Below are 242,820 nucleotides of genomic sequence, written 5' to 3' on the forward strand. Positions count from 1 at the left end.
AGGGATCGAACCCGGGTCCCCTGCATTGGGAGCATGGCATCTTACCCACTGGACCACCAGGGAACTCCCTAATTTGGTTTTTATGGATCATGCTTTTGGTAGTGCACTTGAGAAATCTTTGACTAATCCAAGGTTAAAGATGTATTTTTTCTAGAAATGTTATAGTCCTAGGGTTTACATTTAGGTTTATGAAACATTTTAATTTTGTATAAGGTTTAAGGTATGGATTAAAGTTCATTTTTAAAATATATAGACATCAAATTGTTCTGTCGCCATTTGTTGAAGTGCTGTCCTTTCTCCACTGAACTGCCTTTGTTTCTTTGTTGAAAATTAGCACCATATATGTGTTGGTCTAATTCTGGACTCTCTATTTTGTTCCACTGATATATTTGTCTCTCTTTACACCAATACCATACTTTCTTGATTACTGTAGCTTATAATAACTCTTGAAATCAAGTAGTTTCAGTCCTCCAACTTTGTTCTTTTTAAAAGTTGTTTTGGATATTCTAGGCTTTGTGCATTTCCAAATGAATTTTAGAATCAGTTGGTCAATTTTTATTTAAAAAAAGCTTTTGGGGATTTTTTTATTGGATTGCATTTAATCTATTGATCAATTTTGTAAGACCTGACATCTTAACAACATAGTCTTCCAATCCATGGACACAGTAAATCACTTTATTTACTTAGGTCTTCTTTAGTTTCTCTCAGCAATGTTTTGTAGTTTTCAGTATACCTGTATTTCATATATTTTGGTAGATTTATCCCTAAGGATTTCATGGTTTTTGATGCTATTGTAAATGGTAATTTAAAATTGTTCATTGATAGTATATAATAATACAATTGATTTTTGTATATTGATCTTGTATCCTTCAACCTTGTTAAACTCACTTATTAGTTCTGGTAGCTGTTTTTATATATTCCAATGGATTGTCTCCACAGATAATAATGTCATCTGTGAGTAAAAATAGTTTTACTTCTTTACAATCTGTATGACTTTTATTTCCTTTCTTGCCTTATTTTATTGGTTAGAATCTCCAGTAGGATGTTGAATAGAAGTGGTAAGAGTGGACATTGTTGTCTTGTTCCCTAATCTTAGGGGAAAAGTATTCAGCCTTTCACCATTAAGTAATGTTAGCTGTAGGGTTTTTGTAGATACTTTTTATCAGGTCAAGGAAGTTCATTTTTATTATGTTGAGAATTTTTATCAGGAATGGGTGTTGAATTTTGTCAAATGTGCTTTCTGTTGAGATGATTATATGGTTTTTCTTTTAGTTTGTTAATATGATAAATTACATTAATTGATTTTTTAGTGTTAATCCAACCTTGCATTCCTGGGATAAATTCCACTTGGACATAATGTATTGTTTTTTTTTGTTTGTTTGTTTTGGTTTTTTAAAAAAATTTATTTATTTTATTTATTTTGGGCTGCATTTTGTCTTCATTGCTGCACGCAGGCTTTCTCTAGTTGCTGCGAGCGGGGGCTACTCTTCCTTGCGGTGCGTGGGCTTCTCTTGTTGCAGAGCATGGGCTCTAGGTGCACGGGATTCAGTAGTTGTGGCACGTGGGCTCAGTAGTTGTGGCTCGTGGGCTCTAGAGCACAGGCTCAGTAGTTGTGGCACACGGGCTTAGTTGCTCCGCGGCATGTGGGATCTTCCCGGACCAGGGCTCAAACCCATGTCCCCTGCATTGGCAGGCAGATTCTTAACCACTGCGCCCCCAGGGAAGTCCAACGTATTGTTTTTTAAAAAATATTTTTTAGTACAATTTTACATTTACAGAATAACTGAGCGAACAGTATAGAAATTTCAGATACACACTCTACTTCACAACCCACACTCTCGGTTTCCCCTATTATTAACATCTTGCATTAAAGTGACTCATTTGTTATAATTAACAAAACAATTTTTTGTTACAATTAATGAACCAGTATTGATATATTATCATTAACTAGTCCATAGTTTATATTAAGTTCACTCTGTGTTGTATAGTTCTGTGGGTTTTGAGAAATAAATAATGGTATGTGTCCATCATCATAGTTTCATACAGAATAGTTTAATTACCCTAAGAATGCCCTGTGCTTCACCTGTTCAGTCCTACCTTCCCTCCCCTCACATCCTGACAACTAATGATCTTTTACTATCTCTGTAATTTTGCCTTCTCCAAAATGTCATATAGTTTAAATCACATAACATGTAGCATTTTTAGACTGGCTTTCTTTCACTTAGAAACATACATTTAAGGTTCCTCTGTGTCTTTCCCTGGTTTGGTAATTCATTTCTTATTACTGCCAAATAATATTCCATTGTATAAATATATTAGAGTTTGTTTATTCATTTACCTATTGAAAGAAACCTTGGTTACTTCCAGTTTGGGGAATTATGAATAAAGCTGCTATAAACATTCATGGGTAAATATCTAGGAGCATGCTTGCTGTATGATAAAACTATGTTTAGCTTTGTAAGAAAATGCCAAGCTGTTTTTCAAAGGGGTTGTACTATTTTGCATTCTCATCAGCAATGAATGAGGGTTACTGTTAATCTGCATCCTTCCCGGAATTTAGTGTTATCAGTATTTTGGATTTTAGTCATTCTAATAGCTATGTGGTATAATCACATTGTTGTTTTAATTTGCAATTCCCTAATGATACATGATGATGAGCAATTTTCATATTTTTATTGGACATCTGTACATCTTCTATGATGTCAGATTCAACTCGTTAAGACATTTTTAAGATATTTACCTCTGTTTTCATGAAGGATATTAGTCTATAATTTTCTTTTATTGTAATGTCTGTCTGCTTTTGGTATCCTATTAATGTTGGTCTCATAGAGGTAGTTGTCCCTTTTCAGTGTTCTGGAAGAGTTTGTGTAGAATTGGCGTTATTTCTTCCTTAAATGTTTGGTAGGATTCACCAATGAATCCATGTGGGTGTCCAGTTTTCTTTATGGGAATGTTTTTAACTGTAAGTTCAATTTCTTCTGTAAATATAAGGCTGTTCAAATTATTTATTTCTTTTGGAGTGATTTTTGATAGTTTGTATCTTTCATGGAATTTTGTCATAGATTTTACCCTTGGGGTTTTAAAAATTTTGCTATCTAGGTAGTGTGTGTTTACATAGGCCATTTAAAAACTATGCTGCCAGGACTTCCCTGGTGGCACAGTGGTTGAGAGTCCGCCTGCCAATGCAGGGGTCACGGGTTCGATCCCTGGTCTGGGAAGATCCCACATGCCGCAGAGGAACTAAGCCCATGCGCCACAACTACTCAGCCTGTGCTTTAGAGCCCGCGAGCCGCAACTACTGAGCCCACATGCCACAACTACTGAAGCCTGTGCACCTAGAGCCCGTGCTCCGCAACGAGAAGCCACCGCAATGAGAACTCCGTGCACCGCAACGAAGAGTAGCCCCTGCTCACCGCAACTAGAGAAAGCCCGTGCAGAGCAATGAAGACCCAGTGCAGCCAAAAATAAATAAATTTATGAGAAAAAAAAACTATACTGCCAGGTTCTTAGAATTTTCTAAGGTTTGATTTGGAAAACTAGAATGACAGTATAGCAATGTATAAACCAGTATGGTTAAGATGTCCCTAAGAAAATGTAGAAGTAGCTTTACTTGATTGCCACAGGGTCACATATTTTAATATAAGTGAAAAAATTGAAATATTGATGTTAGAATATCCTTAAGTATAAAAATTTTTTCACAACTCTATTTTGCAGATTACAATGTGAAATTTTAATAAGATTACTGAAATTTTAAGTAATTTGCTTTTGTATGAATAACTAATAGTATTAATATTTAAGATAAGAATATTACTGATAGATTAAGCACTTTTGTTTATATGAATAAACCTCTTTTCTTTCTTACATTTGAGGGAATCATTCGACTCCTCTGGGCTTCAATTCATTCACTGGTAAAAATGAGGCAATTAGACTAGACATTTTGCTAAGATTTCTTCTAGAATGCTATTATTCCAATACTTAGGACTTACTGTGAAAAAAAAAGTTTGCGATGTTAACTGTGAAACAAAGTATTTACTTTTAAGGTGCTTTAATCTAATTATATTAATTTAAACATAAGTATACCCAGATGCCTAGTAAATAATTTGTAGATATTGTAAAATGAGTTTTTTCCAAATTTATTTACTTGTAAGCTGCCAATTGAAAGTAATACTGTTTGGGGAAGAGAAGAAATGGAGTCACAGATAAAATCTTTACACTCCATGTTCCAAAGGAAGATAAATGTTTTATTTAAAGCTACCTATCCGAAATCAAAGTCAGAGTGGCACTTGCTTTAGTATCATTCCTATTGTTTATTAATCTTACTAACAAGAAAGGTAAAATTGAATGTTTTTGAAAAGACACCTTGGCATCATTGCAGCAGCTGTTTAAAGCACAGGATTAAATTGTGGAATTTAAGTTCTTCACGAATTCTGGAAATCAAGCTTGTTTTGGGGAAGAATTTGATCAGAAACAAAGCAGTTTTACTGAATGTTATGTTGTCTGGGCACTCTTCATCAGCACATGGACACAATTTATTCTTTAACGGGAGCCACGCTCTAGTTCAGATATAAAAGTTTCACAGAGGAACTCTGTGGTGTATGTTTAAAAGGAAACCTTTAAAAATCATATTATAATTACAACATACTATAAAGATATAGATTTAGCAATTGTTTATCCTTTGCTCATTCTTGGAAGATTTTTAAAACTAAAAATTTTGATGAAAAAGTTCTGGAAATCTTGAGTGTGGCTTACCATCCACTTTATCTTTATATCCAAGAAGAAAACTGTACATTTTAAATAAAGGTAAGTTCAGGTAAGTTTGGTGTTTTGGAACCTGTAGCTGATGCTTCTAGTGGTGCCCTGCAACTCTTCCCCTAGGCCCATCTTGGATTTCAGCCACAGCTGTAGTCGACAGTTCACCTCAATCTCAGACTCACCTTTTAGTGACAACAACTCATCTCATATGAGTGCCCCATCTCTCCACTTACTGACAAAGTGTCCTTTTCTAGGCCATGGGAGCCCCCAAGGCCTAAATGCAAATGTATCCCCTAAGTGTAGACGAGAAATGTCCTCAACCAATGGGTCCAGGGATAGTGGACATATGATCTAGCCTCTAGTCCTTCTGGTGGACAGTTCTGAAAAGCACCTGCTCACTTCTAAAGAGGTGCTGGTCCTGGAATCAACTCCCAAGCATTCACAATGGCAATCTTGATAATATCCTTGTGTTACATTTTCTTCCCTCTCTCATTCTTCCTGCTCTCTTACTCCTGCTTCCTGGGATTAGTTCACAAATCATCTACTTGCACCCAAATGTTTGTCTCAAGGTCTGTTTTAGGAGGAATGTAACATATGACTTTGGTATGACAGTGATCCTTGAAAGCAGATCATTAGGATGGGATTCTGGAATGGGATCACTTACCTTATTGCTAGGATAAGCAGGATGGTGGTAATCCCTGGTCTGCATCACAATGCCTAGGAATCTCACCTGCGATGGAATGGGATAAGAAGAAATGGGTTATCCAGTAGCTCTGTCACTAGAATGGTTTGGGGGGCAAAGGATCGTGGAATTGATTAGCATTTGTTATCTGCCTTGGAAGCCTTGAAAAAAGGAAGCAAGTAACAAACTCAGATCAGCCAACTATCATCTTAGGGCACACTGAAAGCCAAAAGGTCACCTTGGCAGTATTTAAAGAGACCATTATCTCCTTAGCCATAGAACTTCTGTAGTGAAAATCAGGCTCAGAGTGTAACTGTAAGGGTGGCAGAGCTGCAAAGGAGATAAAATGTGCAGCCTCCACAAGTCTCCTTTGCTAGTGTCACAGCCCTGGTATCAGAGGAGAGACACTGAGACTTGCAATGAGAAAATTGGGGTGGATATGCTTGAGGAGCTTGAATTCCTGGTTTTCTCTGAACCTTCCACACCAGCCAAAGCAGCTCTTTCTCCCTCTCTAGAGGAGAGCAGCCTCCCCTTACCTGGAGACCACACAGTGTTCACCTGAAGTAGATGTCTTGTAAGATGACTCTTACTACCTCAAGATTGAACTTGTTTCCTCCCATTGCCATGAGAATAATAACTAATGCCAAGTTTTAGCTGAGAGAGAAAATATAGTTCTTGATCTGGGAAGAGATAGCTTTACTGAAAGAATTTTAGGAACTGGTTAATCATTACTGGCAGGAATTTAAAGAATATGTGTGGGAATAGATCTTGAATGTGCTGGACCAGAGTGGCAGAATATTGGACTGGATAGAGGAGAGTTTATTGACATGGGAGCACTCTCTTATGACTCAAGATTTAACATCCTGGCAAGGACACTTGGTGTTAATAGGCTGTTGGGATGGCTTCTTGAATCTCGGTGGCCTACACTAAGTGAGATGGAGACGCTGGAATTGCCTTGTCAAAGTAATGAAGAAGAGGTCAGTGGCTCAGAGAGGTGGGAATGTTAGAATGGATTTATGTCACGTGTCAAGAGAACCAACCTATAATTTTCCCAGGAAGAGCCCAGAGAACACTCTCTTTATTAAGGCAATAAAGATTGTACGAATGAGAATGGCAATGATATATTTGAGAAAATTAGTGGTATCTAGACCAGGATTCATAGTAGGAAATGATGTCACAGAATTGGGCTCTCTTGTACTAACTGAGATGATAGAATTCTATAATGGCAGGAGGCAAGTAGTGGTATTCCAACCATCACTGGCAAAGTGGCAGCAAGGCTGAAGTGGCAAACGAGGTTCCTTGGTATTCAGGGAGCACAGTGTAGCTCATGTTCAAGGTAGAAGGCAGTAGACTAGGGTGCAAGTTTTACCCAAAAAAGCAAGAGCCGGAGAGCAGAAAGTTGATGTCAACTGCTACAATGCAAAAGTGTTATCCTGTAACTATCAATTCATGTCCATCAATTGAAAAGGAGGCCAATGCCCTTTGAAAAATGCTACTTATGCCACTCCAAGCATACAGAATAAATATCTGCCCACTCTTTCTCTAAAGTACCATAAGCCACTTATTAAAGTAACTGTACAATGCAATCCTTTCAAAGGTAGTTGGATAAGAGCGTGCTGAACAGACTTGATATCGAGTGATCTAAAACGTCGTCACTGTCCCTCAATTAAAGTGGGAGCTTATGGATGCCGGGTCATAAATGAAGTCCATCTTACAGTAGTTTCAACTGATCCAGATGGGTCCCTGTGGCTATTTCCCTGGTCTCTAAGTGCATACTTGGAATCTTAACAGTTTCACATTGGTTCCCTGCCCTGTGGAATAAAATCCATTATATGGGGAGGATCAAGCAGAAATCCTTAAAATTGCACCCCTCCACCCCAGCCAAGATAGTAAACCAAAAACAATATTGCACTCTGAGTAGAACTGCAGAGATTAGTACCACCTTCAAAGACTTAAAGAATGCAGAGGTGGTGCATTCTTTTCCCGGAACATATCAATGCGAACTCTGGCATGGTATGTGGCTGCTGATCTGACAAACTTTTTTTCAATCATTAAGAACATCAAAAGACTTTTTATTTACACGGGAAGGATAGCACAATGCACGTTAACCTATTGTCACAGCGCTATGTTAACTCTCCTACCCTCTCTCCCATGGTGTAGTCTGCAGGGATCTTGTTCATCTTGTTATTCCACAGAATCTCATGCTGGTCCTCTATATTGGTAAATCAGGCTAATCAGATCTGATGAAGAGGAAGTGGAAAGGACTCTTTGTGCACTATAAGACACACACAAGCCAGAGGATGGAAGATTTGGACCCCTGCGGATTTTAGGGGTCCAATGGTCTGGAGGATGCTGGGACATGCCTCCAAGTGAAGGACAAGTTATTGAACTTGCACCCTCTACCATTAAGAAAAAGGTACAGTGTTGGGGACTTTGACTTTTGAAGCTAAATGCTGCTCTCACCCATTTATGGGGAGAGTTAGAAGGCTGCTAGTTTCAAGTGGGGCCCAGGGCAAGAGAGAGGACTCTGCTGCAGGCTCAGGCTGTGATGTGAGCTGCCCTCCTGCTCAGACTATATGACTGATTATCCACTGATGTTACAAGTATCTGTGGTAGAACATGGTACAGCATCTCTGGCAAGCTCCAACAGAAGATTAACAGTACAGACATTAGGTTCTGGAACAAAGGGCTGCCTCATCATTATTTGAAAAGCAACCCTTGGCATGCCTCTGCACCTGGAAGAAATTGAGAATCTGCTTATATATGACATCAAGTTATTAATTGGAGCTGCCCGTCATGAGCTAGGTGTTATCAGGTTCATCATATCATAGGGTCAGACAGTAGCAGTTAACAATCCATTATTTTGATGGAAATGATACATTTGGGATCAAGCCTGAGCAAGTCCAGAGGGCACATGTAAGTTACAGGGGCAAGCAGTCTCGATTCCCATATCATTTACCTCTCATGGACTAATGCATCTCCTTCAGCCTACTCCTATGATCCCTGGGGAATCCCCTATGGTCAGTTGTATCAGTATTTATTGCTACAATAATGCTATGTAATAAATAACCAAAAAAACTTTGAGACTCAACAGTGAGCATTTATTATTCAGGCATCTAGGGCCAGCTGGGAATTGGTTAGGCAGATTTTCTGATCTTGGCTGGGCTTGCTCACATCTTGGGTTTGGCTGCTATGTGACTACAACAGCTTAGCTCTGCTCCACACACCTCTCATTCTCCATCAGACTATCCCAGTCATGTTTCTATATCAGAGGCACAAGAGAAGGCAAGACCAATTACCCAAGTATTTTTCAAGCTTCTGCTTGGATCAAATTTGCTAACATTCCATTGACCCAAAGAAAATCACATGGCTAAGTTCAGAGTCCAAAGGTGAGGCAGAATACTCCACGCAGAGTGGGAAGGCAGTGAAAATTTTATGGGAAATGGCATGGAGACAGGGAGAAGTGAAGAAGTAAGGCTATTTCTGCAATATTAACATACCAGATGACAGAGAAGGAAAATGTGGGTCTTGTTCATGGGTAGACCAGCTTGATATCTTGGTGTGAGCCAGAAATGGCTGGCTTCTACACTGTATCCTCTCAGAGGTGCCTGGAAGGATCAGTGGTGAGGGAAAAATGAAAAATCTTCCTGATAGAGCTTCGAACAGTACACTTGGTCATTCACGGTGATGGAGAAAGATGTGGCCTGAGTTAAGGATAAACACAGTCTTGATTATAGAAAAGTGTGTAGATTTTTGTATCACGGAATGTCAATAAAAGAGTACTAACCTGAGGAGGCAAAGATAGGTGGACAGGATGATTCTTAGTGATTTCAGCCAGCCTTGCCCTTGACCACTCCAGGCTTACACAACAAACCCATAAGTGAAGTAATCATGGTGGCAGAGATAGAGGCTAGGCATAGACCCGACAGCTTGAGCTTTGTCTAAGGCTGATGGAGTTATGTCACTGCTGAACACGTGATCTGTCAGCAGGAGAAACCAATGACTCTCGTAACACTCCTTCAAGAGATAAATTAGCCACATGGCAGCAAGTTGTTTACATTAATTTCCTTCCACCTTGGAGGAGGAAGCAATTCTTTTCTATTGTAATTAATTTGTATTCTTAATTCAGGCTTATTTTCCCTTCCATCAGTACCTCTGTCATCATTACTATCTGATAGTCTACAGAACGCCAAAAAAAAAAAAAAATGTTTATTACAAATAAGGTATCTTGAATTATATTACCTCAGATCGAGGAACTATTTTGTAGTAAATGAAGAGCAACATGAATTACTGGATCCAAGATCCTATCATATGCAGCATTATCCAGAAGCAGTCAATCTAACAGAACAATGAAATGGACTATTACAGCATCTGCTTAGACACCAGCTCAGAGATACAGCCTGCAGGGCTGGGGTGCTGTTTTCCAGGAAGTGATACATGCACTATACCAAAGGCCAGTATGTGATTCCATGTCCCCAGCTGCTAGAATTTATGGGTCTAGGAGCCAAGAGGATAGAAATAGGACTGGCCCTTCCTACCACCATTCTCAGTAACCTACTTGCAGAATTGTGCTACCCATCCCTACCACCTTAGGCTCTGCTGAATTGGAGGTCCTGTTTCCTAGACAGGGGAAGAGGAAAAAGCTAGCACATTTCTATCAAGAAGCACAGTAAGATTTCTACAGAACTGAAGCTACTGCTGCCAAACTGATCCTGTTGGGCTGCTCATGTCTGTGGGACAACAGGCAAGAAAAGAGAGTTAATATGTTGGTTAACATGGAGAGCTAGGATTACAATTACAAAATGAAACAAGGAGGATGTGTCTGGAACTCAGGCGATTCATTGGGGTGATTCTGGATGCTTCTATACCTGGTGTGAACAGCAAACAGACAAATGTGATAATCATAGCCTAAAAGGGGCAAAGTAACCAAGGCCCATCTCTGAAGGGATGAAGGTCTGGGTCACTCAACCAAACTAGACCTGCTGAATTTCTGGAAGAGAGCAAGGAAAGTCTCAAGTGGGTGGTGCAGGAAAGAGATGATGGATATGAGTTTTGGTCTTGAGTTCAGTTGTAGCACGAGGAACTACAGCTTGTCTCACTAATCCTCCTGTGTAGTCGTCTACAGACTGTGGCTGGTCATCATTCTGAAGATCTGGTAATGGAGTAGACTTAACACTGGACTCAATTCTGAATAGGCAAGGGGTAGACAGCAGCAAACATCTCTTTTGCCCCACATCACATCCCTTTGTCAACTTCTGCTATCAGCTCACTCTGAACAACACTGAAACTACTTTCAATTCAATTTCTATTTGATGCTAAATATAATATCTGACTTTGATAGTACATGAACTAATGGCCAAGTTGTGAAAAGCTTTACATGCTAATAAATACTACCAATAAGTTCCAGATCCACAATAAATATGATATATAAACCTCCAGCTGTCACAGAAAATTTCAATCCAGTATTACTTTCTGCCAGAAATTTCTTTAACAACTCTTATGATACAAATGTACATAATACTTTTCATGCTAAAATATTCACAAAAATTGAATAATTCATTTAGCCAAATTCACTTTTTTGTTTTGCATTGAGTCTATTTTTGATCACTAAACTCACATTGACTTCATTTTAGATGCTCATTGCATCCCTCAAACACTCTGAGTACTTTATTCAGGCTATTCTATTTTTCAGTTCAGGGTCCTTTATTTTGCTAACAAGACATACTGCCAGCTTATTATAAATGCTTTATTTATTTATTTTTTAACATAGAGGAAGCTTGGTGGTGGATATGTAGCCATTTGATGTTTTTATGACTAAGAGTTAAAGTTCAGGCTCTCTTTCTTATAGAATGTAAATGTGCACCAACACATGTATATGTAATTGTTATCAACATTAAGCTTAGTCACTAAAAGAAGATTCGCTGTCTGAACTTTCTTCTATATTTTTTTCACCTTCACCGTCAGGCACTGGAGCATCTGGTCTCCTAAAAGATAAGAAAAAAATTTTAATGTTTTTTCCATTTGAAAAAAAGCACTAACTGTAAATTAGGTTCATCCTAGAATACTGCTGCTAATAAATCTGCCAAATCTGCGTCCTTAACTGAGAGTCTCCCGCTCTCCGCCACAGCGTGCTTCTCGCTGGCTTCTCCAGCACCATGGGGATTCAGTGCTATTCCTGTACAGGCCACGGCACTGTTTTCTCCTGCCAGTCCTTACACAGTGTGCTACTTCAGCACTTTCTGCTTCTCATTACCATGGAGACCCAACTACAGACAGAGATGCGATCTGGAGAGGCTGGCATGACCAGTGCTAAATCCTTGCAGCCTCCAAGTATCCATGAGGTACAGAGAAAGGAAAGCTAGAAGTGGAAAGAAAAAGAAAATCTTCATGTTCAGGAAAGCTGCAGGGAGCAGTTCTAAAATGGAAGAGAGTTCAAGAATGGCCATTAAGAAACACAGGCAATATGGAAATTTTGCGGGGGAAGAGAGTGCCTGTCAAAGAAAGTTCTTAACGTCTGCTGAATGTTTTCACTTATATGTTTTATCATCAGAGAAAGAATATAAGAAGAATGAGTTGGTAAAAATAATGTCTTGAAGATTCCCTAAGCACAACAAGAAAATGTGAGAATGGTTAAACTCCAGCTTTGCATAGATGTGCTATAATAAACCACATGAAATTTAATGGTGTCATTAAAACAGTCAACTAGATAGGCTCCATAGTGTTTGTCAGTAAATCATTTAATCAGTATGGCAGCACTAACACTCAGGCCCTATTCAATCTAACCAAGGAAGTAAGTTAAGCAAATAAAGTATACTTGGGGAAACTAAGAGGGAAAGGAAGAATAATATACCTGCTCTGTTTTAATAAAAAAGCTACAAGACTTATTTCTCCCTCAGGCTCCTTGATCCTTATTAAAGATTTAGGACACCAACAAATAAAATTCTTCTTTGCCACAAATATAATTACTATTACTAAAATAAGAAAGTATAGTCTCCTATTTACCTTTAGTTATTATAAATTATGGCTGAGTTTTTTTTTTTTTTTTTTTTTTTTTTTAAAACATCTTTATTGAAGCATAATTGCCTTACAATGGTGTGTTAGCTTCTGCTTTATAACAAAGTGAATCAGTTATACATATACAATATGTTCCCATTTCTCTTCCCTCTTGCATCTCCCTCCCTCCCACCCTCCCCATCCCACCCCTCTAGGTGGTCAAAAAGCACCGAGCTGATCTCCCTGTGCTATGCGGCTGCTTCCCACTAGTTATCTATTTTACATTTGGTAGTGTTTGACGTATACTTTTTAATATCATATCTGTCATGCTACGAAACAGAAGAAATGCTGGCATTGCTCCCTAGCAATGGGTCAAACATAACCCCATTTGCTCTGCTGCGATATTTTAGATTATGCCTATGAGGAAGTCACATGTACTCAGTACAATAAAACTTTAAAGCTGGGTACAGCATTTATAGGTTTTATTTGTATGTATGTACGTACATACTTACTTACTTACTTATTTATTTATTTTGGCTGCAACAGGTCTTAGTTGTGGCACGCGGGATCTTAGTTGCAGCATGTGGATGTCTCAGTTGTGGCATGCAGACTCCTTTTTTTTTTTTATAAATTTATTTATTTTTTATTTTATTTTTGGCTGTGTTGGGTCTTCATTGCTGTATGCGGGCTTTCTCTAGTTGCAGCGAGCGGGGGTTACTCTTCATTGCGGTGTGCAGGCTTCTTATCTCAGTGCTTCTCTTGTTGTGGAGCACCAGCTCTAGGCGTGCAGGCTTCAGTAGTTGTGGTTTGCGGGCTCTAGAGCACAGGCTCAGTAGTTGTGGCGCACGGGCTTAGCTGCTCCGCGGCATGTGGGATCTTCCCGGACCAGGGCTCGAACCCATGTTCCCTGCATTGGCAGGCGGATTCTTAACCACTGCACCACCAGGGAAGCCCCGGCATGCAGACTCTTAGTTGCAGCATGCATGCGGGATCTAGTTCCCCCACCAGGGATTGAACCTGGGCCCCCTGCATTGGGAGCACAGTCGTACCCACTGGACCACCAGGGAAGTCCCAGCATTTATAGGTTTTGACTGATGTTCCATCTGCCTAAAATACTAACACAGGACCACAGTCTTCATCATTCTCCGTAGAAGCAAGAACTCTAAAAGTAGTGGGCATAAATACTGGGCACACTGTCCCCAGTAAACTTCTCTTTGCTATATACATGATTCCTTACTGTGTTCATTTTATTAAAAAGGAAAACATTACCAGAGGAAATTATTTGAATACTACTTCAAAATTATATTAGTATCTATGGCAACTCAAACAAATAAAACAATGTACATAACTCCCCTAACATAAATGCTAATTAAGAAAATGATACCTGGAGCTGCCGAAGAGGCAAGAGACGTTTTCTTCCCTCTTTGTTTCCTGGTGTGCGAGGAGAGGGGATTAAGAGCGCTGCTTAAAGGAGCTCCAGAGATGGGCGCGAGCCGCAGCTATCAGCGCGGACCCCAGAGATGGGCCTGGGATGCTAAGGCTGGTGCTGCTGCCACCAAAAAGCCTGTATGCAAGCACAGGTCACTATCCACACCTCCCCTCCCGGGAGCCTGTGCAGCCCGCCACTGCCAGGGTCCCGTGATCCAGGGACAACTTTCCCGGGAGAATGCACGGCGCGCCTCAGGCTGATGCAATGTCCCACTGGCCTCTGCCGCCGCAGGCTCGCCCCACATCCTTACCCCTCCCTCCCCCCGCCCTGAGTGAGCCAGAGCCCCTGAAGCAGCTGCTACTTGAACCCCGTCCTGTCGGAGCGAAGAACAGACGCCCTCAGGCGACCTACACGCAGAGGCAGGTCCAAATCCAAAGCTGAGCCCCGGGAGCTGTGCGAACAAAGAAGAGAAAGGGAAATCTCTCCCAGCAGACTCAGAAGCAGCGGATTAAAGCTCCACAATCAACTTGATGTACCCTGCATCTGTGGAATACCTGAACAGACAACGAATCATCCCAAATTGAGGAGGTGGACTTTGGGAGCAAGATATATTATTTTTTCCCCTTTTCCTCTTTTTGTGAGTGTGTATGTGTATGCTTCTGTGTGAGATTCTTTCTGTATAGCTTTGCTTTCACCATTTGTCCTAGGGTTCTGTCCGTCCGTTTTTTTTTTTACTTTAAAAAATTTTATTTCTTAATAATTATTTTTTATTTTAATAACATTATTTTATTTTATCTTACTTTATTTTATTTTATTTTATCCTCTTTCTTTCTTTCTTTCTATTTTTTCTCCCTTTTATTCTGAGCCGTGTGGATGAAAGACTCTTGGTGCTCCAGCCAGGCATCAGGGCTGTGCCTCTGAGGTGGGAGAGCCAACTTCAGGACACTGGTCCACAAGAGACCTCCCAGCTCCACGTAATACCAAAGGGTGAAAATCTCCCAGAGATCTCCATCTCAACACCAAGACCCAGCTTCACTCAACAACCAGCAAGCTACAGTGCTGGACACCCTATGCCAAACAACTAGCAAGACAGGAACACAGCCCCATCCATTAGCAGAGAGGCTGCCTAAAATCATAATAAGGCCACAGACACCCCAAAACACACCACCAGACGTGGACGTGCCCACCAGAAAGACAAGATCCAGCCTCATCCACCAGAACACAGGCACTAGTCCCCTCCACCAGGAAGCCTACACAACCCACTGAACCAGCCTTAGCCACTGGGGACAGACACCAAAAACAACGGGAACTACGAACCTGCAGCCTGCGAAAAGGAGATCCCAAATACAGTAAGATAAGCAAAATGAGAAGACAGAAAAACACACAGCAGATGAAGGAGCAAGGTAAAAACACACCAGACCTAACAAATGAAGAGGAAATAGGCAGTCTACCTGAAAAAGAATTCAGAATAATGATAGTAAAGATGATCCAAAATCTTGGAAATAGAATAGACAAAATGCAAGAAACATTTAACAAGGACCTAGAAGAACTAAAGAGTAAACAAGCAACGATGAACAACACAATAAATGAAATTAAAAATACTCTAGAAGGGATCAATAGCAGAATAACTGAGGCAGAAGAACAGATAAGTGACCTGGAAGATAAAATAGTGGAAATAACTACTGCAGAGCAGAATAAAGAAAAAAGAATGAAAAGAACTGAGGACAGTCTCAAAGACCTCTGGGACAAGATTAAACACACCAACATTCGAATTATAGGGGTCCCAGAAGAAGAAGAGAAAAAGAAGGGGACTGAGAAAATATTTGAAGAGATTATAGTTGAAAACTTCCCTAATATGGGAAAGGAAATAGTTAATCAAGTCCTGGAAGCACAGAGAGTCCCATACAGGATAAATCCAAGGAGAAACATGCCAAGACACATATTAATCAAACTATCAAAAATTAAATATAAAGAAAACATATTAAAAGCAGCAAGGGAAAAACAACAAATAACACACAAGGGAATCCCCATAAGGTTAACAGCTGATCTTTCAGCAGAAATTCTGCAAGCCAGAAAGGAATGGCAGGACATATTTAAAGTGATGAAGGAGAAAAACGTACAACCAAGATTACTCTACCCTGCAAAGATCTCATTCAGATTTGATGGAGAAATTAAAACCTTTACAGACAAGCAAAAGCTGAGAGAGTTCAGCACCACCAAACCAGCTTTACCACAAATGCTAAAGGAACTTCTCTAGGCAAGAAACACAAGAGAAGGAAAACACCTACAATAACAAACCCAAGACATTTAAGAAAATGGGAATAGGAACATACATATCGAGAATTACCTTAAATGTAAATGGATTAAATGCTCCAACCAAAAGACACAGACTGGCTGAATGGATACAAAAACAAGACCCATATATATGCTGTCTACAAGAGACCCACTTCAGACCCAGAGACACATACAGACTGAAAGTGAGGGGATGGAAAAAGATATTCCATGCAAATGGAAATCAAAAGAAAGCTGGAGTAGCAGTTCTCATATCAAACAAAATAGACTTTAAAATAAAGACTATTACATGAGACAAAGAAGGACACTACATAATGATCAAGGGATCGATCCAAGAAGAAGATATAACAATTGTAAATATCTGTGCACCCAACATAGGAACACCTCAATACATAAGGCAAATACTAACAGCCATAAAAGGGGAAATCGACAGTAACACAATCATAGTAGAGGACTTTAACACCCCACTTTCACCAATGGACAGATCATCCAAAATGAAAATAAATAAGGAAACACAAGCCTTAAATGATACATTAAACAAGATGGACTTAATCGATATTTATAGGACATTCCAACCAAAAGCAACAGAATACACATTTTTCTCAAGTGCTCATGGAACATTCTCCAGGATAGATCATACCTTGGGTCACAAATCAAGCCTTGGTAAATTTAAGAAAACTGAAATCGTATCAAGTATCTTTTCCGACCACAACGCTATGAGACTAGATATCAATTACAGGAAAAGATCTGTAAAAAATACAAACAGATGGAGGCTACACAATACACTACTTAATAACGAAGTGATCACTGAAGAAATCAAAGGGGAAATCAAAAAATACCTAGAAACAAATAACAATGGAGACACGACGACCCAAAACCTATGGGATGCAGCAAAAGCAGTTCTAAGAGGGAAGTTTATAGCAATACAATCCTACGTTAAGAAACAGGAAACACCTCAAAAAAACAACCGAACCTTGCACCTAAAGCAATTAGAGAAAGAACAAAAAACCCCTAAGTTAGCAGAATGAAAGAAATCATAAAGATCAGATCGGAAATAAATGAAAAAGAAATGAAGGAAATGATAGCAAAGATCAATAAAACTAAAAGCTGGTTCTTCGAGAAGATAAACAAAATTGATAAAACATTAGCCAGACTCATCAAGAAAAAAGGGAGAAGACTCAAATCAATAGAATTAGAAATGAAAAAGGAGAAGTAAGAAGTGACACTGCAGAAATACAAAGGATCATGAGAGATTACTACAAGCAACTCTATGCCAATAAAATGGACAACCTGGAAGAAATGGACAGATTGTTAGAAATGCACAAACTGCTGAGACTGAACCAGGAAGAAATAGAAAATATGAACAGACCAATCACAAGCACTGAAATTGAAACTGTGATTAAAAATCTTCCAACAAACAAAAGCCCAGGACCAGATGGCTTTACAGGTGAATTCTATCAAACATTTAGAGAAGAGCTAACACCTGTCCTTCTCAAACTCTTCCAAAATATTGCAGAGGGAGGAACACTCCCAAACTCATTCTATGAGACCACCATCACCCTGATACCAAAACCAGACAAAGATGTCACAAAAAAGGAAAACTACAGGCCAATATCACTGATGAACATAGATGCAAAAATCCTCAACAAAATACTAGCAAACGGAATCCAACAGCACATTAAAAGGATCACACACCATGATCAAGTGGGGTTTATCCCAGGAATGCAAGGATTCTTCAATATATGCAAATCAATCAACGTGATACACCATATTAACAAACTGAAGGAGAAAAACCATATGATCATCTCAATAGATGCAGAGAAAGCTTTCAACAAAATTCAACACCCATTTATGATAAAAGCCCTGCAGAAAGTAGGCACAGAGGGAACTTTCCTCAACATAATAAAGGCCATATATGACAAACCCACAGCCAACGTCGCCCGCAATGGTGAAAAACTGAAACCATTTCCACTAAGATCAGGAACAAGACAAGGTTGCCCACTCTCACCACTATTATTCAACATTGTTCTGGAAGTTTTAGCCACAGCAATCAGAGAAGAGAAAGAAATAAAAGAAATCCGAATCGGAAAAGAAGAAGTAAAACTGTCACTGTTTGCAGATGACATGATACTATACATAGAGAATCCTAAAGATGCTACCAGAAAACTACTAGAGCTACTCAATGAATTTGGTAAAGTAGCAGGATACAAAATTAATGCACAGAAATCTCTTGCATTCCTATACACTAATGATGAAAAATCTGAAAGTGAAATGAAGAAAACACTCCCATTTACCACTGCAACAAAAAGAATAAAATATCTAGGAATAAACCTACCTAAGGAGACAAAAGACCTGTATGCAGAAAATTATAAGACACTGATGAAAGAAATTAAAGATGATACAAATAGATGGAGAGATATACCATGTTCTTGGATTGCAAGAATCAACATTGTGAAAATGATTCTACTACCCAAAGCAATCTGCAGATTCAATGCAATCCCTATCAAACTACCACTGGCATTTTTCACAGAACTAGAACAAAAAATTTCACAATTTGTATGGAAACACAAAAGACCCCGAATAGCCAAAGCAATCTTGAGAACGAAAAATGGAGCTGGAGGAATCAGGCTCCCTGACTTCAGATTATACTACAAAGCTTCAGTAATCAAGACAGTATGGTACTGGCACAAAAACAGAAATATAGATCAATGGAACAGGATAGAAAGCCCAGAGATAAACCCATGCACATATGGTCACCTTATCTTTGATAAAGGAGGTAAGCATATACAGTGGAGAAAAGACAGCCTCTTCAATAAGTGGTGCTGGGAAAAGTGGACAGCTACATGTAAAAGTATGAAATTAGAACACTCCCTAACACCATACACAAAAATAAACTCAAAATGGATTAAAGACCTAAATGTAAGACCAGACACTATCAAACTCTTAGAGGAAAACATAGGCAGAACACTCTATGATATAAATCATAGCAAGATCCTTTTTGACCCAGCTCCTAGAGAAATGGCAGTAAAAACACAAATAAACAAATGGGACCTAATGAAACTTAAAAGCTTTTGCACAGCAAAGGAAACCATAAACAAGACCAAAAGACAACCCTCAGAATGGGAGAAAATATTTGCAAATGAAGCAACTGACAAAGGATTAATCCCCAAAATATACAAGCAGCTCATGCACCTGAATATCAAAAAAACAAACAACCCAATCCAAAAATGGGCAGGAGATCTAAATAGACATTTCTCCAAAGAAGATATACAGATTGCCAACAAACACATGAAAGAATGCTTAACATCATTAATCATTAGAGAAATGCAAATCAAAACTACAATGAGATATCATCTCACACCACTCAGAATGGCCATCATCAAAAAATCTAGAAACAATAAATGCTGGAGAGGGTGTGGAGAAAAGGGAACTCTCTTGCACTGTTGGTGGGAATGTAAATTGATACAGCTACTATGGAGAACAGTACGGAGGTGCCTTAAAAAACTAAAAATAGAACTACCATACGACCCAGCAATCCCACTACTGGGCATATACCCTGAGAAAACTATAATTCAAAAAGAGTCATGTACCAAAATGTTCATTGCAGCTCTATTTACAATAGCCAGGACATGGAAGCAATCTAAGTGTCCATCATCGGATGAATGGATAAAGAAGATGTGGCACATATATACAATGGAATATTACTCAGCCATAAAAAGAAACGAAATGGTGGTATTTGTAGTGAGGTGGATGGAGTTAGAGTCTGTCATACAGAGTGAAGTAAGTCAGAAACAGAAAAACAAATACAGTATGCTAACACATATATATGGAATCTAAGGGGGAAAAAAAAAACAGTCATGAAGAACCTAGCGGTAAGACAGGAATAAAGACACAGACCTACTAGAAAATGGACTTGAGGATATGGTGAGAGGGAAGGGTAAGCTGTGACAAAGTGAGAGAGTGGCATAGACATATATACACTACCAAACGTAAAATAGATAGCTACTGGGAAGCAGCCGCATAGCACAGGGAGATCAGCTCAGGTGCTTTGTGATCACCTAGAGGGGTGGGACAGGGAGGGTGGGAGGGAAGGAGATGCAAGAGGGAAGAGATATGGGAACATATGTATATGTATAACTGATTCACTTTGTTATACAGCAGAAACTAACACACCATTGTAAAGCAATTATACTCCAATTAAGATGTTAAAAAAAAAGAATGATAAAAGCAGCTTAGGCCTAGAATGGAGTGAAATTATAAAATTAGTTTTTGTGTGTAACCATTTTTTAATATATGCGATGCTATATAGCATAGTGGTTAAGAACCCAGATTCTGGAGCTAGATTGCTTGGGTTTAAATCCTTGCCTTACTATGTACTTGTTGAGCAACTTTGGGGAAGCTATTTAACCACACTGTGTACCCAACTGACTGATGGGATTATTGCGACAATTAAGATGAATTACTAAATGTAAAGTATACTGAGTAATATGTGGCACATAGTAAGTATATTAAATAAAGGTTATCTATTATTATTCTCATCTATCATGCACCTACTACTTGCAAAGAACTGTGTTAGGTGCTGGAGGTACAGAGATGAATAACAAGCAGTTCCTGCTCTGAAGAAGCTGATAATTTAGTGGGGGAGACAGAAATGCAAACAAATTATTGTAATACAGTGTGACACACAAAAATATAGTTGTACTAACTACACTTGTTTGAAAAGAAAAGGTAATTCACTCTACTAGGGTTGGTCACAGAAGACTTCAGAGAGGCGGAGACACTTGTGAAGGGGTGTGGGATGGGTATGAATTTGGCAGAAACAGAAAATGTGGGAGTAAGTGGGGATGAGAGTATTCTGAGTAAAGAAAAGAATGGGAATGGTGCAGCACAGTACATTTGGGACCTATAAGTCTTTCGGTAGCTAGGGTGTAAAGTAACTTGGGTACAACAGTAAGATGAGATTAGGTCATTTGGCAGGGGCAACAGGTGGAGGGTGGGGAGAAGTTATATGAAATGTAAGTTTTCACTGAAATTACACAACTAAGTTTAGGAATCTTAAGTAATCATTTCATTTTTTTTTAATCGAAGTATAGTTAATGTACAGTATTATATAAATTACAGGTGTACAATGGAGTGATTCACAATTTTTAAAGGTTATACTCCATTTATAGCTATTATAAAATATTGGCTATATACCCTGTGCTGTACAATATATCCTTGTAGCTTATTTATGTTATATGTAATAGTTTGTACCTTTTAATCCCCTACCTCTATATTGTCCCTCCCCCTTCTCTCTCCCCACTGGTAACCACTAGTTTGTTCTCTATAACTGTGAGTTTGCTTCTTTATTGTTATACTCACTAGTTTGTTGTGTTTTTTAGATTCCAGGTACAAGTGATATCATACAGTATTTGTCTTTCTCTGCCTGACTTATTTCACTTAGCATAATACCCTTCAAGTCCATCCAAATGGCAAAATTTCATTCTTTTGTACAGCTTAGTAGTATTCCATTGGACATATATACTACATCTTCTTTAACCATTCATCAGTTGATGGACACTTAAGTAGTCATTTATTTTTTAATTGAGGTATAATTCACATACCATAAAATTCACCATTTAAAATTGTACAAATTAGTGTTTCTTAGTATATTCACAAGGTTGTGAAAACATTACCACTATCTAATTCCAGAACATTTTCATTACTCCAAAAAGAAACCCAAAACCAATTAGCAGACACTCTCCATTTCCTTTTACCCTCATCCTCTGACAACCATGAATCGACTTTTCTGTGTCTATGGATTTGCCTATTCAGGACATTTCATATAAATAGGATCAAGGATATTCAGCCTTTGTGTCTGGCTTCTTTCACTTAGCATAATGTTTTCAAGGTTCATCCATGTTGTAGCATTTATCAGTACTTCATTCCTTTTTTTTAAAAATTTATTTATTTTATTTATGGCTGTGTTGGGTCTTCGTTTCTGTGTGAGGGCTTTCTCTAGTTGCGGCAAGTGGGGGCTACTCTTCATCGCAGTGCGCGGGCCTCTCACTATCGTGGCCTCTGTTGTTGCGGAGCACAGGCTCCAGACGCGCAGGCTCAGTAGCTGTGGCTCACGGGCCTAGTTGCTCCGCGGCATGTGGGATCCTCCCAGACCAGGGCTCGAACCTGTGTGCCCTGCATCGGCAGGCAGATTCTCAACCACTGCGCCACCAGGGAAGCCCCTTCATTCCTTTTTATGGCTGAATATTATTCCATTGCATGGATATACCACATTTTGCTTATCCATTCATCAGTTGATGAACATTAGGTTATTTCTACTTTTTGGATGTTATGAATAATACTGCTAGGAACATCTGCGTACAAGTTTTTGTGTGAATGTATGTTTTCAATACTCAAGTATAAACCTAGGAGTGGAACTGCTGGGTCATATGGTAGCTCCATGTTTAACTTTTTGAGGAACTGTCAAACTTTTTTCCACAGTGGATGCACCATTTTACATTTCCACCAGCAGAATATGAGGGTTAAAATTTCTCCATATCCTTGTCAACACTTGTTATTCTCTGTCCTCATTCATTTTTTTCTTTTTTTCATTTCTTTTATTGTGGTATGATAGACATAACATAAAATTTACCCTCTTAACCATTTTAAAGTGTACAGTTCAGTAGTGTTGAGTATACTCACAGTGTTGTGCAATCATCACCACTATCCACCTCCAGAATTCTTTTCATCTTGCAAAACTGAAACGCTGTACCAATTAAATGATAACTCCTCATTTCTCCCTCCTTCCAGCCCCTGACAAACACTCCATTACTTTCTGTCTCTACGAATTTGTCTACTCTAAGTACCTCATATAAGTGGAATCATGTAATATTTGTCTTTTTGTGACTGGCTTATTTTATTTATCATGTCTTCAAGATTCATCCATGTTGCAGCATGTATCAGAGTTTCCTTCCAGTTTAAGGATGACTAATACTCCATTGTATGCACATACTACGTTCTGTTTACCCATTCACTTGTGGATGGACATTTGGGTTGTTTCCACCTTTGGGCTATTGTGAAAAATGCTGCTATGAACACGAGTATACAAGTATCTGTTTGAGTCCCTGCTTTCACTTCTTTTGGGTATATAACCAGAAGTGGAATTGCTGGATCAAATGGTAATTCTATGCCTAATTTTTGGAGAAACTGCCATACTGTTTTCCATAGTAGTTACATCATTTTACACTCCCACCCACAGTGCACAACGTTCATATTCTCACCAATACTTTTTTTGTTTGCCCTCATTCATTTTAAAATAAATTTAGGGCTTCCCTGGTGGCGCAGTGGTTAAGAATCCGTCTGCCAGTGCAGGGGACACGGGTTCGAGCCCTAGTCCGGGAAGATCCCACATGCCACGGAGCAACTAAGCCTGTGTGCCACAACTACTGAAGCCCACACACCTAGAGTCCGTGCTCTGCAACAAGAGAAGCCACCGCAATGAGAAGCCCACGCACCGCAACGAAGAGCAGCCCCCACTCACCGCAACTAGAGAAAGCCCGTGCACAGCAACGAAGACCCAACGCAGCCAAAAATAAATAAAGAAAAGAAAAGAAAAGAAATTTAAAGCTATTTTGAATTGGAATTGCTATGAAAACAAAAGAAAAGCTACACACTAGAGTTCCTTTTGTACATAAAAGAGAAAAACTTCAAAAATCGTGAGACTCAAATGAGGTAATATATGAAAGCATTTTATAACTTATAAAAGCTTTACAAATGTTAATGTAATAATAAAACTCACAACATCATTTCCAGACTGGATATTCATATTCTTAGGGGGAACAGAAATTTGGCTTTGTATGTTATGATCAGAATTGCTCTTGCTTGACCCTATATATATATATGAAACGTTTGTTGTAAGTTTCTTCATAGAAAGAAGTTTTAAAGATATGTTTAAAAGGGTTGCTACTTTAAACTACTGGCTACACTTCATTACTAAAATCTGAAAATGATCCTCTCAATATTTTAAACATATAAGTGAATCACTAAAAAAGAGTACATCAGCAAAATGCAGAAAAATATATAAAGTCATAAGTATATTCATGATTTATCATGCATATTTTTCTAAAATCTCAACCTTTAGTAGTTACAATAAAAAACACTAGCTTGGTAGCTACATTTTAATAAGCATATTTATATAATTTGTGGCATCAAGATTATCAATAAAAGTCTTAGTAAAAGCAAAATTTTTTAAAGTATAACTTTAAACTCTTTACTAAGTTTAATTTGTTTACAAAGAAGTATTTTCAAAGAAGTTACTAGGTTGACCTCAGCTAAAAGTGAGCCAAAATTTAGAAAGGAAAGGAGAAGGAAGTACTAACCATATACAAATCAGTACTTTTTAGCATACCAGATGCTGTGTGCATTTTATTTGTCACCTTCCTCCCATTTATGGGAATAAATAAGACTATCAACCACAATCCCTATTGCCCTCACCCTTTCCTTATACTCTTTCTTTGTTACAGTCACATAATCCAGGCCTGGCAGGTCAGAAGAATCTCTTTACCTGGAAAGAGATCAATTCAAGGGAGTGCTCAAAACCCAAGCACGGACAATCAGAATGCTTCCCCAGAAATGAGCCTTGGATTATGGAAAAGGGGCTCTCTTTCCTTTCAGTTGGCAAAAACTAGCAATATTATAGCCATTTACCATATAAAGCAAATATTATTTGCGAATTCCTTGTTTTCCAGAAGGAAGCTCATCAGCAGTAGGAGAGAAGTGGATGATTATGCCAAGGAGTGAAGGTGGACAGAGGTGCCAGGCGAGAGGGAGCACCAGCCAGCCAGTACTGCTGGCGCTGCGCCCCTCATTCTGTCCTACTTAGACTTCTTAGGTATGTGACTCAGTAACTTCCCTTTTTGCTTAAGCTAGTTTGAGTTAGTTTTTCTGATCCTGTACATAAAATGAGTCTTAAAATACAAATATCATTGGTCTGATTTGTTTTCATTAAAGAGATATTTATATTTGTGTTTAAAACCACAGCCACTTTAAGGACACCAAACATCATAAACATTCTTTGGAAAAACATTTATTTATGTAGGTAAATAGCTTAAAGATATTTTTCATTTTCTTTAAATTTAAAACAGTTGAATTTTAAGCAGATTAAGTGTCAAAAACATTGTTAGTAAAACTATTGCTGAGTAGGAGGATTGTGGGGAGAGGGTGCAATAGTTACCATTCAAATCACTTTTCAGTATCAACTAGAGCACATACAAAGTTTTAACATCACATGATACTTGTCAATTAGTGCTGTTCTCAGAGCTCTGTGCAATGGCAGTAAGTGGTCTTAAGGAAATAGCAAAACACTGAATTCCTGAACTGAGATTGCAGTGACTATATAAAGACATTTGGGGTAGTTAAAAAAAAAAAAAGACAATTCTGACTTTGCTATTACAGAGTAACCAGTAAGACTTACTTCGGCATTACATTTACTCAAACTACACATACCTTGGTCTTTCCATTTCTTTCTTTTTTTAAAAAAAATTAATTAATTAATTAATTTAAAAAATTTTTTTATTTAAAAAAAAACTTTCATGCAGAGATTTATTCATGGAAGGAAAGAAAGAAAGGGTGAAGAAGGGAAGAACTAAATCAGGAACCCATCTTGGAATACTTATATTCATCCTAATCTTATCCACCCAGATTTATATGTGTCTACATGCTATTCAGAACGGTGATCCTTAGACAATCGAAGATCATGAATCTTGAAAAACAGCCTATTAATTTCACCCTACTTCACAATTTTTTAAAGTTTCTTAACAACAAGAGCTAAAAACAGAAAAGTTTCTGATTGCCCCTTGGTTAAAGAGAACATTAAACTAACCAGGAGTTTTCATTCCCCACGTGTGCCAGTCCACCAGGGATGTGCTCTAAGTAGCTTAGCTCATTTGAGAGTCTAGCTGTTGGGTGTTACACTAGGTACCCTGGGTACAGCAGGCAACAACCTGTTTATTTCCAAGTACCTTCCCGTGGACAGTTGGGACTACTGGTATAGGAGGAATTTTTCCAGGGGCTCCGGCAGATACAGTTTGTGGATGGTCTGATGACAGATGCGACCCAAGCACTTCCGGACACACAGGCGGCACAGCTGGGAAAGAGCAGGCGGGCCTTCCCGGAGCAGGAGAACCTGCTCCACGCCGCTTTTCGGAGCTGCCAGATCAAGCGCACTTTTGCCCTGAGCGTTTCTGCACTGGAGGTTAGCCCCGTAGTCTATCAGCAGGTGGATGATTTCCACACTGTTCTGCTTCACGGCGGCATGGAGGGGGGTGTCCAGCCACTGGCCGTGGTCAACACTGGCTCCTAATTCTAGAAGCTTCTTCACACAGTCTAGCCTCTGATAGGTGCAAGCCACATACAGGGGAATTCCAAGGTGAGGCACTTCCTGGTCAATGTTAACGTTATTTGCCAGCAGAATCTCCATGCATTCTCTATTACCTCTCTTTACTGCCTCGTGGATGGGTGAAGCCAGGTGCACCTCGAGCATGGCCTTGGCTCCAAACTCCAGCAGCACGTTGACGCACGCAGTGCTGCCACTGCAGCAAGCACTGAAGAGGGGCGTGGCTCCGTGAACTGTCACCCCATTGACCTTATCTAAACGTTGGCACAGGGACATGGAGGCTGAAGAGAGGGGTAACCAGCAGTGTCTTCCCGACCATCCAAGAATATGGGCGCCGATGGGGCCAGGCCTGTGCACCCCACGGCGGGTCGGTCTTTCCCTTTCTGAATGTCCATCAAGACAGGTATGTCCCGCCCTTTGTGGGACTCTGTGGCAGATTCCCACAGCCAGAGAAACAATGTAATGTCTAATAGCATAAAGAAAAAGAAAGCCAGCCATCCTGGCTGGTAAGATGGGTTTCTGCTGTTTATCTTCGGGTTCTTTACTTCCCAACAACTCTCTATCTCTTGCTTGGTAGACACTGGAAGACCACAACTGATTCTTTTTTTTTAAAAATAAATTTATTTATTTTAGTTTTGTCTGCGTTGGGTCTTTTGTTGCTGTGCACGGGCTTTTTCTCTAGTTACAGCAAGCAGGGGCTACTCTTCGTTGTGGTGCGTGGGCTTCTCATTGCAATGGCTTCTCGTTGCGGAGCACAGGCTCTAGGCGTGTGGGCTTCAGTAGTTGTGGCACACGGGCTCAGTAGTTGTGGCTCGTGGGCTCTAGAGCACAGGCTCAGTAGTTGTGGGGCATGGGCTTAGTTGCTCCGCGGCATGTGGGATCTTCCCAGACCAGGGCTCGAACCCGTGGCACCTGCATTGGCAGGCAGATTCTTAACCACTGAGCCACCAGGGAAGACCCACAACTGCTTTTTAACACCATCTCTTTGATATTTTTATTATTTCTTACTCTTGTGATCAAGGTCTCCAACAGTGGACTAATCACAATTTTCTGACATTGTTTTTTTCTGTCCTATACTTTCTAGTCAGTCTGCCGCCAGTGGTCAAGGACTGGTAATTACCCTGAATGGAATCCCAGCTCAGCAAAAACTAAAAAAATGGAACGAGTGAAAAAACCTATTTCGGGGGACTTCCCTGGTGGTCCAGTGGTTAAGACTCCATGCTCCCAATGCAGGGGGCCCAGGTTCAATCCCTGGTCAGGGAACTAGATCCCGCATGTCGCAACTAAAAGATCCTGCGTGCTGCAAATAAAGATCCTCCATGCCGCAACTAAAGATCCCGCATGCTGCAAAGAAGATCCCCCATGCCACAACTAAGACCCGGTGCAGCCAAATAAATAAATAAAATAAATATTAAAGACAAAAAAACAAAAAAAACTATTTTTGGAATTGTTCAGTCGGGGAATTGAGATCAATTCTATCCTTAACCAGCCAAAACCCAACCTTTAATCCATTATATTGTTCTGTAGGAGGAGACAAACGAAGATCATTGGCAGATAAGGTATTCCATTAGAGGGCATGAAAATCTGCTGGATATGCCTTAATTATAATTAAGGTTTCTTGTTTTCCAGTGTCTGTTTGGTTAACACTAATACATCTCCTCTTGTCTCAGTGATAAGGCTGAGGTGGTTACTTCTATTTCTGGCAACCATAATCATGGTCATTCCACAGGCTGGGAGGAGGGTATAAATGTATTTTGAATAGATAAGTCCAGGACAAATGCCAACTGAGCTGGTTCTGTTTAAAGCCTGCAAAGTAACTTGCTTTCTTTAGCCAAATCAGTATGTTACAAACTGCACCCTCCTACTAATATTAAGAGTGTGACCAGTTAAATTTCAATTTCAGAAGTCTGTTCTTTATTTTTTTATTTTTTGTATTTATTTTACTTATTTATTCTTGGCTGTGTTGGGTCTTCATTGCTGCATGCAGGCTTTCTCTAGTTGCAGTGAGCGGGGACTACTCTTTGTTGCAGTGCGCAGGATTCTCATTGTGCTGGCTTCTCTTTCTGCTGAGCACAGGCTCTAGGTGCGCAGGCTTCAGTAGTTGTGGCACATGGGGTCAGTAGTTGTGGCTCACGGGCTCTAGAGTGCAGGCTCAGTAGTTGTGGCACACGGGCCTAGTTGCTCCGCGGCATGTGGGATCTTCCCGGACCAGGGCTCGAACCCATGTCCCCTGCATTGGCAGGAGGATTCTTAACCACTGCGTCACCAGGGAAGCCCCAGAAGTCTGTTCTTTACTACAAAGTTTAAAATATAGATTTTTCAGTTTGGGAAAACAGAGAGTATAACTCAAAAGGATAATTACTCTGTGTACGTTAAATATGTCTTTGTTGAGAACACCGTGGTATACAGGCAACGACAGGACTCTAAACAAGTTGGGATCCAAAAGCCTGGTAAATCCAATTGTTTAGAACTTGCTACAGATTCCTGCGTTAAAACATTCATAAATCACAACTAACATTTACCTAACATTTACTGCTTGTCCAGAGCTGTGCTAAGTGCTTACATCATTCTCTTAGTCTGAACAACTCTATAAAGGGTCAACTCTTCTATTCCCCATTTACTGACGAGGAAACTGATGAACAGATTAGGTAATTAGTCCAGGGTCATATAGCTAGAAAGTGGCAGGGCAGAATCCGGACCCCAGCAAGCAGACCATTTCTAAAGTCTGCCTTAGCCTGAGCCTTTAACCATCATGAATTTCGTCTCTTCATGGACAGGTCCAGAGGCTAGTCTATTTATGTTGGAGTAGTAAAAGTAGTAATTACTAGGTAATAATAGTAACCTTAGTTATGGGACATAAATGTAAGCATAGAACAGGATAGGGAGAAACATTTTTTTTTTTCTGGTAAGAAAAATCTAGGCATTGATTGAAAAAATTTATATGGCATGATTCACCTGTTCTATATTTCTAAAACAGATAAAACTTAAAATTTTCCATTTTCTTTCCCCTTAAACTCTTTTGAGTATAATGGTGAAAAAGATACTCTTTCACATATCTTTTGATTTCACGGCATTTTTTTTCTTTTTTTTTTTTTTACTAATTTTTACAAGCTAAACAGAACTAATTCTTGGTTATATAAGCACTATTGTTATTTTCAAAAACTTGGATTTTTAAGAATATTAAATAATCACTCAGAAGTAGCTAACTAATACTATTTATTTGGTAATTATCAGGCATTTTCTTCAGTTTTATAGACTTCCTAAAATTCAGTGATAGTCATTTTTGAAGGAAAATAGCCAGGCTCTCTTCTCCTTTATCATGTAAACTGATACTCTCCCTAGGTTCAAAATTACGTACCCTCCCTAGGTTCATCAGAACCATTTTTTTTAGATGCCATATATATGTGTTAGCATACAGTATTTGTTTTTCTCTTTCTGACTTACTTCACTCTGTATGACAGACTCTAGGTCCATCCACCTCAGGAATCAAGACGCAGACGTAGAGAATAGACTTGAAGACATGGGGACGGGGAAGGGTAAGCTGGGACGAAGTGAGAGAGTGGCATGGACATATATACACTACCAAATGTAAAACAGATAGCTAGTGGGAAGCAGCCACATAGCACAGGGAGATCAGCTCGGTGCTTTGTGACCACCTAGAGGGGCGGGATAGGGAGGGTGGGAGGGAGAAGCAAGAGGGAAGGTATATGGGGAAATATGTATATATATAGCTGATTCACTTTGTTATACAGCAGAAACTAACCCAACATTGTAAAGCAATTATACTCCAATAAAGATGTTAAAAAATAAACAAAAAAAAACATAGCAAAATTACGTACTGTCAGCTTCCAAACTGTTATATACACAAGCCAACTGAATAACAATGTATTTTCTGATCAGTATTTATTTCTATATTAACCTCAGTTTTGCTCTTTGCTCAGTGCAAACAGATCTAGACTATTTCTTCTTACAGTAATATGAATCTGTCTTACTACCTAAAGCTAATAGAAAAAGTGTATGTTTATACCTTAAAAGACAAAAGAACAGTCTTTACTGAAAGCTCTTGGCTGAGGCTAAATATATACATAAGATTCTAAATAAAAGTTCATTCTTTCCTTGGATGGCACATTTTCTTCTCCTTTATCATCTCAGACTTTCCCCTCAAGGCGAGGTTCCTTGACTTTTATGTAAACATGATTCCCAAAGTGCCAGAATTCCTCCTTAACAAGGTGATTGATTCCACTTATATCTAGCTAAATGTAGTGGGAGCTGGTTTTCTAGTGGTAGTGGTGATAGGTTATAGTGAGTCACCCTATTCCAACCAGCGCCCCTTGTGACCAATGGCATGTACTTATGAGGTAATGGGTCAGAATTCAGGCTCCAGGCTGTGGTTGAGGAACAGCTTTTCTGTTAAGACAATGTTAACTGTTACTGGAATTCTACCCTAAAACTTGGCACCACTTTGCAACTGAATGTTTCTCAACGTTTACAGACAATGACATGCCCTCAAACTTGCTAAGTGAGATACATCAAGGAAGTATTGGGGGTCCTGGAGGTTCTCCCCTTGGTTGTCATCCATGGACTTCTTTTTTTCTTTTTTAATATTTATTTATTTATTTTTGGCTGCATTGGGTCTTAGTTGTGGCACGCAGGATCTTTCGTCGCAGCGCGCAGGCTTCTCTCTAGTTGTGGCGTGCAGGCTCCAGAGCGTGCAGGCTCAGCAGTTGAGGTGCATGGGCTCAGTAGTTGTGGCAGGCTCCAGAGCACGTGGGCTCTGTAGTTGTGGCACACAGGCTCTCTAGTTGTGGCACTTGGGCTCAGTAGTTGTGGTACATGGGCTTAGTTGCCCCACGGCATGTGGGATCTTAGTTCCCTGACCAGGGATCGAACCCCCGTCCCCTGCATTGGAAGTCGGATTCTTAACCACTGGACACCTAAATGGACTCTTTAAGAATATGAAGTCAGCCTGGCCATTTAAGATGGGGGAAGGAAGTTCCATGGGGAGGAATACAAACATTCAAAGACACCAGGATAATGATACATTCAGAGAACTGCCAGTAGTTTGCTACAGCTGCAGGAGATAGGGAAGTAGGGATGAATGGCAAGAAATGAAGCTAGAGTCTTGATGATAAAAGCATTTATTTGCAATTCTAAGATGTTAGGCTATATGTTAAAGGCAGTGGAGAATCACAGAAAGATTTGTATGTATGAACAGATGAACTATATGAAGAGATCCACTAAGTTTTTAGTGACAGATTGAAAGAGAATAGGAAAACCAATCAGGAGTTATTATAATAATTCAGGTGAAAAACGATGAGGGCTTGAACTAAACAGCAATGGCATGGAGGCATGTGGTCAGATGTGAGATATAAAAAAGAGAAAATCACAGTGACTGACATGTTAAGGGGTAGAGAGGAGGGCAGAATCAAGGGTGACTTTCAAGTTGCTAGTGTGGGTAGATGGTTGAAGTAAAGGATAATGAAGTAGGTTTAGGCTGGGCAGGGGATGAAGTGAAGCCAGTAGGGGGTAAAGGGATTGGATTATAGGGCTTATAGGGCTGTTTATAGGGCTGTTAAGTTTTCCATTTATTACATTTTCTCTAGAGAGAAAAATCATGATTTTAAAGGTCATTTTAGCTCTCTGTTAGTATAGAAGGTCTACTGTGTATTTCCAGAAGCAAAAAAGAGGTCATAGTCAATGTTAAATATATTTATAACATATAGTCCAATGAGTACCAAAATGGATTGGACCCATATGTTCAATTCACATTAAAGTATATGTCACAATCCATCTGCTTTTAAAGTGTGTCAGAAACAATTTCCAGAGCAAATGCCAAATATCCTGGAGATGCTTTAGTTCAAATTACCAATTATACCATTGTGCTTGAACTGTTTGCTACTGAAATACATACTAAATGGAGATACATGTGGGAAATCTGTTCTTGCAGACTTCTAAAAAATTCTTAAATTTCATATTTTGAAAGATAAAACATGAGGAAAAGATTGCATATATGAGGGAAAAAATGCATACATCTTCTTGAAGGGCTGAGAGCCAAGAAAAATTCCAAAGTATACTGCTAGTACAGTATGAATGCCTGCATAGCTACCATAGCTAAATACATTGGGGTGAACTAAAATCCCAAACTGGAAAAACTCTTTACAAGTGTCTAGATACTTGCAAAGGAGACTAGTTCTGAATAATCCATTACGATATATTTTACCCAGGATGAGCTTTGCCTGGATGGAGTAAATTACTGTCAAATTTCTGAGCCACAAATTTTCAGCATTTCTCAAAAATTTTTTTATAAAACTCACACAAAACAATATCTAGTTTCTAATAACCATTACTGTGGACTTAGAGTTACTCTGTTTATTTCCCCATCTGGCTCAACCTAGATCATGTAGAGTAAATTTCCTATACACTAAGGTCTTAAATAAAAAACTATAGATAATTCAAGAGAGAGAGAGAGAGAGAGAGAGATGGAGGGAAGGAGGGAGGGAGGGAGGAAAAAAGTAGCATGGGAAGAAAAAGAGCACTGCTTCTTGTGGACACTACTGCTGTGCAACAAAACTGTCATCAAATTCCATCCCTTTTGCATATACAGATTCATCATCAATCTATTAAAACTACTCCTAAAATGTCTTAAGGCTAGTTTTAGTAGCATAGTATAGATTTTTCACTTTTTAAACATAGCAGAGGCACTGTTTAAGAAGGTGGTCTCCTCAACCATAAAACACTGTATAGGAAAAACATATAGAGCTTGAAATATTTTTATTATCACTGATAAACTCAGCATCTTGGCAGTAATATCATTATATTAGAAGAATTACTTACTCAAGAAGATCTGGGTCTAGTCCTTCTGATATCATTTTGTTTCTTATTGCCATGACTGGAACACCCTAAGCAAAGAACACAAGATAATAATTCAATAATTAAATATACCTCCTTCATAAAAACAGACAAATAAACCAATGGAACAGAATCGAAAGCCCAGAAATAAACCCAAGCAACAAATATTTGACAAGGGAGCCAAGAATACTCAATGGAGAAAACAGTCTCTTCAATAAATGGTGCTGGGAAAATTGGATATTCACACATAAAAGAATAAAACTTCACCCCTATATCTTGTACCACTCATAAAAATTAACTTGAAATGGATTAAAGACTTAAATGAAAGACCTGAAACTATGAAACTCCTAGAAGAAAACATAGAAAGAAAGCTCCTTGACATGGGTCTAGTAATGATATTATGGAAATCATACCTAAAGCATAAGAGACAAAGTAAAAAAGAAACAAGTGAGACTACATCAAGCTACATGCAGCTACAAAGCTACACAGCAAAAGAAACCATCAACAAAGTGGGAAAACTGGGCTTCCCTGGTGGTGCAGTGGTTAAGAATCCGTCTGCCAGTGCAGGGGACACGGGTTCAAGCCCTGGTATGGAAGATCCCACATGCTGCGGGGCAACTAAGCCCATGTGCCACAACTCCTGAGCCTGTGCACCTAGAGCCTGTGCTCTGCAACAAGAGAAGCCACCGCGATCAGAGTCCACGCACAGCAACGAAGAGTAGCCCCCACTCGCCGCAACTAGAGAAAGCCCGTGCGCAGCAACAAAGACCCAATGCAGCCAAAAATAAAATAAATAAAATAAATAAAGTAAATAAATTTATTTAAAAAAAAAGTGGGAAGACAACCTATGAAATGGGAAAAAATATTTGCAAACCATATATCTGGTAAGCGGTTAATATCCAAAATATATAAAGAACTCATACAACTCGAGCAAAAAACCAAATAATTCAATTAAAAAATGGGCAAAGAACCTGAATAGACATTTTTCCAAAGAAGATATATGAATGGCCAACAGATACATGAAAAGATGCTCAACATCACTAGTCACTAGGGAGACGTGAATTAAAATCACAATGAGATATCACCTCATGCCTGTTAGAATGGCCATGATCAAAAGACAAGAGATAACAAATGCTGGCATGGATGTGGAGAAGAGAAAACCCTGCGCACTGTTTGTGAGATTGTAAGTTGGTACAGCCACTGTGGAAAACAGTATGAAGTTTTCTCAAAAAATTAAAAATAGAACTACCATATGATTCAGCAATTCCAGTTCTGGGAGTATATCCAAAAAACCCAGAAACACCAACTTGAAAAGATGTCTGCATCCCCATATTCATAGCAGCACTATTTACAATAGCCAAGACATGGAAACAACCTAGGTGTCCACTGAAGGATGAATGGATAAAGAGTGTATATATACACAATGGAATATTATTCAGCCATAAAAAACAGGAAAATCCTACCGTTTGTGACAACATGGGTGGATCCTGAAGGCATAATGCTAGGTGAAATAAGTCAGACAGAGAAAGACAAATACTGTTCGATCTCACTTATATATGGAATCTAAAAACAAAACAAAACAAAAAAACCAAACTCACAGAAAAAGAGATCAGACTTGTGGTTACCAGAGGCAGAGGGTGGGGGTAGGAGGAATTGGAGGAAGATGGTCAAAAGGTACAAACTTAGTTATAAAATAAGTAAGTACTAGGGATGTAATGTACAACATGATGACGATAGATAGCTTTTCCTGATATCATACAGCAGTGTTAACAGAGTAGATCCTGCGAGTTCTCATCACAGGTGAATTTTTTTTCTTTTCTTTTTATTGTATCTATATGAGGTGATGGATATTAACTAAACCTACTGTGGTGATCATTTCACAATATATGTGAATCAAACCATCATGCTGTACACCTTAAACTTTTCAGTGATGTATGTCAATTATTTCTCAATAAAACTGGCAAAAATAAAAAATAGAAGCCAGGAAAAAAAGCCTCCTTTTAGATGGTTCATTATTTAAAATAACTCTTATTTTGCTTTTATATTAGTATGTGCATAGCACTTGAATAATCTAATAAGGTATACATTTTAACCGACTTAATGGAATCAGTGTTATCTAGTACCACATAAGCCCAGATTAAATCATTTGAGCTTATCTATTACTAATTCTGCTGGATAGAAGCCAGATATCATATTCTCACTCTTCTTATATCACCAAAAGAAAGAAAACATTGATAAGTCAAATGATTAAGGCCTTGGCTGGGATGGTGCCATGAATACTTAACAATATGAATAAATGTCTTTTCAAATAAAGATTTCAGAGCTTTCTACTCTTAAGTATAGCTATGTCAATGTTCTTTTCATAAGCAAATGGTCCAATTTCACTTGGACATATTATGCAAAAAGGTCAAATAGAATTCAAGAACTCTCTTGGGATTATATTACACATCTTCTCTATACCAATACAAACACCATGTAATGATAATCCTAGAAGTGTATAAGTCACAAAAACATTGAGAACATGTGAATTTCAAAGTTCAGGATAAGAACATCAAAACAGTAAGAAGAGGATATGTCAGAAATAAATACAAATTTACTTGAAAAGGGGACTAATTTGATGTATAAATAAACATTTATTGAAAGCTCACTTATAAAGCTTTAAGGAGAGAAGATGCAATCAAGTCTCTTTGTCAACTCCTCCTCTTCCCCAAAAGATGAGGAAACACTAATCAGATGTGTTAAATTTGAGCACCGTGATTATACCACCTTCAAAAGTAAGTGGGGATGGACCGAGGGGCAAGATGGCGGAAGAGTAAGACGCGGAGATCACCTTCCTTCCCACAGATACGGTAGAAATACATCTACACGTGGAACTGCTCCTACAGAACACCCACTGAAAGCTGGCAGAAGACGTCAGACCTCCCAAAAGGCAAGAAACTCCCCACGTACTTGGGTAGGGCAAAAGAAAAAAGAAATAACAGAGACAAAAGAATAGGGACGGGACCTGCACCAGTGGGAGGGAGCTGTGAAGGAGGAAAGGTTTCCACACACTAGGAAGCCCCTTTGTGGGCAGAGACTGCGGGTGGCAGAGGGGGGAGCTTCGGAGCCACGGAGGAGAGCGCAGCCACAGGGGTACGGAGGGCAAAGTGGAGAGATTCCCGCACGGAGGATCGGTGCTGAGTAGCACTCACCAGCCTGAGAGGCTTGTCTGCTCACCCGCCGGGGCGGGCGGGGGCTGGGAGCTGAGGCTCGGGCTTCGGCGCTAGCCGGGAGGGAGTCCGGGAAAAAGTCTGCAGCTGCCGAAGAGGCAAGAGACTTTTTCTTGCCTCTTTGTTTCGCGGCGTGCAAGGAGAGGGGATTCAGAGTGCCTAAACAAACTCCAGAGGCGGGCGCAAGCCGCGGCTATCAGCGCGGATCCCACAGCAACAGGGGCGCAGAGGGAAAAACGGAGAGATTCCCGCACAGAGGCTCGGCGCCGAGCAGCGCTCACCAGCCCGAGAGGCTTGTCTGCTCACCCGCCGCGGCGGGTGGTAGCTGGGAGCTGAGGCTCAGGCTTCGGTCGGATCGCAGAGAGAGGACTGGGGTTGGCAGCGTGAACACAGCCTGAAGGGGTCAGCGCACCACAGCTAGCCGGGAGAGAGTCCCGGAAAAAGTCTGCAGCTGCCGAAGAGGCAAGAGACTTTTCCTTGCCTCTTTGTTTCGCGGCGCGCAAGGAGAGGGGAGTCAGAGCGCCGCCTAAACGAACTCCAGAGACGGGCACGAGCCGCGATTATCAGCGCGGACCCCAGAGGCGGGCGCGAGCCGCGGTTATCAGCGCGGACCCCAGAGACGGGCAGGAGACGCTAAGGCTGCTGCTGCCGCCACCAAGAAGCCTGTGTGCGAGCACAGGTCACTCTACACACCGCCCCTCCCGGGAGCCGGTGCAGCCCACCACGGCCAGGGTCCCGTGATCCAGGGACAACTTCCCCGGGAGAACGCACGGCGCGCCTCAGGCTGCTGCAACGTCACGCCGGCCTCTGCCGCCGCAGGCTCGCCCCGCCTCCTCCGTACCCCTCCCTCCCCCTGTCCTGAGTGAGCCAGAGCACCCGAAGCAGCTGCTCCTTTAACCCCGTTCTGTCTGGGCGGGGAACAGACGCCCTCAGGCGACCTACATGCAGAGGCGGGTCCAAATCCAAAGCTGAACCCGGGGAGCTGTACGAACAAAGAAGAGAAAGGGAAATCTCTCCCAGCAGCCTCAGAAGCAGTGGATTAAAACTCCACAAACAACTTGATGTGCCTGCATCTGTTGAATACCTGAATAGACAACAAATCATCCCAAATTCAACAGGTGGACTTTGGGAGCAGGATATATTAATTTTTCCCCTTTTCCTTTTTTTGTGAGTGTATATGTGTATGCTTCTGGGTGAGATTTTGTCTGTATAGCTTTGCTTTCACCATTAGTCCTAGGGTTAGGTCCGTTCGTTTTGTTTTTTACTTAAAAAATCTTTTTTTCCGAATAAATATTTTCTTAATAATTTTTTCCTTATTTTCTATTTTTAGAAATTAAAAAAAAATTTTAATAAGTTTTTTCATATTTTTTATTTTAAAAAATTAAAAATTTTTTCTTAATATATTTTTTCTTAATAATTTTTTTCTTATTTTTTACTATAAAAAATTAATAAATCTATTTTTAAAAATTAAAAAAAATATTTTTCTGAATACATTTATTCTTAATAATTTTTTTTCTTATTTTTTATTATAATAGCTTTATTTTATTTTATTTTATCCTCTTTCTTTCTTTCTTTCTTTCTATTTTTTCTCCCTTTTATTCTGAGCCGTGTGGATGAAAGGCTCTTGGTGCTCCAGCCAGGCATCAGGGCTGTGCCTCCGAGGTGGGAGAGCCAACTTCAGGACACTGGTCCACAAGAGACCTCCCAGCTCCACGTAACACCGAACGGCAAAAATCTCTCAGAGATCTCCATCTCAACATCAAGACCCAGCTTCACTCAACGACCAGCAAGCTACAGTGCTGGACACCCTATGCCAAACAACTAGCAAGACAGGAACACAGCCCCATCCATTAGCAGAGAGGCTGCCTAAAATCATAATAAGGCCACAGACACCCCAAAACACACCACCAGATGTGGACGTGCCCACCAGAAAGACAAGATCCAACCTCATCGACCAGAACACAGGCACTAGGTCCCCTCCACCAGGAAGCCTACACAACCCACTGAACCAACCTTAGCCAATGGGGACAGATACCAAAAACAACGGAAACTACGACCCTGCAGCCTGTGAAAAGGAGACTCCAAACACAGTAAGATAAGCAAAATGAGAAGACAAAAAAACACACAGCAGGTGAAGGAGCAGGGTCAAAACACACCAGACCTAACAAATGAAGAGGAAATGGGCAGTCTACCTGAAAAAGAATTCAGGATAATGATAGTAAAGATGATCCAAAATCTTGGAAATAGAATAGACAAAATGCAAGAAACATTTAACAAGGACCTAGAAGAACTAAAGAGGAAGCAAGCAACGATGAACAACACAATAAATGAAATTAAAAATACTCTAGACGGGATCAATAGCAGAATAACTGAGGCAGAAGAACGGATAAGTGACCTGGAAGATAAAATAGTGGAAATAACTACTGCAGAGCAGAATAAAGAAAAAAGAATGAAAAGAACTGAGGACAGTCTCAGAGACCTCTGGGACAACATTAAACGCACCAACATTCGAATTATAGGGGTCCCAGAAGAAGAAGAGAAAAAGAAAGGGACTGAGAAAATATTTGAAGAGATTATAGTTGAAAACTTCCCTAATATGGGAAAGGAAATAGTTAATCAAGTCCTGGAAGCACAGAGAGTCCCATACAGGATAAATCCAAGGAGAAACATGCCAAGACACATATTAATCAAACTATCAAAAATTAAATATAAAGAAAACATATTAAAAGCAGCAAGGGAAAAACAACAAATAACACACAAGGGAATCCCCATAAGGTTAACAGCTGATCTTTCAGCAGAAACTCTGCAAGCCAGAAGGGAGTGGCAGGATATACTTAAAGTCATGAAGGAGACAAACCTACAACCAAGGTTACTCTACCCAGCAAGGATCTCATTCAGATTTGATGGAGAAATTAAAACCTTTACAGACAAGCAAAAGCTGAGAGAGTTCAGCACCACCAAACCAGCTTTACAACAAATGCTAAAGGAACTTCTCTAGGCAAGAAACACAAGAGAAGGAAAACACCTACAATAACAAACACAAAATATTTAAGAAAATGGGAATAGGAACATACATATCGATAATTACCTTAAATATAAGTGGATTAAATGCTCCCACCAAAAGACACAGCCTGGCTGAATGGATACAAAAACAAGACCCATATATATGCTGTCTACAAGAGACCCACTTCAGACCTAGAGACACATACAGACTGAAAGTGAGGGGATGGAAAAAGATATTCCATGCAGATGGAAATCAAAAGAAAGCTGGAGTAGCAATTCTCATATCAGACAAAATAGACTTTAAAATAAAGACTATTACAAGAGACAAAGAAGGACACTATATAATGATCAAGGGATCGATCCAAGAGGAAGGTATAACAAGTGTAAATATTTATGCACCCAACATAGGAGCACCTCAATACATAAGGCAAATACTAACAGCCATAAAAGGGGAAATCGACAGCAACACAATCATAGTAGGGGACTTTGACACCCCACTTTCACCAATGGACAGATCATCCAAAATGAAAATAAATAAGGAAACACAAGCTTTAAATGATACATTAAACAAGATGGACTTAATTGATATTTATAGGACATTCCAACCAAAAACAACACAATACACATTTTTCTCAAGTGCTCATGGAACATTCTCCAGGATAGATCATATCTTGGGTCACAAATCAAGCCTTGGTAAATTTAAGAAAATTGAAATCGTATCAAGTATCTTTTCCGACCACAACGCTATGAGACTAGATATCAATTACAGGAAAAGATCTGTAAAAAATACAAACACATGGTGGCTACACAATACACTACTTAATAACGAAGTGATCACTGAAGAAATCAAAGGGAAAATCAAAAAATACCCAGAAACAAATGACAATGGAGACACGACGACCCAAAACCTATGGGATGCAGCAAAAGCAGTTCTAAGAGGGAAGTTTATAGCAATACAAGCCTACATCAAGAAACAGGAAACATCTGGAATAAACAACCTAACCTTGCATCTAAAGCAATTAGAGAAAGAAGAGCAAAAAAACCCCAAAGCTGGTAGAAGGAAAGAAATCATAAAGATCAGATCAGAAATAAATGAAAAAGAAATGAAGGAAACAATAGCAAAAATCAATGAAACTAAAAGCTGGTTCTTCGAGAAGATAAACAAAATTGGTAAACCATTAGCCAGACTCATCAAGAGAAAAAGGGAGAAGACTCAAATCAATAGAATTAGAAATGAAAAAGGAGAAGTAACAAGTGACACTGCAGAAATACAAAGGATCATGAGAGACTACTACAAGCAACTCTATGCCAATAAAATGGACAACCTGGAAGAAATGGACAGATTCTTAGAAATGCACAAACTGCCGAGACTGAACCAGGAAGAAATAGAAAATATGAACAGACCAATCACAAGCACTGAAATTGAAACTGTGATTAAAAATCTTCCAACAAACAAAAGCCCAGGACCAGATGGCTTTACAGGCGAATTCTATCAAACATTTAGAGAAGAGCTAACACCTATCCTTCTCAAACTCTTCCAAAATATTGTAGAGGGGGGAACACTCCCCAACTCATTCTACGAGGCCACCATCACCCTGATACCAAAACCAGACAAAGATGTCACAAAGAAAGAAAACTACAGGCCAATATCACTGATGAACATAGATGCAAAACTCCTCAACAAAATACTAGCAAACAGAATCCAACAGCACATTAAAAGGATCATACACCATGATCAAGTGGGGTTTATCCCAGGAATGCAAGGATTCTTCAATATACGCAAATCAATCAACGTGATACATCATATTAACAAACTGAAGGAGAAAAACCATATGATCATCTCAATAGATGCAGAGAAAGCTTTCGACAAAATTCAACACCCATTTATAATAAAAGCCCTGCAGAAAGCAGGCATAGAGGGAACTTTCCTCAACATAATAAAGGCCATATATGACAAACCCACAGCCAACATTGTCCTCAATGGTGAAAAACTGAAACCATTTCCACTAAGATCAGGAACAAGACAAGGTTGCCCACTCTCACCACTATTATTCAACATAGTTTTGGAAGTGTTAGCCACAGCAATCAGAGAAGAAAAAGAAATAAAAGGAATCCAAATCGGAAAAGAAGAAGTAAAGCTGTCACTGTTTGCAGATGACATGATACTATATACAGAGAATCCTAAAACTGCCACCAGAAAACTACTAGAGCTAATCAATGAATTTGGTAAAGTAGCAGGATACAAAAGTAATGCACAGAAATCTCTTGCATTCCTATATACTAATGATGAAAAATCTGAAAGTGAAATGAAGAAAACACTCCCGTTTACCATTGCAACAAAAAGAATAAAATATCTAGGAATAAACCTACCTAAGGAGAGAAAAGACCTGTATGCAGAAAATTATAGGACACTGATGAAAGAAATTAAAGATGATACAAATAGATGGAGAGATATACCATGTTCTTGGATTGCAAGAATCAACATTGTGAAAATGACTCTACTACCCAAAGCAATCTACAGATTCAATGCAATCCCTATCAAACTACCACTGGCAGTTTTCACAGAACTAGAACAAAAAATTTCACAATTTGTATGGAGACACAAAAGACCCCGAATAGCCAAAGCAATCTTGAGAACGAAAAATGGAGCTGGAGGAATCAGGCTCCCTGACTTCAGACTATATTACAAAGCTACAGTAATCAAGACAGTTTGGTACTGGCACAAAAACAGAAATATAGATCAATGGAACAGGATAGAAAGCCCAGAGATAAACCCATGCACATATGGTCACCTTATCTTTGATAAAGGAGGCAAGCATATACAGTGGAGAAAAGACAGCCTCTTCAATAAGTGGTGCTGGGAAAATTGGACAGGTACATGTAAAAGTATGAAATTAGAACACTCCCTGACACCATGCACAAAAATAAACTCAAAATGGATTAAAGACCTAAGTGTAAAGCCAGACACTATCAAACTCTTAGAGGAAAACATAGGCAGAACACTCTATGACATAAATCACAGCAAGATCCTTTTTGACCCAGCTCCTAGAGAAATGGAAATAAAAACACAAATAAACAAATGGGACCTAATGAAACTTAAAAGCTTTTGCACAGCAAAGGAAACCATAAACAAGACCAAAAGACAACCCTCAGAATGGGAGAAAATATTTGCAAATGAAGCAACTGACAAAGGATTAATCTCCAAGATTTACAAGCAGCTCATGCACCTCAATAACAAAAAAACAAACAACCCAATCCAAAAATGGGCAGAAGACCTAAATAGACATTTCTCCAAAGAAGATATACAGATGGCCAACAGACACATGAAAGAATGCTCAACATCATTAATCATCAGAGAAATGAAAATCAAAACTACAATGAGGTATCATCTCACACTGGTCAGAATGGCCATCATCAAAAAATCTAGAAACAATAAATGCTGGAGAGGGTGTGGAGAAAAGGGAACACTCTTGCACTGTTGGTGGGAATGTAAATTGATACAGCCACTATGGAGAACAGTATGGAGGTTCCTTAAAAAACTAAAAATAGAACTACCATACGACCCAGCAATCCCACTACTGGGCATATACCCTGAGAAAACCATAATTCAAAAAGAGTCATGTACCAAAATGTTCATTGCAGCTCTATTTACAATAGCCAGGACATGGAAGCAACCTAAGTGTTCATCATCGGATGAATGGATAAAGATGATGTGGCACATATATAGAATGGAATATTACTCAGCCATAAAAAGAAATGAAATGGAGGTATTTGTAATGAGGTGGATGGAGTTAGAGTCTGTCATACAGAGTGAAGTAAGTCAGAAAGAGAAAAACAAATACAGTATGCTAACACATATATATGGAATCTAAGGAAAAAAAAAAAAAGGTCATGAAGAACCTAGTGGCAAGATGGGAATAAAGACACAGACCTACTAAAGAATGGACTTGAGGATATGGGGAGGGGGAGGGGTGAGATGTGACAGGGTGAGAGAGCGTCATGGACATATATACACTACCAAATGTAAGACAGATAGCTAGTGGGAAGCAGCCGCATAGCACAGGGAGATCAGCTCGGTGCTTTGTGACCGCCTGGGGGGGTGGGATGGGGAGGGTGGGAGGAAGGGAGATGCGGGAGGGAGGAGATATGGGAACGTGTGTATATGTGTAGCTGATTCACTTTGTTATAAAGCAGAAACTAACACACCATTGTGAAGCAATTATACTTCAATAAAGATGTTTTAAAAAAAAAAAAGGGACGTTAGCCTAAGGCCTCCTTAGTTCTGTGGTTATGACCTAATTGCATTCCTTTTCTCTTATCATTCAGTTGCAACTGGGAAAAAGCCATTTCTGAAAAGTTAGAATCCTGAAAGATTAAAAATCTAGCCCTACGGAAAAAAAAAAAAAAAAAAAAAGTAAGTGGGGTCACCATGCTTTAAAAGGCTGTACACATGGTTGGGACCCTCTCCCTCATACCTTTTCATCCCACATGCAGAAAGGGTAAGCTGAGCCAGAGTCCACATGGGAAAAAGCTCAATCACCTCTCTACGCTGTTGCATACTCTTCTCTTTGGCCCTCCCTTGTCACTAGCCAGTTGTGACATTCAGTTTTGAACCTAAGGTACAGAAGAGGCCCTTTAGGAGCTCTGATGCTCCCATCCAATTTCGCAGAGCCCTACCCTGAAGTTTCTGCACTAACCCAGCTGAGGTTCCCTTGTTTTCTTCTGCAGTTGTCCATTGTGTGTTTTCTGGTCTCAGGGATCTTACAGGGTTAGAAATAAATTTACTGGGGTTAGCGGTAGAATTCTGATATCACAATCCCACACCTCAATGTTTAACACCACAATGGCAGCACAGTGCTTTATGCTGAGAAAATAACATCATAATCAGCCCCTGCCCTCAGAGAGTACAGTCTAATAGATGCGTTAAAAAGATGATCACAACAATACAGTCATAAAATTGATAACAGAGACCTGCATAATGGGCAAGGTTAGACCCAAGGAAAGGCAGACTGAGTTGAGGACCAGCAAAGAATTTGCTGAAGTGAGTCTTGAAGAGGGGATAGGAGCTTATTTAAAATAAAAAACACAAAGACTCAGAAATATATATATAAATTTTCAAATAATCTATCCATACATAAGCTTGTTCCAAAAATATTTTAAAGAACAAATATATACTTGTCCAGCTATTTCCCTCCAAAATGCTGATTTTATCTTACATTTCATCCAATAAATCTGCGTTGAGATACAGGCAAGTATATGTAAAAAATATTAGAGTCAAATGGATTATAAATTCAATATGCAGAGCTTTCAAAATTAATGACCATGTATCTCTCATAGAAATGTTACACATCTTGCCAAATTAAGTTCAGACTATTAACTATAATCCTCATTTATAAAATCAGAAAATGTATTAAAAATTTAATCCTCACTTAAAAAAAAAAAGCCCAAAAAAGACTGTTGTAGAAAGAGTCATAAGATGCCTTCTACAACCATAAGCTCTTATTTTGGCTATGGAGGAGAAAAAGTCCAAGTTCTCTACAGCTTTCTAGGTTACAGGAGGTTGGGAAAGCAAAGGCTTTTTTTTTTTTTCAAATTCAGAGGTTACCAAGAAGACTCTCTCCTGAAAGAGGCAAGGCTGTCATTTACAGGCCCATCTATACATTCATTTTCACAACTGTTATGTTTTATATTATAAATTGGTAAAATATAATCTATTAAGACTCCGATAACAAGACACTATTCTTTTAACATCATAATTGCTTTACAATGGTGTGTTAGTTTCTGCTGTATAACAAAGTAAATCAGCTATATGTATACATATATCCCCATATCCCCTCCCTCTTGCGTCTGCCTCCCACCCTCCCTATGCTATGCGGCTACTTCCCACTAGCTATATATTTTACATTTGGTAGTGTATATATGTCAGTGCTACTCTCTCACTTCGTTCCAGCTTACCCTTCCCCCTCCCCGTGTCCTCAAGTTCATTCTCTACGTCTGCGAACAACAGTTTAAATGCAACCTAAATACTAGATGGATGAAAATAAATGCATCATCATAGAATTCTCTTGAAAACCATACTTCTGAAAGCAATATTGTTCCATGGGGCAATCTTTAAGGTATTCTGAAAAGTGAAATATGGTAGGTTTAGAAGACAAAGAAGCTAGAAGATGAAACTTCGGATCTTTCGTTAGCTTATGAGGTTTAAGGATAAATGAAAGATAGAAAAAAAGCAATTACTTGCTTTGGGGCAACCAGCATGAACAGACTCTTACATTTGGAATAAAGTAAGCACAAGATCACAATTTGCACCACTTTAAAAATATATTATCTGGAGCTAAGACTTGAGAGAAAGATTTTGAAATAAAATGTACTTAATGATAACTTTGTAATAAAAATTATTTAATTTTAATAGTAGAGGAGAAAGCTGACTACTTGAATGAACTACAAGGTTTGAAATTTTTACTTGATAATTAAATGTCACTCAACTCTTTAGTATAACAGGGAAACATTTCAGTTTGAAACATTTCATTAAAAAACATATAACAGTTTGAAACATTTCATTAAAAAAACTCTGAAGTGCTAGGGAGAAATGGGAAAAAGAGCAGAGTTAAGGTCATACTTTAAAAAGACCTCTCAGTTTTTATTAACTATGGTTTGATGGTATAAGGTCTTTCGACAAACTCAACTATGTGATTTATTTATTATACTTTAGCATAATCCACAGGATATCATTGGAAAGGTTATATAAATAAGTTATAAAGCCGAGAAAATAGAAGGAAGGAGAAGTGAGGATTGAAAAAAGTTTCCTGAAATATAGCAGAGAAAGTGGTATGGGGTTGGAGAGGGGGAGAAGTGGGTGGGAAGGGAGAACTGGGGAACAGGGAAGTTGGTGAAATTTGATAAGCTTCCTATTTTATCATTAGTTTCATGAAATTGGTTACAGTATAAGAATAAGAGAAGCCTGAATCTATAAGCTCCATATTTTATCCTTAGTTTCTTGAAGCTGGTTACATCACAAGAATACAGATATTACCAAAGTTTGGTGAGTCTTTAGTCATTTCTGTATATGAATATAGATAAAGGAAAATACATATAACTATAATATCTTACCCTATTAAAGACTTTACTATTATCATCACCTTAATACAAATCTGATTAAAAGCTCGATACAAAAATAATTTGGCCTATGTTCCAAAGGACGCATTCCAAAGAGATTTGCTGCTATGTTTCCAGAGATGTTGCTTAGAAAATTTGTTGTTTTGCTATATTCTTCCTTAGAGGTTAAGAAACGGAGTCTGGTTTGTTTAACATCAAAAAGAAGTGTCCAATTTCTGATTTCCAAGAGACAAAGCTACTGGTGGTCTAAGGAGGACATGAGAGACCTTAAAACTGAAGTCTACTGAACTGTGGGATTATTTTTGGCAAGTGATAATGGCAGTTTGTCCAACATAAGTAATGAAGAAGAGAGAAGGCAGCCATAAGTCTGATGTTCCAAAAAATCATGTCTGTATTTGCGTCACTGGAGAAAGTGTGTAAAGAAGCCACACTAATGAAATTACGATGGCAACACTAATAGTTAAACACTACTTTCTTATATCACAAAAACTGTTGGAGGCTTATAGGACTGCCAATATTTACATTTATTTGTTATTATGTTAATGAAAGCCAAGATACTAAATTCCTTTATAAATCATGTTGAAATTCTCCTAAAGTTTCAGATTAGAAGGGGAAAAAAACCCTCTTACTCAATCTAATAGAAATGACTTCCCTTTTTAAACATAATACTCCGGAGGTTCCTTAAAAAACTAAAAATAGGACTACCATACAAGCCAGCAATCCCACTACTGGGCATATACCCTGAGAAAACCATAATTCAAAAAGAGTCATGTACCACAATGTTCACTGCAGCACTATTTACAATAGCCAGGACATGGAAGCAACCTAAGTGTCCACTGACAGATGAATGGATGTGGCACATATATACAATGGAATATTACTCAGCCTTAAAAAGAAACAAAATTGAGTTACTTGCAGTGAGGTGGATGGACCTAGGGCCTCATACAGAGTGAAGTAAGTCAGAAAGAGAAAAACAAATACCGTATACTAACACATATGTATGGAATCTAAAAAAAAAAAAAAAAAAAAAAATGGCTCTGGAGAACCTAGGGGCCGGATGGGAATAAAGACGCAGACCTACTAGAGAATGGACTTGAGGACACGGGGAGGGGGAAGGGTAAGCTGGGACAAAGAGAGAGAGTGGCATGGACACATATACATTACCAAATGTAAAACCAATAGCTAGTGGGAAGCAGCCACATAACACAGGGAGATCAGCTCGGTGCTTTGTGACCACCTAGAGGGGTGGGATAGGGAGGGTGGGAGGGAGGGAGACGCAAGAGGGAGGAGATATGGAGATATATGTACATGTATAGCTGATTCACTTTGTTATACAGCAGAAACTAACACACCATGGTAAAGCAATTATACTCCAATAAAGATGTTAAAAAAAAAAAAAAAGATGTGGCACATATATACAATGGAATATTACTCAGCCATAAAAAGAAACGAGGGATTCCCTGGTGGCACAGTGGTTAAGAATCCGCCTGCCAATGCAGGGGACACGGGTTCGAGCCCTGGTCCGGGGGGAAGAGCCCACATGCCGCGGAGCAACTAAGCCCGTGCGCCACAACTACTGAGCCTGAGCTCTAGAGCCCGCGAGCCACAACTACTGAGCCTGCGTGCCACAACTACTGAAGCCCATACACCTAGAGCCCGTGCTCCGCAACAAGAGAAGCCACTGCGATGAGAAGCGCGTGCACCACAATGAAGAGCAGCCCCTGCTCACGGCAACTAGAGAAAGCCCGTGCACAGCAACGAAGACCCAACACAGCCAAAAATAAAAATAAAATAAAATAAATAAATTTATTAAAAAAAAAAAAGAAACAAAATTGAACTATCTGTAGTGAGGTGGATGGACCTAGAGTCTGTCATACAGAGTGAAGTAAGTCAGAAAGAGAAAAACAAATACAGTATGCCAACACATATATATGGAATCTAAAAAAAAAAAAAAAGGTTCTGAAGAACCTAGGGGCAGGACAGGAATAAAGACGCAGACGTAGAGAATGGACTTGAGGACACGGGGAGGGGGAAGGGTAAGCTGGGACGAAGTGAGAGAGTGGCATGGACATATATATGCTACCAAAGTAAAATAGATAGCTAGTGAGAAGCAGCCACATAGCACAGGGAGATCAGCTCTGTGCTTTGTGACCACCTAGATGGGTGAGGTAGGGAGGGTGGGAGGGAGGTGCAAGAGGGAGGGGATATGGGGATATATGTATGTATACATACAGCTGACGCACTTTGTTATAAAGCAGAAACTAACACACCATTGCAAAGCAATTATACTCCAATAAAGATGTTTAAAAAATAATAATAATACTCCTTATATTTTCAAGTTTTTTCCTCTAAGTTTATGAGCTTGAATCACAATACAGTTATGAAAGATGGAAAATATGAAGTTTTTTTCCCTACTTAGGTAAACAATAAAGAAAAGATCTATTGAGTTGGTAGGTGGACAGTACTTTTTTTATTTGAAGGAAGAAAGAATCAGTAGGAAATGAAAAGATGTTATGGGTTGGAAAAAAGCAGCCAGCCCTCCAATCAGGCTTCGTTTAGTTAAATTTTAACTTAGTGAAATAGACTCAACCATTTCTTTGCCTTCTGATTTTCAACAGTGCTATATTTAAAATACCTATATTGCATTTTATGAATCATATTAGTAAGGTGTTATATTTAGAATAAAATTTTCAGGTGAAATAATCTATATAATAGATAATAAATGTTTACTGAACAATCATAACAAAAACAATCACATCGTCAATTATCTCCTTCTGGAAGCTTTCCATGAAGGGATACAAAATTAATTTAAATAAACCTCTTAATCACTGTAAAGTGGATGATGGCTACCTAAAAAAAAGGGAAGCTTTATTTCTAATGACTTGTACAGATTTAGAAAATGCTATACTCTGATATTACAGTATCAGATACTGTTGCCACCAAGGGTCATTAATTTGAACCTAAATATGTGGTCAAAAGGAAGCTCACAAATCTTGACTAGCACTATATACAGTGGTTTCTATGGAGCTAAGGGTAAATTATTCCTTTTTCAATGATTATCTCAAGAGATTAGTATCCCAGTGAGAAAGTATTTCTCACTGACTGCCCATCAGATATCTTTAAAGATGTAAGAACAAATCACATGATAAAATGGACAAAAATGACACTGGCCATGAGGACCAGGGCCCAGGCAGTTACTATTACTTTATTCATAAAATAAATACATGTTAGCAGTTCCATCTGTGCCTTTTAGAAATGGGAACTAAAGTTAACCTAAATGCTTATCAAGAAAAACCCCTAAAGAAATTATTTCAAAAAGTGAGGGATCTATTGTCATGAGACAATTCAAAATACAGCTGTATCAATTTCCCCATGTGTTCATTTTTCCCCTGGATATTATTTTAACGTGATAAATTAGGTGTAATGACCAAAAAAGTGCATGGTGTTTTCTTTGTAGCTACTCAAATATTTGTTAATTTCAGAGTAATTTGGTGCTGTGGAAGACCCATTTTCCTCCCTTCATTATAAAGCAAAGATAATATCTAAAATTTAAAGTCTTGCTATGATAGGTTAATTAATGCTAGAACGCCATTATAAACATGTCAGTTACACTACAGCTTTGCTATCCCTCATTTCACTCAAATGATATTTGTTCTCTGAAATATGTATTAACAGAATTTTCTAAATTTAATTATACTTTTACTTTCCAGGAATAAAAACTTTAAAAGAATTTCTATAGCAAATCATTTTGGAATTTGCTACCTAAATTAAAAGTATCAATATAATAAATTCAGATGGCATCTTGTTCAGTTTTTGAAAACATTATTACTATATGTGTCTATTAAAGAGGACTTAATGAAATATCTGTAAATATGGTAATAAAAGCTATACATAATAGAATTCTTAGTATTTAACTATAAGGATGATTCTACTGATCAAAACCACAGAATATTCACTTTTGAAGTAGTTTTCCGACAGTGGTAATGTGTTTAAACTGGTGTGTTGTGAGTCTTTCATTAAATGCTCTTAGGGATCCATAGGGACCTACTCAAAGAGAGATGACCAAGACTGGGCATTACATGTGGGTTCAGAACCACAATGAAGGGCAATGAATCAATGGGTCATCAGCACATGGTCTAACCAACCAACTGAATAAAAATCATTTGTGAACTTGGGCTAGGAAAAGAACAAGAAAAGAAAAGTTAGGATGCTGCCTTACATTATGAAAAACTTTGGTAAGATATATTTACATCTGGAGATATTTTTAAAAATTGCAGTATTAAGATAAATACAAAAGATGTAGATATCCTCCGGTAGAGGAATAGATAATTTTCATTCATTTTCTCCCAATAAAATTCAATATTTTGAAATGTACTTTATTTTTTTTAAAACATACAGTTAACATATTAGCATTTCCTCCAAATTGTAAAATAATATTTACCAAAAGATTAACTTACAAATGATGTTGTGATCCATTCAAAACCAATTATCTTCTGCACCAGGCCTCCACCCCATTACGAATGCTTTCACTGAGATCCTTGTCAGAATACGGTGCTAAAATGTCTTCCTCAAGCTGATGGCCTTTAAAACCTCTAAGACACTTCTCTCCCACCTGAGGTGAGCCCACTTCGTTATTATAGCTCATCTGCTTCTCTGGTCTTTACTTTTTCTCCCATTAATTTACACAGTCTTAGACAGACTAATTTATAGTTAAGGTGAGAATCACAATATTTCTAAAAAGAGTAAATCTAATGAAGTAACTACTTAATTTACATTACTATTATTTCCTCCTCGCCAATCTGTAAAACTTTTATGTGAGGGCCCTTATTTCTGGCAAAGGTGGTCAGTAGGAAAAAAAATAAAAGGGCACTGAAAAATCAAAGTTGGGTAACTAAAATTTTATAGTCGGTTTCAGAGTAAAAGAACTACACTGCACATTTCAGCAAGTATAAAAACTGTCAGTGTTAGCAATCTTCAAAATCTTCCTTATGAACTTTAATAGCGATGTACTGTTGCTTTTGTCACAACTTCTATCATAAGAGTTAAGGAGTTGTTTAAATTAGTTGGAATGAAAGATATGAAGTCAAAAGATAAAAATATTTTTCTGCTAAATCCCCTGGTCTTTATTGGTTTCCATTTTATATATCATTTAAATGAAATTCCTATTAAATTCAAAACTACCTTAAGCTTACCCTCTAAAAGTTCTTTCCCCTGTATTTGATTGCTTACTTCTACTCCTTTTTCTTTCTTTTGTGGGGAGAAGTGCATAGTTATGGTGTTATAATGAATTTAAGGCAGATGAAGTAAATTTTTTTGGCACTTAGCAAAATAAATAAACTGAAATAAATAATTAAATGTTTCGGCTTGAAAGGACGGTTTCAGATATGCTGTCCCACACATTATCTAAATTACTTTATTTATGATACTGAATGATACAAAAATATGATATGGAGAATAAATTCCTAAAGAAATATAATCTCTTCATACACAGTTTAAGAAAAACTGATTTGACAAATTTAGCATCCTAAATTTATTACCTTATGAATTATTTTTAAAAGGAGATTATTTTGTGCCCGAATTCTCTTATGTTGCACTTACTCCTCCTTTAAATTTTGTTTTATTTAAATTAATTTAAATTATCTGATACATTACTAAAAATCAAAGAATTCATGCAGCAACCAAATATCCCCCTACAACTCTAAGAGAGACTGGCATCTGTGTACACTGGCTTGTTGATGTATGACCATTCATCAAATATGACTGAGAATTCTAAACCTTCCTGAAGTTCACAGTTCAAAATATGTATATATTTTCCAGAGGTTATAAGCACCATAAATAAAAACAGTTATGGTTAAACAACTAGTTCCTATAAACAAATTATTCAAATCAATACTTGCATGGCGAGACTTCCCTTACGGTCCAGTGGTTAAGAATCCGCTTTCCAATGCAGGGGACGCAGGTTCGATCCCTGGTCGGGTAACCAAGATCCCACATGACACATGCGGCCCGCATGCCACAACTACTGAGCCCGCGTGCTCTAGAGCCCGTGCACCACAACTAGAGGGAAGCCTGCACGCCACAACAAAGAGCCCATGCGCCGCAACAAAGACCCAACGCAACCAAAAAAAAAAAAAGAGGTGCAAAGAAACTTAAAAAAAATTACTTTCATGGCAATTGAATGCCACACAAGGATAGCTATAATGGAAAATATGCAAGCATTAAAATATTCTGAGCTGTAAGATTACGGCAAAAGTGGTTATTAGTGAAGAAAATGTGAGGAACAGATAAGCATCAAGGCAGGTGCATATAATATTACCAAATGGATACTGACAACCATCTAACTTTGTAGGGTCTGCCCACTATGTGTTTTCCCTTCAGTGTTCTAAGGAAAACAAGAAATCAGGAAAACAAATACATCAGGAAAGCAAGAAATTTAAAACCTGAATTTAGCAATATTGTTTACTGCTTTCTAACAAAAATATATGAGAAAAATAAAATAAGGAATAAACAAAAGGGTAAATACGTCATAAAGCAATACTTCTTAACCTTAAATGTGTACATGGTATGACTGGTTCTGGCCTCCCTTTCAGTTTCAAGGAAACTTGGGAAGGATTCAAAAGGAAGCCATAATATTGAAAAATCATAATCTGGAAAACTGGCATAGTAATTCTTTACACATGGTTTCCTTAGAGGTTAGTTCACTGACTTTAGCAGAGAATAAGTAATTTGGGTAGTTTTTGTTTTGTTTTGTTTCTTTGTTTGTTTTTTGCCAAAGATACAACAAAAAGTACCCGTTTCTAGGTTTTCCAGATACTCAGGCCATGGCAAAGCATAGGCTGTTACCTCAGGGGCTCTCAATTGGCAGCTAACTGTCACTGTTTTCTGCCTTAGGGAAAATCTCTATCCAATCCTTCTTGCATTTGATGCAAGATAGAATGTAGAGGAAGCAGGATAACTGTGGTCACTTGAGCTCCACTTATGCCAACTCAAAGTTACTACTCATGCAGTTTACCATTCTGCTAAGCTTTGCTTATCTCTTTTATAGTCAAATGGAAATGGAACTGAGAAGGATGAAGTATTTTCCCTTTTCAACTTTCAAAGCTGGCTAAATTACACAACTAATTAAACAGACATGTATGTTCGCCTGTATCTTTTCTTTATCTACATTCATACGTGTGGGAAATCAATCACTGTACATGCTAGCTTTTACCTTCAATGAACAGTGTGGTGCTAAAACACCAGAGGAAATTGTCTGCCCCCAAACCTTTATGTAATCAATAAATACTGACCTTGATACTGGTTAGTAAACTTTAGCTATTATAAACAAAACACATATTAAAATACCTACAGAATTAAAAATAAAAAATAGCATATAATTGTTAAACTAAATCTGCACCAGTGTTTTCCATAGCTCTGACTATATATGAACCAGTAGCGCCTCCTTTTGACTATACTGCCAATCACTGATGAGGAACCTACCCTGGAACTCTCTAGACCATGGGAAGTCACATGTGGGTCATGTCCCAAACAAGGTTTTAAAGCCCTTAATTACTCTTAAAAAACTATACCTTATCTAAAGAGTACTCTACTTCATGCTTGATTAGTTTCCCCAGGTCCAAGGTATATAATTTCTTGATGAACATTTTTAATAATCAGTTGAAGATTCTTTCCTTAGGTAATGGAACTCACATTTCCCCAGGCCAACATCCACTGCTGGCAACAGATGCATCAGAACCACCAGAACCAAGATTATTCAATTCACATTTTAAGCCAGCCAAAGAAAATAGAGCTTTTTAAAAAACCTAAGTGTCCAAAGAGACTGTTTTGGCAAATATGGTTTCACAAAATACAAGTCATTAGCTTCTTGATGTGGAAGTCGAATTTTCCCAATGCACAATTTATTACTGGCAAAGGATTCACCAAGCTCTGCCAGTAAAAAGGGGAGAACTGTTGGAAAAGTGATCTATGCACACAATTCCAGTTATGTTATAAATGCAATATATAATTTAGTAAAGACTTGTGCTGCACTATTATGACAACAAACATTAAATCAGAATCAATTACCTGCCATATTTGGAACACAACATTATTACTCACTGAAAAATCTTCTGTAAAACTTGCTTTAAAAGGAAAGAAAAAAACAAACCAGTAAACGCCAGCAGGTGTTCCAGGAACATTCATTAATAATGAGATCCAAATTTGGAGATCAATTAATGGATCCTAAATGTAGAGAGAACTTTAGATATCATTTTATGTTTGAGGGGACTGAGACCTTAAGAGCCAATATGGTCTGAATATGGTCACACAGGATTGCATGACAAAGCTAAGAAACTATATAGCATGTTGCATCCCAGAAGTACGAAGTAAAGATCTTGGTGTGTACCCTGAGGCATTCAAATTGTCTCATAGGTAACTACGTCCTGGAACTGTAATTATTTTGTACCTCACAGAAGGTAGTAATCCAGGGGTGACAGAAAAAGGTACAGAGACCAAAAAGAAGGGCACAGCTTATTTCTCTGTGCATTGGTACTTGTGACATTTGAAAGATTTTGTTGGCTTCTGTTGAAAGGAGTTTATATTAAGCAGTTTTAATTACCTAGTCTCTAAAGTAGATTTACAGGTATGTGACAAGTGAGGAAAGGCAAATATAAAAGCAATACATTCCAGGAGATATCTAGGACCCAGGAAGAGGAAGTTTTCAGGGCAGCTTACAAAGAAAGCCAAAAAAGACTGTAGTTCATCCTGATACCCAGAAAGCCCGAATTTTTTTTTAAAACATCAGGGTTTGTAAGTTACAGGACTTTCTATGTCTTCCTATCTGAAGTGAGTGATCACTACATGGGTAGTCAGCAAATTCAAACTTTTATACAAGTGGAGAAGCTGAAAGTGCTTGAGAAACACACTCACTGTCTTATGAGAGAGAATGACATAGTACTAAATAACAATTCAGGAAGGAAGGAAGAGAAAAGATTACAAGAGGGTTGAGGACTTAGTAAGTATTAAGATGCTGAGTGGAAGAATATTATATTTTGGAAAAAGATGAGAAACTAAGCATATGTGGAATTACAGGTATAAGAAAGACTCTGCTCATGGAGCAGCAACTCATATTTTTAAATGACAAAAATATAAAGGCAATTAAAAATGAAAGAAATCCTATTACTGTCCTTAGTAGCAGAGAGAACTTGTGGCACTGTTAATTCCCTTCTGGGTACAGAATGGTTATTTGGGGGATCTTAGGAGTAGATTTTCATATTGTTGGTATATAGTGATTTTTTCAGAAAGACAGGTTTTCTGGAGACCACGCTATCTTTCCTTTTGTGGATACAAACAATTCCCTAAATTCCAGAATGTAGGCTTCTAAAATTCAGCTTTGATAACATGCATCCATAGTAATGGTATGGTGGGTCATAAACTACTTGAGATCATACCAATAGACAAAACAGAACTCATTTGATGAATTATGCTGATATGGCCTTTCTCCACGTTAACAACTAAAACTAAATTTTTAGTGATGGTAAGCAAGAGAAACCTTAGTCACCCTCTGAGGTTGAGAAAAATTGGGCATTTTAATGAAAATCTACAATCTTTTTGGGAAAGTGAAACACTATCTAGTATTGATAAGGCAATTTCTAATAAAGCTACCCTCTAGAATTAGCTGGGGTTAGGCTCTTACATCAAATTTGTTTTTCTTTCTACCTATATCCCTCTGAACCCTGTTTGTTCTCAGTCACTCTCAAGGAACTGAATCACCTTGGAAGAATAAACAGCATAGAAGACTAACACAAAAAAACAGGAAGGCAATTTACTATCCTGGAGTATAGAGATACAAAGCTATCTAGATTCTTCCCATGTCAATGACAGAAATTGGAATATTCAATAATACAGATTGCAATGGGTCTCTAATGACTCTTCTCTACTTCTGTGAGGCATTTTCTAAAGCAGGGTAGTATCGTAATTTGTTCTTTAAAGTTATAGTTTTGTAAAAATACAGATACAGGAAACACAACTAGCTATGCAGATGCTGCTGAATCAATATTTTAGGTGATGACTTATGACACTAGAATGATTATACTCCTGGAAAAGTGTTAAGTAGTTCGGAAGAACCAAAATTTTATGCTTAGCAAGACCCATAGGTATGATCAAGGGGCTTTAAACTGAAATCAAAAGGATAAAAAAATTCCTCAATTAAAACTGTAAGACTATGAACAATAATAACACCACAGGGGAGAAAAGCAGAGTAAAAGAACTATCAGGTACTGATTAAGAGAAGAGATATAAACAAATAGAAAACAAATCCAATAGCTTAAAAAAAAGTATGTGTGTCTATTTGTATATAGCAAACCTGAAATTTCAACATAAGTAAATCTCAGGGATTAACACTTAGGAATCCATGAATGGGAACTGGCATTTGAAAGGAGTACCTTACAATGTTTTATAATGGAAGTCGGAAGATACCTTTAAACCAATACATACACATGTATATGGAAATTCTTGAACATGGGATAAAGGAATCCCTAAATGAGGTTAAAGGAAGGCAATAGTTGTACTATCAGAAGGAACATACTTTTTGGCCACCTGAACAGATGGAGGATTTAGGTCAAGTTTTCCTAAAACATGTTGCAAACAAGCACAAGGATAAGATACTGCCATGATGGGTGGAGACATTAGCTCTTTACCTGTACTGGCAGCTTAATTTTGTTCAAATCAGAGCATCTGATAAATTCCTAAGTTACCTTGTTGAAAATTTCATCCTCCAACAAATAGAGAAAGCAATGAGGGGAACTGATTTAACGATTTCATACTTATATTTAAACCAAAAGCCAGAACTGAATGATGATGCAGAAGTGATAGGAACTCTATTAGTGACCATGCCAATGAAAGACAATCCTGGGCATTGTCAAACATGTTGCTACATCTCTGGTTGGATATTTTGACAGTCACTCATGATATTCTTAGGAAACAGGACAAATAGTGGATTTATAGATGGCTTAATAACTATCATCGAAAGAATAATGATTGGCAGGTTCACATCAACCTTGAGGGAGACCTCTACTTGGTCTATTCTTGGTTTGGTTCTACAAAACATTTTAACTCAGTAACTTGATGAAATAGGAGGACATTTATACATTTCTGGGGGACACAAAGTTGAGAAAGAGAGTTATAATATGCAGGATAAAATAGTACATTCAACAAATATTGGGACTTCCCTGGCAGTCCAGTGCAGTGGGCACCGGTTTGATCCCTGGTCAGGGAAGAAAGATCCCTGCATGCTGCACAGCTCGGCCAAAAAAAAACCCAAACAACCAAAAAACAAACAAAACAAACAAAAAACCATCAACAAAAAAACAAATATTGATTGAGCACCTTTTTAGGTAAGGTGTTAAAGTGAATACAAAGATCGATCAAGATATAGTTCTTCCACTCATTTCCTTTTCAACACAAATAGATAAAAATATTTTAAAATTATCAAAGAACAAGATATGAAGTGAGAAAAAATACAGATAAAGTGGTTGGACAGATAGATGAAGGGAGATATCACTTCTGGCTTTATGTGTTGGTGGGTTCAGAATCTGGGATAATTTAGTTAAAGGGTTCATAGGAACATGTCAGATGAGTAGAATTTGGACATGCAGTGGTCAAGAGAAGGGGGATCTAGATTCAGAGGTGGGAAAGCATGGAGCTTATATTGAGAAAGTTTTGTGGTTTTGTCTGAAGAATGAAATGTAGGACAGGGAGCAGTAGGAAACAAAAGTTGGGTAATAAGATTCTGGGATACAGGTTGGCACAATGAACTAAAAACAATAAAATTAAATTTAACTTGGATGAGCTTATAATTTCAAAGCAAAGATGTTGGTCCCTGCTTTCTTCTTGAAAATTATTACCCCCAAACAATAAGGCAAAAAGAAAAAACATGAACTCCAATTTTAATGACTAAGAGGCATACACGAACCACAATACATGGAAATTAAAAGCAGATAAAAGAATGATGACTTAGCATAGCAAAGGAAGTCCAAGTCCATGTGCCTGGAGAGGAGGATACCACAAAGAAGCAGCACTTCCAGAACACTGGAAATGTTCAGGAATTAGAAACACCCGTACCAAAGGCAGAAGGGAGGCAAAGGACTAAAATCAAGGAAATTGGGCTAAAAACATCAAAAAGTCTGAAGCAGAAAAAATTAAACCCCTGCTCATGGTGACACCAAGCAAAAAGGATGGGCTAAAGCTAAGTGCCAGATACTGCTACAGAATTAGATTAAAAAATAAGAAATAAAACTAACAATTTATTACTTCTTAAATGTTTTGAGATAAAAATTATTTGGTGTTATAAAACAGTGTTAAGGGGCTTTCCTGGTGGTGCAGTGGTTAAGAATCTGCCTGCCAATGCAGGGGACACGGGTTCGAGCCCTGGTCTGGGAAGATTTCACATGCCACGGAGCAACTAAGTCCGTGAACCACAGCTACTGAACCTGCACTCTAGAGCCCGCAAGCCACAACTACTGAGCCCACGTGCCACAACTACTGAAGCCCGCGTGCCTAGAGCCTGTGCTCCGCAACAAGAGAAGCCACTGCAATGAGAAGCCTGCGCACCGCAATGAAGAGTAGCCCCCGCTCGCCACAACTAGAGAAAGTCTGTGCACAGCAACGGAGACCCAACGCAGCCAAAAGTAAATTAAATAAATAAATTTATTAAAAAAAAAAAACAGTGTAAAATATTTTTAAACAGTTCTTAATCAGAGAGCATTTCTCAAAGCACGTATGCTCTGGCTCTGAGTTCCAACTGCAGAGATTCTCATTTAGTAGGGTGGGAACTAGAAACCTATATCTTGAACAAGTTTTTTACTCTAAAAACCACTGAGCTAGTGTAAAAAAGAAATCTATCACCAAAACCTATCAAAAATTAAAACAGTATAGAGAAAAATACCGTCATTTTCATTCATAGGTAAATACTATGTGACAGGTATGGTTCTAGGAACTGGGAATAGGGCAGTAAACAAAAAGGTGTATATTCTAGGAGCAGCAGAGACACAAACAATGTACGTAAAATATGTAGTATTTCGCATATAATTAGATGGTTATATGAAGAAAAATATAGTAGGGAAGGAGTAAAAGGAATGGGACTAGAAAGAAGGTAACATTTCTGCAAATATTTGAAGGAAGAGAGGGAGCAACCATAAAGATATTTGGGAAAAGTGTTTCAGGTAGGGAGAACTGATGCAAAGGCCCCGAGACACGCGACTGTCCATATATTTATTCAAGGAACATCAAGGAGGACAGCAGAGCTGGAGCAGAGTGAGTGAAGATATGAGATTAGAAAGGTAATTAGGGAACTAAATTGTATAGCATCTCACGGGCTTCTGAAGGACTTTGGCTTTTATTCCTAGTGAGATGGTAAACTACATGATTAGAAGAATAAATATGTAAAGAATCATTTACATATATACATGCAAACATATGATATATATTATATATGAAATTCTGAAAAGCAATGAAATTTGTCTAAGTAATTAATAACAAAAATAAAATTGACAAGTGGTGTCTGGGAACCTTAGTTGGCTAAATAAATCTAGACAATATCTAATGTGGTACCTTAGGGCAAGTGTTAAATAAATATTTGTGGAATAAAAGGACAGTGGATTAATACTGAAAAGGAAAATAAGGATTTTTCAAATTCTTGTAAAGTCAGAGGCAATGTATTAAGAATATAACAGTTATCCTAAGATGTGGTCTTTCATCAAATATTTCAAGGCGGTCATAGATATCAAGTAGATTTTCCCATCTCCTATTTTATATAGGTTAGGCAAGAAGAGACTAAATAAAAAGCCTTTCAGAGTTACTCTGAAACTTTTCATCTTTTGTTTGAAAGTGTCAAAGACATAGTTTTTAACAGTCCATATTTTAAGCTTAGCTTAAGCTTTCCTGGGTTTTAGTTTTAAAAATTCATTTATCATGATTCACACTCAAACTAGCTCTATTTTACTTTTATTAGTTTAAAAAATTTATATATTTTCAACCCAAAGTCTGTTTTTGTCACCAAAGCCTAAAGCCCAGAGCTTTGACTGTCAGTGAAGAATTTTGAAAGTGACACAGCTACTTCTGACAGCTAGAAAAAGTGAATGTACTTTCTTCTCCCCATTGTCACCAATGTAGCTTCTAAATAAGCCAACCTACTCTTTCTGGTTGTCAGACAGTCTTAGTTTTTAAATTATTTTGGTGATAAATAATGCCAAGAACAGCAAAACTGTTCTTCTTTAATATCAGTCCATCTTTTGCCTGATAACAGAATTTTACAGAAGCATTAATTTTTTGATCAACTGAAAAATGGACAGCTAGCTCCTTTAACTACTGTAATAGGACTTTCTACAGGAATGAAATTAACTTCTGCTGTTATAGAAGAGCAAATATTGTGTTGTACTTTTTTGCATCATACCATGTAATGATTTCTTAGAAAAAATACATATTCTCAAGTCATAATATTAAAAGCATTACCTTACATGGCCAAGTGACTTATGCTCTTTTCTATGAACCAAACTATTGACAGGTGAAATTCAGAATAAAAATACACAAAAAACCATTTGTGTTAGCATACAGGAAATTAAGCTAAAGCCATACAATTTACTAAGTGAATAGTCCACTTTCATTCCTCTATCTGATACATCCAAGATTTACAAAGATTATGTAAAGCAAAAAATTTACATAAATCTATACTAAGCTATGTTAATTTGAAGTGTGAGGTCAGTTTTAATTAGAAAGATTTGACTTCTGCTTACTCTTTATCAAGGCGTTCATTAAACATAGAAAAGAAGTAAGAGAGTAGAAAACTTGGTCACTCGGTTTAGCAGATTTCTCAGATTGAAAAAATAACAATGAAACCTCCAGGGTTAAGAATTTCAGAGGAGGCTGCTAGACAGAGAAGACAGACCAAATTAGCTTACCACTTGAACCATTTTGAGATATCTGGCATATCTTGGATCCTTGGCTACAGTTAAGATATTTTCTGGTGTTACTTCAGTTTCCTGTGGTCCAGAGTCTTGCAAACTGTTCGGCTGTAGAGAGTATTGCATATAAATCTTTAGACAATTCACAAAAGGGGTCCGTCATGTTACTTAAAAGGGATGTTTCTTTTTATAATTCTAAAGTAATCAATATCAGAAAAAAATCATATTTCTAAATTTACCAATAACTTAATTATGGGATATATGTTTCCAAATATTTACAAATACTTAAATATGATTTCAGAGGAAATTATACTTAATATCAACACTATATTGTTCCGTAAAGATGTAAATATATTCATGGCATTAAAAAATTAGAATTCTGCTTTACTTGTCCCAAGTGCTGATATAAAACATGAATTATTGAATGGACCTATTATTTTAATAAAACTTTTAATAAAGCTAATAAAGCTATCTGATTTGTCAACTGTTCAACTGTAGCGGACAGAAAATTGATTTTCTGGGTATCTATACCGTCTACACAATTATATTCCTCATTCATTGAATAATCTTGTTCTAAGTGGATACAGCTATTCTAACATCTTTAAAGGCAATGCCTGGAGAATCTGTGGAAGAGAAACCCATTTCTCAGACAAAATTATGTTTTTATATATTTCAGCTACTGATGAAACTATTAACATTATAAAAATTACTACTTATAATGAAGAATACTGGGGAATGGTCTTTATGGACAAAAATGTTTTTATCATATAGGCAGTTCTCAACTTTGCATGGTACGATGTTAACTGAAACTTGTCCATATTGGAACCCTATCTTCACTTAAGTGCAAAGCTAGGACTGTCTATATACAGTTCTTGATTTTTCTATCAACCTAAACATTTAGAGTAAGTCTAGTTAGTGAATTCTCACTCACTATCTGTATGTTAGCATTAAGAGTAAGTTCCTTAACTGAATAAAATCAATTTTATGTCTACATATCTATGCTGAAATGTAAATAAATCAAAAAAAATCTTTAAGTATTCATAGTTTTTAGAATATGAATTGTATGTTAAGGTTTTTCCTCAGATAATTCAAATATAAATTAAATCTCTTTTAAATGCTGAAGCAAATAAAACATCCAAAAATCCTTTAGGTTACTCCTGTTATATGACAGTGTCAAGTGTACAAAACTGTGCACGCATGTGTGTGTGTATGTGTGTGTATATATATATTTATATACACATTCATCTGTAAAATACATAATTACAAACTGTCCAAAACATTTAATTAAATAAAAAATTCAAACAAGACCCAAGTATGCTTTTATAAAAATAGGGACAATAAACTCATACAGTAGCACAATGGAGCAAATGATAATTACATATAAGACCAATGGATTTTAAAACTCAGCCTTTAACTTTGGCCTAATAACTAAGACCTCAACAAGGTTTAATTATATCAGGTCTTACACCTTTGCTATTTGAATGACTCAAATCCTCTATCATACTTCTCAACTGTCCTTCATTTTATTCTCAAATTAATCTCAATCTGCACAGTTGGATGTTCTATTGTGAGTAATGATAAGATCTGAACCATGAAATTAAAGTTGCAGAAAAATCAGCATGCAAACCTTGGGTCTTTGACTCATATATATCAATAGATTGGAGAATGCAATGAATGGATGATTAAAAAAAAAGTTCATGATTATCCTTTATCTGATAAGTGAGTTGACCGTAATGTCAATGGAAATTCTGTGTTAAGCAATACTTCAGTCCATTTCAAAACATTTTACATAAAATATACCAACTAAAAACAATGGAGAAGAAATTAAAAAGTTGATTTCAATATTAAGAACATGCTGAACATGCTGATTTTATTAATCCAATCAAGACACAATTTTAGGACATTTTTAAAACTCAGGAAGCCAATAACACTTCATAAATTCTCCAAATGAATTAATATACTATTTTTAAATAAAACTGCCAGAATATCAGGTCATTCTGAATTTTAGATAATTCAGTTGTGATTACTCATAATCAATTTTTTGAGACCTTAAATAGGCAAGACCAACACAACTGCGTAAGTTTTAAAATACACATTATAGATGGCATGCACAATAATACCTGGAAAAATTAATATTAAAAGTTAGATACCACTTTAGAAATTTATAGAAACATATGACAGTTAGTATCCTCCAAAGAATAATTACTAGGTAGGGTGGAAACATTTAATATTTTTTACACATGCCTTGTTCTAGAGAAAGGATGGTCCATCTTTAACTGAAAAAACCTTGTGAAGTTAAACTCCTCTAAACATCTGGATTTACTCTTGTATATTATATATATTCCAGTGGCCATCATAATGGAATTTGTTATATTAAGTGGATGTTTAATTTTCTAATATCTAATTATTAAGTAAATGGTCATCTAATTCATTCCCCAAATACATAATATCTCTAAATATATGGCTTCTCCCACAGGGCCTTGCACCACATGTACTCAATATGTTTAACAAGTTCAACACAGGTGCTGGAGACAGTGCAGTGTAGCATATAAGAGCTAGGATTCTTGACACCAGATTGCCTGGGTTAAAATTCCAGCTCTTACTGTTTGACCTTCAGCAAGTTACTTAACCTCTGTGTACCTCATTCGACATATCTGTAAACATAGGGCTGTTGTGAGAATTGACTTAATTTATAAAAAGCACTAAGCATGCCTCACACAGTAAAAAACCTTTACATGTTTAGTTATTATCATCATGGTCAACACCATCATGATCTAAAAAATATCCTGTGAAAAGTACCTCCAGGTACAAATGCAGAATTCCATATAGATAGGAAGTCTGCTTGTTTGGTATTACTTGTTAGACCACCATTTTAGTGATTATTTTATTTTGGATTTTAATACCTCACTGAGATACACTAGAGATTATCTGTTCTTGAACAACAAAGAATTTTTATTTCTTGAAATAAAAAGTCATATAAAATTTAAATTTATACAGAGCATAAATGAACATTAAGACATAAGAAACAAACACAAAGCATGGGTCTTACTAGGATGTTGATTTAAACAAATCAACTCCCAAAACACACTTTTTAAGACAACCGGTATTTCTTAGATCAGGATCTCTCAAATTTCAAGAGTCTACAAGTCACATAGGAATCTTGTTAAAATGCAGATTCTGATTCCGTAAGTCTGGGGTAGAACCTGAGATCCCGCATTTCTAACAAGCCCTCAGGTGATTCTGAGGCTGCTGGCCCACGGAGCAGACTTCAGGCAACAAGGAGTTAGATATTACCAGGGAATTATCGTTAATTATATTGTATATGATAAAGGCATTGTGGTTACACAAGAAAATTTCAGAACTTTTCACAAGGAATTATACAGGGGTGAAATAACATGATGCTTGGAATTCACTTCAGTAAGTGACAAAAAAAGATGAAGCATTTGCAACAAAATCTTAACTGGTGGGGGCTTCCCTGGTGGCGCAGTGGTTGAGAATCTGCCTGCCAATACTGGGGACACGGGTTCGAGCCCTGGTCTAGGAAGATCCCACATGCCACGGAGCAACTAGGCCCGTGAGCCACAACTACTGAGCCTGCGCGTCTGGAGCCTGTGCTCCGCAACGGGAGAGGCCGCGACAGTGAGAGGCCCGCGCACCGCGATGAAGAGTGGTCCCCGCTTGCCGCAACTAGAGAAAGCCCTCGCACAGAAACGAAGACCCAACACAGCCAAATAAATAACTAAATAAATAAATTAAAAAAAAAAAAAAATCTTAACTGGTGAATCCAGGTAATGGGCATTTGGGTATTCATTGTACTATTCTATTTTTGTTCACGTTTGAAAGTTTTTATAATAAAACATTTAAAAGATACATTTCTTACAAGAACTAAGAAAAAAATTTCCATAGTGAACTTGAAGAAAACAATTATATTCAAGATTTTTCCTAGTTCTGTATAGGTTTTCTTTTTCTTATAGGCAAGAAAAATATTAACTTCAGGAAGCCCTTCAAAATAACAAATGAAAAGCTAATAACTTTTTTTCAAACTTCATTTTCTATCTTAAAGTTTAAAATATTACTATTCAAAGTGTTACATTTTTATTTAACTTCTTTCTTCAAACCTGCTGATTAGGTCTATTTGGTTCAACCAAGATATCTGCTCATGTTTCCTGGAACTTAAATACTTACCTGTGATTGCTCTGAAGTGGTTTCAGAATGTGTTTCATTTGTGATCCTAGTGACACTTACAGGAGATACTTCAAATGTGACATCATCTAGCCCTGGGATAGATGACAACTGAGAAAAGAAAATTCATGTTGGTATATGAGGCTAATATTAGGTTCTTGAACACTAAGTTTCTAAGTGTGTGTGTGTGTGTGTGTGTGTGTGTGTGTTTTAAATAGTTGTCTTAAGTTTTTAAGCCTATAGAAATAGGTTTATAAAATCTCATCTTTGGTTGAAATTCTCCATGACATAAACTACTTAAAAGTGAAAGGCATTCACAAATAAAATATTTTTGAAGAATTTCTCACCAATCTAATTTAGCATATCACCATTCTTTCTCAGGAATTATTTTTAAAATCTAAGGAATCCTAGTGTAAGGAATGAGAGCATGGGATTTGGAGTCAGATTGCCTAGGTCTAAGTCACAAAATATGTGACCTTGTGTAAATCGTCCTAGGCCTCAATTTTCTCACTTGTAAAGTGGGGATAAGAAAACTTACCTCACAAAGTTGTAAAAAGATTTTTATTAAACATATTTTGTTACCCCTCAAAAAGTGCTTTGTAGCACATTTTAAGTTTGAATAATCTGGGAAATGAGAAAACTCTTGCCACATTTTAATGTATGATACAGCTTATTCCTTTTTTTTCTTTAGTAACATCACTGAATGCATTACTACATAATGCATTACTAAAATGCATTATTTTTCATACACAAAAAATGAGCATGTTGTCAGTGGTTAAGCATTTCAGGTTGGATTTGCAAGATCCATGCAAACCCTCTTTTCTGATTTCATCCTGATATCAATAAATATACATTTGTCAAATGTTTGGCTAACTTTGAGGATTAACTCTATGGCCATGGAAAAAATTAAGTTTAATCTGTCCATATGGCAACTTAACTTGTGACCTTGAACTCTAACTTAAGGATTCCACAAACATTAAAATAATACACATATTCATTATAAAGAATAATGAAAAACCAATGGTAATAAGATCTGAAGCAGCAATATTCATTGAGAACTGTTGATTGATGACAGTATTTAGCACAGTGGCTATGGCCCAAATAGTTTCAAGTGGGTATGGCTACTAAGAGACTATCTTGAACATGTTCAAGGCCAAGTATCCTAAATTACAAGCTAAAGAAATGTTCTGAGGGAAATACAGTGGCTGAAGTCCACAGGAAGATGTAGAAAGTACAAGCTAGACATTCTGATCCTTACGTTAAAAGATATTAGTCATTTCACTTCCTTATAAATATTCAATACATATTTTTTTCAGATCAAACTTTTGGATAAAAGGACAAAGTCACATATGTATAGCTGATTCACTTTGTTATAAAGCAGAAACTAACACACCATTGTAAAGCAATTATACTCCAATAAAGATGTTAAAAAAAAAGACAAAGTCACAAAAATATACTAGCATCTCCATTATTTTATATACAAGAAAAGCACACAAAACCTGCAAGCTTTCAAATCAAGACAACCTTCTATTTTTGCTTTTATAAGATAAAAAGTTATCTTTTGTAACTTCTGACATCAAAATTGGTATTCTTTACTTTAGCATTTAATATATTTACAAATGGAAAATAGGTGATATTTTCTCCAAATTTTGCTCTGGAGACATGTACAGTTTTACATAATTTTTCCTGTGTTATCAATGATTACTATTAAGATAATTGTGAGTTTTCCATCAAATGAAGTAAACTATGTAACAGTTCAATTTGTTAACATGTTACTCATTATGCTTTTGATTCAAATAATGAAAGAAAACCTTGACCCACGTGTACATTTAAACAGACTCAGTGGTTCATAATGAAGATCATTTCCTTTGCAATTATAATAAATTAAACAAAAGAACACACTGCACCACTTCACAGATGCAGGAGCTAAATTGAATTCATTTCTAAATGCAATTAAAGTTAAGTGTGACTGAGACAGTTGGTATATGTAGAGCAAAGTTTATCCTATAAATTATTCAGAAATACAAACCTTTGCATCTAAAATATTGAGAGTTGTTTCAATTTGCTGGATACGAAGAGAAAGGTCTGCCAGTTTCTGGAAAAGAAAGATTAGAAACAAAAGAATGAAGTCCAAAGGGAAAAAAAGAAAAAGAAAAAAAAAGAATAAAGTCTGATTAAAATAAACCGTTAACAAGGATAACAAATGGCCGATTTGAAAATAATAAAAACTATGGTTTAAATATTTGTGATTTTGTAATATACTACCCTCTTATTTATATGAGTAAGAATGAGAACTCAAGTATTCTATTAACTTCATTAGCATGCTTCATGGTTATTTTATAAAGCTGTATTCACAGAAAAGAAAAAGTTACATTTTCAGCCTTATCAAACTCATTATCAGAGCCATAATCAATCATTGGGACCAGAATGTAAACTCCTCTGAGGACAAAGGTTTTTATTCACTGTTATACCCCTAGTACCCAGAACAGTACTGGACACTTAACAGAAGCCTAATAATTATTTGTTGTTGAATGAAGGAATTCTTCACAGAACACAAGAATAAAAATTAGCCCAAAACAGAATGGAACAGGATCTGCCTTTATAAATTACTTAAACACATAAATATATACAATTAGTCCCAAATACAAACTTTTCAAGTTTGAAAAGTAAAAAAGGATGAAACTGTAAGATGAGTAGGTAATGTTGGAAAGAACTAAAACAAAGAGAAAAAATAAGAAAGAATACTAAAAAGCAAAAGGAATCAACCTACCATCAAAATCCAAGATAAACCAGAACCAAGAGCTTACCATGCTCTAGTTATTCTGTAAAATTAAATTAGCCTTATATATACTCCCACACAAATAAAAGTAACATCATAAAATATGATCCATAAGAACATTTATTTAAAACTCCCTCATCCTAAACATTATTAGTGACACAGCCTACAAGCAGTTGGCCAGTTTACTAGTTGGCAGATGTGCAGCATTCTGATTGCTTTCTGGGATATTATCAAGATCTTGACTAACTCATAGCAGAATTTTAACACCCCAAGAAATAATCATTTTGCCTGTATTTAGAGGGGGAGAAAACTGAAAGCAACCATAGAGTAGTTAGTACTTCTTCACAAGACACTTATTTTTTAGATGAGCATTCTTGATATCTACAAAGATATAATTTAGAAATAAAACATTAGAATCTAGTTTTAATGGCATTTGACGTAAAGTTTAACCTTGATTTCTAGGATTTGTTTACATAAGGCATTGATACAAATATAAACACAGGCTTATAAAACATCATATGGATAAATTCCTCTGCAAATTATACATGTTTTCCTGAAAATCACGGAAATTAAATTTTGACAAATCAGTCATTGAATTCACTGCAGAACCTTAGTAACTGCAGAAATCCCACAGCAAGCTAATTTGTAAAATGAATGATAATTTCTAACTTATTTTAAAATGCATACATTGTTTTGATTAAAATAAGTGAACACATAAAAAGAAAAAATGAATTAAAAATTCATAATTAATATATAAATATATATTATAATTAATATATTACATAAATATGTAATATATTAATATATTTATATAAATATGTACTTTTAAGCAATAATCATCATCACTGTAAACATTTGAGCATTTACCTTAGTATGCTACACTGTATATGCAAGTATCATTTGAAATCTCACACCAAGTCTATGAAGTAGAAACTATTATGATGCCAATTATTTTGTTGATGTGGACCATTTTTTTAAAAAATAAATTTATTTATTTATTTATTTATTTCATTTTTGGCTGCGTTGGGTCTTTGTTGCTGCGCACGGGCTTTCTCTAGTTGCGGTGAGCGGGGGCTATTCCTCGTTGCGGTGCGCAGGCTTCTCTTGTTGCGGAGCACGGACTCTAGGCTCGCAGGCTTCAGTAGTTGCAGCATGCAGGCTCAGTGGTTGTGGCTTGTGGGCTCTAGAGCGCAGCCTCGGTAGTTGTGGTGCACAGGTATAGTTGCTCAGCGGCATGTGGGATCTTCCCGGACCAGGGCTTGAACCCGTGTCCCCTGAATTGGCAGGGGGATTCTTAACCACTGCGCCACCAGGGAAGTCCCTGTGGACCATTTTTTAAAGTCTTTATTGAATTTGTTACAATATTGCTTCTGTTTTATGTTTTTTGGCCGTGAGGCATTAGGGATCTTAGCCCCCCGACCAGGGATCAAACCTGCACCCCTTGCATTGGAAGGCAAAGTCTTAACCACTGGACCTCCAGGGAAGTCCCTATGATGCCAATTTTATTTTTTACTTAATTAATTAATTAATTTTTATTGGAGTATAATTGCTTTACAATAAAGTGACTCAGCTATATGTATATATATCCCCTCCTTCCCCCTCATCCCACCGTCTAGGTCATCACAGAGCACCAAGCTGAGCTCCCTGTGATACACAGCAGGTTCTCACTAGGTATCTATTTTACACATGGTAGTGTATTTTTGTCAAAACTAATCTTCCAATTCATCCCACCCTCCCCTTCCCCCCTACCCGTGTCCACATATCTGTTCTCTACATCTGCATCTCTATTCCTGCCCTGCAATTAGGTTCATCTGTACCATTTTTCTAGATTCCACATATATGTGTTAATATGCGATATTTGTTTTTCTGACTTACCTCACTCTGTATGACAGACTCTAGGTCCATCCACATCTCTAAAAACAACCTAATTTCGTTCCTTGTTATGGCTGAGTAATATTCCATTATATATATGTACCACATCTCCTTTATCCATTCATCAGTTGATGGACATTTAGGTTGTTTCCATGTCCTGGCTATTGTAAATAGTGCTGCAATGAACATTGGGGTACAAGTGACTTTCTGAATTATGGTTTTCTCAGGGTATATGCCCAGTAGTGGGATTACTGGCTCATATGGTAGTTCTATTTTTAGTTTTTTAAGGAACCTCCATACTGTTCTCCACAGTGGCTGTATCAATTTACATTCCCTCCAACAGTGCAGGAGGGTTCCCTTTTCTCCACACCCTCTCCAGCATTTATGGTTTGTAGATTTTTTGACGATGGCCATTCTGACCAGTGTGAGGTGATACCTCATTGTAGTTTTGATTTGCATTTCTCTTTTAAAGATGAGAAAACTGAGTCTTTATACAAGTAAAATAATCTGAACTCAAACACTCCAACTCCAGATACTAAATATTTTTGAAAGAATTTCAGCTTCTTAAAGCATGATGCCATAGACTCCGGGTGTTGATGTGTCAATGCAGACTGTAACAAACTGATTGTAATAAATGTACCATGCTGGTGGGGCATGTTGATAATGGGGAAGGTTGTGCACAAGGGTTGGGAGTGGGCGTCGAGGAATAAATGGGAACGCTATACTTTCTGCTCAATTTTGCTGTGAACCTAAAACTGCTCTAAAAAATAAAGTTTAATTAATTTTTTTAAAAAGATGGAAAATTCCTGAGTATTGCATAGATATAATTTTTGTTATTCAAAGCTAATAAATGATCAACCTGCTTCTCACTAAAACTAAGATGCTATTGTGCTGAATACTGGGAATCAAATTTTTCTGATCAAATTTCCTAAAATAGATGCTATTTATCTGGAATTATTTAAAAAGATAGGTATTAACATTTTTTTCAGGATTAGATCATAAATTGTCTTTAAATGGATACTCAAGTGTTCACACAAGATAGGCTAAGGATTGAAATACTAGTCTTAGAAAATAAAGGAATAAGGATGAAAATGTTTATTCAGAAAACTACTTGTTGATAAGGAAGATTAAAGAGGCTTGGGAAAAAAAAGTTATACTTTCCAGAGCAGTAATTCCCAGTTTTTTTTGGATGCAGATTCATCTGGTATGTCAATCTTTTGCTTCGGCACTCATTTTACCTACTTTCATCTACTATTATCAAAACCTCACCAAAATGAAATGACCTGGTTTTTTAATAAAACAAGATTATATGAATGATTTATTCATGCAAGACATGAAAGACACTGATCTAAGCATCAATATATTTTAATTAGTTATAATTTATCTGAATATTCTTGATATCTAATCTAGAAACAACGGTAATTGTGAAGTCTAAAGAAATCTGAAACAACTGTAATTTAATAAAAAAAAGATCTGTGCTTTCTATTGGTGAGAGTCATAGGTCCTAATACTACTGTGATTTCTGTTGACCAAATTTAAAGAAAATGTGAAATTTAAGTTAAAGGTAAAAAAATATATATACATGATTTTTTTCCCCCATCCAAGTTCATGTACCCCAAATTTAGAACCACTATGTAAATGATTTTCTGAAAATCAGATCAACAAAAGGCTTTTCCTCTTGGCTAGGGAAGATCTTTGCTGTGGATAAATCATGTTTTTTAAATTAACCATAAAGCTATTATCTATCTTCTCTAGAGCTGGTTTTTGAGAGTCTAAATATTAAATATGTTACCTGTTATACAACTTAATGCTTTAATAAAGGATATATTACTATATCACGATTTTGAGTTTTTAAGTATGTAATTGGTATCTTTTGTAATCCTACACATTTTATTTTATGAATTTAAAAACATTAATTTCATTTCACTAGACTGCCAAAGGATCCATGGCACAATTAAGAACCTCTGCTTTTCAAAGATTATTCAGCATAATAAATGTTTTTGAGTCTGTTCCCATGTAATTATTGCTATAACACACATAAATATGTACTTTTTAGAAAGCCACTGTCACTTGACAAAATACACCTGGCTTCATTTATGGGCTGCTGAAGCTCATTTCTAAGATGTTTATGTTTTCTGCATTTTCCTTCTAAACCCCTAGACCACCATAAAGTAGGTTTCTCAACCCTGGCTCTATTGACATTTTGGGCTGGATAATTCTTTGTTGTAAAGGGCTATCCTGTACACTACAGGATGTTTAGCAGAATCTCTGACCTCTACCCACTAAATGCCACAAAAACTCCCCAGTTGTGACAACTAAAAACATCTCTAGGCATTGCCAAATGTCCCCTGGTTGAGAACTACTACTCTGAAGTGTAGATGACCACGGATATATTATAAGTAACACGATCAATAACAGTAACTGTCCCTACCTCTGAAAATTTCAGCAGAGAGCAAATAGAAAGGTAACAATCTTTCCCATCCATTTAACCATCCATCCTCTTTATAAGGATTTAAAGCAAACCTGAAATACCTTGATTTGAGACAAGAGGGGAAAATACAAGGTATCTAGTTTGTCAGATAAGTTGAAAACTTCTTGATGCATCCATCAACCGCCTATTCCTAAGGCAGTGCATTTTATTGAAGAGAAAAAAAAAGACGAAGTATGGAGTTAACAGCTAAACATGAAAAAAAAAACCACTGTGGTATTTCAGGTTTGTAAAATATCCAATTTGCATATCCAGTTCTTTAAAAGAGAAACAGTATTTTATTTTTTATTTTTTTTAAATTAGTTAATTAATTTATTTTTTTTTGGCTGTGTTGGGTCTTCGTTTCTGTGCGAGGGCTTCCTCTAGCTGCGGCAAGCGGGGGCCACTCTTCATCGTGGTGCGCGGGCCTTTTACTGTCACGGCCTCTGTTGTTGCGGGGCACAGGTTCCAGACGCGCAGGCTCAGAAATTGTGGCTCACGGGCCTAGTTGCTCCGCAGCATGCGGGATCCTCCCAGACCAGGGCTCAAACCCGCGTCCCCTGCATTGGCAGGCAGATTCTCAACCACTGCGCTACCAGGGAAGCCCCAAGAAACAGTATTTTAAATTAATGGATCTCTTGGTATACCACTTTCGGTTGAATATGTCCTGGAAACCAGAGAGGGAAGCAATCCACGGTTTTACTAAGCTTCATCAGACACTTAAACCCAGCAGTTGTAAAAGTTATAAAAGCAGTTGAAAAAGTTGTAGCAGAAAATAGGGTTTTGGGCTTCCCTGGTGGCTCAGTGGTTGAGAATCTGCCTGCCAATGCAGGGGACACGGGTTCGAGCCCTGGTCTGGGAAGATCCCACATGCCGCGGAGCAACTAGACCCGTGAGCCACAATTACTGAGCCTGCACGTCTGGAGCCTGTGCTCCGCAACAAGAGAGGCCATGATAGTGAGAGGCCCGCGCACCGCGATGAAGAGTGGCCCCCGCTTGCTACAACTAGAGAAAGCCCTCGCACAGAAATGAAGACCCAACACAGCCATAAATAAATTAATTAATTAATTAAAAAGAAAATAGGGTTTTAAGCAAAACATTATTTGGTTGAAGGTTAAGTCTGATGGTGGGCTTAAAAACTGGATGTAGTTTTTTTTGGGTCGTATGAAAATTCTCAGCACTTTTTGCCTGTACTTAAAGATTTTTTAAAAAAGAAACATTTTAGAATATTTAAAAAATGACTAAAACCCCAGTATTCTAGACATGTTACAAGTCGGAGTCAAAGTAACACACCTGACTGCCCTGTTTATTGATACTGAGTACTTTTAACTTTAAGCTTCACAATAAGGTTAAATTTCTGCTCAGTCTTATCTGTGCTATGCACAGAACTTGTGTCGTCCTCCATTTAAAATCTGCAGTCCCAGTGGACTTCCACAAGATTTTGCTGATAAGGGCCAGAATAGAAATGCTTACTGGAGACTTGTGAGGGAAGAAGAGATGACCCTAAGTAACTCTGCCACTTGGGTCTGATTCAACTACTTCCCTTTCTCTGTCTTCTAACTTTTCTCCTACCTTGGTTCTAGTCATTAGAAGAGTTACAAAGTGGCTCAGTATCCAGAAAGTTTTTAAAAAGCTACGTTCTTCACTTTTCTCTTTCTCAGAGAACTTTAAAACAGGTATTAGTGATGAAGAAAGAGCCCTAGCAATTGGTTTCAAATTTAATTCCCATTTGAGTTTAGCTGTGACTGAAGTTACTGTTTGGGTTTGGTTCAAACCAGATTATGTGAAAAAAACAAAACCAAAACCAAACCAAACAAACAAAACACCCCCAAATCAACCCCCACCCCTCAAAAAAAAAAACCCAAACCCACCCAAAACAAACCAAAACCTACCAGGTTTTCTTTTTCCTCCAGTTCACTTCCAGTTCAAAAAGTAATAACTGAGGTTCATTTTTTATTGAGGGAAACAGAGTTGTTTTGGTTCTTGTTTAAGGCTTTAACTAAACAAGGACCATAGGTCTAACAGGTGCTATAAACAAATAACAACCCATTTTGGAAAACTACATTGATCTTAACTCAGGAGAAAACGACACTTCGTGTTTGAATACCTATATTATATCCTTGGAATTTATCATATCAAAAAGACATTATATCAAGTAGACATGGCATAGTAAAGAAGAGAATACAAATCTAAAAACTAAATTTTGAAATAGCTTTAAAGAAGACACTGCAGTCTCTCCCTTGAAAATGATGTAAATATGCATCATACTCAGATCAGATGGTGCAACAGAACAGAAGACTGAGACAGTTTTGTTTTTACCAGTTAATAGATCAGAGTTGGAATCCCAGCTTTTACTTTCTAGCTGTGGGACTGTGGGCAAGTTAGAGCAGCTACTGCAGCCATAAATACTATGCACTCAAATACATGATGAGTGAATGAACAAATGACTAAGCAAATGATTTAAGCCTCTCTACATCTCAGTTTCTGTATTTCTAAAAAAGAGATAATTGGACCTCTCTCAAAGAGCTCGTCTGTGATGATTAAATACATGTAAAGCACTTAGTACAATGCCTACCACAGAATAAGCACACAATAAATATTAGTTATTGTCATCACACCAAGTATTGATAAAAAGTCTACAACTGACATAAACATCCAAACTGCTACAATATGAATTCTAAATAATGAGTTACAGTTAACCCTAGATTATCATCCATTAAGGAGAAAAAGGCATAAGCTACCTTTAACTTTCATGAATTTTTGATCAACAAAATTTTTTCTAGAGTTCAAGGAAGAAATAGGAAATAGTGATATAGTCAAAACAGCCAACTGGGGCTTCCCTGGTGGCGCAGTGGTTGAGAATCTGCCTGCTGATGCAGGGGACACGGGTTCGAGCCCTGGTCTGGGAAGATCCCACATGCCGCGGAGCAACTGGGCCCGTGAGCCACAACTACTGAGCCTGCGCGTCTGGAGCCTGTGCTCCGCAACAAGAGAGGCTGCGATAGTGAGAGGCCCGCGCACTGCGATGAAGAGTGGCCCCCACTTGCCGCAACTAGAGAAAGCCCTCTCACAGAAACGAAGACCCAACACAGCCAAAAATAAATATTAAAAAAAACAAAAATTAAAAAAAAAACAGCCAACTGTTTTGTGGGGTAGTGGAGAGAGGAATAGAAGGGGGGAAAGAGTGAATCACGAGGCTTTGATAATGCATAAGCAATCAATAAACAAAAGACAATTATTATATTTGATCTAGTCTTCAGCAAATAACACTCACTCCCCAGGCACTGAAAACTGTTAGGCCCTACAAAGGTGCGGGGCTATCCCTACCTCAGGGCAGCTCTATGAAGCTGCTTTCACAGATGTGTTTGTTGGTTGTTTTGTTGTTGCTTACTTTTTAAACTGGAGATGAGAAGTATGGGGATGGAGTATTCGCCCTTCTCTGCTAACAATCCTGGAATAGTCTCTCTCCAGATACTTCTCCACTCCACCGTGGTATACAAAGTGAAGGGCTAAATCCTTGGCTTACTGCTTTTCAGTCAGTCAATTCTTTATGCCATTTATAGAGGCAGCAGTCCAAGATAAAACTCAGGGAAGCAAGCACCTAGACTCTGAGCTTGTTAGATAAAAAATATTGACTTGAGCCCCTTACTCTATCAATCATCATATCACATTTCAATTTCTTTTGTTTTAATGAGAAGGCAGAAGTGATTTTGACAACTAAACAAAAACAACAGCTGCAACCTTATACAAGTTAAAATAGTTTTCCTGTCTCCATGCAGTTTTTATTAATATATCTAACAAAAACTATACGCTAAGGCTCTACCTCATATTATTTATAAGACAGAATGAACTGAATATTGTTTGACTCAACTGTGAATTATCTCATTTTCCCCCATTCTCCCTATTTTTTTGGGGGGTGTGTTGTTTTATTTTATTTTATTATAAATTTATTTTATTTATTCACTTTTGGCTGCATTGGGTCTTTGTTGCTGCGCGCGGGCTTTCTCTAGTTGCGGCGAGTGGGGTCTACTCTTCGTTGCAGTGCGCGGGCTTCTCGTTGCGGTGGCTTCTCTTGTTGTGGAGCATGGGCTCTAGGCGCATGGGCTTCAGTAGTTGTGGCTCGTGGGCTCTAGAGCGCAGGCTCAGTAGTTGTGGCGCACGGGCTTAGCTGCTCCGTGGCATGTGGGATCTTCCCAGACCAGGGCTCGAAACCACGTCCCCTGCATTGGCAGGCGGATTCTTAACCACTGCGCCACGAGGGAAGTCCTATTTGCTTCGTTTTAAAAAATTAATCACAGGACTTTTATAATAGCTTAACAAGCATCAGTTAACAATAATTAAACTGACAAAAATTGGTATTCACTAGTTTAACTTCTTGAGAACATTCCTATTGTGCCAATCAAAATGCATCTGGAATGGAGATACATCATACATTGTACAAAAAAGTAGGAGACTGGCTAGGACTGGGAAGTCTCTGGGTATTCTCAGGGTATTTCCTGCAGCAGGCCTTGACTTCTGAGTGAAATCATTTTAATTTCTGTATAAAGCATCCTTGAAAGGGTATTTAGCTTTAAATGGTCACTGAACTTTTGTAAAGTAGAATTTGCAAGCCTACAGAGAAATACTATCATACCAGTGTGGGGCTTTTCTCTAGTCTATGGACAGAGCACAGTCAATGATCTTCTTTAGTATTCAAGTATGTGTATGTATCCTGTTCCTAGTACACAAGAAATGTCCCCAATGACAACAATCTTGACTCCCACACTTTTTAGGCAGCAACCACCCCTCTATGAACAGTCTCTATTCAAGGACTTGATTGTGGAGGATACTCAGTCAAATGGCAAACAGTAACTTCAGCACGCAGGAAGTTCACGACACCAAAATGGAGCCCTAAGGTTTAACATGATCCTCAAGTGGTAAAGAAGACTGATAAAGGACAACACCTTTTGGTTTCAGACGACTGTTGTTCTATTTCCTTGTCCTCTTTCTCCTTTCTTAAACCCAATTTCAACCCATGCTTCCCATTTTCCTCCCCACTCTCTTGTTTAGCTTTTTATAAGACAGGAGTCCCTGGATCTGGTACCTCACCTGTAACTGGGTTACTTAATCCTTATTTCACAAGTCATTTGCAGAAAGTATTTTTTTTTAATTTCCATAATGATATTTGATGCCCAAGTTATGTTTCTAGGCTACCTCCCCATCATCTTCTGGATCAAGCAATGTAAAATAATTTTAATATAAACTGAAACTGAATGTATACTTAAAATGTAATCTTTGGGGTAAGAGAAACATAACCAATTTCAAAATAAAAGATGTCTTTAACTGTGAAATCTTGGAATCCCTTTTGCTTTCTTTAACCACAATAAACCTTCCTGAACTATTTCACAAAGTTTCTAGAAAATTAATTCAGCAGAGATGGGCTGTAGAAATGGTGGTAAGAGAATCAAAGAAGATTTAAGGTATGTTAACATAATAACTGGTTGACAAGAGGTTATGGTACATGAATACATAGACTGTAATTCTTGTTTCACTCATTTGTTACCTTCAGAAGTGCAAGGTGACATCTGGGCTACTCACTAAACGAGTATCACAGGACCTACCTCCTCACAAACTGTAGAAAATCGGTTGAGGAACTGTACAGTGTGCACCACAAACTGGTTTAGAAATGCCACCGTTCTTTTCTGTTGAATAGCTGGCACCTGTGTCACGTAAAAATAAACATGATCCATACAGGAGGAACGTACACCGTGCTATCCCCTAAATATTAATAATAACGGGGCGTTTTGCTGTGTGAGATGAGTTACTGAAAGTACTGCCAAGAGTCATTAACTTGTTTTCCTAAACTGTAGGGGTGAGGTGTCCGAAGGTGACAGAGGCTGCAAAGTTTGAGAATGGGCTCTGGATTCACAGGTGTGAACTTTCGCAGGTAAAGGAAACACACAGAAACACACGAAAAACTCAAGGGCCGAATAAAAGAGGTAGGGTTAGAGGTCGGAACCGGCCCGTGTCGCCAGCGCTTCACCCTTGAGGATAGGGACTCGTGACCCGGGAAGAGAAGGCTGGGAGAGGCAAATTACCCCCGCCCCCCTCAGACAGCTCGGGAGGGACCCCTTTTTAATGTGGACTGAGGGACTCTCCCTCCCGAGAGAGGTGGAAGATAGGCCCAGGCCAGGGTTGAGCAAAAAGAGACACGGGGCGGGGGGGGGGGGGGGGGGTAGGTCTCTCTGGGAACCCGGCGTCCCTTCCCCATCCTCCTCCCAGGTCGCCGAAGTCCAACTCCTTCTTTTACAAACCTTAGTCAGGTCTATGCCTGACCCCATGAGAGGAAGCCCATCCTCATCCATCTCCTCAGCGGGCGGGGGACCCAAGGCTCACCCACAAACCCCTCCCCGCCCCGGCCCGCCCCGCCCAACCCGGTAATAGCGTCCGAAATCCTCCCCTAGTCCCCGCCTCCCGGGCCCTTCCCGCCGGAAGGAAACGCCTCCCCCCGCCAATCACTCGGCGGCTCCCGGGGAGCCCGCCCCTTCGCACGGCAGTCTGGGATTGATAGTTCTAGCTCCGGATTGTGACGTCGAACGAGGGGCGTCGGGTGCAGCAAGGCTGCAATCACAGCAAAATCTTAAAAAGCCTCTCGCCCTGCCACCCCACCCGCAAAAAAGTAAAGCATCGCGTCTGTTTGAGGTTATCCCTGCTTAGTCTCTTCTGCTATATACGCAGCTAATTCATTCGTTAATCAAAAAAATTTATATACATATATATATATTTTAACCGATTAAGTGCCAGATACTCTGCTAGTCCCTGTGGTGAATACAGACTGAATCAGATTGAGCATATGTATCTACCTAAAGAACTACAGAAACATTATCCTCAGTCGGACAATTGACAAAAATGTTTTTTCAAAGTGGTTTGGGTTCTTAAAAAAAAAAGACAAATGCAATGCTATAAGATGTAATTTCTAGTTAATAGAAAAGTGGGAGTGTCCTCTGCCTCCTAGGATCCGTGTTGATTACTGTTCATCAGTCATCCATAGCTTCTGACAGCAGCGCCACTCACAACTTAACTGAAATTCCAGGGCTGTTAAAAACAATCTATAGCTAGAAGTCTTGGTCAACTGCCAGAAATCCTCTGAAATATATACTCCTTCCTCCAGGCTCTCTCTCATTGGATTTCACTTACTATAGTGAATTTTGGAGACAAAACAAGTAAATTGTAATGAATACTGATTTCAAAGGGCAGAGACTTTAAATGCCACCTGCATATATCCATTAAATTTTAAAAGTTTTAAGAATTTTTGAATCGTTATCTTTCTTTTCATAGCAGATAACAAGAAAATCACTAATTTTATCATGAATCAGTTCTTGGGGGGTAGGGGGGTGGGGAATGATGATCATTGGCTTCCTATGGGTTTTTTCCTGCTCTGCTTCAGGATGAACAGTTAGAGGGGTATAGTGTTGGTTCATAATAGTGGGAAAATAAATTTAAATGTCCCCTATCCCTGCTACACCCATCCCTCAGGAGTGATACAAATCATCTATTGGGACTTGGTTAAGTAAAGGAATTCTAGCCTAGTTATTCATTCTAGGCTAGTTATAATCTAGCCTAGTTAAGAAGCCATTGTTTCAGGCTCCTCCTTTTAATTGTGCCTTTCCTAACTTCACTCTGAAAGTTGGGTTATAGGCTTATGTCCTCTAGGCAGTAGACAGGATTCCTCCCTAAAAAGTGGACTACCTCAAGAGAAGAGATCTGAAGATATTTACAGTTAGGGGGTCCCCAATAAAACAGCATATAACCTAATGACTAAGGAAGCCTGCTTTCTTTAAGGGGGGTGGGGAAATGTCCTTCTGCTGCGTTGTACCCAGGGATTTTAATTTATGGAGATGACTGAGTGATGACAGAGAGGTAATTGCCATTGAAAGAATGTGTTACATTTCCCAAGAGAAGGGGACCTACCATGCCACACAAGGCCATAGGGGAAACACCAGATTTGGGTTAGGAGGCAGACAGAGGCAGGAACCAGGGGAAAGCCTAGGCCAGATCCTTTACTGGAATTTCTTTGGGAAAGGCAAGTCAGGGCAGGAGAAACAGGTGAAAATTGGCTGGTATGAATGATTCCAGTGGGCTTTGGGGCATAAGAGTTGTCCCTGTTGTCTGTACCTGGCCCTTGGTTGATTTAGGGCAGTGGAAATATTGGCTTGATGTAGGAGAGTTTAGATAAGGAGGTGGTTGGGGGTAATGGGCTGGATTGGTTGGTTTGCATATGAAAAACATGCTTCCAAGTAAATTGTTTGACTATCTTGGGGAATTAGCTAGCCCTGGGAGAGGCAGTCTTTCCCAGGGTCTGTAAGTCCCCAAATGCCAGAGCTTCAGGGATACAGAAATTAAGAAAATATAGTTAATATAACTGTTCCTGTGATGAATAGATGCTAAAAAGACAATTACAGAATCCAAGAAAACACAGAACACTCACCCTTCAGTATGTGACCTTTCAGGTAATAGTTTCAGCAAGGCACCTCACTCCTAGGTGTAGAGTCTCATTCAGTTTCTCAAGAAGGGATCAGAGGGGAAGGAGTAGCTGCCTGGCTATGCAAACCATGGGGAAGGTATTTGGGAGGGAGAGTCTGATTGTTCTAGGAGGGACAGTCGTCTTGAAGAAGGATCTTATTTCCCTGTCCAGGGACTGAACCTAGCCGCCAGTCTACCAGGGGCTATTGGCTAGAAGCAAAGTTCCCTGATTCTTACCCCGTTGGAAAGCAAAAATATTTCAAGGAGGCAAAAACTGCAAAACAGGTACAAAGTTTATTATTAGAGACACAACACACAAACTATTTAAGTCAGAAGCAAGGGAGAAATACACACCCAGAAAGAAAGTGTGTGGGTGTCCCCCCCCTAATGAGGAGCAGCACAGTAAAGAGGTGATTTAAATCACATAGGACAGTCCTCCCGGGTCTTTGTTTATCTTTGGCCAGTTATGGTGTTTCTTTTTTCACACGTGACTGGTCTTAGGACCCTCCCCAAGATGTCTGTGCAACTTTTTGCTAAGATGGATCCCACCGCAGAGGCCTGTGGGTGCATGTCCACAAATATTATGGGGTGGCGCCCCCTCCCTTTTTGACACCTAAGGAGCCTTCCTGCACATGTGTAGACAGGGAAGTTTTCCTTGACCTCGGGAGCGGGCACCTTATCTCTTTACTTTAGCAGAGTTCAGCTTCTGCCACTAGCTTTGTCCTTGGAGTGTCTGGGTGAGAACAAAGCTTCAATTTTACTCCACTGGACAACCACCAGCTGTCTGGCCCAGAGGCCCATCTATCTCCCACCTCATAATCATTCCTCATCCAGACTCTCAATCAAACCTCTTGTTTTAATAACCCCTAAAACATTGTGCCCCGCTTTAGAGGAACTGGTGCCCCTCCCAAATCCAAGTGTCTTGTAAAGTGCCACTTCTCTTAATCCATATAAAGCTCCTTGCTTTCATCCCTCATTTGATACCTAGCACATTGTGACCATGTGGTATTGCCAACCTATTTGTAATTTCTTTGAGATTAGAGGCCAGTTTCCATTTTATATTCCCTTATACCTATTACAGAGCCATGCACATGATAGATAGCAGTATCTGCTTATTTTTAAGTTAAGAATTTATTATAGGGAATTCCCTGGCAATCCAGTGATCCAGTGGTTAGGACTCAGCGCTTTCACTGCTGGGGCCCAGGTTGGATTCCCTGGGGTTGCGGAACTAAGATCCTGCAAGCCTCGCAGCGTGGCCGGAAAAAAAAAAAAAGAATTTATTATAAGAGGGAAATATTTATTTATGGAAAACATAAAGAAAAAAGCATAGGAAGGAAAAATGTCACCCACAATCACTCTTCTTGGAACTAACCGTTACTATTTTTATAGAGCCAGGGTATTTTATCTTGAATTCACTGTCAGATTTTTTTCCCCATTGGTGGGGGTATAAATGAGGTGGGCCTCAGTCATTTGCTTTGTACACCTTCTGTAGTACTCTGTCCTCTTCATAGAATAACCCTCTCCATTTATTTAAAAAAAAAAAAAAAAAAAGCAAATGATGCCACTATCAGCTGCTTCCAATTAACCTCCTCTGGCAGTTTCCGTAAATGACTCAGCACCTGGACTCCTTAAAGAGGTCAGGTTATTTTGAATCACAACCTCATAAAATCACTTAACGCTACTCTGTAGGTTCAATATAAACATTTCTTCCTGTAGCCTTGTTTCTAGAATTCAAAATGATCATGTTAGAACCTTTCCTATTACCTTTTTATTTATTTTATTTAATTAATTTATTTATTTTTTGCTATTACCTTTTTAAAAATGACTGGGCCGGAGAGTGTGAGCCAATTAGACTAGGAAGGTGGTTCACAATATTTTCCAGTATGAGAAGCCCTTTTTAATAGAAAAAAATTTGAGGAACCCCAGATGATTGTGGCTCGATATTTAATATTCATTGAACAAATACATACACATTGTTGAGGATTTAAAATGGGAATATTAAATGGAAATGGGTTAACTATATTGAGAAATTCATCTTAAAATCCCAAATTTTCATTCAAAGATAGTATTTCACTCGTTTTTATTTTCCAGGCCAGGTTCTATTAGTTTTCCTATAATATATTGCTTTAGAAAATCTTGCCTTTTACTTTTTACATAGGCAGGAATAATTAAAGTATTCTGGCTTTCATCTGAACTAGAGCCAAACCTGTGGTCACAAAATAGATATTGAGATGACAGGCACACCTTGGCATGAGGGAACTTTTTAACCCTCTCAAGATTCTGACTGAGATCTTCAAAAGCCACTGTCTTTGAACTGGAGGGAAGGGTTCATTGGCAGGTTGATTCCTCCTACTACCTGTTAATGGGTGTTTTAGGGGAGGAAGTGGGGAACGGCAGGACGCCTGAAGTCAACGTCTGCTAGAATTATGTGGGCAGTTTGGTCTGGGGGCAGTCTATGTTATCTCAGGACCCCAGGAGTTCATGGCTTCAAAGGAATAAGAGGATTGTGATGGTGGTAATATGACTATTGAGAAACCCTTTCAATAATATCATATCTTCCCAGTTATTTGCCATCAACAGGTTGGGACCCAGGTTTTATAAAGATTATACACACATGTAAACACAGCTACTGTGGTAGGTGGGTGGAATGATAGGGAAAGGAATAGGTCAAAAACACTGACAGAATTCCAGAACTGCTCCAAGGGTTTGGGGTTTAATGTATTTGGTGGGGAGGTCCAGGATGGGGTGAGACTTCTGAAGTAGCTGTATATAAGATCAGGTCCTGTACTTGCTCAAAATTAAGTGCCAGGGAAATCTTACTAGAACTCTATGGATTTCAAGTCAGGGATGCTTGCACAGATGTTCTCCATGGTACATCAATTTGGAGAGAAATGCAACATTAGCTGTTCACAACACAGCTTGAGACACTTGTGTCCAACTCTCAGGAGAATCAGCCCTACAGAACATTTAGCAAAGTATTTAAAATTCCAGAGAGTCTAAATCTTAATGGGAACCCCCCGCCCCCTTTTTTGTAGGCTGGAAACCAAAGTGAGCTAAGCTATTATACAATTATTACGATAAAATATACCTGAGTTATTTTATCTGTAATAAGTAAACATCTAGTTTTCATTAGTACTAGTGGCAGAAAGAACCAGCAATTAACCAAAGAAGCATTAAAGGAAGAAAAGATGGTAGAAAGTTCTTTAAAAAGTAACTTATATTGGTCTGGTTTAAACTTAATGTCAGCTAAGAAATTCATTTCTTACAGTTATAGTTTAAGTAAAAATGAACCAAAATGAACTAATTTGTTTAGACAGTTTCTACCTGCTTTATCACCGCAGTATAATTTATCATTAGTTGCCTCTGGCTTATTTTAGAGGTTAGTTGTCTGGGGCTTATTTCCTTTATACAGTCTCAAAAACAGAGATTTCCTAAAACAGGATTAGAAAGCTCTTCTTGAGATGGTTGCAGAGATTAACCTTAATTTTGGCCAAAGTCTAATCTTGTCTGGATTTGGCTCAGTGATAAGACAACAGCTGTGTTTATAAGAAAGATCAAAGTTTTGTGTTTAACCATCATTAGAAGCGGAGAGACCAGCAGCATTTATTGTCTTTTACTACAAAGGAAGGAAATAGGCACTCAACTCAATATAGCACTAAAAAATGCAGTTGGTAGAAACGCTTATTTCATACACCTTTAAATCTATTGGGTTACTCAAATTGTTTGCAAAGGCTGAGAAACCTGGTGGCCCTCCCCTTTCACTTACCATTGTTCATATGGATTTTATAAGCTCATATAAGTGTTACAAGTCCCAAGGTAGTGTATTCTGTTAAAAATTAGTCGAGAAGGCATACAACTTTATAACAAAGACATGAGTTAAACAGAAATAAGCTCATCCAAAGAAATTTCCAGGCAAACGTAATTTGATCCTCATAAGGGCAACAATTGTTTTTACTAAGGTAGTTCAAAGAACAGCTGAAAAGGTCAGCAAGAAGATTCAAAGCTTTTGATTTCCCATGAAGTCTGTGTCCATGCATGCAAAAGAAACTGGTTGAGTTTGAGTAATGGATATGTCATCAAATGTGTATTCGATTTTGCTTTTGTGAAATGAGATCCTCAAAGCTGATATCCTAATTATTTTGTTGTGTTACTGCGCTTAGTGAACAAATGGTTGCTATAAATTAAAGCCATGTTAATAATAACAACAAAACAAAACTACCTATGTTTTATATGGCATATTTCTTTAAATGTATAATCAGAAACAAATGTGAGCTGTTTTGAAATTCTTTTCCAATGCCTTGTTAAAAATAAATGTTTTCGAATGAGCAAGGTGTTAGATTAAAGAAACAGAGTGTTCTCTCCTGTCCCTGTTGTTGAGCATACCAACAGCTTAATAAAGATATACTGGAACAGAATGCTGCTTCTGAGGACCTGACCAGGCTCTTACCAGGAATATGTGGAAATGGACCATCATAATGTTCATTTTTACTTTAAAATATTTTATTTGGGCCCAGAACTAAGGGTATTACTGGTATGGTCTAAAGTTGGGTTAAACTGAGTTTAACTTTTTGAGCTACAGAAAAATATGGGGAATAATTTGGAGCAAATAACTTTTTCTCTCTTCAGAAATTAGTCTTGGGCACAATACTGTCTCATAACTTCCCAATCAGCATTTCTGGGATAATGTCAGATTTTGGACAATTACAAAAAACCAGACACAAATGTGCAAACCAGATTTCAATTTCTTCTCCACTGACATGAGATTTAAAACAGCAACAGGAACATTTCTAGGTCAGTGTCAATATGTAGTCACAAATTACCAAAGTAAAACAAATTGGCGAGCATGGGTGTGCGATTTTGTGTTTTTGGCATGGGAGAGACATTGAAATATTCACAACATACAAGCCAAATCATAAAAATAAAACGAGACTTATGATCCCATCATTTTGAAAGCATAGATTTAGTTCTGACATCTTGCAGATTTGTGATATCCTGACTTTTGCTTCAACAGTCCTAAATAACACAAATTTTAGAACATAAGCACAACATTTTTTTCTTTCTAAAATGTTTGTAAGTGAAGCAATCCTGAGGAAAACAATTTCAACAGAAGAAAAACCTCTTAGGCATATTTATAAACAAACAAGGAAAAACTACAACACACAAACACACACACAATCAGATCTCATATTATTTATCAGGAATTAGAAGTGATGACCAATAATTACTTCCCCATTAAACATTTCCTCCTGTTTCAGTCTAATTTAAACATAGTTATCTAAGAACAAAGTTTACTAAGGAAAAAGAATATCATTATACCATTTAAAGTAATTGAACACACTAAAGTTTAGCAACAATGTAGAAGCTGGAAAATCATCAGATAGCCTGTATATGAGATCTAAAGAAAGGAAGGTTAGAATTCTCAATGCTTACTCAGTATAAAATGTATACCACTCCTGAAACTAAGAGCTAAAGACATTCCTCTCATTTCTTGAGACTGTCTTATCTCAGTCACCTTAATTTACAAATGTAACCACCATTTTCCCTCTTTGAGGGTAACAATTCCTGCCTCTCTTTGGCATAACTGTATTTACAGTTTTTTTCCCCACTTGTCCCCTAAGACAGTAGCTCCACTGGGTAATTTCATCAGACAACTTTTATAAACCTTTTCCCAGAGGATTTCCTAAATACCCAAATACCCAAGCCCCAACATACTCACTTCTCCAATCTCCATTCCTAAGCCCACTCAATTCCTAAGTCAACTTTTCTAAGTGTAAGACAATTTTCAAATATACTGGCCCAATTTGTCACTTTTGAAATACACCCTGAAATGACAAATTCTTACAAATTATTTGCCCCTTCTTGATGCTTTTAGGGTTTCTGTCCCATCACAGAGACTGTTAAAGGGAACCACGTCAAAAGTCCCTCACCTTTGCCTTAAGTTCAAAATCTGCTTATGAAGGGGTAAAAGAAAATATTTTTAATATTTGGTAATAGTATTTTACTGTATTAAATAATTAACTTGGGAATTGCTATGCTGTACAATATTTCATCTGTAATTTAACAAATGCAACAGTTTATACCAAACATCTACATGATTACAAAATTTTACTAAATTAAAAAAAAATTACCTGCAGCAATTCCGTAGCTCTTCAAGATAATTTTGATTTCATAAGATACTTATTTAAGACATCTTATGAATAGAAAACTTGAGTAAAAAATATTTATTGGCATTATTAATTAAAAATAAATTTCCAGTTCTTCAAAAACAAGAACTATCCATCTCTGAAAAAATTAATAATACCTACAAATCCCTGAACTGTGCGAGACATATTAGGTATTTTCATTCACCTTCACTTAATCCTCACAGTAACTTCATGAGACAGTGATTCCTATCTCCATTTTACAGCATGAAATGCAACTTCAGAGAGGGCATTAACTTGCAGGAATGCAGAGTTTGTAGAAATTTATTTAGCTCTATTATACTCTTCTGATTAGATCATGATGCGACATGGCTGTCTTACACAATGTTTACTTCAATGATCTTGAGGAGCGTGAATATAGTTCTACTGCCACTAGGTGCCATCTCAGAAACATTTAAGTTTGGTAAGAATGGTGAAGATTTATAAAAGGCGGAGGGTGTTAAAGGTATTAAATCATAAGTTATTTTTCAAGGTAAGCTTTATCCCATATATCAGATGTTCTGAGAATGCTGAGAGGTCCAGTCAAAAGGAATTTGCATATAGTAAATAAATAGGGTTGAGTTACGTAATGAGTCACATTTTAAAGAAATTGAGAATCATTTCTTATATTAAGTTGAATAATAATCCTTTATAATTACTGAGGAGGTTGTAATAAGACCCCTACATATATAGGTTGCTAACAAAAATGCATATACATTCATCCCCACATATACATTTAACCATTTCCAGAGTAACACTGAAAGGAGAGACCTTTTTTTCCTTTTGTAAATGTTTGTGTTTTTGAGAATTAGGAAAACAGTATGTATTTAAGGTATAGAAGATAGGATACACTTTGGAAAGTCCTGTGATAAAGTCAAAAGCATTATGTTTCCTTAATCATCTCTTTTCTAGAGCTGCTGAGTCAACTGTAGTCTTAAAGATGACTAAAAAAAAAAAAATACACACACAGAATAGAGTAGGAAAATAATTTTTCAAACAATCAACATTTTATTTAAAAAAAGCAATTGGAACATTTCTAGATCTTACAGTATATATTTGATACAAAAATAAGGACTTCTCCAAAAATACGTACTAAAAATACAGTTTTATGGATCTAAGTACACAGAAAATTTATTTTACATTTCAGTCACCCAAAATAACAGCTTGTGGTCTCCTCCGATTGCACATAGTGGGAGACTTCTATGCCAGGAAAGGCCAGATCCAACGGCTACAGAACCAACGAGGATGGGCTATAGAATATGTGAAGAATTAAAGAAGCTCAATACATTACCGACATTAATAAATAAAAACTACCCTTCAAAAATAAGAAATGCATTGAAAAATTGTCTTTTTTTTATAGTGGAAACAGAATTAAAAAACGTGCTCCCTCAGAGGTGAAGTACACATTAGAAGGATACAAATAATCTATGAATAATTGGTGCAGTCCAGACTCTAACATTTTTGCAGTCTAAACCAACCAAGCAAGCAAAATTATTACATTTAAATGAAGAAGGAAACAGAAGAAATAAAATGCTTCTTACATGAATACTGGCAAAAAGCCTGTTACCACTGGTGATTTAAACATCAAAAAATGCTTTCTCTTTCCAATTTAAGCAGGTAATAGATATTCATAAATGTTTTAGTTACACATTACAAATCTGGGGGGCTATAAGGAGAAAAGTAGAAAACACAAATTTAAAACCACATATGCCACCAAACATCTCCACATTACCTGAGGGTGTCCTAAATGATGAATCTGAAACTGGCTTGCCATTTTTCCAGGATAACCAGTGGTTGCAAACAAGTTTTCATTAATTGTGGACCACCTAAGAAAAGACAAAGGATGAAAATCAGTACAGAATCCTACAGACAACTATACGCTTTTCTAAGATTGGTTATTTCTTTTTATACAAAAATGATAATTTTATAACCCTAAATTTGATAATATGGCTTTACAATCAGACTGGGAATTCCAGGGAAGTTAGCTATAAATATTTTCTCATTCTGTGAATATTTATTAAGTGCTTACTTATCATGTGCCACTTTGTTAAACTACAAAGTTACACAAGGTTAGCAGTTCCTTTCTTTTTTTAAAAAAATTATTTATTTATTTATTTATTTATTTATTATTTATGGCTGTGTTGGGTTGTCGCCCCTGTGCGAGGCAACTGGGCTCTCCCCAGTTGCGGCAAGTGGGGGCCACTCGTCGTCGCGGTGCGCGGGCCTCTCACTATCGCGGCCTCTCTTGTTGCGGAGCACAGGCTCCAGACGCGCAGGCTCAGTAGTTGTGGCTCACGGGCCTAGTTGCTCCGCGGCATGTGGGATCTTCCCAGACCAGGGCTCGAACCCGTGTCCCCTGCATTGGCAGGCAGACTCCCAACCACTGCACCACCAGGGAAGCCCAAGCAGTTCCTTTCTTATAACGAAAAGGCTGACAGTATGATAGGAGATACAAACAAGGAATGAGACAGATAGAAAATATTTCACAGTGCAATACATTAAAAAAACCCCATACATTTAATGTTCTTACTGACATTTGTTTTAAAATTAGTGATAAACTTATGAGTTTAAACTCCTTGGAATCATGTAAACACCTGGAATATATAGATATTTAAATATTCAAGTATTAAGGCATCATAGATATTGGAATATAATGAATGATCAAGTGTTAATGGAGCTCCAGCAACAAGCCCAGCACTATAATAAGTGCAGTAGGGGAGGTACAAGGGGGAAAAAAAAAGATTCCTTGACAAAAAACAAACAAAAAACCCGCTAAAGTCTAGTTATTATTTTAATGTGTGGCAGACATTATGTGTTGCTTGTCCAACAGCCAGCCATTCTGCCTTTTTTCTGTGCTAACTGAACCCCAAATATGTTCTGGCACAGTGTGTCTAACCCCAAGGGATGAGACACAACTGGTATAAGGCAAAGATAGCAACCCCCAATAAAAGGGGTGCTCCTTCATCTCCTCTTATTTTGGACAATGTGGTATGAGGCTATGGTGCCTGGAACTCTGGCAGCCATCTTGTGATTGGGAAGCAAGAAGCCAAAGCCTGTCGTTGAGGCTGGCAGAGGGAAAGGTCTGAACTCTTAATGACATCAGTAAGCTACTAAACCAATCCTCAGACCGCCTCCTCCAGACTTAGGTACCACAGTTCGTTGATTTTCTTTTTAGCAACTGGAAGAAAAATGTTTAAAACTGAAGTATAGTTGATTTACAATATCGTGCTAGTTTCAGGGGTACAGCACAGTGATTCAGTTACAAATACATACATACATACATATATATATATATATATATATATATATATATATATATATATATATATATGTATTTCTTTCCCTTATAAGTTATTACAAAATATTGAGTATAGTTCTCTATGCTATATAGTAGGTCCTTGTTGGTTATCTATTTTATATATAGTACTGTGTATGTGTTAATCCCAAACTCCTAATTTATCCCTCCCCCACCCCCCTTTCCCCTTTGGTAACCATAAGTTTGTTTTCTATGTCTGTGAGTCTATAGTTTTGTTGATTTTAAAATGTGTATTTGCTCACATCTCTGAAATCAGGATGCATCTTATAATCTATGGCATTCTTACATTTAGTTGAATATATTTTTTTCTTAGAAATACATAAAATAATAGTGTCCCCAGGTTCTACAATTTTATTGGGGGTATTTTAGATTTGATGAAATACAGCACATAATAAATGTTCTAGTGACTTTAGTCTCTGTTAGTAAATTTTCCTGAGGCCGAAAGCACCCTAATGACTACACTATACAATGCAGTATTACATAAAAATGAATGAAAAAGAACAAGTACATTAATTTACATGGAAAAAAGGTCACAGATATATAATATCCAGTGTGTTCTCATTTAAAGAACAATGTAGTTCATATGCATAAACGTAGGTCCACCTACATTTTACGTCTTTATCAGCACAAAAAATAAGAAAGCATATGCTTCAAATTGTTGAGGTGGCATTGGTGGAGTGGCAACATTTTGTATTTTATAAAAATTTTCAAAGAAAATATTGGAAAACAATCTCTCACCCAGACCAAAAGACAAAAGCAAAGACTTAGTTAGGAAAGTAAAACATCCATTTATAAAAGAATCAGAGAAAAAGAAAAAAATCAGTGCAAAGGAGAGGACTGGGAAAGTATTCCAGGAGTTGGTGCAGCATGAGCAAAGTAACCAAATTCAGAAAATGAAATTATAACCCCAACAAAAATGGTACATTACCTGAATAAGCAGGCTCGATCCATGTGGACAGGTCTCTTATCTTGAGGGTAACTAAAAGATAATATTTTATGTTTTATGAATTACGTGTTGGTCTTAAGTAGAGGGACTTAAATTAAGGTTTAAAAAGTATTTTCTCTTTAAAGAACACAATGCCCAAGGTATGTAAACTGTGGCAAAATTCCAAATAAGCACTGAATTAAAATAGCTGAAATATGATAAAGATATAAACATGATTTAGAACCAATGCAGAACACCATCATTCAACAGGGTCAGTGTTTTTTCTTCTTTTTTTAACATAAGCAAACACTGCTCAGATCAAAGATCTCCTCCTCTGCCATTTTTCTTTGTTATTCTCAAAGTAAATCTGTAAAAGCCATCTCTGTTACATAAAAGCCCATAGCTCTGGCCCTTCTACAGGAAAGACTTGCTTTTGCTCTATAGTGTGGCCCAGGTATACAAGAATGGGTCAATGGATCATACAGCAATAGTGACTGATTTTTTGGTAAGCAATAGATAAATATACTAAGGAAGTACCTGGACCGAGTAATATCCCAAATTAACCAATCATTCCCTGCAACAGCTCCAACTTTGAAGGTGTTTTTTAAGCACCAGTGTGCTGACATTAATGGCATCTGTTCTGATTCAAGAGATAAAATAGCCTGTTGAGCCAAAAGATCATAAAACCGAATTGTTCCATTCTTCTCTGCAACCATCAACTGTAAGACAGAAAAATAAAGAAAATTCAACCACCTAATTTACTAACCACCTAATTTACTAAATCTGAGAAGGAGGCAGAGATTCAATGTCGTACATATAGTAAAATGTAAACATTTGCATATATTACAAATCGGAGATCAAATGCAAAGGAAATAAGACAAGCCTAGGTAAAAATCTCTATCAAATATTAAAAAATCTCATAGTAAACAGGCAAAAGACAGACATAAGAAAATTGGATACAATTTTAAATGATTATGTATGGTCACCAGGAAGAAGAGATCAGCCTAAAGATTCATTCTGGGTAAATTATACATACACACACACACGAGTTATTCACAGTAGGTAAGGTTCTATAAAGTTGCTGCAAACACTGAATTAGCGGGTATCAAACCACTGATCCTAAAGGAAATTAAAGGGTTCAGTTCTATGAGTCTCTGATCACATTTTTGTCAACTGATCAATACATAATCTGGTGTGTTTCTGTTTAAAGACGTCTTATTTAATATATATTGATTCATTAACATAGAACTCACAGGCAGCAGCACTGTAACTCATGCCTGAACAAAGCTTACCTAACACGTATTTTCTCCATAAGGCATATCACAGCCTTCCTGAACTTAGAAACACTAGGTAGCTCTTTAGCAGTGTGCTTGGGGCCATTTTACACAGTGAAAGAAACTGCCAACAAAAAGCATAAAAATGTGGCACTAAATAGACTATGAATAGGATACTTGTTTACAATATGAGAGCTAAAACAAGAAGGCAGAGTACTGCCTTATTCAGCCTTAGCTGGGAATGTGCACATTAGCCAGCTCAAATTTTTTGTTGCTCTGTGCATGTCTGTGACTGTCAAAGTGTGATGATGTTGATTTTGGGGTTACAAATAAATTTTAGTGAGTAGGCAAATTTGCAAATGTGGAATCTGTGGATAATGAAGATCTACTGTATACACACATGTATATGTAAAACACTATGCTATGTTCAACAGAAGTCCACGGTAAAAGACACGATGCTGGATCTCAAGAAACTTTCCATCTAGAGAAGAGAATTTGAAAAAAAACTGTTCATAATTTTAGGCGAAATACAGTGGGATGCAAAAGAAGTAGTGATTATTTAGAACATGGGTAGTCTTTAAAATTAGGGGATTCTTAAGAGAAAAGGTGTAATTTAAAACTATTCTAGGGACTTCCCTGGTGGTCCAGTGGTTAGGACTTCACTTTGCAATGCAGGGAGTGCAGGTTAGATCCCAGGTTGAGGAGCTAAGATCCCACATGCCTCGGGGCCAAAGAACCAATAGAAGGAACAGAAGCAATATTGTAACAAATTCAATAAATACTTAAAAAAAAAAATGGTCCACATCAAAAAATCTTTAAAAAAGTAAATAAAACTATTCTCAATAACAGGAAGTCAATGACAAATATACAACAAAAACAAGTGCAACATTGAGCTTTACATGCCATGCCTTATTTAATCCTCATAACCACTATCTGAGGAAATTGCTATCATTAATCCCATTTTTCAGAAAGGAGACTGAGGTGCAGAGTGATTAAAATAACTTGTTGAAGATCTCACCACTAGCCTGTGGCAGAGCCTGGATTTGAACTCAGGTCTGAACCCAGGTCTAACTACAGTGCACATGTTCCTTACTACAAGACTAGATTATCAAGATTGATAAGTGGTCTGGTGTGCTATGTATAGTCAAGGGTGGGGAAGGACGGGAAATGGGAGGAGACCAAGGAAGACTTACCTGGACCTAGTAAAAATACTTGAGACTTTGAGCCTGTCTATAAAAATCTTGAGAATTTCAGGTATAACTTATGAACGATGGAAGGGCCAAGTCTATCCGGCCCAGGACCTAGGCCAGGAGAGCCAATAAAGCACGGGGGGTTACGAGTGCAGCTTCTTCAGTCAGGCTACCTGGTTCCGCTCTCAGGAACTGTAAGACCTTGAGCACACGGGGCTAATACAGTATCTGCTTCATAGGGCTGTTGGGGAGGATGGTACCAGTTAATACAGTTGACCCTTGAACAAGGTGGGGAGAGCCTTAGGGCAACTGACCCTCTGCACTGCTGAAAATCTGTATATAACTTATAGTTGGCCCTCTGTATCTGCGGTTCCTCCCTATCCACGGTTCCTGCATCTGCAGTTTCAACCAACCAAAGATCATTTAGTACTGTAGTATTTACTATGGAAAAAAAATCTGTGTAGTTCAAATCCATGTTGTTCAAGGGTCAACTGTACATGTTAAAGCGCTTAGAACTGCTTTAGCACAGAGTAGGCACTCAAAAAACATTAGCTATTATAGTTTGAAGTCAGATTGAAAACTACTTTCTAGCAAAAAAAAATTATTTTGGTTATTTACTGTTTCTAAAACTGTGCTCAATGGTGACTTTTATTTGTTGTTGTTGTTGAAAGAGCAGATAGAGTAAAAAAGTTAATTTTTTAAGTTTCAGGATTGCTGGATCTAAAAACATTACAGGGGAATTCTTCTTGTAGGACTTTTCAGAACCATAAACAGTAATTTGTACTGACTTTTCACAGGGGAAATATCTCAAATAGCAAGGAACACTGTAGTACTTGAATCAGACTGAGGTCAAATCTGTGACTGTGTGATCTAGGGCAAATTAATCTTTTGGTGCTTCAGTTTTCTTACCTACAAAATAGATAGAATAATGCTACCAACCTGAGAGTATTTGTGAAATTATATGAGAGAACTTACATGAAGTACTCAGCACAGCTCCTGGCACTGAGAAAGCATTCAACAAATGTTGATTGTTACACCTCATTTCATTTGGCAGCTCTAACCTCTTTTCTCTTAGGGTCAGAGAAAAGGATGTCCTCAGTCCAAACCCTCTGATCCCATGACATCCTAAATGCTTGCTTCTGTTATTACCCCCTGATGAAATCCTAGCTCCAACTGTGGTTTATTGGACTTAAGAGCTTCGCTTCTAGAGATCTTCTGACTTTTGTAACTTGATGATGATGATGATGATGATGATGATGATGATGACGATGATGATGATGGTGATGGTGATGTATCGCCACGCACCTTGTGGGATCCCCAACCAGGGATCAAACCCAGGCCCCGGCAGTGAAAGTGCTGAGTCCTAACCACTGGACTGCCAGGGAATTCCCTATTAACTTTACTATTAAATGCTAGTGTTTGCTTTGTGCTTTCCACATTACATGGCTCTTTTGTGTACTTTATATCTCACAAGATTTTCATAAGAATTTTATGAGATAGGTGATCATGGACCCATCTCTCTTTCTTCTCTGGCTCCCTCATTTTCATCAAGACCAAGCATAACAGAACAAAAATTCTGGGCTTCATCTGATATGGCAGACCAATGAGAACCACTAGATTGTTTCAGTAGTAATAATAGTGTCAACAATGACAAGCAGCTGAAATTGACTGAGTGCTTATTATGTATCAGGTTTTCTTTTAAGGACTTTATAAGTGTTCACTCATTTAATCTTCATGAGCTTCCATTTTACAAGATGAGGAATTGAAGGTAGTGATTGAGAGAGGTTTTGTAACCTGCCAGAGATCACATAGCTAGTAACTGGTGAAACTGGGATTTGACTCCGGGTAGTTAACTCAAGAGTCCATACCTTTAACTGCTACTCTGTGTTGCCTTTCTGTAATTTTAGGTTTTTGAGTTTAGTAGTGACACGATGAAACTGATATTTAAATATTAGTCTAACTGAAGTAGGCAAGAAGAATCAGATTGAAGAGCCAAAGATTTTAGAAACAAGGACTGGCAAGGATGACTTGTGAGAATAGAAAGGTGAGAATACACATTAATGACCAAGAGGAATGTACTGTAGTGACAGTGAAGAAAAACTTAAAAGACCTGGAAACATTTGCATATAGGAAAGGAAGATACCAAAGATGATTTCAGGATATTTGAGTTGATGCGATTTAGAGCAGGGATTTCCCAACATTCTGAAGTCATGGGAACAATAAAAAAAAAGGAGATGGGGTAGGGTGAAATTTCAGTGTTATATAGAAGAATAATAGAAATTAACTTAAAGCATATGGAAGAAAGGGATCTCAAATAACCATAAATTAAGATATAAGTTTTGGGACAGAGGTTATAATAAACATCCTCATTTCTCAACTAGGTCACAGTTTTTGGTTTTTTTTTTAGGTCACAGTTTTTAAAAAGTGGCCTATGATATTTATATATGGTAATATTAACATTTTGGTAGATTCCTTGATTATGCTTCAAGGAGACTCACTGCTACAGGGGAGAAATCTAGACATAAAATTTAGAACCTGGATTCAGAAATAAGATTTACTTACACATGGAAATAATCCCTATATATGTAATATGAATAAATCAGAAAATTGCGCTCATGTACACATACAGAATATAATTCTACTGATAAAATATCCAACAGGCCTGAAACAAGTTTTCATGGAATCCCAGAGAACACAGTTATGTAGTCTGGGGCATCTCGGCTCAGGATTATCTTGAAGGCTGTGAGCAGATCTGATTAAAACTTATGTCATCATTCTACTTAACAAGATTTTGATTCCAACACTTAAAATCTGTGTAACTGTATATACATGTTTTTCTTACTTATAAGTCAGTGTGTAACTCAATGACAAGGACTTTATTCATTCCTTTATCCTCTATTATAATAAAGGGTATAGTATGGGTGAGAACTACTCCTTACAACAATTTACAAATACATGGTGAAAGAAGAGTTAGCAGTGGAGGAAGAAAAAGGGAATATACATGCATAGATGCTCAAGAGGACGAGAATAATGCAGTTTTAAAGACCAAGTGAGCAGGGTTTCAAGGCAGAAGTGATCAATAGTGTAAAAAGCTGCCTTGAGACTAAGAATGGAAGAAAAGCCCATTGGATTTGTTAAAAATATCACTGATGACTTTTGAGAGAGTAGAGGAGACTGAATAAGATTAAAGAGTTAGATCAAGGGATAGAGAAAGAGGAACTGAAGTTAAGAGGTGTTAAGTGATGGGTTCAAATATTCAGAAATAAAAGGTGTGAAGAAGATAGACTAAAAAGGGGAAACAGAAGAACGTAATGGTTAAGAGCAAGACATATGGAGGAGGTTGCTTGGGTACACATGCCAATTTTTCCAGTTAGTAGCTGTGTGAACTTGGGCAAGTTACTTAACTTCTCTGAGCTTTGGTTTCCTTATCTGTAAAATGAAATCATCACAGTACCCATCTCATAAGGTTGCCATGTGGATTAAATGACCTAACTTAATATGAGATGCTGACAATGAGCCAAGCATATATAGGTACTATGTAAGTTTCTGCCATGATTAATCAAGGCTACCTTTTTGTGCAAGTGTGAGGACAGAAAAGAGTCATGGAGAAGTATGAAGACATTACAGGGCTATGAAAAGCAGGATGTCTAAGAACTAACATGAACTCCAGACAGTGGAAGGACTAACTTTAAGAAGATGAACATGGCAACTTCTTAGATCCTAGGGAAGGATAAAATAGAGCAATCCCCAAGAGAAGATACTGGCAAATGAGAGAACTCTTGGTGAATGGCTCCTATCTTCTCAATGAAATTAAGTTAAGGTCAATTGATAATAACTCACATTGTATTTTTGAATTTTAGAAAGCTTTACTATGAATAGGAATTGAATACCACTGCAGCTAGGTCAAATTTGCCTTAAGCCACTGATGCTTTCTGTTTATAAACTATGGCTCACGAACATGGATTTAACTTTTTTTAAACAAATACTGCTTACTAGATAGTCTGGGCATTAGTTTTTAGATCATAACCTATCAGAGGGCATGAAAAGTGTACTCTGAATAAATGCCATTTATAGATGATGACTGTCAAATAAAAACTTAATTACAGAGAACTTTTAAGGTTCTAGATTAATCCAAATGCATTTGTGCTAATTAAGAGTCTCTGAGGGCTTCCCTGGTGGTGCAGTGGTTGAGAATCCGCCTGCCAATGCAGGGGACATGGGTTCGAGCCCTGGTCTGGGAAGATCCCACATGCCGCGGAGCAACTAGGCCCATGAGCCACAACTACTGAGCCTGCGCGTCTGGAGCCTGTGCTCCACAACAAGAGAGGCCGCAACAAGAGAGGCCGCGACAGTGAGAGGCCCGCGCACCGCGATGAAGAGTGGCCCCCGCTCGCCGCAACTAGAGAAAGCCCTCACACAGAAACGAAGACCCAACACAGCCAAAAATAAATAAATAAATTTAAAAAAAGAACTCTCAAAACTCAACAGTAAGAGAATAGCCCAATTAAAAAAAACATGTACAAAAAACCACATTTATTCCTTTAAAAAAAAAAAAAAAAGAGTCTCTGAGGTGGAAAAAGTCATTGATTTTTCTCCTCTATGTGTGCAAGTATTACACATGTATATGTCTTTTCAGCTAGACAGAAGAAAGCTAAGTTATAAATAATAACCTTAAAACTTTCCTCAGGATGCCAGCACACACTCATTCCAGGGGAACGAAGAAGAAAATGAGCTGTCTGTATTCCTTCCAAGTTCCAAATCCTAATAAAAGAATAGGAGTATAATGTTAAAGTTTTGATAATTACTAAAAAAATGAAATTTCCATAAATTTATTCAAAGCTATCAACTAGAGATTATAGGGTAGACATCTGTACTTAAAGCATATCCTTTAAAGAAAATTATAACAAAATTATAATTATTTTAGAAAATGTAAAAGTAGTATGAAGAATTTAAGTTTTACCACACTCAATAATGGAAAAACAGTCACATACATTTTCTCTCTAATTAATCTAGTACGGCAACACTAACACAGTAACCAAATTAAATTATTCATGAACTCTTTTATTTTGTGGACAGGATCTTGAAGTTTCTAGGTCACTAATCAGGTTGCATTCCAACTTCAGCAGTCACTTCGATTAACAATAATTTCTACCAGGGGTGCTTAAAACATACACCTGTACCCCCCTCCCCTACCCCAATGCTCCCATTTTAAAAATAGCATATAAAGAAGCTAGTATGAAGTGATGTGAATTTAGGGAGATAGTAATTTCCCATAGTTGCTTATTCCTTCTGCCTTTGAGTTCCCATGCCAGGGGCTACTTCTTATCTTTTACCTTTTCTGATCTGGCTCACTTCCCCAATTCTTCTCAAAAGGGGCCTTGATTGCTAGCTACCAGATTAAAGGATAGAAGGGCTGAAGGAACAAGCACCTGGTTCCTCCTACTCTCCCTCTCCTCAATACTTACAAATCCAGAGTAACAACAACCAACCTACTCAAGTTCCGTCTCAATTTTTTTCCCATACCCAGAGTGGAGATCAACATTCAGAAGTCTCAGTAATGGCTCTGTTGTGAGAAGTCTTATTCCCCAACCAGACTGCTCATTTCTAGCTCACTCTTCACACTCAGCTATTGTTATATCTCACTGGTACAGAGTGTGGCACAGAGTTAGCATGGCAGGAGACAGAAGGTGATGGGTGGCTGGCAAAGTGCCCACACAGTCTGGTCCTTAAGAACCGAATGCATTCATTAGAATGCCCTGGACTTTTTCTTCTAGGTTTTATAGTTCATATCTCATTAGGGACCATAAAACAATTTCAAGAAACTTAGAGAATGTGTTTTTAAAGTTGAGGCAAACTTTTATTTCAAAGAGAGAAGACATATTTATTGAACAATGTCACAACTATTCTGTGCCAAACCACATCATTTAAAAAATTTTTTCCTTTTTATAGAAATTACAGGATCTCCAATCTTGAAATATCCTCGTTACATATAAACTAACAAAAATGTTTTTAAAAATGATTATCTACTTGATTAAATAATTTAGCAGCATACACTTTTCTCTTGCCAAATCAATACTTTTATCTGTATTTACTATACAGGGAGACAATTACAATTTAATTGAAGAGGGGAATCACATTTACCATGGATTTATTCAATTGTATTTCACTTCCCACAATAAATAAGATTATTAGTTATGGCAACTGAATATTTCTTTCTTCTCTATTGCCTTTTACGTAATAAAGTGCTGGGCTAGCACATATTTTACCACCATTGAAACAGCAGAAATTTGTCTTGCATATTCAGTGAATCCCATGAGAGAATGGTTTAAAGGCTCCATTCTTTTGATCTTATTCTAATATGTATTTGATTTTTGTTTGCTATTATAGTGAATAAATACATACAGAATATTTTCATGATTTTTTCCTTTTCCAATGAAGGAAACCAAAGAGATTAAAAAAAACATGGATAAAGATATTCTATAAAACAGGTCCATTAATGAAGTATATTCCTGTCCAATGAACCAAATTTTAGTCAATTTTTAAACAGTACTTAACCTGAACAGAACCTGACATACTTTTTGGGGGAAATAAAACCCAAAAACAAACCACCAACAAAAACGGATTTAAAAATGAGAAGGGTAATCCAAATTACTTTCCAGGACTAGGATAAAATGATTTACAGCTTATAATTATATGCTTATTATATAATTCTCAGCAGTTGCATGATCCAAGTACTAAATATGCAAAATACAACAAATTGGGCTGAAATGAGTTATTATAACTAAATTAGCTACAGATGGTACACTTTAAGTTGTTAAGTCTTATTTCCCTTTTTGATAGATTCCATAATTAAGCTCTTCTTAAATCCTTTTGTGGAGCTCAACTTATTTTCCTGTGTCTTTACTGCATGTCTCATCTAGTTAATATTAGTTCCATCAGATGAAGTCACACTCCTCTTTTTTTGATACATTTTTTGCAGTATACCATATATAATAAAAATACACAAATCTGAAGCATACAGCTCAAAGAGAACACACTTGAAGAAAGCACCCAAATTAAGATAGTATTTCCAGAACTCCAGAAGTCATCTGTGCTTCCTTCCAGTCCTATTTCCTTGCCTTCTCACAAAAAGTACCCACCATCCTGACGTCTAACACCATAGCTTACATATGCTGGTTTGGAACATCATAAAGATGGAATCCTATCGAAAATACTATGGAATGTATTTTCTTGGTCTGGCATCTTTCTTTTTCAATACATTAAAAAAATTTTTTTTAAATTTATTTTTGGCTTTGTTGGGCCTTTGTTGCTGCATGCGGGCTTTCTCTAGTTGTGGCGAGCGGGGGCTACTCTTCGTTGCGGTGCGCGGGCTTCTCATTGTGGTGGCTTCTCTTGTTGCAGAGCACGGGCTCTAGGTGCGTGGGCTTCAGTAGTTGTGGCACGTGGGCTCAGCAGTTGTGGCGCACTGGCTCAGTTGCTCCACGGCATGTGGGATCTTCCCGGACCAGGGACTGAACCCGTGCCTCCTGCATTGGCAGGTGGATTCTTAACCACTGCCCCACCAGGGAAGTCCCAGCATCTTTCACTCATCATTAAATCTTGTGAGATTTACCAACACTGTTGCATGTTGTATTTTGTTCATTCTCATTGCTGTACATAGTGGTCCATTAATTAAGTACACTGCCATGTATTTACCCATTCTACTGTTGACAGACATTTAGGTTGTTTCTAATTTATGGTCATTACCAATAATCCTGCTATAATCCTTCCTGTACATGTCTTTTAGTGAATATAGACACCCACACACCATTCCCTCCCCCTTACACAGACACACGCCCACATCTCCCCACCCTCTACCTCCACCTGCTGGGTACCTGCTAGGCGTGAAATTGCTGGATCATAGCTTACAGATATGTTCAACATTAGCAGGTATTGTGAAATAGGTTTCCAGACTGGCTGTACCTCATTTATCTTTTTTTCTTTTTTCCATATTTCTTTTTAATCACCAACTGAAAAAGTCTAAACTTTCTTTGACAAATTTTCTGACAAAACAATCTTAAAAGCATCATTTGTCTTAATGGCAAAAGGCACAACTTTTCAGCTGGGCTTATTTGTAAGGCTGATTTCTCAAATCATCCCCCTTTTTTCTTGCATTTTAGTTATTTTCATGTATCTGTGTATGAAAAAATTTCCATCAGTTTTAAAATGTAGTGAACACAATGTATAGTAAAGACTCCCTTAATTGACCTCCTTCTGACAGACTCCTTTTTCTCTCGGCAGAACTGTCAAGAACAAGAAGGTTACTTTCTAATAGCTCACGTGTGCATTTGTTGTAGGCTTACCTCGAAGGAATATGGGTTTTTTGCTTAGTGAACTGCTGTTTGTAAGTGATGTAAACCCATGCTTATTAGTGTAATTACATAATTAATATTATATAAGCTGACAATATGAATGTGAAAGAGCTGTTTCAATGGAACTAAGTTGATGGCAACCAAATAAAGGTAAGTTTCTAAATGAAAAAAAAAGCTCTTAAATTAGGTATGCATGACAGTTACAAAAACAAGTAAAATAAAAATCTAGATATATTTGAATTACGACTGCTTAGCAAATGTTTTCATTGTAGACACTAGGTGTGGTTCAGGCAAACAAGAGGTCTAATGCAAATCAGTGGACTCATAACTTAAGAAAAACAACAAGCCTAGGTCTAATATCAAAAGACTGGCAAATTGGCAAATTTTCATAGATACATTATATATTAAAAGAAGGTAGGTAGACATTCCTTTAAAATGATTTCCTGAGTTTGCTGACTTTTTCGTTAATCTAAGGAGCTACTGGTTTGGACCATGTCAGATAAGAGAGTTTCTACTGTAATAGGAAAAAAAATCATAAATTCACATTTTCATATTTCCAAATTTATTGCTAGTATATTTGTTTATAATAAATAAAATTACCTAAAAGTTAATTATAGCCACAGAAGCATACTTTTCAGGAAAATGGTATATCACAGAAAGAGAAAAGCTGTAAGGGTTTATAACCTTAACACACATAATCAAACACATGGAAACATAACAGACCCTTTATAAAAAGTATAAAAATATAACATCAAATTAAACTACTTTGACCAAAACTCAGGAGCTATATAAAACATACATGTATACCTATTCAAATGTTTGCAAGGGAAATTTCAAAACTAAAGCTTTTAAGGTAAAGTTAATCTGCTGACATAAATAAAATGAGTTTTGATACAATCTGAATCCAAGTGTAACAGACACCTCCACCCCTCCCAACTCTGTGGTCTTAAGTAGAACTCTCAGATTTAGTTGTAAAATGTAGGGGTGAAGAGATATCCACATCTAAGATTATGAATTACATTTACCTTACTTTTGGTAGTTTATTGTTAAAATTATTGCCTTATTTCAGGCTGAGTGCTTTTCAACAGAACATTAAGTATTCTTAACCACATGGTATTTAAATGTAATTGTCCCATTTAATTAATGAAAAGGTCTCATAAATTGGGTGTTGGCATATATGGGATATCCTACATATTCTCAAGGGTCTTTTGCATTCACAATTAGTAGAGGGAGATGTTCCCTCTGAAAATTCAAAAGGAAATTTCCTGGGTAATACTAGTTCATTTGTTTGTTCTTCATTTTTAATTGGCAGCTCATTGTCTGTTAAGGAGTTCATTGTAGAAGGAAATTTCTGCTACCAAATGTTTATGACAACACAGACAAAAGAAGGGATGGATGACATTAAATGACAACATCTGTATCCATTTGGCCCTCTTTAACTGGTAAAGCAAAAAATACAAACCACAATCTTTCTAAAAGATATGACTGGATCACATGAATCACTGTATTGATTAATTAAATATGAAAGCAAGAACAAAAGTAATACCTAGATGTAGTTATAAAGATGAGAAGGCACTTTACAATGTTACTGGGGATAGGAAAGGGACCTCCAACATTCTTAGACAAGAAACATGTTTTTCACTGAGTTTGTGATAGCAAAATGAAGATTCCCCCCGCCCCCCCATTTCCTAGTAATTGATCACTAAGTAACTCATCATGCTATGGATAATTCAAAAGAGGGGAAAACATGGTATATTTCCTAAGTAAGTGAACACACAAATAGGAAGAAAGATGAAACAAATTACAAAATTATTTACTGCTAAATATTTGGTTTTAAGTGCAAAAGGAGTTCAGAGGTAGGGAACCATATAATTGAATGCACAAATTGAGGGATTAGGTAGACAAATCTTGATAGGGATATGGTAGGTTACAGTGGTAAATAAACTGTCAGCTTGTGGCTTAGACTATAGAAAACTTTGATAGCTAGGCAAAAGCTTTAACAGTGGAGGTGACAAAATGGCATGACAGCATAAAATAAGGATTTTGCAAAGGGTACTTTCAGTATATGTATTTCAAATATATTCAGAAATAAGATTAGACTAATTCTGCTTTTTTAAAAAATACTTCATACTACTAAGCAAGTAGTAGTAATAATAAATGAAGTGGATTATTAGAAATTTTACTGATGAGAGTAAGAAGAATTATAAGGATGAAAAACAATTGCTTATGCTTACTATTTTATCCTTCAATAATTAAAAATTATGAGTCAAAAATAGAGTCAATAATCAAAGACTGTGTGTGTTTTGAAGGGCACAGGAAGTGGCCTGTTTCAAATATAACACTAATAAACCAACTATACCATTCAAAAAACAATCTACTATTGTACATCTTCATGAAGGCTTGGAGGGGTTAAAAAAAATCTTACAAGCTTACATGTTGTTCCTTCATTTTTCCTTAAAACTATAAACAAATGCAGCAGAAACTACCAATTCATCATCACAGAGGTGAGACACTACCTGAGGCCACCCCAGAGGAGAACTGACATCTTATTCAACTTACGTAGACAAACAGATTTTTGAAGGATAGGAATTGTGAGATATTTTGTCATATTTAAAAATAAACCTCAAACACGGGGAGGGAGAAGGCTAAGGTGGGACAAAGTGAGAGAGTGGCATGGACATATATATACTACCAAATGTAAAATAGTTAGCTAGTGGGAAGCAGCCACATAGCACAGGGAGATCAGTTCGGTGCTTTGTGTCCATGTAGAGGGGTGGGATAGGGAGGGTGGGAGGAAGACGCAAGAGGGAGGAGATATGGGGATATATGTTTATGTATAGCTGATTCACTTTGTTATACAGCAGAAACTAACACACCATTGTAAAGCAATTATACTCCAATAAAGATTAAAAAAAAAAAAACCTCAATATTAAACTCTCAACTGCAAAAAATACCATATGGTAGTTTTCAAAACAGATCGTATTTAGTTATTTCATCTTCAAGGAATTCAGAATAAAAGGACTTTTCCTTTAACTAGCATAAACCTTAACACAAACACCAGTAATACTACCCAGGAAATACTAGCCTTTCATTATTTCCAAGAAAAATTTTGATATACTTGGCAACTGAAATTTGACTATATGCTATAAAGGAGGGAAGGTACTCTTTAACAGTTACATAAATGGACTTTCAAAATAAACCTGAAAAATGTTCATGGATATGATTCTCATTTATACAATTCACTTATTACAACCACACAATGGCTACATAAAGCAAGCTTAAAGTTACTGCGATCAATGATACGGTAATACACTTTGAAGTACTGGTTTTATATTTCATCTACGAGAGCACATGAGAGAACAGAGAGTTAAATACTAGACAGTGGTATTACCAGTTCACGATCATATAAAATTTCAGAAAATTCTTTCATCATTTTATAACTTTTACTCTATTATAATCTTTCATTAACACACTATTTCATTGCCTTGAATTAAAGAAGATCTGCAAATGTGATCAAAAGGTTTTACTAGAATTTTTGGATGTTTCTTATAAAGACATTGAATCCTTATGTTTCATTCACTAGAGGTAAACTCAACACAAATTGTCTTTTATTTCACTCTTAAAGCTCTTATTAGAACTATGCAATGATTGATCTTGATTCAAAATGCTATAAAAAACTAGAGGGAATTTTAGAAGACAAGCAGAAAACTTTTTTTCTGGAATTATTTAACCATAACATTATAATGAATAATACAGATTCTTCTGATTTCACTTTGTACCTGTAATTATTCAGGCATAGTTTAACTGCTCCTAAATGGAGATTGATCTCCCAAAGAATGTTTCATTGGCTTACCTTCAGAAGGCTCTCAGTCCCTTTCTTTCTCTGTTTCCCACACAAGGACTATTTTTATTTATTAAAAAAAAAATTTTTTTTTAATTTATTTTTTGTCTGCATTGGGTCTTCATTGCTGTGCGCAGGCTTTCTCTAGTTGTGGCAAGTGGGGGCTACTCTTCGTTGCGGTGCACGGACTTCTCATTGCAGTGGCTTCTCTTGTTGCAGAGCACAGGCTCTAGGCACGTGGGTTCAGTAGTTGTGGCGCACGGGCTTAGTTAATCCGCAGCACGTGGGATTCTTCCTGGACCAGGGATCGAACCTGTGTCTCCCGCATTGGCAGGTGGATTCTTAACCACTGCGCCACCAGGGACTATTTTTAAAAAGATCACTTACTTTGTGATCTCAACTGGGGTGGGGTTGGGGGAGAACAGTCTGCCTTAACTATGGATCTTGAAGACTCAAATATACATGAGCAGAAGTGATATGGAAAGAACTCAGCTACCATGGGATACATATAAGATATTTGATAAACATTCTTTTTCTCTTGTAATAATTTTAAAAAAATGACACTACTGAGTGAATATCGTATGTAATCTAGTATTCCCTTATCCAGTAATTTGGTTATATTTCTAAAAAAAAAAGATCATTTTTTATTTCCCACCCTTTCTCCCATTCTTGTTAAAAATGATGACAGCTAGAACATGGCAACTACTAATATCCCAAGTTTCACAGACAAAGTGAATGGTACATTACATGCCTCTATTATTTTAGTCTTAAACTAAGAATTCCTTGGTTTCTAAAAGCCAATTTTCCTTCACCATAAATTTTATCTAATATTTTAAAAGATTATTAGGGAGGAGGAGGAGGAGGAGGAGGAGGAGGAAATGGATTTAGTTCTGACATCCTTTGTAGTTACAGTGAGTACTGGGTCTTCTATTTCTTCTGTATCCCCCAAAGTACTAAATGTTGGCTATACTAAACGTGTTTAATAAATACTTGTTGGTCTGACTTGTTCTTACAGAACAGTACTGTTTTTAATATACAAGAACATCTGTTATTTGGCACTGACTGGGAATGAGATGTTCTGTATTAGTGAGTTTTTAAAATAATAAGCTTAAACCATTAAATACTTAAACACCATTTTACCTTCTTTTGGAAGTAGGGGATAATAAATTTTTCTAAATATGCACTTATTTACCTCTCAAATACTGTAATAATTTTAACCTTCTTTGGATAATGCTGGGTCATAATTTGAAATACTAGTATTTGTATTTTCCTGTGCATATATATATGTGTATATATGGCATACCTGTATATGGTGGACTTGATGAGGGACCATAAAAGAAATGGTGTAGGGACTTCCCTGGTGGCGCAGTGGTTAAGAATCTGCCTGCCAATGCAGGGGACACGGGTTCAAATCCTGGTTGGGGAAGATCCCACATGCCGCAGAGCAACTAAGCCCGTGCGCCACAACTACTGAGCCCGTGTGCCACAACTACTGAAGCTCACGCGCCTAGAGCCCGTGCTGTGCAGTAAAAGAAGCCACTGCAATGAGAAGCCGGTGCACCGCAACGAAGTGTAGCCCCGCCTCGCCGCAGCTAGAGAAAGCCCGCACACAGCAACGAAGACCCAACACAGCCAAAAATAAATAAATTAATTAAAAAAAAAAAAAAAAAGAAGAAAGAAATGGTGTAGCACATGAGGCCGAATGCCTAGCAATCCTATGATTTACTTGGGAATTTCTTTTCTTAAACACATCTCCTGTCAGATGCTTTGGTAATGGCATCTTTTTAATAAAGATGTGGTGACAGATACAGAATTTTATTCATTCCTTCACCCACTTACTCACTGAATACCTAACACAAAGGCTCTCTTCTTGTGCTGAGATGACTCTAAGGTAATAAAGCATGGCTGGCCTTGCAAAATACCTTATTAGTGAAAAGGCCAGAGCAGTCTACTCTAGGATAATTTTCCCCATCCTCTACAAAACTCCATTTCTCCTTACTCTTGTTCCTCATATGAAAACTGGGCTAATGACATATGAAGAAGGAACATGACATCTTCATTTCAGGAACTGGTACTAGAATGTTTTAGCAAAGGTATCTTTTAAAAAATTATAAATTCTTCACAAACAGAAGATAATACATCTGTAGACATGACACTAAGTATAATTCTATCAATTTTATTAAACCCGACATAATGTTTGATTTTGATCAGAACATACAGGTAATATGAACACCTGCTTTTTCAATAACATAAAAAGACTAAAACTTCTTGAATAAGAGAATCTACCAAACAAGGTTTTTGAGGATTAAATGAATTAATTCATATAAAACACTTAGAATAGGGCCTGGTCACTTATTATCTAAATCAACGATTCTCAGCAGGGGGGGATTCTAACACCTAGGGGACATTTTTGGTTATCCTAATGATTGGGGTGCTACAAGCGTTTAGTGAAAGGTAACCAGGGATGCTAGACATTCTAGATGACTTTTGAATATCACAGTAAAATTTAGAAATACCTCAAAAGGTGGGGCCATTTCAAGATAGGAGATATGTTTTTTGCAGTTTTGTTAGTACTCCATCCCCTGACATAACAGTGAATTATTTTGATACTATCCATATAAAAACTGGCTGATTTGCAAGAATGTTATCCTTCCTTATTTTTTCAACGTGATATCCTATAATTTGTCTTGTCATGTTATTTCTATATTGATTAGCATTATTTCCATACTCTTTCACTTCCCATTGTAAAATTTTAAAAATTACTACTGACTTGAGTTTTTATTCTAATAACTAGTTTTGCCCAAGGCTATGACATTGCAAAACTCCAGATGGCACTATTTACATCGTACTCTGCAAGCCATATCCCTGGAACTGTGTAACTTGGCAGCTTTGCCTCTCTGCCTTACATTTTCCTGTTATCTTATTTTTCTGATACTCAAATTTATTCCTTGTAAAGAGTGACAGACTACACTTCACTATTTCTTCTTATGCAGTTGTATCTGAGCATATACACTGCGCTGTTATTCTATAACAATCTGTTTTTTATAGAAATGTGTAATATAGTTAAAATACTATTTTATTTAAAATATTATTATTAGCATTTAACAGAAATGTAGTACAATTAAAATAATATTTTTTACAATTATATATTTTGATAGGTTATATTTTCCGTGAGTTTCATTTAAGATTATGTAGTAGACATTAGAAAATGTTTGTTTAAAAAGGGGGTTTTGGGACTGATAAAGAACCACTGAGTTAAATGAGAACTCAATTTTCTTATAAACTTGCAGAGATTATAGAATACTAAAACTAGATGGAATCTTAGATAAAAATGAAGTCATATTAGAGAATGCAGAGAAGTAATAAACATCTAAAATATTATTAGATACAAATACCATCTTCTCAGGATGAATTTGAAAATTGCCACTCAGGGGCTTCCCTGCTGGTGCAGTGGTTAAGAATCTGCCTACCAATGCAGGGGACACGGGTTTGAGCCCTGATCCGGGAAGATCCCACATGCTGGGGAGCAACTAAGCCCGTTCGTCACAACTACTGAGCCTGTGCTCTAGAGCCTGCAAGCCACAACTGCTGAGCCAGCGTGCTCTGCAACCACTGAAGGCCGCACACCTAGAGCCCATGCTCTGCCACAAGAGAAGCCACTGCAATGAGAAGCCCACGCACCGCAATGAAGAGTAGCCCCCGCTCGCTGCAACTGGAGAAAGCCTCTGTGCAGCAAGGAAGACAACACAGCCAAAAAAAAAAAAAAAAAAGCCACTCAGGCAGAAGAGTGAGTGAATTAAGAGTGCAGGTACTAGAGCCACACTGCTTGATATTTGAGTTCCTCTCTTTAATAGCTATGTCCCTTTCCACAAATTATTAGCCTCTCTATGCCCTGCCTTCCCATCTTGTAAAATGAGGGTAAAAATTGAACCTATCTTGGAGTTGCTGTAAAAATTAAACAAATTTACATAGGTAAGGCACTTAGTGTTGGTTGGTATGCAGTAAGGCATTCCATAAAATATTTAGTAATATTTACTTATTAATACTGTAATTCACTTATAGAAAATAAAATACTTTTGTCAGTCTTAGAGAAGATTAAAATGGTTCTGAAATGATTATTCACAGGTTTAAAAACGTATCAGTGATTACCAAGTACCCAGCACAGTACCTGGCACATAGTAGACACTTGATATTTACTGACTGAATGAACTAGTCTCCATATTAACTTATTCTCTATACATTCATTCTCTGTATCAAGAGATAAACAAGTGATACCTTTTTAATGGACAGACTGACACACTCGTACAAGTGAGACTGTCTTCATTCTGATTCAGAATTTGGAAATTTTCAACAAAACACATGAGCTTTATGAACCTGCTCAGGGGACAGATTGTTTTGAAATGGTGTCCCTAAGGCCACAAATCTCTTAGCTGATTATAATACTGTGTCTCCTTGAAAATGCCAGAGTCGAACATCAGAAAATATGCACAGATCAACAATGTATTTAAAATAATGTTTTTTGAGTTGGCACAGTCAGAGAAACCTTTCTTCTGCTCTTTGTAGTACAAAATGTTTAAGAATCCATACTGTAGCACTGCTCCATATTGTAGGACTACATAATAAAGCTTAGTATTTGAAAAATTTTATTCACTTATTTTACTCTTCATTTTAATCATTTTAAAGTGTACAGGGACACCTGGCACATTCACAGTGTTCTGCAACCACCACCACTATTCAGTTCTAGAACGTTTTCATTATTCCAAAAGGAAACACTGTACCCATTAAGCAGTCACTCCTAAGTTCTTGTCCTCCAACTTCCTGGCAACCACCATCTGTTTTGTTTCTATGGATTTGCTTCTTCTGGAGATTTTATATAATGGAATCACAGACTATTTTATGTCTGGCTTCTTTTACTTAGCATAGTGTTTTCAAGTTTCACCCATGGTGTAGCATGTATCTGTATTTCATTCTTTTTTTATAGCTGAATACTATTTCAGTGTATGGATACACCACATTTTGTTTGTCCTTTCATTTACTGATGGATTATCTGGGTTGCTTCCACCTTTTGGCTACTGTAAATAGTGCTGCTAGGAATATTCCTTTACAAGTTTTTGTCTGAATGAACACCTGTTTTTAATTCTTTTGGATATATACCTAGGATTGGAAATGCTGGGTCACATGTTTAACTTTTTGAGGAACTGCCAAACTCTATTCCATGCCGGCTGCACCATTTTACATTCCTGCCAGAAAACTATGAGGGTTTCAGTTTCTTCACATTCTTCAACACTTGTTTTTTTTCTGACTTTTTGTTTACAGTTATTTTAGTGAGTATTAGTGGTATTTCACTTTGTTTTTGATTTGCATTTCCCTAATGACACTCAGCATCTTTTCACGTGCTTGTTGGCTACTTGTATATCTTCTCTAGACAACTGTCTACTCATGTCCTTTGCCCATTTCTTGATTGGGTTGTTTGTCTCTTTATTGTTGAATTATAAGAGTTCCTTGCATATCTTGTATAAGACCCTTATCAGATATATAATTTGCAAATATTTTCTCCCATTCAGTGGGATATCTTTTCACTCTCTTGATAGGGTCCTCTGGTGTCCAAGAGTTTTAAATTTTCATGAAGTCCAATTTATTTATTTATTTTTAATAAATGTGTTTTTGGTGTCATATTTAAGAAACCATTGCCAAATCCAAGGTCATAAAGATTTGCTGGTTTTCTTCTCAGAGTTTTCTAGTTTTAGCTGGATGTTGTTGAGGATTCTGCATCTGTATTTATAAAGAATATTGGTGTGCAATTTTCTTTTTGGGGGATGTCTTTGTCTGGTTTTGGTATCAGGATAATGCTGGCCTTACAGAATGAGTTAGAAAGTGTTTCTTCCTATTCTACTTTCTGAAAGCATTTGAGAGACTGGTGGTTAATTCTTCTTTAAATGTCTGGTAGAATTTACCAGTGAAGAATCCTGTCCTGGCCTTTCTTTGTTGGGAAATTTTTGATTACTGATTCAATTTCTTTATTTGCTATAAGTTTATTCAGATTTTCTATTTTTTCCTTGAGTTTTGGCAGTTTCATGTTTCCAGGAATTTGTCCATGTCACCTAGGTTACCTAATTTGTTGGTGTATAACTATTCATAGTATTCTCTTATAATCCTTTTCATTTCTGTAAGGTTGGTAGTAATGTTCCCACTTTTTCTGATTTTACCATTTGTAGTGTTCTCTCTTTGTCTGTCTAGCTAATTAATTTTAGCTATAATATGTTTTAGCTATATATGTTAATTTTGTTATATCTTTTCAAAGAAACATCTTTTGGTGTCATTGATTCTATTGTTTTCCATTCCCTATGTTGTTCATCTCTGCTCTAATCTTTATTATTTCCTTACTTCTGCTAGCTTTGGGTGTCTTTATTCTTTTTTTCTAGCTTCTTAAGGTGTCAATTTAGGTTACTGATTTGAGTTCTTTCTTCTTTTTAATGTAGGTGCTCACAGCTATAAATTTCCCTCTGAGCACTGCTTGTACTGCATCCCATAAATTCTGTATGTTGTGTTTTCATTTTCACTCATCTCAAGGTATTTTCTAATTTCCCTTGTGATTTCCTTCTTGACCCACTGGCTAATTAATGACAGTGTGTTATTTAATTTCCATGTATCTGTAGATGTTCTATTTTCCTTCTGTTAATGATTTCTAGTTCATTCCACTGTGATCAAAGAAGATACTTTGTATGATTTCAATCTTTAAAAAAATTATGTAGATTTATTTTGAGGACTAACATATGGTTTATTCTAAAGAGTGTTCCAGGTACACTTGAGAAGAATGTGTATTCTGCTGATGTTGGGAGTGTGTGGAGTGTTTTGTATATGTCTAGTTGGTTTAAAATGTTGTTAAAATCGTCTACTTCTTTACTGAACTTCAGTCTAGTTATTCTATTTAGCATGTCATTTTAAAGCATGGTATCACCAGCATATAATACTCCTCCCAAGATGACATAGGCTTTGAGTATGATTGGACAAGGATATCACTAAGGTATCTTTACAAACAACACAGAGACCCAGACTATGGTAGGCATTACTTTAGTACAGTGACAGGAATGATTTCTGGGATGTAAACGGCTATTTCATCTGCCCAAATTGCACAGCTGCCATTTGGCTGGTGTCTTTATTCGTAACTTGGCAATTCTGTACTTTGAGTTAATGAAGACAGTTGTACTGAAACATTTTTCTGTTGTAGTTTGTCCCCTCAGAATTCCTTCTTTCCTTTGTTACTTTGAGAGTGTATGTTACTACTCTTCCTTAAACTTGATTTACTTATATCTTCTGCTTCTGTTAAAAATCTTATCTATATTGTTTAGCTTTCAGCCCAAGAAATTTGACTTTAAAAGCCAATCAGAAATGCCCTTCTGGTTGGCAAATTAAGCTGATAAATTCTAAATTTAGCTCTCCAGCTATTGCTACAATGATGTTACCAACCTCCAAAATCTCAGAGACTTAGAAAAATAAGCATACATTTCTTGCTCATGGGTCTGTGGGAAGTTCTATTTCATAATGCCAGATGGTTCCATATCTGCTTAATGTGCTTTGCATTCTGGGGCCAGTAGCTATCTAGGACATGCTTATATTATAGGAGAAGACAGAGGACAGTTGGTCAGGACAAACCATGTAAAACATTTAAAGTGTCTGCTTGAGTCACACCTGCTAACATTACACTGGCTTAAACAAGTCACATGGCTAAGCCCAACGAAGTGGGAAAAGCTCCTTCCACAGGAGCGGGGAAGGGAGAACAAGTATTCACTGAACAGTAACACCATCAACCACAGCCTAGCAAAGTAAGACAATTAGGAGCAACATAGTAAATTTCAAAAAGTTAAATTTATTTAAATTAAAGGACTTACTTTGAAGTTAAGTTTCTTCTCCTTTTTAGAGTAATAATGTTCTTTTTTAAATAAAATAATGGTAATAATAGAAGGCAGCAGAACTTTAAAAAATTCTTCTCACTTGACAAAAAGCTGGCCACCCTCTGTCAGTCCCCTATATTTTAGGACAATTTTACTATTCTATGAAAATCCCAAAGTCTCCTACAAGAAAAAAATCACAGATCTCTGAATGTAATCCCAGGTCTCTCTGGCTGTTGTTCACTATTCAGAGGCTATTCCTTGGCTTGCAAAGACACTCATTTTCCCCCTTCTCAGGTTTCATTATTCCAAATGCTTGTGACTAGGATGCTCCGTGTGTTAGAGAATTAAAACGTCATTATTTCTTTCTAGTGATCTAATTTAAGTTTTACATTAAAAATGGCCCCACTTACTTTTCCGTCTCTATACAAACTTAGTTTTTTTTAACACTTGGGACCCTACAGTCTTAATGTCATGTAAATCTTTCATGTCCTTGACATGAAAATTTTATAAAAAATAATGGCCTATGACTCTATAACTTTAAAAAGACAAGCTATTGAGAAGATTAAAATTTAAGAAGAAGCTAGTGGCTTTACTTCCAATGTGAAAGGACACATATTTAGTAGTTTTACATGTATACAAGTATTTACTAATACTAATGATTTTGTCATGCCTTTATCAAACATTAAAGCTATGCAAAATAGCAGAGCAGCGTTTTTGTTTTTGCTTTTTTTGGTGGTTCTTTTTGCTCACAGTACTGTCAAAGCAAATGAAGCAACGGGCACTCCTCTAATGACTGCTTCACTCCTGACTCTTCAGCTTATTTCCACCTCCTACTCTTGCTCTTCATCTCGTTCTTTACTTGTGATATTCTCCAGCTTTAGGCACTATTAAAACATTATAGCCACCTCATCTGTTCCAAACTAGGGGGTGAGGTGGAAGAATGTGATATTGTAATGTATTGTATCTACAGAAAAACTTTATACAGAGACTTTCGAATTTGTCAAAACACTAAATTTCCCGCGAGTCTTGCTCTAGCAAAAGAGATTCTCAGTTCATTATTAAACACTAACTTATCAGATGGGATCTATGAAATAACTTCACAATATGGCAAATGCCTTTTATTATCCTATTGATTGTGTCCACTGTTTGACCTAATATATATTTAGATTTCATAAATGTGCAAATCTAAAATAAGAGGCAGAGAGGCACCCATGAATCAGCAAGGGAAGTTTCCATTAAATGGGATAAGAACTCAACTCACTGGTTTTGAAACTTATGTTGGTGTCATACTTACATTTTAAGTAAAGTATGCTTCTTTTATAACATTTTGTGGAATATATATAGAAGTTTACATTTTCTCTAATTTTTAAAATGTAATTCTCATTAAAATAAGATGAAAATTCAAAAATTTGGCTGTAACTTATATAAGCAACATACCTGCAGGTATGATCATCACTCACACTTGCAATTTCTTGGCCTTCTTTGGGATCAAATACCAAACCATTAATGAAATCTGAATGGCCCTCTAAAACCTGACATAAGGGGAAAAGTTAGTAAGAACACAGGAAAATAACCTACAATATTCCTACCTAATATTTTTACTTCATTGCTTTCACTGCATGCTTCTCTTTTCTATAAATATTTCTTAAGCAGTCTGCTATTTTTAAAACATGATTTATACACCCACCTTTCTAGAAGGTTTATCTTGGAAAGAAGCTGATCATTCAACACACTGTTATTAGCTTGATTTTTCTTTTCTAGTGTGCATTTCTTACAAAAACAGAGACTTTTTTTTTTTTAAACTGTACCTGTCCTCATATCACCTCATTTCTCACTTATTACATGAAGGTTAAATAAAAGTTAAAGCTAGAAGAACTTTCTAGGGGCTCTGAAATAGAGTCCCCTTCGATTTTTTACCTCATACCTGCTGCTCTGTACACTGGCTGCTCTCTAATAAACACAAAGCATGGACTTCACCTTCTACTGTCTTTATTCACTTGCTCAATGTGACTGCCAGCACTGGAGACAGCTAGTATTATAAGCCCATTATCGCAACAACCCAGCAATTCTCTTCTGGCCACAGAAGAAATAAATGGGAAATTATAAGGTAGAGGACTATGCAAGCAGGCAGGTCCAATCAGTCTAAATCTTTACAACTGAAATCCTAAACAGGTCTGTCAGATATCAGATATTTAAATATTTTAATGGATATTGTTCTTGCTTCCTATTTTCCTTCCAAACACTTGAATTTGATCTCAGTTGTAAGATTAATAAAGTGGTTCTATTTGGTACTGCTTACTATTTGGAAATATGTAATTACGAAAAAAAAGGATTTGATTCAAACATTCCTGTGTAAGTTTAACAAACCAGGTCCTCCAAATCATTCTTCAAAGCTTATGTCACAGTCTACAAGCCAAATCAAATTAACATTAAATATTTAATGTCTATTATAACTAACAATAATTGTTAGTAACTACTGACTTTTGATGAGTCAAAGTTTTATGTGCCATTTGTACAGATAGTCACTGATACAGCTTTAAATTAATATATACAGTGCACTGTATTATGGTAAAATTGTATATAGCCCATTGTATATAGTTTAGAGCATAACTTTTACTGTTTTCTAAATGATTGGAAAGGTTTATAGTTTATCTTTGTTTTATAACATTATTCATAGTTTTGATTTACTAGAAAGTCAAGAAGGCAATACCGTTCTTATAAAAAGCATGATTCGGTTTCAATCCAAACTGAGAGGTATTTATTTAAAGAACTCCCCCCCACTTTATTGAGATATATAACACTGTGTAAGTCTAAGGTATACAACATGATGATTTGATATACATATATATTGTGAAACGATTACCATAATAGCATTAGTGAAATGACTACCACAATAGGGTTAGTTAATACCTCTATCACCTCATAAAATTACCATTTTTGTTTTGTGGTGAGAACATTCTATTCTCTTAGCAACTTTCAAGTATATAATACAGTATACTTGTTAACTATACTCATCATGATGTACAGTAGATCCCCAGAACTTATTCCACTTATAACTGGAAGTCCATACCCTTCAATCATCATCTCCCCATTACCCACACTCCCCAGGCCCTGACAACCACCATTCTATTCAGTTTCTATGAGTTCAGCTTTTAAAAAAATTCCTCCCATAAGTGAGATCACATAGTATTTGTCTTTGTCTGACTTATGAGGCAGAAGCTATGATCATCTCCATTTTACAGGTAAGGAAATGAGCACAAAGAGATTGGGAATTTGACCAAAGTCACACTATTACTAAAGTGGTAGAGCTGGACTTCAAACCCAGGTGGTCTGGCTCCTGTGTCTGTGCTTTTAGCCACTTTGTAGTCCTGTCTCTCACTATGCTGTACTGTGTTTGTTCCCTTGAAGTTCAACTCTTACTCTATGTGTGTTCATGTCTATTATACTGAATTTCTACTTCTCCCTCATTTACTGTGTCTACCTAATATTTTAATAAGTGATATCAGATTTATAATCTGCAGTCTTTACTATGATCCTAGTTACTTACTACAGCCTAAAATAGAGTAAATGAGATTCTAAACTACATATTTTAAAGGTAACCATAAAGTCATTTTAAATTGGGATAAATCCAATTAAAAAAGCAAAAATAATAAATATGCTTTAAAATAAAGATTTACAAATTATACTTGTCAACATACCTTGTATTCATTTTTATCTTGAAGGTCTGAAGTAAATAATCTAATTTTCATATCAGCAGCAGAAGTGCAAAATCTGGAAGTAAGAAAATGAAAACAAACCCATTTTTAGCCTAAGTGAAAGTTCTCCCCACCTCCAACCACCAAAGCTGTTTTCATAACTCATAATCATGTTTTTGTTCGGGCAGAAAGGGGATGCTGTGGTTCTGTTGTAAGAAGTGTTATTACAACTATTACTCAAAGTAGGAGGCACTTAAATATCTTTGGAAAACATACAAAAATTAGTATATTGGATTTGTCTCTTCAATAAGAAACGTGTAGAATTTTATTATAAATCACCACATGAATTTAATGTTTAACTTTTTCTTAAAGGCAGAAAAGGATGGGCATCTTTATTTAGCTAGGTCAATATTAGATATTAAAATAGTTAATAATTTTAGATATTAAAAATAGTTATACATTACCCACACTCCCCAGGGTAGTGGGGAGACTTTGCCTTCTTCAGTTATCCATAAGCCTTCTTACTTTAAGATATATTGAATTCAATAAATCAGACAGAAGATGATAATCTTTTTATACCTATAAGAGCTGATATACTTCTATCTACTAAAAGCTGGAGTATTATTCACACTGACCGTAACATTTAAGGTACTGTTTAGAAGTACATCAATGTATGTTACATTAAAAAACAAAATCTAATCAATAAACAACTATTTTTTAACTAGTTTGCCTTCAATCCTAAAATTTTTAGATTCTCAGCATGTCAGATTATGGCTGAGGAAGAAACAGAAGTTATATTTATATATTGGAAAACAAAGTTTATTTCCAATTGTCTTCAGATAAATGAGTATCATATGGATCTAAATTTCTCAAGTTCTGACTGCATTAAAGTTAACCATTTTTCCTCAACTAATACATTTAGTTTAATTAATTAATTAATTTTATTTATTTATTTTTTTGGCCGAGCCGCGTGGCATACGGGATCTTAGTTCTCTGACCAGGGATCAAACCCATGCCCCCTGCAGTGGAAACGCGGAGTCTTAACCACTGGACTGCAAATGGAAGTCCTCTAAGTTTATTTAATTTAAATAAAGTTTAAATTAAAGAAGGCTCCTAATCTATAGACCTGGATATGTTGGTAGATCTCTGCTACCATGCCTTTTCAATGATTAGTTAAGAGCCATTGGAAGAAATAGATCAAAGCCAGCAGGGAAATGCCTTCTCTTGTCCAAGGCTTTCTCAGAGATGAAATTAAAAGTTGTAGGGAAATAAAGTACAAATGGACCCTTGAACAACATGAGTTTGAACTCCACAGGTCTATTTATATGTGGATATTTTTCGATAGTAACTACTACACAGTCTGTGGTCGGTTGAATCCTCAGATGTGGAGGAACCTCGGATAGGGAGTGCTGTTTATAAATTATACCCAGGTTATAATCACCCCCTGCCACGCTGTTCAGGCGTCAACTGTAGCTCTTCTCCCCACAACTAGGACTATGCTGTTGTAAAGTATTTATAACCAGAGCTGAAATTTTCTAATCTTTTGCCTTTCCTTGACAATGTTAAACTTACTTGATTACTGGAGGCAATGAATTAAGTCTAGTCTCTGGGCTCCAAGCTATGCCATCGACCCTGACTCCATGGTGAAATGTTCGTAGCGTTTTATACTGAATTCCTTCAATGTCTGCTTCTTCTTCCTAAGCATACACAGTAAATGTTTTAATAAGTTATGAGAACAAACAATATAAAACTGTGTATTCATTATAATGAAGAATCTATCAGGGGGCCATGAATATTCTTTTGAGAAGTTCAAAAGCAGATCAGATATTAAGATGTAACTGGTTTACTGAACAACAACAAAAATATCTGAAGCTGTCTAAGCCTCACAAAATAACTCTCTAAGGTAACTAAAAACAAACAATATACTGGTTATACTTTATCTTACTTAGGAGACATTTTATTCCTAATAGTAAATACATTTCACAGCAAACACAATGAAAATGGAATGCTCTAAGAATCAGAATATTCTAGGTAAATGAATTACCATGCATGGATTATCAAGTGACAATATAAAAAATATATACTGAACATATTATGTACAAGATACTTTGTGCCTTATGATGCCTCGAAGTCATTATAATGAGTATCAATAATTTTCACGTAGTATTATACATGGCACGATACATGTGTGGGATGTTACAAACTATTCATCTATCCTATATACTATTACACTCTGTGAATAGTGAATATGCAAATAATGATCTGATTAGTCTTTTGGATATTTGATTCTGGGTAAGATGTTTAATAAAGTCAGCTTATCTCCTTGGCTTAGTACTACTAAAATGATTTCAGTTTATTTTCATGGCAAGATGAAGAAAAAAATGAATTTTAAAAAGTCATTTGTGGGCTTCCCTGGTGGCGCAGTGGTTAAGAATCCGCCTGCCAATGCAGGGGACACGGGTTCAAGCCCTGGTCCGGGAAGATCCCACATGCCGCGGAGCAACTAAGCCTGTGCGCCGCAACTCCTGAGACTGCACTCTAGAGCCCACGAGCCACAACTACTGAGCCCGCGTGCCACAACTACTGAAGCTCGTGTGCCTAGAGCCCGTGCTCCACAACGAGAGAAGCCACCACAATGAGAAGCCCGTGCACCGCAACGAAGAGTAGCCCCCTCTCGCCACAACTAGAAAAAGCCCGCGCGCAGCAACGGAGACCCAATACAGCCAAAAATATATAAATAAAATAAATAAATTTATAAAAAAAAAAAAAAAGTCATTTGTGTCTGGCAATATGGACAATAACCAGAAAAGCTTTCTGACTACAAAAATAATGCAAAAATCCAAATCCAGAGAAGCAACTGAGCACCAAGGCATAAAGCTATCTTAAGGACATCTGCCCACATCCAATAACTAACAGATTCAGTTTGTAGGGGATGGAAGACAAAACTTAGTGCCTGAACAAAGAGGGATGCAGATCAGAGACCTCTGCATAGATCCAGGACCTTTAAAGGGGAAGTAGGGGAAGGAAACCCCCAAAACCAAAAGTGCCATGCAAAATATGTACCGTGGGTGAAGGCCAAGAAAGAGAAAAAGTCACTTGTGAGAAATCTCAACCATTGGCTGGCCCTAACGGGAGTTTGGGGCTGGAATTCACATTAACTATGTGCTCCAGAAAATGACAATTTAAAAATGTCCATATGTTGATAGTGGCCCCAAGCACTTGACAAAGGCAAATTATCTTTGGGTGAACTTCCTCTACACAGGTCTCAAAGAGTTCTGACAGATATAGTTTAATCAGATATGATCTTACCTGCACACACTACTACATATGAAAACAAAGTACCACAAACACAAACAGAAGAATCAACCTGGAGACATTAGATTAAAAAATTAGATACAGGGACTTCCCTGGTAGTCCAGTGGTTTAAGAATCCGCCTCCAACGCAGGGGACACGGGTTCAATCCCTGGTTGGGGAACTAATACCCCACATGCCATAAGGCAACTGAGCCTGCACGCCACAACTACTGAGCCCACACGCTCTGGAGCCCAAGTGCCACAATTAGAGAGCCCATGTGCGCTGCAACTACTGAGCCCGCACGCCACAACTAGAGAGAAGCCCACACACTGCAACGAAGAGGTCCCGTGCTGCAACGAAAGATCCCGTGTGCCACAACTAAGACCTGACACAGCCATAAATAAATAAATATTTTAAAAAATTAGATACAAAAAAGATGTATTTATAAGGATCTAGAGGAGGTAATAAAAAAAATATGAGTAAGCAACAAGAGATTACCCAAAATGACCAGACAGGTTTTAAAAGGAGCTAAATAAAAACGTCTAGATAAAAATACCATAATGAGAAAAAAAAAAAAAAATCAATGCTTAGAGGAGCCGGAAGACAGATTTGAAAAAATTATTCAGAATGCAGCTAAGAGAAGACAAAAAAAAATGTTAAGAGGGATTCAGTGAGAAGTTCCACCATATATCTAATTCGGGTTGTAGAAGAAATGAGTAGAGGGAAAAGGGGAAGAGTCAATATTTGAAGAGATAATGGCAAAAGATTCATCATACTTGACTAAAGGTACCAATATGCATATTTAGAAAGAACAATAAATCCTAGGCAGCTTTAAAAAAAATCTGCAGTTAGACACAACATAGTAAAACTTCAGAACACACAAACTCTCATGATATATACATATGTGTGTGTACATACAGGTGTGTGCATATATGTGAGGGGGAGAGGGAGAGAGAAGGGAAGAGAGTGAGAGAGGTATCTTAGAAATAGTAGCCAGAAAGAAAAGACAGGTTTCCTATAAGAGTAATAATTAGAACAACCATTGACTTCTTAGCAGAAACAAATGCAGCCAGACAGTGGAATATCTTCAAAATGACAGGAAAAACTGTTGAATTGTAGCCACAACAAAACTGTTTCTCAAGAATGAAGCTGTCTTAAAGATATTTTCATAAAAACCAAAACCAAGGGTTGGCATCAGTGAAGTCTCACTAAAGGATCTCCAAAAGCAGAGGCTGACAAACTATGGCTAAGGGGCCAAATCTGGTCTATGGTCTGGTTTGGTATGGCCCACAAGCTGAGAATCATTTTTATATTTTTAAAGAGTTGTAAAAAACAAAGAATAATTTGCAACAGACACCTTAAATGGCCTGGCAAAGCTTAAAATATTTACTACCTGGCCCTTCTCAGAAAAAGTTTAAACTTTTTCTTGTAGTAAAGGATGTGCTTGTAGGTGAAGAAAAATGACCCCAGAAGGCAGGCCTGAGATGTAAGGAACAGTGAGTGAAAAAATCAAAGGCAAACATGCGGGTAAATCTAAACAAATACTAGTCACATAAAACAATACTGAATTTGTGGGGTAAAATGAAAAGAAAAATGATAGAGAACTAAAATATAACAATAAGTCTGTAGGGGGTGACAGTTCAAGTGTCAAAGGTCCTTGCTTTGTTCATGAAGAAGTTAAAAATATTAATTTTAACACTGTCTAATTAAGGATGCATATTAAAATATCTATGGTAACCATTAAAAAAAGAGAAACAATACGTAAAACTTCCAAACTATCAGGGAGAAAAAAGATGAAAGGAGGGGGTAACAAAACTCAAACAGAAGACACAAGAATATGCATATTGGCAATGTTTTCAATAGCAAAATACTATGCGATAGAGGAATAGATCAATTGTGGTATGTTCATATTATAAAACACCATACTACAATGAAGATATATGAATTTTGACATAGAGGAATCTAACAAATATACTGTCAATAACAAACAGTAGAAGAACATAATACAGAATAATTTCACTGATATAAAGTTTAAAACATGAAAAACAGTATGCTGATTTGCAATATCTACACATGGTAACTCTGAAGAAAAAATTTCAGACATGGTTACACCTTGGGGATGAGAAGAAAAGGCGGTAAGGAAAGAAAACCCAGGGGGCTTCAAAGGAATTGCTAATGTTCCCTTTCTTAAGCTAGGTAGTAGGTATACAGGGATCTATTATTATTATTATTTATACCTTATAATGATAATACATATTTTAAAACATGCTTTATAAGCTTAAAATATTGCAATTTTAAAAATAATCATTGTTTCGTTATTTAAGTCAAAACCCTAAATGGGTCTTGAGACTAAAGCACAATTTTTCATGACAAATTTGCCCAAGGAATCTTCTGTGTTGACTATAGTTATTCTTCATAAAAGTTTCTAAGGTTATAAAATAGGATCAGGGAAAAAATCCAGAGTAGGTGAAACTTGATATTTAATTGAATACATATGTCTATACAGATAGAAATTATGTGAAGGACTGTTCTAAGAATTCCATTCATCCTGAATCTAAATCCAAAGTTTTATAATGTGTACTTTAATTGAATCCTAGTGGATGTGTTCATTTTTCCAGGATAGCCTTTGCAATCCTAGCAGTCATCTCACAAATATATTACATACATCTTTCTCTATGTGATTCAGATACCCCTTGAAAATAACTTTAAATTTCAGGTGAGCTTAACAGAAAAAAGTTTTTCCATAAATGAAAAAAGGAAACAGAAATGCATTTATCAAGGAAAGAAAAACTGTCAAATTTTATTACTTCATAATTTGTCTGTATAATAACTGTATAGCTAACAGCCAGACATCCCAAGGCAGCAATCACTAAGTAATTTAAAAGTATGGTTAGGAGCCTAATCATATCTGACTTCATAGTTTGGGTTACATCTGTTTTTCCACACTTGACAAATCAATCTTCTAAAAATGAAGTTTTTACCATCAAAATACACATTATTTTGCTACTGTAACAACAGTATTGATAATTACGTCCCGTAATTTGTTATCGAAGGTATATATGGAGTTATCGGGTGGTCGTGGGGATAAAGAAATCCCAGGGACTGTACAGCCTGAGTTTTATGTACTACCAGTGAAACCTTTTTTTCCTGACAGCAATGTCTGCCATTGAGCCAACTAAAAGGCCAGGGTGTGTGTGTGGTATAGGCAGAGATGAATGCTATTTTGGGTTTAGTCTGGGGTGTAGGCAGTACTGTATAGGCAGGAAATTAAGATACCTTGGAAAACTTGCTATAATACAAATCCTCACACAAGGCTCCAGCGTTATTTGAGGTTGGGGCAACGCCAGGCTGGTGAAAGGGCTACTCTAAGGGCTTGAAATTGGCAGGTCCTCCCGCCACACCCATCTAAGGCCAGATACAGAATTTTAGCTGGATGAGACTGTAAAGTTTACCTAGTCTACTTCTTTCATCTAATGCTTAAATCTCTAGTAGGCCATTTGAAAAAAGTTTGCACAACCCTTCTCTAAACATTTTCAAGTGAGAGGGAACTAGCTATTTTTGGGGGGAGCTTATTCAATTTGGGGGGTAGTTCTAATTATTCGAAGAGTTCTCTTTAACATTAAACCAAAATCTGTTTCCATGTAAATTCTATTCATTGCTCCAAATTCTGCTCTCTGGAACCATCAATGAGGTAGTCTAATTCAGTGACGGCAAATATCTGGCCATAGATGATCTCCCCTAGGTGAACACACTCAAAGAAGCAGTTTCAGCATCAGTCTTAAAGCATTATAAGCAACAACTCCACTCAAATAGAACTGACAAATAACATAAAAAACAGTTACTATTCTGAGTCTAATCTCTCTTTCACATGACAGTTTTAAACTTTTTAACACCACTCTGAAATTTGTCTTCAAATACATTATCTCCTTTGAATCATAATACACTGCTAAGAACTGAAGTAAACACTAAATATTACTGTCAATTTACAGAGGAGGATATGGAGTTGTTCTGTCCAGTATGGCAGCCATAGTAACATGGGGCTATTAAGCACTTGAAATGTGGTTAGTTCAAGCTGAGACATGAACACTTTATAAAGTGCAAAATCCACACCAGATTTCAAAGATGTAGTATAAAAAGAATATAGAAGTATCTCATTAGTAATTTTTATATTGTTCCACATAAAATATTTTGGATATGCTGGGTAAAAAATATATTAATAAAATTAATTTCATCTACTTGTTACATTTCAAAATGGTTACTACATTTAAATTTATATTTGTGGCTCACATTATATTTCTGTTGGACAGCACGGAATTAACTTCCTCTGGCAGTTTAATCATCGCACTGATTCATGGTGAACATCCAGGTGACTAAAAACTGTAAGTCACAACTCTCCCTTCTAGCTCTAGCAGTCTATCATTTTAAGACTTTATATTCATCTTTATTAAATTTTAGCTTGGTCAACTTTTGGCCCATTAATCCAATCTATTAAACAATATTTGGATTCTGAGCGGAGTCCAGCATACAACAGGTGTTCAATAAAAATTTGTTAAATGAAGTCTGTCATCCAAAGCATTAGGTATCCTTTTCAACTTCATGTTCTATGTAAATTCAATGTGCTTGCCTAAGTCAAGTGTTCTCATCCAAGTCCAAGAAGAGGTTGCCATTTATTACTGATGACCTTTTGAACAGACTTAGAAACTTTCATGCTCCCTCTGCCCTTTACTTTTATAGCAGTTATCTTAATGCATTGCTTTACATTTAAACATCTCCTTGAGGACAGGGTCCTTGCTTTTTTAAAGTATGTATCACCAGTTCCCAGCACCTGATCTGCACTCAATGAGTATTTGACAAATACATGACACCAATCAATAGTACTATCATTTGGCTCAAATTTCCAACATATTCAGAAGAACACCACGAGATTCTGAAAAATGCTTTGTTGAAATTCACATTTACTACATCAGCAGTGTTTTCCTAACAGTCTTAGAATGAGGATTGCCTTTCTGACAGGAATGTGGAAATCTTTCAATTCAACTTTAGTTTTTTCTCAAGATAAGAAATTCAGTGCTACAGAACCTGAAGGTCCTAACGTGAGAGAATAGGAACAGTGTTTAAACGCTTCTTAATTAGATAAAAAATAACTTCAAAAGAAGCAATCTGAATCCCCAATGGCAAATTACTGAAACTCAATTCTCCTCCAGAACTGTTTGAACTACGGCTTCAACCTATCTGAATAGCAGCATAGAAGGAAAAGAACAGGGGTATAACAATGAGATTTAGATCTTGTTTCTTCAGTTACTAGTCAGATAAATCCCTGAACTTCTTTGAAGTAGAATGGAAACTCCATGAGGACAGGGACAGTTGTTTAACTGTATCTCCAGTACGTGGCACAGAATATAATTTGTGTTCACTACTTGCGAAATTAATAAAAATCCAATTCTTTCCTTAGGTTATCTGGGGGTAAGACCCATATTGCCAGCTTCACAGGTCTGAGGATCAACAAGGAAAATGCATATGACCACAAACCATAACAGAGCAATACAAACGTTTTTACTCATTTTTTTTTCTCATTTTGTCATTTTCCCTCTGCCACCCATCACCTCTGCCTTTTCTTTTTTCCTTATTTCTTCTTCCTTTTTGACTTTCTCCCTCAACGTTTTTTAGCTTAACATAAACTAGTGCTAAAACATATTTTTTCAGTACTTTTGAATACAATTCCATGTTTACTGCTATTAATTTTAAAAGTAATGAAGCAAAATATCAATTTTATCTGTAGGGGGCTGCTTTCTTCTTTTGTAGGTTAGTAGCCTGTATTAGAAAAATGGTTTCCCTTCAGTCTTTTTCAAGACTGTGTTACATTATTTCTGTTAATCACGTGACTTTTTATGATCCTAACCTGATAGTCCAGCTGAAATAAGGTCGAGGACTATATGTAGCCTAAAAGCTAGAAATTCCTACTCCAACCCTAAGAGACAACATGGGATAATGTAAGAGCTTTTGTATTCTACGCAGACACCAACAAACTGAAGCTTTTAATTCATACTTTCTCTTTAGGATAAATATACACATAGTCTAATTATGTATAACCTAATACATTTATTGCACTGTAAAATGCTAAACTGCATTTATGATGTCAAAATACTATAAGATACCGAACTGCCTTCTCAGTAAAAGAGGAAATAATATTTACAATGTTTATAACATCACTTTGGTGATAAAGTTTAAATCTTTGAAAATTGGTCTCTGTCCAATTACCTCATTGATTAACCTCAATTTTGGAAATAGTGTTCCATGAATAACATTCTAATAAACAAAGGATTAACCAGAGATTCCTGAGGGTTGACCTCTCATTGTTCAAAGTCTCTCTTACATGTAGAACTAGCTTTCTTGTGAGAAAAGATGGTGTGCACCACACCATTAAATATGGGGTTGTGCCTGAGTGTCACCAATGACCAAATCAATGACAGCTAAAACATACATATGTATTAAATGTGTCAGATGCCTTCCAGGAACTGTACATGCTAACTCATGACATTCTCACAAAACCCTATTAAGTGCAGTTGACCCTTGAACAACATGAGTTTGAACTGTGCGGATCCACTTACATGCAGATTTTTTTCAGTACATACATACTATAGGATTATATGATCAGCTGTTGGTTGAACCCACGTATGAGGAACCAGGGTACTATAGTTACACCTGGATTTTGACCGCACTCATTGGCACCCTTCACCTCTGCGTTGTTCAAGGGTCCAGTGTATTATTTTCCTCATTTTTATAGAAGCAAGGTTAAGTACCTGTTCAAGGCCATATAGCTATTAAGAGGTAAAGCCAGGAAGGAGTAAAAACCTAGCCATTTTGGCTCCAGAGTCATTGTCTTAATGACTATGTTAAACTGACTGTTCAATGAGTATGATCTCACACTTTGTATACTCTAGATGTATAAAAAGTATGACAGCATATTAATAGGAAAGCTGAATATCATCAGAGCTATAAAATCTCCTGGAGGATTGTTTTTTAAGCTCTCAATACTAGCTTGTTTCCTATGTTAAACTGAGATGTATCAATAGAAAAGCTGGATTTAGTAATTAATCAGATCTCATCGAATTGATATTTTTCCCTGTACGTATGTTCAGTTAATCATAAACTTCAATTACCAGAATATTCCATTTCTAATCACGAGGCACAAGAGAAGCCTTATATACATAGGCTTGCCCCTGAACAACAACAGGAGTTAGGGCGATGACCCTCCTCGCACTCGAAAATCCTATTATAACTTGCACTAGGCCCTCCCTGTGGGCAGCTCCTTGGCATTTGCAGATTCAACTAACTTAAGATCCTATAGTATCCTAATATTTACTATTGAAAAAAGTCCATGTAGAAGTGAACCATGCAGTTCAAACCCATGTTGTTCAAGGGTCAACTATATTCTTTTTCACTACTTATTCAATGTTTGCACAAGTATCAGGTATATATTACTGGGAATGTCTTTCTCCGTAGTTCTTCATATCAGGTTTTTTTTAAACATTCAAACTCAATATACTTTTAAAGTTTAGCCAAAGTTTACCAAAGTCTGTATAAGTTTTCTTATCAGTGAAATATCTTCACTGTCATTCACTGCAGTTTTGTACACTAACCTGAAATGTACATGTGCCAATGACCACGAAATTATTGCCACCATATGCAATTAGGTTTCCTGAATCCCCACTCTCAAAGGGATTGAATTCTACCACATGCACATAATCTTCACAATCCACAGTGTAGGCAGCATTTCTTGTGGCATCTTGCTTCATCCTGTATGGCAGATCTCGTGCAGCTGTAAAAATAGCCTTCTATTAGACAAGGTCACGAAACTGTGGATTACAGCACAGAAGCAGTTAGACAGAAACCGTCAAAGGATTACTTTACACAATTAATCAAAATAAGGATGTGACTACAGGCAGATCAAAAAAAAATTACTTATTCATATACTTTGTGAATGATACTTGCAGAATAAGTCACCACAAAATTCTGTTTAGATTGTTTAAAAGATACAGTGAGTACTTAAAGACGGAATCACATTAATAGTAAATATATTCATACAAAATTAATGATAGTTAAAATTCATGGAGCACTATTTGCAGGTGCCACGTTAAGTATTTTACTGACATTATCACGTCTAATACTTGCACAAGCCTAAGAGGGAGGTGCTAACTCTGATCCCCATTTTACAGATGAAGAAATCGAGACTTTAGATGGTTAACTAGCTTTCCACGCTCATAAGAGGAGCCAGAATTTGAGACCTTCCTAAGTGTTGGACACCAGTACTAGAGAAGAAAAACAGAGACTCCTGCCTTGAAGGAGCTCACAATCCAGGGTTATTTATGATTCAGTGTGAAAAGTGCTATAATATAAGCAGATACAAAATATACGATCTGGAGGAAGGAGTGCCAACATGGGATACAAAAATAATATTCATAAGGCCAGGCACAAAACTTCAACTAACATTTCATGGGCTGGTGGGCATTCTGGAAGTAGCATTCCCAGATGAGACTTATGGATTCTAAAGAGATCAGTTTTTGTTGTTGTTGTTTTGTTTTTTTAATTGGACGGCAGGAGTTGTCCTGAAAACATCTGGGCTCGATAACAAACACATCAAATACCTGATGAGTATTTACTGAGAATCATATGAGATGAGTTCCACCTCGGGAATCTATAAACTAGTAACCTTAAGGGGACTGAAAATTGTCAAGGGTGACCAACAGGTAAGATATCGGTGTGGGAAGTGCAAAAGATTCCAGATCCGGAAACTCGGTCCCTAATTGCTCATTAAAGTAGTGCTCAGTCTAATTACAGTCTCAGGGTCTCACTGTACAAGGCGGGCTGGACTTGCCCCTCTAAAACTGCTAAGACAGAGGAGAGAGGGAACAAGAGAAGTCCCGACAGAGCCCGCTCCCGGTGCCAGGCAAGTCCCGCGAGACCCCGCTACCACCTCCCGGAGCCCGAGGTCGGAGGGAAGAGGGGTGGGGAACGGCCCGGGGAGAGGAGGAACTCCCGGAGATAGAGTAGAGGCGCGGGGCGGCCGGGAGCACAGAGGAGCTGCCCCTTGGGTTCACGCGCGATACGCACCTGAGTCTGGAAACAGCTAGAGGAGAGCTAATCTTCGCCAGGGGCTGCTGCGCGCCACTTCTGCTTCCGGGTCAGAGGGCGGGAGCTGCGATTGGCTCCCCGACCCTCCCGCGAGATTTAAAATGTAAACCCGCGGTCACTCTCAGCAGTCGGGCTGGAGCTTTCTTCAGGCGAGTCCGCACCTCCCGGTTCTCCCCCGAGCCAGGTGAGTGTCGCCTCCTCTTCGCCCGCCTGTCACACTTTAAGTGGTGATTCAAGCGCGGCTTGTGAGGTGGTTTTTCGGTAACAGCAGAGAGCCATGTGACCGTCTACGGTATTATTTGTGCAGTGTCTTTGCACTGGGGCCTGGTTTGGTCTGGGGGTGTTGAACAGAGTTCGTAGGTTCCCGTGATGGAGCTGAAAGGTCCTGAGGGATCATCTGCTGACTGGAAGAATAAGGCTCACAGAGCCCTACTTAGATTCATTAGTTAGGCAGGAAACCAGGGTTCCAATCCTAAAACGTACGTAGACTACAATTCCGCTGCTTTCGCCCTCTCCCTGTTATATCCTCCCAAGGAACTGTTAGGACCTGCATTCTGACCGTGAACAGCAACGACGCCCTTTTTTTTTTTTTTTATTGAGCATCTACTAAGTGCCCGGCACTAGGTGGATTATTTACTTGCCTCACTAACGTCTCCTAATTTTATGAGGTAGGAGATAATCTTCACCGTTTTACAGGTGAAGAAATTTAGGCTCATCAGAGCTTTTTGTATAGTTCAGCCTGACATTCAGAATGCTTGCATATTCGTTCTCATTGATTTGTGGAAAGTATTATATCTCTACCTAGGCAGTCAGGTGTAAGGCTTATTGTCCGGGCTTACACAGCCAGCTAGCTACTGGAAGAGTTGAGGCTAGACCAAGCTTGGCAAACTAGTGGCACTACCTGTTTTTGTGCAGACAGTTCCTGAGCTAAGAATGGCTTTTACATGTTTGGATGGTTGAAAAAAAAAAATCAAGAGAAGAATAATATTTTGTGACATGTGAAAATTATTATGATATTCAAATTTCAGTTTCTGTAAAGTTTTGCTGAAGCCCGGCTATACTCATTTGTTTATGTATTGTCTGTGGCTAGTTTCACACTGCAAGGTCAAGTTGAGTAGCTGTAAGAGACCCGATGGCCTGAACGCCTCAAAAGTTTACTATTTGAACCTTTCCAAAAGTATGCTGACCCTTCGATGAGATTCACTTTTACATGTGCCAGGCATAGTTGTAAAAGCTTACCTTGTATTTTTGTCATTTACTTTTCACAAAACCCTGTGAGATAGGAGTATTATTATTATTATTATTATTATTATTTTCATCTTCAGTACAGTACAGGGAGAGGTGACATAACTTGGAGAAGGTCTCACAGCTTGTAAGTGGTGGAGCCAGAATTCAGAACAGTCTAATTCCAGATCAGTCTTCATTATTAGCAATCTGAACTCATAGTATCTTCAAATAATACCAGTAAATAATTTACTACTGAAGATTGATTTTAGGCAAACTAGTCATATCACTGAAGCTTTATTTCTTCACTTTATGTTTTTTTTCTTTTAAGAGATGAAGGGGATATTTTGAAGAGAATTTTATTATTTACTAGGATATATAGTTTTATAGATATTTTAATTTATAGTCTTCTACCTGTATCTTTAAATTGCATCACTGATTATATCTATAAATTATTATTTTGTAAATGGTGCATGCCCATTTTTTTGATCATACAAACCCAAGATACCTGGTAAACATCCTGGATTCTGTTTATGCCACATAAAAAAAGAAGAAAAAGATAACAGAGGAGTAAGTAAATGGGAATGTGTACAGTAAAATACCCCAAATAAGATAATGGCATGTGACTGTGTTGGAGACTGGGGTACTTAAAAGGAAGTAGGGAAAAAAAGGTTTAGAGGCATGTCTGTACGCTCAGAGAAAGGAATTGGCTGCCTCATATAGGCTTGAGTATATAAAACATTGGAACTACATCCAATTATTTTGAAAGGCCTTTGTCTATCAGGAGAAGTTATGTAATATAGTGATTTAAGAGCACAGCTTTTGGACTTCGGCATCTTGGATTTAGGTCTATTTCGCCATTTGCTAGCTGAGTGGCATAGGGTATTGCTTTCCTCAGATGTAAAATGAGGATAATAATAGACCTTCTTCATAGGACTCCTGTGAAGATTGAATAAGGTAATAAATATTAAGCTTTTGAAAAGTATCTGGCACCAAGAAAGCTTCTAAATATGAGCTATTACTGTATTGGTTATCTATTGCTGTGTAGCAAAGCACTCTGAAATTTAGTGGCTTTAAAACAACAACGATTTAAAATGTTTATGATTTTGTGGATCAGCGATTTGGGCTGGACTTAGTTATGTGGTTCTGCTGGTCTTGCCTAGGATCACTTATGGTGCTGTATTTCATCTGGCAGGTTGATTGGGTCTAGATAATCTAAGATAGCCTCACTCACATATCTTTGAGTTGGTATTGGTTGTCACCTGGAGTGCCTTGGTTCTCCTCCATATGGCCTTTCCTGCAGGCTAACTGGCACTTCTTCATATGTCATTCTGAGAGTAGCAAGAGAGTAAGAGCTAAAACTGCAAGGCCTGTGTCAGGAGGTCCCCAAGATCGCCTCAGGTTGAATAATTTGCTAAGAGGACTCAGGGGACTCAGCATATAGTTGTACTGATGCCAAGCAAAGTCAGCAAAGGGAGAAGGTATTGATACATGGGGTGAAGTCCAGGGGAGATCAGGCACAAGCCTCCAAAAGTCTTCTCTTAGTGGAGTCGCACAGGATATACTTAATTCTACCAGCAACAAGTTACGACAACACATGAAATATTATCTGTCAGGGAAGCTCTTTAGAGATTCAGTGCCCAGGGATTCTGCTGGGGTCTGAACATGTAGGTATCCTCTATGTTCCCAAATTCCATACTCAAAAGAAAAGCATATGTTCAGCATAAGCTATATTATTTATACAAATAGTTTAGGCACAGTGAACCATTCTTACAGGAAATCGTCCTGAAATCTAAGTTCCCAGATGCCAACCAAGGGCCAACCCTGTAAGCAGGCTTTTCAAAGGGTAGTAGTCAGGCCTGCTATATTAACTCTTTTCTGCATGGGCCTTTTGGAACTAGATCTAGGCTCGGAACTCCCATGATGTCATTCTTGCCACATTCTATTGGTCAAATCAAGTCACAAGGCTGACCCAGATTCAAAGGGGTGGAAAATAGACCATCCCTTTTGGGACAATATAGGGATGGGAGGAAATTTTTTGTTTTGCATTCTACCATAGATGTTACCATCTATCTCAAAATAAGTATTTTTAAAAATACAGCTTTAATTAGCTATGTTTGTGTGTACAATTATGTTTGCAGAATTTGCATTTATCTGTTTTGTATGAATTTTCAGATTGAAGGTTGGATTTTGTTATTTTCAAAGATTTGGCTTAAGAAAACTAGAGGAGAGGAAAATACGATTGGGCAGAAATTGTATTATTCTGTTTTCCTAAATTTAATTAAAAGCAATCTTAGTAAATATGAAATGACCTCTTGTTCACTATTTATTTTTCTGTAACTCTTCTTCCTTATACATGTTAAATATCAATTTCCAGTTAAAATAAGGCTTTGTAACATTGCCTTCTGTCTTACTTTAAGAGGATGGCTGTGCTTAATCGGAAGTGTGTCTTGGATATGATTAAAGAGTTCAGAAGGAACTGGCACACTTTTTGTAACTCTGAGAGAACTACTGTATGTGGTGCAGACTCCATGCTCTTGGCATTGCAGCTTTCCATGGCAGAGAACAACAAACAGGTTAGTAGACTGTATTTAGGTTAACTTTTTTTTTTAAGTGAATTTTGTTTGCTGCCCATTTGAATAAACTTAATTACATTAATTTCTTTGCAGTATATGCTCTCCTATGATAATATCAATATACTGTATTCACAAATGCCTCTGCATATATTTGTCAAAATATTACAATTGGATTTGAAATGATTTGTTTCAAAATTAAGGCTTTTATATGTATAATTTGACATGGGACATGCACATTTGATACTTAATTTAAAATCTTTTTTTTTTTTTCACACACACACACTGTATTTTATTTTTACAAGAGATAAATAGACTTAATTTAAAATCTTAAGGTAAACATACAACTATTATGATTATTATGGTTAAAAATTATTTTTATTTGATAAGACTTCTTCCCTGAAAAGTTCTAGAAAGCACACATAAATAATGTTATTTATTTATTTTTTAAAAAATTATTAGCACCTTTAATTATTATTTATTTATTTATTTATTTATTTATTTGGCTGTGTTGGGTCTTCGTTTTTGTGTGAGGGCTTCCTCTAGTTGCGGCAAGCGGGGGCCACTCTTCATTGCGGTGCGCGGGCCTCTCACTATCGTGGCCTCTTTTGTTGCAGAGCACAGGCTTCAGACGCGTAGGCTCAGTAGTTGTGGCTCACGGGCCTAGTTGCTCTGCGGCATGTGGGATCTTTCCAGACCAGGGCTCGAACCCGTGTCCCCTGCATTAGCAGGCAGATTCTCAACCACTGCGCCACCAGGGAAACCCAATAATGTTTATTTAATCCAAGTATTTTATGACTAATTTCAGGCTCTGTGGTATAGATTAATTATTCCTAAGCCAGGCTGTGAAGCAGAATCATTTGGGAGTGCTTTTAAAAAATACTGGCTTCTGTACCCCAGTCTTGGACACTGATTTTCCTAATCTGCACTGAGACCTGGAAATTGTCTTTTTTTTAACCTTTTAATCTTTTTTTAATCTGAAGTGATTCTTACACAGTTGGCTTGGGCCAAACCAGTGTTTGGAATAAGCTCTACCTAAGGGGCTAGAGGCATTCAGATGAGAGAAGGATGAATGTAGGCTGGAGTGGTAAGGAAAGCCTTCTTGGATTTTACATAATATACTTAAAGGAGGGAAGTCTTTGGATGGGAAGAATTTAAAGAAGCAATGAAGGAAGGGAAAAATCAGTTCAGAGGAAGCATACAGGGGTATTAAAATCATGATGGTTTGAAAACGGTAAGGAGACTGTCTTGACTAGAGAAGAAGATTTTTGAAAGGTGGAATGGTTTCAATAGGTCTGTTGGGCTAGATAGTGAAATGGCATTCTGATGATTTTTTTTTTTTTTTTTGGCTGTGCCACGCAGCATGTGGGATCTTAGTTCCCCAACTAGGGATCGAAGCCGTGCCCCCTGCATTGGAAGCGTGGAGTCTTAACTACTGGACTGCCAGGGAAGTCCCTGCTGAATTATTTTAATCCTATATGTCACTAGTTCCCAGACTTTTAGATTTCATATACCAATAAAATTTCCCCCCAAATTGGATATTGACAGATTTGAACATTTCTCATGTTAGCACAGAAAGCCATTGAGAAAAAATAGTGACTAGAACCATCATTTTGAAAAAGGAAGAATAATTTAACACCTGAAAATTAGGAATTCTATAATCTTAAAACAAGAGATAGTTTTTCCTAAGTGTGGATAGTTTGCTGTTTTGCATATTTAAAACAATGTATATTAAGATAAATTTTGAACATAGAAAAATTTTGACAAAATTCTATCTTAGGTAGTCAGTTATTCTTTCCACACATTTATTAAGTTCTTAGAATAACGTTATTCTAAGAATATATATATTCTAGGAATATAGCACTGAAAGAAATACCTGCTCTTATGGGATTTATCTTCTAGTGAGGAGAGACAGATAATTCTCTAATAAATAAGATATTTAGCATTTTAGGTCATAATAAGTGCTGCAGAGGAAAATAAAATAGAGATTCTACTAAGGAGTGTTTAGAGTTTGGGGTGGGAGAGTTCTTGCGATTTGGAATAGGGTAGTCAAGGAAGGCCTCATCAAGATGATGCCATCTGAACAAAGATTTGAAAGAGGGGAAGAAGGAAGAGTTGTGGAAATTTTTGTGGGAAGGGACTAGCAAGCAAAGGGAACAGCAGATGCAAGGGCCCTGAGGTAGAAAATGCCTGGCATGTTCAAGGCATAGCAAGGAGGCCAGTACAACTGTTTAGCTGTCTATATACATGTTAATTTCTTCCCTTTCTTCCTCCTTGCCCCAGATTTCTTTTTTTTTTTTAAATAAATTTATCTTATTTTTGGCTGCCTTTTAGCTTCATTGCTGTGCACAGGCTTTCTCTAGCTGTGGCAAGCAGGGGCTACTCTTTGTTGCGGTGCAGGGGCTTCTCATTGCAGTGGCTTCTCTTGTTGTGGAGCACGGGCTCTAGGCGCACGGTCTTCAGTAGTTGTGGCACGTGAGCTCAGTAGTTGCGGCTCACGGGCTCTAGAGCGCATGCTCAGTAGTTGTGGCGCATGGGCTTAGTTGCTCTGCGGCATGTGGGATCTTCCCGGACCAGGGCTCGAACCCGTGTCCCCTGTGTTGGCAGGCGGATTCTTAACCACTGCACCACCAGGGAAGCCCCAGATTTCTTTTTTTCAGCTTCTATTATGTGCCAGGCATTGTGATAAGTGTTGGCTTAGAATGGTGACCAAAACTTGACATGTCTCTTGCCTTTGTGAAGCTTATTGCCTAATAGGTGAGACAGACATTAAGTAGAGAGTAATACAAATAAGTGTAAAATTAAAGCTATCAGAAGAAGAGGTTTGGGGCTTCCCTGGTGGCTCAGTGGTTAAGAATCTGCCTGCCAATGCAGGGGACATGGGATCGAGCCCTGGTCTGGGAAGATCCCACATGCCACGGAGCAACTAAGCCTGTGCGCCATAACTACTGAGCCTGCGCTCTAGAGCCTGTGAGCCACAACGACTGAGCCCATGTGCCACAGCTACTGAAGCCCACACGCCTAGACCCCGTGCTCCGCAACAAGAGAAGCCACTGCAATGAAAAGCCTGCGCACTGCCATGAAGAGTAGCCCCTGCTCGCCTCAACTAGAGAAAGCCTGCACGCAGTAATGAAGACCCAATGCAGCCAAAAAAAAATGAATAAATAAAATTAATTAATTAAAAAAAAAAAAGAAGTTTATGATGCTATTCGACCAGGGAGTTGACCTGGTCAGAGAGATAAAGCTGAGCCCTAAAGGAGGGAAAGGGGTTAATTAGGCAAAGGAGTGGGGGCCAAGATGAGGATGGAGAAACTGCATATGCAGAGGCCCCATGGCTGAAGACTGCACATTGGCTCCAGACTGCAGATAGAATTTGAGAAAATGCAAAAGGGCCCGTGTAGCTGAAAGGGGAAGAGGGGGACAGTCGTGGTTACATGTACAATTTGTCTGTTCCTTGTTTTTAATCACAATATTGCTAAAGATAAATTTTACATAGGTATGTTAAAAAAAAATGGAAGTAGCACTTTTTTGACTTTTTATTTTGAAAAAAATGTTAAACTTCTAGAAAAGTGACAAGAATAGTACACTGAACTCCTGTATGCCCTTCACTTAGATTCATTAATTATTAACATTTTGCCACATTTGCATCATTATTCTTTTAATATTTCATATGTGTATATAAATATAAATATCACATGTATGTATTACATGTAAACATATATATATACATGCATATTATTATTATTCTATATGAACCATATGATAGTAAGTAGCAGACATCCTGAATCTTTACCCCTAAACACTCTTGGTGTTGTACATTCTGTGGGTTTTGACAAATGTATAATGACATATGTCCACCATTATAGTATGTATGGGATAGTTTCACTGCCCTAAAAGCCCTCTGTGCTCTACTATTCATCTTTCCCTCTCCCCAATCCCTGGAAACCACTGATCTTTTTACTGTCACCATAGTTCTGCCTTTTTCAGTGTCACATAGTTGGAACATAGTTTGTAGCCTTTTCAGATTGACTTCTTTCATTCAGTAATATGCATTTAAGGTTCCTCTGTGTCTTTTCATGGTGTGATAGCTCATTTCTTTTTAGCAGTGCATGATATTCCGTTATATGGATGTATCAGTTTATTTATCCATTCACCTTGTTTTACTTTTCTTTCAACCAATAGTCAAAGATTCAACATTTAATAGTTTTTTAGCTTAATTGTGAGATAATTATTAGATTTTCTGCTAATGTCCTCTTTATTTCTAAGAGCACTTTTTTGTTCTCTTTTTATAATGTCATACAGTTCTTGCTTCCTGGGTCTAATATTTTCTCCTTTGAGACTATTAATAATATTTTGTTGAGGTTTTCATCTTCTTGCATAATGTGTTTCCTCCAAGTTCCTTGTTTTTGTTAGTTTTATTTGGGAAGGACTTCCTGTCTTCTGATTAGAGACTTCCTTCATGGTGATCCTTGGCCATCCACCTATATTTAAGTGGAGCACTAAAATGTTTATTGGAAGCTCTTTGTGCAGGGTTAGGGCTTGTCAACCTGATCTTACTGGGCCATTTGGTTGGGGAAGCTTTGATGTTGATATCTTTAGGATATCCCTTTTGGAACAGTTTCCTCGGATAACAGTCTTCTTTCCTCCTGCATGAAGGGTGTAAAGTTGAGCTGCCTATTTGATGGGTGCCTGAAAAGTGTGTCAAAATTTAGAATATAAAATGTCATGTGATTCCTATGATTTTCATTTGGGTTCTCTTCCTCAACTGGATTCTTCAGTCCAGAGACTATTTTACCCTGTCCAGGGAATAAACCCCCAATTCTCTGCCAAGGTAGATGACTGGTTTCCCCTATCTCAGCAGAAACTAAGTATTAGGCAAAAATCTAAGTGAAGATTACCCAGAGAGGTAAGCACAATGCTGAGACTGCTTCAGAAATCTCTTCACCAGCAAGTATCTCTACCATCACCTTCTGCTGGGCAGATTTTGTTCTAGCGGACACAGTAAGAGTGTTGACCTTTAGGGGCTTTTGGCTTTATATGACAGGTGGGCAAGGAATGTTTCTGATCCAGCTTCCTGCCTTCTTATGGTCAGCTTTGTCTCCTAAACCTTGTGCTCAGAGTTCATAAAAATCAGGTTCTTAAATGCCAGGGAGTGGTAGACACCAGGGAAACACAGACCCTGCCATTTGCTTACCCTTCTGCATTGGCACTTTTTCACTGCTTTTGCCTTTTGTAATTTCTCTTCTCTTATGGACAATTCAGTCAAGCTTAATAAAAGTTTTCCTATTTTCTCCTGTAATTTTAGGTATTTTATACCAGGAGGGGCTTCTCTGTATATCCAGTTGTACAAATTGCACTGTTAGCGTGTCTGTTTTAAAATTATAACAAATGGTATACATTTTTCTGCGTCTTGTTTTTATCATCCAACATTGTTTTCAGGACTTCTATAGGTACTGATAGACAGAAAATTTGATACGATCTATTCATTCTAACAGTCATCCTTTGTGTGACAGATACATTTTATTCGTAGATGGACTTTTGGGTTGTTTGAAGTTGTTTGGTATTACAGTTTTGCACTGAAATGAGATGTCTGTGCACTGAGCAAGAGGTAATCTAAGCCCCATACTCAGTGGGTCATATAGTAGATACATCTTTAATTTGCCTTGATACTTCCATACTGCTCTTCAACTTGGCTGTTAGAATTGACATTTATGTCAACAGTGTAGGAGAGTACCATTTTCTTATTTCTCTCCATATTAGGTGTTATCAAACTTCATTAGAAAAGAAAAAAAGTGATACTTCATTTTGATTTTTCTGCTAGCTAGAGCATTTAGCACCTTTTAAAATTCTTATCTGACCATTTAGGTATCCTTTTCTTAAACTGTCTATTCATTTTCTATGCTTATTTTACTGTCGACTTATTTTTGTCTCTTTCTCACTCTTTGAAAGAGTTCTACATATATTTTAGATACTCTCTTGTTATACACTTTGTTGATATCTTCCAGTGTGCTCCGTTTACCCACTTTCACTGGATATATTCCCTGTTTCACCAGTATTCATATGCTAGACCTCTCTACTGAGTCCTACTCTGGTATGGTCAAGTACTCGCTGGACATTTTACCTTGATTACTGTCTCCACATCAATTTTTAAAAGTAGATCACATTGTTTGCTTCCTCAACTTACCTACCTTACCTTCCACAGTCAGTCACTGAAGCTAGATACCTAAGGATCATCATAGGGTCTCTTTCCTTTGCTCCCCTTTGTAATTCATTTTCAAGTCTTGCCAGTTTTACTGCCTGAGCATTTTTTAAAAATTCTGTCCTTCTTTAGTAATCTGAAGAAATGGTACTAAGGTAAATAATAGATTATGAGGATATTGTATAATGGAATGGGCTAGCTGAAGGTTAAACCTTGGTGACCATGCACTAGAAAATAAGGAGAGAGAGAAAGTGAAATTATTAAGAATCATTATTGAATAGTGGTTGAGGACTATTGTTCTGGAATCAAACAGACCATGTTCAAATCACCTCCTTTGTTTGTTTGTTTATGAATAATTAAAAAAATATATCCACAAGCTAAGTGAAATATACCCTGAAGAAAATTTAGTTCTCATTGTAAAAATTTTGACATACTGAAATATTCAATACGTCACTTTTTCTTCAGGATTTGTCTGTGTAGCATTCACTCAGTATCTCTTTTTTTTTTTTTATAACCTTACTATTTTTTTTAAATTAATTAATTAGTTAATTTATGGCTGTGTTGGGTCTTCGTTTCTGTGCGAGGGCTTTCTCTAGTTGTGGCAAGTGGGGGCCACTCTTCATCGCGATGCACGGGCCTCTCACTATCGCGGCCTCTCTTGTTGCGGAGCACAGGCTCCAGACGCGCAGGCTCAGTAGTTGTGGCTCACGGGCCTAGTTGCTCCGCGGCATGTGGGATCTTCCCAGACCAGGGCTCGAACCCGTGTCCCCTGCACTGGCAGGCAGATTCTCAACCACTGCGCCACCAGGAAAGCCCCAGTATCTCTTTCTACTTGTTAATTTTCTACTTGTTAATTCACTTAATTCACTGTGAAAATTCAGATTCTGGGTGGGAAAGAAGAGGAAAGATGAATTGCAACTAAACTTTTCCAAGTTCATGTGTATATGCATGCACGTATGCAGTGGAGATGGTGGGTTGTGGGTCAGTTTTACTTTAACTCTTCATGTACAGAGTCAGCTCAGGCATCCCCATCTGTGCTCAGACTTCAAGTCACTTGGCAATGTGAAACAACATACACTTGCCTGCAGGTGCATTCATACGTAGCAGATAGTAATAAAAAGGTGGAGTTGGTTGTATATATCCTTCACCTATATTTTCCACCCTCTGCTTTGAGTTCTATTTAGGTTTTTAATTCTCTGAAGTTTGAGAACATAGGTCCCTAAAGTAATAGTCCTTACAATAACATTTGACTACAATGAAACCTTTGAATACCTGGTAGAGTTGTTAGTCTGTTTATTGGTGTGCTTGTTTTCTTAACTGATTTAGTGGGGAGAAAGAAAATAACTTTTGAGTTTTAGGGTCTTGGAATATTTTCTTAGGTGGGGGGATGTTTTAGCTTAAATAATACAACACGTCTCTAGCAGTTTTAATATCGCTAAAGATTTAACCTATTATAGATTCACTGAGGATTATTAACTTCGTTATGTGGCAAATATGTATAACTTCATTACTACATTGCAAATAAAATTTTAGCCTTTCTTTTCTTCGGAATTGGCTTCATAGTTTTAATTTGTCTGGCCATTATGTTATTAAGGCTATTATTCACCTTAAGTAGCCTTAAGAACATTACAAATGGTCCTTTGGATGAAACAAAGCTATTAATTTTATAGCTTCATAGGAAGCAATCACAGCACCTGTAGCTGACTGTCAGATTTGAAAATGATCCAACAGTGACATAACAAATAAGAAGAAACTGTTTTTAAAATTGTATTACATTTATCTACCACCCTTCCCCCAACAAACAAATAATTATTTTACTTTGAATAAGAAAAGAGAAAGGAAACTGACAGTTTTGATTACCTAACATTTATCAGGTGTTATTTAATCTGTACAGTCTTACTTTATAACCAAGGAAGCTGACTCAGAGGGATTTCAGTATCTTACTCAAGGTCACACAGCCAATTAATGCTCTTAAGTAAACCCGTTATCTTTTCTCTTTCCATAACAAGAATTCCAGTTAGTTAAAAATGTAAAGTTTATTTAAAATTTTGAATAATTATAAAAGTAACTTTGGTAAAATGTAAAAAGTACAAGTGCTCTGATAAAACATAGCTCTCCATTTTTCTCATTTTATTCTTGTGAAATACAACCCTTCTTATGTCCATCAGAGAACTAAAGCATTGAACATTTTGAACTTCCTTCCGATATTAGCCAGCTGGCATGTTTTCCTAGCAAAACATTTTCTGATTTGACCGCAGACCCTCTCAATCAGTTGTTACTGGTTTGAATAACAGATTATGCTGTCATGGTGGGCACCTGATCATGAAAACTGATATTTGGAGTGCATTTTTATTTGGATTTAAAATGTTTTTATAATCCCAGTATAAACACTGTTAATCTAGTCAAAACCTTTTCTCACAAGATCAAGAGCTTGTATAGTTTTACTTTAACTAGTTATAGTCATTGGGATGAGATTTGTACATTTATATTAGGCAAAATCTTAATTTATTTTTAACATGAAGGATGTTATACCAAAATAATTTTTAGGAATTTTTGAGATAACACAATTTAGTTTTGAAACTCTAAATAACTGGATTTATTTAACTTAAATACCACTTGGAAATTTTATGGTATGTAACCTTTGTGAGATTGGGAAGTAAAGTATACAATTTTGATGCAACGCTGAGATATTACAAATCTGTCTTACATTTGGGTTATGGGTCCAGTGTTTGAGAGTTACTGATTCTTTTGGTTGTTCATTGAACTAATTTCATGAAATGTAATAATTTTCATAATTTTATATAACAGGTCTCTACTCCAAGGACAATAAAGATAATTTCCTTAGTTGCCTCCATATGGTTGAGTAAAGAGTTAATTATTTTAAGGCAGTTTGGACACCTTGTCTTAAATTTGGATAGTAGTTAGAAAATATCTTTATAAAAGATATAGAGATTTGAAAGAGTCAGATATGTAGAAAATAATATATTATTTGGCTCTGTTTGATTTCTTTCTATTCTTCTTCATTGGCTAAAGATGATGTTACAATTTAGTTCCAATGACTAGCACTATTTAAATATGCACCTATTTTTTAAATGCTATTAATGGAAAGATATTGGTGTTAGCAGAAACTACTAACATATTAACTATGGAAGAGGGCAGCAAAATCTGTATCTCAAAACCACGTGTGGATACTTAAAAATATTTGTTACTCATGCTACAGAAAGGAGTAGTTAGAATTTTTTTACTGAATTAGGTCTAGCATGTTTTGGAGGGCACCATTATTAATATCTGAGATATTAAGTGGAACAGAATGCAGTCAATTAAAAAAAATCTTCAACATGTCCACTGAGATAATTTATCATGTAGATGTTGAAGAAGAGGAAAAAACGAACAATTTTGCCTGATTAGTAACATCTGACAACTTATAGAAAGAAACCTGACTATGGCTTCTTAGCACTTGTTTGTTATAGTTTAGTGTGATGATGAGCAGGGAAGATTCAAAATTCTTTTCTGACCCCAAATTTTAGCACCGATATTTTGCTTTCTGAAATAATAATGAAATAAAACATAATTTTTAAAAATTTAATTTTTATGTTCATGCATTAAGACTAACACTTGGAATAATGTGATATGTAGGAATTCAGTATGACATGACAGTTTTAAATAAGAGGTTAAAAATACATTAGCAAAAAGAACTAAAAGGAACTAAGTATTAACAGAATCAAATGTTCCCCCAGTCAATAGCACTTAAGTTCACTGCTCACCCATCTCCCCACTTTGGGTAGAAGAAATTTAGTGAAGTTCAGGAAATAAGATGACTATATTTGCTAAATTTGTCATGTGCAAACTTATTATAGTTGTTCATATTTTTAAAAATCATCAAAATCTTTTTCCTTTATATCTGGTTTTAAAATTATTCCATAGCTCAACTTTGATGTTCTTTGAAAATCCACAGGAATTCAATGTAGACTTTTCTATGACAAAATTCAGTTTGTACTTTCTATCTTAATTGTAAGTTAATGAATATCTAGCATCCAACTTTATCATTTTATTTTTGGCATTATCTCTTTCAGTACAGTGGAGAATTTACAGTCTCTCTCAGCGATGTCTTATTGACCTGGAAATACTTACTACATGAGAAATTGAACTTACCAGTTGAAAATATGAAAGTGATTGACCATTATGAGAACATTAGGAAGATTTATGATGATTTCTTAAAGAACAGTAACATGTTAGATATGATTGATGTTTATAAAAAATGTAATGTTTTGACTTCTAATTATGAAAATTATGCGAACATATCTCCTGTAAGTATTTTTAAAATAATTTTATCTTAATCAAATTAAAATTTGGCTAGATTTATTTTTACTTTAAATGATGGATCAGCATTTATAGTAACTTGATAATGCTTTTGCTTTTTGGATCATGTTAAGAATGGAAAATTTAGCTACTTGAAAGCTAGTCATTACTTGAGAGAAATATTTTGGTGGTAAATTTTGTTGAATTTGTGTTATTATTTGGTTGAAATATAAGAACAGCTACTTATTAGATCAAAACATTTTTAATAAATCAGTACCAAGTACGTGATTTCTTTTTGAATTATGTCAGGGATTGATTTTGTATTTTATTTGCTCGGTTTAATGTGAATCTGTTCATTTGGCATATATTGTATAAATGATTGCTATGACTCTTTCTATGGATTAATAGTAGTTTTTACTAAGATAGAGTATCATTTCATGAGGATAGTATGATGCAATATACATGAGGTAATGCACTATTCCTTTTTTTTGCAGACACATTCACTGCCTTATTTTTTTTATAAAGTATAAATTTTAAAGTTAATGGAGTAACATCCCTTGCAGTTTCGTTTTGTCTACATTATAGTTGATAAACTGTTTTAGAATATATTTGAACATGTCTAGTTTGTTTTAAAGTATTGAAAATATGTTTCTTTATCTTAACATATACCAAGTGCCACTAAAGTAGTAATGAAACAGTGGTAATAAAAGAATAATTGTAGCCATACTAGAAGAAAATGTTCACTGGATTTCCTCAGATATTAAACTATTTTATAACTATTTCTATCTGATACTTGGGAATAATGTTTTGTCTGCTTAGAATAGAAACCTCCACAATAACAGTTGTTTGAGACAATGGAAATTTGTTTCATTCTTTTATAAAAGATGTCAAAAGGTTAGCCTCTAGGACTGATATGATAAGTCCATGGTTATCAGATAGTACCTAGGATTTTACTGTCAGGCTGCTCTCCTATCTTAGTTCTTGACTTCTACCCTCAAGATCGTTTGTGGTCCAAGATAGTTGTTGGAGCTCCAGACATTGTATCAGCATTTCATGCAGCAGGAAGTAGTATGGGAGCACCGTACTCGCTTTTCCTTTGAAAGAGATGTAGCTCTTTTGCTTCCATCTCATTAACCAAAGCTTAGTCATATGGCCAGACCAACATGCTAGCAAGGATGGAGAATATAGTCTTTATTCTGGGTAGTAATGTGCCAGAAGAAAAAAGAAAGCTCTGATACTAAGGAAGAAGGGGAGAATGGATACTGGCAGGCGGTTTGTTGTCTTTGCCTCATTGGGCTGTCATGGAAACCTTTGCCTTTTTGTAACTTTCTCAAAATACACGCACACACTTGTACATGCATACCCACACATACTCACCCACACCATGATAAGGATACTTGTGAGTGAAGACAGGTTTTTTATTCCTCTCTAGTTATGTTTTATTTGCTTACCTGTAGAGACGATTTTTAACTACTTTTCACAGAGGCAATTTAGAGAGGTTAATCAAACACAAGTATTAGATTGCAGGAACAACAAACATGAGTTTCTGATAAGCCAGTGAGAGTATAATCTGCCTGAGGTCTTTGTTTTCATTTTATCCTTTGCCTATAAGTCCTCTAATAAGTTTCTTCGTTTAAGTGAATCAGCTTATAGTGTGAGATATGTAAGGTTCTACATTTGAGGAAGTTCTGTCTCCAAATATCAATATGTCTCCTTTGCAAAACATCAGGAATGAAGTGGGAACTGCTGAGATGGTAATATATGAAGTAGAAAATTTTCTGCATTTAAATCTTAGAAGGCTAACAACTTGATCTCTGATACTTATGTTACCAAAGGAAATTTGCAGTGAGGAAAAAGTGAGCAGGAAAATATCCCTAGATCGACTTTTCAAAAATATGCTAAATGTAACCCTAATTTATGCTAAAAATATCTTCAAAGATACGTATCAGAAAGTTCTAAACATTTCTGAATTTCAGGGTCCTGAGATATCATGATCCTAATAAGCTTTTTTGGTTTTGATTTATTGTAGCCTAAATAAGGTAAGAATTAAGAGGAATTAAGATAAAGGTAAGACAGGGAAGTTCTGGGAACATAATTTGAATGATAGCCCTTTCCCCTTTGTTTCCTACTTTTATAATTCCTCTCCTGAGGAACATGGATGCAGGGCCCATGGGCATCTGGGAGCATAGAGGTCCTTGGATTCTAACTGGACTCTAAGTAGGGAGAATTGTTACAGAGATTGCTCTCATGAACTGAGCAATTATCTGGAGGACAAAATCAGAGACCTGGGCTGAGGAGCAGAAGTGGTAGATCCTGAGAAGAGCTTAGCGGCCCTCAGAAATATGAGGAAGGTCAATAGATGCCTTCTATGAGTGTGCCAGGGTTCCTTTACTCTCAAGAAGCTGCGAAGTAGCTGAATGGATGGTCTTACTGTTGGTGAGGCTTGAGAGACCACAAGAAGACTTTTTTTCTGCCTAAGCAGGTGACTGGCAGCTTGCTTATTTCTCCACTGCTGCTCCATAAGGAGTAGAGACCATTTCAACTGCCATTACTTGTAGAACTGTCATCACTTAATGTACCTCAACAGTCAGCTGAGCCCCAAAGAGCCAGTGAAGAGAAGCAACGGTCACCTAAGGGGTCTCAGTGGCCAGAAAGATGAATCAGCTAAGAACACACGTGCCTAACAAAATAGAGCTGCTCGAAGGGAATGAGAGCAAATTGAATCCAGCGAAATAATAAGTACTCAAGGAAATTCAAGTATATACCTAAACATAAGACTTTCTAGACATTAAAAAAAAAGAAGAAAAGTTTTCTCAGTGTAACAGATGAATTCAGACTCAAATTAGTATCCTGAAAGTCAAGTACAATAAGTAAAGCACAGAGTAAAAAACATAAAGAAACAAAGAGGGAAAAGTTAAGAAACTTGGAGGCTAGATCTAGAGGATTTAACATATAAACGTTAGGAGTTCCAGAAGGAGAAAAAAGAACAGATGCAAAAGAGGCCATGATAAAATAAATCATATATTTGTTACAACTACATTTGTTATAATAAATATTTTCCTGAGTCTCCTAAGGAGTGTTTATGAAGTTCCAGGCTGAATTGATGAGAAATGACACATACCTAGACATATCCTGGTAAAATTCCTGAACTCTTAATTTCCTGGCAGAAAGGACAAGTTATTTAAAAAGAACAAAAAATTAAATAGCATGTCCTGAAAGTGACCTAAGAATTCCATCCTCAACCAAGATATCATTTATCAGCCAAGTTAAGGAAGGATTTGTGAGGATATGCAAAAATTTAAAGAATGTCATCATCATACCTCATGTGAAACATTTACCTTTCCAAAGACAAATAATTAAACAGATGAACTGGAGCAGCGGTCTATCTAGGGAAAGATGGTAGTGAGCACTAAAACTTGGAGTGTGTATGTGCAGTTAAAATGATAAGGATGGACTGGGAATATGTGAGCTAAAATGGAAGACTTACACTAAGAGAGATTCTGATACTAGTTTAGAATTAAAACTGCTAAACTTCGTAGTTTGTTAGAGGTAAGTAGCAGGCATTGTCACTTTTAAAAAAGGATAGAGAAATATGGGTCTGATTTGAGTACAGGGAGAGTAAAGGTAACTATTAATGGAATGGAAAAATACTGTACATCTTCCAAATTAATAAGAGGATAAAAATACAGTGAGTAACAACCTGTCAAATCAGTAAAGATACAAATCAGTGAAATTAATAGTGTATCACAGCAAATATATTGTGATTTTTATCTTGCCTCAGAAAGCTTTATGCTATATTATCTAGAGTACTTGTCTAACTTTGAGGTCTAGGAACCGCTTTACACTAACAATTATTTAGGACCAGAAGGAGATTTTGTTTATGTGGATTATATCTATTGATATTTTCCATATTAAAAATTAAAATTGACAAATGTTTAAAATGTTTATCAGTTATTAAAATACTGATATTCAACCTATTACATTTTAATATGAATAACATGTTATGAAGAATAACTTTATTTTCCAAAAAGAAAAAAATTGTGAGAATAGTGACATTGTTTTACATTTTTATGAGTATCTTTAGTATCATGTGTGATAGAAAATACCTGGATTCACATGTCTGCTTCTATTTGGTAAGTTAGTTTGATTGAAGTATATCAAGAAAATTCAGATTCACATTGATACATAGTTGGAAAAGGAGGACTTCCCAGATCCCCTGAATGGGTCTTAAGGACCTCAGAAGTACTTGGACCATACTTTGACACCCAATGAACTGATCTAGAATAATGTACTTTGCATGTAATTAAATATGAAAACGTTTTTTAACTAGAAGGTAATATTCTCCCATTTCTAAAAATAATATTGTGTTTATGGAAAAATAAAACTTTGCTTTCAGCATCTCTTCTGAAAACATAAGAACCACAAGTGTGAGGACTACCATTATTCAAAATTTGATAAATAGTAAATTCTTATTTTGGTGATCTTGAATTTTGAGATTGAAAAATTGTATATGTTATAAACAACAAAATCCTAGGCTTTCTAGTTGGTTTGTTTTTTTTTTCATCTCTTGATTAACTCTTTATGAGTACCAGCTTATCTATCATATCAGTAGAATTGTGGCAAATGCTATTTCTTTTTAAGGAGTATATATTGGTGAGTTACTTTAGTTATAATTTTGCAGTATCTCACTGGGCTTTGTTAATTCAGTTTGTCCCTTTCCTTCAAGTTTACTTATTAGGAATTGTGTGTGTGTTTGTGTTTGTACATACCTGTATAATCTTCAGTCCCTTAGAATAAATGAAATAATATGGAGATGTTGAGTAGTGTGTCAGGCTGAAAGCAAATATCACTTTATAAATTATTTTTTCATGGAAACTCTTATTTTGTTTGAAATATTGTGGTGCTTAGGAAAATAGATTTACTTATGTATATTCCAAAATGAAGCATTTATTGTGGGCATTAGCTAAGACTTTCTTCCATACAAATAAAAGGCTCAGATGAAATTTCCAAGGTCATCTTTTAACCCTGAACTTGTAAAACTCTTTGATTACAGGTGCCATTGGAAACAGATTGTTAGGAAATTTAATTCCATGTATATTATGGACTGCCAACAGAAGCCAGGTAATGTGCTGTACACTGGAACATCAGAGACACTAAGTAGAGCTAGGTGTGAATATTTTTTACAGTTGGCGTAGCATTTTGTTAGTAACATCTTCTATTTCTTACAGAGTCAACTACGGGATTTTCTGTCTGGCAGACAGTATGCAGTAGATGATGAAACTGATTTTTCTGAACCAGTGTCACCAATGAGTAAACACAACCAGGATAATGAAAAGGTATGGCTAAATTGTGAGTAAATAAAAGCAGGATATGATCCTCTTCAAATCACTATGAATTTGTATGTTACAGTTACTTTTTATTTTTTAATTTTTAAAAAGTTTTAAATTTGCTTAAATAAAAAAAATTTGTGAAGAGTAGTACATTGGAGACTGGCAAGAGCATGATAATAATCAGTTTATTCATGGTTTTGGGCCATGGTAACAGGCACTGTGCAAAAATAGGTAGGTATCACTAACTATCGGAAAAGTAGTGGACGGTACAGGTTGCCAGAGTTCTCTGAATTTTTGCATTTGGTATACTTCACAGTTAGTATTTTATTTTACTTTTTTTCATTTAGTAATGTGCTTATTTATTTATTTATTTATTTATTTTTGGCCGTGTTGGGTCTTTGTTGCTGTGCGCACTGGCTTTCTCTAGTTGTGGCGAGTGGGGGCTACTCTTGCTTGCGGTGTGTGGGCTTCTCATTGCGGTGGCTTCTCTTGTTGCAGAGCATGGGCTCTTGGCACACGGGCTGCAGTAGTTGTGGCACGCGGGCTCAGTAGTTGTGGGATGCGGGCTCTAGAGCACAGGCTCAGTAGTTGTGGTGCGTGGGCTTAGTTGCTGCACGGCATGTGGGATCTTCCCAGACCAGGGCTCGAACCCGTGTCCCCCGCATTGGCAGGCAGATCCTTAACCTCTGTGCCACCAGGGAGGTCCCACAGTTAGCATTTTAAATGGTTGATTCTTAGGAAAATATGTTGTGTTCTCTACTCTTTAAAAAATCTGTTTCTACTCTTTGCAGTAGAATAGCTGATGCATCATGAGTTCTGATAACAGGATTTGTTGTCCAAACAAACCACAGAAAAGTAGTACAGGTTTGGTTTAATATAATTTACCTTCAGCTGAACACTATTCTAGGTACCTAAATACATGTAGTAATTCCTCACTAACCATGGGAGTTGTGTTTATGAAAGTTTCTTAGTAAAATTACCATTCACAAGATGAAAGGTAAAGAGTACTGGAAAGAGCATATATAAAAATATGTTATGTGAGATTGGTTCAAGATGGCGGAGTAGAAGGACGTGCTCTCACTCCCTCTTGCGAGAACACTGGAATCACAACTAACTGCTGAAAAATCATAGACAGGAAGACACTGGAACTCACCAAAAAGGATACCCCACATCCAAAGACAAAGGAGAAGCCACAATGAGATGGTAGGAAGGGCACAATCACAATAAAATCAAATCCCATACCTGCTGGGGTGACCCACAAACTGGAGAACACTTATACCACAGAAGTCCACCCACTGGAGTGAAGCCTCTGAGCCCCACGTCAGGCTTCAGAACCTGGGGGTCCGGCAACGGGAGGAGGAATTCCTAGAGAATCAGACTTTGAAGCCTAGTGGGAATTGATTGCAGGACTTCGACGGGACTGGGGGAAACAGAGACTCCACTCTTGGAGGGCACACACAAAGTAGTGTGTGCATTGGGACCCAGGGGAAGGAGCAGTGACCCAACAGAGACTGAACCAGACCTACCTGATAGTGTTGAGGGGTCTCCTGCAGAGGCGGGGGGTGGCTCTGTCTCACCGTGAGGACAAGGACACTGGCAGCAGAAGTGCTGGGAAGTACTCCTTGGCATGAGCCCTCCCAGCGTCCGCCATTAGCCCCACCAAAGAGCCTGGGTAGGCTCCAGTGTTGGGTCACCTCAGGCTAAACAACCAACGGGGAGGGGACACAGCCCCACCCATCAGCAGGCAAGCGGATTAAAGTTTTACTGAGCTCTGCCCACCAGAGCAACATCCAGCTCTACCCACCATCAGTCCCTCCCATCAGGAAACTTGCACAAGCCTCTTAGATAGCCTTATCCACCAGAGGGCAGACAGCAGAAGCAAGAAGAACTACAATCCTGCAGCCTGTGGAACAAAAACCACATTCATAGAAAGACAAGAGGAAAAGGCAGGGGGCTATCTACCAGATGAAGGAAAAAGATAAACCCCAGAAAAACAACTAAATGAAGTGGAGATAGGCAACCTTCCAGAAAAAGAATTCAGAATAATGATAGTGAAGATGATCCAGGACCTCGGTAAAAGAATGGAGGCAAAGATCGAGAAGATGCAAGAAATGTTTAACAAAGACCTAGAAGAATTAGAGAACGAACAGAGATGAACAATAAAATAATTGAAATGAAAAATACACTAGAAGGAATCAATAGCAGAATAACTGAGGCAAGAACGGATAAGTGACCTGGAAGACAGAATGGTGGAATTCACTGCTGCAGAACAGAATAAAGAAAAAAGAATGAAAAGAAATGAAGACAGTCTACAAGACCTCTGGGACAACATTGAATGCAACAACATTCGCATTATAAGGGTCCCAGAAGGAGAAGAGAGAGAGAAAGGACCCAAGAAAATATTTGAAGAGATTATAGTCGCAAACTCTCCTAACATGGGAAAGGAACTAGCCACCCAAGTCCAGGAAGCACAGAGAATCCCATACAGGATAAACCTAAGGAGAAACACACCGAGACACATAGTAATCAAATTGGCAAACATTAAAGACAAAGAAAAATTATTGAAAGCAGCAAGGGAAAAACGGCAAATAACATACAAGGGAACTCCCATAAGGTTAACAGCTGATTTCTCAGCAGAAACTCTACAAGGCAGAAGGGAGTGGCATGATATACTTAAAGTGATGAAAGGGAAGAACCTACAACCAAGATTACTCTACCCAGCAATGATCTCATTCAGATTCGATGGAGAAATCAAAAGCTTTACAGACAAGCAAAAGCTAAGAGAATTCAGCACCACCAAACCAGCTCTACAACAAATGCTAAAGGAACTTCTCTAAGTGGGAAACACAAGAGAAGAAAAGGACCTACAAAAACAAACCCAAAACGATTAAGAAAATGGTCATAGGAACATACATATCGATAATTACCTTAAACGTGAACGGATTAAATGCTCCAACCAAAAGACACAGGCTTACTGAATGGATACAAAAGCAAGACCCATCTATATACTGTCTACAAGAGACCCACTTCAGACCTAGGGACACATACAGACTGAAAGTGAGGGGATGGAAAAAGATATTCCATGCAAATGGAAATCAAAAGAAAGCTGGAGTAGTAATACTCATATCAGATAAAATAGAGTTTAAAATAAAGTATGTTACAAGAGACAAGGAAGGACACTACATAATGATCAAGGGATCAATCCAAGAAGATGATATAACAATTATAAATATATACGCACCCAACATAGGAGCCATTCAATACATAAGGCAACTGCTAACAGCTGTAAAAGAGGAAATCAACAGTGACACAATAATAGTGGGGGACTTTAAAACGTCACTTACACCAATGGACAGATCATCTAAACAGAAAATTAATAAGGAAACACAAGCTTTAAATGACACAAAAGAGTAGATAGATTTAATTGATATTTATAGGACATTCCATCCAAAAACAGAAGATCACACTTTCTTCTCAAGTGAGCACAGAACATTCTCCAGGATAGATCACATCTTGGGTCACAAATCAAGCCTCGGTAAATTTAAGAAAATTGAAATCATATCAAGCGTCTTTTCTGACCACAATACTATGAGATTAGAAATCAATTACAGGGAAAAAAACGTAAAAAACACAAACACATGGAGGCTAAACAGTACGTTACTAAATAACCAAGTGATCACTGAAGAAATCAAAGAGGAAATCAAAAAATACCTAGAGACAAATTACAATGAAAACACGACGATCCAAAACCTGTGAGATGCAGCAAAAGCAGTTCTAAGAGGGAAGTCTATAGCTATACAAGCCTACCTCAAGAAACAAGAAAAATCTAAAATAAACAAGCTAACCTTACACCTGAAGGAACTAGAGAAAGAAGAACAAACAAAACCCAAAGTTAGCAGAAGGAAAGAAATCATAAAGATAAGAGAAGAAATAAATGAAATAGAAACAAAGAAAAAAATAGCAAAGATCAGTAAAACTAAAAGCTGGTTCTTTGTGAGGATAAAAAAAATTGATAACCCATTAGCCAGACTCACCAAGAAGGAGAGGATTCAAAACAATAAAATTAGAAATGAAAAAGGAGAAGTTACAACAGACTGCAGAAATACAAAGCATCCTAAGAGATTACTACAAGAAATTCTGTGCCAATAAAATGGACAACCTGGAAGAAATGGACAAATTCTTAGAAAGGTATAACCTCCCAAGACTGAACCAGGAAGAAGTTGAAAATATGAACAGACTAATCACAAGTAATGAAATTGAAACTGTGATTAAAAATCTTCCAACAAACAAAAGTCCAGGACCAGATGGCTTCACAGGTGAATTCTATCAAACATTTAGAGAAGAGCTAATACCCATCCTTCTCACAGTCTTCCAAAATCTTTCGGAGGAAGGAACACTCCCTAACTCATTCTATGAGGCCACCATCACCCTGATACCAAAACCAGGCCAAGATACTACAAAAAAAGAAAATTACAGACCAATATCACTGATGAATACAGATGCAAAAATCCTCAACAAAATACTAGCAACAGAATCCATCAACACAGTAAAAGGATCATACACCATGATCAAGTGGGATTTATCCCAGGGATGCAACGATTCTTCAGTATATGCAAATCAATCAGTTTGATACACCATAGTAACAAATTGAAGAATAAAAACCGTATGATCATCTCAATAGATGCAGAAAAAGCTTTTGACAAAATTCAACACCCATTTATGGTAAAAACTCTCCAGAAAGTGGGCATAGAGGGAACCTACCTCAACATAATAAAGGCCATATACGACAAACCCACAGCAAACATGCTTCTCAATGGTGAAAAACTGAAAGCATTTCCTCTAAGATCAGGAACAAGGCAAGGTTGCCCACTCTCACCACTATTATTCAACATAGTTTTGGAACTCCTAGGCACAGCAATCATAGAAGAAAAAGAAATAAAAGGAATACAAATTGGAAAAGAAGAAGTAAAACTGTCACTGTTTGCAGATGACATGATACTATACATAGAGAATCCTAAAGATGCCACCAGAAAACTACTAGAGCTAATCAATGAATTTGGTAAAGTTGCAGGATACAAAATTAATGCACAGAAATCTCTTGCATTCTTATACACTAATGATGAAAAATCTGAAAGAGAAATCAAGGAAACACTCCCATTTACCATTGCAACAAAAAGAATAAAATACCTAGGAATAAACTTACCTAGGGAGACAAAAGACCTGTATGCAGAAAACTATAAGACACTGATGAAAGAAATTAAAGATAATACCAACAGATGGAGAGAGATATACCGTGTTCTTGGATTGGAAGAATCAATATTGTGCAAATGAGTGTACTACCCAAAGCAATCTACAGATTCAATGCAATCCCTATCAATGTACCAATGGCATTTTTTGCGGAACTAGAACAAAAAATCTTAAAATTTGTATGGAGACACAAAAGACCCCAAATAACCAAAGCAGTTTTGAGGGAAAAAAACGGAGCTGGAGGAATCAGACTCCCTGACTTCAGACTATACTATGAAGCTACAGTAATCAAGACAATATGGTACTGGCACAAAAACAGAAACATAGATCAGTGGAACAGGATAGAAAGCCCAGAGATAAGCCCACGCACCTATGGTCAACTGATCTATGACAAAGGTGGCAAGGATATACAATGGAGAAAAGACAGTCTCTTCAATAAGTGGTGCTGGGAAAACTGGACAGCTACATGTAAAAGAATGATATTAGAACACTCCCTAACACCATACACAAAAATAAACTCAAAATGGATTCGAGACCTAAATGTAAGACCAGACACTATAAAACTCTTAGAGGAAAACATAGGAAGAATTAGAACACTCCCTAACACCATACACAAAAATAAACTCAAAATGGATTCGAGACCTAAATGTAAGACCAGACACTATAAAACTCTTAGAGGAAAACATAGGAAGAACACTCTTTGACATAAATCACAACAAGATCCTTTTTCATCCACCTCCTAGAGTAATGGAAATAAACACAAAAATAAACAAATGGGACCTAATGAAACTAAAAAGCTTTTACACAGCAAAGGAAACCATAAACAAGATGAAAAGACAACCCTCAGAATGGGAGAAAATATTTGCAAACAAATCAATGGACAAAGGATTAATCTCCAAAATATATAAACAGCTCATGCAGCTCAATATTAAAGAAACAAACAACCCAATCCAAAAATGGGCAGAAAACCTAAATAGACATTTCTCCAAAGAAGACATACAGATGGCCAAGAAGCACATGAAAAGCTGGTTAACATCACTAATTATTAAAGAAATGCAAATCAAAACTACAATGAGGCATCACCTCACACCAGTTAGAATGGGCATCATCAGAAAATCTACAAGCAACAAATGCTGGAGAGGGTGTGGAGAAAAGGGAACCCTCTTGCACTGTTGGTGGGCATGTAAATTGATACAGCCACTATGGAGAACAGTATGGAGGTTTCTTAAAGAACTAAAAATAGAATTACCATATCACCCAGCAATCCCACTACTGGACATATACCCAGAGAAAACCATAATTCAGAAAGAGTCATGCACCCCCATGTTCATTGCAGCACTGTTTACAATAGCCAGGTCATGGAAACAACCTAAATGCCCATCGACAGATGAATGGATAAAGAAGATGTGGCACATATATACAATGAAATATTACGCAGCCATAAAAAGAAATGAAATGGAGGTATTTGTAATGAGGTGGATGGAGTTAGAGTCTGTCATACAGAGTGAAGTAAGTCAGAAAGAGAAAAACAAATACAGTATGCTAACACATATATACGGAATCTAAGGAGAAAAAAAAAAAAAAAGGCCATGAAGAACCTAGTGGCAAGACGGGAATAAAGACACAGACCTACTAGAGAATGGACTTGAGGATATGGGGAGGGGGTGGGGTGAGATGTGACAGGGTAAGAGAGTGTCATGGACATATATACACTACCAAATGTAAAATCGATAGCTAGTGGGAAGCAGCCGCATAGCACAGGGAGATCAGCTCGGTGCTTTGTGACCACCTAGAGGGGTGGGATGGGGAGGGTGGGAGGGAGGGAGATGCAAGAGGGAAGAGAAATGGGAACATATTGTATATGTATAACTGATTCACTTTGTTATAAAGCAGAAGCTAACACACCATTGTAAGGCAATTATACTTCAATAAAGATGTTTAAGAAAAAAAAAAAAAAAAAAAAGAAGATGTGGCACATATATACAATGGAATAGTACCCAGCTATAAAAAGGAACAAAATTGGGTCATTTGTAGAGACTTGGATGGATCTAGAGACTGTCATACAGAGTGAAGTAAGTCAAAGAGAAAAAGAAATATCATATATTAACACATGTATGTGGAACCTAGAAAAATGATACAGATGAACTGGTTTGTAGGACAGAAATTGAGACACAGATGTAGAGAACAAATGTATGGACACCAAGGGGGGGAAAGTGGGGGGGTGGTGTGATGAATTGGGTGATTGGGATTGACATGTATACACTGATGTGTGTAAAATGGATGACTAATAGGAACCCGCTGTATAAAAAAATAAATAAAATTAAATTCAAAAAATAAATAAAATAAAAATATGTTATGTGAAACATCTAGAACATGCCTACTTCCAAGTCAAATGCTCCAATAAGTTAATGCATTTGATGAATCACTTTATTTTCTGGAAACATTGCTAAGGCAGATTCTCCCTTAAGTCCCATGCTCTACAGATAGCAATTTTTTTTTTTTTTTTTGGTCTCACAGTGAGGCTTGTGGGATCTTAGTTCCTCAACCAGGGATTGAACCCCGGCCCTTGGCAGTGAAAGCGTGGAGTCCTAACCACTGGACAGCCAGGGAATTCCCCAGATTGCACTTTTAAAAATATATTTGATCACTCTCTCAAATACTTGTATACCTTCTTCTTAGACTTAATAATGTAGTTTATATCTGCATCTCATATTTTTTCTGTCCTATTTGAAAGTGAAATTGCTGACATCATGACACTTAATCCCTAAAATCTTCAGCATATCCCTTCCTGAAAATAAGGACAGAACCACAATACCATTATCATATATAAGAAAACTGAAGTATTCCCTAATATCATTCATTTACTATTTTCCCTATTCAAATTTCTCCATTTGTCCCTGTAATGGGTTTTATGTCTCTTTAGACTCTTAGAATTCTCCTCAGGTTTTTTTTTCTCTTGTTATTTATCTGTGAGTTCATATTGGTATTATTTAACTTGTTCCTCTATTTCCAATAAACTGGAAACATCTAAATGCTTGCTTAGACTGAGCAATCTAATCTATGAAATACTTCATAACTGATGCTGAGTATTTCATTTTGTATCACACTAGGAGACACAAACTCAAGTTATCCTGAATTTGTGAGGTCTTCCCAATATAAAGATGTAGTTTTTCTTTTGCTGTCAAAAAAGATCTAGTGATACTCTGACACTGTTTCCCAGCAACCTTTCACCGAATGGTTTTGAGCATGCACTGATGATCCTTGTCTGAATCAGTTATTTCTTTAGAGTTTGCAGAATGGTTACTTTCCAACTCTATCATGTCTTTACACTAATTTGCTGCCATTTCTCAGTAAAGAAGGTCTTTATCTTATTAACTGGGATGAAGTACAGTTCCCTAAAAATGGCAGGGTCACTACTTAATTCTTTCTCTTTAATTACCAGTTTAGGAGTTAGTGTAATAGTTACTTATAGGAAGAAAATTAGATGTTTTTATTTCTGTTTATGTTTCTCTTTTTATGTGTGTTTACATTACTATGGACTCATGGATTTTTATTTATTCAGAGTTTTAAAATCAATTACTCATTAATCTTTGATGCTAAAATGTAGGGGTCCCCTTCAAGCTGGCTTCTGTATCTTTTTTACATGCCCTATTAGACTTTTGAGCACTTCCCTCTTTTCTGGTACAAGAAAATATCCCAAGCCCACCTTTGATTGTTTCCTGCTTAGGCATGGTTTCTTTTAGTGATTGTAACTGTTTTCTGTTGCTTTACATTCATTTATTGCTTACATTCTCATTGTTTGTTTCTCCTACCTTGACAAGATGTTTACCAAATTGCGTGGTCTTTTCTCAGTGATACTTCAGGAGTACACTCTTTTTGTTTTTTTTTTTAGGAGTACATTCTTACAGGCTACGGGGAGGAAACAATTGTTATTGTGCCTTTTATTTAAGAGGAATGAACTAATTTGTACATTTAAAATGACCTAAATAACCAGCAATGAGGACCTGCCCATTCCAATGGAAAATCCTTATAAGGAGCCTCATAGAAAATGTATCTTATGTGGAACATGGGTAGATTATAAGAATGTACAGCTTTTTTCTCAGTTTATTTCTCCATTTACTAGATGAATTTATGGAAGGGACATAATAGGTCTTAGTGGAAGAAACAAAAAGAAATTACGGAAGCAATTAAGAGAGCTCAAATAATGGGGTTTATGCCAGTTACATTTATTTATTTATTATTTATTTTTGGCTGTGTTGGGTCTTCGTTGCTGGGCGCGCGCTTTCTCTAGTTGCAGAGAGCGGGGGCTACTCTTCATTGCGGTGCATGGGCTTCTCATTGAGATGGCTTCTCATTGCGGAGCACGGGCTCTAGGCGTGCGGGCTTCAATAGTTGTGGCTCGCAGGCTCTAGAGCACAGACTCAGTAGTTGTGGCGCATGAGCTTAGTTGCTCCATGGCATGTGGGATCTTCCCGGACCGGGGATGGAACCCGTGTCTCCTGCATTGGCAGGCTGATTCTTAACCACTGCACCACCAGGAAAGTCCCCAGTTACATATTGATATAAGGATCCTGCATATCTCAAACACCCTAATGTTTGTAACATCAAATACCAACGGTAAATTATATAAAGTTATCATCAATAAACTTATTTTATGATAAAAAAAAATCTTAAAGGGATAGCCATGAAAAAGAACTACAGTATATAGAAACTGAAGGGTCTTCATTGTAAGCATATAGTTTTCTCATTTAAAAAACAATGGTAGTTTTGTGGTGTTAATCCTCTACTTTTATCTTTTGCCTCTTTGGATTATATTTTCTAAGAGAATTTTATCTACCAGTTAGCTGATGGATTAGATTTTATGAGGACTATTGAAATAGCAGCCATCCTCTCAACCATTTTTCTGTTACTTGCAGACTTCTGATTTTTCTTTTGCAAAGTATTTTATTTCTATTAAAATTCCAAAGTGACTTTTTGGGCTACAGTCTTAAAAAGATATATTTTGATCACCAAATGCTTACTAATGTTACACCAGTTCCTCAAGCAGATGAATGAAATGGACTGCAGAAACAATATTTTTGTTTCCTTATTTTATTTTACTTTATTTTATTTTTCCCTGAGGTACTAAACTATTGCTTTAGAAATTCTGAAGTAATGAAGGGAAAAACAGAATAAAGGCCTGAAAAGAAAATAATCAGTTAAATAAAAAATTTCTACGAGTATATTAGTTCTAGTCCAATCTTTTTTGTTCATTATATGTAAGAATTTATTTGTTGACAAATAAAAACAATACTTGCATAAATTTTAATATCAGTTTAGAAAAACTGACTTTATTCAAATTGAGATTGAACATACGCATTTCAGTAATAGTTAAGGGTTAGGAAAAGAAACTTGAAGTTGTCAAAAAGCTTAAATAAAATTGTTCAACTTCTAAACAAACATTGCAAATATTTTGTGGTATGGATAGAATCAGTTTATTAAACAGATAAATGGAACAGTATCTTTATTTTTGGTATCTGGGTAAAAGCTTCAATCTTGTGGATTTTTTCAATTTAAGCCCTTGCTTCTGGACATCTTAACTGTATTTATGTGGAATGCTTTTCCAGAGAGCCTCTTTAAAACCCACTTGCAAATACAAGAGCAGGGAAACCATAACTGCCATGTTATCTGACCATAATGATAGGGATAGATTTCCAATTGCAGCCATGAGTTAAAAGAAACACTCTAACTGTGAGGACTCCAAGATGTGTTTCCCTGATGTTTGCCTAACATCACAGATCAGGACAGAATTTGCTAGTCTTTAAGAACAAGTGGTAGATGTGGGAGTTTAAGCCCTGGTTTTGTACCCAATAAGGATCAGACATATACATATTAGTAAACTCTCATTATTTTTGGACAGCAGAAGCACAGTGAAACAGAGATTGCATGAAATTAAATGTAGAAAGAGTAAAGGAATTTCTGATTACAATGTGAGTATCTCTTTCCTCTGCTTTGATTTTTGGGAAATTGTGTCATGCTTCTTGTATGTTTTAGACAGACTATTGCACTGTGACGTTAAAATGGAAACTTTATATTATAGATTCACATGAAGTATTATGATTTACTGTGAAAGTAAAGATGAAAGGACTTTTGAAATAAAGCAGAAAACTATGTTATACCTTATTTTATAAAATTTTAGGACATATCTTTTTTTTTAAATATATGTGAAAGCACTTTAAATATGAAAAGTAACCTACTATTAATAATAATAGTAATAACAATAACAACAATAATACTTAATATTAGCAGTAGTATGTTCTACCCTATAAAATAATCTTCCAGTTTCAGGAGTAGTATGAGGGTAAGTTGAGTCCCCAGAGAGTAATATACTACTTATTTAAAGAAGAAAAAAAAACTTTCAAAAAATGCTGAAAAACATTTCATTTATTACTCTCTGTTTCTCTAGCATTAATGGTAACCTAGGGTTCTTAAAGATTTTTGTGCCTCCCCAAGTATTCAACTCACTACTAGAAGACTCTCTTCTTCCTTTTCTTTCTTTCTTCCTTTCTTTCTCCCTCCCTTCCTTCCTTTCTTTCTTTCTTTCTTTCTCCCTTCCTTCCTTCCTTCCTTCCCCTCTCCCTCCCTCCCTCCCCCCTTCCCTCCCTCTCTTTCTCTCTTTCTCCCTTCCTTCCTTCCTCCCTCCTTCCTTCTCTCTCTCTCTCTCTCTTTCTTTCTCCCTTCCTTCCTCCTTTCCTTCCTTGCTTCCTTCCTTCCTTCCTCCCTCCCTTCCTTCCTCCCTCCCTCCTTCCTTCCCTCTCTCTTTCTCTCTCTCTCTTTCTCTCTCTTTCTCTCTTTCTTTCCTTCTTTCTTTCTTTTTTTAAATTCAAACAGAAAGTCACAAAAATTATAATCATCCTCATCAGTTCACTCAGTCCCATGTAATTAATTTTTTTTTTATCTTGATCTTTTGTTAGCACTTTTATGAATTCATCAGTTTTCCATTAGAGTTCTGAAAATGCTTATTCATTCAGGTCAGCAGTATAGTCAGTTACCAGAAACCTGTACTTGTCAGAGTCTTTTCCATGAATTCCTTGAAGATGAAACTCTTTTATAGGAACATTTTTGCAAAAGCATCAGAGTACACCCAGAACTGTCTGTAAATGACAAAAGACTTAAAAATGACCATGGTTAAAGATTTGATGAAAGTTCATAATAATGCATTTGACAAGGAAATTTAGTTATTTCTGAGATATACATTTTAAAGTAATAACTATAATTATGACTTATAACATTATACCAGAACATATAAGATTTTTAGAAATTTCAGGTAATGTCTGAAACATTTATATTAACATATTTCCATACAAATAACCCAAAGAAAGTTTAGTATTAGTTGTTTTGTTTGTTTGTTTGTTTGTTTTATACTGCAGGTTCTAATTAGTCATCAATTTTATACACATCAGTGTATACATGTCAATACCAATCGCCCAATTCAGCACACCACCATCCCCACCCCACCGTGGTTTTCCCCCCTTGGTGTCCATACGTTTGTTCTCTACATCTGTGTCTCAATTTCTGCCCTGCAAACCGGTCCATCTGTACCATTTTTCTAGGTTCCACATACATGCGTTAATATACAATATTTGTTTTTCTCTTTCTGACTTACTTCAATCTGTATGACAGTCTCTAGATCCATCCACGTGTCAACAAATGACTCAATTTCGTTCCTTTTTATGGCTGAGTAATATTCCATTGTATATATGTACCACAACTTCTTTATCCATTCGTCTGTCGATAGGCATTTAGGTTGCTTCCATGACCTGGCTATTGTAAATAGCGCTGCAATGAACATTGGGGTGCATGTGTCTTTTTGAATTATGGTTTTCTCTGGGTATATGCCCAGGTGTGGGATTGCTGGGTGATATGGTAATTCTATTTTTAGTTTTTTAAGGAACCTACATACTGTTCTCCATAGTGGCTGTATCAATTTACATGCCCCCCCAAAGGTGCAGGAGGGTTCCCTTTTCTCCACACCCTCTCCAGCATTTGTTGCTTGTAGATTTTCTGATGATGCCCATTCTAACTGGTTTGAGGTGATACCTCATTGTAGTTTTGATTTGCGTTTCTCTAATAATTAGTGATGTTGAGCAGCTTTTCATGTGCTTCTTGGCCATCTGTATGTCTTCTTTGGAGAAATGACTATTTAGGTCTTCTGCCCATTTTTGGATTGGGTTGTTTGTTTCTTTAATATTGAGCTGCATGAGCTGTTTATACATTTTGGAGATTAATCCTTTGTCCGTTGATATGTTTGCAAATGTTTTCTCCCATTCTGAGGGTTGTCTTTTCGTTTTGTTTATGGTTTCCTTTGCTGTGCAAAAGCTTTGAAGTTTCATTAGGTCCCATTTGTTTATTTTTGTGTTTATTTCCATTACTCTAGGAGGTGGATGAAAAAAGATCTTGCTGTGATTTATGTCAAAGAGTGTTCTTCCTATGTTTTCCTCTAAGAGTTTTATAGTGTCTGGTCTTACATTTGGGTCTCGAATCCATTTTGAATTTATTTTTGTGTATGGTGTTAGGGAGTGTTCTAATTTCATTCTTTTACATGTAGCTGTCCAGTTTTCCCAGCACCACTTATTGAAGAGACTGTCTTTTCTCCATTGTATATCCTGGCCTCCTTTGTCATAGATTAGTTGACCATAGGTGCGTGGGTTTATCTCTGGGCTTTCTTTCTTGTTCCATTGATCTATGTTTCTGTTTTTGTGCCAGTACCATATTGTCTTGATTACTGTAGCTTTGTAGTATAGTCTGAAGTCAGGGAGTCTGATTCCTCCAGCTCTGTTTTTTTCCCTCAAGACTGCTTTGGCTATTTGGGGTCTTTTGTGTCTCCATACAAATTTTAAGATTTTTTGTTCTAGTTCCATAAAAAATGCCATTGGTAATTTCATAGAGATTGCATTGAATCTGCAGATTGCTTTGGGTAGTATAGTCATTTTCACAATATTGATTCTTCCAATCCAAGAACACGGTATATCTCTCCATCTGTTGGTATCCTCTTTAATTTCTTTCATCAGTGTCTTATAGTTTTCTGCATACAGGTCTTTTGTCTCCCTAGGTAAGTTTATTCCTAGGTATTTTATTCTTTTTGTTGCAATGGTAAATGGGAGTGTTTCCTTAATTTGACTTTCAGATTTTTCATCATTAGTGTATAAGAATGCAAGAGATTTCTGTGCATTAATTTTGTATCCTGCAACTTTACCAAATTCATTGATTAGCTCTAGTAGTTTTCTGGTGGCATCTTTAGGATTCTCTATGTATAGTATCATGTCATCTGCAAACAGTGACAGTTTTACTTCTTCTTTTCCAATTTGTATTCCTTTTATTTCTTTTTCTTCTCTGATTGCCGTGGCTAGGACTTCCAAAACTATGTTGAATAATAGTAGTGAGAGTGGGCAACCTTGCCTTGTTCCTGATCTTAGAGGAAATGCTTTCAGTTTTTCACCATTGAGAAGGATGTTTGCTGTGGGTTTCTTCTCTTTTTCATGTATTTCTGATCTGATCTTTTTGATTTTTTCCTTCTGCTAACTTTGGGTTTGTTTTGTTCTTCTTTCTCTAATTGCTTTAGGTGTAAGTTTAGGTTGTTTATTTGACATTTTTCTTGTTTCTTGAGGTAGGGTGTATTGCTATAAACTTCCCTCTTAGCACTGCTTTTGCTGCATCCCATAGGTTTTAGGTCATTGTGTTTTCATTGGCATTTGTTTCTAGGTATTTTTTGATTTCCTCTTTGCGTTCTTCAGTGATCTCTTCGTTATTTAGTAGTGTATTGTTTAGCCTCCGTGTGTTTGTATGTTTTTACGGTTTTTTCCTCTAATTGATATCTAGTCTCATAGCATTCTGGTCAGAAAAGATACTTGATACGATTTCAATTTTCTTAAATTTACCAAGGCTTGATTTGTGACCCAAGATATATTCTATCCTGAGAATGTTCCATGAGCACTTGAGAAGAAAGTGTATTCTGTTGTTTTTGGATGTAATGTCCTATATATATCAGTTAAGTCCTTCTTGTTTAATGTATTATTAAAGCTTGTGTTTTCTTATTCATTTTCATTTTGAATGATCTGTCCATTGGTGAATGTGGGGTGTTATAGTCCCCTAGTATTATTGTGTTACTGTTGATTTCCCCTTTTATGGCTGTTAGCATTTGCCTTATGTATTGAAGTGCGTGTATGTTGGGTGCATAAATATTTACAATTGTTATATCTTCTTCTTGGATTGATCCCTTGATCATTTTAAGACAGATCTTAAAGATGATTTTAATTTAGTTGTATCTTAGTACTTTTTTTTTTAAGGCAATGTAATAAAAATATATGAGCAGTTATTTGATCCCAACTTCCCGATAAGTTTTGATCAATAGTTTCAATTTTGAAATATCTAAAGGGGGCAAATACATGTATTAATTTTTCTTTCATTTATCATTGAACAAAAGCTGATTGAGAACCTATTAATAAGAATGGATTGATTACCTGCTCTAACGCCAGTCATTCTTTTAGGACCTAAGGATACATCATTTGCTCTCAGGGGACTCATAAAATAGTAGAAAGATTAATAAAATAGACAAAGTATCAGAAAGTATTAATATTTATGCAGAGAATTATAATTGGTTGATATGCAGAGTTATAACAGGGTGATAAGAAAGAGAATATGTGAATTGCTTCTTTATACTGGAAAATCAGAGAGCCTGTCTTCAAATGTAACATTTAGTATCTTTAATATTTAAGAAAAATAGTTTCATAGAGTTCATATCAAACTTTTTGTTTTAATGAAGTTTGCTTAGAGTATATTTTGAGTCCATGTTTAAGGTAACCTTTTCCTGTCCATTGAGGTTTTTTAAATTGACCCTGACTGCCTTCTATGTTTTAAGAATTGTTTTTTACATGAAAGTTAAATAATCCCAAAGCATGTTATCTTTAAAAGTGCTTTTAAGATGTATATGGACTTGAAACTTCCTTAATAACTGTCTGGGAGACTTCCTATTGATTTGTAAGTTTTATTTCTACGTTTTAACTCTCTTTTGTGCTTCTTAATTTAAGTGTGATTAGACAGAATATTAAGAAATCTTTTTTTTTTTAAGAAATCTTAATTTTAATAAGGGAAATATTTTGTTAGAGTTTACAGATGATAAATTATTGGGTCTTTAGCTAAGTTAGCAGTCAGTGAATGACTTATGAATTTCATAAGTTTTGAGCATAAGTTGAGTTTAGAATTTGTGAGTCTGTTCTCAAGGTAATAGGCAAGGAGAGGATTTCAAGTGAACATTCTGGGAGCAACATCTAAGAATTAAAAACAAACAGGATTCCAGAGCATGGTGAAAGTAGTTGAGAGGGTGAGAATAAGGAGAGAATTTCATGCAAGGAATTTAATTTTGATGAAATCCAAATTATCATTTATTTTTTCTATTATGTTTTGTACTTTTGCTGTCATATCTAATAAGTCTTCCTAATTCCAAGTCATGAAGATATTCTCCTATGTTTTCTTCTGAAAGTTTTATAATTTTATACTGTACATTAGGTCTGTGATCTACTTTGAGTTAATTTTTATAAAAGGTGTGAGGTTTAGGTGAGGTTCATTTGTTTTGCATACGGATGACCAGTTGCTCCCACACCAATTATTGTAAAGACTGTTCTTTCCTTATTGCTTCTGTTGCACCTGTATCAAAAATCAAATGGCAATATCTGTGTTAGTTCTCTTTCTGGACTCTATTCTGTTTCATTGAACTGAGTGTCCCTTTGTAAATACTGTGCTTTTTTTTGTTTTTTTTTTACAATTTATATTAACTTATTCAAAGGAAACGTTTATATTCTTAAGGTTGAGAAGGATTCTTAAGACCCAGAAAGCAAAAAAAATTAGGGAAAAGATTAATGAATTTGATAATTACAAAATGTAAAATTTCTTGACCTATTCTATTAACAGTGGTAAAATATAAGAAACAGACTGAGAGAAGATCTTTGCCAGGGCATAATATATGAGGGTTAAAATCTAGAATATAAAAAGAACTACTATTAATAAGAAAAAAGCAAACAAATTACACAATAGGAAGCCATGCAAAAGAAAGAGCAGTCAGTTAACAGGAAAAGAAATAAAGATGGCCAACACATTTTTAAAAAGATTCCTAGTCTTCCAGGTAATCAGGGGAAATAGGTAAAACTTTTAAAGTTTTATAACATTAAATATTGGCCAGGATATAGGAAAATGGGAATTCTCCTACACTGTTGGTGGGGGTATAAATAGGTAGAAGTGAAGGACACTTGGCAGTATGTATTAAAATAATAAAAAAGTACATTCTCTATAATCCCAGCAGTACTATAAAAACACTCAACATATATGCAGGGAGATCAGTATCAGAATATACATGCAGCAATGCTTATAATAAAATTTGGAGGAATCTAAATGACCCTCATTAGGGGAACGACTAAATTGTAATATTTTTATATTAGAATGCTATATATTACTGTTTATAAGAAGACAGGTTAAGTTTCTCTTTATGGGCCTGAAAACTTCCTGACACTCATTATATAAGCAATATTTTTTTCCTTCTTTCACAGAAGAAACGTAGAATTAAATTGTAACATTGGCAATTTACAGCAAGATTTGTGTGCTGTTTTCAAGAAAATGGATACTCCTGTGAGAAGTCTTTATTCATAAAAACATGTTTTTCTGTTGTTTAATGTATCTATTGGGCTGGCCAAAAAGTTCGTTCGAGTTTGTCCGTAAGATGGTACAGAACAACATGAACGAACTTTCTGGCCAACCCAATATTAGAAAATAAGAGGGAAGCACCCCTTAGTGCCTCAAAGGAAATAAGAAAATTAAGACTGAATGTCACCTGGGTTCCAAGTTTCTGCCATGGGAAAGAAATCAATACTGTGCTATCTTGACTATTGTAATTGTAAAGTAATTTTTAAGATCATTTTTCAGCACATATAATATGTTGTTTCAATGTCTTCTCGCTTACATACTTAATTTTTGATGTTCTATTAACCTTACTATTGTTCCTCTGTATGTAATGTGTCATTTTGCTCTGGCTGCTCTTAAGATTTTTTATCTTTGGATGTCAGAGTTTGATTATAAGTGTAAAGGAGTGATTTTCTTTGTGTTTTCCTACTTGAGTAACTTCTTGGATCTATAAATTGATGTTTTCCACCAAATTTGGGATGCTTTTTGCCATAATTGCGGCAAATATTTTTTCTGTTTTTTTCACTCCTCTGCAGGGATTTCAATTACATGTACGTTGGACTTGTTTAAATTGACCCACAGATCTCTTTGGTTCCTTCTTCTTTTTTTTTTTTTCTCTTTTGTTTTTCAGATTTGGTAATTTCTATTGATATATCTATATCACTGATATAGTGCACTGATAGTTTCTTTCACTTTCTTCAAGTTGCTGTTGAGCACACCAAGCAAATTTTGTTTCAGTTATTGTACTTTTTATCTCTAGTTTAGTTTTTCCACTATATTTATAGCAGATGCTTTGATGTTCTGTCTGCTAAATCTAACATGTAGGTCCACTTGGTGACATTTTCTATTGACTGCTTTTTATCCTAAGAAGGGGTCACAGTCCTTTTTCTTTGACCGTCTAGTAATTTTTGGATGAAACCCAGACATTTCAGGTAATATTTTATAGCAACTCCAGTCTTTTCTCATGTTCTTCTGAGGAACATTGGTTTTTTTTTCTAGTAGGCAGGTAACTTGCCTAGATTCCAACTTCATAGTTTGTTTCCTTGGTGGTATGCATTGGATATCTGTTCTTATAGTTTCCCTTTGCTGGTTTTTTTAGCTTGGCTTTTGTAAGCCTTCCCTCTGCCTGCCAAATTTGGCAGTCAGCCAAGCATTTGGGGTAGATATGGAGCTTATTTCTGTGGATTCCTTTTTCCTAGGGATTTTCATGAATTTTCCAGTTATTCTGACAGGTTTTGGCTTTGTATACTTAACATTTGAAGCCTGTTCAGCTTCAGTTTTCTGCCACTTAAGCTATACACAGTTGTAGAGTGCACTCAGTTTAGCAAACCTTCAGACGCATAGCGCTGGTTCTTTATAGCTTAATCTTTCTTATATATTTCTTTCTGTTTTCTGTCTGTGTTTTTGATGGACCCCATGGAATCTTCCCCATGCTTGCATAGTTTTGCTGTCAGCTAGGGGTTTTGGCTATTTGGCTCAATTGTTTCCAGGATTTCCTCCTTTAAATTTCTAGCTGTTTTCCCAGCTCTGAATTCTAATCTCTGGCACCTTTAGTCACTTCTATAGTCATGAAACTTGGGCCAGTAAACCACAAACTTAATTCATACCCTTCTTATCGCAGTTCTTTTAAAACTAAATGTTCCTCCAGCCTCTATTTTTTGGACACTTTCCAGTGTCTTTAAATACTATTTAAAATTTTTTATTTAATATTTGTCAAGTGTAAAGTATAAATTATTGTAGTGTGATTTCTCAAACTGGTTTGATAGGAGGCCCAACTCTGAAGCATCCACCTTGTTTGTTCATTTGGAAGAACATTGCTGCCATCTCCTAGTCATCAGAGTCCATATATTGATACTTTTCTTCAACCATAATTCCCCCACCACCTTGGGGTCTGCTGTGTGGGCTTTTGAAATTCTTTCCAGATCTAATGCCTTGAACACCAGCTAATCCCATTCAGTGTGTCAAAGAGACAAAAAGGGCAGTCGGGCAAATTTCAACAAAATGTTCCTCTGATTGAACAATAAAAACCAATTAGTCTTTTTAAAAAAAAAATTTAATGTTTGTTATTTAAGGGGTTCACATGATCAGTTGCATCTCCCCCATTACTGGAAGTTGTAGGGCCTTGAATAACCACAAACTTGCAATTCTTACCCTTCTTGTTGCAGTTCTTCTAACATTAAATTCTCCTCCAGCTTGTGTCTGCTTTTTGGATGCTTTCCAGTGTCTTTACATAGTTATGTTTTAAAAATTTTACCTAATATTTTGTAGTTGTTACCTGTGGGAGTTCACAGTATCACTTCTGTAGTACTAGAAGTTGCAAGGCCTTGAAAAGCTATAGTTAGCTAATTTTAAGAAAAAGATCATTGAATACCCTAGTTTATCACTTGACTGTGAAGGACAAGTGCCGTATATATGAAAGAACTGTTGCCCCTATCAAGTTCTCACAAATGTTATTTATCTTGTGTTTGAACAGTCTATAGCTCTGTTTTAGGCCAGTTAATGTCAACATCAACTACCTGCTATTATTTGCTAACATTTGGTTGAATCTCTTTATTTTAATACTTCGTTGGTTATTTGGTATTGTGAAAGTCAGTATCTAGTAATTCTTCAGAAATTTAACAATTTAACTTCAGCCGTTATATCTTGCCCTGTAAAGAGACATGGGTATAGGACCAAATGGTGCCAGTTGGCCCATGCCCTACGCTTCAGGGAGCTTCATTGTTGGTGATTATTTAATGGCAAATGTATGTAGGGAAATGAGATAAGGTCTCATCAGAAATGCAGCTGTATGTTTTATATCATTTTCTAAGAGACATTTTCCAACAGTTATGATAGTTGTTACTTACTTATAGATTGTCACTGGTGGCAAGTTGGTTTCACGAGCCAGGATATGTTCATTGTTCAAGCCAAGCTTTTGGTTTATATGGCAATTCTCTTTTCCCAAAGAGCTGAGTGAGATATTGTCATTGAATGATCATAAGTATTTTTACTGCATATTAAAAAAAGATTATTGGAATGGGAGAAAATATTTGCAAATGATACGACAGGCAAGGGCTTAATCTCCAAAATATATAAACAGCTCATACAACTCAACAACAAAAAAATAAACAACCCAATCAAAAAATGGGCAGAAGACCTTACTAGACATTTCTCCAAAGAAGACCTACAGATGGCCAGTAGGCACTTGAAAAGATGCCCAACATCACTAATTATTAGAGAAACGCAAATCAAAACTACAATGAGGTATCACCTCATACCACTCAGAATGGCCATCATCAAAATATCTACAAACAATAAATGCTGGCGAGGGTGTGGAGGAAAGGGAACACTCTTGCACTGTTGGTGGAAATGTAAATTGATACAGCCACTATGGAGAACAGTATGGAGGTTCCTTAAAAAACTAAAAATAGAACTACCATACAACCCAGCAATCCCACTACTGGGCATATACCCTGAGAAAACCATAATTCAAAAAGAGTCATGTACCACAATGTTCATTGCAGCTCTTTTTACAATAGCCAGGACATGGAAGCAACCTACGTGTCCATCGACAGATGAATGGATAAAGAAGATGTGGCACATATATACAATGGAATATTACTCAGCCATAAAAAGAAACGAAATTGAACTATTTGTAGTGAGGTGGATGGACCTAGAGTCTGTCATACAGAGTGAAATAAGTCAGAAAGAGAAAAAAAAATACCGTATGCTAACACATATATATGGAATCTAAAAAAAAAAAAAGTTTCTGAAGAACCTAGGGGCAGGACAGGAATAAAGATGCAGACCTACTAGAGAATGGACTTGAGGACACGGGGAGGGAGAAAGGTAAGCTGGTTCGAAGTGAGAGAGTGAGTGGCATGGACTTATATATACTACCAAATGTAAAATCAATAGCTAGTGGGAAGCAGCCGCATAGCACAGGGAGATCAGCTCTGTGCTTTGTGACCACCTAGAGGGGTGGGATAAGGAGGGTGGAAGGGAGGGAGACGCAAGAGGGAAGAGATATGGGGATATATGTATAACTGATTCACTTTGTTATAAAGCAGAAACTAACACACCATTGTAAAGCAATTATACTCTAATAAAGACATTAAAAAAAAAAACAACTCCAATGAGGTACCACCTCACACTGGTCAGAATGGGCATCATTAAAATGTCTACAAATAACAAATGCTGGAGAGGGTGTGGAGAAAAGGGAACCCTACAACACTGTTGGTGGGAATGTAAGTTGGTACAGCCCCTATGGAAAACAGTATGGAGGTTCCTCAGAAAGCTGAAAATAGAGTTACCATATGATCCAGCAATCCCACTCCTGGGAGTATACCTGGACAAAACTATAGTTCCGAAAGATACATGCACCCCTATATTCATAGCAGCACTGTTCACAATAGCCAAAACATGGAAACAACCTAAATGTCCATCGACAGGTGAATGGATAAAGATGTGGTACATGTATACAATGGAATACTACTCAACCGTAAAAAATAACGAAATAATGCCATTTGCAGCAACATGGGTACAACTAGAGATTATCACACTAAGTGAAGTAAGTAGAAAGAGAAAGACAAATACCATATGATATCACTTATATGTGAACTCTAAAATATGGCACAAATAAGTTTATCTACCAAACAAAAACCGACTCATAGATATCGAGAACAGACTTGTGGTTGCCAAGGGTGAGGTGGGAAAGGAGAGGGATGGACTGGGAGTTTGGGGTTGGTAGATGCAAACTATTACATTTAGAATGGATAAACAACAAGGTCCTACTGTATAGCACGGGGAACTATATTCAATATCCTGTGATAAACCATAATGGAAAAGAATATGAAAGAATGTCTATGTGTGTATAACTGAGTCACTTTGCTGCACAGCAGAGATTGGCACAGCATTGTAAATCACGTATACTTCAATAAAAAATAAATAAATAAAAAGATTATGAATTTAGAAATCTTCAATAAAGAAAACATTTTATTGCACAGGTACAGTTACTAGCAAAGAAAATTATCTACTCATATTTAAACCTGCTAGTGAATTCAAAGAATGACTTGGCTCTGGCTCATATTCTCAATATTCCTGATAGAGGACTTGGAAGAGAAGCCTTCACTGATTTGAAACATGCTGCTCGAGAGAAACAGATGTCTATCTTTTTGGTATGGACATGTTACATTTTCAATATTTATTTTAAAGACTCTCTGAACAGTGGATCCATGTACCTTAATATAGAATTCTTGTAACTATGATAGAGCAACTTTTAAATTGTGAATATGTGTTCTATGTCATGTATTTGAAAATCCGTGGTAGTTTTGTTTTTTACTATATCCTTCAAAGTTCATAAGGGAGAATTTCTCTAAAGCTCTGTTTCCCTACATGTGTTCTGCGGAGTGCTAGCCCTGTTAGATTCTCCTTGAATAAATTATTTCCAGAGGCAAAAGTTCCTGTTCAATGCTCTTTGAATAAATGTTTCCAAGGGCAAAAAGTTGGAAATCGTGTATACTCTTACTGGATATGTGTAATGTATGTATACTTCTTCCAAGAAGTCCTACCATAAAGAAATCTGCTTAAGTTAACCTTGTTATTTAACCTGTCGTTTCCTAAGTTATTTAACCATGGAACTTTCCCCAGATTATTTAAATTTCATAGATTTTTCCTTTCTTAGGATATGCTTTGGAAAATACAGCTTTAGAACATTTTGTCTTTGATGGAGATGGCCTAATGTATAGCCATCATATTATATATGTATTTTTATCATTGTAAAGGCAAGACCTTTTGAACTACACATGATCAAATGATCCTAAAATGTGAAAGCTAGATGGGGCTTAGTGAATCTAGTCTAAATCTTTATTTTACAAATAAAGAAGCTAAGGCTTGGAAGAGCTGAATTAATTGTTCAACTTTGAATAAATCAACACAATTGACACAGAAAAATTCCTTTGTTCCATATAACAATTCCAGTGGCCAGTAGTCAGTCTATTTAAGAATATATTTATTTTTTATAGAATATCACTGTCTAATTCTTTATAGACAGTGATATACTCTTTTTTTTTTGGCCATGCTGTGCGGCTTGCGGGATCGTAGTCCAGGGATCTAATCGGAGCCCCCTGCAGTGGAAGCGCAGAGTCCTGACCACTGGACCGCCAGGGAATTCCCAACAATGATATACTCTTATGAACATATTCTTACGCCCTTAATTGTCCCTGCCTTGGCTCCTCAGTCTCAGTCTCCACCTGTGTTGCCATCACCCTTGCTGGCATGAATTCTACGTGACAGTTGTTTCTTTGATTATTTGCTTCTGAATGAAAATGTGGCATGAGTTATAAAACGTGCTTCTCTTTACCTGTGTACCTAGAAATATGTAAATGTGCCTAGCTTCATAAAATAAGGTGTAGTTTTAACTTACTAAATCATTAAACATAACCAAATTATTTGTTTTAATTCATAGGTGGCTACATCATTTTTTAGAACAATAGAGCTTGGAGGGAAAGGATATGCACCATCACCATCTGATCCTCTAAGGACACATATAAAAGGATTGTCTAATTTTATTAATTTCATTGACAAATTAGATGAAATTCTTGGAGAAATACCAAATCCAAGGTATGACAAATGTGTGTTATTAGTCTGTCTTTAAAACTTCACAGAATCAGAGGTAGATTAAAAATTAAGAGCTATTGAAATGACCAAAGCATCAGACTAAACTAGGAAGAAGAAACAAAATATCTGGATGAGGGAGGGATAAATTAGGAGTTTGGGATTAGCAGATACAAACTACTATATATAAAGTAGGTAAACAACAATGTCCTACTATATAGCACAGGGAACTATATTCAATATCCTGTGATAAGCTATAATGGAAAAGAATCGCTTTACTGTACTCCAGAAACTAACACGACATTGTTAATCAACTATACTTCAATTAATAAATATCTAGATTAATAAATTATAATCACATGACCTTTCCCCCTAAATTTCTGCTTATCTGTGATTCTAAAATTTTTGCCAAAGTCAAATGGCATGTTCAAATTAAATTTGACTAGAGAAGAGGGCTTACCATTCACTTTTTTTCTGGAAGAAATAGATTTTTGAGGATTGGGAATGACTGAATAGATAATTTCTTTAAACTTTTTATTTAGCAATAAAGGAAACTCATACCAAGAATGAGTCAGGAAATTGATAAAAAATATGATGAATTTTATATTCTATTTTCTGCTAGGTTTTTTTTTTCATTTTCTTATGCATAAATTTTTGATTCATCTGGAATTTGTTTTTAAATGATATTGGAATTAAGAGGTGTTTTTAATCAGATAGACTCTCATTTATAATACTGGTATATTTTATGGTGAGTTAATTTTAGATTAATTTGTGGGGGCAGAAGTGGGTTGTATATGCTAGCAATCATGGGAGATCATTGTCAGTTTGGTGGGTATGCCATAGCATAGTACTAATAAAAATAGCTGGTATTTATTGAACACTTACTATGTGTCAGACATTACACTGAACTCTTTATGGGGATTATCATTTGATCATTAAAAAAACCTTACATTGTCGTTGCTAGATAAATACTCAGTTTAGAGAGGAAGAAACTGAAGCACTGGTGTAACTTACCTTAGTCACATTGTTAGTAAGTAGCAGAGTTGGGATCTGAATTCATTTCTGACCCAGGAACCTATTCTCTTAATCGCTATATCTTATTCTATGAAACGTCTTTCCATTTTAAGATTCCAAGAAGAATTTTGTTCAGGATTTTATTCTGAATTGTTTCCTTCTGTCTTCTTATATGGATATCTATTACAACGAAGTGAATTTGGAAGAGGGTTTGAATATGACTTATAGTCAACATCAGTGACATCTGAACTTCTAAATAATATATTGGCCAGCCATTTCTTCTGAGATAGCAGATAATTAATTTTAAAGAATACTATATTTTTAGCAAAGCAAAATAGATGTATTTTGTTGAAGTCAAATGGTACTATAGACTTATAGTAATAAAATCCTCAGAGGAATTGACTTTCAATATTTTTATGTGTTTATTTCTGTATTTACCTCATTTAAATGAAATTTTTATGCAGCTATTTTAAAAATTTTTATTGAACTATAGTTGATTTACAATATCATGTTAGTTTCAGGTATACAGCATAGTGATTCAGTATTTCTGCAGTTTATATTACATTATAGGTTATTATAAGATATTGGGTATAATTCCCTGTGCTATACAGTAAATCCTTGTTGCTTATCTATTTTATGTATAGTAGTTTGTATCTATTAATCCTGTACTCCTAATTTATCCCTCCCCCCTCTCCCCTTTGGTAACCATAAACTAGTTTTCTATGTCTGTGAGTCTGTTTCTGTTTTGTGTATATGTTTATTTGTCTTTATTTTTTTAGATTGCACATATGAGTGATATCATTTAGTATTTGTCTTTCTCTGTCTGACTTACTTCACTAAGCATAATATTCTCTGTGTCTATCCACATTGTTGCAAATGGCAATATTTCATTCTTAGCTGTTGGATTAAGCACTAGGGTTGCTTCCATGTCTTGGCTATTGTAAATAGTGCTTCTCTGAATATTGGGGTGCATATATCTTTCTGAATTAGTGTTTTCATTTTTTCCAGATATATACCCAGGAGTAGAATTGTCGGATCATATGGTAGTTCTATTTTTAGTTTTTTAAGGAACCTCCATACTGTCTTCCATGGTGGCTGCACCAGTTTACATTCCCAGCAACAGTGTTTGAGATTCCCTTATCTCCACATCCTCTCCAACACTTGTTATTTGTAGACTTTTTGATGATAGCCATTCTGACAGGTGTGAGGTGATACCTTATTGTGGTTTTGATTTGCATTTCTCTAATAATTAGCGATGTTGAGCATCTTTTCATGTGCCTGTTAGCCATCTGTATGTCTTGTTTGGAAAAATGTCTATTCAAGTCTTCTGCCCAATTTTTGATTGGTTGATTTGTTTTTTGATACTGAGTTATATGAGCTGTCTGTATCTTGAATATTAAGCCCTTGTTGGTCTATGCAGCTAATTTTGAGTTTTAATTTTAGACATTATTTATTAACTTCCTACCATGGAAGATGAGGATTTGCCACCCACTCACCAACCTCCCAATACTCCTCTTTTCCTCTCCCCCTCCTACCACACACACAGACACATACACACACTTCTCTTCTTCTCTCCTTCTAATATAGTTATACCACAGTATCAGGTTAAATCATATTTTGGAGTTTACATTATTATAACTCTGTAATTATTGCCTACAGCTAAGCTATATTGTATACTGTTATTATACTTCCTTTCTTGTATACATTTTTGGTTTTTTCTAGGGTCAATGATTATCTACTTTTTTCTCTTGCTTTGCTTCTTATATATTTGTTATCAATTCTTTATCAAGTTTGCCAATGAAACTACACAATTTCTTCTTTTTTATTAGGTCATCTCTCAGTTCTGATTTTCGCCATTGAAGACATTCCTTCTGGAGAGTCATCTGTCTTCTTCATTCAGTCTGTATACTTTGCTTGCTAGGCCTGTTTCAGAGTGTCAGCCATGAAGCTTCATCACCTTGTGAATTTTCTTTGTCTCTACCTTGTTTCCAGGATTCCATGACTTTATTTTTAATTGGTTAAACCCCTTATTTTGCTCAAGTAGCTTTCTAAAGTAAATGGGAGATAAATACCATTATTCTCACATTTGATTGTATGTGATCTTATTTCATTTATTTCTCCAAGGTTATTTGATTTATATGATCATTTTTTATCTGCTACCTGGATAGTCTTTGTTGTATCTAGTTGAATGTTTTTCTTTTTGTTTCTTTTGCCCTCTTTCATGTTAAAGGTGTTCCTAAAATGTAGGGTGATTCTGGACTGTTGTTTCATATTTAGGAATGAGACCCTATAAAGCTGATTAGCAGCTCTATACAGTGGACTTCATTATAGCATAGTAGCCACTTGGCTCTTCTATTGGGGATTCTCCAAATGTGAATAACTGCAGGTCTTTTCTTTGGAACTTACCCCCAAATTTCCACAGTGGCATCCTTTAATCTCTTTCTGAAAGCAGTAAGTCTGGCTAGCAGTATTCTGGGATTTGAGGTTGATGCTGAGCTGCCCAGTTCAATATGTAGACTTTTGCTCAGTCCCTCTGTTTTCAGTCATTGGTACCTATAGGTCTGGAGCCTCTCTGGCTTACTTTCTTCAGAGTAATCCTGCTTTCCATGCTGAGGTGACAGAAGTGCACTAGCCTGATTGCTCAGAATAAGAGAGGAGATTCAGGGGTCTAAGTGTTCCTCACATAGACTGTCAACCAGCTTTCTTATTTGCAATGACACCTTCACCATAGCCTTCAGTATTGCCTTCAATTTCTGAGATTACTTCTTATTGGTGTCTCTCTTAGCAGTTAACTTATGTTGTAGCTTTCTGTGTTCTGGGTAGTCAGTTATCACCTTTCCATCTGCTCTTCGTCTTTCTGTACTTTCATGATATGCCTCTGCTCTCGACTATTGTCTCCTCTCCCATTCTGTTTTTCTTTATGGATTTAAAACATTTTCCTTTTTGTCACTTTAGTGGCACTTTAGGAGGGAGCAGATATAAGTACATATATTCAATCCAATGTAATTTGTTATAATTACATTCCTTTTTGGAGGAATTTCTAGTTGGGGTAAGTTAACAGGGTAAAAGTACATCCATACATACACTTTTGTACAAAAGGATAGAAGTACGTTTTAGAGGCACCTAGGGTACACTTCAGTTCTTCAATTTAGCAGCCATCTATTTTGAATATCCTGTTTGGTCATAATGAGCAATTACTCTGTGTTCTAGGGACGATACTGAAGAAGTGGGTGTTTAAATAGTCCATCTGAGCAGTCTCTGTTTTCTTCTGTAAGGTGATTTTTGCATATGTTAAGTATATATGCATTTCATGATTGTAAATAGTAAAGTTATCAAAAACTTACAACATGTATTCTATTTATGTAATAATGGAAAGATGTACAGGGGAAAGGATAATTGACCTAGTTTGTGGGAGTCAGGGATAAGAGTGTCAGGAGTGTTTACCTGGATGTTTGTTAACAGTTGAGCTTAATCTTGAAGGATGAACTTGAAGGAGTTAACCAGACATGGAGAATGGTGGTGAAATGAAGTCCAGAGGGGGAGAAGGCAGGATATTTCCTATAGTATGGGTAACCTATTGGGACAATGTTTCATTGGTTATTCATTTTGTCTCATAATTTCAACTTCTACTAGTCCTTTAGCCACAGTCTATAAAGATTATAAGAAAAAACAACAAATCATCTTCTGCTTTTGTCAGTTCCTTCCTTTTATAGCTCAAATTCTTGAAAAAATACTGTCTTTTATTCCACTTCCCAATTTCTAATGATTTAAAATATCTTGAATATGTCTCATGAGGCTGTAAACTCTATGAGGGCTTTATTGATTTTCTTCAGTAGTATTCCCTAGCCCTAGCACAGTTTCTGGCACAGAGTAGGCACTCAATACTTATTTACTTGTCTGTGTTTAACTGACTCACACTTACTCACTTTTCCACTCTACTGAAGCTGTTCTGCAAAAGATCATTTATGATCTTCTAGTTGACATAGCCTCTGGTCTCTTTTGAGTCCTGAAGTTTGATCATTTTTTCTTTTAGAACTCTTTTTCCCATAACTTCTGATATTTTGTTTTCTTATTTTCTACTTACCTCTCTGACTGCATATATGCAAATTCTAAATCCATATTTCAGTGAAATCCAAACTCTTTCCTGAGTTTCCAAAATATATATTTATGTACCTATAGGTTGTTACGTCAAATGAAACTCAAACTTAGCATCTCCCAAACTAAATCTTCATCTTTCCCTGCGTACCTGCTTGACGGGTACCTCCTCCCAAAGTACCCAGGTTGATGAAGCCTTTCTGCCTCCAGCTGCCCAAGCAGAAATTTGGAACATATTTTTTTATTATTATTATTATTTTAGTACATCTTTATTGGAGTATAATTTCTTCACAATACTGTGTTAGTTTCTGTTGTACAACAAAATGAATCAGCCATATGCATACCTATATCCCCATATCCCCTCCCTCTTGAACCTCCCTCCCATCCTCCGTATCCCACCCCTCTAGGTCGTCGCAAAGCACTGAACTGATCTCCCTGTGCTATGCGGCTGCTTCCCACTAGCTATCGATTTTACATTTGGTAGTGTATATATGTCCATGCCATTCTCTCACTTCGTCCCAGCTTACCCTTCCCCCTCCCCATGTCCTCAAGTCCATTTTCCCTTTCTCTGTCCCTTCATTCACTAAGATCCATCAATTCTTCTTACTTAACATTTTTCATATTCTTTCTTTTATCTCTATTCCTATAGCTACTATCTTATTTCCATTTTTTATGGAAAGTCTGTTTTCAGACTTTCATCCTTTCTTGCCTGGACTTCTTTTTACTTATCTCCAAGTTGTTCATTCTGCCTCCAGTCTTGAGTTGCCCCATCCTGTTGTCCTCGCTGCTGCCAGTGGTCTTTTCAAAGCAGCAGATGTTACTGCCATAATTAAAATCCTTCAGTGATTCCATATTAGGTACAGGATAAAAATCCAGAAACCTCAGTATGGTGTACAAATTCTATACTCTCTACCTCCTGATTGTATCTCACCCTGGCCTCTGTCCCTCAACCTTAAAACTCAGAGATAAAAATGTATTTAACCCTTGTGCTGAGTGTAAGTTTGTACTACTTGTCTTATAATAGGGTGGTGGTGGTGGTAGGGAATCACAATAATCTTTGAGTCCAAGGAATGATCAGGGGAGGAATCCAAATCACACTTACCTCTCTGCTGCCAGCTTTTCATCAGACCATCTTAGCTATAGTATGGCTGCATTTCTACACTTTGCCAGTAGGTGCCACCATGAAATACATGCTGTACTTTCACCTGAAAAACATCTTAAATTAGGAGTTTCGGGTTACATAAATCAGTTAGTACCCTGTTGTTCAAATGTTTAAAATTCTGTATTTCAATTTTATTAAATAACAACTTTTTAGTACACACCTGCATTATATTTATTGGACTATATATTATGCATTCATAGAATGTTAAGCCTAGCTGAAATTATCCAGTCCAGAATCCTAATGTTACATTTCTCATTTAAAAATATTTCAGAATCATTTTTGATACATTTCATGTAGTACCTTTAATCACATTTAATTTTTAAAGATATAATTTATTTAACAAATAGTTATCAAATTCTTAAAGATGGTAGGGAAGAGACAAGTCATTCTATATAGTAAAGATAGTCAGTAATTCATTAAAATATTACCCATTATTTGTATTATTGCTTATTGTTCTCTTTCAGTCACTATGTTTTGATTCAGTCTTGGGGATTTAATTGTGTTTTTCCTCACTAGCTTCATTTTTCTGTTTCTGCCCCAGAGCTTTTTTTTTTAAATTAATATCTGCTTTATTTATTTATTTATTTATTTATTTTTAGCTGTGTTGGGTCTTCGTTTCGTGCGAGGGCTTTCTCGAGTTGCGGCAAGTGGGGGCCACTCTTCATCGTGGTGCGGGGGCCACTCTTCATCGCGGTGCGCGGGTCTCTCACTGTCGCGGCCCCTCCCGTTGCGGTGCACAGGCTCCAGACGCGCAGGCTCAGCAGTTGTGGCTCACGGGCCCAACTGCTCTGCCGCATGTGGGATCCTCCCAGACCAGGGCTCGAACCCGTGTCCCCTGCATTAGCAGGCAGACTCTCAACCACTGTGCCACCAGGGAAGCCCTGCCCCAGAGCTTTAATGTGATGCATTTAGCAGTCAGGAACTGCAGTTAACCTCTTTCTCACCTAAATTCTTCTATTAATGTTTATCCAGAGTAGTCATATCTTCTGGGATGCTTTCCTGAAGACCTCCTTCTTCTCTTACCTCCCCACTTAAATCCCCTCTGTACCTTTGGTATCTCATTGTTATCAACTGATCAATCGTGACCTCTTAAAAAGAAATCTTTTATTCATTTTGTATCCCCAGTGCCTATGACAAATGTCCTGGCATCATTTGGGTTAAAACTTCAGGAGTTTCTAGGCTCTAGAGGCAAGAATTTGAATTATGCTATGTTGCTGAGCAGGTATTTGAAGAGCTGATGTTGGCTCTTGTAGTGAACGTATAGCAATAGACTAGTCATAGCACTGGTGTTTGCGGTATTTTGCTAAGGGTCAAAATGCTGAGCTTGGCAAGCAACTGAAATACAAATCTTATGAATTTTTCCTAAATACAGTTCATTCAGGGGATTATATCATCTTTAAAATTTAGAATATTTGTTCTTGTAGAAGGAATGGGAAAAGAGGGCAAAGGTGACTTTTACCTTCAATAGCACTGAAAGCTTTTTTTTTCTTTTTTGTTCTTATAACTGATACTGTGGCACTCTTTCATATTTGATTATCCTTCTGAATCTTTTCCAAAACTCTTCCATTAGAGATTACTTCCCAGAAAAGCACATAGTGTTAACTATGTTTTCATTTTGGCTACATTTCATCCAATTATTTTCTGTGTTTTTAACTGAAAATTAAGAAAAAGCCAGTTGGAAAAGAGAGTGCCTGTTTACATAAAATAATTCTTAAGAGTCTGTTCAGACTTCTGATTACAGATGTATAGCAGGCTAGGTCCCCTGATTGACCCTTCCATTGAAAATAATTAATACTGCTGGACAACATATTTATAAAGTACTTAAATGCATTGATGAGTAGGTGAATGCAATGAAAATAGGCCAAAAACTGGGAGAAGGAAGAAAGTCAGAGAGGGAAGTCAAGAAGGGAAACCAGCTTTTATTTATTTTGAAAGAACTTGCTGAATTTGGTGATCTGGAGGGTCTGTTCTTATAGTCACTAAAGTCTGAGGGGACAAAGCCCAGGGACTGCCCAAGGTGAGGTGTCTGTTGGGACATACCCAACCTGTAGGGCTACTACCCTTTCAGCATAAAATGAACTAAGAATGAGGGCTTTAACTTGATATAGGGTTTCTATGAAAACCTACTTGGTAAAATGTTTTAGCACATTATTTAAGATTTAGAACAAGACAAGAGTTCCTGTTCTCATTTCTTTTCAGCATAATATTGGATGTCCAATTCAGTGTAGTAAGGCAAGAAAAAGAAATAGGAGATATAACAATTGAGAAGGAAGAAATAAAACTCTATTTAGTGATAATATGATTGTATATGTAGTAAACTCCAAGAATCTAAAGGCAAATTATTAAAATTAATGGTAGAGTTTCACAGTGTTGCTGGGCACAGATCAATTAAAAAAAGCAATTGTATTTCTACATCATAACCAAACAGAAAATGTTTCTTTTTAAAAACTTCAAAAATATAAAATACATAGAATAAATCTAATAAAAGCCATACTAGCTACCTTCCCCCTTGGAAGGTTCAGACTCAGTGTGGAAATCTCTCTCCCACTCAGGGTTTGCATCCTGATCACGTTGCTACTAGAGATTTTTGTCCTCATGAAAACCCCCATTCATCCTGCTTACCACTCACAGCTTCCAACTTTCCATTCCAGCTTTTGTCAATTTTTTAGGGAAGAAATTGGGTGGTACTTGGAGATTTCCCCCGATTCTTACAAGCTTAGTGGAATGTTCCCCTAGAGTAACTAGTCTGCCATAGTGTAAGTTGAAACTCTTAAGTGCTTTTCTACTGCAAATAATAATAATAATATGAAAAAGGGTAAAATACATATCTTTTATCTTACAAGTAAAAACTTCACACTGTTATGTGTGATAGCAGTCATTTATTCAGTAGAGATATCAATTATTTCTTCTGTGTGCCAAGTTAGTATGATGATTAGTAAAATATGTTTCCTTTCTCAAGGAGCTAATTTTTTCATGAAATGTTTCCCAAGCTTGTCTAGTCATAAGAATCACCTGTGACATCTTCAAAAGAAATGCAGCTATTTAGTATCCTTGTCTGGAGATTGTGATTCAGTAGGATGTGCTCTGGAGCTGATATTTTATTTTATTTTATTTTATTTTCTATTTTTTACTTATTTTTTATTTTTCACGAATCAGGCCCTTTTTATTATATGTGCTCTGGCCAGACTCTAACATAGGGCTGTTTGGCCATAATCCACATCAAGCTCAGCAGACGACATATAGGTGAGCCCCTATACCCCTAAGAAGGACAACAATGCACTGAAATTAGCAAATCATTGAGTGAGTTCTTTGTATCAGCAGAGACTAATCTACTAATCTCCCTTTCAGATATTAACCAGTTACATTGTTAGTATTTGCATTACACCTCCTATATTTTAGACCCATTTATTAGTGAGGGGACCTCCTTTTTCTCTGGCTTCATGTGTCCATGTGGACGAACTTCTTCCACAAAACACTACATTTCTCTCCCTACCCTTCATTCGTTCCTCCCGACTCATAACTGGTAAGATTAAAAGAACTGGGTATGGTTCCCTCAGCCTCTTTCTCCCTTTTAGAGCTGGCCTGCCCTCCAGGTGGAGGTGTACTCACTGGAGCTGATATTTTAAACAAATGCTGAGTATGATTCTGATGATCAGGCAAATTTGGAAGATACTGGTGTAATGCACTCTCTGCAGTTTTCTTCTAACTTTCCTTCTCTATTTGGACAAGCTATTTGTATATGAACAATCATGTTTCCAGTGTCGTTAGGGAACCTGGCTTCTTTCCTAAAACCTAAAGCCTGGCAATAAGGCAGTGAGGATGAGAACTATTCATAATTTCCTTTAGGCTACTATAAAAGTCACAGAGTGGTTAGATAGCATATTCAAGGTAGAAAGTGAGGGAGTTGTGATGTGTGCTTAGGTTGTCTGACTCCATAGCCAGACCACACCACTTTCTCATTAGACACTGTGCAGCCTTTCCAGGGATACCTCTAGGGATGGAGATCTCTTAACTTCAAAAAACAGCCTTCTTTTATTGTTGGACACCTTTAATGTCTTCCTTGTAATGGACCAAAATCCTTCCTCCTTCTCACATTGGTTTTAGGTCAGCCTTCTAGAGCAGGAACTGCAACCCAAATTCACTGAGGTTCAGGCTCAGTATAAAGAAACAGTTGATTTCATGTTTTTAAAAATACTTGTCTGTTGGCCATAATTGGTCCAGTCTCTGGTTTCCTTTAGATTAGTATTAACTAGTTTAATTTCCTCTTCCATATAATAACCCTTCTCATGTTAGAGTGCATTATCATGTATTTCAGGTCAGTCTCCTTCCTTATCACCTTCTTCCTAGCCCAGAACAAACACTGTGTGTTCTTGGACAAGCTGTTAAACCTTTTTGAGACTCAATTTTTTCATCTGTAATTTATGGGTAATAATGCTTATTGAATTGGTTTAAAGATTAAGTTATGTAACCTTATCATTAGTGTACAGGAATGCTAGAGATTTCTGTGCATTAATTTTGTATCCTGCTACTTTACCAAATTCATTGCTAAGACAGTCTCTTCAATAAGTGGTGCTGGGAAAACTGGACAGCTACATGTAAAAGAATGAAATTAGAACACTCCCTAACACCATACACAAAAATAAACTCAAAATGGATTAAAGACCTAAATGTAAGGCCAGACACTATAAACCTCTTAGAGGAAAACATAGGCAGAACACTCTATGACATAAATCACAGCAAGATCCTTCTTGACCCACCTCCTAGAGAAATGGAAATAAAAACAAAAATAAACAGATGGGACCTAATGGAACTTAAAAGCTTTTGCAGAGCAAAGGAAACCATAAACAAGATGAAAAGACAACCCTCAGAATGGGAGAAAATATTTGCAAATGAAGCAACTGACAGAGGATTATCTCCAAAATTTACAAGCAGCTCATGCACCTCAATATCAAAAAAACAAACAACCCAATCCAAAAATGGGCGGAAGACCTAAATAGACATTTCTCCAAAGAAGATATACAGATTGCCAACAAACACACGAAAGGATGCTCAACATCACTACTCATTAGAGAAATGCAAATCAGAACTACAGTGAGGTATCACCTCACACCGGTCAGAATGGCCATCATCAAAAAATCTACAAACAATAAATGCTGGAGAGGGTGTGGAGAAAAGGGAACCCTCTTGCACTGTTGGTGGGAATGTAAATTGGTACAGCCACTATGGAGAACAGTATGGAGGTTCCTTAAAAAACTAAAAATAGAGCTGGGCATATACCCTGAGAAAACCGTAATTCAAAAAGAGTCATGTACCACAATGTTCATTGCAGCTCTGTTTACAATAGTCAGGACATGGAAACAACCTAAGTGTCCATCGACAGATGAATGGATAAAGAAGATGTGGCACATATGTACAATGGAATATTACTCAGCCATAAAAAGAAACGAAATTGAACTATTTGTAGTGAGGTGGATGGACCTAGAGTCTGTCATACAGAGTGAAGTAAGTCAGAAAGAGAAAAACAAATACCATATGCTAACACATATATGGAATCTAAAAAAAAAAAAAAAAGGTTATGAAGAACCTAGGGGCAGGATGGGAATAAAGACGCAGACCTATTAGAGAATGGACTTGAGGACACAGGGAGGGGGAAGGGTAAGCTGGGATGAAGTGAGAGAGTGGCATGGACATATATACATTACCAAATGTAAAATCGATAGCTAGTGGGAAGCAGGCACATAGCACAGGGAGATCAGCTCGGTGCTTTGTGACCACCTAGAAAGGTGGGATAGGGAGGGTGGGAGACGCAAGAGGGAGGAGATATGGGGATATATGTATATGTGGAGCTGATTCACTTTGTTATACAGCAGAAACTAACACACCATTGTAAAGCAATTATATTCCAATAAAGATGTTTAAAAAAAAAGATTAAGTTATGTAGGATTTTAGGTATTCAATGAGAGGTAGTTTGTGTTATCTTAGTTGTACCTAAAGGTATGCATTTGAAGTATATTGCATGTATATAACTGCATCTGAATCTTTTATCATATATCATATATAACTAAATTATTTCCCCTAGCTTTCAAATCAAGGAAGAAGTAACTTACCTTATTGAAATAACTTGCTTTTAGAAAAACTTTTAAATTTTGTTTCTAATGGTTCTCATCCTTTTCTTAAATGTGTTACTGTTTGATTTCTAAGATTAAAGCCATATTCTTTGAAAAGTGTTGATTAACTCTGAGAATTATATTTTCAAGCTTATAAGCATTTTGACATCTCTAATACTATTATAAAAGTGATCTTATTTCTATTTTCAGTATTGCAGGGGGTCGGATACTCTCAGTGATAAAGATGCAGCTGATTAAAGGCCAGAACAGCAGGGATCCTTTTTATAAAGCAGTAGAGGAAGTTGCTCAAGATTTGGATTTGAGGATTAAAAGTATTATCAATTCTCAACAAGGAGATTTAGCTCTTAGTACCACTGACATCAGTCCTGCACGGGTAATGAGGTTTTTATTTTTCATTATCCTTCTGTACAAAACATTATATCTTCTACTTGCTGTAGAAGTGGTTTACAATTGCTACTTAAGTCAGAAGAATGTGTTTCCTCTGTTATAAGATGTTGAAAATATAAGTTTCTCAATAGATTATGCAGGATTATGTTCGACTTGGGTAAATCATAACCTCTATGAGCCAAATTGTCTCTGTTTGTTAAAGAAGCACATTGGATAATCTTCAGTATCCCTTGTAGCACTAGAAATTTATAGTTCTTGATGCATATTAAGGTGTTTTGTCACATTTTTCAACAATTATTTTTATAAAACAATTATTTTCCCATTTAATCAGGTATAAAATAAGAGTCTGGTGTCTCTGGTTATGACCCCAGTACTAGGCACTCCATAGAACAACAGCAGAAATAGTTTCTATTCAGCAGTTTATTTTTCTTTTATAGAATTTTTCTATTTCCATGATCTCTTATTTACTACCTCCATTGCCGGTTTACTGCAGACATTAGGAATTTTTCCTATACTTAGTAATTGTTTAATTATATATTCCAGAAAATTTACCTCTTTCTTGTTTTTCTTACATAGATAGTCAGACATTATAAAGTATTAAAACTATAGTTTTATAGGAGAAATTGACTACCATGTTTTTAGTTCTAGAACAGAATTTTGGAGTACGTGTTATAGTAATTCATTTGTTGCAGTTTAATTGTTCAGGTAACAAAATCCCCTTTTTATTAGGTATAATTGTGATAGCCTGTGTATGAAGAAAGACTTTTGCTTACTTTTTATGATTCACTTATTTTTCCGCAGCCCTCGGGCACTATTTTCTATAACAATGCGTGTTTTTAGTTTAACTTGAAGGCGGGACATGGGGAAGATTCTGAATTATTTCCCCACATATTTCATGTGTGTTAACACTTCCTATGACAGCTTGGCTCAAATGACAACCAGGTTTTATTATAAGTATAAATGAGGAACTGTCACAACTCAGATAATTAAGAGCACCAGTCTCTCCCATTTCCTGTCACAAGAAATAAAGATGCAGACAACCTGGTTCTTAATTTTATGTTTTCAACCAAATTAGACATCTTTGAAAAATACGAATCAGTAATTCTCAATGAAGTTAGTATTAAACAGTATGGACTTCTTTGGTACTAATGAAAAATATATGTCAAGCACCAGATTGTGATAGGCAATTTGTTAAAATTCTGGTGTAGCTATACATTACAGTTCACTTGGTAGCCTGAGTCAGCCAAGTAGAGAAAGGAGGCCAAGACCATGTTGATGAAACCTGAGGAAAGTGGTACAACTATAACAGATGCCCTCAAAAGGGCGACTCTGATATTTAAGCACAATGTCCAACAACCCTATGGGTTAGGCACTCTCATTATCCCTATTTTACCAATGATTTAACTGAGGCACAGTGAGGTTAAGCAACTTTCCCAGAGGTTTACAGCACATACAACTGGTTAGTTGGTATGAGCCCGGCCAGAAATGCCATCAGAGTTTGTTCTTACGTGTGTCTATGTGTAATATTATCTTATCATATATTTTCCCTATTCTTCTATCTAGTTACTAAGTTTTTCCAGCTCTCCCCCTTTTAATCTGCTTTTTCTTTATCTCCACAGCTACTGTTTTAGTTCACTGCTACTACCTTCTTCATTTCTGAGCTGGACTATTACAGTCTCTTAATTTGTGGTCCTGTCTCCAGATTTAATAAGAGTCTTACCCTGGAATATAAATATTTGACACATTTCCATCATTGCTGTCATTTTTCTAAATGTAGATAGTATCATTTTATTTCCTTGCTTAATAAAGGAAGAGATTTTAACCTTGTAACAGATTGACTTATAACTTCTTTGTCTGATATACAATGCTTTCCCAGGCTCATTTCACATGACTCCCTCTCTGTTACCCTGTTCTTCAGCCATTTCATGCCATGTAGTCTCTGAAAATACCATGTTCTCTCTTACCCCTTTGTGTCTCCTCTATGAAGCCATCCTTGATCCCAGGGTAAATTGATCATGACCTTCTGGTGTGCTCCCACTGCACAATTTATACATTCTTTTCGAAATAGCACTGAGGGGACTTCCCTGGTGGCTCAGTGATTAAGAATCGCCTGCCAATGCAGGGGACACGAGTTTGATCCCTGGTCCGGGAAGATCCCACATGCCGTGGAGCAACTAAGCCCGTGTGCCACAACTACTGAAGCCCGCACGCCTAGAGCCGGTGCTCCACAACAAGAGAAGCCCGCGCACTCCAACGAAGAGTAGCCCACACTCGCTGCAACTAGAGAAAGCCCGCACACAGCAACGAACACAAACACCCAATGCAGCCAAAAACAAACAAACAAATAAATAAATAAATTTATTTTAAAAAAAGGAAATAGCACTTAGCACTCTGTAATGCCATTATTGGTTACTTATTTATTTTATAAAAGAACCTACGGGTTCCTTGAGGCACTAGTTTTTACCTTTGTAGCCTTAGCTTCAAACACAATTCTTGGGACTTAGTATGTGCTTATGGGTGATTACTGAATGAATGAAGGTCAACTAGTTTTTTTATTTTTGCATTTGAGTAGATCTTTACAGCCATCTGTGGGGTTGGTATTCAGATCGCCAGAATCTCACTTCTGGTATAAGAGAGAAAAAATATCAGTATACAAAGAGGTTAAGTCACGAGGCTGAGATCACATAGATTGTAGCTAAACTTTCTGACTTAAAGCCTAATGTTATTTTGACGAAAATCTAATGTCTTCCTTTGATGATACTATTTTCTATATTTTTTGTGCTTCTGGAGGTTCATAAGATTGATTTTATTATGGCTTGAGGGATAAATATTCACATGCCTTAGAGCCACTTCTCATGGCTGATTTTTTAATAGCTTAATAGAAGAGGAAGGAGAACAATAGCACATGAAATGGAAAAGAGTGGCTGATTGACCCAGCTGGGGTGATTATTACATTTATTTGAAATTGTTTCTTGTTCTAGCCAAAATCTCATGCCATAAACCATGGCACTGCATACTGTGGCAGAGATACTGTGAAAACTTTACTAGTTCTTTTGGATGAAGAAGCAGCCAGTGCTCCTACCAAAAACAAAGCAGAGCTTTTATATGACGATGAAAACACAATTCATCATAATGGAACTTCTATTCTTACACTTTTTAGGTAAGTAATGTGGAAGTTATATGTATGTGAATATTAACTTAAGTCTATAAAGGAAATTTTTGAAAAAAACACCTCATTTGTTATAAAAGAAATACATGCTATGGTTAGGAAACTTGGGAACTACAGAAAAGTATGAAGAGAAAAAACAAAAGTTAGTTAAAGGGAGATTGAACATTTGAATGTGAGGGAGTTATATATAAAAGTAATATTTTGTGAGAGTATGACTGGTGGTTTGTTTTTTTTTTAATTAATTAATTTATTTTTTTTTTTTTAATTTTTTTTTTTTTATGGCTGTGTTGGGTCTTCGTTTCCGTGCGAGGGCTTTCTCAAGTCGCGGCAAGCGGGGGCCACTCTTCATCACGGTGCGCGGGCCTCTCACCATCGCGGCCTCTCTTGCTGCGGAGCACAGGCCCCAGACGCGCAGGCTCAGCAACTGTGGTTCACGGGCCCAGTTGCTCCATGGCATGCGGGATCTTCCCAGACCAGGGCTCGAACCCGTGTCCCCTGCACTGGCAGGCAGACTCTCAACCACTGCGCCACCAGGGAAGCCCTGACTGGTGTTTTTTGTTTTTGTTTTTTTGTTCTTGTTTTTGGCTTTGGAAATATTTGTATAGATATTTGTGTCAAAAACTTTGCTAAATGCTTTCACTTATATCAGCCCTCACAGCAATCTCTTTTAGTAGTATCCCCAATTTATAAGTGAAGAATTAGAGACTTGAGAGAGATAGTAAGCAATTTGTCTAAGTTAGCAAGCAGCAAAGGTGTCTTTCTCCAGAACCTGAGGTCTCTGCTCCAAAGATTGTGCTATTTTGCCTGAGAATAGGAGAGTTGGTATACACCAGACTTAACACTGGAATTGACATTTACTTGTTCTTCATCGCATTATGAAGAAAATACTAAATTACTGTTGGTATTCTGTGCAAGACATTGATATTCACCAGTTTTAACAACAATTCGGTCAAACACTGAGTTGGTGATATTTTTAATTAATGAACATTCATTTATAGAAACATTTAAAATTTTAGAACAACCATTTAAAATTGTATTATTACATTGTGGAGGATTTTTACAAAATTGTCCTGTTTGATCTTTTCTATTTCCTGCTTGAGCTACTTTTTAGAAATCTGATTTTAGTCTAAAATTGTTCATATCTATCTATGATTGTTTCCTGTGCTTCACTATCTTTTCTCTTTAAAGAGAAACTTTATAATGCTCTATCATTCAGTGTTGTCTTCTAATTCCTTTGCAGTGAAAATTTATTTTATCAATGATTTACTTATACCCTGTGTTGGAATCTCAGAAAAGAGTATAAAGAAAATGAACCTTTGTTTTTTCCTCCTGTCAACTTACTTCTGTTTAACAAAGTTTGCTTTTAGGTAGAAATATAAATGATTTAGATTTTCTCTTAGATTGAATTCTGTCATTTTCTTAGAGAAAGTTATTTTGTGTTTGTAGGATTTTCTAAATAAAATTAATCCCCACATCCATTTTAAAGAGGTATTTTTCTATACTCAATCATGTGGCCAAACACGTTTATAGTTACCTTAGCATTTTCAGTTATTGTGCAGACAAGTACCAGTCCATGGTAAAGTATATTTTTAATGGTCTGCATTGAAATGATAAAATTAAGGACAATGTATATGAATGTAAGTCAGTGTAGGGTTATAAACTAGTCTTTCTTAGAATAGACTATCCTTTATTCTTTTTTAAAAAAATAAATTTATTTATTTAATTTATTTATTTTTGGCTGCTTTGGGTCTTCGTTGCTGCACACGGGCTTTCTCTAGTTGTGGTGAGCGGGGGCTACTCTTTGTTGCGGTGCATGGGCTTCTCATTGCGGTGGCTTCTCTTGTTTCAGAGCATGGGCTCTAGGCACACGGGCTTCAGTAGTTGTAGCACGTGGGCTCAGTAGTTGTGGCTCGCGGGCTCTAGAGTGCAGGCTCGGTAGTTGTGGCTCACGGGCTTAGTTGCTCCGAGGCATGTGGGATCTTCCCGGACCAGGGCTCCAACCCATGTCCCCTGCGTTGGCAGGTGGATTCTTAACCACTGCACCACCAGGGAAGCCCCCTTTATTCTTATGTAATGGCCTTTTGACTCAAAGGGGTTATGACTCTGGCTCTATTAAGCTAAAAAGGAATTTACTGAGGAATCCATGTTTGTCTGGCTCCAAATTGCCAGTGTCTCCTCTATCGTGTCTTCTCTGACCCTCCTATTTCTAAACTATGCTTTTCTTTTTTGAATTTCCCTGCTATGGCATCTGTCCTTTTTTATTTTGAATTTTAGTTATGTGGATATCTTATTTCCCTTACTTAGATCAAGATGCCTGAATTCAGAGCCAGTGAATGAATGAACTTTCTATTCTTCACAACATCTTATACAGTGCCTTACATATAGTAGAAGCTCAAATATTTAGTGACTGAATTAATTAATTAAGCAAATTATTAGTATTTAGAACTCTCAGAATAGGAATATGGACACTTTTAAATAGTATTGTAAGCAACTAGGTTCAGTTGTTCAGAATAAACTTTTATTCTCTAACTGCTTTTGGGTAGCGGAGAGGTGTAAACTAGTTTAAAAGCTACTTTGGTTTATAAATTTTTGCTTTTTTTGGACTAGATCTCCCACACAAGTGAATAATTCATCGATGAAACCCCTAAGGGAACGTATCCATATGTCAGTGCAAGAGAAAACAATTAAGGTACAATTTAATGTATTGTCATGAAAATGATAAAAATCGGTTTACTTTTAGAAGAATAAATATATAAAGCTGAGCTGGGTATTATAAACATACATTATACATGGAACAATAGGGATTAAATGGAAAATAAGTTATGACAGTTGACATACGGAAACTTTCCTTTTAATACAATCTTGTCTAATCTATCTCTGGTTTATTCAATACCTTGGACCTAAAAGAAGGAAAGGAATAAGCACCTGCTATGGTAAGTGTTCAATAAATATGTGTTCAGTGAATGAGGGGGAAAATAAAGAGGACATGGTTTTCTCATTTACATTTCTAATATCTTAAACTGAATCTTGAGAGTCCATATAATTTCAGTTTTGTTCCCATCTGAAGACATGTGGCAGAATATAATTGATTTTGGATTGAGACAAGGAGAACATTTCACATTGTTCGTTGACTAGAGCTATTCTTTATATTTTCACTTGGTTTGAACTGAGTATCCCAGTTCTCATTTGAAACATTTGTGCCTATAAGTAGTCAATAACATGTTTTTAGGCACTTAACTTTTTCTTGGTCTTATTTTTCAAAAAAGAAGCTTGTTTTTAACTCATTGATTTATTCAGCATACATTTATTGGGTATCTGCTATGTGCCAGACACTGTTCTGTGGTTGGGAATTCATTCATTTGTTCAACAAAATTTTCATGTAAAATTTACAGTTATCCTTAAATTATCAAATAATTATTCATCTTTTGATATAACTTTGAGAACTCCAATTTGTTCTTTATATTCACATTTGGAAAGTTAGTCCCAATTAGCAAAGCCTTTAGTTATCTGTTTCTTCTACATACCCCAAATCCATTTAGTTTATTTAGATGAATAAGTCTTATCTTCCTATTGGTTATTAGTAGCTGTTAGTAGTTAACATCTATGGAATACATCATTGATTTTTATATAATTTTTCTGTGAAAAAACTTGTCAATTCTTTGTTATATTAACCTAAGTACTTGTAGTCGAGGTGTAAGATTTTTGAAAAAACATCTATCCTTTGGACTTGGTTAGAAACAGAAATGTAACAAACTCTTTAATTTTTCCCTGCTATGGCTACTGACAAACTTTAATATTTTCATTTAAAAATCATTGGGAGATGCAAGAGGGAGGGGATATGGGGATATATTTATACATATAGCTGATTCACTTTGTTATACAGCAGAAACTAACACAACGTTGTAAAGCAATTATACTCCAATAAAGATGTTAAAAAAAAATTCAAGTAATACCATTAAACAGTGAAGTAAATATCTGTAAACTACTTAGAAAATTGTGTGGAACCTAATAGATTAACGATAAAAGTTATCTTCCTATGCAATCTTCTATATGTAATAAATTCAGGTAAAAATTTAAAAAAATAAAAATAAAGATCATTGGGATATTTTGTTAAACTAAGTAAATCAAAATGAAAAGATCTGTCTGAATAATGAGAAGGTGTTTTTAGAAATTGGTAAGAGTCAACTAATTACTGTAAAATTTATGAACAAATTTGTAAAGTTTTGGGAGGTAGAAGAGACAGTATCTGATTCAGTCTCATTTATAGATGAGGAGATCAAAATCCTTGAGAAAGCACCTTATCCAAGATATCATAACTACCAGGAAATATTTTATGCCATTGTGCAAAGCCATGGATAAATACTAATGAGACTATAATTACATTGCTTCCATTACTTGATAGTGGAGCTGGCTTAGTCCACATAGCTCTGAAACTAAATGGCAATAGAGAAAGGAAGGAATTGGTGTTTATGGTTATATTTTATAGTACAGTACTCTTTATGAAAGCAAAGTGTGGAAATAATTGGTTTAGCCAGGTATACAACTGAACCATGGCCAGATCGAGTACTTGCTGGAATAACAAAAAATGCTGCTAATATTTACTAGTAAGTAACTATGGAAAAGTAGTTTAACAGCTTGTTACCTTATTATCCTGTTACTTTTTCTCTTTTGGCATTTAATTCTCTTTTTAATCATGGAAAGGATATATGATCTACACTTGAAAAACTGTCTTGGAAAGACAAAGGTAGATACTGTTAGAGAACCTAGACTTTTGATGTTGTAGATCATACTTGATTGTGAAATATCCATGTCATTATTATTTGGGGCATATTAACTTTTCTTGGATTTTCATTTCCTTGTTCATAAATAGAAATAGGCACTCCTGATCCCCAAATCCTATGAAACCACTTTGGAAAGTGTTCATTAACTCATTTGAAATGCTCAAGTTTTATTTTCTACTGTAGCTTATTTGGAAAATTGTCTATGGTGGTCAAATAAATTCCCCTGGGAAGGAAATTAGAAGGTTCTTCCTGAACCTTCATGGGTTTGGTAGGAACCTTTAGAGAATGCTTTCTTCCCATTCTTACCCCAGTTTCCAAGCGATTTATGCAAGTACCTTCATACCTTTTTGTTATAAGATCTTTCAAGGAGACATTTACCTTCTTAGGTCCCTGTAAATTAATTAGTTTTATTCCTTCCAGCTTGATTTAGCTGTATTTTGCTTTTCAGACACAACTGATAGGTTGTATATACATATCTTTTCCTTATTCTGAGTCTAGTGTTTTCCTCCGTATTATATGTATGTCTGAATAATCATCACCGTTAACTAACTTAATAACTTAAGTCAGTGGATCAGAAAAATACTAGATCTTTAAAAGTTGGCATAGTTGGGACAGTGAAAATTAGGACATAGGTCGTTGGAAAAAATAGACTGGCTCTAACTCTGGTACCTATTATAAGCAGCCAGGCAGTACAGTGCTCATGGTGTTGGAAAATTAGACATCCATGTTTAACCTTTAGGGTATTCCAAAACTGAGTATATCCAAATAAAATGGTGTATTGAGTTCAATTAGAATTTCCTTCCCCTAATACTTAAAATGAGTACAAAATAGCAAAAACTAGCAAAAATATTCACCAAGAGCAAACAACAGAAAATAATTTAATTGGATACAATAAACTTCAGAAATGATGGCCAAGGAAGGAAACTGAAGATTTCAGAGGGAAAAGGCACAACATGATTTAGCAACTTAATCTAGCCCCAGTCTCCACATAGTGTGCTAGTGAGTTGACAAAGTCCTGAGAATTATCACTAAAATATTTCCAAAACTGAGAAGCCAACTGTGTGTTCTTTTTATTTTCTTTTTAGAGAAATAGTAGAAGTGGCAACTGCATAGTAATGTGGAAAATGAACTCTGGGATTTACACATTGACACAGTGAAGGCTCTAGTGCTGCATACTGAATTGTGGAAATTATCCAAATGATGCCCTTCCATTTGAATGAAATACAGCCTCTAAGTAGAGGGACTTTTTATAGTACATATAATACATAATAAATTCTTAGAAGAAAGTGAGGAACCAACCCAGAAATTTTTTCAGATTGCCTGTCTCCTCAACTGAACATTACTTTTGCCTCCACCGTTCTTCAGGCTACAGAAAAATGAGGGATAACAGAAAATATGCAGCCTTCAAAATGTAACTGAGGAGCAAGTAAAATGCTGTCAAATAAGGAGGAAACAGAATCAAGAAATCACTCAGACTTGGAGGCTTCTGTTTCTAACTAGGATGTAGTCGATCATGGCAAAATACCATTTCTGCTACAATAACAAAATAAAAGGCAGATAAGTTGGGGAAAATATATTTAAAAGGCATAAGAAAGCTATGTAAGCAAAACAGTTTAAATAAACTAAAAATCTGGAGAGGGTAAAGTTCTTCTGAGGTGAACAGTCTATTATCAGAGTTTTCTTCCCTGGGATTATTTTTCCAATTTTGGGTATGAGCCAAGGATTGATCTTGGCCCATGTAAAGGAACTCACTGACGGAAAGAGGAACTAACAAATATTTTGGTGTCTTGAGGGGCTGGCAACAATTTGGAAACTTTGGGGCTCTGAATGCACAGTTATTTCTACCTACAGCACCTATGCTGAATTTTGGAGCTGAGTGGGAGGTTAAGGAGCCTCAATCCAGTATACTAAAATCACCTGTGGTCTTGCAGTAGCTCAGAAGACCAAGGCTCCTCTTGAGGAGTGTGACCTGGCTCAAACACATGGCTGTTGCCTTCTCAAGATATTTGCCACGTTTGGAAATGAAGTGGGTTGGGGGACCAAAGAACACAATGTAAAAACCTTTGAAAGACAGACTGAAACCCCCAGACTTTCAGGTCAGAGGTGATAGAGATCCACAAGGCTCTCAGTTGAAAGCTTGGGAGGGACATTCCCGAAGAAGAGGTTAAGAACCAGAAGTCAAATACGAGTTATGACAACTGCAACCCAGCTTTGACTCAGGTCAGTCCCTGTCGGCATTGCGGTTATCAGCCCCTCTCTGTGTCTGCCTAACAGAGACAAGGGAAACCTTTCTTGATAGAAGATTTCATCTGGAGCCTCTATAGTTCCTTTATATACTGGACATGAGAAGAGACAGGAAGACTTGTCCTTTAATCAAGAGAAAAAACTAACAATAGAGGCAGACTCACAAATGACCCAGCTACTGGAATCAGCTGACAAGGAATTAAATTTTTTTTTAACATTTAAAGGTAATTAAAGGAAAAGGGCAAAATGGATGAAAAATTGGGAAATTCCAACAGAGAATCAATTTTTAAAATTTTTTTCTTTTTTGGCAAGCTGCACAGCTTGCGGGATCTCAGTTCCCTGACCAGGGATTGAACCTGGGCCATGGCAGTTAAAATGCCAAATCCTAACCACCAGACCACCGGGAACTCCCAAGAATCAAAAATTTTAACTCAGAACCAAATAGACATTCCAGAACTGTAAAAACATTATCTAAAATTAATAATTCATTAGGTGAATTTATTTATTTATTTTAAAGATTTTTTGATGTGGACCATTTTTAAAGTCTTTATTGAATTTGTTAACAATATTGCTTCTTTTTTATGGTTTTGTTTTTTTTTTTTGGCCCCGAGGCATGTGGGATCTTAGCTTCCCAACCAGGAGTTGAACCCGTACTCAGTGCATTCAAAGGTCTTAACCACTGGACCGTCAGGGAAGTCCCTAGGTGAATTTAATAGTAGACCAGACATAGCATTAGGTAGCATAGTGGACATGAAGATAAGTCATTAGAAAAAAGTCCAAACTAAAGCAAAGAGAGAATAAAGAATAAAAAAGCAGAAGAGAAGAGTAGGACACAGAAAATGTCTAACATGTGCCTAACTGGATCCTCAGAACGAGAGGAGAAAATAGGATTGAAATAGTATTTGAAGATACAATGATTGTAATGTTTTCCAAAGCTTAATTGGTCCTTTCACATTAGGTAGTAGTTAGAAGCTGTGAGGAACAGATGTGTGGTTTCCTTTAATAATGTACAGTTGCATATGGGTTCCAATATTATGGACCCAGCAAACTAAAAAATGTCCCCGAGTCCTTTGAAAATTCATCTGCCCTTCATGTATGTGCCACAGGACATAGATTGTAAAGCTTCTTTCCAGAGCAGTGTTCTCCAGTAGAACTTCTGTGGAAATGTTCTGTAATTTGCGCTATCCAGTACTGTAGGTGCTAGCCACGTGTAACTATTGAGCACTTGAAATGTGGTACTGCAACTGAGGAACTCGATTTTTAATTCTATTTAATTTTAATTGATTAGCTACACATGGCCAGCATGTTAAACAGTTGCATTTCTAGTGGATTAAAGAGGCACACAAATGCAATAACTGAAAACCCATAATAAGTAGGGGAAATGATGCTCTGACCATGAGAGATTAGAATAAGTAGGATTTAAATAGGGAGAGAAGATGGAAGAGAACATTTCAGGTGGAGCAAACAACCTGATGAAAAAGTATTAGATTGTCTTACCTAGTATGGGCTGTGCATTCCATAGTGAACAAAATAAGTGAATAAATAATGTGGGGCAAGGTTAAGGAAGGTGTGGTTTTTGTGGTTTTAAGGAACAGTTACTTTTTGTGGGGCTTATTGTAAGGATATGTGCATGAGAACCTAAGAAAGGTGGAATATTTAAGAACTTGAAAGGAATGGTGGATATAATGGGGCTTAAGGACTTCAGCTGCACGCTTCTCTGTACTTAAATGTGATGTAACTGTGTGTATACCTCTCTCTTGTTTCTGTACCAAATGGTTTTCTTACTCTATTGAACAGAGTAGAGTTTACTCTGTACTTGTTTTTCTATTGATATATCAGAGCTTTGTCCTTAGGGTGCTTTAACTGTTCTTTACCAGTCTACTTCTCTCATTTCTGTGTGCTGTGGTTTCTTTACTCTCCGTACATCTTTTTCTACCTCCAAGCTTTTGCTTACTCTTGGTTTCTGTTCCCTCATACCTTCTGCTTGCATACACCTGTTAGAGTGTGTTATAATTTTACTTAATTAATGCACTCAGCAAACATGTATTAAATGCCTACTGGATACCAGGCTCTGTCCTAGGCACTGTAAATATATCAGCAAACAAAACAGACAAAAACCCCTGCCCTGATGGGCAAGTTGTCCCCCAATATTTGTGGGACTAGGGTGCAAGAACATAAATGGAAACCCCTGGTCTACCCCCGCAATCCTTTTAATCCTGGTTCTGTTCCATACTCTTAGACACACTCCACCCAGAAATGTATACATACCACTCCCTATCACCCTTGTCGTAAACAATCAGCCCTTCCTAGAGGAAGAGGCCAGTGCTGGCCCAGTGCCTAGGCAGTTTAAGCAGGGAATTCTGGGGTGCCAGGTTCTTGGCACAGGATCTAAAAGGAGGAGTCATAGTCTCCTAGTGGGCATATCCAAGTCCCTGTGGACTTATTCCTCACCCTGTGTAATGAAGAGGGCCAGAGCAGGCCATCAGTTGGCAAACTAAGGTTTTGTTCATGGAGCTTACCTTTTAGTTGGGAGAGGCAGATAATAAACAAAACAAACAAGTGAATTATATGGTATATTAGAAGGTTATCAGTGCTATGGCGGGAAATAAAGCTGGGGAGGGGGATAAGGAGAGTGTGTTCCTTTGTGTGTGTTTTGGTTTTAAAGGGAATGATCAGTACAGGTCTCTCTGAGAAGGTGACATTAAGCAAAGGCTTTAAGGGAATGAGCAGCATTTTTCATTAGAATGAAAATGGGATGTTTGTATTAGTCTGAACTAAAATTTGAACTTGTTTTGGCTGAAGTAATGAGGTTGGGATTTATTGCATACCTTCTAAGTGTCAAGTGTTATACTAGGTATTTTATATCCCTCATTCCAATTAATCCTTGTTGAAATCTAGAAGGCATTATTTTCCAGACCATATACCTAGTAAGTAACAGAGCAGTGGTTGTATTCAGGTGTAAGACTTCAAAGTTTATGCTGTTTCCAAAGTGTAAATGAAGGCAAAGTAATTATAATAGTCATCATTTGATATACTTACAAATTCATATGCCATTAAGAGTAGCAAATCTCTGTTCTTTTGAAAATGTGATAATGTAAGAATGAAAAGGTGAATTTTGAATATTTATTTTTAGTTATATATTTAATAGGTATGTTGAGTAATTTCCTTTTCCAAACTTGTTGATAAAATTTATAGCCCCCACTATAATGGGGGCTTAGAAATTTCATTTTCTTATTAATACAGCTAACTGAGAGTTTCTGTGACTTTTCAATATTTTGACTCATTTGTCTTAATTTAACTGGAGTCAGGCTTTCCTATGTGAAGTACTATTTTCCTCAAACTGGGAACCTACTAATAATTTCAATTTAAAAAGAGCTTGTGGCAAAAGGACTTTTCCAATTCTTGGCAAGTTTGAAGTTCATTGCAATTTTACTGTGGATAGAAATCTTTCCAAAGGGGGGAAATCACTCTACAAAGGAAAACTTTGAATCTTTTTCTCTCATGTGACTTGAACATAAAATGATTTTAACAGCCATGTATGAATCTGGACATTATTCTTAGTTGTTAAGTACTTCAAAAGCACTTTCAAAAGGGAATTGTTTTGCTTATTTGTGATTCCAAATCAAATACACAGAGAGATTTGGAAGATTTGCAACAGGAAGTAATCTCAATTCTATGTAGCCACTAATCTTGTGCAGAAAAATTCAACTTTTATGAACAAAGGAAAAGCAATCTCTTTTAAGTTATAAATACAAGTCAATGTAGCTTGTATTGTTTTAATAACCAAAATGAAGAAGCTGATTGTAAGTTCATTTTTTGAGCTGCATTCCTAGAATCATTTTAGGGTTGGCCAGGTCCTGAGAAACCTAATTCAACAGATTTCTTACTCTATAGGAGTACTTTCTTTATATGTTACGACATTAATAACTGTATAGTATCTACATATATCTTTAGAGTTACATAGCTGTTTCATATTTTTAACTTCATTTAATCCTCACAACTCTATGAGGTAAATATTCCCATTTATATGTGGATAAGTGAGAGGTTTAGAGGTTTACCCAAGATCATCTACTTAGTAAGTGATAGGGCCAGTATTAGAAGCCAGGTCTTTTGACCGCAAATCTGATGCCTTTTCCATCACATCATCTTGTTTCTTTGTGCGGGTTTCTTAGTTGGACATCACATTGTTGGCTCCAGTCAAGTTCATGATCAGTTAAAATCTCTAGGTCTTTATTTCATATGTTGTTTTTAAGTCAGGTTCTCCTCATCCTGTACATCTGTAATTGATATTTTGAACTTAAATACAGGACTTTGTTTATCCTCATTCATTTTCATCTTATTATTTTCTACTTATGGTTCTAGCCTTCTGAGATCTTTTCAATCTTGATTCTATTATCCAATTTATTTATTATTTCTTCCAGCTGTGTGTCAACAGCAAATTTTATAAGTAGAATGTCTTTGTGATTATGGAAGCCATCCTAGTAATCTCTTTAGTATACTGTGTGCCTGTCACATAGTTGGAACTTAATAAGTGGTAATTGATAAAAAAGATCTTTGTACAGGGCAGGGAAAAAACGCACATATAATCTTTTACAAAAAAGAAAAAAAACACCCTCAATATAACTTCTCTCAGTTACTACTTTTGGATGTAAGTATTCCAAGATTGCCATAGAACCATTGTGGTTCTCTCTTGTGTTTTGATATGTTTATAAATAATATTTTTCATGGTAAATATAGTGGTTAACTGATTTTCTTTCACATCTCAACCCATAATCAGTATTTTAAGAATCCATTGCCTTCTAACTCTAGTTTTCTGAAACTGCCCTACTGTCACTAAGGGCTAGAGAATTTCTCTATGGGGGGCCTAAGGATAAGAAATCTAGCTGTCAGGAGGGCTTATTGAACTTATTTTGTGACTGTATTTACATAGCAAAGAAAGCTTTTTACTCAGATGTATGTTTAAAATTAATAAAAATGCCAGCTTTCTAAAGAAATTTTTATTCACATGCAGCATGAGATTGAGAAAGCATCAGTTGTCTGTATTAAATAATAAAATTATTGTATTTTTATTTAGCGTGCTTTATGAGTGGTACTGATGAAGGTTTTGTGGTGGGAGGCTCTAGTCCCCCAAGCCACCTGTAGGTGCCATCACTATCTGGATATTACGGGAGTGATCCTTGCCGGCCACTTAACATCCATTTACTTTCATGGCCTTACCATACTCTTTATAACTCTCCGTAAGCAATAAGTTTATCATTTTCTATAAGTAATCACTCTGGCGAAATGAAAGAAACGTATAAAAAGATGTCAGCGGTTAGTATTGGTTTTGTAGATGGTAATAAATGTTTTTGGATAATTTACTACAGTGATGATATGATGTAATATAATATAAAGTTTATTTTATTAACAAAATTTATTCTAATAGCTTTATTAATTGTTTTAATTCTCTACTTATGGAATTAATAAAGTCCAAAAAGGCCTAGTTAAAACCTTCAGTTATATTTTAGGGCATCTCATGGTAGAAACTATATAATAGTAGTTGCATTCATGTGGATTCATGAAGATATTGGGCTGTAGCTCCATTCATTATCAAGAGCCTACTGTATTTCACTTCTAAAAAAAATAGTTTTTCATCTTTTACGTTTTCACATTTTTTTCAATTTTGTGTATTTTTGTGCTTAAATGGAAGATAAATTCTAATTGTCTACATCTTCAAGCAAATTAAATATAATTTTTAGTCCTCTGGGAGTTAGAGGCTCTCATAGACACCATTACTCAGAAAGATATAAAATTTGTCATCCTGAGAAAACTTGCTTTTATGGAGCAGCTGGACTGGAGACTATTCTGATTTCTTCTAAAATACAGTCAGTGGATTTCACTGCTGGTATCTCTGCAAACATCGGAGTGGGTTAATGTAGTTATCGTTCTGAATATATAGCATAGTGTATAATTACTGAATGTATAATATAGAGTCATGCTGTTTTAGACTTCGTGAACTGTATCAATACATGCTCTGTGAGTATTATTCAGCATAATGTAGTTATACTTTGAAGTATTAATTTTTGAATTGTTGAAGTCCTATTTATTTAATCATGTATTTGAAATAAGCTTTGTCTATTTCTGAAAAAGATTTGAGATGATTTCTAATTATTTGGAGAAATCTCCCTATTATAACCAAATGGCATTACACAGCAGCTGCAATTGTTGAAATTTGCATTATCTGTGTAGATTACTTTTGTTCTGAAATTAAGTTCTCTCCCTAAAACAGCCACTGGTTTTATGTTTGCAGAATACATTTCCAAAAATACTTTCTTGGCATCCTTTTCAGTGCTTAAGAATTAAATTTAGCTTTCTAATTTTCTCCTATTTGTCATGTTTGAAGATAATTACAGGAGTATACTTTGAATACTCAACTATTAAATCACTTGGTCACATCTTCTTAGAATGATATAATCAAATCATATTTCTTAATTTTCTAAATATTCATGTTTTTAATTAAGAAATAATGCCTTTCATTCACCACTTTGTTTTATCTTTCACTTTCTTTGTTAGTTTCCTATCTTTGTTTCTTTCACCTTCTCTTATTTTTCTTTTTCATCCTAGCATTTCTCCCTTCCTTAATTTCTCTAATTTCTTGAATTCCATATGCTATTTTTTCCTAAAAGAGTTGTACTCTGTAATTCTTCAAGATGGAAAACTTGTATTTTTCTAGGATTACATATATCATGTATATCATTACTAAACATAATAAAACCACTTTCTAAAGCATCTCAGACATAGGAATGTGTAACAAAGGCCTTTGAAGAGTTTATAATTGATTTTCCTAAGCTTTTACAAAAATTATCAAAACCATACACAAAGCTAGTATTACTGAAAAGAACAAAAATGCTAGTTGTAGCAATGAATGAGTTTGCAAACTATGAAACATCAAGGATTAAAAGTTCCCGCAGATAATGAAATATTTAAGGGAAATTTTTATGATACCTCAGTGACTACAGAGTATATTTCTATCTAGATGAAAAACTAAATAAAAATAAAGGATAAATTGCATATTTTCTTCTTTCTTCCTGTTACCAGATGAAGCAAACCTTAATTAGATCTCAGTTTGCTTGTACTTACAAAGATGACTGCATGATAAGCAAGGATAAGTGGAATAATGTTAATTCAGCATCAAAGCCTTTGTGTGTTCTTCACATGGAAAATGACCTTTCTGGTAATTGACCTTATTTGAGCAATTTAATAACAATTCAATTCTAGTGTACTAATTGGTTTTAACTTAAGTAAAACTAGATTTTTTTTTTTGCAATGTAAAGGTTTATATTTTTATAGACCTGAGTTTATTTAAAAAGTTATATCTAAGTACAAATATATGTATAGGAATAGGACTCAGTTTGATTTAACTAAATGTATTTAAGAAATAACTTGTAGCGTTTAAGGATTAAGTGTTATGCATTCAGACAAAGCAAATTTATTGTTTGTAGGGATGAAAAATGATATGGTAAAATGAAAAGAAATGTGATAGTAATATAGCTGTATTTGTTCATCATGTAATTTATATCATTATTTGATTGTAAATCATAAGTTTTAAAATATTCTTTAGCCATTTAAAAAGTTTTTTGTAAAATCCTCATGTGTAATAATTTTAAGTATTATATAATTTCTTTCCTCTTTTCAACTTGCATAACAGGAGGTGTAAATTCATCTGTTGGAAGACCAACAATTGGAACAAGTTCTGGAAATGTTCATCTGGACAGAAGTAAAAATGAAAAGGTGGCAAGAAAATCAATTAGTCTGACAGGAAATAAAAGTTCAAAAAGGAAACAGGTGGATTTGGATGATGAAAATATTCTCTGTGATAATGGAAACGAACCACCTCAACACAAAAATGTTAAGATACCTAAGGCATCAAAAGATTTGCAGAGTAAATTAGATGGCAAACTAGTTAGAGTTGCAAAAAGCAACAAATGTACCGCCAAGGACAAATTGATTACTGGCCAGACAAAGTTAACTCAGTTTTTTAGACTATGAATTTGTCTTTTATGTTCTTTAGATTTATGTATATATAAAACCATTCACCAAAGGCATCTACTTAATTTTTAAGAGATCAAGGTGTAACTTATGGTGCTTTATTATTTTGGTCTGCAGTGTATGTAAGGTTAGCATGTTAAGCATTTTTTAAAAAATACTAGTAAGTCATAATTATGCAGAATATTCACAAAGTTTAATGCACAGGTAAAGCATATCATTTAGGTATATCTTAACACTACTTTCTTTGAAAACAGACATTTAAAATAATACAAGTCATAATAACATTAAGGGCATTTTTCCCCACAGGCAATTAAATGATTTTGTTTTCTTCTGAAATGATGATGTGGACCAACAGGTATCAGACTTGCCAGCAAGGTCGATAGACTCTTCCCAGCATACACCTGAGCACTGAAGGAAAAAAAAGCTTAAATTGTTTAAAGGACTAGTATCACACAAAATTGATTAGAAATAAAAGAATGGATCTAGTATAGCTAATTCTGAGTAAATCAAAATTATGGTAACTAATAACTAATTATAGTAACTAATTAAATACTTTTTAATTTCACATCTTTTGCAGGGGTCACTTAATATCAAGTAAATTGAACCATGGTCTTGTTTGATTTTGTCATGATTGGACCCAAATTCAATTAAACTCAGAGTTCTATTTTATGATATTAAGATATAAGAATTGAATTTCAAAAAGACTACTCACTGTCAAAATCTCTCCTTCCTATAGGAAATTTAGCTGAGTTTTCTTCATCCGCAATTTCTCTCTTTTCTTGTATTGATTCAGTATTTTGAACTTCATTCTCAGCTGGAAAAGCTACAGATCCTTTTAGTGCAAGATAAGGTTTTATAGCCAGATTCAGTGGCAGACCATGATTTAAGAAATTGTGTTTGGAACCTGCATTCTGTAAAGAAAAGGTTGATTTGTGTTTTAGCTGTCTTATTGGGAATAGAACTATGATACAATTGTGTAATATTCTTATTGATCAAAGATGCTCTACACTGTTTTGACTCTAAAAAATATTTTAGATACAAGGTTTTCAGGGAATAAAAACCTTTTGAATAAGAGATGTTTTCCAGAATGGAAGAACAACCTGGTATGTAGGAAATTTGATCAGTTGTCCTAATGCATATTGTGACTTTTTTCACATACTTCTGCTTATAAAAGTATCGACTTTACTTCCAAAGGATTCATAAAAATCATTCAAATTTCCATTGAAAAAAAGGATAAGTCACAATGCCACTTACCTTTGAATTTTTGTTTTCCTCATCATTCATGAAATTGCTCTCATCATTTTTATATTCCTCCAGGGAAGGAACAACAATTGATTTTTCTTCAGTATCTTCCTTCTGAAAGGCTTTCCCCAGCCTCAGCGTTTTAAATACCATGTCATCTTCTAAATTTCTTATTGACTTGGAGGCTGAAGGCGAAACACCTTGAGAAAGCAAAGAAAAAGTTAGTATTAATATGTAGGAAGAGAAACTCATTTTTGCCATTCTTAGTTTGATGTTTGCATAGAGTCACACAAGGATGTGTAAATTGAAGTAAAATTTCTCAACCTGCTTTGTAAATGATTCCTACCTTTATATATTTTCCAGCTTGAATAGAAAGCACTTGAAAGACTTAAGACTTTCATCATTTTAAAAATGACTCATTAGATAGAAGCTAACTTTTTGTATGGCTGCTAATACTTACACTGTTTGGGTTTTAGTGGCATATTGTTTATTTTGAGTGTGAATTTTCTCAGAATCTGATTAAGATCCTTGGTAGAAAGCTTCTGTTGAGGAGATTATAGTCTCTTGAAAATGGGTTGTTATTAAGGAAGACCACAGGACATCAGGCTCTCCATATTCTTGTTTATTCATATTGTTCCCTCCTGTTTATTTTCTGATTAAGTAAAATATTAAAACTAAAGTTATTTCTTTCACTCAGGATAATAAGGGTCAAAGTTTAAATACATTTAATCCTGATGAAGTTGAAATAATCTTCAGAAAGTATTTTTTCCCATAAATGCTCGGAATAGTCTTTGGTGTTTAAAGTATATATGCCTGTCAGTATGAACAAAAAGTCATTCATGTTATATCTAAAATTGACCTGTCAGGTGTGTTTTATCTCTGTATTTACAAAAGGGTATTACTGATATTTATTAATGAGTTTAGCAATTAATGAATAAGAAGTCCATGAAGAGAATATTTATGTGCTCCATAAATGTTAATTTTGGATAATGAGTATGTTGTATGATTTTTAATTAAACATTTCAGAGCTAATTTGTAATGTTGACCCTGTAGAGTAAGAGAATACGTTCTTGTATATGTCTTCTGGTATATATGTGCAATAGTTTTTGTAGGGTATATTTCTAGTTATGGAATTGCTGGGTCTTGGAGTATGTACATTTCAGCTTTATTAATGCCAAAATGGTTACAGAATAGTAGTAACCACTTTAAACTCCCACCTGCAGGGTATGAGAGTTCTTACTGCTCCAGGTTCTAGTTAACACTTGGGTATCTTATTGTGCTTTTAACGTTTATTTCTCTAATTACCAAAGACGTTGGATGCCTTTTCATATGCTTAAGTAAAATGACTTTTAAAGAAAAATTTGTTTTTTTCTCTATCAGATTGTTTGGGTTTTTCTTGTTGATTCATGGGAGTTCTTTATATATGCTGGATATTAATTCTTTGTTAGTTGTATATGTTTTAAATATTGTATTTTTTCTCACATTTCATCTCACATTTCATTATCTTTTGAACCACTTCATGGTGTCTTTTGGTGAACTAAACTCCTTAATTTTAATGTTTAAATTTCTTTTTTTTTTTTTTGCTTTTTATGGTTAGTATTTATAATATGTTATTTGGAAATCCTTCCAAACCCTGAGATCATTAACATACTTCTATATATTCTAAAAGTTTAAATGTTTTGACTTTCACATTTAAATTTTTAATTCATCTAGAATCTTTTGTGTGAGAAAGAAATTTTAACTTTTTCCAAATGTCCTTATATATTTCTTTTTTTTTTTTTAACATCTTTATTGGAGTATAGTTGCTTTACAATGGTGTGTTAGTTTCTGCTTTATAACAAAGTGAATCAGTTATACATATACATATATCCCCATATCTCTTCCCACTTGTGTCTCCCTCCCTCCCACCCTCCCTATTCCACCCCTCTAGGTGGTTACAAACCACCGAGCTGATCTCCCTCTGCTATGCGGCTGCTTCCCACTAGCTATCTGTTTTACATTTGATAGTGTATATATGCCCATGCCACTCTCTCACTTTGTCCCAGCTTACCCTTCCCCCTCCCCGTGTCCTCAAGTCCATTCTCTAGTAAGTCTGTGTCTTTATTCCTGTCTTGCCCCTAGGTTCTTCATGACCTTTTTTTTTTTTAATGTCCTTATATATTTCTTGAATAATTCATCCTGTCTCCACTAATCTGCAATGCCATCTCTGCAGTATATTAGGTTTCTATACATGTGTAGGTCTCTTTTTGAACTCTCTATTCCACTGCCAAATCTACAGTATTATTATTACAACTTTAAAATAACTTTTGATATCTGGTAAGTCAAGTTTCTCAGCCCCCCTACTCAGTCACCAGTTTTTCTTCTATAGCAGTTTCTTGGCTATTTTTGTCCATTTCTTTTCCATATAAATCGGCTGTGTTGGGTCTTCGTTGCTGCACGTGGGCACTCAGTAGTTGCGGTGAGCAGGGGCTACTCCTTGTTGAAGTGCGCGGGCTTCTCATTGCAGTGGCTTCTCGTTGCGGAGCACAGGCTCTAGGCACGAGGGCTTCAGTAGTTGTGGCACGCGGGCTCAGTAGTTGTGGCTTGTGGGTTCTAGAGCGCAGGCTCAGTGGTTGTGGTGCACAGGCTTAGTTGCTCCACAGCATGTGGGATTTTCCCAGACCAGGGATCGATCCCATGTCCCCTGCATGGGTAGGCGGATTCTTAGCCAGTGCGCCACCAGGGAAGTCCCCCATATAAATCTTAAAATCAGTTTTTCAAGTTTTGTGACAAGTCTTGATGGGATTTTGAAGGGAATTGCATCTGTTCTATAGATTAATTTTGGAGGGGAATTGACACTTTTTTTTTTTTTTTTTTTTTTTACAAAAGACTTAAAAATGACCACAGTTAAAGATTTGATGAAAGTTCATAATAATGCAGTTGACAAGAAAATTAGTTATTTCTGAGATATACATTTTAAAGTAATAACTAGGATTATTACTTATAACATTATACCAGAACATATAAGATTTTTAGAAATTTCATGTAATGTCTGAAACATTTATATTAACATATTTCCATACATATTTCCATACAAATACAAATATAAGATTTTTAGAAATTTCATGTAATGTCTGAAACATTTATATTAACATATTTCCATACAAATAACCCAATGAAAGTTTAGTATTAGTTGTTTTGTTTGTTTTTTTATACTGCAGGTTCTTATTAGGCATCAATTTTATACACATCAGTGTATACATGTCAATCCCAATCGCCCAATTCAGCACACCACCATCCCCACCCCACCGCAGTTTTCCCCCCTTGGTGTCCATATGTCCATTCTCTACATCTGTGTCTCAACTTCTGCCCTGCAAACCGGCTCATCTGTACCATTTTTCTAGGTTCCATATACATGCGTTAATATAAGATATTTGTTTTTCTCTTTCTGACTTACTTCACTCTGTATGACAGTCTCTAGATCCATCCACTTCTCAACAAATGACTCAATTTCGTTCCTTTTTATGGCTGAGTAATATTCCATTGTATATATGTACCATAACTTCTTTATCCATTCATCTGTTGATGGGCATTTAGGTTGCTTCCATGACCTGGCTATTGTAAATAGTGCTGCAATGAACATTCGGGTGCATGTGTCTTTTTGAATTACGGTTTTCTCTGGGTATATGCCCAGTAGTGGGATTGCTGGGTCATATGGTAATTCTATTTTTAGTTTTTTAAGGAACCTCCATATTGTTCTCCATAGTGGCTGTATCAATTTACATTCCCACCAACAGTGCAAGAGGGTTCCCTTTTCTCCACACCCTCTCCAGCATTTGTTGTTTGTAGATTTTCTGATGATGCCCATTCTAACAGGAGTGAGGTGATACCTCATTGTAGTTTTGATTTGCATTTCTCTAATAATTAGTGATGTTGAGCATCTTTTCATGTGCTTCGTGGCCGTCTGTATGTCTTCTTTGGAGAAATGTCTATTTAGGTCTTCTGCCCATTTTTGGATTGGGGTGTTTGTTTCTTTAATATTGAGCTGAATGAGCTGTTTATATATTTTGGAGATTAATCCTTTGTCCGTTGATTCGTTTGCAAATATTTTCTCCCATTCTGAGGGTTGTCTTTTCGTCTTGTTTATGGTTTCCTTTGCTGTGCAAAAGCTTTTAAGTTTCATTAGGTCCCATTTGTTTATTTTTGTTTTTATTTCCATTACTCTAGGAGGTGGATGAAAAAAGATCTTGCTGTGATTTATGTCAAAGAGTGTTCTTCCTATGTTTTCCTCTAAGAGTTTTATACTGTCCAGTCTTATATTTAGGTCTCTAATCCATTTTGAGTTTATTTTTGTGTATGGTGTTAGGGAGTATTCTAATTTCATTCTTTTACATATAGCTGTCCAGTTTTCCCAGCACCACTTATTGAAGAGACTGTCTTTTCTCCATTGTATATCTTTGCCTCCTTTGTCATAGATTAGTTGACCATAGGTGCGTGGGTTAATCTCTGGGCTTTCTATCTTGTTCCATTGATCTATGTTTCTGTTTTTGTGCCAGTACCATATTGTCTTGATTACTGTAGCTTTGTAGTATAGTCTGAAGTCAGGGAGTCTGATTCCTCCAGCTCCATTTTTTTCCCTCAAGACTGCTTTGGCTATTCGGGGTCTTTTGTGTCTCCATACAAATTTTAAGATGATTTGTTCTGACAATTTTTTTTTTTTTTTAGAATCTTCATTTTTTTTTTTAACATCTTTATTGGAGTATAATTGCTTTACAATGTTGTGCTAGTTTCTGCTGTATAACAAAGTGAATCAGCTATATGTATACATATATCCCCATGTCCCCTCCCTCTTGCATCTCCCTCCCATCCTCCATATCCCACCCCTCTAGGTGGTCACAAAGCAACCAGTTGTTCTCCCTGTGCTATGCGGCTGCTTCCCACTAGCTATCTATTTTACATTTGGTAGTATATATATGTCCATGCCACTCTCTCACTTCATCCCAGCTTACCTTTCCCTCTCCCCGTGTCCTCAAGTGCATTCTCTACATCTGCGTCTTTATTCCTGTCCTGCCCCTAGGTTCTTCAGAACAAATTTTTTTTTTATATTCCATATATATGTGTTAGCATATGGTATTTGTTTTTCTCTTTCTGACTTACTTCACTCTGTATGACAGACTCTAGGTCCATCCACCTCACTACAATAGTTCAATTTCGTTTCTTTTAATGGCTGAGTAATATTCCATTGTGTATATGTGCCACATCTTCTTTATCCATTCATCTGTCGATGGACACTTAGGTTGCTTCCATGTCCTGGCTACTGTAAATAGTGCTGCAGTGAATATTGTGGTACATGACTCCTTTTGAATTATGGTTTTCTCAGGGTATATGCCCAGTAGTGGGATTGCTGGGTCTTATGGTAGTTCTAGTTTTAGTTTTTTAAGGAACCTCCATACTGTTCTCCATAGTGGCTGTATCAATTTACATTCCCACCAACAGTGCCAGAGGGTTCCCTTTTCTCCAAACCCTCTCCAGCATTTATTGTTTATAGATTTTCTGATGATGGCCATTCTGATCAGTGTGAGGTGATACCTCATTGTAGTTTTTGATTTGCATTTCTCTAATGATTAGTGATGTTGAGCATCCTTTCACGTGTTTGCTGGAAATCTGTATATCTTCTTTGGAGAAATGTCTATTTAGGTTTTCTGCCCATTTTTGGATTGGGTTGTTTGTTTTTTTGATATTGAGCTGCATGAACTGTTTGTATATTTTGGAGATTAATCAATCCTTTGTCAGTTGCTTCGTTTGCAAATATTTTCTCCCATTCTGAGGGTTATCTTTTCGTCTTGTTTATGGTTTCCTTTGCTGTGCAAAAGCTTTTAAGTTTCATTAGGTCCCATTTGTTTATTTTTGTTTTTATTTCCATTTCTCTAGGAGGTGGGTCAAAAAGGATCTTGCTGTGATTTATGTCATAGTGTGTTCTGCCTATGTTTTCCTCTAAGAGTTTTATAGTGTCTGGCCTTACATTTAGGTCTTTAATCCATTTTGAGTTTATTTTTGTGTATGGTGTTAGGGAGTGTTCTAATTTCATTCTTTTACATATAGCTGTCCAGTTTTCCCAGCACCACTTATTGAAGAGGCTGTCTTTTCTCCATTGTATATGCTTGCCTCCTTTCTCAAAGAGAAGGTGACCATCTGTGCGTGGGTTTACCTCTGGGCTTTCTATCCTGTTCCATTGATCTATATTTCTGTTTTTGTGCCAGTACCAGACTGTCTTGATTACTGTAGCTTTGTAGTATAGTCTGAAGTCAGGGAGCCTGATTCCTCCAGCTCCATTTTCTTTCTCAAGATTGCTTTGGCTATTCAGGGTCTTTTGTGTTTCCATACAAATTGTGAAATTTTTTGTTCTAGTTCTGTGAAAAATGCCATTGGTAGATAATTTATTTTCTTATTCACGAACATGAATACAAAGTACAAAGATATTTATCCATATTTATTTAGATCTTCTTTAATCTTTTGATGACATTTTGTTTTTTTCTTCATAAAGTTCTTGCTTATCTTTTGTTGCAAGATTTATAATTGTTTATAATTTAATTATAATTAAGCTCCTTATTTTTAGTTATTATAAATTGTATCTTTTAAAATACCTTTTCTAACATTATTGCTGGTTTGTACACATGCAGTTGGCTTTTGTTTAGTGCTCTTATATACAAAAAACTTGTTAAAGTCTTTAATTCCCTAATAATAATAATAATTATTATTATTATTTAATTCAATAGTTTATAAATGTATTAACTCTTTAAGGTTTTCCATGAAGACAGTTGATATAAATAATAAAATAATGACATTTTATTTCCTTCTTGCAAGTGTGTGTGTTTGTGTGTGTTTATCTGTGTGTCTGTCCACGTGTGCGAACAGACTGACTAAAACCTTCTGTAAATGTTGGACATGGAGATAACAGACATCTCTGCAGTATTACTGATTTTACAGAGAATGCTTTTAACTTTTCACCATCGAATATGATGTTTGCTCTAGATTTTTTTGTAGACACCCTTTATAACTTGCAGGATGTTCTTTTCTATTTCTGGCTTACTAATAACTTTTATCATGAATTGTTGAATGTTATTGAATACTTTTTCTGTATCTATTGAAACAATCATACTTTTTCTCCTTCAGTGTTTCATTGAGAAAATGAACAGATTTTTCTCATGTTAAAGCAACCATGTGTTTATGAAACAAATCTTTTAAAATATTATTATATTCAGTTTGGTAATATTTGATTTATATATTTTTCACTTATTATCATGAGCGAGATTGATCTGTAATTTCCCTTTCTTCTATTGCCTTTGTCTGCCAAGGCATTAAGGTTGTACTAGCTTCATAAAATGAAGCAGGGGGCAGAGTTTATTCCTTTTTTTTTTTCTCCTGTAAAGTGATGTGGACTTGGTGTTTTTTTGGTGGGCTTAATGGTTGATTCATTTTTTTCAGAGCTGTAGGAACATTCAGCTTCTCTGTTTCTGTTTTAGTTTGTTTTAGGAATTTAAATTTTTACAGAATTTGTCCATTTCTCTTGTTTTCAAATATTCTAGTGTAAAGTTAGTTACGATATTTTCTTCTAAATATTTTAAGCCTCGCTTCATCTGTAGTTATATTTCATTCTAATTATGCTTATTTGTGATCTCTTGGTCTCTGCCTCTCTCCTCTGCCTCTGTAATTTGATCAGGCTTGCTATAGGTTTATCAATTTTGCTGGCCTTTAAAAAACCTTTTGGCTTTGTTGATCTTCACTATATATTTTTTCTATTTTGTTAATTTCTGTTTTTTATTATCTCTTAAATTTGAGGTTCATTTTACTATTTTTCTAACTTACTAATTTAGAATAGCTCATTAATATTTAGACTTCTAAAAAATACCAGCATTAAAGATTATACATCTCCCTTTATGTATCATTTTTATTGAGTCCCACAATTTTTTTTTTTTTTGGCTGTGCCCTGCGGCATGCGGGATCTTAGTTCCCCGACCAGGGATCGAACCCTTGCCCTATGCGTTGGGAGTGCAGAGTCTTAACCATTGGACCTCCAGGGAAGTCCCTAAGTCCCACAGTTTTGATAGGTAGAATATTCAATGTTTAATTCCAAGTTTTTATAATTTTCATTATTATTTCTTCTTCAACCCATTAATTATTTAGATATTTTTAGCATTTAGAATATATGGGAATTGAACCTTTGGGGGAGAGGATACCAAGTTGCAACCAAATTGAGTTGTTGTCAGAAATCTTGTTCTATAAATTATAGAGTAATTGAAATCAGTATTAGATTGAAGTATGTGCAAGTGATGATTTTCAACTGTTTTTGACATACAAATAGTAATTTCATATGGTTCAACATACAGAAGCTTGCCTTATGGCCTATGATATCTTTATTTTGTGTAAAAGTTCTGAAAATTCTTGAAAAGAATATGTATACATTATTTTCTTTTTTATAAATTTATTTATTTATTTATTTTTGGCTGCAGTGGGTCTTCATTGCTGCATGTGGGTTTTTTCTAGTTGTGGCAAGTGGGGGCCACTCTTCATTGTGGTGCACGGGCTTCTCATTGCGGTGGCTTCTCTTGTTGCGGAGCATGGGCTCTAGGCACGCAGGCTTCAGTAGTTGTGGCATGTGGGCTCAGTAGTTGTGGCTTGTGGTCTCTATAGAGCAGGCTCAGTAGTTGTGGCGCACGGGCTTAGTTGCTCTGCGGCATGTGGGATCTTCCTGGACCAGGGGTCAAACCCATGTCCCCTGCATTGGTAGGTGGATTCTTAACCACTGCACCACCAGGGAAGCCCTATGTATACATCATTTTTGAAAGCAGGGTTCTGTTTGTGTCTAGAAGATGAAACATGATAATATGTTGTTCAAATCTTCTATGTCTTATTGATTTTTTTGTCTGCATGAACTATCAGTTACTGAGAGAGATATTTGCAAATCTTTCACTATGATAATGGGTTTATCTAATTCTATTTGTAGTTTGTAATTTTTGCTTCATTTATTTTGAGCTTATGTTATTAGGACATTCAAATTAGAGATTGTTTTGTCTTTCCCATAAACCAAACCATGTTTCATGACCCTCTCTACCTTTAATAATGTGTTTATTACTATCACTTTTCCTGTATCATCTGTATGTCTTATATGTGTCTGTTGAAAATATCATATAGCTGAATTTGGAATTTTTTGTCTGACCTTCTTTGTCTTGGAGAGTTTAGTCCATTTACATTTATTCTGTTTACTGAATTACTAATATTCAGTACTACTGTCTTCTTTTGTGATTTTTATTTGTTCTAATATGTTTCCTCCTTCCCTTTCTTGCCTTCTGATTTAAGTTTAATCTATTTCTCATTCTTTTAAAGGGTACCCTAGACATTTTAATATCATCTTCAGTTATTTACATTTAAAGTTAATCAGTACTTTTGTCCTCCTCGCAAGTAATGTGAAGACCTGAAAATCCTTAACTCTGGTCACCACTATTCCTAATTTGTATGCTATTATTTTCAAAGATTTAAGTTCTATCTTGATTTTTTTAATGAAACAAATTAGGGATTATTTTATTATTTTATACAGTTAACATTGGTTTAGATTTACCTACAAGTTTGCTTTTATTTTCCTCACCATTTCCTTTTATATCTGAGATCTTTCTTTGGACAATCATTTATCTTCTTTCTGAAGTACATGTTTCTGAAGTATACTAAGTTAGATGCTAACTTAGTGAAGTTCTGTTAATAATAAACTAAGTTTTGTTTTGTTTTAATTAAATGTCTCTTGCTATTGTTCTTGAAAAATATTTTCATGACTATAAAATTACTCAGTTGACAATTGTTTTCTTAGTACTTTATTATTGCTTCAATTCTTCTGGTTTTCATTGTTACCGCAGAGAATTCAGCTATTGGTTTTAATCATGATTCCTTTATATGTAATCTCTGTATTCTATCTAGCTGCTTTTAAAATCTTCTCTTTGACTTCATTGTTCTGCAGTTTTACATGATGTATCTGGGCATGAATTTCTTATAATTTATCCTGGTTTAGATTCTTGAATCTGAGGGTTGATGTTTTTTCATGAATTCTGGAAAAGTATTAGTTATTATTTCTTTGAATATTTCTTCTCCCCTGTTCTCTTGTTTCTTCTTCTGGAATTCCCAGTAGATATATATTGGGCCTGCCTGCTCACTCTATCCTCCATATCTTATAACCTCTGTTTCCTATTTTTCTCTTTCTCTCTTTCTGTCTGTGTGCTGCACTTTAAATAATTTCTTCAGAGTTGTATTCCAGTTCACCAGTACACTTTCACTTGTATTTAATCTGCTGTTTAACCTGTGTATTGAGCTTTTAGTTTAACTTCTTATATTTTTTAAAAGTTCTAGTTGGTTTCTTTTCAGATCTGTCTGGTTCAATTATGGTTTTCTATTTTTTATTCATATTTTCAATCTATTTTATTGTCTTAAATCTATTAAACATTTATTTATTTTTATCTTTAAACATTTTATATTTGTACCTAGTTATTCAAGTGTCTCCTATATTTGCTTATTTGATTCTGCAGTTTGTTACTTCTGCTGATCCTAGCTCATAGTGTCTTCTTCATGTGTTTAGTGAATTTTCATTTTGTTCCTGTATTCATTGAGCTGCATCCAAAGGAATTTTTGAAATTCCTGTGTTTTCTTCTGCCAGGTGCCTGGAGCAGTACCAATCCAGGACCACTTTATTTTATGGTTTTTTTTGGCCATGTCGGGTCTTATTTGAGGCACGCAGGATCTTCGTTGCAACATTCTGGATCTTTCGTTGCAGCGTGGGCTCTGTAGTTGTGGCACACGAGCTCTAGAGCGTGTGGGCTCTGTAGTTTGCGGCACATGGGCTCTCTAGTTGAGGCGCGTGGGCCCAGTAGTTGAGGTGTATGGGCTTAGTTGCCCTGCAGCATGTGGGATCTTAGTTCCCCGACCAGGGATTGAACCTGCGTCCCCTGCATTGGAAGGCGGATTCTTAACCACTGGACCACCAGGGAAGTCCTTCCAGGGCCACTTTAAACCAAAATTTCTTCTTGAGGCTTTTCAGGCCACAGAGTTAGTACAAGTACCAAACTTAGTATTCTTTTGTCGTTAGGAATCCTCTGGGTTGTGTGTGTGTGTGTGTGTGTGTGTGTGTGTGTGTGTGTGTGTGTGTAATTCCCCTCCCCCCCGCCCCCCCCCCCCCCGCTTCTTCTCAGAGCCATTCCTGACACAGGCATGTTTCCTTCTACGGCCCACATGTGCTGTCTTCTCTTCCAGCACATGTGAGCCGTTAAAACCAGGTGCTAAGCCACCAGGAATTCACAGGATCTCTGAGCAAATGCAGGCTCTAATCCTTGTTAACCCCTGTGGAATATTGCACTTTCCCTTTTCTGGCCTTCTGTGGTTTTTCTTATTTTACCACCAGTCCAGCCATACTTAGCATTTTCAGTTTTTTACTGAGAGGTGTTCTCTGTACAAGTAGTCTGCCATATTGCTGGAAATGGACGTCTCAATTCATTCTTTAGTGGAAAATTCTCTCTGCAAGGGAATTTGAATCCATTTGCACAAAATGTATATGGTATTGCATATTAAATTATTTCCTTTTAAACTCGTCTTATGGGGCTATATTTCAAATTCTTAAATGGTGGTGTTTAATATTCTGATTTCTTTAGTATATTTGATCAGAGATGGGCGTAGTTAGCTGCTAATTCTCTTGGGGACTATTTAAATCTAATTAGGTACATGTTTCCTGAGAGTGTATTTATAAATAAAAGACTTCGAAGTCCTCTGACTTCTTTGCTCTTAGGGCTGCCTTATTTTTTTAATGTTGTTAATTGTGCCCTGGTTTGTTTCCCAGGGTATGAACCTGCTTTGGAGGTGGCTGTTGAATCTACAAAAGTCCTCATTAATGGTAACCTTTTTTCTTAGCTGTTGTTCTGGAAGTGTAATAAATATTAACAATTATGTATTTTGTTTTAAATTTCCACCAGATGAATTGGTTTGGCTGATCTTCACCCAAAATTGGGACCAAATCCAAACCATTTTGACAGTTTAGAAAAGTTAGTTAATGTTTTCCTTTATTTTGCTTAAATTGTCATAGTCTCTGAACATTATGAGGTTTTCCCATAACCATTTAATTACGGAGATAGTTTCCAATTTTTTTAAATGATAATTTTTTTTTAAACATTGGTTACTCTGATGTGCAATGGAGCATAGTAGATTTCTTTTCCATCGATGCTGAAAATTAAGTGTCCCCAAGTGGTAGAAAGGAACTTTGAAGAAGAAAAACTATTGCCAGATGGGCTTGGGTGGTTCAGAAAACCTTGGAAAGGCAAAAAGTTTATATCAAATGCCATCTTCATTTTCTAAAGAACTACTACTAACACCATATATTTGTAAATCACTTTTTCGAATTTCTCTTTCCTTTAATTAACATATCTTTGCCATGTGATGCCAATAAATTCAATGCAACCCAAATTAGAGATTGGTCATTATTTTACTTAGAACCCTGAATTTCTTAATGGCTAATTTTATGAGTCTTAAAACCAAGATTGCTCATTTATATTATCAAAAGATATAAATAAACTTAGAATTCCTTCTCAAACTTATACAGTGAAAAACCCATGTACCTCCACCTAGATTCTACCATTAATTTATTAGTGTACTTGTTTTATTATCTGTCCATCTTTCTATCCCTCTAGTAATCATCTTGTTCTTTTAATGCACTTCAAAATATATTACATACATTAGTACACTTTCCACGAATTACTTCAACATGCATGTCATTAACTAGCTTTTAATATTTGTTTACAGTTTTTTTCTTTCAAGGTAAAATTTACAAAAAATAAAATGTACAAATCACAAGGGTATGTTTCCTGAGTTTTGATAAATGCATATACCTATGTAACCTACACTCAAGATAAGACATTGTCATCACCCCAGAAAGTTATCTCTTGCCTCTTCACAGTTAATTGCCACTACTCACCCACCTCCACTCCTCACCCCAACCTTCAGCTCTGAGGAAATCACTGTTCTGATTTTTCCCACTGTGAATTAGTTTTGCCTGTTTTGGAATTATGCAGTATGTAATCTTTTGTGTAAGGCTTCTTCCACTCAACATGTTTGAGACATGAAGATATCCCCCTATACTTCATCTAAAAGCTTTATGGTTTTAACTTTTACATTTAGGTCCTTGATCCACTTCAAATTAATTTTTGTGTATGGTGTGAGTGTGAGGTAGGGATTAAGTTCCTTTTCTCATATGGATATCAAGCTGTTTAGGCACCATTTGTTGAAAAGATTCTCCTTCCCCTATTTTGTTGCTTTGGTGCCTTTGTCAAAAATTAAGTGACCAAAAGTACAGACCTATTTTTGGGCCCTCTAATTTGTTTATTGATCTAACTGGTGCTTATCTCAATACCATATTATCTTGATTACTGTAGTTTTAGAGTAATATTGAAGTCAAGAGTGTAAATGACTCAACTCGGTTCATTTTCAAGACTGATTTGGATATTCTATGTCTCAACAAATTTCATGTTTGAAATCGTAGAGTATATTCTCTTATCACACTGGAATTATTAAACTAGAAATGAATAACAGAAAAATATCTAAGACTATCTACAAATGTTTAAATATTAACCAACATACTTTTGAATAATGTGTGGTTCAAGAAAACAATCACAATATAAATTAGAAGATATTTTGAACTGGTGATAATGAAAACATAGCGTAACTTGTGGGATTCAGTTGATACGTGCTTATAAGGAAATACATAGCTCTAAAATGCATATTTTGGAAAATAAAAAAGATTGGAAACATCAGTGATTTAAGCTTACATCTGAAGGAATTAGTGCAAGGATAGCAAAGTAAACCCAAAGAAAATATAAGGAATTATTAAATATAAGAGCAGGAATCAATAAAATAGAATGCAATCATACAATAGAAAAATTTAACAAAGCTAAAAGATTAGTAAATTGATGACTTGTAGCAAGACTGATCAAGAAAGAAGGACACACACAACTAATATCAGGTATGTAAAAAGGGAACATTGCTACAGATCTTATAGACATTAGATAGTATTATGAACAACTTTTTGCAAAGAAATTGTCAAATTTAGATGAGATGGATCAGGGATTGGCAAAACTTTTTTCTATAAAGGGCCAGATGGTAAATATTTCAGGCTTTGTAGATTATACAGTTGCATCTGCTCAACTCTTCCACTGCAGCACAAAATCAGCCATGCACAATATGTGATGATTGGGTATGGCTGTGTCCTAGTAAAACTTTATTTACGAATACAGACAGCCTGAGGGCCATAGTTTGCTGACCCCTGAACTAGACAAATGCTGTAGACAAAGAGACATAAGACTGGCACAAGAAGAAATAGAAAATCTAAATATTTCTATATCTATTAAGGAAATTGAATCTATAAATTAAAACGCTTTGTCACAAAGAAAACTCTAGGCCCAAATGACTTCACTGATAAATTCTTCCAAACAATAATAACAATCTTACAAAAAGTGTCAGAAAATAAGAAAAGAGGAACAGTTTCTGTGTAACTCTGTAATGTATCAACTTGCCTAGCCTCAGTTACACTTTCCAAAATTTCTGTCCTTCTAGTTGGAGTGGGCCACAAGAGACATTCTTGTGTGAGATTTGGAGGATAGAAATGAAGCAGTGACCATTTTGTAACTCATACATGGTATTGCTTACCTGTTGGCTCACCTGGTTGGCTTGGGGCAGCAGTCAGGCCTGCAATTCCCCTGAATCCACTTTCCATTTCTCTGACTCCTGGGATATGTGCATGTGTGTAGTTCTGTGATAAAGGGCACTAACTTTCCTGCAGGACATCCGTATCATCAATGTCAGATGCAGCAAGATCTGATAAGAGTTTCAGTCTGTCCTTATTGGTTTCAACTTGCTTGTGGATTCCAGCTTGTCCTTGCTCTTCCCTACTTTACATCCATCTTTCCTTTTCAACTGTTTGAGGCCCTGTGGACTCCAGCATCAGATGAAAGAATCTTATGAAGACTGCTTAATTCGCTTCCACAGTTGCACAATATCAAATCCCTGTAACAAATCGTGTATGTTTATATATAAGTATACATGCATATATGTGTGTGTGGTTCTGTTTCTCTGATTGAATCCTGATACATTTACTTACTCTCTTTATGAGTCTAGCATAAACTTGGTACCAAAACCTGACCAGGATGTTATAAGAAGGGAAAATTATAGGCCAATCTTTCTCATGAACATAGCTGTAAAAATTCTAAGCAAAATATTATCAAACACAATCCAGTTATATGAAAAAGGTCACATTTCACGACGAGATGAAGTTTATTTCAGCAATGTAAAGTGGTTTAACTTTTTAAAACATCAATTAAATTCAGCACATTAAATGAATAAAGGAGAAAAGACATGATCGTCTCAATAAATGAAGAAAAGCACAGTGATCAGCTGTGTCCAGTGCTGCTGGGTGAGTAAGATGAGAACTGAGAATTTATCTTTGATTTGGACGCGCGCTAGCCACTGGTGACCTTAATGAAGTTTCTCAGTGACTCTGGTAGAGACCAAATCCCAGTAGGAGAGGATTTAAGAAAGAATGGGAAGAGAATAAGTGGCAATGGTGAATATAAGCAATATGCCAACAGTTTACACTGAGGAATGCAGAAAAATTGGGCTGCGGGCAGAAAAGGTTGTGGTGCCAAGGGAAGATTTCTTTTTAAAATGGAAGACATTATAGCATGGTGATAAGCAAGAGAAAGAAGTGGCATACTGAATTTGTGGGATTGAACTAACAGGAGGTTTTACAAGCTATTGACTGGAGTAAAAATGAGATTCCCATTCCCATTCCCAACACTTAAGTATGTGTGGTGGTAAAAAGATCACTGAAGTGGAGAAGGCCAGAAGGGTGTTGATTACGCAGAAGAGTGGAAAGGGAGGAGAGGGGAAGCACAGAGCCATTTGGAGATGAGAGTGTGGGGGAGATACATGACTAGAGTGGCTCATATTTGGATGGAGAGCAAGGATAATGGTATATGGAGTGGTAGATTTGTCTGGCAAGAGAATTAGTCCAGGTGTTTCCTTAGAAGGGGATTTCTCTCTCTCTCTCTCTCTCTCTCTCTCTCTCTCTCGCTCATGTTTATGTAGTTGGCAGGGAAGGATATCTCCTGGTGGGCATTTATGCCACTCAAAATTCAGCAGTTGGAATTAGGAGGTTACACTTCTGAAAGAGTTTGAATCTGTATGCTGAGTTGTCTCCATTCTTTCCAGGAAGAATCAGTTTTAGTCTGTCTTTAATCTGAGGGTTCAGAGGAGAGATTCAAGGCTGGATTCAGAACCCAACCTTGCAGGGAAATGCTCAGTAGGTATTGCTTTACAAGTGTAATAATATTTACTGAACACTTACTATGCCCCAGGAACAACTAAGTGCTTACATATCAATTCTCACAACAATCTTCTGCAGTAGGTACCAACATTACCTGCATTTTGCAGGAGAGGAACTAAGCAGAGAGGTTAAGTAACATGGTCACATGCATACAGTAAGTGGCAAAACTGAGATTCAAACCCAGACACTCTGGCTCCACAGCACAGGATCTTAAACGATGCTATTCTGCCTCCCACATGCTAGAGTTTATCATATCTATACTTGTGGTAGGCCAAAAAATACTGCCACCCCCCCCCCAAATGTATTCATGTCAAATCTCTGAATGAAACCTTATTAGGGGAAAAACCATCTTTGTAGATGTGACTGAAGTTAAGGATCTTGAGATTAAGAGGTAATCCTAGATTACCCTGGTGGGCTCCAAATGCCATCACATGAATAAAATAAAAGAGGGGCAGAGGGATATTAGGGACAGACACACAGAGGACAGACAGAGAGAAGACCATGTCAGAGCCTGTGGAGGGAGTGTGGCCCTGCCTACAGCTTGACTTCAGACTTCTGGCCTCCAGAACTATGAAAAGCACATTTCTGTTGTTTCAAGCCATCAAGTCTATGGAAATCTGTTACAGCAGCCCTAGGAAGTCAATACAATACTCTATCATATCCTAGAACCTATCATACCTTGTCCCATCTGTCCTCTTAATAAAAATTTATTCATACATTTATCTTTTACTTATTGAAAGTCTATTATATGCCAGACTCTATTCTTGATATTGGGAATAAAAAAACAAGGTCCCTACCTCAGGGATATTGGGGGAGATGGACAATAAACATGTAAACAAGTAAGTTTAGAAAATAATAAGCACAGTGAAGAAAATAAAGAGTGAAATGGAATAGGGAATAACTGGGAAGAAGTTTCCCCTAGGCAGTGGAGACAAGGAAGCAATCTCAGAAAGTAGGACATTAAGAACCTCCTGACGATGCCCACACAAATAACAGGAGGAAGATGCTCCTGACAGAGGAGTAGAAATCATGAATCTTTATAGCCTTTTTTTTTAACCATTTTTTAAATTGAAGTAAGTTAATTTACGATGTTGTGTTAGCTTCAAGTGTACAGCAGAGTGATTCAGTTACACACACGCACACACACATACATATTCTTTTTAAGATTCTTTTCCATTATAGGTTATTACAAGATGTTGAATATAGTTTCCTGTGCTATACAGTATGTCCTTGTTGTTTATCTATTTTATATATAGTAGTATGTATATGTTAATCCCCAACTCCTAATATATCTCTCCCCCCACCTCCCCGCTATCCCTTTGGTAACCATAAGTTTGTTTTCTCTGTCTGTGAGTCTATTTCTGTTTTGTAAGTAAGTTCATTTGTATAATTTTTTTAGATTCCACATACAAGTGATATGATATTTGTCTGACTTACTTCACTTAATATGAGAATCTCTAGGTCCATCCATGTTGCTGCAAATGTATCGTCTTATTTTAAGTAGACCTTCTTTTGGTAATATAATAGTTTGGTAGTCAAGACCTTTTTATGAAACATGAATTGGCTGGGAAAGATTATGGAGACACCCACCCCCTCTTTAGATATCTATGTATGTCGAACCAGCTAGCTAGCCTCTTCCTGTTATCTTGCTCAGTGCAGAATATACTTGACAAATCTCCTTTAGAAGCTTTTAGTAGAAGCAACTGCTTATCTACCATTTGTTGTTGTTGCAAGTATCCATGAGATCAGCTTTTAACCAGTTGTATATATTGCATAATTAAAACACTGAATTAAGAAAAGTCCTTTGTAAGATTGAGAAGTATCTGCTTCTGGTCTGTTAGAATGTAAGGGAACTGAGGGCCCGGAATTTTGTCAGTTGTGTTCCATTCTGTACCCCACCTTGGCCCCCAACAGTCTCTTCAATATTGCATGCAGAGTACACCTTTAAAAATGCAAGTCAGATCACTTCACTTGCCTCTTCAAAATCCTCTGAAGGTTTCCCATCATTCTTAGAATTATATTCAAGGTCCTTATATTGCTTTACAAGCTGCTTCTTGATCTGGTGTCCCCTCTGACTTTCTGATCTCTTCTTCTACACTCCTAAATTTGCTCACTCATCTTCAGGCACATTAGCCTATTGTTTGCTGTTCCGGGAACATGCAAGTTCCTTGAACTTGCTCTTTCCTTGCCTGAACTCTCTTTCCTCAGGTATCTGCTGGCTTGCCCCAGCCATTTCCCTCTACACCCTGCCCCTTTTACCTGCTTTTTCTCCATAGAACTTAGTAACTCGTGACTTGCTATATATTTTACTAATTTCTTTGTTGATTGGGTGTCTCTATCCACCAAAATGTAAATTCCATGAGGACGGGGCTTATATCAGTTTGTTCCTTGCTGTATCCCTAGTGCTTTAAATAGGTTTGGTACATAGTTTGCGCTCAGTAAACATATATTGAATAATTGAATAAATGTGCTGCAATGTGACAGTCCCATTAACCATGCAGCACTGATTGAGCTGGCATACGGCCTGTCTACCTAACACTATTATGGAGATATTATTTCCATGGATTTATTTGTATTCTAAATGTTTGATTTTATAACTTTAATATTGTGTACTTGAAATGTTGTTAGTTCTCTGTATAGTTAAAGATGGCTAAACTGTCTTCTACCCTTTCTTTAACCACAACTTGGTGGAGTGGCATTCCCAGGCAAACAACCTGTTAACCATCTTTCTTGGATTTCATTTAGTTGTGTGTATTTTGGGGGCAGTACTAGCAGGGGAAAAGGGACATTGTTTATTGGAAGGGCATAAGTTAGAATTCCCCATTTGCTATTTCAAACTCCCACAAATTCTTAATTGAAATTTTAATAAAAGCCAAATGAGGCTATATAGCATAAGATGAGGACAGGGTAATGTAGTGTAGTTGCACTAACCACATTTCAAGTGCTCAGTTGCCACATATGGCTTGTGGCTATCATATTGGATGGACAATGTAGTCATAGAACATTTTCATCATTGTAAAGAAGTTCTGTTGGATGCACTGCCCTAGACAGTGGGAACTGTGAAGATTAATCTAGATAATAAGATGTTATTTTATGTTTTGTCTCTCTAGTTGGGAAATGAAAGTATTGTGTCTTGTAATTCCCTTGTACATTTATTCATTCAACAAGTGGTTATTGTGTATCTAATAATATATGCCAGGCACTGTGCTAGGCACTGAGAATTCAGTAGTGGACAAGATAGCCTCAGGCTTTTCTATATGAAGTTTGTATTCTAGTGGGAGAGATATTCATTAAATAGACAATCATAAAAATAACTGTAATCTGCATAGTGCTGGGTGTATAGTAGCTGTTTAAATGACTGTTGATTAATTAAGGTGCACAGTACCACCAGCTTCTTAGATCCTGACAAATTGCAGTCCCAAAAAGCTACATAGTAATTCATAGTTGAGGTCTACAGACAACATCAAAATTTTCAGTGCAGTCAATAAATTTAGTAATATTCAGGCTGTTTTCTGTATTTTTCTTATTTCTGACATAGAGCAAAGATTATGTCAGTTGCCCTGTGGTTTAAAGCCACAGTTATTCTGGTAGTACACAGTTGCCATCATTGAGCAGTAGCTGATCCAAAAGAATTCCAGCCAAGGTCTTGCCAATGATGGAAAGAAATGATGTGTCCTGGAAGTTGCCAAAAAGTATGTTTTTCTTGTTAATGGCAATCATTGTGTCTTTGAAGCTCTTCAGATGTTGTGACATGTGTACACATGAACGTTCCCTAGGAGGCAGAGATCGTGCTGTCAGAGTCATTGAAACAGTACTTAACTCTGTATAATTTGCAGTTAATCAGATACCTAATAAATATTTTTGATGCCACTGCTGATGTTGCCAGTGACATTCAATAGAAAGTTCTAGAAGATAAACCATGAAGATTGGTACTTTATCATTGTTGATTATTTAAATTCCATTTTCCCCTTCAAATTATCACATCTTGCTTATGCTGTTCAGTCCTAGTACCCCTTCTTTAATATGGAAGGAGAGATGAAGTGTAATTTCCACCTCTTGAGGATTATTATTATTATTTTTTGCAACTTCATTTGGACTTCTCTAAAGTGGTGGATCTGTATGTACTTTTTATTGTTGGACACTGACACTGCTGATACTCATAATAATCAGGGATTATTGCTTTGGTTAATAATTAGCTGAGTAACAGAGATTCACAATAGAGGCATTTAAGTAAATTGTGGGATTTATTTTCCTATGCAAAGGGGAGTCTGGGGATAATCAGAACAGGGCCCCTGTGGCGGCTCCACGACGTCACCAGAAACTAGGTTCTCTCATCTGGGCTATGATTAGTACTGGATTCCTTCCCCAAGGCTGCCATGGTAGTTGTTGCAACTCCAGTCATCACATATGTATTCCTGACTGGAAGGAGGTGGAAGTGGGGAGAGGCAAAAGGGCACGTGTCAGTTGAAAGCCCCACAAGGTGGTCTGGCTACCTCTCACACAATCACTCCTTATTGTAAGGGAAGCCAGGAAGTAATTTTTAGCTAGATCCAATTGGCACCCCAAATAGTATTGAAATTCTGTTAGTAGGGAAAGTTGAGAGTGTGGGTATTGTACTGGCGGCTTACAGTCTTGCCCACTGCCTAGCAACTATTACTGTTGGTGAAAGGTAGGCAGGTGGAAAAGCCCTGCTGTTTTAAGAGTGAAATTGCTGATGAGTCAGCTTTCATGAATGTGACTTAAATGTAGCTATATGGGAAGCTAGAAAATGTACTTTCTACTTTTATGAAGAGAAAACTGGTTAAGGTAATGAAGTATTTTTGGTCAGTTTGGTTTGACCATAGCTAGTCAAATATTTCCTGTGACCTGAAGTATCATTCATTCAGGAAAGAAAAATCAAGCACATAGTAAGTATCCAGTAAGTCTTAATGAAATGAATCGTATTGACTTATCTTTCTTGAGTAGAAGTCTATCATGTCCTTATTAATCCAGGATAACATTATACTAGCATGAATGATTAATGCCATTCGATGAAGGAAATCATCATGCAAACTGGAATTATTTCTTTATAGAGTTCAGTTCCTCATTTTAAAATACAACAGTAACATTTGCTAAGTACCTGTTTTAAAAAGGCAATTCATATTTGACCAGTAAAATACATGCAAGTAACACATTTAGTGAATTTTTTTGCTATTTTATTGTAAAATAATACACAAATATAGATAAGAGAACCCATACAAATTATACATTTATAATGAACTATAAGATAAAATAACTACCACTCAGGCAAAGCAATAGAACTTTTTCATACATCTCACAAGCCCCTGTGTGCCCAGTTTCAATCTCAACCCCCAGTGACCCCCTAGAAGTAACCGCTATTCCTATTTTTTACAGTAACTAGTTTTTTGAATTTCTGTGTACTTTGAATATTCAGGTGTGCATGACTATACATCATAGTTTAGTCTTGCTTATTGAAGAAAATGGTGTCTTTCCAGTCTTTTTTAGTATATAGGTTTCCTCCCCATCTTTTTCTTTTTCTTACAGTTATCTGTTGATAAACCCAAAATATTTGATCTGTAGAATTTCCCACAGACAGCATTTTGGTGATTATGTACTCATGGTGAAGTTCAACATATTTATTTGCCCTCCTTATTCATGCAAATTGGTTGTTGGATCCAGAGACTTAATAAGACTCAACGTTTGATCCCTTTGGCAAGAGTGTAAGGTTTTTTTGTTTTTTCTAATCAAGAGTCGCATAATTATTTGTGTTATTGTTGGGTATTGATGTTCAATTAATTGGGGGCTCAAAATGGTGATATTCTAATTCTAATTTTAAAGTATTTGTTTATTTATTTATTTATAGCTGTGTTGGGTCTTCGTTTCTGTGCGAGGGCTTTCTCTAGTTGTGGCAAGCGGGGGCCACTCTTCATCGCGGTGCGTGGGCCTCTCACTATCGCGGCCTCTCTTGTTGCGGAGCACAGGCTCCAGACGCGCAGGCTCAGTAATTGTGGCTCACGGGCCTAGTTGCTCCGCGGCATGTGGGATCTTCCCAGACCAGGGCTCGAACCCGTGTCCCCTGCATTGGCAGGCAGATTCTCAACCACTGCGCCACCAGGGAAGCCCACTAATTCTGATTTTATTATTTCATTTATTATTTGGAATAATTTTATTAGAGATGATTCCTCTTGTCTAATATTTTGTTACATAGTGGTACAGTGTATATAAGAAATATAGGATAAATGCTTGATTATTTTCCTTTATTTACAATGTTGAAAATAATGAGTTGTTTCCCTTTCATCCTCCAAAAGATGGTCATTTACTTTTTTTTCTCTAAGTATCAATATGAATTCATGGATTTAAGCGTATTTGCTGTGTTTCAACCCATTGAGATTATTATCCAACTTGGAGCTCAAATTGTCCCATTTTTTGGCCAATGGGAGCTTTTTTACATGGACTCCTGAGTCCTTTGATAGCTTTCTTGCTATCTGGTATGACACGAAGTTCCAGGTTCATCTTGTATAGTTCTTTCCCAGACCTGGAATTTGTCATTTCTTCAAGAAGTCTTGAAGTGAGAATTGAAATTTCAGTGCCACAATCTGAGCAGCAGAGATGCTCATTGCTAATGGGTTGATCGTTTTTTCTAAGACTCTTCAGTGGACAGAGGAAATAAAAACAGCATGTTAAATAAAATATGTGATGAAGTCATATTGATGCTTCCAGTTCAAATTCAGCTATACCTCCTCTGTATTTATCTGTATCGCCTTTTTTCTACCTGCTAAAAATCCTAGTTCTTAAGGACACAGAGGATATTAGAATATCTCATAGTTACTTATTTATTTTAAATTATATATATAACAGTCTCAAAATATTAATCTATTACTAATATTTCCACTACCAATATAATTACTGAGAAGAGTTTTTAAAGATGTGTGATTTTTTGCATATGCTCCCTCCATTTTTTGGAGTTGTACAAAAGTTGACCGTTACCTGAACATACAACCATTACTTACTGTCTCTGTTCTTCTAACACTCATTTAGTATTAGTTTTACAAATAACTATATATTTAATGCTCATTACTAGACTTATGTTGGTGGGTGTCTATTCATTTTGGTTGTAGGATGTTAATTTTCTGGTAGATTCCTCAATAAGGACTTGTGGGAATAACGTTCCCTGAGTTTTTATCTTATTAATCATTTGTACCCCTTATCATTGAAGATCGGTTTTACTGGATATAAAATTCTCAGCTCACATTTTATTTCCTTGAGTATCGTAGGTGTGATTGACTTTAGGGGTATCTTGACAGATACCCCTAAAGCATTTGATTAAATTTCTCAGCTGTTCATGAAATTTTTTTTTTTTTTTTTGGCCGCGCTGTGTGGCTTGTGGGATCTTAGTTCCCCAACCAGGGATTGAACCCAGGCCCCTGCAGTGAAGGTGCCAAATCCTAACCACTGGGCCACCAGGGAATTCCAGGGAAAAAATTTTTTTAAATAAATTAGAAATAACATGAAAGAGAACATATGTCAGAAACCAACACCAATATGATGAGTAACTTTGAAACATTTCCAAAACAGACAGGAACAAGACTTGATGCCCATTGTTACCACTATTATTCACCATTGTTCCCGAAATGCCAGTAAATGCCTTAATAACAAGAAACAAAATATATTCTGGTATTTACCAGAATGCAGGAGACAAAATTGCTATGGTTCACAGATGATATGAATGTCTAGCTAGAAAGACTACAAAAACCAACAAAAAAGAAATGGAAACAAATATTTTCAGCATGATAGCTGGCCAATGTCAATATACAAAGTCATTAGCTTTCCTATTATGTAGGAAAGGGTTAACTCAGCAGGCCTGAGTTGCTTAAACCCTACACTTTCCTATGAAAGGCCCATTTTCAAGATTGGCCTTTGGCTGGCTCCTAGGAGCTGAGATCTTGGAATGTTCTGTCTAATAATGTTTTTCCATACCTGAGGCCTTGAGCCATGCTGTACCAGTTTGTCCAGATAGTTTATGCTAACAGTGTGATTTAGGGTGAACACCTGCTTTCTTTCTGGGATCTGGAGCTTGGGTAACTGAAGTCTGTGATGCAAGTGCTGTATGCTTACATGAATGACCCCAGTAAAAAACCCAAGCACTCAAGCCTGCTTGGGAGAGCTTCCCTGGTTGGCAACACTTTGCATTGTCACACATTGTCACTGGAGGAATTAAGTGTGTCCCATGTGGCTCCACTGGGAGGGGATATCTGAAAGTTTGAGTCTGGTTTCCTCTGGAAATGCCCCGTATGCTTTCCTTTTGCTACTTTTACTCTCTATTCTTTCACTGTAATAAACCAGAATTATGGATATAACAACTTCTGAGTCCTATATAGGAGTCCTAGTGAACCATTGAGCTTGATAGTGATCTTGGGGACTCCTGACATCGCTATATACTGGGAATATCTCAATAGAAAATAAGATCCCATTTATCAGAGTGATAAGACAGTATGCTTAGAATGTATATTCTACTTATGAAATACCTAAAAAAAACTTTAAGTAAGCTTAAAACAAAAGACAAATTTTTACTGAGAAATTTAAGAGAAGACTTGAATAAATGGAGAGGGTGTATGAAAATATCAATTCTCCCCAGATTATTAAAAATCTTAACATAGTCCTAATTAAAACCATAATTTTTAAAAAGCTTGATCACTGGAGAAAATAGCCTATACATTTTGAAGAAAAGAGTTATGAGTAAGGCCTTACCTCCAGATAATAAAACTTATTTTTTTTAAAAGCTATAATAATTAAAATAGTAGGGTACCTACAGAGCCAGGAATAGATAGTTAAATGAATTTAATGGAAAGCTCAGAAATGTACCCAAATATTTATTAGAATTTAGTATAAGCTAAAGACTGCATTCAAGTCAATGAGGAAATTTGTTTTATTCAATGACTGGTGTTAAGAAAATGGGCTGACCATTTGGGGAAAAGTGAAGTTAGAACTCTATTAGTCCATTTGGGAAAATCCAGGCCATGTATAAGTATTTAAATTAGGAAAAACCAAACTATAAAAGGACTTGAAGGAAACATAAAAATGGCTAGATGATCTTATGATAGGAAAAGACCTATATATAATCCCAAATGTATACTATTAGAGAATATATTTATACCTTGTAAATATTCAAATCTGGTTCCTATATGGCAGAACAACAACAAAACTCAAAATAAGCCATCCTACCAATAAAGAAATGCAAGTTAAACCCCAATAAGTTCCTATAGTTTTCCTATTAGATTGGCAATGGTTTAGAATAATGATAAAAGCCAAGATTGGTGAAAATGTGGGTAAATAAGAATGCTCATATGCTGCCAGTGAAAATATATATTGATCTAACATTTCTGGGGGGGTAATTTGAAAATCTGTACCAAATACCAATATGTTATTTTTTTACTATTCCACATCTAGAAATCCTTTCTAAGGGAATTACCAGAAAATATGCCAAGAGGTATATACAAAATGTGTTTTGACAACCTAAATGTCCATTGAGAGATGAATGGATAAAGAAGATGTGGTATATATATAATGGAATATTATTCAGCCATAAAAAAGAATGAAACAATGCCATTTGCAGCTACATGGATGGACCTAGAGATTATCATACGGAGCAAAGTAAGTCAGAAAGAAAAAGACAAATCTCATATGATATCACTTATATGTGGAATCTAAAATATGACAGAATGAACTTGTCTATGAAACAGAAACAGACTCACAGACATAGGGAACAGACTTGTGGTTGCCAAGGGGGAGGGGGGAGCCAGGGAGGGTTGGATTGGAAGTTCAAGGCTAGCAGATGCAAACTATTATATCAATACATAGAATGGAAAAACAACAGAGTCCGATTGTACAGCACAGGGAACTGTGTTCAATATCCTGTAATAAACCATAATGGAAAAGAATATGAAAAAAAAATTGTGGTACAATACACATATAACATGAAATTTACCTCAAGAATACACTTTTGTTTTTCATCTCTGAAAAAATGTGTTTTGAAAAATTAGAAACTATTTAAATGACCATAAATAGGAAATTGGCTGAACAAATGATGGAACAGCCATACTATGTTTTCACTAAAGATGATGTTTGTAGGTATGCATTTGTGTACATGGAAAGATGTTTTTAGTATGTTATTTAATGAAAAAATTATAAAACCATTTTAGGATACCTTTTAAAAACATCATGCATATATTCGTTTATTTGTGTGTGTGTCTCAAAGATTATACACTAAAATAAACTATTAAGTGTTATTTCTGGGTAGTAGGATTATAGTATTTATATGTATTTACTTTTCTTTGTGCTTATCTGTATTCTAAATTTTCTATATTAAACCTTGTTATATAAAAATAATGAACTGTAAACAAAACAACTCACCCCTATTGGCTTTAATCATATCACGATTCATATAAGGGATATGCTTTAATGGAGAGATTGGTAGCTCACATAGTTTATTTTTATTCCTGGCCGTCCTGTTACTGATTCTTGATGATTCCATAGCTCCAGATAGAGACTTCCCTCCTCTTGTACTGATGCATAATTTAATCTATTTCCTAGATTGTCAATATTCCTGTTTTGTCTGTGACTAGCATTTTCCCTTTCCTCATGATGCTAGAACTCCCCACACCTGGTGATTGCCCTATGGTCAGTTTTGTTTGGACATGCTCCCCTTCAGAGAACAGTTACAGATGGTTATGACTGTTCAAGATAATACAAAGATTTGAATGAAAGAATTTTTTATCTCCTTAATATTGGTGGTGAGAGGGAGATTAAGAATCTGAATCTAATGCACCAGCTGTGCCCTAGTTAAGCTCTTTGGAGAAATATCTAGTTTATATTTGGTTATGGGGATTCTATCAGGAGATGTGAGGAGACCTGTGTCCCAGTACTTCCAAGATAAAGATGTTCAGCAGGGCTTGTGGAGCATCTCATTCTGAATTTGGCTTGCTTGCAAATGGCTCCCTTTACAATTCCTAAGGGAGAGGCTCTGGCTGGGTCAGTATGATGTTTGTTTATTAAGCAAAAGTTCATGGCAACTTCAGATGCATTTGACTTTGTATTTAGCCACAGTGTGGATTTCTGTATGAGCAACTTATCATCATAGTGATGAAAAATGAGACAGTACTAGGGATGTTGTGGTTACAGTTGCCCTTTTCATCCTTGATTTTGGAGGGGGTCAATCTTCCTTGAAACTCTCTCTTGACCATCATTATGGAACTCTGGAGCTCTCATTGATGGGGTTGATCCCTGAGTTGGCGTTCACCCAAGCCAGGAATAGACTACAGTACACTTACTGAGAATGACACAGTTCTTGATTGCATGTCTGATCCATGGCTTACATTGTCTTCACCACAGCAAATAATTCTGCCATGAAGTCTTATTTCTCCTACTTCCTTTACTCTTTGCACTTCTTTTCCTCATACAATTCTACTCTGTTTCCAGGGGTCTGTAGATTTCCATGAGTCTTCCAAGTCCAAAGGCTTAAATCCGGGCACCCCTCTCCTTTCTATTCAGTTCTTTTTCCAAGGTGACATTGAGGATGTTGCCATGTTTGTTTAATTCTTACTTATGATTGTTATGATAGGTAATAGCTATTTTATTTCAGGTCTGAACTAAAATTGCTGGCTTGCTTTTTTCATTATGCTATGGTTTTTAGAAACTTTGCACTTCAGTTTTGCCACTGGATGTTTTAATAAAGTGGTAGGTATTAGGAGAATAGAATGTAAGAGAAGCCTTCAGAGAAAGTTTTTAAAAGATTAGTTCCAGAGTTGACCATCTTACTATATTCCTATCTAGGCCTGTCTTCTCTCCCTGCAGCTTGTTACAACGCTTGGAGGGCCGCTTCTCACACTGGCACCAAAGAGGTCAGTTTTTCCACTCTCTCTCCCAGAAAAGATCAGGAAGTGCAATAAGGTTCATGAAAATTTAAGCTTGAAGTTTAGAAAACTCAAAACAACCCAAACCCTCAAACATTCAGTTTGGTTTGAATCTTGGACAAAGGTTTGCTATGCAGCTAGTGGAGCCATTCCAGTTTAAGGGCTGTAGTAACTTCATTTCAGGGCTAGTGACGGGGAAATTATGAAACCATAACTTGGATCTTATTTTAACAAAACCAAGAAACAAAAACACTTACTGGGGAATCTGCCTGGGAAAGGGGGCCTACCTAACCCCAAGCACTGCTATTTTACTGTGGCAGCTCTTCTTACTATAGGAATTACGAAACCATTCTTTCCAATTTCTTGAGAGAGAGCTCACTTTTGAAAGCAATTGAGTTGCCTGCATCCAATTTATAAGCCTCCTGATGTGCACAACAGGGAAAGATCTTTCATAGGTGATTAAATCCAACAGGGTTAAGGCCTGTCATAGTGATCTCCCTCGTGGTCAGCTTTCATTTCAAAAGTCATCCCAGGAGAACAACTGTAGTTCTTTACCTAGTTGACTTCTGAAACAAATTTTCCACTTCAAAGAGAGCCCAATAATTTAGACCCTATCCTCCTTGGATACCATTTATTTATTCCAGGGATAAGAATTCAATTTAATGACTGTTTCTTGAGTGCCTTCATTATATTTGGCACAGGAGAATATATTTCAGGCAGGGGTATACAACATAGAAAAAAAAATTGTCCTCAAATATCTTATGGACCAGTCTATAATCAACAATGAAAACATCTTAGAACAAAAATACAAAAAAGGAATTATTGGAAAGGATTTATTCTGAAATAATTTAGAAAAAAAAGGATTTATTCTGAAATAATTTAGAAATCAAAAAAGGATTTATTCTGAAATAATTTAGAAATCAGTTGATTTCTAAACATACCCAATAGAGTATCTCACCTTGTTTATAGATGTTCACTTAACAAATACTGCAGAGCAAAATGAGGTCAAGCCTCAAGCTCTGCAGATGTGGAAGACAGCCTGGAGGGGTAAAGAATCACAGGGACCTGCTGAAGTTCTGAAGCACACAATCTCAAAGGATTTTAGAAAGATTTGGGGCCTCAGAGTACTCAGAGATACTGAGAATTTAATAAAGTATGCATTTTCTTATTTAGGTAGAGACTTTGATTTGGCCCATTAAGTGACTAAGCTGACAACGTTCCAGTTGGCAAATAGCATAAATATTCCTGAAAGTAACCATATTCTTACCAAACTGGCTGGTTCTCTTAATTGGGAATACATTTAGTTAATGATTTTAGTTGGATTATATTGAGCATTCACCATCCTTTTAAGTGATTGTTTCTGCTATTACATGGAATCATGTTACTATGAAATTTGAACTAATTCACATGAAATCAGATATGAGTCACAAGCCGATGAACTGTGGTTAATGATATCTGTTATAACTTGAAATTTTTCTTTTTTGTGTTTCTGTTAAAATATTATTAAAATATTATGCTTTAATGACATCAACAATTAACTCCTTTTCTTCTTTATGTTTGAACTTTAGAACTACAGGAAGCGGGTCTGTTTCTTAGAATGTAAATATATCTAGTTAACTTTTCAAAATTTGGAGATTCCCTAGAACTATTTTCCAAACAAATAGTGATGCCATAATGATTACAGTTAACAGTGGAACTATAGGAGCATAACATTCTTTAATAACTTAGCATTTAAAAATTTGGTTCTGAATATTTATCAAAGCTATTAATGGGGCAATCAATAAATACTCTGTGTAGAGTCCTGTGCTTAAGGAGCGAACCAGTGGTTGACAAAATGAAATAAATCTGAGTGTTAAATGCCTACTAAGTGTCAGGGACAGTCGGTCCCAAACAAGGAAATAATCATTTCCAGATGGAGATGGTCAGAGGAGTCACGGAGGATATGAGATTTGTCTTGGCTTTTGAAGGGTATACAAATTTGGGGTAAAGTAAGCAGGTTGTTTCAGATGTGAGGAATCGAGGCATCAGAGACTTGAAAATACACAGTTTATACAGGGAGAATTAATATAGAAGAATTAGAGCTTGAAAGGTAGGATGAAACCAGAGTTTGGAAGTCTAGCCAAGGACTCTGGGTTTTATCTGATAGTTATAAGGAGTGATTCTAAATTTTTGAAATGGGGAATGAAATCGTGAAGTAATGTTTTAGGAAGATAATGCTGGTAGTAATAGGTAGAATAGATGGAAAAGGGAGTGGCTGAAGGTAGGACAATTGATTAGAAAAGTTTTTCACTTGCCTAAAAAAAATATGATAATGTCTAGTGTACAGTAGCGGAAAGGAAATTGTAAAAGAAAAACATCATTAGGAAGAGAAGGAAGAATCAGTGTAACTGTGAGATTATTCGATGTGGGAAGAAAGGGACAACATAAGATGTCATCTTTTGGTTTAGTGTGTGATTTGAGACCTGGGTATCAGGGAGAATGGTTGCAAAACATTATCATAAATGAGAAATGTGGAAAATCGCTTAGGTTGGGGTTGGGGGAGAAAAATAGGTTTCGTTTTAGGTTAATTGCTCTTGAGGTGATGGCATGTTCTTTAGTAAGCAGTTGAAAATGCAGGGCTCAGTTTTGTGAGAGATAGACAGACAAAGTTCAGGACTAGTAATAAAGATTTTGATATCATCTGTATGTAAGTAATAGTTGAAGTTGGGGAGATATACTTTAGAGTAGGATCAGCACAAGTAGTGCAAGAGTTGAGGAATTATCTCCTGGAGACCTGTTATTGTGAGTAGGTTTATGTGCAGAGCTTATTATTTGACATTGGATTGATATGTTATTCTGTGACATCAAACTCAGCAGAGTGTATTATTTTTGACATATATAACATGTTCGGGAGGTAACTTTATCAATTTGTGTCCTGGTCAAATAGGGTTAAAAATTCACCCCAATAAAAATATTTTTATAAATTCAGCCCCCTGGGTTCTCCATGTTTCTGCCTCTGATAAGTTTGCTGAACTTGGTCAAGTCCTATAGCTAGTTTGGGGCTTAAATTACTCATTTGTAAAATGAGGGTGTTGGCTAGAATCATTAGATGATCTCTAAGGTCCTTCCAGTTCCTTGATCCCAGTGTCAATTTCTAGGGTATTTCTCTAATTTAGCTGATTGACTTGAGTCTTACCAGCAGGGAGCAGACTGCTCCATAGTTTCTTGAGGGCATAGCTATCTCTTTGGAGGACTGATGGTCTAGGGGGAGTTCTGAGTAGCGTTCCTAAACCCACATTATCTTGGAAAGTGCTTTATTTTTACAATCCTTTTAGAGGACTTTTTCAGTCTACAATAGCTGGGTATCAAGAAAAAAATCTGAGTTAATGAAAGTTGTTTGTGACGAATTAGTTATAGTTCTACATGGCATGTTCTCTTCTCTCAAGGCTTCTCTACCAGGAGAAGCTTGAAAGTAGATTCATTGTTGAGTCCTTCTAGACCTTTAATTTCAAGAACCTGGTGTAGACTAACGAGTATTTTTTTTTTTTTTTTGACGTACAGTTGACCCTTGAACAACACAAGTTTGTACTGCATGGGTCCACTTACACACAGATTTTTTTCAATAAATATATTGAAAAATTTTTGGAAATTTGCAAGAATTTGAAAAACTCTCAGATAAACCACATAGACTAGAAATATTTTAAAAAATAAGAAAAAAGTTATGTATGTCATGAAAGCATAAAATAGATATAGATACTAGTCTATCATTACATAGGCATAAGGTGAGTGATATTTAATATAAAATTAATAAAGTATTAGTTTTATTACTGTTTTATAACTTTGCTTTCAAAGAATTATATTACTGTGCAGTATGCCTCTCTCGTAACTGGAGAAACTGCATATCAGCCTATTGTAGCAGGTAAGTGCTTTTAAAAAAGTATAACAATGTTTCCAAAACTGTATTATGAATATAACTGTAATACTGTATGCCATAAAAATTTTATAATGATTCATTCATTAGCAGAGAGGCTAGGCTACTGTGAAGCAATCTTATCGATTATACTAGGCTAACATAAAGCAATCATATTGCTGCTTCATTATCAATTCATGAATTCAGTTATACCTGTAAGTAAATATGAATTTATTTTTCATATTATATTTTTATTTTTGATATCTAGTGTTAGTAATACATATAATATCTACAATGTTTTGTATTATATAAGACAATATTGATGTACGTACTGACAGATGATTTCATCTTGTACACAGATGAAGTAAACTTATAGTATCAATAAATACAATATAGTACTGTAAATGTATTTTCTCTTCCTTATGATTTTCTTCATAACATTTTCTTTTCTCTAGCTTATTTTATTGTAAGAATACAGTATATAATACATATAACATACAAAATATATGTTAATCAACTATTTATGTCATTGATAAGGTTTCTGGTGAACAGTAGGCTATTAGTAGTTTAGTTTTGGGGGAATCAAAAGTTATACATGAATTTTCAACTGCATGGGGGGTCAGCATCCTTAACCCCTGCATTGTTCAAGGGTCCGCTGTACAATCAATTTGTAGAAGGTTTGAGATGTACAATTTAACAAATTTTAAGTTTCCACCAGGTATGAAGCATTGTGGAAAGGAAGAAGAAAGGGTAAATAAATGTACCAAGATGAATAAGGTATAATTTCTGTCTTCAAGGAAGTATATTGTTTAATAGGAGAGCCTAGAATATAAACAAATACTCCACGTGAGTAGTAGAGCAGAAGGAAGTGCTGAGTGTAGGATGACTAAGATTCCAGACTTGTGTTGCAAACTGGAATAACTGTTTTTTGGTATGTGCTATTCCTAAATTCTGCCTGAGCAGGTGGATGTTAGTCAGTATCACTCAGGTCTTGGGTCTTAAGTAATTGATTGGCTTATTTTGAGCAAAGGTCTATGAAGGGTTTTAGTCTATCTCATTAACCAACTTAGATCATAGCATATTGTTCATGTAAGACATGCAAAAGGACTAACTCACTGAAAATGGTTGACTAGTTATAAATAGACACTAAATTTTTGGCAAGATGAAGATGAAAGCTTTTGTGAAGTTATACAGTAGTGGCAAGATATTGTCAACTGTTGCACTAGAATGCAGATCATTGGAAAAATCACATCAACATTGTCAGTATGCTACTTAGTAGACAGGCATGTTGACATAAACAAGTTATCAAGCTGCAGACTAAACTGAAGACCTATAAAGGAACGATGCTTTATAGAACGTTCTATGGGTACTACATTTGTTATGTACATCATATCCAACTTCTGGATGAGTGTCATCTTTAGATTTTCTGTGTTGAATTTAACATAAAGGTGACAAAGTTAGATTTATAAATAAATGTATGGCATTTATGTCATTCAGAGTGCTTGCTAAAATATTCTTGTTCTATAATGTTACTCATCTGAAAGATAACTGTTTTCTGGTGGTAAAAAGATGTTCTCTCCTGTTTCGTACTTGTACATTTTTTTTTCAATTTAACACATCAAATGACAGAAATTAGAATACTGAGGATAAATAGTCATAGGTGCTTTGACTAAACTTCCAGACTTAAAGAGTATCAGAAAGCTAGTAAGCCTGGAAAGTGATTTGTTGGGGGGCAGCTATAAACTTCAGCTCATTAGGAAAGCCTTTGAAAAGTTTGACTGTTTAATGGAGGGATAAATCTGTCTAAACTGTGATAAAAGTTCTGATCCCAGATTTTTTTTTGTCACTAGGTTTTGAGTAGGAACAATCCTACAGATAACTTGCAAGACGTGTGACCTGAATGAGGGCCTCAGAAAGTCTAAGCCACCCCAAAGGTATGCTTCCATTGGCTCTAAGCCCCCAGACCCTGCCCTGAGTGACTCTTTGTATATTGTGTTTAAAGAGCCCTTGTTAAAATGAACTTTATTATCTGGCAGGAGTAACACCTTAATAATATTAGCTAATATTCAAGTGCTTAAATCTTAGTTAATACTTAGCATACCTTTATGAGGTTGGTACTATTGTATTTAATCATTTTTAAGATGTACTTTTTTTTCACATTTTGACATTGAAATTGGGATGTATCTTAGAATCAGTGGTGTCTTATAAGCATAATTTAGAACATTCTTTTCTTTCCTCGTGGCTTGTAAAATCATGGTGAGACTGACAATAGAAGGCATCATAGATTAGATGAAATGTGATATTAGCCACCATCCCTCTTTACCCAATCTTACCTAAAAGAAAACTGGGGGACTTCCCTGGTGGTCCAGTGGGGAAGACTCTGTGCTCCCAATGCAAGGGACCCAGGTTCGATCCCTGGTCGGGGAACTAGATTCCGCATGCAGGCTGCAACTAAGAAGACTGCATGCCACAACTAAGAAGTCCTCATGCTGCAACTAAGACCTGGCGCAGCCTAAATAAATAAATATTTAAGAAAAAAAAGAAAACTGGGACATGAAGTTAAGTAAGCTGTTTAAGATCACAGAACTGATAAGTATTTGAGCCAGGATTCCACAGAGTTGTCTTAGCTCAATCCAGGATCAATGCTTATAACCGCACCATGCTGCCTTCTGGTAATCTAGCAAAATTGGTATATCTGAATAACCATCCTCACAGAGCTGCACACTTTAGAAAGTGGAGATGGGAAGAAAGGGAATTTGCAAGGACCACAGTGGACTGCTGAGTTAAGGGGTACAGTTGAGTACCCTTGGCAGCCAGGGTAATCATGAGGAAAATGGACCCTGAGAGGACAGAAAAGCTACAGGAATGTTGGGAAGCCCTGAAGGTGAAGGCCACCCACTTCACTATTTTGTCCAGGGCCAGACCTCTGTGTGCAAAAACTTCTAAATGGTTACAGAAAGAAAATCTTTATGTAGCAGGGAAAGTTATTTATCTGTATCTCTCATCTGTATCTATATATTTATATTTATACCTATACCTATGTCTATATATATATATATATATATATATATATATTTGAAAGAGAGATTTGTATTGTGCTTTTTTAAAGGAAACATTAGATTATTAACAAAGTTTTCTTATCCTACATTTAGATTTTATAATTTTGTGTTATTCATTTTTTTTACTTATTTTATTCTCACAGTGCCTAGCACAGTTCAATGTAACTGAAAGGTCAAGCATTTATTTAATAAATTTATTGAATAAATGAATAGTAACTTTCTTGGTGCAGGTACTACACAGAATCTTGGAAGCCTGTTGAGGTTAGAAGAAGGATGCTTTAAGTGGGGGTGGGGCACCTCTCAAAGAGTTTCATCAGCAGCAGAAATAACAAAGAGTACTGCAATTTCTATTCCTGCTTGTCAAGAAATGAGGTAGGCATTTAATTTAAGGCAGTCAGGATCTAGCACTGCTGCTCTGCCTCCGACAGTAAAGATGAGCCAAGGAAAAGACAAGCCAGAGAAAAGACTCTGTCATTACTCCCTGTCAGCCCCAGTGACCATTCACACAAACACAACACAGACCAACATGTACAAGTACACACACACATATATAAATTTTTGTATTTTCTTCTGCCTATGTGTCTAGTCAGCTCAAATGGGTCGACTCGCGTTTTGGCTCACATAACCAAACCAGAC

The 242,820-nt window shown here is 36.5% G+C and overlaps 4 protein-coding genes, 1 non-coding gene and 1 pseudogene across 8 annotated transcripts; 2 read left to right on the plus strand and 4 right to left on the minus strand.

Annotated features, from left to right (window-relative positions):
• Positions 1-11,159: 11,159 nt before the first annotated feature.
• WASHC3 (WASH complex subunit 3) lies at positions 11,160-79,328 on the minus strand. Its single transcript, XM_068560260.1, has 7 exons — positions 79,227-79,328; positions 78,534-78,632; positions 67,845-67,910; positions 65,819-65,926; positions 61,631-61,741; positions 33,355-33,419; positions 11,160-11,418 (listed from the first exon to the last, which is right to left on the minus strand). Exons 1-7 carry the CDS (start codon positions 79,275-79,277, stop codon positions 11,334-11,336), a joined length of 585 nt encoding a protein of 194 aa, XP_068416361.1. The 5' UTR covers positions 79,278-79,328; the 3' UTR covers positions 11,160-11,333.
• Positions 25,726-27,426, minus strand: LOC137775170 (ankyrin repeat and SOCS box protein 11 pseudogene; annotated as a pseudogene).
• On the plus strand, positions 27,711-27,783 carry TRNAW-CCA (transfer RNA tryptophan (anticodon CCA)). The gene has a single exon. It is a non-coding gene; the product is annotated as a tRNA-Trp (tRNA).
• A 9,274-nt stretch (positions 79,329-88,602) lies between the features above and the next one.
• NUP37 (nucleoporin 37) lies at positions 88,603-130,572 on the minus strand. Its single transcript, XM_068560694.1, has 10 exons — positions 130,505-130,572; positions 129,034-129,212; positions 119,671-119,795; positions 118,102-118,174; positions 115,841-115,935; positions 98,990-99,080; positions 92,393-92,574; positions 91,859-91,909; positions 89,347-89,440; positions 88,603-88,864 (listed from the first exon to the last, which is right to left on the minus strand). Exons 2-10 carry the CDS (start codon positions 129,187-129,189, stop codon positions 88,751-88,753), a joined length of 981 nt encoding a protein of 326 aa, XP_068416795.1. The 5' UTR covers positions 129,190-129,212; positions 130,505-130,572; the 3' UTR covers positions 88,603-88,750.
• Positions 130,573-130,644: 72 nt separating this feature from the next.
• PARPBP (PARP1 binding protein) lies at positions 130,645-205,748 on the plus strand. 4 transcript variants are annotated; one of them, XM_068559986.1, is made up of 11 exons: positions 130,645-130,709; positions 134,170-134,325; positions 144,595-144,828; positions 150,049-150,156; positions 173,091-173,261; positions 174,551-174,705; positions 187,288-187,471; positions 190,467-190,645; positions 193,262-193,343; positions 204,757-204,892; positions 205,367-205,748. In XM_068559986.1, exons 2-11 carry the CDS (start codon positions 134,173-134,175, stop codon positions 205,705-205,707), a joined length of 1,743 nt encoding a protein of 580 aa, XP_068416087.1. In that variant the 5' UTR covers positions 130,645-130,709; positions 134,170-134,172; the 3' UTR covers positions 205,708-205,748. The 4 variants fall into 4 exon arrangements, with proteins under 4 accessions (XP_068416087.1, XP_068416088.1, XP_068416091.1 ...); XM_068559987.1 differs by lacking the exon at positions 173,091-173,261; XM_068559989.1 differs by lacking the exon at positions 130,645-130,709 and having other exon boundaries at positions 134,218-134,325; positions 144,600-144,828.
• Positions 205,749-206,065: 317 nt separating this feature from the next.
• Positions 206,066-207,210, minus strand: PMCH (pro-melanin concentrating hormone). The gene is made up of 3 exons (XM_068559991.1): positions 206,962-207,210; positions 206,420-206,618; positions 206,066-206,115 (listed from the first exon to the last, which is right to left on the minus strand). Exons 1-3 carry the CDS (start codon positions 207,208-207,210, stop codon positions 206,066-206,068), a joined length of 498 nt encoding a protein of 165 aa, XP_068416092.1.
• Positions 207,211-242,820: the final 35,610 nt, after the last annotated feature.

The sequence above is a fragment of the Eschrichtius robustus genome, chromosome 13 (assembly GCF_028021215.1).
Source record: "Eschrichtius robustus isolate mEscRob2 chromosome 13, mEscRob2.pri, whole genome shotgun sequence".
NCBI classification, from domain to species: domain Eukaryota; kingdom Metazoa; phylum Chordata; class Mammalia; order Artiodactyla; family Eschrichtiidae; genus Eschrichtius; species Eschrichtius robustus.

Bases quoted from the DNA above. Each gene is read 5' to 3' on its own strand.
- WASHC3 (XM_068560260.1), bottom strand. From the start codon at position 79,277: ATGGATGAGGATGGGCTTCCTCTCATGGGGTCAGGCATAGACCTGACT. The intron at 78,633-79,226 runs GTTTGTAAAAGA...TACGTGACACAG, and splicing joins CAGGCATAGACCTGACTAAG to GTGCCAGCTATTCAACAGAA. The intron at 65,927-67,844 runs GTTTGTATTTCT...TTCTTTTCTCAG, and splicing joins TCAATATTTTAGATGCAAAG to TTGTCATCTATCCCAGGGCT.
- NUP37 (XM_068560694.1), bottom strand. From the start codon at position 129,189: ATGAAGCAAGATGCCACAAGAAATGCTGCCTACACTGTGGATTGTGAA. The intron at 119,796-129,033 runs GTTAGTGTACAA...GTGTATGCTTAG, and splicing joins TTGGCACATGTACATTTCAG to GAAGAAGAAGCAGACATTGA. The intron at 92,575-98,989 runs GTTATTATTTAT...TCTGTCTTACAG, and splicing joins ATCCTGAGGAAAGTTTTAAG to TTGATGGTTGCAGAGAAGAA.
- PARPBP (XM_068559986.1), top strand. From the start codon at position 134,173: ATGGCTGTGCTTAATCGGAAGTGTGTCTTGGATATGATTAAAGAGTTC. The intron at 187,472-190,466 runs GTAATGAGGTTT...TTCTTGTTCTAG, and splicing joins CTGACATCAGTCCTGCACGG to CCAAAATCTCATGCCATAAA. The intron at 190,646-193,261 runs GTAAGTAATGTG...TTTTTGGACTAG, and splicing joins TCTATTCTTACACTTTTTAG to ATCTCCCACACAAGTGAATA.
- PMCH (XM_068559991.1), bottom strand. From the start codon at position 207,210: ATGGCAAAAATGAGTTTCTCTTCCTACATATTAATACTAACTTTTTCT. The intron at 206,619-206,961 runs GTAAGTGGCATT...TTTTCTTTACAG, and splicing joins AGGAAAACAAAAATTCAAAG to AATGCAGGTTCCAAACACAA. The intron at 206,116-206,419 runs GTGAGTAGTCTT...TTTTTCCTTCAG, and splicing joins AGGAAGGAGAGATTTTGACA to TGCTCAGGTGTATGCTGGGA.